This window comes from Rousettus aegyptiacus, unplaced genomic scaffold (genome assembly GCF_014176215.1).
Source record: "Rousettus aegyptiacus isolate mRouAeg1 unplaced genomic scaffold, mRouAeg1.p scaffold_m13_p_8, whole genome shotgun sequence".
In the NCBI taxonomy this organism is placed as follows: domain Eukaryota; kingdom Metazoa; phylum Chordata; class Mammalia; order Chiroptera; family Pteropodidae; genus Rousettus; species Rousettus aegyptiacus.
The window spans coordinates 1,531,388-1,812,074 of record NW_023416311.1 but is presented as its reverse complement, the minus strand read 5'-3'; the positions used below and the strand labels follow the sequence as shown (position 1 = coordinate 1,812,074).

General features: G+C 56.7%; 6 protein-coding genes and 2 long non-coding RNA genes across 14 annotated transcripts; 3 read left to right on the top strand and 5 right to left on the bottom strand.

The window, feature by feature from the left end:
- Positions 1–46,370: 46,370 nt before the first annotated feature.
- Positions 46,371–93,172, bottom strand: OTOA (otoancorin). Its single transcript, XM_036226186.1, has 29 exons — positions 92,856–93,172; positions 92,264–92,357; positions 91,885–91,913; positions 91,763–91,793; positions 91,628–91,655; positions 90,243–90,330; positions 87,717–87,848; positions 85,346–85,581; positions 81,903–82,006; positions 79,600–79,700; positions 77,954–78,093; positions 75,859–75,982; positions 74,169–74,384; positions 72,148–72,312; positions 71,249–71,389; positions 70,201–70,259; positions 69,908–70,025; positions 67,831–67,904; positions 65,182–65,317; positions 64,013–64,203; positions 62,325–62,418; positions 61,741–61,870; positions 59,124–59,311; positions 57,588–57,743; positions 53,677–53,819; positions 53,319–53,455; positions 52,763–52,860; positions 49,432–49,627; positions 46,371–46,968 (listed from the first exon to the last, which is right to left on the bottom strand). Exons 1-29 carry the CDS (start codon positions 92,937–92,939, stop codon positions 46,898–46,900), a joined length of 3,504 nt encoding a protein of 1,167 aa, XP_036082079.1. The 5' UTR covers positions 92,940–93,172; the 3' UTR covers positions 46,371–46,897.
- Positions 93,173–102,280: 9,108 nt separating this feature from the next.
- Positions 102,281–132,890, bottom strand: METTL9 (methyltransferase like 9). 4 transcript variants are annotated; one of them, XM_016155500.2, is made up of 5 exons: positions 132,799–132,890; positions 120,958–121,148; positions 118,027–118,236; positions 116,207–116,391; positions 102,281–102,978 (listed from the first exon to the last, which is right to left on the bottom strand). In XM_016155500.2, the coding sequence occupies exons 1-5, from the start codon at positions 132,841–132,843 to the stop codon at positions 102,776–102,778; spliced, it is 834 nt and encodes a 277-aa protein (XP_016010986.1). In that variant the 5' UTR covers positions 132,844–132,890; the 3' UTR covers positions 102,281–102,775. The 4 variants fall into 4 exon arrangements, with proteins under 4 accessions (XP_016010986.1, XP_016010985.1, XP_016010988.1 ...); XM_016155499.2 differs by having other exon boundaries at positions 102,281–102,981; positions 132,799–132,886; XM_016155502.2 differs by lacking the exon at positions 132,799–132,890 and adding an exon at positions 130,630–130,951.
- Positions 104,738–111,182, top strand: IGSF6 (immunoglobulin superfamily member 6). Its single transcript, XM_036225700.1, has 7 exons — positions 104,738–104,847; positions 106,753–107,112; positions 107,909–108,015; positions 108,538–108,585; positions 108,940–109,020; positions 110,068–110,123; positions 110,154–111,182. Coding segments are annotated over exons 1-7 (696 nt in total). The 5' UTR covers positions 104,738–104,804; the 3' UTR covers positions 110,155–111,182.
- Positions 132,891–133,095: 205 nt separating the features above from the next.
- LOC118606577 lies at positions 133,096–157,483 on the bottom strand. Its single transcript, XR_004952535.1, has 3 exons — positions 157,101–157,483; positions 150,619–150,773; positions 133,096–135,887 (listed from the first exon to the last, which is right to left on the bottom strand). It is a non-coding gene; the product is annotated as an uncharacterized LOC118606577 (long non-coding RNA).
- A 266-nt stretch (positions 157,484–157,749) lies between these two features.
- On the bottom strand, positions 157,750–162,223 carry LOC107516084. Its single transcript, XR_004952420.1, has 4 exons — positions 161,692–162,223; positions 159,409–159,576; positions 158,667–158,841; positions 157,750–157,796 (listed from the first exon to the last, which is right to left on the bottom strand). It is a non-coding gene; the product is annotated as an uncharacterized LOC107516084 (long non-coding RNA).
- Positions 162,224–162,537: 314 nt separating this feature from the next.
- Positions 162,538–182,675, top strand: CDR2 (cerebellar degeneration related protein 2). Its single transcript, XM_016155463.2, is given in 5 exon segments — positions 162,538–162,868; positions 170,319–170,431; positions 180,434–180,582; positions 180,774–180,932; positions 181,787–182,675. Coding segments are annotated over 5 exon segments (1,305 nt in total). The 5' UTR covers positions 162,538–162,792; the 3' UTR covers positions 182,595–182,675.
- A 2,655-nt stretch (positions 182,676–185,330) lies between these two features.
- On the bottom strand, positions 185,331–232,422 carry USP31 (ubiquitin specific peptidase 31). 3 transcript variants are annotated; one of them, XM_016155504.2, is made up of 16 exons: positions 231,642–232,421; positions 216,324–216,467; positions 214,908–214,996; positions 214,730–214,822; positions 214,024–214,159; positions 211,852–211,996; positions 209,714–209,891; positions 207,309–207,420; positions 206,731–206,825; positions 205,444–205,521; positions 204,758–204,887; positions 201,589–201,708; positions 199,586–199,811; positions 195,597–195,755; positions 194,024–194,176; positions 185,331–192,414 (listed from the first exon to the last, which is right to left on the bottom strand). In XM_016155504.2, the coding sequence occupies exons 1-16, from the start codon at positions 232,305–232,307 to the stop codon at positions 190,847–190,849; spliced, it is 4,092 nt and encodes a 1,363-aa protein (XP_016010990.2). In that variant the 5' UTR covers positions 232,308–232,421; the 3' UTR covers positions 185,331–190,846. The 3 variants fall into 3 exon arrangements, with proteins under 3 accessions (XP_016010990.2, XP_036081341.1, XP_036081342.1); XM_036225448.1 differs by lacking the exon at positions 201,589–201,708 and having other exon boundaries at positions 231,642–232,422; XM_036225449.1 differs by lacking the exon at positions 194,024–194,176.
- A 15,842-nt stretch (positions 232,423–248,264) lies between these two features.
- On the top strand, positions 248,265–271,183 carry SCNN1G (sodium channel epithelial 1 subunit gamma). 2 transcript variants are annotated; one of them, XM_036226073.1, is made up of 13 exons: positions 248,265–248,327; positions 251,572–251,916; positions 253,659–253,965; positions 254,944–255,134; positions 255,752–255,855; positions 258,076–258,239; positions 264,833–264,931; positions 266,519–266,636; positions 267,834–267,912; positions 267,988–268,045; positions 268,225–268,283; positions 269,444–269,519; positions 269,766–271,183. In XM_036226073.1, exons 2-13 carry the CDS (start codon positions 251,600–251,602, stop codon positions 270,144–270,146), a joined length of 1,953 nt encoding a protein of 650 aa, XP_036081966.1. In that variant the 5' UTR covers positions 248,265–248,327; positions 251,572–251,599; the 3' UTR covers positions 270,147–271,183. The 2 variants fall into 2 exon arrangements, with proteins under 2 accessions (XP_036081966.1, XP_036081967.1); XM_036226074.1 differs by lacking the exon at positions 248,265–248,327 and adding an exon at positions 250,954–251,322.
- Positions 271,184–280,687: the final 9,504 nt, after the last annotated feature.

Below are 280,687 nucleotides of genomic sequence, written 5' to 3'. Positions count from 1 at the left end.
AGCTCTGGTTTGCGGGCCCCCCACCCCATGCCCAACAGGCACCCTCTGCTTCAGCCCCACCAGAATTTCTGCACCCCCTAACGGCACCCACATACACCTCTGTGCTCTCATCCCGCTCTGCCCCGTGAAAAATTCCCTGCTGTCGATTCGAGGCCATGCATCGTGGTGGGTCCAAGTCCCCGTTCTGGTGCCAGATGGGCCTGGCAGCGGGCAACTGCTCATTGACAAGCCCCACACCCCACACTTGAGACCAGTCAGGTTCTCTTCCACTTGAGAGACATGCCAGGATCTACTGCAGCTCTAGGATCCCCGGAGTTATTCCTGAGACCCACAGTGACAGTGTCACGGCTGTGACAGCACTGAATTCAAGTGTTTCTGCCAGCTGACCTTGGGCGAGGTGCTGACTCATTCTGGGTGTTGGGTTTCTCGTCTCTGAAGTGAGGGTATGAGTTCTGCCTGCTTCACGAGGAGGGCTTGCTTATATACCTAACAAGCACTCTGTACCAGACACAGTTCTAAGTGCTTCATGGATATGACTTCACTTAATACTCAAAACAACACTACAAGGCAGGTACTCTTATTACCTCTGTTTTTCAGATGAGGAAACTGAGGCACAGAGAGGTTAAGTTAGCTGTCCAAGGTTACAAAGCTAGCGTGGGGATGAAACGAAGATTGCATGGGATTATTTAGCACAGGGCCCAGGAGATAATACGTTTCATGAATAGTAGATATTTGTTGTGGACTAATTGTGTCCCGCAAAATTCATACATTGAAGCCTTAACCCCCAATGTCACTGCATTTGGGGACAGGGCCTTAAAAGGGGTAACTAAGGTTAAATGAGGTCATAAGGGTGGGGCCCTAATCCCATATGACTTATGGGTGTTCTTATAAGGACAGAGAGACACCAGAGGTGCACATGCACAGATAAAGCCACGCGTGGACACCGCAAGAACACGGCCACCTGCGAGCCAAGAGGAGAGGGCTCAGAAACCAGCCCTGCTGACACCTTGAGCTTGAACGTGCAGCCTCCAGGACTGGGAGGGGTGACTCTCTGCTGTGTGAGCCCCCCAGTCTTGATGTTCGCTGCAGCAGCCCTAGTAGACCAAGGCACCACTGAAGAAGACCCCTGCTTTCTACACACTCATCTCACGTTAACCCAAGACATAATCTCTTCCAGCGAGTCCCTGTCCCATTCAGGGCAAAGTCAAAACGTCCTTTGCAAGATGCACAGCACCCTCCAAAATACCTCTCCACGTTCATCTTCTTCGTCCCACCCACTCTCACCCTCTGCTGAACCGTAACAAACTGCACGTCCGTAACACGCCAGGCCTCACACACACCGTTCCTGCCTCTCACGTGCCCGTCCCGTTTCCCTAGTGAAATCCCACGCGTCCTGCCCCAGTGCGTCCTCTGAAGCTTCAGTGAGCCCCCCGGGCAGAGTACAGTCTCCGCTTCTCTGCGCCGCCAGCACACCTGGCACCTGACTCTGGTACGTTACGCTGCAATCATTTAGCCTCATGCCTCACTCTCTCTTTAGAATTCTGAGCTCCTCGAGGACAGACTATGTGTCTACTTACTTTTCGAGTGCTGGCACGGAGCCTGGCACAGAATAGATGCTTGACAGGTATTTAATGATGCAGTAAATGAAAAAGCATCTGAATTCAGGTTAGTTTATGCTCCACCCATGAAAAGCTCTGAGGCTGATGTTGATCTATCTCAGATAAAGTCATTTCTGGGAAGGCTCTGAGAAATTCTGCTTTAAGTGGGTACACAGCTCTCCGCAAGAAATTGTACTCAAAATCACTGTCAAGTGTGTCCTTCTCCTGGCTGCCTTGGGGGTACATCGTCACCTAACTCTGGTTCCCACCTGCCAGACTGTCACTGTGGACTAGAGAGCACTAAGAGAGCCTCCAAGGACCCTCGCCTCCAGGCATTCGTGCCCTGTGAGTGTGGGCCGGACTCACTGATTCCCTCCTAACACAGAGAATGGCAGAAGTGATGTGATGTCACGCCTGAGACTACGTTATGAGAAGGCAGAGGCTTCCATCTTGGGCACGACCTCTTGCCTCCGCTTAGGTCGCTTGGCCTGGGGAGAGCCTGGGGCCATGCCATGCTGTATTCTGTGGAAGAGCCCACGTACCAAGGGACTGAGGCATGTCAGCCACCACATAACTGAGTTTGGAAGCAAATTCACACTCCCTCCCAGTCTAGCCTTTGGATGAGACCGAAGCCCCGGTCAACAGCCTCCCGAGGGACCCTGAGCCAGAGGCAACCAACTGAGCTGCACACAGAAGCCCGGCCCACAGATGCCATGAGGTGAATGTTGTGCTGATAAGTTTAGGGATAATTTATTATAAACCCGTAGATAAAATAAGTAATATAGCCACTCAAGGACCTTCCTACAAAACTCCTACCCTCCCACAAACTCCCTGAGGTAAGATCTCTAGGCTCACGGTCTGATAAATCATAAATTTTTATATTTCCATGATTATCTCCAGCATCATCATCATCTCTTACATTTACTGATGTGCTATGTGCTAGGTACTGCACTTAATGGTCGATATACAACAGCTTCCTTAAATCCTTGTGCCAACCTTCTGAGTTGGGCTTACCAGGGCACTTTGGTTGTGAGAAACAAAAACTAACTTTCGGTAAAGAGACACAGGGAAGTTTCAGGAAGGAAATGGAGACCAGACCCTGCAAGGTGGCCTCGAGGTGCCAGGCCTGGGAACTGGCAGGGACCAAGACACCTCCACAGGCCAGGAAAGCAGAAGCACGGCCCAAGAAGGGATAGTCTGGTGTCTGAAAGCATGGACCTTGGAGTTCAGACACCACGAAGAACAATGAAAAGACAAGCCACAGGCTAGAAAATATTTGCCAAACAATATGTGTTGAAGGACTTGTAACCAGAATAACGGACGCTCACTACTCAAGAGTAAGAAGACATACGTACAATCCGACGTTTTTTGGGGGCAAACGATTTGAATAAACACTCCCCCAAAGTAGATATACCAATGAATATCTATAATTAGTGTTTGGAAAAGTGCTCAGCACCATTAGCCATCACAGCAAAGCACACCCACCTAAACCACAGTGAGGTGCGCCCATTAGCACGATTACATAAAAAACACTGACAAATCAAGTGTTCGTGAGGAGACAGTGACTGCGGCCTGCATACTGACGGTGGGAACGTAAAAACGGTACAGCCGCTTCGGGAAGCAATTTGGCACTTTCTTAAAAAATCGGTCATCATGCAACCCAGCAATCCCACTCCTGTGTATCCACTCGAAAGAAATGAAAATGTGTCTACACAAAGACATCCATGCGACTGTTCATAGCAATTCATAACAGCCCCAAACCGAATGGTTCAAATGTCCATCAGCTGGTGAATGGGTAAAATATGGTATTTCCACACCAGCAGTGAAAGGGAACACCGCTCACACGTGCGATGACACATCATGCTAAGTAAAAGAAGCCGGTCGCGTAGACAACATAGTGTATGATTCCAACGACATGAAATTTCTAGAAGAGGCAAACTGTCGAGATGGGGAACACATCGGTGTTTGCTTAGAGCCGGAGGTGGGAGCAGGGATCGACTGTAAACAGGAATGAGGAAACTTTTGGGAGAGGTGGAAGTAGTCTAAAAGCGGATGGAGATAAGTGCGCAATTATAGAAATTTGCTAAAAACTCAGCAAACTATACATTTGAAACGGGTAAGTTTTAATGTATGGGCCTCAATAACGCTTTTAAAAAAATTAATGAGAAACTATGGGGGAAAGAAGGAAGGAAGGAAGGAAGGAAGGAAGGAAGGAAGGAAGGAAGGAAGGAAGGAAGGAAGGAAGGAGGGAGGAAGATAGGGAGGGAGGGAGGGAAGGGAGGGAGGGAGGGAAGGGAAGGGAAGGAAGGGAAGGGAAGGGAAGGAAGGAAGGAAGGAAGGAAGGAAGGAAAGAAGGAAGGAAGGAAAGAAGGAAAGAAAGAAGGAAGGAAGGAAGGAAGGAAGGAAGGAAGGAAGGAAGGAAGGAAGGAAGGAAGGGAAGGGAAGGAGGGAAGGAGGGAGGGAAGGAGAAAAGAAAAGAACAAAGAGAAAAGCAATGCTGTCGGGGGGAAGGGCGCTGGGCTGGGAGGGAAGACAAACGTACGTCACCCCGATTCGCGCGTCAGGAGGGCGAGGAGCACTGGCTTGCTTGCCCGATGACATACAGCTAGTCAGCGGCAGGACCCAGATGCAGACCTCAACATGTGCACCCCAAACCCGTGCTCTTGACCTCCCCACTGAACAAACTTCCTCTGTCACGCAGCCTGTGTCCAGTCAGTGCCCTGGTGTACGGGGCGACTGCGAGGGGCTCTGCTCACACGGCCACGTGACCTGAATGCTCGTCCGAATGACGGGTAAGCAAGAGGCACTCCCAGGCCCAACGTCCCCAGACGGTCCATTTCCGCCGAGGCTGTCACTCTTCCCGCGCGTGCCGGGCTCGGGTTGATTGGTGCTTTTTGTATATTGCTCATCTGGCAGAGAATTACTACTGTGCTCTACAAGTTCCCACAGATGGCTTTATTTTCCATTGCTATTAAATTGGTTTTGAACAAGACATAATTCTTCAAGTGCCTGGTGAGCTCTCTGGGTGTGCTCAGGCAAGATTCCATAAAAATGTAAATAATCGGAGCACTTCTGGGATTATTTATCACAACTGACTTGCGGCTGTAAATTTATGTATTAATTTCAACTATAAGCTTCGGTGGGGGGAAGACGAACGGTTGGAAACAGACTCTGCCACCGACCACCCTCCCATACCCTCGTCCCCACGCCCCGGCCGGCTTCTAGGGAGTACTGCAGGACAGCCCGCAGACGTGCACTGGAGGCACTGGACAGGGTCGTAAGGAAACCAGGTGGCAAGCAGGAAAGGAGGTCCCCCAGCGAGCCATAGGCTTGTCCCCGGCCCCTCTCTCCCTTGCTCTTGGGACTCCAGCCACGCCAGGCTTCCTCCGGTGCCCCTGCCGACGCCGGCGCCGGGACCCTTGCACGTGACCCCTTGGCTTACAGTGCTCTCTCCTTCTCCCGCCTGAGTCACTCTTCCTCGCCCTTCAGCTCTGGCTCAGCATCACTCGCTCAGGAAAGCCTTCCGTGCCCACCAGACCGGGTCCATGCTGGTGGGAGCACGCCCTTGTCCTTACAGTTCTGAACACATCTGCGACTTCTCTTGGCCACAGGCTTCGTTAAACTTCGTGCCTGTCTCCCGTACTCAACAGTGAGCTTCGCGAGGGCTGGGGTTGTGTCTTCGTCACCTCCCAGGGCTTGGCACAACGTCAAAGATGCATGAATGCGTGTGGAATAAACTCACGGGTCCGCCCGCAGCAGGAGAACCTGGAAGGTGTGCCGTTCTCGGCCCGTACACGCACGGACCCCTCTGCCACTGTCTGCACACAGCACAGGTGTGCAGCCCCGGGGTGCTTTCATCCCCTGCCCCAGCACCTCACTTCACACAGTCCTCTGCTCAGGGTCTGTTTGGGGAGCCAACCGAAACAGAGGGCCGTCCTCTGCGACGGACCCCCGCGGGCGGCATCCCACGCCATGCATGCTAGTGCATAGGGGCACGAAAACCAGACAGGATGTGTGCAGGCTCAGACGGGGATGGGTCCTGCCGGTGGCCGTCACTGGCGAGGGACGGGCATGCCTGCGAAGCGGGAGACGACTATCCTCTGCACTTCTGAAGCTCTGCCCACCGGCCCAGGGTACCCCCAGGAAGGCTGTGCCCCTGGCGCCTCACAAAACTGGACAAGGAGTCTGGTGGCAAGGCCACCCTGGGGGGTGAGTCAGGACCATGTCCACCCGCTCCTTCTCCAGGACCCCAGGTGAGGCCGGGCCAGGGCAGGATTGGGGTTACAGGTGGGAAAAGGGGGCCTCTGGCTAGAGGGGCTCAAGGGTGAGGTGCAGGCTGTTACAGTCTGTGCAGTAAAGAAGCCTTCGGCTTGAGGGAACACACAATTAAAGGAGCCTTAATCATGGGGGCCTATTTATCGAGGCATTTGCCATAAAGAAAAACAACGGGGGTGTCATGAGAGGGAAGCCCAGGAGGACCTACGTAGACGGGGTGCATTCGAGTCAAGCCCAGAGATGCAAAAGCAGGCAGCTCCGCCAGGAAGAGCAGTGCAGGCCGCACCCCACCACCCCACCGAAGCCGTCCACACCCACCCACCCCCAGACGGTGGGCCTGTCACTCCCCGTGGCAGGTGTGGTTCCGTGCAGGGTCATGAGGCGGGGGAGGTTATCCCGTAGTGTTCAGCGGGGCCCTCCCCAACCACAAGGGTCCTCGTCAGGGAGAGGCGACAACGGAAGCAGAGGTCAGAGTGACAGGGCCACAAGCGAGGGACACAGACAGCCTCCACGTCCAGGAAAGGCCGAGAGGGTTCTCCACCTTCTAGCCCCATGGGTCCCCTTTTGGACTTATGACCTCTAGAACCGTCAGGTAAGAAACATGTGTTGTTTTATGCCACCGGGTCTGTGGTATTTTGTCACTGCAGCAAGAGGAAATGAACACAAGCGTCGTCACCAGGGGACAACGTGCGCAAACTCCTGAGGCAGGAGGGCTTCCAGGGAATGTGAGATATACGAAGGTGACCAGTGTGGCTGGTCCCTGGCGGGCCGGGCCCCTGACAGGGGAAGAGGTGGGCAAGGCCCAGACCCCACCGGATGCTCTGGAACAGGAGTTTAGATTTTATTCTAAGATCGATGGGAAGCCTTCTGCACTTTTCTAAGATCGCTGTGGCTGCTGCACAGAGACATGGAGGGCAACCCTGTCATCCAGGAGTGAGACGGTGATGGCCCCCAACCGGGCGGTGGGGCTGCAGACAGGACGTTGCTGCAAAATATATTCCAGACGGTGATGTATTGGTTCTGAAGACAATCACATCAAACGCTTTGGATAGCTAATGCCAAAGGCCCTTGGATCAAATAAGAACCAGCTGTGGTGACACTATTTTGTCACTGGCTCCTGACAGTGACAAAATAGTGTCACCACAGAAGTGGGCCCCAGCGCAGGGAGGGACTTGGGGTGCTCTGGGAGGGTGGAGGGGAGAGTAGAAGGAAAGTGCATGCCCCTTCCTAAAGATCCAGTGACAACTGATGAATTGCCTAGTGAGAAAGAAATTCAGACAACGCGCAGAACGAAGGTCTGATCACGCTGTGGACGCCTGAGAAGTCAGATGTTATTTATGGGGACGGTGATGTATCCTCCCAAACAACCATGAGACTTTGTCCCGACCTGTCAGAGTTTCAGGAAAACCTCTAGTTCCACCACCAATTGGAAGTCACGAGAACAGGCGTGGATCCTTTGGGAATTCAGATTTGCTGTGAAGGGTATCCAGAGCCCTGCCGACGACGTTACAGAGTTCCGGAAGATATCAGAGACTCGGACCTACTGACAGATGTGTGCTATGGACATGGCGTTCCAGTTTTATTTTTAAGCCAGGAAGAGGGGTTGTGTCTGTCCTGGGGTGACCTTCCTGACTGTCCCCTGTCCCCCACAAGAAACGACAGTCGTGGCGATGACACACAAAAAAAGCAACGACACTTACACTTCTTGAGCTTACTACGCCCGGCAGCCTTACAGGCCTGTCATTACGCCATGAGGAAACGGAATCTCAAAAATAATCTGAGCACGTGTGACAGGGATGATTGGGAGATGGGGCCTAACCTGGGGGTCTCAAACCCCAGCCTGCTGATGGGAGTGGCAGCCACCACCCCGGCCAGGCACACAGCGGCAGAGAAACACACGCTTGTTATAGCGTTGTTCGTAACAGCCACCAAAAGGCGGGAAACAACTAACGTCCAGGTGTAAAACCGAAAGGTAAATAAGAGACGGCGCGTTCGTGGAGTGAATGCGCTCATCTAACCGCACCCACACGGATAAATCTCAAGAGCAGAACGCTGAGCAAACAAAAGCAAATTTCTGAGAGGTGGGTAAGAGAAAACCGGAGATGGAATTTCAGGGATGAACAGAATAATATGTAGCTAAATATTTAGGAACGCTTACAGAACTCGTGGAGACATCAAACATAGAATAGCAGCACAAATACCAACTTCAGCAGAGTTGTCATCTCTGGTTTCTGCAAGGGCTAGAGTCGGGCAGGAGGGCGGAAGGCAGGGAGGACGAGCCTGGGACCCAGGACGGGCGCGAAAAGGGTGCCTCAGCTGAAATAAGATTTTATTTTATTTCTCTTTTAATAAACTGATCTGAAAAACCAAAGTCTTTGTATTCCTGGGCTGAATCCTACTTGGTCACAGCGAATGCTTCTATTAATGTATTATTGAATCGTTTGCTACTACTTTATTTATAGTTTTTCATCTAGTGTCTTGGTCCCGTTTTGTTTTGCTCTACTATATTCTTCAAGATTGGGTTTCAGGATCGTACCATCCTCGTAAAATGAATTAGAGTTTTGCATGCTTTTCTATGGTCTGGAACCGTTAGTCAAGCATAGAAATAATAGGTTACTGAAAAATTTTGGGGGGGGGCACATTAGAAAAATCTCTTTTCAAGAGGGTATTTTAGAGCTTCCATGTAGTGACAAGGTTAACTTTTTAATTTTTATGTAATGTGTTTCTCTTCAGACATTACTTTTTCATGAGTCATTTTTGTTATTCATATTTCACAAAAGAATCTGCATCTGGGAGACTTTTTTCATTCTTCACTAGTTGTGCCTGGGGACACCCTCCTCTGTCTCATTTTCTGAAAAAGACACGTGCCTTTTAGAGTCCCTCATCATTTATGATTTTATTTTTTTAATGTTTCTCCTCTTCAGTCAATATGCCAGAAGTTTACCTATATTATTGGTTTTCTTCCAAGAGCTTCCTCTGAGGTGTATTTATCATATCTTGATCTTTTCTGTTTTTGAATTCATGGCTTTCTGCTTTGTTCTTGAATAGATTTATTTATCTTTCCTAACTTTCCCTAAAGTTTTTTGCTAATTTTAATCCTTCTTGATTTTAAGGCTGACTTCGTTTTTATTTTCAACAATAAAAAGCAATTGAAGGGCTTTGGCTGTATCTTCTAAATTTTCACACGTGCCTTTCACAGTCTCATTGTTCTCTAAATAGTCTTTGATTGTAATTTTATTTCTCCTTCAATTCAATAATTAAGTAGGCGATTGTTCTTTTTTCCTCGTTTCCATATAGTAATAGCTGTTTGGTATTGATGTGGAAAACACAGACTGTAAGAGCAAGGCCAGTGATGTGGCCAGCGTCCCATCAACATTCGCGAGGTGGATGCACTGACCGACTGCGACACAGAGGGAAGGCCTGGTAATCCCGAATAACACCGACTCCCCAGTTAGGTCTCAAAAGCTGAAACAATAACAACAATGAAACAAAATAGAGACCCTGCAGTTGAAAGGCAGCTGCCCTTCAGCTCGCAGCTTGACTATTCAGCTTGAACGTGCAGAAAACAGCAACCAGCAGCAAGAGCCTTCACGCCGCCAACAAAGCCACTCACCTCGGACCTAACAAACGGCGAAGACCTGCAGCCAGGGTCTGGCCTCCACCTCTCCACATCTACAAGGGAACCCAGCACGAGCAGGCACAGCGCACGGCATGTTTGCTAGAAGGTAAGAGGCACGGCCGCTCTCCGCCTCCAGCATGCTGGTCGCTCAGGTGCAAGGCCCGGCAAGGCCACGGTCGGCAGTGGTGCCGCCCCTCGCAGCAGAGCTGGCAGCACAGACACCACAGCTCTTGCCGACTGTCCGCAACCTAGACACCCGACAAAACGCGCAGTCCCCACTGTGCTTACCCTGAGGTTCAGGATGTCACCCTGTGCCTGTCCATTGTTGTCGTTTGTTTCCGGGACATTGGTACGCTTTGTCCTTTCCTACATATACTTTAGTGAATTTTCCTTGCAAAATGATAGCAATATATGCTCACACGGTCCCTTCCCTCAAAGAAACTGACGGCAGCTATTGGGTATGTATCTTTCCATGTGTTCCCTGGGCTCATGCAAACTCTTACGCCTAAAGTCACATGAGCAGATTTTCTTCTTTTTTTAAAAAAAGAACAGGAGCATGGTATATAAATTAGCTTTTTTTTTTTTTTTTACTTAACAAGACATTATATGTATAGCTCCATATACTGTTTTTTGACAGCTGAATAAAATGCCAGAATATGTAGTCATTTAATTTATTCAATAATTTCCTGTTTTTGGACATGTGGATTGTGTCCAGATTTTTGCAATTATCAGCTACATTGTAATATTTTTATATTAACCTGGTACTTTTTATTTCTGTCTTCCCAAAGTAAAATGGCTGGGTCAAAGAGTATGTATATTTTTTAAATTTAAGTAGCTACTTCCAGATTTTCTTTAAGTGGTTAAAAGCAATTCTCACTCATTCCAGCAAAGTATTAGAATCCTTATTCCCCCCACGTAATCACAAGTCATGGATTATGAATCATTTCAATTTGGGCCAAACTGATAAATTTCTAACATGATCTCACTGTCATTTTTATTTACATTTTCCCTTCCCCCATAAGAATGAGCAGAACTTAATTTGCCTGTTGGCCATTTGCATTTTCTCTTCTGAAAATTGCTTACTCCTAAATTTTGCCTATTTTTTTTTTCAATCTTTTCAATTTGCAGAAATTCTTTGTAGATTAGAAAAATTAACCCTGGAGCCTTCCCCAGTACTTTCCCTGGAACTACTGGAAAAAAGGCCAGTCTTTTTGCTGAGACTGTTGGTGTAAGAGCAATGGATGCCTAGTGGTGCTGATGGTGTCTTTGCTACCACGTGGGAATGCGATGAAAAGAAAATCAATACAAAGAAAATAAGTCAGAGTGGGCAAGAGAGGGAAATAAAGAAATCATCCGCGTACCCGGGTATGGCTACATTTGAAGCTGGAAGGGTTTAGCCACTGAATTTCCCAGTTGAGAGAACTAATAAATGTCCTTTGGGGTTTGTGCCAGGTTTGTCATTTGCAACCAAAACATTTCTGGCTGTCATGAGAGTGCGCACACTGGGACCCCACCCTGATTCTGAAATAAGACCTTACAGTTCAAAAGGACTGGACATTCTAAATTCCGGGTCCAGATTGTATCTGAACTGATCTCATCAGTGTCCCTTGGCACTAAAGGGTTTCTGGCTCAATGGCACATCAAGCCCACGGAAAGAGTTCATGGTGCCTTCCTGCTCCATTGGTCACCGAAAGCATCTGAGCCTCTACAAATCCTGCGGTTTACACGTGCACACTGACTGCACACTCGTGAATGAGACCCAAGCCAGAAAATGCACAGTCACCCACGTTAAACAAATCACAGGTTACTCGCAAGACTTGAGAAAGGAATTCCTGAACCCACGGGTATGTCGGAAGGCCCACACAGGCAGCTCTCCAAACGTGCTTTGAAAACGCGGGGCCTCCCTCCACGACGTTGTTCTCATAGGTTGACTTTTGTACTTTCTTAAATCATACTGAAGATGATGGGATTGCTGGATCATGCTGTAAGGGAAAGGCGGAAGTAACTGGGACTCTGCTTTGTTTATTCTATTCAACAGAGAAGGATCAAAGTGCCTGATTAGGTGGGTGGGCGAGATACTAAAATGCTAAGAATTTACATAAACTTTGAACATACTATCAAAATATCACCAATTGGGGTCACTTAGGCATGATACACAGGTATCCCCAAAATACAACAGTGAGGGCATGCTCTAACTTTTATTAAGTGCTTGCTGTGTGCTGGACAGTGAGTGAAATGCTTTTTGTGAATTATTTCAGCTTCTTCCTCGCACGAGCATCCAGTGAGGTGGGCACCAAAGCTTGAAAGACATCGAAGCTGAGAGAGGTTCTGTTGGGCAGGTCGGGCTCCGTCACACGGAAGCAACAGGAACCTCCCGCTGCTTCCTCTCACGCTGCAGGACCCACGCAGGGCGGCAGGCAGGGCCTGTCTGTTAGGCTGACGGGGCTCTTGTGCCCGCGTTTCCATGGCTGCTGCGGCGGGAGCAGAACACACGGCGGAGGGCACCAGCTCTTAAAGCTTCCGCATGAAGCTGACAGCCATCAGCTCTTGCAGATCAGTGTCAGGCTCTCACCCAACTTCGAGGCGGGGAGCAGGGGCGGGGTGCGATCCTACTTGTGCCCAGGAAGAAGAGAGCCAGAAAGGCTGGAGCTGGCCTGGCCTGGCCTCCCCTAACCCAGCCACAGAGCACAAGCTGGTCTGGCCGGTTCCGGAGAGGGTGATGCGGTAGCTACGGAGCCCCTGTCGCTCTCTGCAGATGTACTAACGCTTTCAAGTGGAAGCTCCCTTTGCCTCAACTGCTCTCAGCATGACTGTGTCTTTACTGATATCGCTGTCCTCATAGCTCATGGTGCTTAGGCAAATTGGCATCCAGCCAGAATTTCAGAAAGCAAAACTTGGGACGTGTTTCCACCAAAAATGCTCGTTCTGCCTGCACATAGGTGTGCCATCTCCATGGAGAGGGCTTCTCTAGAACGCCACCATGGGAGGCAGCCAAGTGATCATCTTCTGGACTGCATGCTCTCTGGAGGGCTCTGGAGCTCAAGCCAAGTATCTACTTCTACCAAGATATGGCCACACACAGGGCCATGTGTCCACACAGTTGCTAAAAATGTCAAAGCAGAAGATGTAAGCTTCTTGAAAGTCCTCCCAGATCCTGCTTTATTCAAAATCCAGGCGACCTCTCCTTCGCCTGACTGTCTAACACCTTCCTAGAGGAATTCTATCTTTTCACTTTATTTTAATGGGATGTTCAGCCTCCTGGGCATAGAACTCTTGAAAGTGCACATCTGGTTCAGAGGGGTTGTGGAGTTCTTTTTCCAAAGAAAGTTTTAGAACCTTCATTTTGTATTCAGGAATAAATGAGAAGTGGTGTTATTTATAATTGGCTCCCTCTAATTCAGACCAAATGTAGATTAATCCTAATGGATAATGCATAAAATTTAATTAAACCTTAATAAAGAACCTGGGGAAGTGTCCTCCGCCGATGATATCAACGGAAGTGATGGATGCTGCATGCTGCAGCCCCCAAGATAAAATACAGTTCGCAGAGTATTTCCAGGGCTTTGTCTGAGCCCAGACGCAGGGCGTTATCTCAAACATGACATTCATGAAAACTGTGGATAAATGTGAGAGGTGGTGATCTCCACACAGCCCACCGACAAGAAGGCTGGGCCACACAATCTCCCAACGACCTCGCCTACCCTCCTTCCGCTCCCCAGGATGTCTCTCAGTTCCCTGACCACAAAGCCACCCTGAGTCACTGCCAGGAGCTGTTGTCGCAGCCCACACATTCCATCAGATAAACCCCCACGGACTGCATATCTAGTGGTAGAAATCCAATTAACAGTGCTACAGACATCGCCCTTCTCATCCGTGTCCCCAGCACACTAATGTTTTTATTCCACGTATTCATGAATATTTTTATGTGTTCAGGAGTAATTGAGAACTGATCTTCCGTGGTAAATCACCCCAGGATCTAGTTACTTAAAACACAAATAGAGAATCCAGGTAGAGGGGAGCCCCAGCCCGCAGGAACGCCTGCCTGAGAGATGGGAGCACTGACGCCCCAGCTGCTAGCAAAATTTATCAAAGGAAGCACACCCAGATGCCCCCAGGAGCCATGAAGGCAACGTGAGTGGGAGGGCGGGCTGGGTCGGTACCACAGCAAACTGGACGGGTCTCCCTGGTCACCAGGGGGCCACCATGTCTCCACTCTGCCCAGAGTTCCCGTTAGGGGATGCGGGTCCATCCTGTGAGATCATTCTATTCTTCACTAGAATTTTTAAGTGTGGACTATAATCTGAAAAACAAAACCAGATTTTTAAGTTGTGTGGCAGTGAATATTTCTAAAGGTTTAAATGTTTTCAGGCCTTGTGAGTCTTTGTTTATAAGTCATCTCTAGGTCTTCAAAGCCATTTCTTCCCTTTGGGTCACCCTTTCCTTTAACAGACATTTGGTGAATTCCCGCTATGTGTCAGGCGCTGGAGCCGGAACCACGAACAAAACAAGGACCCCTGGGCTTGTGAAGCTGGTATCCGAGTGGGGGAGATTGACGATGGGCAATGAACATAATAAATGAGTGAGTATATGGCAGGTCAGGTGTGGTACGTGTTAAGAGAAGACAAGAAAAAGAAGAGGAGCTGTCTGTTGATATTCAGACATGTGGGCAGAGAAGGACTCATGGAGGAGGTGACATCTGAGCAGAGACTTTAAGGAAGGGAGAGGATGAGCCATGGGAATATCTAGGAGAAGAAGCTTCCAGCAGAAGGAGCAGCCAGTGCAGAGAGCTCAGAACAGGAATGTGCCAGGTGTGCTCAAGAAATAGCAGCGCAGCTGGCGTGGCTGGAATTGGAGGAGCGAGGGGAGAGCGGCTGGGACAGGGGCTGATCGCAGAGGCGGAAGATTCAAGGACAATCCCAAGCTTTTTGGCTTGACCAACTAGAAGCACAAGTCTCTATAGGTACACCCCTTCTCCAATCCCGAATTTTCTCAGATAATTTCAAACAGCCAGGATATCCCATTTATCAACTCCTGTCCAACAATGACAAGTAATATCTTTTTATTGAACACTTACTATATGGCCAGGCATTTTCAGTGCATTATTGCATTTTATCCTATACCAGCTCTGTGAGTTAGACGCTGTTATTCAGAGTCATTTTCCCCTCGAGGACACTGAGGTTCAGAAAAGTTAAATAAGTTATCAAGTTCACAATGCTAGTGACAGAGCCAGGATTTAAGCCTACGGTTCCGTGGCTGCAAGGCTTGTGACCATAACCATGGTGACACACCACCTCTCTAAACCTGCAATTCTAAGATGACCCACCACGCATGAGGCACAGGCAGGGCCATTTACATATGAGATTTTACTTAATCTTTACAACAACCTTTAAAAGGAGGCATTTGTGTTCTCAGTTTCAAATGGAAGCTAATTGAAATATCTACCCAAGCCCTACTCCCCTTATTCAGAACTCTTTGTTCTCCAGGAGATGTGACAGGGCAGGGGGCATCGACCCACCTGCCCCAATGTTGGCTTGGGTAGAACAAGAAACTGAGCACATAGCCAGGGGGATAAAGAGGCTTAAGGCACAATTTCTGCATTTGGGGGGTGCGAATGTTCCTGGGAAGACAATTGGTCCCCTATGGCTGGCTGGATGCCATTATGTCTTGGCATGCGCATTCCTTAGGCAGGCGGCCCACCCAGCGTGTGGAGGGCTGACTCCATGCTTCACTCTGTATTAGGCATTGAGGACAGAGAAATGGACAAGAAGAAGCTCCCACAAAATCCAAGGACAATTAAGAATTTTGGAAGCATATACATTTCTGTAAATGATTTGCAAGGCTTATTCAAATGCATCATAATTGCCACTGAGCCGAGTGTCTATTCCCAGTTCTTTTCCTTAAATGTTAAAGACTAAAGACAGCCTTTACCATCTGCTGCAGCTCGAGATCTGCTCCTTCCCGCAGGGTTGCCCGACACGGCGGGCCCCAGCTGGCAGCCCCACCTGAAACACCACCAGGAGCACCTAGAAGCAGTTGGAACCTGCTGGCCTTTCCCCTGCAACATGCAGCTACAGTAGACATGTGGTGTTCGACCCAGGTCTCATCAGGTCTCATCAAGTCTGGGTTCCTGGTTACTTATTCAATAAATGTTTCTGAGCACCTGTCAAGTGCCAGTGTTGTTATAGATGATACCACAATGAACTAGAAAAATGCAGGTTTTTCCCTTATGGAAAAACTATCTAGAAAGGAAGTAACTTTGAATAAGCTCACTAGCTATTGGAAAAGTGGCCTTGGGAACATCCGGTGGGTAGATCTCTCCTCTTCCTTACAGCTGAGAACCAAACGACACAGGCTTCACCATCTGTCTCCTGACATAAGATGCCACAAGACCAGCCTAAGAATTAAGGGCAGGAAACCAATGAGGACCTTTCTAGCACTGGACAGGCTGCGGAGGAAAGGACAGTCAGCCGGGGAAGCATGATAGAAAGAGAAGTACAGGAGAACTGGCTGAAGAATTTGTGATTGTGAACTTAGGAGGTCAAGACCAGAGTGAGCCCTGCAGGAGACAGAACCCGGGAGGCTGAGAAAGCAGCCAGGAGAGAGAATGGGAGGAAGAGCAGCTGCAGGAGAGAAGTCTCCACATAGCTTTCAGCAGCACCAGAGGAAACGTACGCTTAGCATGCTGCTGGTGTGCAAGGATGCAGCTCGGTAGTGCATAAAACACTTCGATAATGGTATTGATTTAGGTCCGCAGCTTCTAATTAGCAGATAAAAGAAAGGGCAAGAACACAAGTGATTCTTTGTGGGCTCCCATAGCATCGGCTTCACAATACGCTCTTTTTTGAGAGGAGAGAAAAGGACTGCCAATGGTACAGAACATACAGGACGATCCTGGTCACACTTTAAAGCCCGAGGGACAGGCCCTAAACGATTAGCAGCAGTCAGCCCTGGGAGACGGGAGTGAAGTGAGATTCCATTTGACTCTATTGTCCTCATTTTTCACAGTGGTTCTATGCTGGGTAGATATGTGCACAGGCGCACAGGTGCAGCTGTGTGGATTGTTAAAATAATGAGGGCTTTCTGTTCGGGCTAGGAAAAGCCATTGCCCAGCGCCCCCTCCCTATGAACTTTCCTCAGCTACCCATGATCCAGCTAACGGAGGGTGAACAAGTACAGCTGGAGCTTCCAGGTCCCCTCTAAGGCCAGCGTCCGCTCTGATTGGTCAATTCACAGGCTGGGTAAATTGCAGATTTTTGAAATATCTGTTGTTTGCAAAAAAAAAAAATTAGGTTCATAGGTTCATTTATTTTGCAAAAGCCTGACGTTGGCTCTCATCAGAGTTACATAACGATGATCCTGCTGGAAGGATTTTAGAACCAGGGTTTGCAGTCTGCATGGTCACTACTCCCATGTTAAGTGACATTTTCGTAAAAGGCTCACTCTTACAGCCTTACCCAAATTCTAAAAATGACTTCTAAATATTTAAAGACAGTGTGCTCCCAAGAACTTGTTCACTCTCATTTGCATTTCACCCAGACATAAGCTACTGAAATGGGTTTCCCAAACAGAATTCTCTGCCTGCCGCCGCATCACACACCCGAGGGTGGTCACTCCATCCCGAAGGCCTGTGTCGGCTCCCGTCTCACCACCCATTTTGTACTTGGCCTCTGTTCCTTAAGATTTCTCCTTATTTTCTGTCACCCCAACTGCTTTGTAAGCACTCCGAGGACATATCACTTGGCATTTTTTTTTGTCCCCTCTCTATCTAGCTTACTGCCTGGTTTGTGGTGACTTTCCAGGATATTTATTGCTATTAGTACTGAAATGCCTCATTCGCAAAGTGACCCTCTGCCCCGGTTACTGCCATAACTCTCTGCAGGGTTAGCGTGGTGGAGGATACAGAGCCTGGTGTCAGAGGCTTCAACGAGACTGCAGTGGAAAATATTTCTCCATCTTACAGGGCAGAAATCATCTGTCTGCCTACCTATCCCAATGGCATCGCTTTTACAGTCCTCACTCATCCTTAGTATCTTTTGCTACTTCGTATCATGACGCAGTAACAAATACCATTCTCTTTTTTCTTAGAATGGTTGTTCAAAAACAAAAATGCTTTACCCGGCCCCCTAGCCCTTATGTTCCACGCCGGACATTAGGAGTCGTTTTCTTATAAGCATCTCTGAGTCAGATCGAAGTGCCTTAATCCAGAAGAAGATCATCAGTGCCCTGCTGACCACCCTGTGAATGGTTAATAGGGAAATCTACATGGGTTTAATGAGCAAACCCCCAAATTCCAGTTATTTAGCTTAAGAAGAGCTTATTTCGCACTCATATCAAAGCAACCATAATCCATACAGTGATTCGGGGCCCCAGGCTCTTTCTATCTTATGGCTTCACATCTCCCAGGGGCTTTGAAAAAAGAAAGAGAGGTGGAAAAGGCTCCCACTTCTTTAAAAAAAAAAATGCTGACCCGGAAGCAACACACATCACTTCTGCTCATGTTCCACTGGTAAGGACTGATTGGGTGACCACGCTTCGATGAAGGGGGGAGCCAAGTCATACTGCCTTAGCTGGGAAGTTGCTGCCCAGTGGACTTCCATGTTCTAGAAAGGAGATCACGAGTTTTTTGGTGGAAAGCTAGCTATCTGCTAAAGCAAACGAGTTTCAAAGGCTTAGAAGACCATCTAAGAGACACTTAAGGAAAACCATGTCCAAATGAAGGCAAAGGAAGCATTTTCAGCATTTTTCTTCCCATATCTCTAACACTCCTGTTACTTGTCACAGAACAGGAGTTTTCACGGTAATGGGGGAAGGTTTTGAATATGCAATGTGACAAGGGCACAACTCATATTAACCTTCAAGTTAGACTGTAGCATTGGCTGGCTGCCTCTGATAAAGCTGATGGGCACCAGGAAGTCAGTAAAACACCTGCGATTCCTTGAGCCAAACTGGTCTCCATTCTCTGAGTTACCACTGCCATCCTGGCATTAGAACCATCCAAACTTCCTGTCCTCCAGGCAAGAATCAAGCCTGTGAGGGAAACCAGAAGTAAACTCAGAGGACACATGTCTCATAAAGTTACTTCTTTGAAAAATATAAGCAACTGCTACTGGTCCATAATGAACATTTTTACTTTTAAAGTAATTTCTTTCATAGGGAAGAAATGTAATTCATTCTTTTCCCCAAAATAATAAAGAAAATTGCTACTGGGAACAGTTTGGCATTTGAAACCTAGTGGGAGATTTTTCCAGCAGATGGTTTAGTGGAAAAAAGCTTTTAAGAATTTCTGATTGCTAGCAAAACATGAGAGAGAGAGAGTGAGAGAGAGAGAGAGAGAGAGAGAGAGAGAGAGAAAGAAAGAGAGAAACATTTCTTATTTCCTTATTCAAGGTCTGATGACTCAAATGATCCATAGGCTGGATCATGGGTTCTAAAATCTGCTGTGCATCAGAATAGCATGAAAAACATGTTCAAAATACCCATGGAGTCAGAATATCTGTGGGTGGTGACCAGACATGTACATTTCTTAAAGCTCCAGAGATGATTCTGTTGAAACCCAGTGGCCCAGTTGTTTTTGTTGTTTGTTGTTTGTTGTTTTTTTAATTCCGATGGCAGTTATGGCACCAGCCAGCATTCTGAGCTTAGCAAATATTCTGCGCTCTTGGCCATTTGGCCACCATTTGCCATGTGCTTAAGCTCACCAGGACCAGGCTTTCCATCAAAGCCCCTCATCCTTCTGCACAAAGCATCTGGATGATGTTTTTAAGAACCCCATGGGCAAAGATGCCACTGCATTTGATGGTTTTACGTGGAAGCAAAGGAGCCAGGGTTCACAGCCAATCCACCCAGCACTACTTGCAGACAATCAGAGCTATGTCACAGATGACGGTTCTGCCTAACACCGCTGGCCACACCCTCTGCGAAGGCAGGGTGGCCTCCTGGGAGGAATACAGGCTTCAGCAGACCAGCCTTAATGCCTAGCACGGCCACCTGCTGGCTGGGAGCCCAGCCCGAGTTCCTCTACCCCAGTGTGTTTATTTGCAAAATGTCAATTGGCAATACTGGCCCCCTAGTGCTGTGAGTTGCAAATGGGGAAAATGTGAGAAAAGCATTTGGAGAAGAACCTGTGATAGGAAGGAACATGATCCATGGTATTTTTCTCATCATGTTTCTTTTAACCCCTTTCCCCCAGGAGAAAAGACAACCAATTATCAAAGGCCAATGAAAGACAGTCACATTTCCCAACACTCCATGAATTGCCTGAAGAAGGGCTCTCCAAGATAGAATTTGGAGACGGGTGTCCCTATTGACCTTTCTGTAAGGTAGCTACCACTGAATAGGCTTCTACCTCTAACCCTAGGTGTCACCCCAACTAGAAAGCATCTCCCAGCACCTGAGGCCACTGGGAGGCAGATGTGGTTTTGCAGCTGTCACTTGGGTTGTGGGCATGATCTTGGTGAGTCCCACACAGTCAAATACTGAATTATATGGGATTCAAATCCATCACATAGACAGTCATAAAACACCAGACTCTAAACATTATTTACTCGGCGTCAAGCAGATGTTTGCTTCTGAAGCTACAATCTCCTCTAATTGACTACGCTGTGCTGCATAGATTCCAATGCAAGTTTATGTTCTATAATGAATGACAAAGGCCTGGAGAAGTCCTCTGTGAATTGGCATTCCCCCCACCCCCAGCATGCAAAGTACGAGAAATTCCATTAGCATACGCGCATAAGCTTGTCTGCATAGTGGGCAGACAAGTGGATAAACACACCCATGGATTCATCGTCCAAATTCAATCTGGTCGGTTCATCTCCTTTCTGAGTGATGACACATTCAGCCAACACTTATTGAGCAGCTATTCTATCAGAGGCACCGTCATGGATGTTAGGAATACAAAGATGGATAAGAACATGGCCTCTGACTTCGAGAAGCCCATGATGAAGGAAGGGAGATAAGAACGGTAAACAAACAAAACAAATGACATGAGAAGAGCAGAAACAGAGATGGGGCAAGCATTCGTGGTGACACAGAGACAGACAGGTACACACTTTGCCTGCGGAGGCGGGGATTGCTCCACAGACTTTCAAGGCAAAACTTAGAGGAAGATTCTAGAGTCAGCTAGACATAGTGTAGAAGGGGAGGTTGCAATAAAGGGGATCGTAAGGACAAGTAACAAAAACATGTCCTGTTCTGGGAGCCATGAGCAGTTTGAACTTGCTGAGCATAAGATGCAAACAAGAGTCTGCCCTGTTTTTGCTCCTTAAACATGCGTCCAGGCGGGCGTGTGGACTGCACAGCCCCTTTGAAGGACAACGTGGCTCTATCTATCTACACATAAAATGTGCAGGTTTTTGTTTGTAGCAGCAAAAGACGGGGTGGAGGGTTGGGGAGGGAGTAACCCTCCATAAGAGACTCATTTACTAAATTTCAGTATATCGATGTAAATACTACACGAACAAAATACTATGCAAAAAAAGGCCTGGGGGTGCGCTCTATGTATTTATATCAGAAGATAACCAGTTATGGGAAGAGCTCCAAAATATTCTGTCAAGGGAAAAAACAAAGTGAGAGAAAGGATGTACATGTGTATATGTTTATGTCATTCTACTATTTGTTTAAGAAAGAAATAGGATACATATGCTTCTTTGCTTTATTTTCATAAAGAAATTCTGAAAGGAGACACAAGAAATGAGATTAGGAAAGAGGTGTGAGGAGACTTTCCAATGCATACCTGGTATACTGTTTTTTTGACTTTTGAATCACAGAGGTACATGCGTGACCTGGTCGACAAGTAGGAATAAATTTTAAAATGCATCTGCCTCATGGCCCAGCATGCCAGTCCTGGTACCACTCACAGAGACTCACTTGCACATGTGCAGAAGGGTTATAGAAGGACATCTGTTGCAGCGTTATTGTGGTAAAAAGAAAAAAAAACAACTGGAAACAACCAAACGTCCATTAGTAAGATCGTGGAATACAGTGCCACAGGTTCCTGCTTTGGAATAGTACGCAGCCATGAAAACAAAGAAGCTGGACTATCTACTAAGCTGGACAAATCTCCAAGGCTTACTGTTGCCTGATTTAAACAATGGTACAGAAAGACATGACATACCGTTACTGTGACACACACACACTCCACATAACACAGCGCTACATAAGCTGAAAGGATGCACACCAAGCTGGCCACAGGGCTCCCCTACACGTGGTCTAGCACTGTGTTTAGCCATACTGCCCTGCCTGCAGCCCAGTTGCTAACGTGTCAGGCTTCTCAGGCCTTCAGTTCTGTGCCACAGCTAAGCAGCCCTTGCCCTGGAGTGCCACGAAGCCAAAGACCAGAAATAAATGAATGAGCTCTGTACCAACAACACTCTTTCAAAAACAGAGCCAGATTGGACCTGTGGGCTATCATTTGCCAATGCTTGGTCTACAGAACCAAGATGGCAGATGTCGGTTGACAACTCTGATGTTTAATTTTTTTTACATGGAGAATGAAAGTATCTCTTACTTGTGTGACTAAAATTAACTTAAAACAAGTGAGTACGTGAGTCTGCTGGGACCCGTAAAAAATGTCATAGACAGGTGGCTTAAACAACAAACACTTATTTTCTCTTGGTTCTGTAAGTCAGAAGTCCAAGATCAAGGTGCCAGGCTTGGTCTCTGGTGAGGCTGCTCCTCCTGGCTTGCAGACAGCCACTCTCCATTTTGCCCTTACATAGCCTTCCCTCTGCACACAGGGATGGAGGGACAGAGCTCACCAGTGTCTCTGCCCCTTCTTAGAAGGATGTTGGTCCTACAGGTAAGGGCTCCACCCTGTTAATTGCCAAACTAAAGGCTCCTCTTCCACCTACAGTCACGTTGGGGGTTAGGGCTTCAATGTATGAATTTTAGGGAGACACAACTCAGCCTGTACCAGTGGGGCAAGACGTGCACCCCATACTAATGACACACCAGGCTCCTCTTCCCAGAATACAAGAGAGATGACGATGGCTCTCGCCACTAGGAGGCCGTGCCAGAGCTCACGTCTGCCTCTCCCAGCACATACTCCTCCCCCTGTGGGGTGCCATGTCCTTCCGGGGTAGGAAGTCTCTACCCCACGCTCACCCCTCTCTCTGAGTTCCTCTTCATCTGTCAGAGGTGCTAGAATGACAATGGGGAGAAAATTTGGGGGCTTAAATCTATAGACCTCTATATCTTTCCATATTTATCTATCTTTATATCTATTTTCCAGTTAGAGAGAGAGATTATAAAGAACTGGCTTATTACGCCAGTAGTCCCCAACCTTTTGGCACCAGGGCCCAGTGCTCCTATGAGAATCTAATGCCTGATGGTCTGAGGTGGAGCTGAGGTGGGGATGCTGGCGTTGGGGAGCGGCTGCAACTACAGATGAAGCGTCGCTCTCTCACTCACCTCCTGCTGCATGGCCCAGTTCCTAACAGGCCACAGACTGGTACTGGCCTGTGGCCCAGGGGTTGGGGACCCCTGGCTTATGCAATCATGAAATTACGGAACCTAAGCATTCCAGACCCAGGAGGCCAACAGTAATGTTCCAGCCTGCCTCTGAGTCCGAATGCAGAAGGCCGATGTCCCAACTCAAAGACAAGCTGAGTAGAGAGAAAGAATTTGTTCTTACTCAGCCTTTTAGTCTATGCAGGCCTTCAACTGGTTGGGCGGGGCCTACCCACACCCTCACCCATACCCACGCCAGGGAGGGCAACATGCTCAGCCTACCTACTCACACGTTCATCTCATCTGGAGACACCCATACAGACACACCCAGAATACTGTTTAGCCGGATATGTGGCCCCTCATGTCCCAGTCAAATTAACACATAAAACAAACCGTCGCAGCAAGTGACTGGAAGAACTCAAATGTCTGCTGGTAGGGGACTGTGAAACAGATTATGGGACAGCCAGACAGCAAAACACTGTGAAACTCTAACGTTAAAAAAAGAAAGAAGAAAATGAAGTTCTCCAAATACTGTTGTGAAAAGATCAAAAGTGAAAAAAAAAAAAAAAAAGCCAAGTGCAGATTATGTGCTTAAGATGGTACATTTGAGGGGGAAATGAGGAGAAATTACCATTTATATTTTCTGGTATATGTATAAATAGAACCTCCAGGAGTCGAAAGCAACCAGCAATGATCTCCCATGAAAACAGGAACTAGGCAGATACATACGAGACAAAGATGAGAGGGAGAACTTTTGCTGACTGTTCGTTTATACTGTCCGGATTTTCACCATGAAAACACAATACTGGTCAAAAAGATTTTAGATAACTTTGAAGGGGAAAACACATGTTTGGCCCCCAGGAAGGGGTAGCTTGGATGTCATCAGTACACAGGCAGCCAGCGGCAAAGTCCTGAAGATGACGCTGTCCAGGCAGGTGCGGAGAAAGAAGGAAATAACACAGAAGACAGACCCTGGAGAGGGGGAGGGGGAGAGGCGGTAGAGGAACAGCCAGAGGGTGGAGACCAGGAGAGGCAGGGGGTCTCAGAGGGCACACTGGTGTCACGCAAGAAGCAAGTGCAGACTTAAGTGTGGGCAGTCATGGTGTTTCTGGGGGGATTTATTTAACCCGATTGTCTGTATTGCTCTTGCATTTTCCGCAGGAACTAGATCTCATAGTTACGCTTCTTCCCCGGAATTCCTCTCCCTCCTGTCAGCGCGACCTGATTTGAGATGCAGATAAACTGCAGCGACGCCAGCATCTCCGCCGACTCCGGTCGTGCCAGCAGCCCGGGACGGGCGTGACGATTGATGGTGCAAGGACCCCTGTGTAACCTCTTCTGTTTGAGTGCTCGATGCGCACGTCCCTCATCGTCCCCGGGACCGAGACTCAGCACGTTAGAACCTCTTCGTTCCTTCCACAGCTCGTGGCTGCGTTGCGTCTCCGGCCTCCTTGAGCACCGTTCGTTATTGAAATGAACACGGACGACCCATTGCACAGGGGACGGGAGCTGGTCGTGCGCCCACCCAGCCACGCTGAGAGCCTGGGTCCCCGCTGAGGTGAACAAGCGTCCCCACCCAGCGACAGGCCCCTCCCCTGTCCCCAGGCTCCGGGGAGCCACGCCCTGCAGCCAAGGGCTTTAGACAGTTAACTCCATGAGGTGCGCGGTCGCCAGGGGCTGTGGGAGGGCAGCTGGGTGTGAAGCGCCAGGCGGGGCAGCCCCAGGGGTCAAGGGCACAGACCCCAGGCCCTGCCCCCACCCCTCCCCCCACCACACCCCCTCCACCCCCACCCCCGCCCCCGCGCGCACGAAGCCGCCCGCTGTGGGCCTGTGTGGTCCGGGGCAGCTTCTTCGGCTCCCTGTGCCTCGGGCGCCGCTGGGTGGGGCGAGCTGTGGTCCCCCGAAAGCCACAGTCGGGTCCCGACCCCCGGGACCTGCGGCCCTCCGTTTGCGGGGTCTCTGCAGATGGAGCTGGGATGGGGCGACGCTGGGTTGGGTGGCCCCCAAGGGCGATGCCGGGTGTCCCGAGGAGGCTTGGGGACACGCAGGCAGACGCACAGGGAGGAGCGCCGTGGGTGGGGCGACGCGGCCACAGTCGTCCCCCGTTATCCGCGGGGGCCCCGCAGCCGCGGAGAGCACCGAGGCCTGCGCACACGGCGTTCAATGACGACCGCGGCGCAGCCGGAGATGAACGCGACAGCCAGCAACGGCACGCCGCGGCCTGTCTCTGCCCCTGTCCCTGTCTCTCTCTCTCTCTCTCTCTCTCTCTCTCACACACACACACACACGACGCCTCACCGCCCGGCACTCACCTCCCTCCTGACGGAACGCGAGGCGCCGCAGGCCCAGAGACGCGGCGTGGGCGTGCGACACCGCTCCCGACGACAGCTCCGCGGCGCCGCGACAGCGACAGCCGGCCCGAGCCCCGAGCCGGCCCCTCGGCGAGGCGCGGGCGGCGCGTCTGCAGCGCGCGGCAGCCTCGAGTCTCCCGCCGCGCGGCCGAGTCAGGTCCCGCGGGGGCGGGGCGGGGCCGGGCGGGTCTCGCGAGACTTCGGCACGCGCGCAGAACAGCGCGCGGTTTCACACCTCTGCAGTGCGCGCTTGCGGAGTTTTACATCTTAGACGTTCGGTCCTGCGTTGATCGCCGGTCATGAAAGTCGCCGAGCGCGGGCAAATGGCGGTGCAAACCAAGGAAAAGGCGGGAATGATGCTCCCCGAGAAGCTCGGAGCGAGCCCGGCCCGCCGAACCCGGGTCTCAGACTTCCGGCCTCCAGGACTGCGGGGGATGCATCCCAAACTACCAAGCCATTTGGTTTGTAGCACCTCGTTAGGCAGCCCAGGTAATGAATACAAAGGGAAGTTCTGAGGACTAATTAATTCTACATGCAGAATGCCTAGGAGAGAGCCTAACAACTAGGGGATCGTAAAGTGTAGCACGGTTGCTATTACTTATTATTATTATTATTATTATTATTATTATTATTACTTGGGGCTTCATCCCATCAGCAGGCAAGCGTCCCTGGTCACCTTGAGTTACAGCTGACCAGTGGACAGATTGGGCACCTTCCACCCTCACAGACACCCGGACCTCCTGATTGCTAAGTAGGGCCCAGTCCACCAGCAGCAGGTAGTGGGAACAGGCTCCCAGCAACTCTGCTTGAATCACCCTGGCAGGGGAATCGTCACAGGTGTTTGCATAGGTTGACGGTTTTCCAAAGTCTGGGCTGGTTCCTGTCAAACCAAATCATCCTGGGGGAGGAACTGGTTCTTTAGGCAAGGGAACCTGGTTTGGGTGGTACTGTGGCGATTCAGCCTGTGGGTCTTGGAGTCACTCTCTCTGGTTCAAATCCCACTCCCTCTGCTAAACACCTCTGTGACCGCCAACAATTCTTTAACCTCTCTGAACCTCAGTTTCCTCATCCGCAAACAGGCAGAGGCTAACAGAGGCGTATGAGGTACAGGGAAGACTCTGGGGAGGGTGGGAAAGGCAGCTTCTTCAGGAAACACACGCACACATGCACACACACTCACACACAAGCCTGGTGGCGCTTCTGAGGTCACTCTAATGTACTGATCTGTATGTACTCTGCCTGTCTCACTCTGTGGGGGGGGGGGGTATGTGTTTCCAGGCTCTGAGCATACAGAGCAGTTGTGAAAAAAGAAAACATTGAACAGCGATCGCTTAAACCGAGGTGTCTCGATTTTCGAGCATTCACGTTTCAGCCTCCAATTTCTAAGACATTCACTCACTCCCTGAACTCTTTTAGTAATAATTTTCTTTAGAGCAGGGGCCAGTAAACAACAGCCTCCAGATGAGTCCGCCCAAAGCCGCGCATGTGCGAACTGTCCACAGCTGCATTCAACCACAGCTGTGGGACCAAGCGGTCACAACAGAGACCATTTGGCCCGCAGAGCTGGACATAATTAATATTTGGAGCTTGACGGAAAGTCCGTTGACCCCTGCTTTCCAACTCACTTTTTAATTTAAACGTGTTTTTAAACAGGAAACTTCACATATCTCTGGTAATTGGAAACGAGCATACTTTGCCGTAGATGAAAGGTAACAATCAAATAAATTAAAATAAGCCACATACCGACTAAAAGTACCTACCCCACCTCAGGAAGCCAGGTCGTAGTGGAGAGAAGCAGAAGCGGGACAAAGCAGAAAATGGTGGGTGGAGGAAATTTCTCTACAGGAACGGATGCAGAGCGAGACGAGGCAAGCGGGGGTTAGTGCTGGGCCTTGAAGGACAGCCATGGGTTCAAGCGGAAGGAGGAAGGCTATGCCAGTAAATGAGTCGAAGAAGAAACATCAGGCAATAGAAGAACCAGGATTTATAAGAGTGGAAATCAGAGGGAACCCTGGCAAAGGGGCCATTGAGAAAGCTAGTGAAGGCTTTCCACACACGAACAAAGTAAATGAAAGCAAAAAAAAAAAAAAAAGACACTGGGAACCACCACTCCTCCCCAAAAGACTTTTTTTTTTTTAGCAACTAAAAGTAAGAAGCATAATTGATAAACCAGAATAGAAAACTACATCTCAGCACATTTAGCAGGAAAACAGCTGATGCTAATGAGAGCAGTAATATTTAAATAGAAACCTGGTTACCTTTGGGAAAGTCATGTGTAACATCAAGGGCGCGCGGATTGATTTAAGGACCAGGGACAGGCATGATTAACCTCCCCGGTGCGTTTTGTTTTGTTTTGGTTGTTTGTTTAATGGTAGCTGGTTGGAGTGCCAAGGCATGCTGGCAACTCAACAGCCCAACCGGTGACAGGGGGTGATCAGAAACAGGTGCAGGAGTTGGGAGCGACAGACCTGCCCGTAGGTGACAGCTCCTTTATGAGCTGGCATCTTTGAAGAAAGCTAGGCCCCTCCTTCCCACAAAGATGCCCAGAAATACATACACCAAAACTTTGGCATTTACTTTTTGTCTATGTTGGAAATGTATTTTCTGCACGTGAAGAGAAGTTAAAAGCGATTTAAGAAAAAAAAAAAGTCTTCGTCTCATTTTTTTAAAATAACTTATTCTAAGATTCAAGGTCTAGTTGAGTGGTAAGAGGAAATAGATCTAAAACTGCACACGAAACAAAAAAATTTCAAATCTCATAATCGCATCTTAATGAGATTGCTATGATTGCTTGCCTGGCATAAAAAGTTGGAATTGTGGAGTGGTCCTTGATTTCAATACCAAATCAATTTCAGCTTTTCATTAAGAATGGCACCAAGGGTCAAAACCCTGAACCCCGAAAATGCATAGGAAAAGAAATACTTATCATCCCTATTATTCGCTTTGCCAACTTAGAGCAGGGTAGTGTCAGTAAATATATATATATATTTACTGACTATATATATATATTCCAAAGTATTTTCTTAATTGAATTCGTGTTGCTTATTTTCTTTTGTCCTTAGGTTAATGAGGCCGGGTGAGGAGGGAAGAATGCGTGAATCACGATTCAATTTGAAGAGTCTAAGCAACCCCTCGAATGAGTTGTGTGTTGTCAGCAGTGCCAGCTGCTCCCTTCCGTGCCCAGATGTTTTTCCCAAAGTGTTCGCTGAAAAAAAAGAAATCAACTTTTCTGCCATTAGTGCTCCCAGAGGGAAACGCTCCTTCCGATGGCACCAGAGTGCCCATAACGGGTGACAAGCAGACCCTTCACGCTGAAAAGTGGGGGCGATTTCATGCCGCCGCAGGCTGAGGGTGTGAGCAACGGCTGCGGTTCTTGCTTTAAAGGACCAGGAAGAAACATTTTTCTCAGAGCCTGCGAGGTTATTTGAAAAGAGGCTGCTCTTTGCTGGAGTCTCTGCTCTGAGTCACAAACCCGGCATGATCACTGCCAGGCGGCAGGTCCCACACAGACACAGGGCAGTGTGGGAGGGGGGCAGTGTGGGAGGTCCCAAGATGCGACAAAGGCCAGTCCAGAAGCTGCCTCTATCCCAAGTCTAAGCAGCTTCTCCCCGTAGGAGGCCACTTGGGGACGCGGAGGTGGAAGGCACCCTTCAGCTGCATTCGTCTTATTGGCCAGGAACTCGCATCCCAAGGACCTCTGTGGCTCTCGTGTCCCATCATGCTCAGGGATAATAGTGAAGTCGAGGGAAACGTAAGTGGCTTTGTGCTGTAATTTCTTGATACGTCCCCAATTAGCTAAGCCTAAGGCTGCCCCACGCATTATGGTGAGGCGTACCTTCTTCGGTTTCTATCGATGAGAAAGGGATCTGGGCATTGACATGTGACAACCACAAACCGGTGAGTCTCAGGAAGTGTTGCGGTTCGTTCAGAACCTCTGCTACGGGGCTGCAGAAACCGATCTATATGCTTCTGTCTTTTTGTTGCACAAACTTTGGGTTAATTTTGGATTTCGAACTGGGCCGAACTGTTGATGTCTGTTTCTGTTTTGTGTTTTCTCCTCTCCAGATTTGTTGTTGCGTTGTTGTTGTTGTTGTTGTTGTTGTTATTATTATTATTATTATTATTATTATTATTGTTTGGCACTGGTTACTAGCTATACTTCAGGGAGGGGGTTCTCTGTATTCTGCTCATATCCAGAAATTTCTTCCTCCAGAGAACCCCGGCTGAGCATTATCCAGATCGCGGACCTCTCCCACGGAAATGGTGGCTTTATCAGGTTTGGGGACCCAATGGGTTAATGTAAGTGAGAACTTTGGTGTCAAAATTGTGCCCATGGCAGATTCCTCATGGCACAGGATACTAGGAACCCATGGTGAAAAGTGCTGAGTGACAACTTAGAGGTTAGGCATCCCCAGACGGAGAGAAGGCTTCACGCCTCGGGCGCTCGATCCACGTGAGCCGAACGAACAGGCCCAGGGTGGGGCGTTGAGAACTGATTTGAGAAAAGGCAGAGAAAAGAAAGGAACAAGTCAAAAATAATTCAGAAATCAGGAGTGAGAAGGTCTCCCTGATGCCTTCATCCCTGCACTTCTCAAACTTTTGTGATTAAGAAAACAATGTGGTTTTGGGGTTTTTTTTGTTGTTTTTGTTTGTTTAAGTTTGAGTAGTGAGACATTCAGGAAAATCTATCAATAAATAGCAAGCCTGTCCTTTTTAAGACAGTGTGTAGAAATAATTCCATAAAGATTAAAATCATGCAGAAACCAAGAAACCAGTTTTTCGATATTGTATTGATCATCCCAGGTGGAACTGTTTGCTATCTTAGAAAAATTGTGGCTGTGAATTGCTTTTGCCTCTCAGTCCGAACCTCTTTTCCTGAAGGATTGTTTCCTGAAGGAAAGACATTCGATCAGAAAATTTTAGCACATCAGAACCTCTCTGAAGATTAAGGAGTCTCTGCGAAGGACTGAATGTCAAAATTGAAAAGTTTTTGCTGTCACACTCAGGGTACAAGTGAAATAGCTCTTCGCATGTCCTGTCTTTCTGTCTGTGGTTCACCTATGTCAACTTTTCTCTCAGAAGCAAAATAAAATTAAAGCCCATGACACCGAGTGTCAGTCACGGAGCGACATGTCCCCGAGTTTGCCTTTGCCAAGTGTTTCTAGAGATGCCTGCCTCATACCAAGTCTCCACTGTACTCCCTTCCTACTCATTTTCACATAATTCAAAAGTCACATTTCAGGTGCCAAGTTTCCACTGGGGTGACCTCATTAGGCCTGGCCACCTCCGTAACCACTTGAGATATCTCTTACTCGAAGGCTCCCCTCTCCAGACTACGTGAGTTGACTTTCTCCCCATCTGGGGTTGCTTGGAACAAAAATAATTACCTCAGCTCCTTGTCACTAAAGCAAGAGGAGACGGCATTAGATTTCTCAGAATAAGATGGCAGGACAGGTTTTCCTCATCAGCTACAGGTAAGACATGTAAGTGGCCGGTCTGCTCTCTGCTGACCTCGCTACATGGGCTTCTCAGGCCTGGCACTCGACCTCCAGAGTGCCACCTAGAGATGGACTCAGAGTTCGTCAATTTCATAACGATAGAACACGGGACCTGGGCTCCCAAGCTAAGCGGCTCCAGGGTCAGGTCCGTGAGGCTCTGCATCTGCCTAAGGAATGTGGCACTTCAAAACGGCGCTAACCCTCTCTACCGCCGGGCGATCTGAGTGCGTGAGCCTCGCCCTGCAGGTCCAGCAAATGGACGGCTATGGGCTGGAGGTCAGGTGTCAGGGAAAGGCGGGGGTGACTGCGACCTTCATGCCCTGGCAGCCTCACGCGCGGCCCTGGGAACGTGAAGAGAGGCAGGAAATCGCACGCAGTGGCTTCGCTCGTCTTCCCTCTCTCCTGATTCTTCTTGGGAACGAAGATCATGTCCCCGCTCAAAGAGCTCATTGATGAAGGTAATGCCTTAAATCCAGTGCTTTCAAACTTGCGTGCCGCCTTCACTGTTCTGGAGCACGCCAATTGTACTTGGCTTAACGCTGTTCTTTAAGTCAGCTCGTTCTTCATTTATTTGTTTTATCTTAAGCGATGACACCTAAGAGCTGATGAGTGTGGTATGTCAGTCCTATATTTCGTTTCATACTACACGTTATATTAAATATAACGCATATTATATACATGTATTAAATACATTTCTTAAAGGTCCAACTTGGCACCATTCAAAATAACCTTATACACTGTATGTAACAGTCGAGATTCAGGCAGGACCACGGAAACCACACGCATTCATTTTATCGGAATTTTTTTTTTTTAACAGTACGGGAGGACTAAACACGCAAAAAGGGGAGCACTCACGTTGGCACAGCAGTGGGGACTGTCTGAAGCACTTGCTGTCCCGCGAGAGCAGGGAGCAGAGCGTGAAGACGTCAGACCCCAGAAGCTTGGCAGAGCGGCGCGGGTGGAGCCGGGGCCCCAGCCTCTGAGCAGAGGCTTGTGCCTGGACGCGCTGGCCTCTCCGAGGGGCCCCTGAGGCTGGTTCTTGGGGGGGGGCAGGGGGATAAACAAGGAACTGGGGCAACTGCTGAGGTGTGGAGCCGCTGCTAGAGCGATGCCAACAGGAAGAGCGAGCGAGTAAGGAGGAAGGTGTCCCTTCTCCTCCCTCCTCCCCTCTGGGCCCCCTGCCCATTAACCCCCCAGCTGGCAAAGGGGCAGGGCAGCGCAGAGGTCCGCAGCCCCGGCGTCCCAGGGCAGCGCCCCGACGGCTTGGCTGACTGACAGATGACAGCTTAACTGCCAGCCACCGCACTTGGCAAAGCACTGCCCTAAGAGATGCTCAGAAGAGAAACGCCAGTCTGGGCAAACATGTTTGCGTGTTGCGAGAGAGGGAAGCTGAAGCAGGCTTTCCAGACCCCCTCAAGGCCCAACAAACAAATTATAATTTACACAAGTCTGGGATTCTTCGCAGCCCAGCTTGCGGTGAGGGTATTAGCTTCGCGACTGCGAACGAGCTGAGCTGTCTGAACACTAACCCCCTCCACAGCACCTCACTGAGAGGCTGGAGGTGCCGAAAACACAAACCATTTTCGATTCTTGTTTCCAGCCAGGGGGGTCCAGCTGGCAGACGGGCACTGTGTCCTCCCCTGCGCAAAGGATCCCACAGACCTGGATCCGAAAGGGCTCGCAACCAGGACGCCAAGGTCACCTCTGGGAGGTTTCTGGCACGGCACACGCAGATCAAGTCACCTGGGCCACACATCCTGTCACCGCTACCTCCTGCTTAAAAGTCCCCCGTGCCTTCCGATCACACACATTCCTTACATGGCTGCAAAAGCGCCCTAAACTGGTCACACGCCCTGTCCCCCACCCTTGACACTGTGAGCTTGCAGCCCCACCCATCGAGAGGTGGAGACCCTCTCCCCACCCCTGGAGAGGGTCGGCGGTGGGATGTGCTCTGGCCAGTAGCACGTGGCAGGAAGAGAAGCCAGAGTGCCAATTCTGAGCGTAAGTCCCAAGAGGCCACAAGAATCAAGGCCGAACCCCAGGGGATGGCAAGGCGATGAGGCAGAAGGAACCCATGGCTGTGGATGAGTTCACAGAACCGAGCTGCCTGCCCCGCCCCGGGCCAGGAAGAGAAAGAAGCTGGACTGTGTTTTATGGCTGCTCGGTTACAGCAGCTCAGCCGTAGGCTCGCCAGCACGCTTCCCCACGCTTCCTGCCCCTGGGGGAGTCGGGAAAGGAAACCGAGTCTCAGAACGTCATCCGAACCGAATGCCTGTGACAGCACCTCCAGCTGCCATGGTCTGCGGCCAGAGCTCAGGGTCCGTCGGAGTTCCTTCTCCACGTCCCCCGCCTTGCTCCTGTCATCAGACAGGACGGGTCCCCGCTGGTCCCTCTCTCTCACCACAGTCACATTAGAAATGGGAGTCTCAGGTCCGCCTAGGACTCCCTCAGGTAAGTAGGACACGGGAGCATAACCCTTCATGCTGAGGCCGACGGGGTCTAACTACTGGCAGAACGAAAGCGTTCTAATCACCAAGTCGTGACAATGCACACAGCAATGATGTCCACTCACTATGCATTTTAAACTAAAACAGCCTACTGTCTTCCCCTGAGCAGACTCCGTTCTCAGGAAACGCCTTACACGGGATACTCGCTCTCCTGAACTCACCCCCAAAGGTGTCTGGAGATTTCGCACGGAGTAGCCGTCCACACACCATGGATTTTGCTCAAGTATTATACTTTATCTTCAAAATTCCAGTGCAAGTTACGGACGTGCTCTGCTTGTTTTAATATGAAATAACGTTTTCTTTTGCATGCCATCATGTTTTAAGCAGTTGGAACCTCACTCATAATAAAAATAAAAGCAAAAAAAAATTTTTTTTTAATTATGAGGCACAAAAGAGAGAGTGTGCCATTCCAGAACTAGGTAGAGACGGCGGCGGCACCACGTGAAGGGACCTCGTGCCACGGAATCGTGCGCTTTGAAACGGTTAATTTGGGTATGTGAATTTCACTATTTTTTTTTTTAAGACAACAGTAGCGCGCTCTCCTTGCGCCGATTTAAAAACAAACAACAAAAAAAGGCGGTACATTCGTGTGCGCGCGGACGCACCTGGGCATGGACCATCTTGGCGGGACCACCAAACCCTGGCTCGGAGACTTGTCGCCCCCGCGCATGCTCCCTGCTGCCTAAACGCCCGCCGCGTGCCTGGAATGACAGCGCCGCGCGCCGGAACGTCGTGGAAGCTCATTGTTCCGGTGAGAGAGTCCGCCGCCTGCCGTTGGGAAGCCCAGCGAAAAATCGCCCGCAGGAGGAGCGCTGGCGAGACGCCCGTCACATCCACCTTTTCGGGCTCTGAAAGTTCAGCCTGTGTCACCGGCGCGTACGGCTGGCTCTGTCGCCACGCTCTGGCGCAGGGCGCTCAGGAACGCAGACACAGGACGCTTCTGGAACCACGTGGCAAAAATAGATACTTGGTAGAAAAAAGAAAAAAACGGCACCGTGCTGCGAAGTCCTGCGCCAGCTGCGCTGCCATCCCGCCCCCGGCAAACGAGCACTCCTCCCCAGGCTCCGTTATTTTGAAGATGCTAAGACCACCGGATTGCGGATGTCCCCCCTCTAATCAAAATGTGGAGGCGCTGGCTGCCCCTGGGTCCCTCCACCAACTGCTCAAGTATGACATCTGACGGTGGCTGCCTCTCTCTTCGGCCCCAAATAATTTCTACCATCTCCACAGCTCCGGGCTCCACCAGGTTTTCCGTTATGATACGTACCTTTCACAGTGATTCTAAACGGACCTCGATTGAAGAGACGAACGCTGCTTTATCCGTTCGTTCGGCTGTCCGTCTCAGCGAACTGCCCCAAGCCAAGGCTGTTCTGAGTCGCAAAGAAACACTAACGCTTGGCCTCCAGCTCACACCGGTGGTTTTCCGTGTCTCCGCCTGTGTTGTGTTTCATGCGATCCGTGTTCAGACTTTTCTCGATGGAGAGACATACGGTTGAGGCCCATTTTAGCAACTCCATAATAAAACCCATTATAAAAATAAGCATCTAAGAATAGCTTGTGCTTTTGAGATTGACACCAGCGCTCGCTACTCAGTCGCTAGCCATGGCTGGCAGCGCACTCAGCATCTTTGTGGTCAGGTTCACTGTGGCAGACGCAGAGGCAATGCCGCATCGCAGCTCAGGGACACTGGGCTGCGGGGACATCCGTTCCACTACGTGTCACATGTCACCAATTCCAAATGTTGGCTTCAGACGCGTATCTTCTAGGTGGAAGTAGAACTTTAAGCTTACTGCTTTTTAAGAAAGCGAGTGAAAAGTGATACCGAAATCCCAAAAGGCAGAATTATCCGCAATCCTGTACATGTTCAGTCATTCATACCTTCAATTCATTCATTCGACAAATATCTACTGAGTGCCTAGTCACGTGCCAGACCCTGAGTAGGGCCCTGGATCTACAATGGTAGGAGCTAAGGACGAGTCCCTGACAACGAGGGGCCTACGATCTGATAGGCAGATATAGATGTTACATAGGTCATTGAACGAACATATTATCACATACTACAACAAGTGTTCAGAAGACAAACGTGCCCCTCTGAGTGAGCGCGGGGGGCCTACTTCAATTCGGAGAGTTAGAGAAGCGATACTTAAGGCGAGTCCTTGTCCTAGTCTGTTCCGGCTGCTCTAAACAGAAGACCAGAGAGCGGGTGGCTTAGAAATGACCCAGATCTACCTCTCACAGTCCCGGAGGCTGGAAGCCCCAGACCAGTGCCCTGGCGTGGCCGCGGTGCAGTGGGGGATGCCTTCCCGGTCACAGACCGCCGGCGTCTCGCGGTGTCCTTGTGTGGCAGAGAGCAGAGAGGAGAAGCAAGCCACCTCGTGACCACTGTCGTCGTGGGGGCTCCACATCATGGCCTCGTCTAATTCCGATGACCCCACACATACACACAGGCCCCGCTCGCCAACCCTACCACCTTGCAGGGTCAGGACTTAACATATGAATTTTGCAGGGACTCAGACATTCAGTCCACAACTGGCCAGGAAGACAAGTAATTTCGCCAGAGCAAAGGAGAAAGGGAAGCGTAAGCAGAGGGAACGGCACATGCGGGGCCACGGGGACGGGACGAGGATGGAGTGACGGAGACGAGGGGCGGGCGGCGTGGCCAGGGTGGCCTGCCGAGGTGAAGAAGACGTGGCCGTGCCGGGAGTTCCTAGGGTCAAGGCCGCGTCAAAAGGGCCTCCGACGGCTGTGGAGGAGGGAAGCACTTCAGCAGACACGCACGTCTCTGAGGCTCCTCCGGCTCCTGCTGAGAAAGCAGATGAGGCAGGAGGCAAAAGAGGGAGTGAGGGGATCGGACATCGCCATGTGCCGCAGCCTGGAGCGGCCGCAGAGGACAAGGACGGGCATGGACGGACGCGAGGCGTGCTCTGCCGGGAGACGGCGATGCGTGGAAATGTGGGGCGCAAGGGAGCGAGGGCCGGGGAGCGTGGAGAACCCCGCAGAGCCGCTCGCACCTCCCCGGCTCCCTGAGCATCTCCCGCTTCGCGTCCGGGCCTCGGCTTCCTCCGCCGTGAAATGAGGATGCTTGCCCCTCCGTCGCAGGCCATCGTGCTGACTGAAGGGGCCGGCGCCCCGAAAGCCACCGCGGTGGCCGTGCTGGAAAACGGCCGTCTTGGGGTCATCCCCAGTGCGCCCCACGTCTCGGCCTCGCCGTCGGGGACGCTGCTGTTCTTCGAGCGGGCCGGCTTTGGTCCCCTCTTTGCCCTCCCGCTCACCACCACTCAGATTTCCTCTCTCCTCCTTCGGTCCCTTCTCGCTCACCCCGGTCGTCAACGTTCACGTCCGAAGCAATCTCTTTCACAAAGCCAAGGAAAGAGCCGGATCCTCTTCCTCTCCCACCAGGTCCTTCAAGGATCGTGGCCCATCTCACAGTCCCTTGTCCCTGGTTCTGTTTTCGTTTGTTTTTGTTCTTGCCAGCAGCGTGGTCAGCCAGACGTGGTTCCTCCTAACCCCCGACACGGTTGTTAGTACATTCGCTCAAACAAATGAAGAATAAAATGCTCCCCGACGAAGTGTTCCAGACGTGCCCACCTTCACTCGCCCGCCTAGTTCTCCAGGAAGAGTCGTCGCGATGAGGAAAGACACGCCGAGCCGCTCGCGACAAGCCTCCGAGGTGTGCGCTCTCGGCGGTCCTCATGGAGACTACCTGCAACTTCGCGGGCCAGGAATTCCGAGGTCCGTGGCAGTCACTTCTGGATTACGCCCCAATTAAACCAATTAAGAAATTAATAAATAAGCAAAGCTTACAATCGACTGGCATGGTATTACACCAACATCCATTTCCTGGTTTTGACACCGGAATAGGGTCATGTAACTGTCATTGGAGGAAACTAGATGACGGGTATGCAGAAAATCTGTAAGTCTTGTGCATCTTGACATGCTTTGGGAATAAGGGATCATAATTTTCAAAATCAAACACAACTTCAGAAATTAATGACGGCAGCCCCGTTAGGGAACGCGTTGAGCTGGTACTTCCTCATGCTTTGAGGGGGAACACATATGTTTCGCAAGTTATCGAAGCTGCAAGGGCAGCAGCAAAGTCATCTGCAAAGCCAGATGGACGCGACCCCACGAAAACACCTCCATGGACAGCGTCGCAAGCCAGTTACCCCAGAGGCCTGAGCGGTAGCCGGTGCCCAACTCCTGTGGCAAGGTTACCACCCACTCTGGGGCTCTCCCAGGGCCCTCCACGCCTCCGTTTGCCCAAATCCTAGGAAGATCCCTGGGCCGAAAGGCTAAGCGCGCATTTATTCTCCCGCAACCCTTGTCGCAGGTGTCCTCCAATACACCTGGCAGATCACAGGCAGAGATGAGCACAGCAAAGGTAACTGACCTCACTTCATTCTCATCGCGGGACCAAGAGTCAGATCAGATAATCCACTGCTGAGCCAGCACCCCAAACCAGCAACTCCCAGAAAACATCTGTCCCTTGTCCTCGGAGGTCGAAGCATTTACGAGTGAGAACGCAGCCATCTTTCCGAGGTGTGAAGGAAGCGGGACCATCACACCTGCCTTCAAGTAGGAGTGTGAAAAATAAACTTGGCCAAGCCCGAGATAAATGTTTACATGCCTCCGAAAAGATTTACAAATCAAATAGCACTCTCTTCAAAATTATCATGCATGCATCTGAAATTTAAACAAAGAAATCAGTTAAACAAACCTAAAATCCTAAGACCCAGATTTAGAGATTTATCCCTTCACTCTAATAAATGTCCAATTCGGAATACCATTTTGTCTCCAAAGAGCCCGAGGTTCTTATCTTTGTTATCTTTTTGTACTGTTGGCAGAAATGTTACAACTTTGAAAAGAAAAACATTATCCCCAGAGCAAAAACAGAGACGGCTTTGAACTATTTAGGGCTAAATTAACTCACAGCTACCAACGAACCAAAGAGAATAAGGGAGACTATTTCAAACCGAGCAGCTCCCTCTTACACATACTCAAGTGTTAATTTCCAAATCGCCCTTAGAATATACACAAATACATTGAAATTCTCCTTAAATGTCACACGAGGCCCCCGTTCAAGAAGTTAAACAATTTAATTCCTTCTCTCAGGAGGAATCAGATTGTCAGATAAGCAAACCTCAAGCAAAGCTTGTCCATCCTGATGCAGGTCGATGTGGCCAGCCCCAGCGATAACCTCTTTCACTAGATGCCATGCCTCATAATCGATACGCAAATTTACCTGGACTTCATCGAAACGTTAAAATGCTTCTCTCAGCTGAGTTGCTGAGTTTCGTAATAGAGAGGAGCAGCGGGCACGTTGGGGGCCTCTGAGCGGGCTGGGCTGCGTGGGCGCCGTGCAGGCACCTGGCCGAGGTGAAGGGCGGGGACAGAGACGCAGCCCTCACGCTGATGGCGAGTCGGGCCATCTGGCCTGGTCCAAAGGGCTTCATCCTGGAGGAGGGGTCTCTAGGCAGAGGAGGCACTTAAAATTCACCCGGCTGAAGTGGCACCCCTCTGTAATTTCCCTAAAGGCACCGTAGGTGCCAGCTGTGGCTCTGGATGTCACCCGGCTGCAGCCTGCCCCCGTAGGTGACCTACATCCCACGCGGAGCAGAACCAGGCTCTTGTCTGCAGCCCCCGCGGGCCCAGCCCTTCCCTGCTACTCGTCTTAAGCTTCGGCTTTTCTAGCCGCACGGATTCCGAGCACGGGACTCATTCTCTCCGATCCTTATTTCACCTGGAAGTCAAAGCCCCCATGTCCCCTGGCATACTCAGCCCTCGACAAATGCAAATCGCTTTGTGGAACATGTAACACCATTTCAGGGATGAGGAAAATGTGGCGTTACAAACACACAACACAACTGCCCGGGGCCCAGGGGAAGAAACAGGGTCAGTCCATCGAAGCCTCCGGCTTACGGTAGCATGTGAAAACGGCCGGAGTCGGAGGGTGTGTTTGTGATGGGCACACAGCCCGTGGGGGACTCACCTTACGGGGCTGCCGGAGAGTCCCAGAGAGAGGGATTGCCGTGGCCTGGAGCTTTATGAGACGCCTCTGTGACCGGCAGACACATGCCATACACAGCAAGACGCCGTCAAGATGCCATCGGCAGAGAAAATCAGCAGATATTTATCAAGCACCTACTAAGTGCCAGTCTAAGGTACTGACCGGGCAGCCTCTTTTTCATTTTTTTTTTCATTTTTTTATAAAAAAATTTTTTTCCCAGCCTTAGTAGGGTATCAATGACACGTTTAAACTGTATGTATTTAAGGTATACGACGTGATGTTTTGACACACATATTCACCGCGACATGGTTACCGGGATCAAGCTAATCAGCCCATACATCCATTCCCTCGTGCGGTGTAAACACTTCAGATCTGCTCTCCTGCCGACCACGGCCGTGTTTCAGATCCCGCGTGAGATGCTAACTCACACGTGTCTCTGCGTCTGGCTCATCTCACTCGGCGTCACGGGCTTCACGTTCACCCACGTGGTTACGAAGGGCGGGACTTCCTTTTTTATTTTTAAATATTGAGTAACGTTCCCTCGCACGTGGGCGCCAGTTTCTTTATCCACTTAGTTGGTGGTGGACCTCTAGGTCATCTCCATGCCTTGGCTATTGTGAACACAGGGGAGCACGGATCTCAGTTTACTGTTTTGCATTTCTTTGGACAAATACCTGGAATTGCTGGGTCACGTAGAGGCTCCATTTTTAAATTTCTCGAGGCCGCTCCGCACTGTTTCCCCTCGTGGCCGCATCAATTTACATCCTCACAGCGATCCACGAGGGGACCCTCCGCTCCACGTCCTCGCCAAGGCTTGTTGTCGCTTGTCTTTTTTGGTAATAGCTGTTCTAGCAGATATTTCATGGTGGTTTTGATGGTTATATTTCCCCGCTGTGGAGCATCTTCCATGTACCTGTCAGTCACTCATATGACATCTTTTGAGAAATGTCTATTCAGGTGCTTGGGACAGCTGCTCTGAACTGCTGACCTGGGATGTAGCTGCTTCTCACGTGGGCACCTCTGTGAGCTACTCCTAGGGGAAGAGCGGCGAGGGTCCGCTTATTAAATGATGTCCGACAGCTATCTAGGCGGCTCTCTGAGAGGTAGAGGGAAAAATGTGCGGGAGACAGTAGAAATAAGGGAAGGCGTGCCCTTATTTACGCAAGTGACCCGAAGGGTCTGGAATTTAAAAAAAAGCACTCTCATATGTTTGGTGGCTGGTATGGCATTCTTCTACACCATCTGTAGAATGCTGGCATGTCCTGACCAGCTACGATGTCCCTGCGTCACACATAGTGACTTCCTGAGCACATGGGAGCTCTTTGTTCACTCGCTGGACAGATATGTATCAAGTACCTACTGTGCCAGACACTGTTCCAGGCACTGAGGCTACAGCGGTAAACGGAGCAGACAGAAACGGCTGCCTGGTGGAGCTCACGGCCTCGGGCGGGGCTGGGGAGACAGATTACAGCCAAAACGTAAGAAAACCGCGTCGCAGGTCAGACGTGCTGCAGAGAAAAAGGAGGCAGGGGAGAGAAACCGAGAGTGTCAAGAACATGCGTTTTCATCCGGCGGGTGGGGGCGGGGGAGCTGCACAAAGCCCCGGGGCAGGAGCAGGTCTGGCTAGGGTAGCAGACGGGGGCGGGGAGAAGCGGAGAAGCTCAGACAGGTGGTGGCGGCGGCGGGGGCAGCGCCGAGCCTCACGGGTGGTTTTCAGAACTTCGGTTTTGACGCCCCCGTGGCAAAACCCCTGGAAGAGTTTGAGCAGAGGAATGCTATTATTACTTTTTTCCCTCATATGTCCCTGAAGCAAGAGACTTCTGTGACCCTGTCACCGTCTCTGTCCTCGGAAAGGCGGTGGTGAGCTCCCGGATGCTGAGAACGTTTGCATCCGGTCCCCAGACCGAACGCATCCTTCCTCAAGCCTGGGCCGGGCCCGGCCGGTCCAAGTTGTCCCCACGCCTTCTCGTCGCGAGGGGCTGTGACAGAGGTATCATCGACCCACCCGCCTGAAGAGGACCAGCCGCTGCTTTCCTCAGTCTCTTCGCCGAGTCGTGCGACCATCTCCACAACGGAGTTTACATGCAACATTGTCGTCGCCCCCAAAAGGAAGCGTGGACGTGTGACCGGTGCCCCCGCCTCGTCCTGCCCTCCCCCGGCCCCGGGCCCCGGGCCATCGTGCATCCACGTTCTGCGTGTGTGCATTCCAGACGTTGCTGATACACGAAGTCGCGCGGCGGACGGCCTCTTGCGACGGGCTTTTCACGGATGTGCCGTCGCACGCGTCTGCGCCTCCCGCCGGCGTGCGCAAAGACCCCCCCCCCAACCCCCACCCCGGTCCCTCCGAATGATGGACGTCTGCGCCGTTGCCACGTGTGGGCGACTGTGCAGGATGCCGCGATTTGTGTTTACGTAAGGGGACACTCCGGTTCTGCGTTGAAGGGGACTCCTGAGACGAGGGGAGGGCTACGAAGTTCCAGGGCTCGGGAGAGAGCTCGCGGTGGCGCTCGCCGCGGTGAAGTCAGAGGTGGCCGCATTCGGTTGCATTTTTAAGATGCCTCGTTCCTGAAGCGTTTCCCTTTTTTCTTTCCCTTTTTTTCAACCATCGCTACAATTACTCCCCTGCTCACTTCTGCCGACTTCTTGGACGGCGCGTGTAAAACCCGGAGGCGAACTCCTCCCTTTACTTTACCTTTCTTGCCGGGGCGGGGGGGGGGGGGGTAGCGTTAGGTATTCAGTGACGTCTCGGCTCCCCCAGTGCTCGCCAGCACAGCCACCCGGGTGGCGATCTGCGCAGTGACGTCTCTCCGGCCTCGCTGCCAAGACTTCACGGTCGCAGCCTCTAGAACCGTTCCATCGACTTCAATAGATAAGTGGCCCTCGATTCATTTCTCCCCATATTCCCCCGACAACGCTGCGAACTGTTTCCACAGCAGCCTTCGTGTCTAAGATACTAATTGACATGTCACAAAGCGCCGGGTTGAAAAAGCTTTTCTTCAGTGCCCCGTCCTTCTCCTTCGCATGTGACGCGGTGGCTTGATTCAAACAACGCCATCGGGGCGCTCTCTTTGTCAGATTAAAATTTTGTTTGCACGCGCTTTTCAAAAGCTGTAAGCCGCCGAATAGCGACTCACGCGAGAAGCCGAGAGCCTTGTGTAACGGATGTTTGATTGATGTGTATAACCCACGCTGATCCCTGAGAAAGGTGGCCGTGGGACAGAGAGGGCTTTGTCCTGCTGGACGCCCGGAAGGGTCTGTCAACGAGTTCAGGAGGAGATGTCGGAAAGAACCAGAAGTCTCTGCGGAATGCACAGGAGAGTCAGGTCCTGGCCGGCGGGAGCGGCGCACTCAGCCAGGGTCGGTTTAATGAGGGGGCTCTCACGGGGTTAGGAGGAAACGAGGCATGTGAAGTGCCTTGGAACTGTCCACAGTCGGGGACCCTTGCCACCGGGTCTTAAAACGGAGGGAGAGGCTTCTGGAACCCAGGAGAGCTGCAAGTGCGAGAAATGGCCACCCGAAAGGAACTGTGGCCTTCGAGGCTGGTGGGCTGGCGGGAAGGGAGCCGGGCCCCTCTGATCTCCTGTGGGGCCCCCTCAGCCAATCCCAGGGGGAAGCCAGAGGTGGAGAGCAAAGGGGAGAAGGGGGGACAGCAGATCTACAGCCACCGTGGGCAGGCGGTCCCCAAAACATACACGAAAAGCCAGGCCACTCGACTTGAGCTTTACAAAAGCACAGAAGTCATTCCAATTTTCCTGGGAATGAGCTGACACCATAGGCTCTTGGAAGCTGGAGAAACCCCAAATAGCTTTTGAAATGGTCTTCTCTGGAAGGGAGAAGGTGTGTGCGCCCGGCAGTCTGCTTCGGAGGGTCACAGTGCCCGCCTTGCAAGCAGGACGACCCAAAATGAGAGGCGGTGCTGGGGAGCACAGCGCCGGGCCCTGGGGAGGAGGTTTTGGGGCCACGAGGATGTGGCAGGGTGGTAGGCCTCGGGTAAACGTCCGTGGTAGCATGTTTACAGGGGTCCACGGCACTGCCTACGGCTCTTTCGTTTCTATGGCCAAGTACTGGACAGGACCCGTGTGGGTGTCTGACCAGGCGGACAGCCATGCACTCCACGCCAACGAGGAGGAAAACGCAGCATCGGTGTGAGGACCAGCGAGGCCCTCACGAGAAGTCACACGACAAGGCGCTGCCAGGTGCCACTTAGAGAATCAGACTTGAGCAAACCCAGGCTACCCAAGAGAACTCAAGGCCCCCTGAACCCCAGAGTCGTGCCCTAGGCGATGCTCCATCAGGAGGAGGAAGAGCAAGAGACAAGGGTCCATGCCCTCGGGGCGCAGGAGGCATCCGGCGGGGGGACAAGCAGGTGCCGTTCAGACTTGGCGGCCGCAGTCGATCGGGTACGACTCAGCCCTGAGGCCAAATGCCCAACGCGGAGGCCCCTGGAGGCGGGGGGAGCAAATCCCTGACAGGGCACGTCCAGACCAACCATGAAGACAGTTTGTAAAAGCAGGTGCGTCTGAGCTGGACACGAGGTGGAGCCTGGGGCTGTCAGGGGATCCGTGGGTCCCAAGTCTGAGCACAGCTCCCCCGGCATTCTGCTCGGGGTCTCCCTAGGCTGAAGTCACGGCGTTAGCTGTTTCCTTGCAGGCGGTCGGCCAGGGACCTCCGAGCGTGCGCCCGAGTCCTCGCTGGCCATGTGGCCCCTGCGTGAGCTCTCTCGCACTCCGAATCTCTCCGACTTCAGGGAGAGCCCTGTTCCTTTCAACAGCACCCCTGATGAGGCCAGGCCCACCCAGGCAGCTCGCTGCTGATTGACTCAGAGTCAGCCGCTTGGTAAGCCAGTCACGGGAGTGACGTTAGTCACCCCACAGGTTCTGCCTGCTCTCGGGGGGACATCACACTGAGTGGGTGCACCAGAGAGTTTGGGGCTGTCTCAGAATTCTGCCTGCCACCGTTTGGTGACTGAACTCGAGTGGAATGGGCCCCTTCCCGCTCAGTCGGTGTGCTCTGGGGCCAGAGTCACACACACACACACACACACACACACAGCCGCAGGAGACACAGACCCGCCCGGCCACAGTGCGGCCTGGCAACCTGGTCATGCCTAACTCGTTATCACACGCATGTCCCACGCGGCATAATACAGATGTTCCTAAAGGCCCTCGGAAGGCGAGGATGGGCAAAGACCTTCAAAGGACAAAGAAAGACCTAATGCTTGATGTTAGGTTGTTTACGGTCTTGCATGACAGTGAGGCCAGGTAAAGGCACGTGCACACGCGTGTGCACTCACACACGCCAAGACGCAGCCGCTGTCCTCGGCAGGACAGCCCACCCAGCAGCTGCGGTGAAGCCCCGGATCCCGGGCCTAGAGAGAATGACGTACTTCTAAGCCCCCCGGAGGGTACAGGGAAGTCACAGGAAGGCGTCCGGTACCCGTCACGCCAGGCTCAGCATCTGGAGTGGGCCCGAAGGTGAGGGTTCTGCAAAAAAATCACCCGTCTGGGGTGACACTCGAAAAAACCGGCCTGGCACAGGCCCCGGCCGATCAGAACCATGGCCAGCGGCCTGGCCCCTGCAGGCACATGGCCACGCTGGCCGCATCCCGCTGGGGAACAGGAGAAGGTGGAGGCTTGGGACCCCGGAGCCAGGGGTGACATTGAAGGGAGGGCAGGAGCAGCTCCTGCCAGGGTGACCCGGCAGAGGACCGCACACTGCAGCCCGACACCCCGGGGGTCCTGCAGGGCATGAGCCGGATTCGTCTTCCCGCCCGAGGCGGTCACCAATTATCCGAGCTGCGAGGCAAGCTGGCCTCCCGCCAGCAGAGGCGGCGAAGGGATTTATAGAATCTCCCTCTGATCTCGGTCATTAGAGAAGTCGGGGAACAGCCATCCTGGAGGCCGCCCCGTGCCAGACAAACCCTGCCCCGTGAGAGGCCGAGGAGAGCGCCTTCACCTCTCGGCCTCCGCCCCTCCTCTCGTAAAAGGGGGACCACAACGGCACCCTCCTGGCTGGCCGGTGACGATGACGGCACGCGCTTATGGCACAGGTGACGCCCTCGGAGCAGCGCCGGGTGCAGAGCCGCCCCCCCACCCCAGACGGGAACCCCGCGTGACGCCCAAGGTGGGAGGGACACCCCAGGAGTTAAGTTAAAAACAGGGGACGGGAAGGAGACCTGGGACGAGACCGCGGGCCGTGGGCAGCGCGGGGCGGGAGGCGCGGGGGGCTCGTTTCCGCGGTCCGCCCCGCCTCCCGCTCCCGACAGCCGGTCCGGGCCAGCCCCACGGGCGGCTGCTGCGGGTTGTGACAAGGCGGACGGCCCCGGCACGAGAGGCGACATGACGCCACGTCCCCGGCGGTGAGAACGACGCTGCGGCCTCGCCGCCCACACGCCGGAGCCCTGATTGCCTGTCGCGCCCCCTGCCGCGTCCGAGCGCGCTCCCGTCTCCACGCCGCCGGCCCACGCAGCTCTCCAAACCCCGCCGGCCTCCTCGGGGCCGCCGGGCGGCTGTGGAGACTCAGCTCCCTCCTCATCTCCAGAGGAAATGTCTTCCGTGGACACGTGACCAGGAAGAGAGCCCAGGACGGGGTGGGGGCAGAGCCAAAGTCCCCAGGACGCCCAACTCGCCCCCTACGGGACGCCACGAGAAGCGACTTCGATGGCCGTCTTGGAGAAGGCAGCGCACACCTGGCAGGTGGCTCCGCACCGCGGCCGGCCGGGCTCTGCCTCCCCGAGCCAAGGACCAAGACTGTCCTTCCAGCTGCAGAAGCAACTCTGTCCCCCGCTCCTGAAGGATGGGGGGTAAGCCGAGTCCGCTCTGCTGTCCTGCGATCACTCGGGGGGGGGGGGGGCTGCTCACGCGATACATTTTCTTTTATTCCATCCCGGCCCCAAAGCCCAGAGCAACTTGAAACGGGGAGAGCCAACACCTTCCGCCAAAAAAAAAAAAAAAGGAATTTTTGAAAAGCTTGACCGCTAACTCCACAGCCACCCATCCGGCTGACACCCAGAGAAATGGAGACATCTGGAAAAAGTATTTAAAAATTGACTTAACGTTGAGCCATGTTAAATGTTTTAATTTCCAAGCAATGAAATGCCCAGCGAAACATCAATTAGTCCCAGCAACCAGGCAGGGATATTGGCCTCGCTGAGGGATCCATTTGTTTCAGCTCTGCTAAACGCGTGAGCAGGAGAAATCCAGTGCGGGCTGAGGGGGAATTAAGGCGGGAAGGAAGGTGCCAGGCCCTGGGATGGTGCCTTTGCCGGCACACACCTCTCTGGAGAAAGGGCAGAAGCTCGCGTGAGGTCCCGGTGCCCTTGACAGACCCTCCTCCCCCTCCCCACTGTGCCCCCCACAGCAGTTTGCATCTTCAAGCTGGAAAACGAGAGAGGCTGGAATGGGACAGGGGACGTCTCCCTGCTGAGGACACCAGCCAGCTTACGAGCGTGTGAGATCGTTTTTAATAATTACTCTTCTTCGAGGTGCCTTTGCAGTGTCAAGGCCCCTGGTCGCGGGCCTTAGGGGGTGGGGGCTCTGGGTCGAGGCCTCCGGCCAGCAGCCTGGGCGCCGGGGGGCGATGCACGCAAGCCCCTCACCGCAGAAGCTGGAGCATGAGAACCGGCAGGGAGCAGCCCAGCCAAAGACCCCCGGACGCGGAGACTCCTGGAAGGGAACACAGGAGAGAGTCCACTGGGGAGACTCCGCAGCCCGCGGGGGCCACACACCCAGCCCTGGGAACCATCCTCCCGCCCCCCCTTCGACCTCAGGGAACCTCGCTGCACTGTGGCTTAACCAGGAACTATGACCCCCAGCAGGCGGTGGGGAGTGGTGAGAATTAAATGAAGCTTTGAACTGGGCAGTAGCAGAGCTGCTCTCACCAAGGAGTCCCCTGGGGAGGGAGCTAAGCCCTGCAGGCTCCAGTTCCACTTCTGGGGGAGGGGGGGGTCCAGTGATGCTTTTAAGCATCACTCCCAGGTGACATGAGTAAGGAAGCAAGTTTAGGAAACCAGAGATTAGGAACCTGACCCGCGGGAAGGGCTCGTCCTCTGTCAGCCCCGCTCAGGCCTGCGGGGTCAACGGAAGGAGAAGGGTGGCTAGGATCGTGCCTGGCTGAGGACACCTTTTTAAAGGGTCCTCGCCACCTTCCATCTGCTGGATGGAGGGAAGTCCGTGCCCATCAAAATGACAGATGCTCACAGCCGCCGGCCTGGCCACCCACTCCAAGCGTGTGTCCTGCAGCAACTTGAACGGGTGCTAAGTATGCAAGGTCATTCACGGCTGTGCTGTTTGTTATGGTAGAAAGAGAGAGACAGAGAGGAAGGAAGGAAAGAAGGAAGGAAGGAAGGAAGGAAGGAAGGAAGGAAGGAAGGAAGGAAGGAAGGAAAGAGAGAGAGAGAGGAAGGAAGGAAGGAAGGAAGGAAGGAAGGAAGGAAGGAAGGAAGAGGAAGGAAGGAAGGAAGGAAAGAAAGAAAGAAAGGAAAGGAAGGAAGGAAAGGAAGGAAGAGAGAGAGAGAGAGAGAGAGAGAGAGAAGAAAGAAAGAAAGAAAGAAAGATAGATAGACAGACAAGTGGACTGTCTGCCTACGAAGACCTAGGGAAACAAAGTTGTGGCGTGGCCAGAAAACCAGCAATGGCACAGCTCCCGACTACAGATATGGAATTGTCCCCAAGGCAGTGAAAAAAGCGAGCCACAGACTGAGCGTATAATGAGCTTTTGTGCAAGCGCAGAGATAATCTCGACAATATGCATAGAATACCTCTGGACCCATAGGCAAGAGGCTGGTGACAATGGCTGCTCCGCGGGAAGGAAACGAGGGGACGGGGGACAAAGGGAAATGTCGCTGCATTCCTTTCCAGACCTCACAGATTTTGAACCCTGTGCATTATCTACTGTACTATGCACAACACACAGAAAACACGATAACATTTAAAAATAATGTCTAAGAGTACACACATACCAGTTCATCAATAAAGAATTTTAAAATGACAATACATCGGACACAGCTCCAGCTGCAAGTGCCACCTCTGGCCACTTGTGGCAGGAACCCCGCCTGCCCCCCGCCCCCCAATCACCAGCCCCAGGAGAAGTCGGAAAGGGACTGGAGGTTTTGGTTCAATGCCAAGTTCTCTCGGGGGGCTCCCTGGGACCTGCTCATGCAGTTCCCCGTCCCTGGGCCACCCCCCACCTCTGAGCCCATCTTCTCCCCAGCCCAGGTGGACCCCTAGACATCACTGTCCTGAGGAGGTCTCCCTGGCCACACAGGCTCCCCACAAGCGGGCTCCCCACAAGCCTAGGTCGGCTCGCTGCCTCTCCTGCGTGTTCCCTCGGTGCCTGGGCCGTCACCGTCACCAGCACCTGCCTGGGCCGTCACCAGCACCTGTCAGCACGTGCCCCGCCCCCCGCGGCCCCCACGCTCAGTGAGGACCCGGGACTTGTTCACAACTGTCCCCCACGTGTTAGTCCAGAGATGGTGCTCACGGATTGCAGGAGTCACGGCGAAGGGGGAGCGTGAGCGGGAAGGAGCGGGGCGAGGGAGGCAAGGCGGGAAAGGCGGGCCAGGCCGCCCGCCCACCCGCCCGCACGGCCTGTCTCTGCTCAGCCCGTGGTCACCGTCACCTCCCTCGCTTCCTTCCTTCCTCCGCTGGCCTTACAGACGTGAAATCATCCTGCTCACTCCCCAGGAGCCGTGAAATTGTCCTGCTCACTCCCCAGGAATCGCAGCCCCTGCGCGGGGCTGGCACGGGGCGGGCGCCCCACACGTGGTGCTGGGACCGGGTAACTAAGACTGCATGGCCGGGCGGGGTCAGGCGAACCGGGGCTGATTCGAGGGGTTCCGGGGGGTCCACCCCACCACCGGCTTTTAAGAGCTCCCCCTCCCCGGGGGGCTTTCAAGTGCAGCCAGAGGTGACAGTCATTTGCATACGTTTGGTAAAGATGTTGGATTTTTCTCTGAAGGTGGGATCTCGCATCAGGGTCAAGAGCCGCCCAGCGGGCGGGACCCAGGGCGGGGCGGGAGGGCCCGGGCAGGGGCGGGGCCTCGCGGGGGGCGGGGCCTAGCTGGGGCGGAGCATCGGGGCGGGGCCTCGCGGGCTGGGGGGCTCGCGGGGCGGGGCCGCCCGGCTCACCTGGCGGAGCCCGCGCCAAGGGCGTCCGCGGGGGTCGCGCGCTCAGCGCTGCGTCCTGCCAGGCGCGGGGCTTGTCGCCATCTAGCGCCCGCTGGAGGCTTTGCAACTGCCACACGCCGAGCTGCCGGCGCTGGGCTGGGGTCACCGCCGCGGCGTTCTCCGGGCCCAGGGCGGCGATCTGCTCCGCCGACAGCTCCTGCAGCGGGGAAAGGGGTCAGCACCCTCAGGGGGGCCGCTCCGCGGGCTCCCCAAACCTCGGCCGGCTGCCCTGGGGCCGCACGACTTTGCCATACTCATGTACCACCTGTCTCCTCTTAAGGGTCTCCCTTAAAATCGCATCACTCCGCTCCCAAAATCAATTTGCTTTTCAAACGGAAATTTCCAAAAATGGAAAACCAGACTCACTTGCCATAACCAATCATTAAATATAAGCCAAAAGAAATAAAAACAGCATTGCAGAATTCTAGATAGATTTGCAAGCCAACAACGTCTGAACCCGAGACCTTAAAAATAGAGGGGACTTAAAAAGTGTTACAGAGGGTGTTAAGGACATCTTAGCTCCCGGCCGAGGCTTCCTCCTTGGAATAATTGGTATCTGAGGAGAGTTGAAAAGGAGGCATAATAGAAAGAAAGAAATTAGGAAGGGAGGAAGGAAGGAAGGAAGGAAGGAAGGAAGGAAGGAAGGAAGGAAGGGAGAGAGGAAGGAAGAGAAAGCAAACTATGACTTGCTCACTGTGACTTAATGTCATTTAAGGCCATGCCAGGTCCCTCCCCAAAGCTCCAGTCCCACCCCCACCCCCACCCCAGGACCACCAATGTGTAGGGGAAAACCTCGAAGGCCGCAGACCCGAATCTGTGTCCCAGCTCTGCCGCCTGCGAGCTGCGTGGCCTTGGGCAGGTAGGTCACAGCCCCTCTGGGCCGGGAGGCTAGTCGTGCACAGCACAGACAACTCTCCTGCGCGGACTCTGACGCCAACACCGCGGGGCCGCGGCCTGTGAGCGGCGGAGGAGGGAGAACGCGGGGTTTATCAAGGGCGTCTGCCGCGGACGCTGGAAGTGGGTGACGCCGCCGTGGGCACTTTGAGGACCCTGGACAAGAGGTTTTCTGAAGTCACTCCAGCTCAGGGGACTTAGCGCCTGGTCCCACTGGGTCTGCAGCGCCAAGGGGCGGCAGGATCTGCATTTGCAGAGGGGGTCTATGGTCATCCTGCTTGCTTGTTTTCTAAGAACCCCAAAGACTCTAAGAAAGGGAGTCATGCTTCCTCATCCTTTCCCTCCTCCCTCACCCTCGTCTTTCTGTCCAGGGAGATGCTTTCGTAGGACCCGTCCTCCCTTGCTCAGAACCCTTCCCTGCCCCCACCTCCAGGATGCAGCTCAGGCTCCTGAATGTGTGTGTGGTGGGGTGCTTCAAGCTCTCGGCCGGGCCCACTTCTCTGGCCATCTCCCCACCCTTCACCTCCACAATGACCACCCGCGACAGCAGCCCCCAGAGGCAGCACCTCTGCCATGCCCCTCCTCCTGCCCGGAACACTGTTCTTCCCTACCTGCCCTGCTACCCTGTGGTGTGAGGTCCACCTCCTTCCCGTCACCATACACACACACACACACACACAGGGAGAGAGAGAGCAAGAGGGCGAGCAAGAGAGAGAGAGAGAGCAAGAGAGAGAAAGAGAGAGAGCGCGCGAGAGAGAGAGCGAGAGAGAGAGCGAGAGAGAGAGCGTAGGTGCTCTCCTGGCTTACAGCTTACATCCACCATTAACAGAGTCTGTATTATAAAAATTATCTATTTTTCCAATGTTGCTGACTCACCACCCACAGGCCAGATTGAATCTCCAGGCCTGCTACACTGTTTTAAAAAACAAATTCGAAGTGGTTGCCAACATTTAATTATCAGGAGATTTCACAGCGAAAATGCAGATGCCTGACTTCTTAAAAGAAAGAAAGGAAAGAAAAAGGGGCAGCGGGGAGAAGACCTACTAACCCTGGGCCCACGTCGTCGCACGGCATTAATATGCCAGAGCAGAGAAGCGGCGCCCCCACCCAGACAGGCTCCCTGATTCCCAGCCCTCTGAGGGCACTGAGCCCCGCCTCCCCCGTTCCTCCGGCCTGCAGCCCACCACAGTGTAGGAGGTCTGCTAGAATTTATGCAATGGATAACTACCTGAGCAAGGAAGCAGCCACCAACTGCACTCCACATAAGACCAGAAGAAAGTGTCCAGCAACAGGCCAGCACCTGGGACCCCCTAGAGGGTCAGCTCACTGGCCCTGACTCTTTATCCGCCCCCCAAACAGCCCCAAACAGCCGTTGCTCCTTCTCCGTGTGGGGAGCTGTCCAGGGTGCTGACGGGGTTCAGGGTTTGCTCCGTGTCTTGATGCTCCATCGTGGGGGTTTGTCTAGCCTCATTTGTGTGTCTTGTCCAGTCGCGGTGGACAAAAACATGTCCCCAACTTACCCAACACACCAGACCACCAGGGTCACTCCCCATCAGAGCAGACTGTCCCCATTAAATGCTCTGCAGAGCTCGCACGCAGATGGGAAGCAAGGACCTCTCCCTGGGTACCCTGCCTCCCCAACTTCAGGTGGTCCAACCCCAACCTCTCAGTTTCTCCCACAGCAGCTCCTCACCTGTCCTAGTGTGGCTTTCTTCATACTTTTCCTTGAGTCAATGCAAATGTTCTTGCCAGAATGTATTTTAGAAGGCAATGTTATCCAGGTCCACAATCCCTCATTGGCAAGTCTGAAGCCCCCCAAAGGTCTAAAGAGCAAAACGCTTTTCTAAAGTTTAAGATAAACGTATTTACCAGCAAAACCTGACCTGAATTGACATGAGGCCATTTACAGTCTCTGATTCAATTAGTATGACTTGTCACCGATTTCTTCACAAGAATATTAATGTCTATGCTTACACCGTGCTTCTCCAGACACCGCTGAAGGTGTTAAGTCACATGCTGTAAATCCACAGTGTGATCTTTCTAAAACCCAGAAAATTCTGAATCCTGAAATACATCTATCCCGAGGGTCTGGGATAAGGGAATATAAACCCGTCGTAACACTATATATAGAAAACCAGTGCCACATGCGATGAAGGGAAGGCAACCATGAATGTTAATACAATTAAATTTTTTAAGGAAAAAAACTTAAAAAAAAACCTAAAATTATCTTGCGACACATCCATCGTTGGCGTACAGCTTGCTTCTGTCCCTGTCAGCCGAAGCCTGGCTCAAGCCTTGAGGATCCGAGGCCTGTTGCCTGCTTCCCCCCCAACTCCCCCAGCCCCCCATGATCTCAAATTGGGTCAAGCTCCCGTTCTGCGAGGAACCGAAAACCTACTTTGAATATCTCGTCCGGAAGGCACCTGATGGCTGATGGCTGGAAATACGGCATCAAATCTTTGTCGAGCATTCGAAGCTCTTCCTTAGTTAATCCGGCTGGGGACCAAAAGGAATTGGGAGGGTTTAGTTCAGGCCAGAGAGGCTCTGCGTGTCGCATTAACGGTGCCGCATGACGCCCAGCCTGGGTGACTCGAGCACGCCTCGTTCCTTAGGAAAAGGCCCAAAAATCACCCTGGGAATCAAGTTCTGTAACTACTCAGGAAAAAAAGAAGAAAAAATGTGGGTCACGGTAGCCCTGATCGGTCTCCAGATGGTGCAGAAACCTGTTTGGGAGCCCAGCCCCCACATTCCAAACCACGTCAGTGTGTACATAAGCACCAGGAGACCGTGTTCTAAAAGCAGATTAGCGGGCCCCGCCGTCTGCAGCTCCACAGCTGAAATCAGGGTTCTGCTGGAGCCCCACAGATGCTTGCCACATGTGGCCAAAGGCTCTTTTATTTATTTTTCTTTTCCCAGGTTTAAGGATGGAAAGGCATGCCCCAGGTGCCTCTTACCTGCGATGGTTCCGAGCTCCTGCAAGACAGAGCTGGACCACTCGGCGGGATTCCCAAACACAGCCTCTGCCTTCTTCTTAAACTCAGCTAAGACGTCGGTGCTACAGACCAGAGTCCCGATTCTGGCCACCACCGCCCTAGGCAAGAAGGAAGGATATTGTGTGATTCTGGAAGACTCACCAGCCAAAAAAGGGGTGTGCAAGGTGGGTACACTCGGCTTCAACGCAAGGCCCAGAGAACCCCACTCTCTTCGTCAGCCCAGAAAGGCAGCCTACCATCCAGAAGAGGAGAGGATCTCGCTGAATGAATGACCCATCGGTCAACCCTTTGTCATTGTGCACGCTAGTGTTTGGGTTACCTGAATTCTGAGACCCTTATAAGTGAGATTTCCGTGGCGTTCATGGCACACAGGGTTGCTCCGAGTCCTACTAAGTGGAAACTCTTCAGATCCTGGATGCGGGAGCCCGAATCCTCCAGGAATCCTCGTAGGATGGACTTCGCCTGTAAGAATGAGGAAGGGTCGGAGGTGAACTCTCCAGGCCAGACCCCGAGGCCTCAGGGGATAATGCGCAGCAGCCTCCTGTCTGACCCTCCACCCCACTTGTCCGGACGCAGCAAACCCTCGCAGCCACTGCATCCCGGCTGGCCTCCCATGGGCGCCTCGCCCGCTGAGTCCGTGCCCTGGCCCGTGGCGGCGTCTTCGGGCAATGACGCTCTCGCAGCCTCACGAGCACTGAAGGAGCTGTGTCTGTGTCTCTTGCTTACTCCCTTCAGCCGCTCATGAACTTCTGACAGGCGGGGCGTCTAAGTTCTTCTGCACCAGGATCCAAATCTTAGGTTTGAGAGGGCCGATGCGGGGAGTCCCTGAAATGCTCATACTGTGGCCACCACTGTCCACGACTCTCCTGGACAGCATTCCGAGTTCCAAGCGGGAGTCTATGGCCCGGTCCTGACCTGTCATCTCATAGCCTGGCTTCAGCGATTGCTCTAGATCGGGCGTGTGATCCAGTCACAACCCATCAGGACTACGGCCGGAACGATTCCTCCGGACTGGACCTGGGAAGGATAAACACCCGCATGTGCCAGAACTCACCACGTGGAAAGAGCCTGTCTCGGAACGAAGCCAATGCAAAGGAAGGCAGGGCCACAAAATGGGGAGACAGATTCCTGACCACAGTGTGGAAGCCCCTGGATCCAGCCATCCCTGAACTCCACATCTGAACTTTTCTATGATTCCTTTTCTTGCTCGGGCCACTTTGACTTGGGTTTTCTGCCACTTGTAACGAAATGAACCCTGATATATTTGGCCTACTTATGTCGGACCTGAGGAGGGATCCAAGTCAATCCCCTGGAGATCAGCTGTATAATGATGTCTGGATCCCCCAGTGCTCACGGGGACAGGTGCAAGAGATTACAAGAGGACAGGCTCTCACGAGGCAAAGACGGGGAGCAGACATCCAGGAATGAACGCCTCCTGAAGGGGCGTGAGGGGGACAGGGACACAGTGAATGTCCCATCCTCCTTTAAAAGCAGTCCATCCCCATCACGCGATAAGGACCATCACGGTGTTTGGCAAAGACCGTGAACTGCTGCAATGGCTTTCCACAGGGCTGTCACCTCCCCATCCCTCGGGTCTGTCAAAAGGCCCCCTCTCCAGACGGGACTGCCCGGGTTCCCCCTTCTCGAGCGGTCTCCCGCCCCATGACTTCCGCCAGCACCTTGTCCATTCTCTGCAAACTTTTTTCACCTCGATCGCTCTTTTTTTTTTTTGTCCGTATCCCCAGGGACACACACCGTGCCCCGTTAGTTCACTATAATGTCCCCAGCACCTGGCATAATGCCTGGCACATGATAGAGAGTCAACAAGTACTTTATGAATGAACGAATGAATGAACGAATGAAGGAATGAATGAATGAACGAATGAACAGCTGAGTGACTGATCTACAGAAGTCGTAGGCGATACACACTCCTTTGACAGGGCATCCGATTGTCACCTTCACATGAGGGGCTGGCTTTGGGGAGTCCTCCCATGTTTCTGCAAACCAGACTGGTCGGTGTCTTGGGAAGTCACCTTCAATGATGACAAGGCTCACGGGTTCTACGGGGCGACGTCGGTAAACCGCACTCAGACTTCGATGTCTCCAACGATGCCGATGGCGAGGAATCAGAACACGCATCCGGAATGACGACAGCTAATAGCACTTGCTGAGTGTTCGCCATGTGCCGGCACCCTGCACGGACCCTCTCGTCGAACCCCTGCAACTACCCCGCAAGTGTTACTACTGTCCCGATGTCGCGGATGCGGAAACCGAGGCACAGAGAGGTTAAGAAACGATGCCGAGGTTAAACAGCTCGCACACATTGGTTCTAGCCTGTACTCTTAGGTGGTGAAGATGCTGGGGTTTGGAGAAAAGATGGAAATTCGAGTCAGCTTTTGAACTTTTTCCATTCAGCCTTCCCAATCAGTTTTAGCTAGTCGACTCCCAGCAGTATGTGCTTCCCAGAGCTCAGGTATGCCCGCCAGAAAACGGAAGCACAGAACTACAATCCAAACAAAGTCACTTTGAAGGCACAGTACGAAATTGCCCTTCCCACTAGAACCCGGAGCACGCGAGCTCAGCCTGCCAGGTAATAAGCCAGACTACACTTACGTGAACGGCTGGCCCGATGTCTCTGTGATGGTTCCAAGACCATTAATCCTAGCACTTTTAGGCAACGTTAACCACTGAAAAATGAATGGCTGTACGATTTCAATCTCTGTTCATCCCGCCAGCCTCAAAAACAGGTTCTTTTTCCTTAGGTTGCTTTTTAAGCTGAACTATCTGTTAACGTGGTCCCACCACCTTGGACTATTAACCTGGAAACGTGTGCCTAAGGGTCTGATGGGTTCCGAACGCTGAATGACAGATGCAAATTTGGATTTTCACACCCTCTCCAAACATACTGGCAAATCCCACTGCCTCCGTGGGCATTAAACCTGGTGAGAAAGGGAGGAGATGCTCTAGCTTCTCATTCGGGTATATTTTTCTGTTTTCTCCTACACTGCGAATACGACAGTTTTCATACTGGAAGTGTCACGTGGCACCCTTCAAACCAATCGCAACCAGCTTGAGAGTCACTACAGAAAGTCAGAGTGGAAGGGACCACAGATGACTGTCCAGCCTTCTCATCCGGCACACGAGGCAGAAATTCAACTACCAGAAAGAGGAGGGGGGAGGAGGGGGGTGACGGAGACCGCAAAAATGACTAATTTGCATTGAATGCTACGTACCAGGCCACGGTGAGTGGTGAGTGTTTTATGTGTCCTAACTCCTCGAGGCCACACAGCCAGGACCTCCAGGGGCACAATTCGCACCGTGATCTATTTGAATGGTGCCACTCGGAGTTACGAGACCCTGTCTAACCTCCCTCTCAGCTGAAACAAATCTTGGGGAGAACTTCTTCTTTGGCCCACGAAGGAGCAGTTGACGCAGGGATCACCCGCCCACCGTAAGCAACGAGAAAGCTTTAATTGGTTCAAATTTTGTGGAATAACTATATTCAGACACTGGACAACAAGGAGCACAGGACTGTAACACTGTTAAAAGGAAAGCTAATCAGTTTCCAGGACGTGAAGCAGGAAAGGGGGCCTGAACGAGCCCAGGGGTCTGGCCGAGTCGAGGACACAGAGATCTGGGTTTAGCGAGGCCAGGGCACCTATGATTTGTGGAAAGTGCCAGAGAGGAAGAAATTGCACAGACAGAGAGCTCTGGGCAAAATCTGCAGAGACATTTTCTCGAGTCCGGCTGAGCACTGACCCACACACACAGGAAGCAAAACTCCACGTAAATACCAGATTGGCAGGTGACATCAGAAGGCTGTAGGTGGGACAATTCCTGGAGCCCATGTGGACCTGGACAGAGGTCCCATTCCCACCAGCCAGACAATAGAGGTCTTGAAACACACAAACCATCATTAGGTCACGTCCTCGGGAGAACCACTTCTCAGTAAGGGCGATGAATTACCCACAGAGTAAAGGTCACTCCAGACTCGCCCTAATCAAGCTCAAAGGAAGCTTGAAGGGGTCAGACTGATTTAAAGATAATTTAAACATATGCCGAAACGAAGGCTTACAACTAGATCGAGCGATCAGACGTGGAAAAGCCACAAGGCCCATCAGCATGTAAGTAAATGCGACCCGTAACTAGGAGAAAAATTAGTCAGTAGGAATAGACTCAGAAATGACAGGGACGATGAGATAGTTAAAAGATCCGGCAGCATTGACCTACCTGGCCCGGGGTCCACTCTGTCTGCTGGCTCAGGGAGGCCACGGTGTCGATGGCGCTGAGCCCCAGCTGCCCCAGCTCGCGCTCATTAAAAGCCAGTGCGATGCGGCCCAGTGAGAGGATGTGGTGTTCTCTCCAGTGAGAAGGCGCGTCCCAAACCTTCAGGTGGGAACAAAAAAAAAAAAAAAAAAAGCTAGATTAGGCCGATCGCTACAAACAGTTATTCAAAACAGACATAGGGCAAATCTCTTTCATATATAAAGTTCTTGCAAGTCAATAAGAAAAAGAGGACCACTTTTTCTTTAAAGAAGAGAGACACAGGACATGAACAGAAAATCCACAAAAGAAGAAATAAACACATGAGGAAAAGCTCTGTCTCAGCCATAGTTAAAGTAATGTGTATTAATGACAATCAAAGAATACCGCGTTGGCTGATGATAGTGATAGGGACCAAAAAGAATGACCGTTTACGGTGTTGGAAAGATACGGGCTAAAGGACCCCCTCATCTGTCAATGACAAGGATATAGATCAGCACAGGCTCTTTAGGGGGGAATCTGGCTACACGTAACAAAAGCTTTTAAATAGTTGTGCTCTTTGACCCCAAAATTCCACCTCTGAGAGTTTTGTCTAATAAGGAGGCAAGTACTCAAAGGAATAAATATGTATATGTACCTCGAGGCATTAAAAAAATACAAACAATCTAAAAGTCTAATTAGCTAAATAAACATTAGCCATAAAATGAAATATTATATAGTTATTTTAAATACAGATACAGATTTATATTTCCGATATGAAAAATATGCATTGTATACTGCTGGGCGTGGGCAGAAGTTATTGAAGAGTAGGTAAGTATGACATTACTTTTTGTTCACATATACATGAGTCTACATGAACTCCATGTACGAAATATATTTTACACGCATATGCAGAAGCCTGAGAAGTTTCGGGCAAACATACCAAAATATTAACAATGATTATCTCTGGGCAAAAGAATATGACCGGTTTTCTCCTTTATTATTTTGTGACGTTTCTATGATAAACTTGGATTACTTCAATATAAACCATAGTGACACACATAATTTTAAGAAATTTAATGCCTCAACCCACCAGGGTAACTGTACACTCCACCACTACCCTCAGAGCTAAAACAAGCCCCTCGAAGTCTCCTTTATAAAGATGGCAAACCGCTTCCATTCCTCTTTTCATTCCTTCAGGCTACGTTTTCGGACAAATCGCAACCGACCCTGGGAAAACCTGCTGCAAGCAGCAGCTGGGGGCCTCGGGGCGGAGAGAGAAAAGGCACAACTCCTAGACGCCGTCCCGCAGGAATTCTCACAGGATTTGATTTGCCCAGCGTCCCTGAGATGCCCAGACACAGGCCGCCCCGATCTCCGCCAGCGCCCTGTGCTGTTGGGGGCGCCTGGAAACGCCAGCACGAAAACGCAGGTGAGGACGCCTCCAGCAGGGGGCGCGCTGTGCGCGCACGCGCCGGGGTTTCCTGCGTTGAGTGAGCGCTTCCTCGCGCAGGTGGGCTTTACCTGCACAGCCTTCTCCTTCAAGGCGGTCAGCTGAGGCGGGCCGAACCCCCTGACGGCCCCCAAAAGCTCCACATTCCTGAGGAAGACGTCCTCCCCCATGCAGAGCAGGGCCTCGGGGGCCCAGCAGGCGTTGGCTTCCGCCAACCTGAAGATGTCATCGGAAGAGGGCGCCCCGACTCCCAGGCAACCTGAAGAACGGGGAGGAGCAGAGGGAGGAAATCTCAGGGGGCTGGGGTCTGTCTTGTCACTGGGATGAGGATTCTCCACCGCGTTTGTCAGCGAGAGTGGGGACCCGGGGCCCAGGTTGAATCCCACTCCGCCAAGTCTGCTGATTATCTGTTAACCAACACGTGGCAAATGCCGGCTCTTCCCACGGCCACGTGCACACAATCACGGCTGGACTGCAAACGCAGCAGGAGCGGGTGGTGAGAATGCTGGCCACTTAGCCCCTCTGCGCCTCGGTCCCCTCGTCCGTAAGAGGAGGACACAATGACCTCGGAGACTTCTCGTGAGGACTGTGTTATCACGTGGAGCGCCCAGAACCGTGCCGGGTCCACAGTAAGCGCTCAGCACCTGTCAGCCTTCTTACCGCGTATGCAACCTGCCGCCGCTGCCCTGTGCATTGGAGGCTGCGACCCAGAGTTAAGGGTTCCAGAATAACGCGGAAGGAGCGCCCCTAAGAGTGGGAAGCGGGGCGGAAGGTGTGCCCCCCATAAAAACCACGGAGGAGGGAGGGGGTGGCTCGGCCTTCGCGCCCCAGGAGAGAGGAAGCGCGCCTGCCCCTTGTTCCCTGGGAAAGGGAGGCAACCCGAGGCTCCCTGTCTTACAAGGGACCCTGGACGCCCCTGGTGCTGACGTGCTCACCAGCGCCACCCCCGCCCGGGGCATGTCCCGAGCCCTGTGGCCACCCGCTTCTCACTCAGTCCCCAGTGCCAATTCACGAGACTCCAAGCAAGAGGTGAAACCGGACCTGGTCGAGGGTGCCATGTGAGGTCCTCAAATGTCGCCATCATAACCCACTCGGAGGGGACGGAAGACCCATCCCCCCGGACGCCTCGCTTCTACACGATCTGACGGCGGAGTCAGAGGACCCGAATGAGGCGGCGGGAACTCCGTCTTGGGGTTCAGCAAATATTTGTTAGAGGAGTCAACCCGTTCTCACGGGTTAGCCACAATGAAACCAAGTAGGAACTCTGCGAATCCGTTCACTACTATGAGCACGACAGTAATTAATGCCCGGAACCAACCAAAGAAGCCTGTGACTACGCACTGCCGCAGAGTGTCCCCGCTGGGGCTGGGAAGGCTTGCAGGCACCCACGGGCACGGAGTCAGAGCATTGCAACATGACAACTCGCGGTGAGGGCAGGGGGAGCTAGCGGCAAACCCCACCGGCAGCGGTGGGGACAAATCCAAGAGCCGTCAGGTACTAATGCTGTGACTTTAGCCAAATCTCTTAATCTCTCTCTAAACCTGTTTCCTTTGTCAAGAAAATAAGACAAACCATCGTGCCCTCCTCACGGGACAGAGGTGAGGACCAGACAACCCATGGAGAGATGATCGCCCACGACAAACGTGAACCAGATCGTGACACTTCTTTGCTCCATGTCCCCCTGACACCCCTGCCCGGGTAAAAGCCGAAGGCCTCAGGGTCCCCTTACAAGGCCCCGCGTGACTGGCCCTGTGACTCGCTCCACTCCAGCCGCCCTGGCCTCTCGCGTAACTTGTCTCCCCCTGTGGCCACACCTGCTTCCATCTGGAAGACGAACCCCCAAATCCACAGGGCCCACTCCCACAATCCCTCGGGTCTTCACCATCGGCTTCAACCAAAACCTTCCTTTGCAAGTCCCGCCCCCTGAGCCCTCCCCTGGCTTTATTTCCTGCTTGGCCCTTATCGGGGAGCAGATGCGTCTTTTCCTGACGTGTGTAACTCATCGTCTGGCTGCATCCCCATTCAAAAGCGCACCCTCTGAGGGTGGGAGTTTCTGTCTGTTTCGTTCACATCGTCCGTGCTTAATAATCATTTGTCGCAGGAAAGCAAGCAAGCACTTAGTCAACTATTACTGTTGCAGTTGTTACTGGGTCTCATTGACTTTGTCCCCTCCTGCCTGGCCCAAGTCTGCGCTAAGCAGGCGCACAATAAAGGTAAGAATACCCAACGCTTAGGGAGCATCCTATGCACCAGGTGCTGTCGCGGTCACGTTTACAGGTTTAAAGCCATTAATCCTCGCGATAACCTAATCGGGGAGGGGCGTTTATCATCCTCGCTCATCAGAGGATGAACCCGGAGGTGCGGAGGGGTGGAAGAGCCGACCGGAAGTCACACCACCAGCACGCGGCCTGCCCAGCACCCGCTTGCCACGCGGAGACACCCGGCCATTCTGGCCCGTTCGGTCAACCGGTTTGCAATGCCCGATGCCCGTGACCCCGGTTCGCTGCGAGCCTTGGCGGCTGCAGGATGTGCTTACGAAGCTGATTCTTCGGCCCGTGGATTCCGGTCGCTCTATTTGCTTTGCTAACATCTCCTCCAGTCCCAGGCACACGGAGGTCTCTGGGCGCCAGGGACTCCATCGAAACGCAGCCACCCCGACCCGGGCTCGGGTATCCCAGAAACACTCACCGGGGCTGGGGTCAGCGCTGGGCCCCCTCTCGCTGCCGTTGCGGACAGATTCAAAGACAGCCCAGAGGAACTCTTGAGGGGGCGAGGTCCCGGCCATCTCGGAAGCTGTTTGCTGAAGGATGTCAGGGAACTGCGTCGCACAGGGAAGAGGAAAGAGGAGCAACGGGTGACAAGTGAGGCCTGAAACGCAGGTCGAAATCGGGGCGGAGCCGGGAGCACCCCGACCGCCGCAGGCTCCGCCCCTGTCACAGCAGCTTCACCAGCGAATCTGGGCCCCAGCCTGGTCTCTCCAAAGAAGCATGTGACACGACGCCCAGCGTCAACGACAGCCCGTGAGTGCGCGTCCCTGACACACGCTGGCCAGGCTGGGCGTCAGGCCTCGAATGGCTCGCATGGGAAAGCGCACAGACAGTAGAGGGCGACCCACAGCTCGCAGGCCGCGCGCCTCTGCAGGAGACGGCCGAGCCCCTCCAGGAAGCGAGGAAGGTTCCAGAGGGACGCACGGGCAGCAGACCCAGTGGAGTATAACCGAAAACACTTCCCCTCCCCTCCAAACTCCTCCTGACGGTGGAACACAAAGGTACCTTTGTGGCAACAGAGCTTAATTCATCTCCCGAGAAAAGTGCCAGAAAGGGTCCCATGTCCTGGATCGTCTCAGCTGTCCAGTTCTGGGGGGGCCTAGGAAGAGATGACGAGCAATGAGTCAAAGCCCCGTGCTGTCGTCCTTGCCCCCCAGCATCCTATTCTCGCGGAAGCAGACCATCCGCACACCTGGAGAGGCTGTCAATCACACAGTCCAGTCCCGCCTTCCCCAACCAAGGTGATGGGCATGTGACACGAGCTGACCAATCAGAGTCGGCCCTCGGAATTTGGATGGAACTACTAGAGGAACAAGCTCTTCTTTCTGGCATCTCTAGCCGGGAAAAAGATACAGCAGGCCATTCCTATCACCAGGGAGAAGGAAGCCACACCCAGGAACATAGAGCTGAAAGATGGCAGGAACGAATTCTTGATGAAGTCCCATGAGCTCCTGGACCCAGCCGTGCCTGAATTCCACCCCCGGAGTCTTCCATCCCATTCGATTGCTGCACTCAATAAACTCCCCTTTCTTTGCTTGAATTGAATTGTTGAATTTCTGTCATTTACTTTACAGCGTTTCCTTCCTCAACAGAACGGTAGCGATATATTTGTTCCTTTAAAGTACCATAACAATCTTCTCTCACAGCGAGATGAAATTTCCTCTTGAACTTGGCAATACTAACAGCACTAACGCAGAACCCACTGTCATCCTTAGAGAGACCACACGTGCCTCACACCATATTTGGTGACATCTGCCCAATTGGCAGGGGATAAGCCTTGTCTTCAGATCGAGGCAAACCAGCCTTGGCCAAAAAGCTCCCCCCACATGCTCATCTCTTTGATTAAAAAATATTATCCCACTGGACTATGAGCTCCGTGAGGACGGGAACCACATCCATCTTTTAACCTCTGCACCTTCGGTCCTGGTAGACCAGTTGTCACATACTCAGCACTATGTGGGGCACAGTCTTAAGACCTTTTGTGCGTTGACTCAGTTAATCATCACCACAGCGCCGTGGGGACTATTACTGTGCCCATTCCTGCAGACGTGAAAATGACGTGCAAAAAAAATTAAGTAGCTTTCCCCGGGTCACACAGACAGTAGATGGCAGAAACAAAATGCCACCCCGAGGCATCTCAGGTCCAATGTCCACGCCCTTAAACGCTACAGGACAGTGCAGTGCCTGAGACACGGGGGAGTCTCCAGAAATGTCTGTTGTCTAACCGCTGACTGACAGCTTCGCCCTGCTCAACTATCGGACCAAACTTTAGAAAATTCTACATGGGGGAACAAGCAAACAAACAAACAAACAAGCAAACAAGCAAACAAGCAACAAGCAGTCCCGTCTTGCCCAGGGAGCTCTCGCTCAGCCAGAGCTGGTGGCGCCCGGATCGTCCGCAACATCGCCATTGTCATTACTGTTACTTCGTAACAGTGACGCCACTACCACCTCCTTGCCCTGGTGAAGGGCCACCTTTCTTGGACCTCGTTCCCTTTCCGCGTGCTCACATGGGCTGGTGACAACCACAGGAGGCTGCATCGCGGTGCTACTGTCCCGAGGCCAACGGAAGGAAGGTCCCATTTCGAGAGTGAACGCAAGCATCTAACCTTGTTCTGAGGGCAGGAGAGCCGGGACTGGGCGCCCCCTCTCCAGCGCGCCCCACCCCCACGCCAAGCCCAGCCCGTCCTCACCCGCTTTGCTCCAGGAGCCTGAGCCTCACCGCGGCCTTCTGCTCGGGGCTGAGGTCTGGGCAGCCCCTGAGGCCGTGCAGGGCGGTGGCCCAGGCCCTTGAGGACACTCCGTGGTGGATGATGGCTGCCGGCAAGCGGCAGAGCAGGTTCCCCACGATGTCCACAGTGTACTCGTCAGCAACGGCATCGTTCTGAAACCGACAAGCAGGGCCGATGAGAAGACCCAGCGGGCCCACTATCGTGACCCCTTAAAAACACTTCCCGACCCCAAACCTCGGCAAAGTACTGGCATCTAAATATCCTGCCCTGCCGTGGACTAGCAGAGATGGCATGGGGTCTGATTTTACCCCACAGAAGCCTGGTCTCGCCTCTAGAGAGCCCCCCGGGAGTGGTGAGGACAGAGACCTGGCACATGGTGAGCACTTGGTAAATGAGGGCTGTCGTCATTGTCATTGTCATTGCTCTGGGGGACCCCGGAGCTCAACAACCATTATAATCATAGTACGCCAATAATAAAAACCGCACCTCAAGCTTGACTGGCCCTTGAATGCCCTCGGAGCTCTTTCTCACAATGACAAGAAGAGCTAAGGCTCACTGGGCGCTCACTATGTGCCCAGCACTGTTCTGAGCATTTACAGGTCTTGATCGTTCATTGTAAAAGTAACTGTAAGAGGTAAGTATTCATAAAAGCCACTTCTTAAAGACAAAGTAACCGCCAGGCAGTAGCAAGGCCAGGATCCACACACCGTCTGCCCTTTGGGCCTCGGCATTAAACAATACATTACCTACTTCACGCCCGCGATAACTCTACGAGGGACTTGCTCTCGCACCTGGGTTACAGATGAGGCACCCGAGGCTCAGGCAGGGGACATGTCTCACCCATAGCTGCATAACCAGGCCTGGCAGAGGCATGTCTAGAACTCAGACTGTGAGCAGTGCGCCTTGCACTCCACAGAGTGGCCACCCCTCCTTCAGGCCCGGAAGGGACAGTCTCCAGACCCAGTGTCCAAGGGTGTCCCACCTAGCGGCTTCAGAGCCAGCCTGAGACCCACAAGTCACACCGCAGGCTTGAGGTCCCAGCTGGATCCCCTGGGAGCTCCGCAGGATGGCCACAGATACACAGAGGGGGAGGGACACCAGTGGAAGTGTCACCCAGGAAGTTTCCTTACCAGGCACTGCTGCACCTTCCTGAGCACCACATTCTTTTTGTGGGAGTCTAACACCAAGGCATCCAAGCGACTCTTCCCCAGGCTGATCAGAAGGGGCACACACTGGGAGGCGGGGACAGAAGCCAGGTAGCGCACCCTAGAGGGCAGGAAGACAGCGGCTGCTCCGTATCGCCCCGAAAGCAGGGTCTGCATCCCCAAGAGCCTCTCACGGGAGTGTTCTTTAAATGTTTTCCCCAGTTACATTGGGGCGCCTCTGGGTAGGCAGCAAACCTCCCACCCACCAAGCTCCTCGCCTAAGGGCAGGAACCAAACCTCCCATCATGCTCCTCTCCTAGAGCAAGAAACACACTTCCCATCATGCTCCTATCCTACAGGTGGGAACCGAACTTCCCATGATGCTCCTCTCCTAAGGGTAGGAAACCAAACCTCCCATCATGCTTCTCTCCTACAGGTAGGAACCAAACTTCCCATCATGCTCCTCTCCTACAAATGGGAAACCAAACCTCCCATCATGCTTCTCTCCTACAGGTGGGAACCAAACTTCCCATCATGCTTTTCTCCTACAAATGGGAAACCAAACCTCCCATCATGCTTCTCTCCTACAGGTGGGAACCAAACTTCCCATCATGCTCCTCTCCTACAGGTGGAAACCAAACCTCCCATCAAGCTCTCCTCATATGCCCCAGCAGCACTGATCACAGAATAGAATTTCCATAAACGTATGCTGACTGATGGACTGGCTGAGAAGAGATGAGGGGGAAAGGAAAGAAAAACTAGAAGAAAGGGACAGAGAGGAAATAGAAAAAAGTAGACAGTGAGAAAGAAAGGCAAGAAGGAGAGCGTGGCGTGTAAGAGAAGTAACTCCCAAGTCCATCGTCTCCAGTCTGGAACCGACCCCTAACTGTGTATTCTCAGCACCCCCAAGGGGGAGAAACCGGTTCAGGGGGAGGGAGGGAGCGAAAAATCTCTCAGTTATGATGATGATGTGTGGCCCACCAAAGCTCGACTCTAACCCAACAAAACCTTATTCCTTATCATTTCTCTCTTCAGGAGAAATTAAGCGTTTCTCCTTAGGAAGGCAATCATGAAACAAAGGTTGAGGAAGGCTGCTTAGGCGCACGTAGCCAAAGCCGAATTCGACACGTCCTTCCTCCACGCCATCTCCGACTCCCCTTTCCCTCCATCTCCACCTGCCGTTGCTACTTCCCGAGCATTGCTCAGATCCATTCGCGCATTCCCTGTACCGCTGTCTCGTTTATTTATTCATCCATTCCTCCATCCATTCTGCAGATATTTACAGAGCACCTGCTGCATTCCAGGCACTGTGCTGGGGACCAGCTACACCCACGAGCAAGACATGAGGGCAGGTCCCTGCTCTCAGGATGCGTCATTCTAACGGCGGGGGGATGAGGGCGAAACACAGAAACCGGTGGGTGAAACTGGTCGTTTCAGCTCCTGATGAATGTACGGAAGAAAGCATGATGGCTCTGCGACAGAGAATGCTGGTGGGGACAGCCAGGGGAGCCCCTTCTAAGGCAGTGCTGTTTGAGCTGAGACATGGACGAGCGGAAGGAGACAGCCACGCCAAGGTCTAGGTTACAGAAACAAGCTTCCGCCGTGGCCCTCCTTCCGGCCGGGATCCCTGCATTCTGTCCTCTCCACGGGCAGAGGTGACAATGTCTCTGAAATGCTAAGCCTGAGGGCTGTGCCCAGAATACAGGTGAGACACCCTAGGGTGCCACACAGGCCCTCCCTGATCTGACCGCCCGTTCTCTCTCCCAACTGCTCTGCAGACGCACACCACGCATCCCCCCGAGTACCTCACTGTCCCTACCCACGGCTGGACCGAACCTCCTTCCTGCCGCTGCCCAACTCTCTGACCCCAACTCAGTCCTCGACCTTCAGTTCGGTCTCCCGTCTCCTCCGAGATATTGCGCCCCCGCGCCCATGACCCCCTCCCACGGTAACGCCCCCTGGCTCTGGATCAAGCTGGGCCTGAACTCCATCCGTGGACCTTCCAGTTACCTGTACCCCAAATTGCCTTCGATCGCCCAAGGCAGTTTGACGTACGATTCTGTCACTTTCGACAAATATCAGCGCGCTATTATAATAGGCCTCGTGTTTGTCTATCCGCCCCTCTGGCCCACCACCGTGAGACTGTAAGCTCTTACAAGGGGGACATTTAGCTATCTCCGAGAACTAGTACTTCGTAAGCACGCGTAAACACTTTTTGAATAAACGAAGCAAGAGAATCACAGCCAGAGACGGGAGAGGGAAATGAAGAGAAAAATGAGAGCAGACCATGATTGGAAAGCCCGAGCGCGCGCACGGACCACGGAAAGTCCCCACGGCGGGCGGCAGCGCGGCCTCCCCGGCGCGTGCGCGCAGCCGCGAGCCCGGCCCGCGTGGGCTTCGCCCCGCTGCCAGTCGCTCGGACTTGCGTTGCTTTGGCTTTGGTTTTTAAACAACAACAACAACAAAAAAAAAAACAAAGGCATCTCAAACTATCTCTATGAGGCTCGGAGTTTACATCCCGGTTCTCGAGCGCCTCGCTGTCGGAGGCGCTCTCCACTCTGCCCCTTGGGCTCCCGACAGCACCCGGGGGGGGGGGGGCAGAATCACCAACCGTCGCCGAGCCCGCTCACTTACGGGAGCGCGGCCAGGAGGAAGGGCGGCACGGAGGACCTGGAAACCTCCCAGTGCTTCCACGCCAAGCAGTTAACCTGAAAGATTAAAGCAGTTGCGGGCGCTGGGCTGGGGAGGGTAACAAAGGGCAAACACGGGCTCTGCTTTGTGGTGCGGGCGCTGGTCCAGGTGCTTTCCATATGGCCAGGTATTTACCAGAACGCCCTGGGGGGGGGGTACGGACAGTACTGCGCCCGGTTGACCATGAGGACACTGAGGCCATGGCCAGGGGAACACAGAAAGTCCCGTCTGAGAGTACCCGCCACAGCTGTGTCTATAACCGTAAGGAAAGGAGATGTAACCCGCCGCCCCTCAGCAGGGGACCGGTTAAGGAGATCACAGTACCTCCATACGACGGGATACCACGCAATTATTTTGTTTCCACTGCGGTAGATTTATGTACATATTAACATGATTAACCTGGAATGACGTTTTAACACGTGTGCTATGGAAAGTTAAACAAAATAGTACGTATAGTATGAGCCGTAATACGTATGTTGTATATATACCAAAGACCTCTCGAAGTCACGAGCGAACTTTTCCCCGGAGTTACCTCTGGAGCAGAGATTCTGACTCGGGGCACTGCTGACATTGGGGCCTGGACAACCCTTTGCTGGGGGGCTCTCTGCACTGTGGGGTGCTCAGCTGCAGCTCTGGCCTCCGCCCACTAGATGCCAGCAGCGTCTCCCCCAGGTGCGGCAGCCCAGTGCCTGCGGATATGCCCAAATGGTCCCCTGTTGAGAGCCACTGCTCTAGGGGGAATTTTACTTTCTTTTTTTTTTTTTTTTTTCCAACATAATAGTTATGTGCTCTCAGCAAAAATATAAACAAAAGGGCAAATTTTCTAACAAATTGGCATTTGACGGTTCTGAGGACTGGGGAGTGTCCAGGTAAGGAGCTCTGTGCTTGAACAGAACACGTGGGTCTTCCCCTGAGCGGATAAGCCGTCCATCCAGCCTCCTCCGTTACTGACTCCCCTCCCTCCCCGGGCAAGGCTTTTCCATAGTCCACTGGTTCTCAGCAGGGATCTGGTTAGAAACGTAAACTATAGGGCATCGCACCGACCTCCTCTAAGGGGCAGTCGCTGAGTAGGGCTCGCGATCTGTGTCCTTCTCACAGTGTTACTGAGGCGTCATGGATATGCGGAGGACTGCGTGCAGTTATGTGTGCACTCTGACGAGTCCAGACGCTTGCAAACGCCCCGATGCCGGCACCTCCCTCACGCATCAGGCTCGCCCCACACCTCCCTCGGTCTCCGGTCTCCGCGCTAAGAGCCTCTGACGTGAGAGCCACCTCTCACATTCTGACGTGCACGAAACCATGGCAACGCCAGGCACTCAGTAAGTATTTCAGCAGAGGTCCGGAACTGGCAAAACTGAAATTGCACAGCCATCGCGTGGCCGACTCTGGCCCTCTAGGGAATGCTGATGCAAGCTCCTGTTCGAAACCAGAGACAACCCGAGGGCAGGACGGGGCTGCGTACAGCTCTGCACGTCCCTCTAAGGGCCCTGAAGGGTCGTGTACGGAGCGATGCTTCCTGGCTGTCCAGGGAGGCTTCATAGGAAGCTTCATTCAGATCTGAGACGCTCAGAGGCCAGAGGTGGGAAGATGCTGTGTGTCCACCTGCTCACCCCAGGGCCCCTGTGCCGCTCAGAGTTATACTCCCAGTCCAAACGCTGTTCTCCGGGCCCGTTTTTTACTTGCTGAGAAACTTTGAGAAATCTGTTCTTGCTTCTCGTCTCCCCCAAAAGGTTAAAGAGCTCCTATAACCATTTGGAAAATGAAGCCTTAAATTAAAAAAAGGCACCAGAGTCGCGTTCCATTCCCAACCGCCCCTGGAAGAGACAGGGGTGTCATGTGAGGAAGTGACTCAGCCGCTGGAGAACCCCGCTATGGACACGGAGAGCCGAGTGCCTCCCAACTGTCATTTAAGATCCACCCACTGCCCCCTCCCTTGCGTGCCCGAAGCATCCAGGCGTGAGTCTCTTTAGCCACCAGCGACCACGCAGGCTGCAGACGCAGGAAAGAGCGCGCACCACACCTGGCCAGGTGAGAGCAGCTCCAGATTGTTCTCGAAAAACTGGAAATGGGCCAGGAAGGAGTCTGCGCTCATGGCATCGATGTGTGCGCAGGTTACGCCTTTGACCAGCTGCCCGGTGCTGGAAAACAAAAACGGGGTGCAGGAGAAGTGGGGTGCGGAGGACAGGAACGGAGGAGCAAGAGAGGGCAGTGCGGGCTGACCCCGGTGCAGAGGGGACCGGGCACCGACTCGCTCTCATCCCGGGACAGAAGGCCCCAGAGGGCTTGACCGCGGGGGGGCAGGGGGTCCCCTACCCCAGGAGCGCCTCGGGCCTCGCGGTGGTCCTGGACAGGAGGTCGTACAGGAACAAGGCCTGCGGAGGGACGAGAACGGCCGCCAGTGTGGACGCGGCGCTCGCCCACCGCCCGAGCACGCGCAGCGCCCGGCAGCGGTGGCCCTGTGGGGAAGGCGCGGCCACCGCCCCGCGTTACCGGGACTGCGGAGGCCCGCGGCTGTGGCACCCGGCCAGGGCCACAGGGTGGCGAAGGGACAGGGCTGGGACGTGCGCGGCTGGCGGAGGAATCGCAGGGTCCGCCTCACACCCCGTCATTCCCTGGGCTCCCACGGACCCAGGCAGAGCCAAGCGCGTGCGGCGAGGCCCGCGGTTTACGTGCTGTGCTTTGAGAGGTCACTGTCCAGCCCCTAGTTCCACGCCCTAGTTCCACGCCCACCTGCTAGTGGGCACAGGCCTCCCGGAAGGGGTCGTGGGAGGAATTGAGGGGTAAATAGACCGCGGCAGCCAGTGGAGACAGTCACGTGGTTAGGGTGTGCCCAGTCCCACCCCTTGACTTCGCCAATGGCCAACGAGTCCATTAATCGTGCCTACGCCATTAAGCCTCCATAGAAACCCAAAAGGACCGGGTTTTGAGCGTTTCCGGTTGGTGACAGTGGGGGTTCGGGCGAGTGGTGCCTGGCGAAGGTGTGGAAGAACCAAGACCCCTCTCCACACCTGCCCTGGGCACCTCCTCCATCTGCCTGTTTCTGAGCTACAGCCTTTTACAATAGACCCGTAATCTGGTGACCAAAATGCTTCTCCAAGTCCTGTGAGCTGGCTGCTCTCGCAAATTAACCAAAGCCCAGGAGGGGCCCAATCTGTAGCCAGTCGGTAAGAAGCATCTGGAGTGAGGACGGCCTTGTAGGACTGAGCCCTCGACCTTTGGGCTCAGATGCCGTGACCGGGTGGGCAGGGTCAGAACTGAGGTGAACTGCAGGGCCCCCAGCAGGTGGCGGAGACTCGCTGGGTGCTGTGAGGAAACCCCACACACACCTCGGAACTGGCGGCAGGACCCTGAGTGGCCACACCTGAGCCCTCCGGAGCTCCTTCCCCCTGAGGACAGTCTCGTCGAATCGGGGTTCCCTCCGCAGATCGAAGAGAGACACCTCCTTAAAGAAAGCCCCTTGGATGTCCACGATGCCCGGGGTGGAATCCCCCGCTTCCATGATCTGCCGGAAGGGAGAAGAAGCATGCTGACGGCCTTGGAGCACGTGCTCTGAGCTTGGCGCAAGGCCCAGACACTCTGTCACGTGCTTCTGGGGCAATCAAAATCCATCGGACCCGTTCGGCAGCCCGGTGAGGGGGGACCATCGCCATCCCCACTGCACGGGTACGAAAACGGAGACTTCACGAGTAGTAACTGGTCGGTAGAGGAGACTGGAGCCCACGCCTGTCTTTTTCCAAACCCAGGCTCTCTATTAACCACATAGGCCGCTGCTGTCCGCGAGGTGCTGGCGTTTGGGGCCAGAGCCCTTGGGTTGGGCTTCTTAACAGATTTTGCACTTGGACAAAGCAGATCGCACAGACTAGGACGCCCCCAGGACCCACTGCCGAGAGAGGGGGAGCCCCGCGTGACTTCAGATGACCGAAGGGGCCTTCACAAGCACTCTGGGAATGTCAGCATTCGTTTTTAGATTCGAAAAACTTTTAAACTATTATTATCCCAAGAAACCTAATTTAGGAAAAGCTGTTCATGTTCGACTGGCCGAGGACAGCACTGGGGTCTGGGAGAAAACACAGCGTGACCCCAGGGGTCTCCTTCCAGAAAGGAGGGAAGGCGGGCATCAGGAGAGGGCGCTGTCCAGCGCCTCCCCGAAGGCCGGACGAACCCCAGCCCTGAGCGCGTGTCCCAAAGCCACAGACCACTCACGAAGCCCGAGGTACACGCCGAGAGCCACGCGGGCGAGCCCCGGGCGTCTGCCCTCACCTTGCTGAGGATTCCTTGCTGCTGGACAGGCGACAGGCCGGACCCGTGCGGGGAAGCGGCACTTCTCAGGACCTGCACGAGGACCCTCTGCTCCATGTCGTGGAAGGCCTGGGCGCCAACCCCGGCCAGCAGTGCGCCCATCTGGCTGATGTTGGAGGACGGCCCCTAGGTGAGGACCGCCACGCCGTGAGGCTCTGCGCTGGCCCCTCCCCTCGTGGGGCGGGGCATCCAGGGGGCCCCACCCACAGTGTGCCAGGGACAGGGGGAGCCAGGGGCACTGCCGCGGGCAACACGCGGGCTGTCCTCCCGGACCGTCCTGCCTTCTAACGGAAAAGAAGGTTAAACATCAAAACACGACACGGGCGCTGACCGCCCTGCTGCCCCGAGCACTTCGCTGAGGCCACAGCGCACATGTCCGAACACAGGGACCCGGCACCACAGCCGACCAGGCGGCGGGCTCTCTCCGCGTCTAACCTGAGCCAGCTGACATCTAAAACTGGAGGAATTCCCAGAAACAGCCAGATTGGAATCTCTGCGTGTGTGGTTTTTCGTTTTTTGTTTTAATCTAAACATCGCGTGATCACGGGCCTGCATTGGCAGCAATGGGCAAGAACCGACCAGCAGCGGCCTCTCGGGCGGGTGGGGGGCCCTCGGCTGCCCCAGCCCCACCCCCTCACAGTGCTTGAGGCAGCCCGTGGGCAGGGGTCTGACGTGGCAAAGCCTCACACCCGTCCATCTCCATGTAGAAATCGTGAGTTAAAATAAGTTTCAGTATGCGAGTCTCATATATTATGACAGATAGGACTACAGCTGGTCACCCCTCCACACACTGGAGTGAAGATGGGGGGGGGGTCCCCGCATATTCAGGAGTGCTCCTTGGCTTTACTAAAAGGTAGCTGGCGGTTTCCTTTGGTTTCCTCTGTAGAGTGGACAGCCTCTCACTGACCCCAAGGAGGGTGACCTCTCAGGTTTGGCTTCATAGTCAAAGCTGCCTCGCCCTTCCATAGGAAAAGCTAGATACCAGGAAAGAGATGAGCCACCAAGGCTGGCAGGGAACAAGTCAGTCTCCCTCAGCTCCCCAAAATCAAATCCATGGAGGAATGCCCAGGGGGACCCATGTGGCCCCCTGTCAAAACAGAGAAGGGCTGCCACAACCTTCAAACTAAAGCCAACACGAGGCCGGAAAGGACAAGCTGATGGGCTGGCCCTGGCCTCGAGCCGCAGAGCGAGAACGGGGTGGGGGGCAGTGGGCCCGGCGCCACGGGGCGGGTGGTGAACATGGGACTAAGCACGCGGTCTCCGAAGCCACACGTCTTGTCTTCTGTCCCACCTGTGCCCCTGCTACGTGGCCTCTGCGGTTCCCTTACATGCGCTGCGCCTCGCTCCCACGACCTGGAAGATGAAGCTTCCAACACCACTGACCTCACGGGGTCGTCGGGAAAACGAAATGACTAACTCGCTTAGGACACAGCCCAGGCACACGGCAAGTGCTTTGTGCATGTTCGTGGCCTTCGTCACACTGGTACCGGTCTCTGCCCAGTCCCCATGAGCCGGTCTGCATTCTAGGAAGTGGCTACGAGTATGATCTAAAAGAGCGAGACCCGCAATGTTCAGGGCTCAGATCTCTGGAGCCCTTTCTCCTGGGACGGAACCCACGCTTTGCTCAGCGACTCAGGGAGACCTCACAGCCACTGAGCTCATGCTCCGGAAAACGGTCCTTCCGCCCTCTTCCTGTGTCTCGACTACATGATCCCTGCAGCAATCCTATGGGCGTCTCTCAAGTCTTACCATGTTACAAACAGGGAAACTGAGGCAAGGAGAAAGTAAACAAATTGTCTGAGGCAGCAAATGTCAGTAAGTGGCAGAGGAAGTATTCGACCCAGCGGCCCTCCACACGGGCATCTGATGTGAAGCCTTCCATATCTTCTTACTGACTGGCTTGCCCTGCCCTGTGCATTGAACTGGCCCTTGGATCTCTGGGGGTTAAAAAAAAAAAAAAAAAGTCCAAAGCTCCAGCTGACCTTCTCATGGGCCAAGTATTTGGCAGACAAGATGACGACCTGGCTCTTGGCCCAGCCCGAGACCTGGCTGAGGGTAGAGATGGCGCCGTGCACAGCCTCGGGGGAGAGAGAGTCCAGCTGGCTGTGGGTCAGGCCGACGATCGCATCTGACAAAGAGCCCAGCGTCTCATTGAGGGTCTGGTTCTCCGTGGCGATGTCCAGGAGGTCTGCTTTGAGCTACGAGGGGAGCGAGATGGAATGAGGGTGGAGAGCGAGCAGGACGGGGTCCCCTCTGGTGACATCCTGGGCTGCCAGGACTCCACATCACCCTCCTCCCTGCAGATCAAAGCGAGAGGGACTCCGGCCCGGGGGAGGGGGCTGCTGCCACGCCCAGACAATGCCACCCCAGAGAACACCACTCCTCTGACCTTGACTTTAATATGCCGCAAATTAGCTGTGCGCTTCATTTAAATATTAATTTGCTATTAAATCAAGCCTAAAGCCTGGCAGAGGAAGTTTGTTCCCTTCACCCACGACTCCAGCACGTTCTGGGAGTACCTGTTTTTTTTTTTTTGACCTTGAACCCTACATCTGCATAGATGGCTGTTTTTCTTTCATGAAATATCCAGGGGGGGTTTTATGATAATATATAATCTATGTAAAATATGTCATCTATGTAATATACATAATCTATGTAAAAGTTCTCGACAGTAACAGAAGAGTAAGTCTCCTGAAAATCTAATAAAAATAACTATGAGTAGTAACTGGCTGTATATGTTTCTAAGATTCCTTATGTCTTTGTAAACATGTACTTTATAAACAAACTACAGTGCATCGCTGTTACATAGTTTCGATATGAGCAGAAGTGCAACTTTCCTTATTTTTCGCTATAAATTAGGTTTTACCTACGTTTTTGCACTTCTGTGAGCACCTTGATTATTGTATCATAATATGCCTGTCTAGTTATAGTCAAGCAGAGAAGGCGATAAACTCAGCTTTTATAATTTGACCTCTGTACAAAAAAAAAAAAAAAAGAGGTTCACGTTTTAACACCTGCATTCTAAGGACACTACTGTGTTTGGGGAAGTTTGCACGCGCGAGTTCGAGGCAATACGGGGATGGCCACTGGGGGGCAGCAGAGCGAAGGGCGAGAAGCCGCGGTCGCAGCGCTGACGGGGTCGCCCAGGTTTTCTTGGATGACGCTCTCTTGTCATCTTTTTTAAATTAAAAAGAGAGAGGGGGACACCAAAAACAGTGAGAGGAGTGGGCAGAACTGAGACTAGGGGCGTTTTTGAAACATACGCACCCCAGGATGAGCCGTTGACACGGGGGCCCCCCTGGGGGCGCCCTGGGGCGGGGAGGGGGGAGGGTGCCGCTGACCGCGGACGGAGCCCAGTTTGAGAACCGCGGCTCTGTCTCCTCGCTGTCCCCAGGTCGCCGCGCGCGCCGCTTCCGCATGGCCCGGGGCTTTGCTAGCAATGCGGTCTCGGGGGGCGGGGGGTGCGGGTCCCCCAGACCTGCCGACTGGGCATCAGCACTCGCGCCCCCCAGCGGCCGCCAGGTGCTCCAGCCCCGCTCCTCCCCGCTTCGTGCCGAGCTGCTCCCCGCCTTTTATGCTAATCCCGGGGCTCCAGACACCGTGGCGCGGCCGGACCGAGGTGTCCCCCCACCTCTCCCGCTGGCGAAGCAGGGGCCGCGCGCCCGCCCCCACCTTCCGGACCGCGGCCTGGAAGCCGCGCAGACGGCGGCACTTGAGGGTCCGGTGCAGGAGGACGCGGGCCGTGGCGGCGTCCAGCAGCTCCAGGTCGTCGTAGAAACACAGCAGCAGCCCCAGCCTGCGCGGGAAGGTAAGGGACCCTGGCGGAGCTGGGGGACACAGCGCCGCCTCCTCGGGCCCGCCGCAGCCGGGGGTCAGAGCAGCCGCAGGGCGCCGGGTGCTGCGCTGAGCCCTTCGCCTGGACTGTCCGTGCGTCACCACCGCCCTGGCGGGCGGGTGACCCGTCAGCCCCGATTCACGGAGGGGCGCAGTGAGATTGGGGCGGGGGGGGGGGGTTCAAGTGACACGCCCAAGATGAGCAGTGGAGCTGGGGCCACGATCCAGAGCCGACCACGTCACCTCGCCTCCAGCAAGGGGCCCGAGGAAAGCGTGGTGCTGAGCGAGCCACGGAAAACCCCCCGTTTGCACGGGACGGATGGGGGCTGTCGCCCCGAGGGGTCCCCAGGGACGGAGACTGAATTCCGGATGCTTTACAGCCTACCTCCCCAGACGGCTGGAGGACTTCGAAAGGAAAAAGTGAAAAAGACAGGGTGTGGGGGCGGAGGTGGGGTTCGAACCCCGGCCTGGCGGGGGGCGCCGCCTGCGCCCGGCGGTGGAGAGCGCAGCTTCCGGCCGCCCGGGGTTCGAGGCCCGGCTCTGCGAGACGTGCGCCCTCAGCGCCACCCTCTCTGCGAGGCCGCTGCACACAGGTGTGCAGGGCACACTCCGGACTACGGGACAGGGTGGCCCGGCCACCCTGCGCCTTCGGCAGCGGGGGGACTTGCTTCGTTCTTCAGGGTACATCGTGATGAGCAGGCGGAGGTGGACTGAGAAAGACGCACGGGAGGCGAGGCACACCCGACTATTAACGCTTCCCGGGGACACGCGCGTGGGTGTCGGGTCTACCCGGCTGGGCTCGGCCGAACCACATCGCCCGCCTGGCCTCGCCTGGCTCCGCCCTCTCAGAAACCCCGCCACGCGCGGGGACCTGTCCTCAGGAGAGGAAGGGTCTGAAGACGCGTGTGACGAGCCGAGAAGGCTCGGGGGAAGTGAGGGCCGAATATTAACGACCACGTCAAGAATAACTCCCACTTCCTGCGAAGCCACCGTGTGGCAGGTGCGCCGCATCCTCACAGGGCACACCTGTGGGAGCGGGGGATTATCGCCCCCCATTCCGCAGATGCGGACTTGGAGGCGCAGAGAGGTGCGGTCCGTGGCCAAGTCGCACGACTTGTGAGTGACCGAGCCAGGATTGTACCTTGGAAGTCCGGCTCCAGGTCCCAGGTCTTAACCGCCAAGCTATTGTTTGTGTAACCGTGGAAATATGGGGCCCGTGCCAATGGGTGACAATTACGAGGGGTGGGGGAAGGTTCTATGTGAGGTAGAAGGTAACAGTTCTAGGTAAAAACCTTCTCTACAAATGACTTTGATAAAAAAAAAAAAAATTAAGAGAATTCGGTGATGTCAGAGGAAGCAGTGATATCGAGGCTTCAGAAGAGGGAGACAAGTGCTCCCCACGCCTCCCCACGCCTCCCCAGGGCACATTCCCTCCCCTGACATTCAGACCCGTCCTGGGGCCACCAACTGCACAGCCACTGGCCCTCACCTGGGGAAATAGATCCCGGAGGGTCATATCACAATCACTAAATTCTAGCCTGATCTCATCCAGGGGATCCAGATAAGCCACCTGAGAATCTAGACAACAAGGGGTCCGCAACTCTGGGGAGCCACGAGCTATTCCAGTACTTGGCCCAACATAATGGGAATTCGTCGCTTCCCCTGGAATGGACGAGTCTGGAGCCCCATCCTCGCGTTCAGAGCTGGAATCCGGGCACACAGGGGACCCCAGGAATGCGTGTGTTCCCTCCCCCCACTTCGGAACCTCTTAAAAGGGGTTCTCTTGGAGAAAACACCTCCTCTCTCAGGCACAGAGGCAGGGGACTGGTCAAAGAGAGGGGCCGGCCACCTCCCTTCCCGCTGCGGGTTGCTCAGAGGAGGCTGTCCTGGGCAGTGTCCTGGGGCGCCGCTGCCGGGGCCGAGCCCCGCTTACCTGTGCATGGTTGAGGTGTTCCTCAGGTCAAAGTCGGAGGCCCCGATTCTCTCCAGAAACACCCGGGCCAGCTCCGGCGTCAGGTCATACACCGTGTCCAGCTGCTTCGTGGCGTTGTCGTAGCTGATGAACAGCCCCATCTGGTGGACACAGACGGGAGTATCAGTGACCGGAGTCCTGGCCCACGCCACCCACCCAGGGTCAGTGCTGAGCCGCAACTCGGACTCTGGGGTACATCAGGATCCTCACGTCAGCGTCATGGGTTCTTAATGGCCTGTCACCATTAATGGCTGCTGTGGGTTCCTCTTTGACCCAACTTATTTAGGAAAGTGTTATTTATTTTAACATCGGAGAAGTTAAACTTTCTTAACAAGCTGATATTGGCACATGTATTTCAAGATTTGTTCTATTGAGGTCAGACAATGTGGTGCACACATTTTCTGTTTCTTTTTTTTTTTTTCTTTAATAGATGGGTGAGTTTAAAAATGGCCCTCGGGTGATAGAAAATGAGTGTGCGGTCCCCTGTAGGATAAAACGTGAGTGGGAATAAGAAGAATCTGAGTAGTCTATTTAATAAGTTTGAATACAGACGCGTGTAGATTCCCATTCTTTCTGTTTTCTTCACTTTGGGCCTGCGTGTCCAAGGCTGTCACGTGGAAGTCCCCCACATTGCCATGCACGGCCATTCCGTGCCCGAGGTCGCCTCTGCCTCACAGATTGCCCTTTGTCCCTTGAAATTCCCTTAGGAAAAGTTGCAAATGGCCTCATCTTAGACATTCTTCCCAATTCCTTACAATTTAGCCTCTATCAGCTTCCTAAACTCAACACCGAGAGCATAAACGCCACTGGAGGTTTAATCCACGGTATAACCGAGAGTTAAAAAATCGAAGACGTCTGAAATGTTCCCAGCCTCCCAAGCAAAAAGAGGAGCATAGTGTTGCCTCTGGCTTCATAATAACCAGACGTCGTTGGATCCGCCGGCCTTTGAACAAGCCAGGCATCTGACGCCCTCTGACCAGGGCACACATGATAAAAACTGGAGGCGAGCCCCGAACGCCCCGTAAACGCCTCCATGTGGGCAGCATTCGTGAGTCGGGATGCCTGAAGGATTTCCATGTCACTAGGTCAACATCGGGGGAAGGAGAGAGGCAGGCTGACCAGCAAGTTAAGTAACCTTAGAACACATACACTGAAGACTCCAGTTAAAATGCAAGCCTCGCTTGAGCCGAAGTAGCTACCAATAGACCCCGCTGCTAATCCATGTTGCTTTCAATTTGGGTTCATACTTCTGAGGACAAAAACCCTAGAGCTATTGTCCTCAGCCTACAGAGAGACACTTAAATGATTTCCGGCCCACAGCCAACATTCTCTTTAAATCTCGTTTGTTCACATCAGAGCTATCTTGTTTGTCCACAGTTTTTTTTTTTTTTTTCCTTAGTTCCTCTAGCCAAGAACACAGTTCAATGACTGGACCGCCCCGGGCCTTAATTCAAGAGTTTTCTTCAGATGCTCAAGATACACCGGGCTAAAGTAGGTGCCCAGTTTTCAGGGCAGCCTGACTGGCTGGCTGGGTGTCGGGGTCTTTGAACACACCTTAGCCCAGATGTACTCGTAATGGGGACATTAAATGGACCCTTCCAACTTACTTCTTTAGGACTAATTTTCATAATTTCTTCAAGCGACAGGTGAACCATATATCTGCCCAAAATCCATAAGTCTTCTGCGCTGACCCAGGAAATAGAGTCATCTGCAAGAAAACAAATAAGTGATAGATAATAAATAAATAAATAAATAAATAAATAAATAAATAAATAAATAAAAGTCTCTGCACTGGAGTGTGATAGTCAAAAGCGTCTCCGAGGCCAGGACCTCCTTTTTGCATTCATTCTGCATTCATTCATTCGATGACTGTTCTCGGACAGCCTCCTACCCGTGAGATGCTGTGCCACATGTAGGGATCACAGATGTCTGCTACCTGGGGCTTTGTCCCTGAAAAGTGTGGTCCCTGGACCAGCAGCACCAGCATCACGTGGGACTTGTTAAAAAAGCAGATTATTTTCTAAGACGTACAACCACAAAATTCAATGTTGCTTTCGGCTGACTTCGTTAATAAATAATCTGGCAACTTGAGATATGCTGGACGCACGGTTATGACCACCAGGTCCAGTCGCCACTGCCCTTACTGACCGGCAGCAGGTGGTGTCCGTGAGCTAGTCCAGACAAGGTGTCCTTCCTCCCTGCGCCCCAGACTTCCCCGAGTCTGCCTATGCTCTGGCCCCTCCCCAAACCCCGCCCCCAAACCCCAGCTCCCCCAGCAGTGACCCCCCTCCCTCCTCCGAACCCCCACACGACCCTCTCCCTGCCTGGCACTCTGCTCAGGCATTCGAGAGTCCCTCAGTGGGACGTCAGTGGGGCGTGAAGAAAAATCGTGTCCAGGATCCGACTTGAAGTTTCACTGAAGAGAGTCAGCTGCCACCGCCCTCGAACCTTCAGCCAGAGACTTTTACCCGCGACGACGTTGTGTTGGTGGCATTTGGGGGAAATGAAGGAAGCGAGAGCATTTACGGGGCGCAGGGATTCGGTCACCAGGAACGGGTGCAGGAAGCCGGGGGCTGGGTCACAAGAGCAACGGGGTGACGCCCCTAACTCAGGTACCAGAGCTTTGGGGTGAGCGCAGACAAATGCCCCATGATCCCCTAGAGGGGTGTCTGACTTGGTGACGAGAAGGGCAGCCCCAGAAGGCTAGAGAGTGGGGGACGGGAAACCACTAAATTCACTGAGAACCACATCGAGTTGCTCATTTTAAATTATTATGCACAAACTCTGCTTCTTCAGAGCCATGATCCCCAGGCTTGGGACAGTTTTAACCGCCAAAGTCCTTCCAGTCACCTCGAGGGACTTCACGAGACATAGTCCGAAGTCCCAGCAGGATTCACTGTGGTTTCATGGTGAAACGTCCCATCCGAAGGTCAGAAGGAGGGTCTGTCTCCCGTTAAGTTCTGACCCTCAGGACGCAGGGGGGCGCGGTAGAGGGCGAGTGTCTTTCTCGGGGCTCCCGCGTGTGAGAGTCTGATTGCACGGGCACGCGCTGGGCACGCGCCGGGCAGGGGGCTCCGCGTGGCCAGTGCACCCGATGGGCCGGGCTCGGGGCCGAGCTCCAGGTAAAGCACCCACCGCCGGGCCCCTCGCCGCAGCCCCGCCGGCTCCCCTCACGTTTCCCCGGCACGTGGAGCCGCGGGCTTTTTAAAATTTATTTTTTAAGCATTTAAGAAGCTTATTCTGTTTACATTACTGGCAGGAAGCAGGCGACGAGTTCAGCCACCTGAGACACTGCCTGCCCGTTAATCTACGCAGCCGCTCCTCCTCCGCGAGCCCCTCATTTCTCCGTCGGGGTGAAACCACGTGACGCGAACTCGCTGTCGCAACCCTCGTAGCGTGGACGGTTGCGCGGTGCACAGCGCATTCGCGTTGCTGCGCAACCATCGCGGGTCCCCCAAACTCTTCCGATCGTGCGAACCGAGCCCGCGCCCCTGTGCAACGCGAACGCGCCGTCCGCGCGCCCTGCTCGGGCCCGGGCACCCTCTGCTCTACCTTCCATGAATCCCGCTCGCTCTGGGACGCCGCGGGCTTTCACAGACACCTGTCGAATGAACGGATCCGGACCTAGTTCTGCTTTCATTGCCAGGAAGCTTAGCACTAAATTTTATTGCCTAGATTTTCTTTAAATACTTTTTTTTTTTATCTTGTCCCACTTTAACACAGATGTCTTAAAACAGATTTTAAAAGCGCACTGAAAAAATGGGCTGTGCGTTTTACCCCATCCCCGACGTCAAACTGTGAAGATCACGAGCGACAAAGAAACGAGGTCCCCCTCTTCAGAGACGAAGCGCCTGGTTCTCGAGGACGGACGCCCCCCACCAAGCGACGCCGCCCCGCAGCCCGGGCTCACCAGTGGCGTCGCGGGGCGTCCGCAAACGCGCGGCCATCCAGGCGTACAGCGCGCCCTGGGCCTGGGCCGAGGTCCGGTCGTAGAGGTCTCTGAACACCGCGGACCTACGGGACACAGACGTGGCTGGCGCTGGACGCGGGTGGAAACCGCGAAGCGGCCCCGGGCCGTGCGGCATCAAACGCTTCCCGCCTCCTCGCCGCAGCTCCCCCTGCCCAGCGGTCAGGCGCCTTCCCAGGGGCGGTGCCCACGGCCTCACCTCTCGGTCACTTTTTTTGGGGGGGAGGGGAGGGGGGAGCAGCTCTACTCAGATGTGACTCACATGCCATCCAACTTGCCCATTTATAGTTACAATTCAATGGTTTTCGGGATAATCACGTAGTTGTACCACCATCGCCGCAGTCAATTTTAGAACATTTCCAGAATCTCGAAAAAGAAACACTGTACCCTTCGGCTATCACCCCTCAACCTCTGGTCACCCCCACGCCTACAAACCCCCGTCCACTCTCTGCCTCCATGCATCTGCCTCTTCTGGACGCTGCAGGCGAATGGAGTCAGTGAGTCCTCCCTGTGTCCGGTACCTTCCACCTGACACGATGTTTCCAAGGTTCATGCGTATTAGAGCATGTGTCAGTCATCCACGCCTCTTCATGGCTGAGTAATATTCCACGGCATGGAGAGACCACATTCGTTGGCCTGTTCGTCCGCTGACGGACACTTGGGCTGCCCCTACCTTTCGGTTCCTGTAAATGAGGCTGTGGGGACACGTCTCTGCTCCTCCTGGGTGCCCGCCCAGGAACGGGGTCGTTGGGTTAAGTTGAGAAAGTGCCCGACTGTCTCCCAAAGCAGCCGCACCATTTACCGTTCTCGCCAACAGCGCGTGGGGGTCCCGAGGTCGCCGCCTCCCTCGCCAAGACTTGTTACCGTCTGACGTTCTGATTATGGGCATCCTGCTGGATGCGAAGTCGTCCGGGTCACTTTTTAAGCCCCTGCGGCCGGGTTTCCGCACCACCAGGCCACCCCGTGTCCCGGGTCACCAACGGCCTCCTTGTTGCCACGGCGACTGGCCCCATTCGGGTCCGAGCTGAGTTGGACTGTCACAGCATGTGGCACTGATCACCCCTCCGGCTCATCCTGCACCACGGCGGACTCCCCCGTCTTGGAAGTCCCCCTCCCCATCCCCACCCCGCCACCGCTGGAAACCGATTCACCGAAGGAGCGATCCCCCAGCTTTTTCTAAGCTGACAGCTTGACCCTGCCACAGCCCCGGGCGCTCCAGAGGTGAAGGGGCGTGCGTCCCCTCACGGGCACCTTGAGACCGTCGGCCTGTATTTCCCGATTCGTCTACGGCTCCTTCCCCGTCTCTGCGCCTGCTCATTGTCGTCGTGTTTTTCATGAGAGCAGATGGAAAGGACGGGAGACGATATCACTCTAGAAAAACATGGCGAACGCCCTTTACGGGGAAGCTGCCCATGTGCAGAAATGACACCCTAGCATTCACTAGTGGTCCGGCCTAGGGCGAGGTGTTTAATCTCTCTGTGCCTCAGTTTCCTCATCTGAAAAATGGGGTTGGGGTTAATGACGTCTTCCTCCCGAGGAGAAGAGGGATGACAAGGTAAAGTAGGGAGATGACCAAACCAGGTTGAGTTCGGACAGGGCGAGCCCCACGGGGTCACCGCTGGGACACCGTCTCCTCCTCGGTCCTCGGTTTCTTCATCCTCGAAAGAAGGGGCTGGATTAGATGATGGCCGTCGGGGTGTCTTCGGCGGAAGTGGGGCACGGTCTGGACTTCCTGCTCGAGACTGAGAATCCGGCGTTGGGAACGTTGCATCTGTATCGTCCTGCTGAATTTCCATCTACGAGGCTCCCGTCCTTTCTCCCAGCTTCCTTCGGGGTCCGCATAAAGTGCTCGTGCTGGCCGTCCGTGGCTCTGACCGCCCAGGATCCGTTCCCTCTGTCCCCAGAGCAGCACCTCAATTCTCCTTGGAGAAACAATTCTCCCATTCTCGGTCCAGGTCGTCTGGGCGGGGTTGTGATGGACGGCTAAGCCGTTAGGTCCGATTAGCCATGCGGCAGGCTCAAGGATGGGGACGTGACCCAGTCTGGGCCAATGAGAATCAGGCCCAGAACTTTGCTTGGACCTGTTGGAAGGACAGACTCTGCCTCTGTGGACTGGGAACCCTGAGGTGGGTGAGGAGCTGCCAGTGGACCCTCCCAGGGCAGAGCCTGCCTGAGTGCCAGGATGGCCAGGGCCCTGCAGAGCTGAGCTCTCGAGAACAAGGTGAGAGGTTCCTGACTGCATAATCTGAACTCCTGGATCCAGCTATGCCTAAAGCCAGCACTACACCTAAAACTATTCAATTACATGATCCCGTGAGCCCCTTTCTGAAATTAGGATTTCAAACAAGTTTGGATGGGTTTTTTAACCCTCATGACCATAAGACCAGTGGCCAATAAACTCCCCCACCCACACGCGGCCTGGGTGAGTAGGTGGAGGAGAGGCTGAGCAGAGAGGGGCTGGGTCATGGCATTCAGAGCAGAGGGGTTTCACGTGATATAGGTCCTGGGCAAAAAAAAAATGGACGCCCTGGAGCCAACAGCCAAAATGGGGTCAGCGTATCGCATTTCCCCAACAACAGTCCCTCGGCTGCAAAACAAACAAACAGACAAAAACAAAAAAAACTTCCAAGTTGCTGTCTCACTGGTCTTTCTCTTCTGAGTCATTTTCAGGTTGAGAAAGGGCCTTTTACGGCCATAAAGTAATATAATTAGTAAAAGCGAGGAGCTGGTCTTTCAAGTCCTGGACACACCCCCTAATTTGGTCCTCCTGCCGTTTAATTCCACAGAGGGCGAGGTGCTGATGCACGGTGACTGGCTCCGCGTCCCCGAAGGGGAGAAGTGCTCCCTTTCTGGGGCTCCGCTGACCCCGCCACCCTTTCCAGGACAAAGTCTCAGTCGGTGCTTAGTGGGTCTTCAATGTTCTGCTCTTCTGTCAGCAGAGAAAACAGACCCCGGGCTCAGAGCCTCGGAGCAGCACGGCTAGCCAGGATTTAGTGACGCCGGCTTTTGTAACTATTGTTTTTATTTCTATGACTACGTAAGACATATGATACTGGTCTCCCATTTCCGGTTAGGATATCAAATTTGCTTTTTTAAAATAAATATTGAGTAAGAAAGAATGAGCGGCTACAAAGAAAAGTAGGGAGTGAGTAAACAGCACAGGTGTTATCTAGACAGGGCAAAACTCGTGAGGATGGAACCAGCGTGAATGAAATCTGGGAGACACTGTTTTAGTCGAACTGTGTCTAAACTGTGCGGACTTGAAGCTCCCGTCCCCGACCTGTCCCCACCAGCCTCCCCGCTGCCACACAGTCCCCCCTTGGACCCTCGCGATAGCCCCCCAGGGATGGCGTGTGGGGTGAAGAGCAATGGGAAGAGTCACCCACAGGTTCTTGAAGGCATCCTCGCCCAGGTCCCCGGGGAGCCTGTCCACGATGTCCGGCTGCAGGAGGCTGGCCGAGGACCCCCTGAGCACCCTGCCCAGGACGTCCACGCACTCCAGGGAGCCGAGCAGCTGGAAGCACCGCTCCAGCGTGACGAGAAGCAGGCTGCGGTTCACGCCCGGGCTCTGCAAGGCGCGTCTGCGGGTCTCCCCCAGGTCGACGGCGGTGCCTTCCAGCTCCTGCAGGGACGAGCGGCCTCTCAGTTTGGAAGCAGCAGTGGGGACATTCCGCAGTGCCGTTTAACACCTTGCGGCTAGGTCACACCCTCTAGAACGTTCCACCGCCCGCTGAACAAAGTCAGGCCTCCACCGGCTTCACGTGCACCAGGCAGCTTCTCGCTCTCCAGGTAGGTACCCCAGGACTGTCGCCCTCGGGAGCTGGCTCTAGCTGGAATTCCCTCCCCCAGACCCCTCCCTTAGCGAGATCCAGCTCATCCTTTAAGGCCAAGCTCAACTGCCACCTGATGGGCGACGTCCTCAGGTGTCTCCCTACTTCGGTTGGATCAACTCTCCCCCATAATGTGCCCCAAAGAACAGCTCGAACCAAACCCTGTAACGCACCGGAGATGCTCACAGGCCCTGGACATCGGCATCACCGGAGAGGCGACCCCAGCACCACCACATAGTCTGATTTAGTTGGTCCCTAACGCACAGCTGGGGTTGAGCCAAGACAGTCCTCGAGGTCTAAGCCACGTGCCTACTGGCTGATGCCTACAAGGCCCTGAGTCTCTTTGCATGCACGCATGTGTGCATGAACCCTTTGACTCACAGAACCCAGTAATGCTCACGGGGTTTAGTCACACTCTGCACAGAATTTAGGACATCTGTGACCACCAAGGGGAAGTTGCACCCTTATTTTCACTGCCATAGAACCAGTGCCTAGTAGTCCCTTCAGGGACGAATGTAGGCAACAAGCCACCCAGGTAGCAGCAGGACCTTTGGCTGCCACCCACGGAACCACAGACGTTCATAGCACCTTATGATCAAGTCTCGAAATCTCATTTACACTCAATACTTCCTCAAAATTACAGAAGCTACAAGACCCACTGCTAAATCTGGTTATCGGATGTGTTAAAGAAACACATAAATTTCTATACTCCAAATTTGCTTTTTTATTTCATAACTTGAAAAATGTCTTTCAATAGAATTGGCTTCTTTCGTAATCCTTTGTATTTTGTTTTACAAATTTTAACACATTATTCTGAGAAGGGGCCCGTGGGTGTCACCGGACGCCAGAGGGCTGGAGTCGGGAGCCCAGGGTCCAACCTCAGATTTGCCACTTTCGAGCCGGGCGATCCCGGTTACCTCTTAATCTCTCCAAGCCCGTTTCCTCATCTGAATATTGAAGTAAGATTCATCTTACCCTTATTTCAGAAGGTCCTGGAGAGGACTCGGTGAGTCTGTGCATGTTACAGCCTTGGCCCAGATCTGGCCTGTGGCTACAATGTTACAAGAGCATCTCCACAGCCAGGGACTTACCTGCCGTCCCTTAACCTGCTCTCCTGCCACAGTGGCCGAGGTGAGTAGCTGTGACAGAGACCACGTGGCCTGCAAAGCCTAAAATACTCACTGTCCAGCCCTTAACGGGAACGGTCAGCCGACCTTCCCTTGGGACCAATACCTGGCGTGTAGTGAACCCTCAATAAACGTCAATCGAAAACGCTCTCACGGACCCCATGCCCGCCTCTGCCTTCCCTGTTGCTTGCTTCCTGTTTTCCTTTAAACTCTTTTTCCGAAACTTAAATTCATTCCAGAAGGGAGCGTTACGTCTCTTCCGAGCTCACAGGTGTGTGGCATCTGCCCTCCTGTGACAACAGACGAAGCGTTTCTAGGACGATTGAAGTGTTTTCAGTGGTTTGACTCCTTTGGGGAAAAACTGCTCCGCACTAACCTGTCGCCGAGAAAAGAAGCCGCCCCACCTCGCCCTGCTGGTGCCCACGGCTCTGCGCGCCCCTGGCCAAGCTCACTTTGTGAACACCACCTGCTCCTGGTTCTTGTCCTCTTCCAGACCGGGAACTCCTTGAAAACGGGGACCGTCTTTCGTCCCCGACCCTGGGTCCCGACATACGTAGCAACTGTTTATGGACGTTAATCAAGCCAAACTATCGGAAGCCCCTCGATCCCCCTTTGAACTTTGGAGAAAGTAAGAAAATCGGGTCCCTAAGCCACTGGGCCGGGAGGGGGTGGGTTGGCTGGGAATAAAGAAAGGTCAGCACCCGACTGAGGCTCAATTCGTGTCAACGCAACGCATACGGCCTGGCCCTGGACACCGCCCCCTCCCCCGCCCCACTCCCCGGGCACCGAGGACGCCTCACCAGGCAGCCCTCCTTGTCTTCCAGGAGGTATTTCATGGCCGCGCGGAACCGCTGGGCCTCCGTCTCCCTCAGGTCCTCCAGCAACTCCTGGGGCTGGTGCAGACGCTGCTGCAGGTGGTTTTCCATGGCGGCCTGGATGTGGGGCATTGGGAGGGGCCGTGAGGACAGGACAGGGCCATGGTCAGCACCACGGCCAGCGGCCCCGCCGGGCCTCCCGCCGGCCTGCAGGGCCCACAGGCCAGCCGCCTGCACGCCGCTGGGTGGGCTGGCTCTGAAGCTTTTCATGACCATTTAAAAGCCAAGGGATCCCTCAAAAAATCCAGATTCTCAGCTTCTCTTGGAAAACACTGAGACATGGCGACCCTGGGTACATGGCGACCAGCAGGCAGAAAGGGGCTGTGGCTAGAGTGGCCACTCTCCCGCTCACGCCCGCCAGCCAGCCCACTCCTCCACGGCTTGCCCTGGCCCCTGGGGTGACCGCAGTCCCAAGTTCAGAGCAGCCCAGAAAGCTCGCAGCCCGGGGGGCCCTGCTCATGTCCCGTCCTGTGTCCCAAGCTCCCGGTGCAGGACAAACATTCAGCAGGAACCAAGTCCCAGTGGCCCCCCTCCAGGGCAAGGAGCAGAGGCCGGCTGCCTCTCCTGATAGACTTCCTCTGCCACCTGAGGAGTCTGTTCCTAAATCTCCCCGAAACGGAGCTGCTCTAGAAGGAAGCCTAGCATGATGTCGTGGCAAAAGGCAGGCTCTGGGACCAGGCAACCCACGTGCAAATGCCCACCACGCCCCCTGCGGGCCGCGTGGCCTTGGGCAAGTCAGCCAACCTGGGTCGCTAGCTGAAAGACAGGGTGCCCAGTTAAAACTGACTTGCAGATCGACGACAAATGACTCTTTAGCATAAGCATCTCCCAACGACTGCGCGGGACATACTTGAAATGGAAAAGAAGTTATTCGTCGTGCAAGTCAAATCTCACTGGGCACCTTGTGCTTTTAACTTGCTAAACGGGCAATACTGCCGCTGGCCTCAGTTTCCCCAGCTGAAAAGTGCGACGATAGTCGGACCTACTATGAGGGCCGTCGTGAGGCTTAAACGAGTGTGTCGTGTTTTCAATGGTCCCTGGCACACAGTACGTGGTCAAGAGCTGAGTAATTCTTGACTCAGCGTCTCTCCCCCTGGAACGACAGGCCCGCCCGAGTGATAACATGGCTGCCTGGTTCTCCTCCGAGTCTGCAGCGTGTAGAACAGCGCCTGGCGGAACGTAGACGTCAGGCAAATAGATGCTGACAGAATATTTATATACAGAAAGACAGGCCGTATACCCGCCAATCCGGTTAAGATAGATAGATACGGCTCACGAGAAGCCAAACTGCTCGCGAGAGAGGGTCCGGCATCGGCTCCCTCAAACCGATGAACGGCAAAGAGAAGGCTGACGACCACGAGCCCCGCAGCCGCCTCCGGTCCCCGGCGAAGAGTTCACCACCCACCGGCTCTTCGAGTCGGTTGACACATGATACAAACTCTGTCTCGCATAGCTCCCACGTGAATGGGGGCTGATATTTTCATTTTCGTTAAAAAGAAAGTAAAAATTGAAACAGCGAAGATGTCAGAGCTTCGTTTATCCACGACGTGGATTCTTTGCTGAATCAGATAATAGTTCTGGAATCCCGGAGGAATGCGTCCTCGATCTTCTGTGCCACTTCTCAGTGTAATGGCAGAGACAGAACGCACCGCACCGGGCTGCTGCTCACGCTGATGACGTGGGTATCGTCCAGTGGGCCACAGTCCCCACTGCGCCCTACTGCTCCCCGAGGCGCGTGTCCATGGCCATCCGTCAACATGCTTCTGCCGGTGCGTTTCTCACAGAGTTAGAAACGAAGAAAAACTGTCTCGGGCCCACGACTGAGAGCGCGATAATTACACCCAAAGATGCTGTGGCTCCTCTTAGCCTCAGAACCCCACACGTCGGAGCTGCGCCCACGGGCCCTCGGAAAGGCCGGCGGTGAGGAGCGACGGGACCGTGAGCCAACGGAAGGGAGCGGAAGGAGGCGTGCGACCCGCAGGTCGCGGCCTTCAAAGAGAGGACGCTCGCCGGGCACTTCCTCTTTCCCACCACCCCTCCCTTCAATCACACGGGCGGCGGCGGCACCCCCCCCCCACCCCGGAGGATGACAAACCAATGAGAGGGAAGGAACCTGGGCCCCGGAGGCCGCCTCTCCCTGCTTCATCTCCCACCGGGCCGTGGACTGTTATCTGAGCTAGAAATGAACTCAGTAGTCTGAGCTGCTGTCCTTTGGGGTCTCTGTTTACAGCAGCTCGGCCTGTACCCCCAAAACCATGTCTCCAGCAAAGGCAGGAACAGGAAAGACAGACAGAGCTTACGTCATGTTTCGAGGACAGAACACGGTTCTCTGGGCGAGTGAAGGCTAGCTCTGTGCCCAGCCCGCCGCTCCGGCTTACCTGGCCCCTGAGTTTGTGACCCCTGAGCCGGTACCGAGAGGGGAACCCGTGTGCGTGGGTCTCGGGGACATACCTGCAGGCTGGGGATGGTGAAGGCCACGTTCCGGGAACTCAGGTAGTCCAGGACTGCGTGGGACAGGTCTGCCGTCCACACATGGGAGCTTCAGTTGAAGACAGAGGGGGGAAGGTCACCAGGACAGTTCCCCTGTGCAAGGAGTTCCCTAGCTAGCCGAGGGACCAGGGGCCCGGAGTTCAGGGCGGTCGGTGGGATTGGGCGGGGTCGGGGTGGGGCCAGAACCTTCGCGTGTGGCTGTGAGTGGCGTGGGGGGTTGTTTCCAATTCTAGGAATCCAACTGGATCCCATTCTCCCAATGACGAGTATCCATGTATCAGCTGTGTGCAATATTCGAATTCCCATAGCAACCTGCTTAAACCAACTACCTGCCGAACAGAGAGACTTGGAAAGACGTCCTTACTAAAGCGAGGCTAAACGGTGATGCTGCGCATGCGCCGTGAGGGGCCGGACCGGCGCGGTGAGGCGCGGGCTCCACGGCTGGATTCGAATCCCCGCTCTGCCACAAAACGGGCGGCCTTAGGCAATCTGCTGACCTGTCCTGTGCCTCGGTTTCCCCTTCTGTGTCATACCGCTAACAACTGTGAGGATTCGACCTGCTCGTACACCTAAAGTGCTCAAAACGGTGCCCAACGCCTGGAAAACGCGTAGTTTTCCTTCAGCACAGGTAAAACGGGAACAACTCAAAACGTCCAGCGACGGGTCAAAGGTTCAACAAGACGGCGGCGTATCCACTCCGTGGGATGTGCCTCGTCAATAAAAAAGGGAAGAGCTGGGCTTTTGCTTGCGCATGCGGTGGGGCGATTGACCCTCGATAAACCCTCCACCGTAAGCAATCAGAAGGCCTTTCCCAACCCCGTCTCTAAGGAGATGAACAAGGGAAGGAATGAATAAATAAGCAAATGCAACTTTTAGCCTGAAAGAATATATCCAAAACCGTCCCCTGGAGTCGTCTCGGGGAGAGGAGTGTTTATGGGGGTCTTTCCCTGTCCCCGCCGATGCCCCTGCGCGGTGCGAGTCCCGTTAGAATCGCCTGCTGATGTGGGTCTCTCTACGACTCTCCAGGCCCCCCCGAAGCCTGGCTGCTGGCTGCACAGCCCAAGTCCACCACTCCCCAGCCCTATGACCTTGACCCAACCGCCCTGGGACTCATTTCATCGTTCTGTCCCAGGGGAGGACAACGGTCCTACCCCGGGGTTGCTCGAGTCTCTTTGCAAAAGCACATAGCGCTCAGTGAACACACGGACCTCCCTAAAAACGCGCCCGTGCCTCGGCCGACATTTTTCATAACAAGCGTGTATTCCTTCTTACAATTAAGAGACGTCCGTGAGCATTTTTATGGAAAATTTATTCCAGCCCATCCCCTCGCCTCTAGAGTAGGTTACCTTTGAAACTGTATGAGATCCAGGAACGCTAAAATGGGAATAAAATGAAGAGACAATTTAAAAAGAAATCACTCCGGAGAAATCACAGGCACATTAAGGTGTGAAATTCGGAGGAGCAGGAAGTGGGGACATTACCGTTCAGGTAGCTTCCGTCTATTATTTCCTCCTGAAAGGCGAAGGGACATTATCAGGTGTGACAGCCCAAAGCGGCCATTCTGGCAGAGGGGGTTTCGATGAAAAGAAAATGAAATACTCACCGCCATTCTTTGCAACAAAGGAGGCAAATCTGTAAGAAAGCCATTGCACGGATAACTAGAAGTGAATTGTGTGACCTTCAAAAATACAAGTGTGGGTTAGCAGAAGAGCCCCTCCCCCCACAAAGTCGGTCGTGACGGAAATTTTTAGTGGGTTTTAATTATACCTGCGCCTGTATGTGCCCAGTGTGAGAAAACCGTGGTTTAAAAACTCTTCTAGAATAATCCCGAAAATCCTACACACAGGTGCTCACGCATGGATTCATGTATACACACACGCATGCACACACACACACCACACACACACACTTTACAGCATCACGTACCCAAATTGATCCATCCCGCTCCATTTCCCTCAGATGCGGGGCACCTCGGGACTTACCCTGCCTGGAATTTGGAACTCTGTGACTTGCCACCCCATGACTCAGCACAAGGACCAGGAACAGAGCGTCTGTCCTAGGTTCCTGAAACATCTCCTGTGGTTAATTCAAGCATAGACGTGATTCAGGTTTGATTTTGTAAATATATTTAAGAACATTTAAAGGAGAAAAGGGAAAGACAGATAGACCCAGAATCCCTGCGGTTTTTGAAACATTATTTTAAAATTCCATCGACTTTGCTCCATCTAAACCCCTATCCTAGTCTAAGACACAATCTTCTCTCTCCTGCTTAAATTCCTACCCTCGGTCAAGCAAAGATGAGTGCTTAAAAGCATGGACTGTCATATCTGGCAAAGGATTTAAATCCAGAATATAAAAAGAACTCTTACGATTCAGTAAGAAGATAAGCCAATGGGGAAAACGAAGAAAAGATAGAAACCTAAAGTTGATTAAGGAAAATACAGATAAGTCCATAAGAGGGTATCGACATCATTAGTTATCGGGAGGGAAATTTAACCCACAGTGAGATGCCACCACATACCCCCTCGAGTGGCTGGAAAGTGAAAAGTCTGACGTGGAGCATCAGACACTCACACTTCGCCGATTCGGTCGCTTTGGACACGGTGGAACCAGCAGACCGGAAGTGGACACGCGGAGCCCGAGATGCCCGTTTGGCATCCCAGCGGGGACTGCGAGCGGGCGGTTTTATCTTTGAGTCTGCGGTTAGCGGAGAGCGATCAGCGTTCGTTTGAGCCCACAACACTGGATGAGATCACCAGGAAGGTAGGCAGCAGGAGAAACGGGGTGAACTCTGAGAATGAGACCCAGGGCATTCTCCCGCCAGACGGGGGGTGAACCAGGAGCAACCAGCGAACTCAGACTGTGGGAAACTCTCCGGAGCAAACAACCTAGTTTCTCCGAGCAGTATATTGCAAAGAGAAAGGAAGGAACTGTGGACTTGCTTATGAATAAAAAAGAAAATCTTAGATATATTAATTGCTTGTAACATGGAGACTTTATTCGGGTCTCAATTCGAGCAAACCATAAAAAGTAAAAATTATGAGACAACTGGGGAAATTTGAGCCCTGACTAGGGATTTGAAGATTTTAAAGAATTATTATTAACATTTTTAAGTATGATAATGAAACTGTGGTTCTATTTTTAACGGGGTCCTTATCGTTTAAAGGAGGGGTATTGGTTTGCGACCTGGCCTCGTAAGCAGAGGGCGAAGGAGAAATAGTCAGGCTGCTCTAGATGGGCAGGTGGCAGTTTTAATAAGCAAGGGAACTTAATCGCGAGGCCTGTCTTAGGCGACCAGAAGACCAGTCCACCTCTGCCGCACATGCAGGAATAGTAAAAGTTTATACAGAGGCCTTTACTGGGGTCAGTCACTATTCAGTCCAGATATCCTCGGCCAGACCCTCCTCTCTCAAGGCTGAATCCTCGAAAGGACTCCCACTGGGGCAACAGTGGGCAGATCTCACATGGTCCCCAAAGATCGGGAAGGGGTGAGGAGCCTCCAATAACCTGAGTCCAGCTCTTGGGTCTACCCATGGTCATGTCTCTCAACGACCTTCTCCCACAAGGGGTCAGTGAACTATAACCTAAGGGCCAAATTCAGTCAGCTGCTTGGCTTTGTGTGGCTCGTGAATGGTTTTTACATTTTTAAATGGTTAAAAAAAATTTAAAAAAATAAAAAACAATACTGCTTGACATGTGACACTTTCATGTATGAAATTTAAATTCTGGCGTCCATAAATAAAGTCGTTCTTGTTATGTGACTAGATTCTTTATCCCTCGAGCGGACTTTCCTGACCCTCTAGGGAAACCGTTATGCTCATTTTACTGCCTAAGGCAAAAACAAACTGAAACTTTTGAAACCTCCAGACCAAAGCCAGGCATTCCAACAGGTTTCGAGCTAATGGATCCCAAAGCACTTTGGAGATGGTTCAACTCTCATAATGCCCTGTGGGGTCTGGGTCCCTGGCTCGGGGACTCCTCTGGCTCTCACACCGCCCTGCCCTTTGGTCGGCTGCCACGGGCCACTGGCCTCCTTCACGAATTCCCGTTGCCCAGACAATGAGGCTTCTTGTGCTAATGGCTACAGTTCCCCACTAACTCCACGGGGAGGTTTACAGTTACCGAAACAGACACCCGCTTTCTGTCTTCGTTCCAACGAAACCCCAGCCCACTGCCGGCCCGGGATTTGGTTTTAATTAAAAGCCCCGTGGGTCACTCTCTTTGAGGAGATTTGGCCAAAAGGACTGAAAGGACTGAGCAGGGCAACGGCGACTGGGGGGCTGGACAGCGTTCTGCATGGGCCCCACCCTTTCCCCAGCGAAAGGCCCCCTCGCTGCAGACCGGCGGAAGTCAGGCAGGCGAGGATTGCCTGGGTAGAATCTAAAATGAAACAGTGACAACAACCACAAACCCGAAATGAACAGGCTTTCCCGAGAAACGATGAGCAGGGAGACCAACCGACCAGGTTTCCTGGGACCGAGGGGTTCGTTTTTAAAACCAGGCAAGTCACAGGTGAACCAGGACGAGCTGACATGAGACTCGCAGAGAGGCTGGGACGTGCCATGCCAGACACTAAGCAACCATTGGAGCTACATGCAGTTTTACTGTCTGCCAAGCAGCTCCAGCCACGGCCCACTGTGGACATACACATACCGTCCTGCAGATACGAACTTGGAGGTCTCCCACCAGAAAACAAAAAAACCACAAAGCCATTTCCATTATTGTTCATGTAAAACAGGCTAATTTGTCAGGCTCGTAGAGTATCGGGCTCACTGCACTGGACTTGGATTTTATTTCAGAGCCTGGAGTTGGACTGGCGGGGCCGACAAGGGGTGACGCGCTCCAGAGAAAGGGCCGTTTGCAGGGTGTGGGCCTGAGCGCCGGCCCCGGCCCTGTCCCCAGTGGTGAGACTGCCATCCCTTCCTCTCTTTTAGCTCAGGAGAGCACACCGGAAGTCTGAGAGTCGGTGAGGAAAGCAGGAGAGAAAGGAAGAGACGGTCTCACCGAGCATCTCGGGGGTGCTGGCGGGATCCCAGGTGCTCTTCCCATTCCCTGAGAGTTTACTTAGTCTCTCGGGGCAGCTCGGTGGGTGCGCAGGGGTCACAGAGCAAGGGGGTCCCAAGGCAGGGCTGCTTGCCTCCCTAGCAATCATATCCCCAGGACCGCTCACCAAGCGGGAACTGGCAGGTGCCCCTGCAGGCCGGCGGTCACTTCATCCGTGCAGAATCTTCGAGGCCAACGTTACCATTATTGCCATTTCACAGATGAGGACACAGGCTCTTAGAGGCCAAGTGACTTGCCCAAGGTCATGCAGCAGGGCCAGGTCCCCAACCCAGAGCCACGTGATTGCAAGCGCGGACCGGCTTGGCTTGGCTCCCAAGCTCCCCTACTCAGCAGCGCTGAAGGTAAAACTCGAGGTGGCGGCAGCCACCCGAGGGACGGGAGCCCCGGCTCTGCCGTGGGCCGCCCCTTCCCAGCTGCGTGTCGTTGGGTGAATGAATGCACGGGCGCCCACGAAGGCGACCAGCGGCGACGAAGGCAGCTTTGCTGCCGATACCGTTGTGACGAAGCTGTCGTCCCTGCTGCCCTTGTTACCAGTACTGTCCCTGTCCCTGAGTGGGCTCAGGCTTCTTTCCTGCAAGTCCCATCACACACACCCCACGGACGCCCCGGCCCGGGACTCCTGAAAGGCGCTGTCGCCGCCCTCGGCCCACTCTCCTTTCTCCCTGTCCCCCCCCGCCCTTCCCTGGGGAGTCCCCCGCGGGGCCCCCGCGGCGAGCCCCCAGCCAGGTCCCCTGAGCCTGGCGCCGCGGGGTCCTCCTCCCCGCCGGTCGCGTGCGCCTCACCTGAGGGGCGGCTCCGCTGCTGGGACTCCCGCAGGCTGGACCGCACGCGGCGCGCGGAGGGGACGGGGGCGGGGCAATGGCTCGGGGGGCGGGGCGAGTGCTCGGGGCGGAGCGCACTGGGGACGGGGCGGGGACGAGGGCTCAGGGGCGGGGCGCGGAGGGAAAGGGGCGGGGAGAGTGCTCGGGGGCGGGGCGCGGAGGGAAAAGGGGCGGGGCGCCGCTCGGGGCGGAGCTCACTGGGGAAGGGGCGGGGACGAGGACTTAGGGGCGGGGCGCGGAGGAGAAAGGGGCGGGGCGAGTGCTCGGGGGCGGGGCGGGGCGGCACGCTGGAGACGGGGCGGGGACGAGGGCTCGGGGGCGGGGCGTGGAGGGGAAAGGGGCGGGGCGAGTGCTCGGGGCGGGACGCACTGGGGACGGGCGGGACGCGACGGCGACAGGGCGGACACGAGAGCTCGGGGCGGGGTGGGGCCGCGAACGCACCCGGGGCGCGCCCCCCCGCCCCGCAGGGCTCGCGCGCGCCGACCTTCGCGTCCTCTTTGCCGCGGGGCGGGCGGAAACCGAGGCCCCGAGCTCCCTCTGCTGGCGGGACGCCGACCGTGACGCGCCGCGCTCGCCGTCACCCCCGGCCACGGCCACTGCAGCATAAGGGGTTTTACTTGGATCCGAATTCCAACCCTTGAAAGTTCATAAAACAACTGGAACAGCGTGGTCGCTGGACGTTTAATGCTTAGGTTTCTTAGGCGTGGCAGTTGTAATGTGGCTGTCTTTGAAGAGTCATCTTGTCGAGACACATGTTTACAAACCTGGAATGTGACGTCTGGGGATCACTTGGAGGTGTTGGGGACCAAGGACTGGCAGGACTGTGGGCGAAACACGATTGCCGAAGCCTGCGAGGAGGGGGCCTTACGGCTTTTCTTTCTTTTTTATGTGCTTGGAATTTTTCATAATAAAAAGATTTTTTAAAAGTAATAACTATGAATATATTTGGGCCCCTTGATCAGTAAATACGACCAAATTTATCTAAAAGGAAAAAAAAAACCATTCAGAAGTAAAAACAGTTTGTGCACCCAAATGTCTACTCCAGCAGCACTATATATATAAATGAAAATAAAGTGAGCCATGGTGGTGGAAAGGAACCACTTAAGTGTCCCCCGTAAAGAAATGGTCGCAGTCACTAACACACCACGTCTGTGTTCCACGGCTATTAAAGGGGACATGAAGACCACGCCCCGGTGCCACAAGGAAGTGATTTTACACCCAAAAAGCCCAATATTAATACATGTGGATGCGCTTTTATTACAACTGAAAGAAAATACATCTTTCCTCATGAAAATTAGTGTGAACTCTAGAGGTTTCCTCGTAATCCTTCACATTTAATCAAGCATCTCAATAACTGACAAATTTTAAGTAACGGCTGAAATAAATGCTTAATGCTGACATTATCTCGTCAGGGGCAAAATTAGTCACTCTCTTCAGAGATGTCCAGCTGGACCATTCCGTTGCTCATTTGGTGCTTACCTGACACTTACATTCTTACTTATCTAACATCCATGTTATGTATATTATTTGCATCCTCAAAGACGCCCTTTTACCCCCAGGCTCTCGGTTTAATCCTTTCAACAAGAAGCTTACTCTCAAGCTCTAAATGATGGGAAATGTCTTCCATCTTTTGCCAGTTTTCGATTTAGAAAATAAGTGCCTAGTTTCACGGGATGGATCTTAGAAGGATAAACGTTTCTTTTCGTTTAAAACTTTTTTAATGTTAAAAGTTTACAAATGCGTGTGCGTGGGTACACGCACGTGTGGGAGAAAGAGAGGAAGGGCATATATCAAAATGTGGTGCCATCAGGGTTATGGGACAGGTAAAGTTTATCTGTATTATCTTTTCACCTGTATTTTCTACGTTTTCTGCAACAAACGTCTTACTTACTTATAATGCAAAACCCAGTCGGGCTTTATGATCACACATGGCCACTTTATAAATAATAAGTAATAAAAATAATAAGTAATTAAAAATAAGTAATAAAGTAAAACGCAGGAAAAACCCATTTCATTCTGCTGGGCCTAAAGGACTTCTGTGTATTCTCACCCACCTCGACTCCCCCATTTGGGAAGTGCTGAGGGATCAAAGGCATTTAAAACCCATATTCCGTGCCGACTGCTGGACAGGATATAAGAAAACAGCATTTGGGTGTTCAGTTTTTAACTATTCTCCAGAACTTTTAAGAAGTGCAGGTGTATTAGACATTCTGATTCTACATGGTCGTTTATTTAGGGGAAAATCTTTACTCTTTATTTTACATGTATCGAAAGTAATTTTTGTATTGAAAGTAAAACTGAAAATTATTTTCAAATGGCCCCGTGACGAAAATATAGTATTTAATCCATGTGAACACAGCATGTCGGCTCTAAAACCCGGAGGGAAATCTTAGGTTCTAGTTATGTAATGATATTCTCCTAATTCGCCACACGTATAAAATTTCATAGCTAAAAAGAAGCACTTCGGGATCAGAGAACACTGACTCCAATTCAGTGATATCAAGCTAGTTAGCAAGCTAAATTATTGGTAAATTAAACCCAGTGCCATATGAGTTGTACTATAAAAATAAATTGTTAGGGAAACGCAAATCAAAACCGCAATGAGATACCACCTCACGCCGGTTAGGACGGCCACTGTCAGGAAAAGCAGAGAATGACAGAGGCTGGTGAGCGCATGGAGAAACTGGACCCCCCGTGCCTGGCTGGTGGGACCATAAAACGGGCAGCGCCGTGAACACCGGCCCGGCGGGCCCTCGGAAGATGAAACGCGGAACTGCCATTCGAGCCAGCAGCTCCGCTTCTGGGGACGGGGCCGAAAGAAGTGACTCGGACAGACGTGTGCGCACCGTGCTCACAGCGGCATTACTCACAAAAACGAAAAGGTGGGAACAGCCCAAACGCCCGTCGACTGAGGACGGCAAAACAAAACGCGGCCTCTACAGACGACGGAATCTCATTCAGCCTTCGGAAGGAAATTCTGAGGCATACGAGAGCGTGGAGGACCCCGGGGGACAGCTGGCTCGGTGAAGTGGGCCAGTCACTAAGGACAAATACTGCGATTCTGCCTGTGTGAGGTGCTTAGCCAAACGGAAGGGCAACGGAAGGGCGGCCGCCCGGGGCGAGGGGAAGAAGGGACCGGCAGCTGGTGTTTAATGCGGACGGCTTGTTTTGCAAGACGAAGCGAGTTCTGACGACGGCCAGTGGTGACGGCTGCCCAACGTGGATGCACCACGGCCACGGAACGTGCGCCGAGAAGTGGCTGCGGCGGTGATTTTGTTACGTGCGTTTTGCTACAATAAACAGCAGAAGATAAAGGAATATGGTTCTGTCGGGGAACACTCATCATTGTTAAAGTAATGATAAGGGATAATCAGAATGGATATCTCAATGATAACCAGAACTGCCTCCCAGAACAGAAAGAGTTCATGAATGGAAGAACAGGCCAGCAATCCGTAGCGCGCCTGATTACAAGGCGCCAGAGCTCCCTTCTTAGTGTTGACAGACACGCCATGTCCACGTAGGATGTTCACGTGAGGGAAACCGGGTCCAGGGGACACAAGAACTGTCTGTACTACCTCTGCAAGATTTCTCTAACTCTAACGTTACGACAAAAATAAGTTCATCTTTAAATGAGGTCTTAAAAGCAAGCCACAGCTAGAACAAGCAGACGAAAAAAAGGGAGAAGGAATTGCTACATCGCAGACAAAGACAACAGGAACATACTAGAAAAACTGACAAAGCAAGCGGCGAAACGGGAATGCCTACACGGATGGCTGGAGATGCGAAATTTTTACTCTTATTGCACTGTTCAGCGTGGCCTCGCTATTGGCTCATCATCCACTAATTGCAAAAAAAAAAAAAAAGGCAGGCTGTTGGATTTAATATCGCAATGTTATTTCCTTAATGATTCTGGGTGCATTTTTTCCACTTAGATCGCAAACGTTTCTTCTCGTGGATACGGTATGAGCTTCCTCCTGCCAATTCATGAGGCTTCATCTCTGATGAGTTGGTTTTCGGTTGGCGAGGATCCTGCTTCAGGTCAGTAGCGAGCCCGGCTTTGAGCTCAGTGGCCTCCTGGGCAGTATGACCCAGACCAGGCAGGACTCAGTGCCCTCCCCCCCGCCCGCCCCGTCTTCTCGCGGTAACGTGGGTGCCCTGGATTTAAGTTTACTTGGGGGCACGTCGGCTCCTGCACAAACGCCGCCGGTCACCTTAGCCACCGGAAGCCCGGGTTCCGTGTGCTGCAGTCGTTAAGAGAAAAAAGGTCACAAAACACTTCAGTAACCAAGTGGTGGGAAGCGATTGGCGAAAACGTCTTGCTTTGCTGCGAGTCGACTTAATTAAATCCTACACTCAGAACGAAGTGAAAACGGCTTTCCTCGGAAAGATGGCTTGAAACGACTCAGTTGCATTCCCCAGGCCGGCTTTTCTGTTACTACGTAAAAACCAGAACATGTGACTTATAGGAGGGTAGAACACACAGTCGCTTGTAAGTACTCTGCAGGAGGGAGGAGCGACTCGGGGGGTCGTCCATCCGGTCCGGGGGCCGAGCCCCAAGGGCCTCACGGCGGCAGGTGCCGGGGCTGGGACTCACGGGCGCACCTGGTCTTTCTTTCTCTGCAGCCCGAGGTCCAATGGTTGGCTCGCTTTCAACACGAATAGTTCCCCTTAATTTCTTGAGCACGACCTTAACTTGATATGAAGCACTCATACAAGGAATGCTGCAGAGGAGAAGGCAGCTTTGTGGTACTCTGGGCGGGGGAAAAACATGTCACGTAGGAGGAGGAAAAAGCCATTGGCACTCGGTGAGCAACACCGCCACCTAGTGGACTGGGGACGCACCACCAAGACTTCCAAGACCAGGCGAGAGCTGTGAGCTGATGATCTTGCTGGTTTAACTTTTCACCATAAAATGTCACTTTTGAGACATTGGTCTTCAGAGAACCTCAGCTTTGGGGAAGTATTTGTATCTTTGAAATGCATAAATGTGCTTTCTCTGCTTTTTTGGGTAAAGAATGAGTCTTGGTTTGGGGAGGTTGTTTGGATTTTAATAGACCATCGATTCTCAATTTCAGAGTTATGAATCTTGGGGCGACCCGTCTCCCTGAGCGTCCGTCACTCTCGCACCGTGTCTGACAGTCTAAACAGCAACCCCTGCTCACGCCGGACGGTTTACAAAGAAGCAAAACTCGACTGCACAAGAATTACATCGAGGTCACGCATTTCCTCCTGCGCTTACCATCTAGGGTGCCAAGTACTCGTGCTCCCCTTCCTTGAACTCCTGGAAAAAAGCATCAGAACGCGCCAGTAACAGTTTTTGCACAAACCTCTGCACACCCCGATCCTTACGCCTGCACACTAGCAGTGGAAGATTCTGGCGTGAGGGTACAGGCACGCCATCCTTAGCAATTCTCCGCAAGCCTGGAATTCTTCTTCCTACCTGGGTGTCGCAGGTGTGTTGACGTGACTTCTGTGAGCATATAAAAGACTGTAGAGAAACACCTGGCTGAAAAGATAAACTCATCCATGTCGCTAACATGTTGTTACTGACCGCAATCTCAAATCGCTGCTGGGATTTCAGATTCTGGGTTAAGCGCCCTGCTCCTTGGAGGACCACAGCGGTTATGGACCTTGCTGATGGTCACGGGTCTCGCCGCGAGATGCCTCGTGTGTGGTTGGAGGCACTCACGGATGCTAGAACACACGAGCTGACCCGGTCCTCATCAGACTAGGATCTTGGCAAATAATGAACTTGGCTACGGATTTCAGGGAGAACCACGTTCCGAGAAAGAGGTGTACACGTGTAGGGCGAGACGGGGAATTAAAACACTGTGCAGTCGCATTTTTTTTTTTTCGGTATTCACAACCGAAGGTTGCAATCCTGAGAACCTGACTGTCCAGGTAAGCGACATTCCGTGCGGAGGATGTGTGCGACCGAGCCGTTCCCCAGAGCAGGCTGCGCTGGGTGGCGGGGTGCTCACCACGACCCCAGGACCAGGCCTCGCGGAGCCCGTGGCCTTCGCCGCACCTGGCGCTGCTCCCCGGGCGTCCGGAGGCCGAAGCAACGAGGGACGCTAGGGGGGGCCTCAGAGTAACTCAGACGCGATGCCAAGGTCATCTCCAAAAAAGTTTATTAGCATGATTAAAAACATTTTCTTGAATAATGACAGAAAGAATTTCTAAACGTGAAAGGGTATGAGTGGCTATGCCTTACAACCAATGTCTGCAACTGAATGACGGATACTTCACTGCCGGTCTCTGTTTTACTAAAAACGATCCCTGTTTATGGGCTCCGTGTGAAGTCGTGACTATTGCTTTGACCGGGAGCGAGTCCCCACTGCAATTAAGTATAAAAATATCTTCCGTGATTGGAGCGAGACCTGCATTACTGAGTAAGAGTTGATAAAAATCCTCAAAGAGCTGGGTTTTGTTTTTTAAAAACATTCCTTTTACACACTACAAAGCAATCATTAGTATTTTGGCTTTTTAACTCCCTACGTGGCGTCCGGAGCGGCAGTCCCCAGAGGCCCGCGCGTCGCGTGCGGGAGAACGCGGACCCTCTTGGGGGGCGCGCGCAGGCGGCTGTGAGGGCTCGGCCGGCGGCCCGGCTCACACCGGTTTGAGGACGAAGACGGCGTCGTCCAGGACGTAGTAGTCGTTGTACATGTCCCCTTCGCACAGGTACGGCAGTCTGGTGAAAGCTTCAATGACGAAACCCGCTTTTCTGAAAACTTCGGGCAGACTGTTCACTTGTTCTTCCCAATTCTGCCCCTTGATTTCCAGAATTTCCGATGGCTTCTCCCACTTGCCACCTACTAAAACAAATGAAAAGATTAAGTTAAATTCTTGAACGAACGAGTTCTTGACAGAGGGAAGGGGAGGGACGACGTGCCCCGAGCCGCGGGCTTCGGGGACTCGTTGCTAGGGACCCGGGGGCAGGTGGACGGAGGTGAGGGGCCGCCTGGGAAGGGTGAGAGCAGGTGCCCAGGCCTACGAGGCAGTGAGGCCAGAGCAGAAAGGTGACCCCAAGCCCACGGCGTCGTCTTTTCCGACAGGTTCGGATACCGTCTTCCCTCGGGCCGACAAGGTGTAATGGTTCTTGGGTTTGGGAAACTGCTCGCTAAATACTGGGACACGGAGTAGGGTTGTGGCACGTGACCTTTGAAACAGGGTTTTGGAGAAATGCAGGAAGTTACCACCTATGCGACGCATTAACTAGAGAGGTTTATTAGGTTGACAATGAACTGGATTAATGAATGAGAACAGATGATCGGTGTGTCTTTCAAGGGACGTTGACTGACTCCCTAACTTTTCAGAACAAGTTCGTAAAAGTTAGCTTCGGGACCAGAGGCGGAACCCTAAATGGAAGCGTCAAGCCAGCATTTCCTGGGCCTGCGACCATCGGAGGCCAGAGGGGAGGCTTCACGTTCACACGCACGCACAGAGACGTGAGCACACCGAGACAGGGCGCATGCAGACCCGGGGTGCACGTAAACTTAGATGCGACGGTCGGCGCCGTGCTGAAGTGCTACCAGATTCGGACTGGGGGGACTTTTCTGCAAAGGAGAAAACATAACTGACCGGTGCCGAGTACAGACAGGCAGGACAAAGACAGAGGCTCCGTGCTTTTCGGGGCCCAGCACCTGAACCCCCTCCTGGAGCCGGAGCCCTGGTGGCGGGCACAGCCCGGGGACAGCCTTCCAGCTCCGGCTGCAGCTAAGGCACCTGCATGCCACCTGCACTCGGACCCGCCTGCTCGAGACCCGGGGTGAAGAGCTAGCGGCCCGGAGGGGTGGGGCCTGGGGGTGCCCTCCCCGGGGCAGGAGCTGCACCACGGAGTGGGGAGGCCTGTGCAGAGGTGCCCGGTGCTTGGTGGGGGCAGTGTGCACCTCGGCTCAGTCCGACGGTGTGATTTGGGGCATCTTGCTTGGCTGTAGCCCCAGACACGGTTCTCCAGTGCCCCCGCGACTCCGTGAGCCAGCCCCCCATCCTCTCAGAAGACGCCCTGTTGCTTACGTCAGCCGGGGGAGTGCCTGCTGCTTGTAAGGGAGCCTCTGAGAGTGGGCGCGCACCAGCCGTGCGGGCTGGGACGGCAGGTCCCGCGCAGCGTCTCCCGGCACTTGGAGAGGGGGTCACGCAGAACTGGGCACAGCCGGCTAATGGCGCGCGGCCTGCTTCGTCCCTGTGCCAGACCCAGGTCCCGCTCGCTCCTTTCTCGCCCCCCCGTGAGGGCAGTGGCTGGCCTGGCACCAGGCACACGGGAGGGCCCGGGGCCGCGAGGGGGGCTCCGGCAAAACGCGGCTGGCCCCTGAACAGCACTCCTGCCTGCGCTACGTGAAAGCCAAACCCCGCCCGGGCCCGCTAACGCTGCGAGGGTTTGTGAAATCCAGGTAATATCAATTACCATACGGACGGACGTTTGGAGATGTGCTCTGGGCTGAAAATCTCAACTTGAAATGATGCAAATGGGTTACAAACAACGTTTACGCAATTTCAAAAAGTTCCCGATTATGGTTCCTTAATAAGAGTTCCTCTCTTCAGTTCTTCCGTTCTAAAAAGAGAGAGAAAAAAAGCCAGGCCCCCCCCACACACACACACTCGAGCACGCTCGGACAGGGAGGCCGTGGACGCGGGCGGGATGGCTCTCGGGCTGCACGTCGGTCTGATTCTGTTCTTCGTCGGTAAGGTTCTTTTGTTTCTCCTCCGTTTTATTTAAATTGTTGTTATTATTATTATTGTTGTTATTATTTTTGTCTTCTGCATTTATATTTTAAATCCCTACAGATCACTTTTTAATGTGTAACATTATGGAAGCTGTGTAAGGTGCTGAGTTTCCTTTTCCCCCAGAGAAACGGGTAACGAAAGGCTGAGAACATTTCGTGTTGGCGCTGAAATGCCCCTCGCTGCTACGCGGCGTTGGGGTGGGGGCCGAGCGCCCCACCGGGGTTGAAAACACCCTTCAAAGCCCCTGTGCCGGCGCCGGCGACTCAGTCTCCTGCAGACAAACGCGACGCCTGCTGAATATTTTCAAAGAACAATGTTTCTGGAAAGCTGCACTTCGTAAATTAAAAAGCGCTTATCAAAAAGAAAAAAAAAAAAACACAAAACACGCTGGCATGGCTCCCTTCCCCAAAGAATATACTTATTTTTAAATTGTGCAGACATCAGTTTTCACCCACGAAAGAGAAATCGTTTCCTACATCCTAGTTCTAACAAACCTCATGATCTCAAATCTGCCCACAAAGTTTGGGTCACAGGGCAGGGAACGGGGCAAAAGCTCTTACAATGAAATCTTTCTCATCTGTAGAAAAGTAAGTCAACGTGTTAACAGTGATTTCTTTGGGGCAAAAGGACTCTGGGTGATTTCTTGCTTCGACTTTCATAATACTCTTATTTTTTCTAATGAGTATGTATTACTCTTACAAACTTTTAACTAGTTATTTCATAAAGAAGGCTCCTGACTTTGGAAAGCTCTGTCCAGAGGAGCGTGCAGACAGGTAGTCTGGACTCTCCCCCCCGCCCAGGTGACAGGACGTGGAGGCGCAGGTGGGGGACGGGAGCGGAGGGGACGGGGCTGGAGCCGGCGGGGCAGGGGCGTCCCCGCCCGGCTCCTGCCTGGGAAGTGGCCCATGAGAGGCTTTCGTGAAGTGTCAAAAATTCGCTTTCCATTTATTTTCCAATTCTTTTTTTTTTTTTTTAAGCAGTAAAGTGATCCTTTTTTATGCCTTCCATCAATGAGATAAACTTTCGATCTTTCGGAGGGTACTGTGTTTAAAAAACACCAAACCCTACAGAGCATGAGAGTTCTTAAAAGAAAGATTTCTCAGGAGCAGTTGTGGTGTGGCATGTTCTCCAGACTTCCCTTTTCGCTGAGCTGTGGCTTAACTGGCCCAGGGGAGAAACAGACGCTTCCTCCCAAGTCCAAACTCACAGGAAGCGGCCGCGGCAGGCGGCTCCCCCCGGACCAGCCGGGCGGAAGTGGGGAGCAGGTGGGGGCTCCGGCCTCCAAGGACGGCTTAAAGGTCAGCCGCCCTTTTAGGAACCGCATCGGCCAAAGGGCAAACAGACACACAGACCACGGGGCTGGGGATCCCCACGCGAGTCTGTGTCCTTTGTCACAAAGTTGTTCATTGAAGAAGATAAAAGCCACGGGCGCCCCAGCGCGGTGACCAAGGGCCAGGGAGAAACGGCATGGGCCGGGCCGGGCCGGGCCAGCTCGCTGGGCCTCTGCTCGGCAATGGAGGCCGGGCTCTGCGCCCCCGGGGTGCACCCCAGGTGCGCTTTCATGGGACGACCGCCAAGGGCCAGGAACCCCCAGCAACCCTGAGCCCGAGGGGCGGCCAGGTGTGGATGCGGAAATGGCTGGAAGCTTCCGGTCGGCCTGCCAGGCGGGCTCGGGACCCCGACCTCTGGGTCTGGCGCTGCGGCCACGAGGCTGTCCCCGTAACAGCGGGTCACGTGCGCCAGCACGGGGTTAGGAGTGCGGAGCACTGGGGTCGTGCTCTGGGGGGGCCCGGCCGGCGGCGCGGGGGGCAGGGGCGGGGGGCGGGGAGCCGGCCCCCACGCGCCTCTCCCTCCCCCCACAGGTGCGGCGGGCGGCTGCACGGTGTCCGTGTCGCAGCCGCCCGTGCTGGAGGTGGACGGCGCGCAGGGGGCCGCGACCGTGCCCTGCTCCTTCTCCACCGCCGGGTGCCCCCCCAAGCCGCCCACCAGCCTGTGGTTCCGCCTGGGCGCCCGGCGGCTGGAGAGCCTCTGCTCGGACGGGTGCCAGAGCGAGGCCGACAAGTTCACGGTGCGCATGGACCTGGCACGCGGCCAGGTCTCCCTCACGGTGCACGGGGTGACAGCCAACGACAGTGCCCTCTACATCTGCGGGGTAGCCGTGACCAGTTCGACTGCGTGGCAGGCCAAGCGGGCCGGAGAAGGGACGGCGCTGGTGGTGAGAGGTCCGTGGGCCCCGGCGTCCCCGCTCCGGCACCCTGACCGCGGCGCGCACAGGGGCAGAGAACGCTGCCCGCTCGCTGCCCCAGCCCCTCCCGGCCTCCTCGGCCAGGGCCGCGCCCGGGCGTCACGGGAGCAGGGCCCGCCGCGCACCCCACCGCCCCCGTCCACCACGGCGCTCTCCGGAACGAGCCCGGTACCACACCGTCCAGAACCAAGCGCTGGAGGGGCACCGGGGCCAATAAATTGGTCCCAGAAAAAACCCGCATTATGGAAAATAAACACAAATTTAGGGAGAAGCTATGGGGGGGGGTCCTCAACGCCACCACTGTGTGGACACGACAGAGAGGAATCTGGCTTCTTGAGATTTGTGAAAACTCAAGACGATGTCCTCATTCAAGGGAGGACAGGACAGTGAACCTAGCTCAGTCCTATAAATTGAGGAATTTCAGAAAAAAGCGTCGCGTGGTTCTGGGGTCAGGAGAGCGGGCAGTAAGGCCTTGGCCTCTTCGTCTCCTACCTTAAAGTAACGCCTCATATACAAAGTGATCCTCAGCATCGTGACAAGTAACTGAAGTTTTTTCCAATTAATTGTTAAAGCAAGCGGCATTTCCAGTGCGACGCGTCTGAAGCCCTGACGAGTGGCTTCAGTGACGTGTGCATGTGGGTGTGCTCCGGCCAGGAGCAGGGCGGCAGGGCGGGGCCCCTCCTCGCCCCGACGCCTGGCTCGGCCACGCCGTGCAGGTGTGCGCGGCGGCGGTGAGCGTGACCCTGGCGTTTCTGTGTCTGGCACTCATGCAGGGACGCAGGTCCTCAGCACGGAAGTGCGGTGGCTCCTGATAGCCCTCACGTCGCTGCTCGCCATCTACCTCGTCGGGGTGCTGGTGGTCTTCTCGGTCCTCTCTGCGGTAAGGGGGCCTCTCCTGCAGGGCACGTCCCCATGGGCTCGCGCATCGGCAGAAGGCAGTGACCTTGCGGCATGTCCCTGTGCATGGCAAGGGACGTGAGCAGTGGACGGAGGGCACCGTCCACACCAACATCACCAGTCAGAGGACAGTTTACGAGGTTTTCTCTCTAAAACCCATGAGCTGGGGATAAGGGCCCCTCTTTATAACCATCTTAATAAGCTACCTTCCCGCTGCACGTGAGCACCATTATCTACGAAGGGTTTAAGAATGAGCAGAAAGGGGTTGTTAGCAAAGAGATTAGAAACTGCCCTAAATGTCTACAATTTTTGTGCTATAAGAGGGGGTCTGGTCTGTCTGTGTTTATATTGGGATTCCTTAATTTAAATCCAGTAATCAACAGCAGTTTTGTTGCTATTTTGTTACTTTTATAGAAGCATCTCAGAAGTGACATGAAAATTGAAAACTATTAACTTACTATATATCACTTAAATGTTAACTTGACTTTCCTTTTTGTCTTGACAGTCAAAATCTAACCTTCTAAAAAACAAAGAAACAGAAGACCCACGAAAGGTACAGACCAATGCTTATAAAACATCTTTTACACTGTAGCTAGTTATAACTGTTTCGAATCCAAAACATTTAAGAAACACAGAGAGCATCGTGTAACTTTGAACCACAGCTACTGTTCCTTATTGCTGAGAAACTCGACAGTCTCAAGTGGTAAACTGCAATTTAAACCTCATAGTTCTCGGCCATCAATCCCGCAGTTAGCGGGTGGGGTGCCGGTGCCGGGCGGTGGGGGGGGGGGGCGGTCGCTTCCGGGGCTGGCGGCGGTAAGGAAGCAAAGGCTCCAGTGACGGGCAGCGAGCGATCGTCACTCCTCATCCTGAGACGGGCCCTTTTTGCTCTCACTCGTACGCACAGAAGATGAGCGCTCGGCGCATATTCCAGGAAATTGCTCAGGAACTGTACAGCAAGAGGCACGCGGGGACAAGCCCACGACAGGTAAGTGTTAAAACAGCAGAAAGAGTTCACGCAGGCGCGAGGCACGTCTGACTAAAAACCGAAGCTGCCGACCAGCCGTCAGCAATCACGGCCTCCTTGGGGCAGCCTGGAGGAGGCCTCGCGCGTAGCGCACCCCGACACGGAACCTGTGTGACAAGCACGTGACGGGGGACGGCTGGCGCGCGCTGCAGGGCCCGGGCTGGTGGCGCGGAGACGCGGGCCCCTGCGGAGGCCCTCCGGGCGCGGGCGGCGCCTTCTGGGTGGACGAGGGCGCCCTTGGGATGAGACGCTGCTGCGCCCAGCACCCCGCGCGTGGTAGCGGGCGCTCAGGAGACGCCGCAAACACCTGCGGAGCAGATCACGCAGCGAGCATGGCCTGGGGCTGACAAGGCAGCAAGAAACGCACAGGAGAGAAGCGGCCGGGAGGGGCGGGGGCCCAGCTGCGAGGCGGCCGCGGGGTCGGCGGGCCGCGGGGTCGGCAGGGTCGGCGGGCGGCTCTGCTGTGCCGGGCGCAGAGACGCGGCCGCGAGCCGGCGGAGCAGACATTCGGTTTCCGTGACACGCGTGGCCAGGCCGCTCAGATCTGAATAAAACGTGTACGAAACACGAAACTTACGGGCTGCTAAGGTATTTTCCTCTTAAACGGCAGCTGAGAGGCAAATGCAACAAGCTTCTGCTGAGGAGTGTTTTTTCAGAGCCAGCTTTTAAAAGGGATTTTCCCCCAGGAGAGGGCACCCCCTACGCAGTCACCCCCCTTCGAAGGGCAGGCAGACGTGCGCACAGAGCCGCTCCGAATGGCGACAGACGCCCCCGGCCTCTTCCAAGCGCGAGGCGGGTTTTCGGTGCGGGGCAAAGGGCCGTGGCCCGAGGCCGGGCCGCGAGGAAGCACCGTGCCATGCTCCGAGGACCTGACTCCCCGCCCCCACGCCCCGCTCCAGGCACGGGAAGCCTCACCGACCTTTCAGGCCTGGGGCGGGGCTCGGGCCCCCGGGTGCGGCGGCACCGCCGGCCCCACCACCCCAGACGTGGCTGTTGTTCCCCTTGCAGGAGAAGGACGACAGGCGTGAGAACAGAAGCGCGCGTTGCGTCTACGAGAGGCCGTAGGGCCGCGGCCGCCTTCCGCCTTCCGCCGCGGGCCCGGTCGCGTGCACGCACACACGGCCGTCGGCTCCGACGACACAGTCGCAGGCGGACGGGGACGTGCGGCCGGCGGTTTCCGGAACACCGGAGCCCGACGACACGCCCCGGAAACCGCTCTCCTGCTTTGCTACGGGACTCCTAAGCCGCTGCCGCGTCCCCGGCCTTCGTGTTTGGAGCGCGCCCCGTGTTTGCTGCGTTCGACGTGCGGGCTGTGTGGTGGCTGTCGCCGTGGGCGTGAGGTCTCACCGCGCGCCTCAGTGTCGGGCTGTGGATGTGACGGGCTGTGCGGCCAAGCTGGGAGGGAAGGAGGGAGGGAGGGAAGCACCCGAAGCTGAGCTGGATAAAGGCGTTTTGCAAAGCACCTTGGGGCAGACACGACGCGCTCTGGCATCACCAGGGCCAGCGGCGGAATGCGCATTTTGTGCCAGGGCGAGCGAAGTGACTCACATCCTGCTACCAACGAAGGGCAGCATCAGGCGAGAGCAGACTCAGGATGCAGGAGCCAAGACGGGGAATCCCATGCGGAGGCCGAACAGAGAAAATGCCGGAACGAACGAGCTGCAGCTGCGCTAGGGCTCAGGGTCGCCCAGAGCCCAGGGTGGGGGCTGACCCTGGACTGGGCCGGCCAGGGGAGCGCGGGCCGGGGGCTCAGCGCAGCCAGCCGGGGGGGCCGCTTCGCTGTCCCGGTCCATGGGAAACGCCTGCCTGTGTGCCCGTCATTAAACGTGGATCACGCCTGTTACTTTTATTTCTCTAAAGTGTTTCTTGTAAAACGAAGTATATTTTTAGCTTTAAAACCCAGACAGGGTTTTTAAATATTTTAAGATCCCTCTGAAAGCGTTCTGTACTGACGGCTTAAATCCTTGATCTCCAAGGAGCACGGAAGAGCACCTTATTTGTGTGTGTGTGTGTGTGTGTGTGTGTGAGTGTGCACGCACACGCAGTGTACTGTGTGTGGGGGTGCAGTGTATGTGTGTGCATTCATGTTGGTATATGTGCATATACGTGTGTATCTTAGATAATGAAACAGAAATTAAACAATTTAAAAATAAACAGTAAAATACAGTTGACCTTGAAAGGCATGCGGGGTCGGGGTGCCAACTCCTGTTCCCCGTGCAGTCAGAAATCCCCGCATAACCTATGACCCCCTGGAACAGAACCACCAGGAGCCCACGGTGACCGAAGCCCTGCTGATCAGATCACAGAAGCAGCCGAGGGCACGTATCGTAGGTTCCGCACGTTATATACTGGATTCTCACAAACACACTAAAGAAACTGTTATTAAGAAAACCGTGAAGATGGGAAAATACACTTAATGGCGTTTACGGGAACGATCTACGTCTAACGGGACCCACGCGGCTCAAACGGTGCTGTGCGAGGGCCCGCAGGGATCAGAGATGCCGGCGTCCTCCCCTGACTTCCCCAGACTGCCTCGCGCTCTCCCTGGGACACACAGCCCGCTCTGAGACCGCCGGGTGGACGGACGAATGGGCGAGAGGGGCCCCGCGCGGACCCCGCCCCGGCGCCGGGTGCTGGGTCAGGCCACTCCCTTCCGCTCCTGGGAGTCGGCACATCGCTTCCAGGGCCGAAAATGCACTGTTCTTCGTGTAACTAACTGGCGGCTAAAATCCCTCAGATAAACTAGTGTTCCGTGGGTTATACGCCCTCCCCGCTGCCGGCCACGGCTGTGCTTCAAAGACTGACTTTTACACTGAAATTTGGAACATGTTTCCCCAAAGAAAGCGGCGCCAGCCCCCGGGTCCCACGGGAAGTGCCCCCTGTGCGGGAGCCACTCGTCCGGGCGCCCGGCCGCCCCGTCTGCGCAGCGCAGGGCCCCAGTCGCCAGGCCCCGGCCCCAGACGCCAGGCCCGGTCGCAAAGCACGCGGCCCGCCCAGCCCCGCCCCGCCCGCTCTCTCGGGCTTCTGCACGCGCTGTGCGTCCCCTCTGGGCGGCAGACACGCCACTCGAGCGGCGCCTGCTGCGTGGCCCCGTCCGGTCTGCCCCAGTGGAGGCCGGGCTGAGCCCGCGGGGCTGAGCCACGTCCCCAGCAGCCTGTCCGCGTCCGCCTCCTCTGTTCTGCCCACGACCCGCCCTCTGCGCTTCCGCTGGCGGGCGCGGCCGGGCGCGTGGCCGGCTCCCACACACCTCGAGAGGAGCGCGGCTGGACAGCGCCCCCGCGGAAACACGTCACGGCGCCTTCCGCGCACCACCTGGGACGCGAACACGCCCCCTCCGGAGACTGCTGACTCTAACGGCATTCGTCTTCCCGCTGTCTGGGCACCCAGAACCTTCACCGAGAAGGATCCGGCGCTGGCTGTGTGTTCGGCTTTGAGTTTCCCGTGACGATGAGAACTGGAGGGGGGACGGCGTGGCTGCAGTGGGTACGTGCCGACCCTCTGGACAAGACGCCGCGCAGGGTGCTCGGCGCAGGCCAGTGCTTTCCCCCGGCCGGCAGGGCCTGGGAGACTCGGAAGCCGCGGCTGACGGGCACGGAGCCGAGTCTGCGCAGCCGAGTCACGCAAAACGATGCGGACGCGGACCCTGCGCCCAAGTTCTGATGCAGAACGCAGACGTCGAATTATTGTCATTACTGCCAAGAGCTTCACCGGCAGATGACGGACAGTGACAAATATCCCAAACTGAAGCGTGAACGACGATCGGCAGAGCCGCAGATTGAACCAGCAGGAGAGGACGATGGACAGACCCGCCGCGCGTCCAGCCCGGCGCTGAGGCGGGTGAGTCGGCCTCACCACGGACGTCCAGGTGAGCATCGGCCCCGTCTTCACAGATGCGACGCTGGGCTTCACGAGGGGCCTGGCAGCGAGGGGGGCTCCACGGCTCGCAGGCCAGCCCTCAGAGCCCGACCTCCTCCCACGAGACGCCCCCCAGTGCCGCTCGTTCCCGGGCAGATGGGCGCTGTGAGGCCGCGACGTCTCCCCGAGCAGAATGGACGAGAGACACCTGCCGACAGCCGCCTCTCGGGCGGCACGGGGCCCGGCTGCTGTCACAGAGCACCCTGCTAAACCGTCAGAGACCGCACTGTTTAAACAAGGGGTCCCAACCCCTGGGCCGTGCGCCAGCACCAGCACCAGTCCCATGGCCTGCTGGGAACCGGGCCGCACAGGAGGTGAGCAGCGAGCGAGCGAATCTCCACCCGTGTCTGCAGCCGCCCCCCAGCCCCAGCGTCACGGCCTCAGCCCCGCCTCAGACCAGCGGGCACTAGATTCTCGCAGGAGCCCCAGACCCCGGAGACAGAAAGGCTGGGGACCGCTGATATAAACTCTTCCAGAGCATTAAAAAAGAGTTCCAAATTATTTTTTTACAAAGCCAGCAGAGCACTGATACCGAAACACGACACAGATAACATCCTCCGAATAAATAAAAGATCGGCTACAGACCAGCCACCGCTCGTCGATAATATCAATGCTGACATTTTCATTCGGAATTTTTATAACTACAACCTAGCAGTGTGCAGCAAGGCCGTCCTGCCTACGCCCAGAACCGCAAGGGTGGCTACGTAGGAGAAAAGTATTGCTAACTTAATAAGTCAAAGGAAAGAGAAAAACAGGACGACCACCTCCACAGATGTTGAAAATACTGGTGAACGATTCAGCAGATTCCTGTTGTTTTTTTTTTTTAAGTTCTTAACAAAACAGGAGCAAAAAAGCATACAGTCTACAACCACAATCTGAACCTGAAAGGAATTCACATTTAAAGCAGAAATGTTTTCATGAAAGCCAAAAACAAGATAAAAATGGCCACCATTTTTTATTAACGCTTTCTGGAATTAACTATCGATTCACTTGGACCAAAAAAAAAAAAAAAGTCTAAAACTGAAAAGGAAGTAGCAAAACCATCTGCAGATGCTGTAACTGTGTATCGAGAAAAGGCAGGAGAATCCATGGGAAAACTATTCGAAAATGGTAATTCAACAGGGTAAAAGATTACAAAACTGACAGACACAAACACGTCAAACGCCGGGGGATGTGCACAGTCTTCATCCTGCCACACCACGGAAGAGCGGCCCACGACCCCACGGACGAGCCTGGAGCGCGCTGGGCCAGCTGAGCGAGCCGGCCACGGACACGCGCTGTCACCTCCCAGGGCGCGGGGACGAGTCTGCTCGCACGGCCGGGCAGAACGGCGGCAGGTGGCCGGGTGTCGGGCGGGCGCGCCAGGCTCCCGGTGACCCAACCCCGGCTCGCGGCTTTGCGTTCGTAGGGCAGATCTGCCAGGGGCTCTCATCACTCACTAAGCGGCAGCAGTGTAAGGTGACGAGGCGCACTAAGCTGACAGCGGCAGCCGCTGAGCACACAGCAAGTCGCCACGCGGCACACCCGAAACACACGCGGTTTTTATGGGCAGTTAAACCTCAATAGAGCTGGGGGAAATATCTAAAAACCCTAAAAATGACAGAAGAAAAATTTCTGCTTACCCTCTCTCTCTCTCTCTCACTCACACACACACACACGCGCACACACACACACACACACACACACACCCCGTTAGAATAAACCTCACGGACGCTGTCCGTTGTGAAGGAAACGCTATGCTGCTAAAGCATAACTGACTAAGCTGGAACTCGCGTCTTCTTAACCAGGACGGCCCGGCGCTCCCTAACTTGGTCTGTAGGTTCAACGCAGGGGAACGGGACAAGCTAGTTCTGAAGCGGATCTGCTAAACAAGCCAGCCAAGGGAGTGCGGAGAGCCCCGGACTGGGGGCGGCCGAGCGCTGTGACATCAAGGTGCACGCCGAGCCGCGGCGATCGAGCCGTCTGCTTCTGCGAACACGTTCGGCTCGGACGGTCAAGGTGGCGTTTCAAACACCGAGGAAAAGGTGACGTTCCGGTAACGGCCAGCACAGGAGAGGCTGGCGGCCGACCCCGAGAAGCGTGCCACACAGACCGCCGTCGGCCTCACGTCCTTCGCGCCTGCTCCGTCACCCTCTCGGGAGCCCCATCCCTGAGCACCCTCTGAAATGATAGCACCCAAACCCAGCCCCCTTTCCAGAACCTCCTTCTAAGCACTGCAGGACACCTGTCGCCAGCGACCCGCCCCAGCACGCAGGCGCCAGCAAGTCCTTTTCACTCAGGGGAGGCGGCTCCATGGCCAGGGACTCAGCAGCCACCCCACCCCCACCCCTGCAAGCTCGGCTCCCAGGGACACCCGCTCAGGGCCGGAGGCACACTCGGCAGCGGGGGCGTACAATGGAGACGGGGACATGTGGGTGTCTAGTCTCTTTCCCACCTTCCTCTGTCCAAAGAACTCCCCGTTTTGTCTGCCGTCCGCACGACTCTAAACCGCTGGGTAAACGTCACGACAAACATGGGGTCTGAGCAGACCAAGACCCGGGGGACGAGGGCCATGAGAAGAGACGGAGGTGCGTCTGGCAACGCGAACCCTCGGCCCGACGTGACCACGATGCTTACAAAATATTAACGAGGTCCTTAAAAGTGTCTGGAAGCTCTTAGGGTTTCTGAACCCCAGACAGCTAGGCAGTGAATAAAAAACTAAGGCTTTTTAAATATTAACATGTCTTACTTATACCGTAAATAATTTTTATGCAAAGGATGGCCTTAAAGTCATAAGTTTCAGCATGACCTGAAATGCAACCCGCGTAAGCTACAACCACGAACTGATGTGCCTAGAGCCAGGAGACAGAGCAGGTACGAAGCAAGAGGAAGTCGAAATGCGTCTTGTAATACAGCCTTCACTCGATACTGCTGAAGAGCGAGGTCACGCAGCCAAAAAATCAAAGCCAAAAATGATCGTTACACAAAAAATGCTACCTGCTGGAACCGACGGTCTTCACAAGGGAAAAGCAGATGACGGCGTTTACCACCGTTAGCATCTGGACACACAGCGGCCAGGCCACGACGCTCCTCCAGCCCGGCCCACGCCCCCCGGCCCACGCCCCAGGCCCGCGCCCCCCGGCCCACACCCCCTGGCCCACACCCCCTGGCCCGCGCCCCCCCGGCCCGCGCCCCCGGCCAACGCCCCCCGGCCCGCGCCCCCGCAGGTCAGAGGCGGCCTGAGCACGCTCACCGTTTTCCACGTAGGGGTGAAAGGGTAAGACCAGGGCGAGGATGACGCGGCCTCGCGTTGGCTCCAAGACGCTTCTGATGTCCTGCAGCAACGTCAGGGGCTGGTCGCAGCGGTCCAGCAAGTTCAGACAGCTGATGACGTCGTACTGGAAGCCTGTGTTCTGCCACTCGTTTATTCCGAGCACTCTGGAAAAGTCAGGGAGAACTGGGTGGATACCCACGCCCTTCGAGACAGCTTGAAAAGTAACCGAGAAGCCAGCGGAGGCTCTAACCTCACCTTCTAAATCAGAGCAGACGCAACGTCTTCATTTACACACGCCGAGAGAAAGGGGCCACGCAAGACAAAATCGCAACCGGATTTCTTTTCATTTTGCATTTCATCTATTTTTCCAAGTCTCAAAACGTGTAAAATTTTCTGTACGGGAACTAATTCTATGTTTAACGAGCATGACAGTGCGGTGATAAAAATGATTATGAACCTGGCGCACCAAATTCTCCAACGTCAGTTAATGAACAAAGGGCCCCCTTCCTACGCTCACTGGCATTCAACCATCAAACACATCATGTGTTCATGTTTCCTATTCCTACGGTGCCTCCGATTTTTAAGAACGGCTGGGGGTGGTTTGAGATCGTTTCCATGTGCGACCCGCCCTTTAAACACATCTGCTTCACACTCCGGAACCTTCCTGTCTGAACACTTTATAGAAGATAAAGCGCAGGACATCCTCGTAACTGTGTAAGTTTGTGAAAAGCGCACTTGACAAACGACACTCGGCCTTTAATGTCACTCTCCCTCATACCCACACACGTGCGCACGCACACACACGCATGCACACGCATGCACGCACATGTGCACACACACAACATCACGCACTGGGGAAGACGCGGAGAGAACGGAAACCCTGTGCCTGGCTGAGGGGCCGTGAGACGGTGCAGCAGCCACGGGAAGCCGTCTGGCGAGTCCCCAGAACCAAACGCAGTCACCGCACGGCGCGGCCACCCCACGTCTGGATGTGTGCCCAGGAGAAGCGCCAGCAGGGGCTCGGACAGGTCTCTGTACGGCATGTTCGCAGCGGTGTCACGCGCAACGGCTAAAGGGCAGAAGCCGCCCAGCGCCCGCTGACAGGTGACGGATGAACAGGCGTGGCCTACGCGGGCGACGGCCGTTATTCAGCCTTGAAAAGGGAGGAGACCGGCACACGCTACAGGGTGGACGAGCTCTGAAGACCCTACGCTAAGTGAGGCACACGAGCCACAGCAGAGCGAGGGCCGCGCGATCCTCCTCTTCGACGTCCTGAGCAGCCAGAGTCCCTGGGACACAAAGCTGAGGGGCGGGTGCCCGGGCTGGGCTCCGGAGGGACGGGGACGGGGAGCTAGTGTCCAGTGGTGCCGAGTGTCAGGGGGGACGAGGAAAAGGTCTAGAGACGGACGGTGATGGTCATACGACCTGTGAATATGCTTTGCGACGCTGAACTGGACACTTAAAAATGGTTAAAGTGGTAAATTCTATGTCGTATATTTTTACGATCAAACACGTTAATTAAACACGCTTTGAGAACGCCAGCTCCACGAGGGAACACGTCCCTGCCGCGGGCTTCTCCTTCCCACGCCACACCTCACCCGCTCTTTCCACCCCGACGGCCCCACTTCCTTTAGTCCAGAAAAATGCTGCCAAGGAAAGACGGTTTCTCCCTCAGTTTCCATTTAATTATCACGTGAAAAGGTTTGAAACCGCCTATGATTCACGCCCTTTAAATACCATGCTCTCGAGAAGAAACGCCCTAATGCCAGCAAACGCACCTGGCCCTCGACAAAGTGTACCTGTACTTCTTCTTCTGAAGCTGCCATATCATGGTCTCAGACAGCTCCGTGGCATAAATTTCTTCAAAATGAGGACTCATGATTTTTGTGACTTCTCCATCTCCGGCACCTAAATCAAGAAGTCTATGGGTTTTCCAGTCCGGATTAATTCTAAGCAGTCTCTGAAACTGGTCTGGCGAGAACACAAACATTGAGCCTCTTCCTAGCAACCTGGAAAAAAGAGGACACGAATGGAAGCCCGTGCAAGGCAGGCAGCGCCCCGCGCAGGGCGACCGCGGTGGCTCGGCCCCGCGGCCTTCCGACGTACGTTTGTTTTACAAGATTCTGTGATTAAAATACTTATTATCTTTTACGTGAGCAAGAGACGTGGCCACCCAGGGGTGGGAGGACGTCACATGTCCCTCGTGAAGTGGACGCGGCCAGCACGGCGGGGAAGCGGGGTGGCCCGGCCGCGGCTCGGCAGACAGAAGCCGCTCTGCCCGGACCCCGGAGGCCGAGTGGAAGCCGCTCGGTGCTGCACGCGGCCTCCTGGTTGCGCAGGGCCGGAGGGATGCGCGCCCTGGCGCTCCTGGTAAGGCCAGCTTCAGGGGGACATCCAGATTCTGGAGTGCGCATGAGCAGGCCCCCTGCCCCTGCCCGCTAGGGCCACAGGGGCGTTTGACCGCAGTCACCGTGGCTCTTCTGCCCCACGAAACGCCAAACGCCGCGGCAGGGTGGACCCCAGAGACCGGCCAGGCCCTGCGCACGACCCTGCTCCCCGCAGAGGCCGCAGCTCGAGCGGACAGCGGTCTCCCCCCCCGCCCCCCGCCGCAGCGGCACCCGGTCCAGCGGAGCGACCGGCGGCCCGAGCAGACCCGAGGGAGGGGCTGAACCTGCTGGACAGCACCTGGGACTTCCTGGGGGGCCAGTCGCGCCACATGGCGGGGCCGGAGGTCACGGGCAGCCCGGCTCGGGGACGTGCGGGCACTGCCGGTGCGGGCTCGCCACGGGACCCAGGTCAGCTGTGACGGGGGCTCTGGTTTCCGTGTTCCCGGCTACATGTTAACAGGCCTCCCAGCCAGCTCTGCGATGTACGAACCGCTGCCCGAGACCGGAGTGCAGGGGCCCCTGGCGGGCCAGCGTCGAAAGGCCCCGGGGGAGCAGCGCAGGCCCCACAAAGTGATCGAACTGCCCAAAATGAGCCAAAGTCCCGAGCACAGTGTTTGTCCTCTAGGGGTCACTGGGAGAAGGGTGGGGAATTTGGGGTGGTCACAGTGACTTAGTGGACAAGACCAGAAGAGTCAGACTTCCCGCGGTGTGGGTGGTGGTCCCCACAAGGCAGGACGAATCCCAATGGACACGCCCAGACACTGCCTGGCTCAGCGCGGGGGGTACAGCCGGGCGCCCCACACAGGCGGGTGGCCCCCTCCCTGGCCTCGACTCCCCACCGTGAGTGACGGCCACGGGATTTTCTTTTTTAAGAGTCGCTTAACCATCCTAGGTTCTCTGACCACTGCCTAAAGTCTCTCTGCATTTAGAGTCCAGAGAGCAGGTGTGGCCCCCATAAGTATCCTCCTTATAAAATACACTCCGAGCCGGCTCGCAGCCCCGCCCGCGTGGCCTGCCCCTTTCCAGCACAGAGGGCGTCCGATAAGCATCTTACCGGCTTAATGCAAGAAGGCGCCATGGTGGCTGCTTCTGTGGGAAACGCCACCCGTGAGAACCCACCACTGCCCCAAGTGGGCAGTGCCACTGGGCCCAGCTGACTCTAAGGGCACGGGCGAGAGATGCCTCCGTGTTTGTTTTGGGGGAGGGAGAGGATGAGGGGTAAGAAAGGAAGAGGGAAGTGCTGAGGATAAGGGAGGCCGTGTTAACCGTGCTTCCTCTCCGGTCACACTGGAATCCACGCAGGGGCTCCCAGGGCCCAGTGCGGGGCCGGCAGGGGACGGGTCAGGGCGTGACACCGCCCACGTCATACGCACAACGCTAAATGTAAGCACAACGAGGGGACCCCCTCTTGCGTCCCTTCCAAAAGGTTAAACGTCACAGCTGCAGTGACTTGTCTGCTTTCCAATAGGAAAATAAATGCAATAGAACAGAAGTTCAATGCAGCCAGTTTCAGGAACAAAATGTCAGGCCGAGCAGGATAGACTCAGCTACCGACAGAAAAATACCTGCTAAAGCCAACCGGAGGCAGGTGCGCAGAGACGGTGAAGGAAATCAAGTAAGAAACCTTGAGGAACGGCTCGCAGCGCCTGAAAACATCTCGAAGGCCCAGACGATACGCTGGGATGCGGACACTCAGCACTGGCCAGCCCCGAGCCCCGGGGGAGAAACACGGCCCGACCCGCGGTCACCGGGTCCCACGGGCGTCCCACACGAGCCCGGCTGCTGTTCTCCGGTGCTTGGGACTCTCGGGGTGTTGGAAAGCATGGCCAAGGAATGATGAGACAAGCCCCAGAGCTTTTCCCATGGGCGTGAAGGAGAAAGCCCCGCCCAGGACAGAGGCGGCCACGGCAAGGTCACCAGTTCTGATGACAGACACGGGCCCTCCACCTGCAACGAGCCGCCACCCACTGCCGGGCGACTCCGCAGCACGTGCCCTGGGGCGCGGGCTCAGGTGCAGAGCTCGCTGGCCGCGCCAGGCCGGGCCGACGGGGCCTGCTGTCCACGCGCCTCCCCCCCTGAGCGGCGTCCCCGGGAGCCGCTGGGACCGCAGACCCAGGCCCCGCACGCCAGCCAGACCCCCGGGATCCCGTGCACATCAAAGCCAGGGAGCGCTGCCCTCACTGGCCCCACCACGGAAACGCGGGCGGCGAGGCGGCTCATCACGGCGCGGCGGAGGCGGGGGCCAGCAGAGGGCTGCGGGGTGGTCGCCCCTGGAACGGGACCCCCCCCCCACGTGCTCTTCGCACACCTCGGGGTGAGGAAGCGCGCCCGCGACGCACTCACCCGTTGATGGACGTCCTGGACATGAACAGGCTGAAGACGGAGGACACGAAGGAGTGGTACAGCTGGATGAAGAGCCAGCCCGACTTCTCGATGCTGTTGTCCAGGAAGGTCTGCGTGCCCTGGTCCAGGTGGCTCTGCACGAACACGGCCTGCAGCGCCTCGCTCAGCTTCTCCCTGTTGCACACGTACCACTGCGGGGGGACGAGACAGAAGCGCACGGCCGGCCCGCTGCCCGAGAAGCCCGGACACCCGGACGCCCCGGCTGCGCCTGGGGCTCCAGCACGCCGCTCTCCGGGCGCGTTCGCGGACGGCCTCGCCCCTGACTCCTGTGACCAAAGCACCAAACACCTCCTCGCGGGTAAGTTCTCCTCCACACGGCACACCACTCAGGGCAGGGACGGAGCGCGGGGCAGGGGGAGGCCGCGGGGGGCACTAGGCAGCAAGGCCAGGCCGCAGTGCAGGTCCCCCGGGCCCGAGACGCGAGACCCGAGACCCGAGACCTTTCCTTCCTGCGCTGAGACGCGACGTAAGACGGTCATGACCGCACCGTCAACCTTGTTTTTCGGGTAAGAAAACAGCCACACGATGCAATGACTTCACCCAACACCGCCGAACAATCGACGCCGAGCAAACAGCGAGTTTCAGCCCCCAGCGACCGATCCTGCCTTTCTTCCCGCGGGCTCCGCACAGGCCACTGCAACGCGGGGGGACGCCTGGCCAGGTCACACGCCGTCCGCACAGACAGGGCGAAGCGTGCCCGAGAGTGAGAAGTTACCTAAGGTCACAGCAGCCTGAGAACCAGACTTCCGGGACGAGGCTCTAAGTAGAAGACACTTAATAGAAGAAGACGTAAACCTCTGCTATGCGTGAAGCTCAGTCTGCCGTTTGCGCTTGGAGCTGGTGTCCCAGAGAAGGAAGTCACTGCGGGGCACCAGCTGGGGGGGGGCCCTCATCCGAGCCCCGCTCTGCGCCCCGTGTGGGCTCGGGCCAGGCACGTGGCCTGCGCCCCCCTCGCCCACCTGTGGACTGAGGCGCCAGTGCGGATGCTGGGTGTGGGCCAGACGCCGGGGGCCGGCAGACGGCAGTGAGGCGGCTCCGTGAACCCGGCCTGATCAGTGACAGTGAGCCCGAAGGGCCCGCGAGGACAGCCCCGAGCCGGCTGGCCGCTGGCGATCCACGGTCTAAGTGAGACGCCATCCCCGTCCCCCGGGGAGGTGCCCCAGGGAGCTTGTGTCCCCCGACAAATGAGACCGTTCGTCAGCAGCAGGGTCCTTGGCTGCCTGCACAACTGAGGACCGATGTCACAGTCGCGCTAAGCTCTAAATGTCGACACCGGCAGGGAAAGGAGCCAGTTACAGGCCGGAACCAACGAGCAGACAGGCCCGTTGAAATGCCAAAGGCTGACTAATCTTTTCACAAGCCCCGGCCCCAAACTGGATAAATCAAATATTTCCAACTGTTAGCTGATTTGAGTCAATTTACCATTTAAACACTGTCACCAGAACCGCCTGGGCCTGAAGAGTCTGTTTATTTCCCCCTCTAACAAGCTACGAAGCTGCTCACATGCGCTCTCGCTTAATCATTAACGATTTTAAAGGCGCCGCCTCGGGCGCCCAGTGCAGGCCGAGACCGCGGGTGTGGCGCCCGTGACCCCTGAACTCTGCGGTGACGCCGCACTCGGGCTCGCTTTTCATTCTCTGAAGTGAGGATGCGAGGTGCAGGCCAGCCCCCCGGCGACAGGCAGTCGGGTGCACCCTGGTCACGTGCACGAGAAGCCGGTCGGGGGCCCCGGGGCCGAGCCCTGGCCCGCAGTGAGGGACAGCGCTGGAGCCTGACCGCCGGGCCTGAGCGAGGGTCGGCGCCACCGGCCGCCACGCTGCTCTCCAAAGCCGAAAGGAAAACGCCTTTCGGACGGCGTTCCTCTCGATTCGCCCGGCCACACGCGTGGTTGCCCTTTGCGGGAACACGGCACTTTCGGAGAAGGAACCGCGTGCTGAGCGCGGCAGAAGTCAAAGCGGCAAGGCCCCCCTCCACGAAGACGAAGGCCGAGGCCACGTGTCTCCCGACCGTCTGCGGGCGAGGCGCGTCTGCTCCGTGACAGCGTGCTGCAGACTCGCCAGACAGCGGCCCGAGAGGCCGCCCGCAGATGGACGGGCACGCGCCACGGGCGCGCCCACACGACACGGTGCCGCCCGGCCCTGACCAGGGCCACGGCGCAGAGCCGCCCTGACCGCGCTGTGCCCCGTGCCATGACCCAGGCGCAGACGCCACGATCACACGATTTCATCCAATGAAGGACCCAGCGCCGAGGGCTGCCGAGGATTGGGGAGCTCTGCTCATGGATATGGGGTGTCCTTCTGGAGTGATGGAATGTCCTGAATTTAGAGAGAGGACGGTGGTGCGTATACTCATACTCTGTGAGTACAAGGACCTTAAGGGATGGATTTTACGGCCTGTGAATTACACCTCAACGAAGCTGGTATTATTTTTAAAATACATGCACACACATCTAGGCCTTTTGATCTTCCGGAAATTTAAAGTAGTTTGAAAATTTAAGTGGCCAAGCAAACCTCTTTAAAAATGCAACTTTTTAAAGCAAATCTGATCATGTTGCTTCCCTGCCAAAGGGTCTCCAAGGCCTGGCTCGAACCCGGTTCTGCGCAGCGGCTAAATCTATCATCCACCACGGACCACACCGCCACCGCGAGCCGCGAAGGACGCCGCCAGCTGAGCGGCTGCCGGCCACCCGCAGCCGGCCCGGGCTCCACTGTGAGACGCCACCCCAACTTCTGCGGGATGGAGGCCCCGGGCCTGAGCACGTGTCTTCCAGAGAAGCTTCCCTTCAGCTCTTCACTTGCGGAAAAGCCAACAGGGCTCTTGTGCCAGGTTAAACGGGACCAGATGTATTTAGACGAAAGAAAACCTGACCTCGACAGCCACTAAATTATCACAGGCCAAGGCCCCCGCCCGGGCACTGCCGCCCTGGGGCGGGGTGGCCCTCGCTCCGAGCCATCCTGCAGCTGTAGGAGGTTCGGCCCGCAGCCCTGGCCTCCGCCCACCCACCGCCAGCAGCCCTGCCCCGGCTGTGACGACGCAAAATGCCCCAGGCACTGCCACATGTCCGCTGGGAGGCAAAACCACCACTGCCTAGAACCCCCACGTGGCTCACCCGGAAAATGCCACAGCTCTGACCCTCCAGAGGTCTCACTGCCCCGGCTCGGCAGTGGCCCAGGGGAGTGACAAGGTGGGCTCGCTGGCCTCCAGGGACCTCCGCGCCAGGGCGGGGTGGCGGGGGGAAGGGGGCCCAAGACAAACAAGTAAGGGGAGTGTGATCTTGGCCAGGACCTCCGCGCTTTAAACGACTGGCCACCTTGCCCTGGAGGGGAGAGGCTGACTAGAGGGAGAAACGTGGGGGCCTGCGACCCTCTCGCGGTTCCCCGGAGTTCCCTCCAAGACAGCCCGGCTCTAAGGAAAAGCTGTGATGAGCCAGCTGCGTGGGCGGCCCATGTGCAGGTGAGTTCCCCGCGGGCAGCCTGTGTGCAGGTGAGTTCCCCGCGCCCCGCAAAGCCCACTGGACTGGGGTGCAGCAGGCACAGGGCGCCACGCCTGCCCGACCTCCGGGGGGAGGGTCGCCTCGGCTCTCCTGGAGCTGGGCGTGCAGCGTCGGGAAAAGCCTCGTCCTCACATCTTCCTCTAAAGCTCGCTCAGACCGTGTTCGAGCTGAGAAAGGAAATCTCTCACACAAGAAGCTATCGGCCCGGCACTGTGCCCCGCAGTCATCTGCTGATGCCCCGTGTAAAACGCAGTGTGACGACTTAACACGACGTCCCCTAAAAGCGACAGCCGAAGAAGCAATGTCGCCTCCACAAGCGAGAAGACGGCGATGCTCCTAGCAGTGAGCCAAACAGCACCGGCCAGGCCGGGTCGGCGACAGCAGTCCTGAGTGTGTGCTGGACGCGCCTAGCTAACCCAAGTGGCTCCAGGTCATCAAAGACCCCACCACGCCACGAGCATCTCCTGGTCTTTATATAACCTTGGCTGACGAATCGCTCTTTCAAAGTAGAAACGTAATTTTCCTCTAAAATTACATCTGCGTATCAGACTGAAGGATAGAGTTAAGTTTCCCCAAAATTATTTTTTGGAGTGCCTTGACTCGTCAAACATGAACTGTTTGCTATTTAGTCCAGAATATAAGGGATTTGAACACATTAGTAGTAGAAAGTTATTTTAAATATCAACTTCCTGATTTGGGGTAACAGGATATAATACAAAATATATTTGGTTTTTATCCTGGGTTCCAGGCACAGAGCCCCTAAAACCTCTTGAGTGGTAAGAGTAATTTTTGTAATTAACGAGATGGGGTGGAACTTCCAGACCACCTTCCACCTTTGGGGTGGGGCGGGGCAGGGACTGGAGACTGAGTTTAGTCCCCGAAGGCCAAGGAAGTAATCTCAGCTAATCTAAAGCTTCCACGCACCTCCCCACGGCAGGCTCTGGTGCCCCCACCTGCTGCACTCACTGACGTGGGGGGGGGGCGTGGGGGTGTGCCCGGCGAGGGCACAGGCGTGCCATGCCACCCGCGCCCTCCGCGCCCCCGCCCACCTGGCTGTTCCTGCAATAAACCACTAAACTCAGGTCACGTGTCTCCCTAAACTCTACGCGAGTCGTTCTAGCAAATGACCTAACCTGGTGCAGGGATGGGGACCCCAGAATTCGTAGCCACGTCGGACAGAAGCCGGGGTGGGCCGTGACTCTGACTGGGGGCCAGCCGCCGGAGTGAGCGCAGTCCTGTGGGACCGAGCCTTGTACCTGGGAACCGACACTGGACAGAGCTCAACTGTAGGCCGCCCAGGTGGTGTCAGAGACCCGGAGAAGCAGCTGGAGTCAGGGAAAAAAGGCGCCTCAGGTACGAAGGTTTTTGCCACCCTGAGACTTGACGCAGAGCACAAGCAGGGGGGAGCCCGCGCCCGGAGCCGCTGTCCCACCGTCGGACTTGAACCGCGCTGCTGCCCCTCGCCACCAGCTTCCCCGTCCAGACGAGGGCCATGAGAGGGGACAGCTCCCTGCGGAGGCGGCACGTCTCCAGGGGGGCGTCAGGAAGCAACGGGAGGCCTGGGCCTTGAAACCTGGCAGACCGGGGCTCAAAACCCAGCTCTGTCGTTTGCAGACTACACCCCTGAGCAAGTTCCACCTTTCTTGGCCTCCACCTTCTGTCTGTAAGATTCAGGGTACTGCCTACCCCCGCCCCCCCGAGTTGTCATGAGGATCAGAGGGGGTGATCCTGAAAGTGCCTGGCCCACGAGAGAACCCCAATCACCTGTAGATGTCCCTCCCCTTCCGGTCCAAGGTCCACAGAGGCTGGTCAGAGGAAACCTGAAGTTCAAGGGGATCCCTAGGCCACACTGGCGGTTTGGGCACTCAGCCATTCTCAAAAGCGATGAGTCACCAGACCCAAGGCACTCGGTGCCACCAAAAACCACCAGAAAGGCTCCACGGCCAGCGTCCCTGAACACAGAGCCCTTCCTACGACGGGGTGGTCAGGTCTGGCCGATGTCATCGACCTTGACAGCTAAGGATTCAAAAGTCACAAGTTAATCGCTTCTCGGCCTTTTGGCTAAGAGCGAGGGGCACGAACGCCGCACTTCGCTTCTGCGGCGAAGCACATGGGTGCACACGCCTCCCACCGACGCCGCGTCTGGGCCCGCCGCGGCCTTCCCGCTAACGCTGCAAAGCCGCCGACCACCTCTTCACGCGCGCTCAGTGTGCAGTGGGTGACAGGGCCCCCGCACGTCCACCCAGGGGACCAGTCTCTACAGGTGAGGCTGCGTTGCTTCAGCTTCGATGTCATAAATGAACTCCCGGCAGCCTCCGCCGCAACCCTCACTCACCGCCAGTGTTTCGTAATCCCGGCACGGGAACAGAGCTGCAGAGGAAGTTGCCATCGTCCTTGCTTAACTCACAAACCGCGCACTTCAGCCCGCGCTTTTGGGTCCGTGTGTACAGAGTGGGGTCCTGAAGGTCTCCCGGCCACCTTCAAAGGGGCACCCTGTCAAAGGCCCCCGGGACGCCCCGCACTAGAGATGACAGTGCTCTGGGAAACTGAAGCCCTCGCCTGTCCGGGGTTCAGCACGGGCTGTGAGGAAGGCGGGAAGCTCTTTCCCAAATCTCTCTGGTATTTGGCTGCGAGGCCTCCAGGCCCTCGAAGGCAGCTCTGAGGACACGAGCCCATGGGTGTCCTCTGGCAAGCTGGCTGACGGCACCCAGCTCTGCTAACCCAGGCCTCACTCTGGTGTACCCCGTGGGGAACCAGGGAGTTAGGGGGCAGAGACTGACTCTGTCCTTTAGCGCCACCTTTGACCTCTGGTTGTGATATCCAAGTATTTTTTCATTTGGAAAAAAAACCCAAACCATTTCAATTCTATCTTAAATCTATCAACACAGTTCTGAACTTATGTAAGAAGATGAAAAACTAAAGTCAGTCAGACACATGCGTACTTAACAATTCTGGATTTTGAATGCTATTTGTGCTTGTAAAAAAAAAAAGCCTTGCAGAATGTCATCTGGAGGAGGTGTCCTCGCTTGGTTCTAGAAAGTTCCATAACAACTCTCTCTTCATTCCATCAGTTGAGAAGCTGTTGGAACCTAGTGAGTGGGGCCTTGCCCGGGTCCTTTCAAGTTTCAGTAGCTCTGAAACAGCCGAATTAACTTTAAGTGCTGGGTCCAATGCATCAAAAAGATCCAAAGACCTTTCTTGTCCTTACTTCCTTCTTAAGTTCCGAGTCGGCCAATACTGAAAAGTGACATAACTAGTTTCTCCCCAATGAGTCAAGCTACCCACCTTGCAACCTGTGATTAAGAACGTGCTGATTAAGGAAGCTGAAACCTTCTCTGGGGAAAACTTTCTTCCGCAAAAGGGTCAGGCAGTGGATGTTTCTGGCTTGCAGGTCACTGGCTGCCTGGCAGCTCTCTCGGACACCCGGTAAACGAAGGCGACAGCCCTGTTCCCACAGAACTTTATTTATGGACACTGAAATTTGGATTCCATACAAGACATGTTCACATGCTACAAAATAGTGCATATTTTTGCAACCATTTAAAAACGTAACCTGCTTCACAAGCTGTAAAGAAAGGTCACTGGGCCGGAGCGGAGCAGGCCCGCAGGCCACGTCGCTGCTCCGAGGGAACCTCCCCTGCCCTGCGTCTGGCTCGCGCCGCGCAGTCACCTGCCGCGAAGCTGGCACACTGCACCGAGTTGTTACAATGGCGCTGTGACCGTAGCTTCCCAGCCACGTTCGTTCAAAAGCCTCCCTCCCTGGGCCTGGGTCGCTACACGGCAACGCTGATGCACAAACAGGCCCCGAGGGGTGCCGAACCCCACGTCACGTCTGGTAATAACACCACCACAAGGAAAACCCGTGCACAGCATGGCTCACTCGAATCCATAACCCTCCTTTGATGCAACTCCGAAAAAACCAGATGTGGCTGGAGATGGCACCCACACCCCCGAATGAACACCGGGAGACCCTGAATAGAAGTAGCAATTTGAAGGGGGAAAGAAACATCAGAGTTAAATTACTTCACAAGCAACAAAGTGTGTGAGGCGAGTCCCGGCTCCTGGGATTCAAAGCAGAGGGGAGCCCCCCATTTCACTCGACCTCGCCGTGGTTTCCATACATATGACTCTTCTGCTCACTTTGATCTTTATTCGTGGACATTTCCATAACGTGAATGTATCACCCGAAATAACATCTGGACTGATTATTCTAAGGAAAACAGCGAATCTCCCAAGTATTCAGGAAACATCAAGTTAGTTGTCACCTTGGAGAAAGTAGTTGTCAAACTATTAGTGCAACTGGTTTAAATTAAACACACTCACTCGCACACACACACACTTTCCAAAGCATAACGAAGTAAACGAGGCACCTGGAGCCAGTATTAGTCTTCCCTGGAACACGACAGATTCAGCTTTACGAGGTTTGACATTAGAAAGCCGCCTCTGTTAACAGGGAACATTCTGAGACTATGGCTACAACTATGCTCTACCGAGGGTCCATAAAAATCAAAGAAAGTACTTAAACAGGTTTTCAATTTTTAAAATACGTCCGATTCTATGAGCACTGAAAATATATCAAGTGCATCGTGGCGGAGGCACCCACGACACTTGTGGGAATGACACCTACAGTTCAGAGACTCGGCCGGAACCCACGTCAGTGTGAACCGGCTTCTGTTCCTCCTACCAACTACTGAAAACCACATTTCTAATTTACCATTTTACACCACTCCTCGTGTTTCAGATGTGACAGTCTGGTCACCGAACACCCTCGTCACAGTACTTTAGAGTTGTCTATCTAAGAATGACTAGTGTTAGTAATCCACAGCAAAGAATGTGGTTTTACAACCCAAACTTGCCTACCGCCTTTACGTACACGCCTAATGTCATAGGAATTATCATCTAACAAACTGTAATAGCTGGGGGATTACAAAAAGAAAATTATGGAAATAATTTCCCTCAAAAATAGAGAAAGGGCCACTATAAATATTTGCTAAATAAAAACTAAATGCGACTTTTCTGAATGAAGTGCTTTCATGCTCCTACGTAATAATTTACTTTGGCCAGCTCTCCTAAGCCCACACTCCGGCAGAGTTCAGGAGCCTCTTTTCAATGAATGCAACGTCAGCTGCATGTGGGATACGGGATTTCTCCCTCTTAATTCTGCCGCTGACCCGTGCATGCTCCTTTTCGCGGCACAGAACCCAGAACCCAGCTCGGGAAAAGCCTACCCCGCCGGTCCCACCGCGTCAACCACAGCTCTGAAAACGCTTCGGGGCCGCCCGGGTCTGGTCTGAACGCCCTGCCGGGAACGGCCCGCCTCAGCCCAGTCCTGACCCCGGCTCGCGAGTCAGACACCGACGTCGGAGTGTGCGGCAGGTCTCGCAGGCTGGGTGGGACGCGGGCGAGGACCTGTCAAACGCCTTTTCTCGACGCTCGGGGGACATGTCACCGGGAGAAGCCGGGGAGCCGGGCGGCTGGCGCGGCACGGCCGCGTTTCTTTACGACCCTTTGTATGATCGCGGATCGACCAGAACAAAAAGAGCGGCCGGCGGGTCGGGGGCAGGGAGGGCGTCCGGGGCGGCGGGCCGGCCGCGGCCGCCGCGGGGGAGGCCCGGGGCGCGGGGACGAGGCGGGCGCGCGGCGGGGACACGCGAGGCCGCGGCCGCCGCGCGGGGAACAAAAGGCGCCGCGGGGCCCGGGCGAGCGCCGCGCGGGGAGACGGCGGCGGCCGAGGCCGCGCCGCCGCACAATGGCCGGGGCAGCGCGGGGGGCCGCGGGTGGGGGTCTGGGGGGCCGGGCCGCCACGCCCCCGGCCCCGCGCCTGACGCCGGCCCCGGCCCCGACCCCGACCCCGGCCGTGTCCCCGGCCCCGTCCCCCGGCCCCGACCCCGTCCCCGGCCCCGGCCCCGGCCCCGGCCCCGGCCCCGTCCCCGGCCCCGGCCCCGGCCGTGTCCCCGTCCCCGGCCCCGTCCCCGGCCCCGTCCGTGTCCCCGGCCCCGGCCCCGGCCCCGGCCGTGTCCCCGTCCCCGGCCCCGTCCCCGGCCCCGACCCCGTCCGTGTCCCCGACCCCAGCCCCGGCCCCGTCCCCGGCCCCGGCCCCGGCCCGGCGCGGCGCGTACCTGGTGGTTCTCCTTCCCGCCCGCGGCCGCCGCCGGCCCGCCCGGGCCGCTCGTCATGTTCACGTACAGCGAGCGCGAGAGCGGGCTCCGCAGCGTCCACATCCTCCGCGCCAGCCACACGGACGCCAGGCTCAGGCTCAGGCTCAGCCAGCCCGCCAGCCGTCTCATCGGGGACCGCGCCGCCGCCCCGATCACCGCCGGCGCCGGGGCGAGGAGCAGGAGGCGCCGTCGCCTGCGGCCGCCGCCGCCCGGGCCCGAGCCATCGCGCCCGACTCGCCCATCCAGCCCCTGCAGGGCCGAGGCGGGGGTGGGAAGGGGCGGGCGGCGCGGCCTCCCCGCCTCCCCCTTCCTCTCCGCCCGCGGAACGCCGCCGCCCGCGGCGCGGGTTTCCACCCGGAGCACGTACGGGCGCGGGGCGCGTGCTCGCCGCGCCGCGCTCCCCCCGCCCAATGAGCAGCGCGGGCCGGCGGGGGGCGGGCCCGGGGGCGGGGCCAGGCCCGGGGGCGGGGCCGGGGAGCGCGCGGCCGCGGCCGCGGAGCGTAACCCGGGGCTCCCCGGCCCTCCGCGTGGCGGCCGCGGGGCCGCTCATCCCGCCCCCGGCCGGACTTCCACCCGGGCTTCCCGGTCGCGCAGACTGGCCTGGGGCACCGGAGGGGCAGGTCATCCCTGCCGTGCGTCCGGGCACTCAGACCAAGTCCCTGCCGGAGACCGACGCGGCCAGTTCGCTGTTACTGGCTCAGCTGCGCGGCTCCCTATTTACGTTCAGAGCCCAGGAGCCAGACCCCACCCCAAGGGCCTCCACCCTGCTTTGCAGGGGCCTCGAAGCCGCCAGGCATCTGGGGGGGACACCACCCCGGCCCGTTCCCCACGCCAGGCCAGTTGCAGGCTGCTGGTTTCTAACAGCCATCAGTGAAAAGTCTGCCTTTGTTGGAAGCTACTGCAGCTGGGGCCTCTGTAAGTTATGGTATATTGACGACCCTGTCCCAAGAATGAAGACCCCCAAATGGGAGTCCCTGGCTTCTGGTTTCCTGGAACTGGCAGGCGGAAGTTGGGCACAGCACTCAAAGCGAAATAAGCTCTGGGAGCAGTATTTATCCGGATGTTTCTTTGATCATTTATAGCTCGGGGAGACCTAGCAATGTTTCAAAACTGAAGTGTTACACTGTGTTCCTGTGTCTGAGGCTCTTCCTGCCGCTACCCAAACTGCAACTAAGGAGTAACATATTTCATGGTTCTCTAACTTTAACACCTAACTAGGTTTGTTTAGAAACCCCTCTTAATTGAACTGCACTGGAAATAATGTGATATATTTTATCTTAGTACAAGAGAAATCAACCTTTCTGCTCAATGCCAGCGTTTCACTTCAGAGACTCTGGAACAGCAAGCCACTGATGTGGAACATGTTTATTAGATTCTAAGATTCTCAGCTTGGCACCTTTCCCTAAGATGGACATCTTGTTGCCTAATTTGGCAGAGGCTATAACAACAACAACAACAACAACAACAAAAGGGTGAGATGGGAAAGGGGCAGGAGGGTACTTGGCGTTTTCTCTTTCCAGTACATTCCCTGACAGCTTCTTGCCAAGAAACCAAAGAGCTGACTAAATCTAGTTCCAACCTCTACTTAGCCCAAATCATCAAAAAGGAACTATGGCAAGTCCAAATAACTCAGTCTACCATGTCACCGCTCCCTCCTGTCTCTTGGGATCACTGTCAGAGATAAAGCAGCTGTGTACCAAAAGAAACCTGGATATTTTTAGAGGGGCTGAATTGGGGAGAGAGGTGAAAGCAGCAAGATCATGTAAAATGACAGATTTCGTTTCTGAAAACAAAGGAGACAAAAAAGGATGCTCCCCAACTATAAGCCTGAAGAGCTGTAGCCCAGAGACTGCAAAATGTGTCACAGAACAAGCAGCAATTGGATGGTTGCTGTAGTCTGAAGGATTGGGGGCCAGCTGACTGCCAAAGAGCCTAGCATCTCAAAAGATTTTCCCTTTATACCTGAGCAGCGGGCCTGGAAGAATAAGTCACTCATACTTCATAATACTGTACAATCATCACAAAATACTCAGACACATGTTATTTACATTCAGCAAGCACAGGAAGAACCAAAGCACAGCGTGATCAAATGATTTGCCTAAAAGCAGCAGAGCAGATTCAATAGCAGACCTTTTCATAGAGCCCAGCATCCCAGCTCCGGGTCCTCCTCTCCATCTGAGGAGCCTCGCGGTCTCCCTCTCCTCGGAGAGCTTCCTGAATTACAAATGAGGAGGAAGGAAAAACAGCAAGCGTAAATACACTAAGCAGAAGTTCAGATTGCCCTCCGGGACTGCCCCTTCCTTCATCTGCTAGAATGTCACTATTGTACATTGAAACCTCAATTATCCATCACAGAGAGGGGAAGAGGCTCAGATCTCTCCCTCTCCCTCCCCCCTCCCTCCCCCCCCACACACAAATATGAGCCAATATCCTTTCTCGTGTGGCTTTGAAATGCAGCTAGTGATATTCAGAAGATATATAAATGACACCTCTGCCCTGAGCTCTGTTCACTGCGCTGTGCACAAGCCTGAAATCTTGACGGGATCACACCTTCCTATCTAGAATTCTAGGCAAAGGCACTTTTTGTGTAATTGTTCTTATCAACTACCAATGACAGCATTTCTGTGTTTTCTTTTTAATTACAAAGTATGGTGTAGAGAGAACCCATCAGGCAAGATACTTGGATCCGTAGAGGGCGAAAAAAATGTGCCAGGCACCGTTGCTCACTGTTACCTCCCTGAAGAGATGACGGTCTAAAAAGAACTCACATAATCACATTTTCACGTACTTATTTTATGCTTCTTAACGTGTTGTACAGAGTGTGAGAGAAAGGTACAAGTTTTCCTCAATATAGTCAATAAATGTGCCCTATGGTCCGTCAGCGACGGCCACCACTATAAAATTATAAATGCGTTCAACAGTTTGTTTACATTAGTAAGTGCAGAAGATTTTATCTGGACTTACTTGACGTAACTTCAGTGGCATGCGATGACATCACTACGGTCCCTGACTGTTACGTCCTAAGCTAAGGTGAACCTGCGAACGGGTTTTAAAATTTGGGAAAATGAAGTAGCCATACCAGTCGAGGAGCTGAGGGCGGGCAGTAGCGACAGCGTACTGGACAGGAGACGGGGCAGTGGCACCCACGAGCGCAGTGGGTCCTGCGTCCTCTGCCTGGCTCTGCGCTTCCTGCTCATGCGACTCGTGGCAAACTCGACCTCCAGGGCTCAGTCTCCTCATTGGTAAACCGGGAATGATGCTAATGTTCACCTATCTCGTGGGATGCGGTGAGGATTAAATTACATGTTCTAAACAGAGAGGGCTCGGTGCAGCGTCTCCACACAGCAGGCTCTCCTCGAGGCGCCGATCTGCTCATTTCCACGGCAGCTCGGGTAAAGCACCATCTTCTGAGCCTCCCTTTCCTTGGCCACGACGCCGAGCTGCCTGCTGCACACCGTGGGCCTCAGGTGATCCGGAAGCTTCGCCGAGTGTACAAACACCAGCCAAGTTATCGCGATGGGGAAGCTCGGGCGATGTGACCGTGCTGTCTGCAAAGCTGCTCTTCCACGGGACGTTCCCTTACGGCCCGAGGATGTCACCTCCTCCGACGTCTGCTCCCAGACCCCCTCCCGACAGCTCCCGCGGAGGGAGAGAGAGTGGGCGTCGGGGCAAGGAACCAGCGCACAACACTAGGAAACGTTCGAACTTAAAATCGCAAGGCCGGGCAGCAGGCCCCAGCCGCCTGCCTGTCAGGCCCGCCCGGCTTCCGGGTAGGAGAGCCGCGCCCTGACCCCAATGGACACATGCGCCTGTGCCGGCCACGGATTTCACCTGCGTGGAAGCTTCTGAGCCCCGCGGTCTCCCTCCCAGGGATGCCAGTCTCATACTTGTCGCAGTTCGTGTCAGGAATAGCGTCAGAAGGACAAAGGAACACCACTTTCTCACATACATGCAAAACGCCAGCCGCTGGACTAAGCGGGATGGGACGCGCAACAAACAGAAGGTGTCCCCTCAGGCCGCCGTCCAGTCGGGAGGCAGACCCGGCCGAGCCGTCACGAAACGAATGTGCAGTTCCCAAGTGCTGAATGCTAGAAGGAATTGTGTGTAGTTGGGAGAACTTAGAGCAGAGAAGCCCGACTTAACTGGGGGGCGGGAGGTGGGGAGCTGCCCCGAGGAAGTGTGGCTTTGCGGCCCTCATGTTGACACCTCCTTGCTGAGCTGGTTCCGGGTTGCCCAAGCTCCAGCTTTCAAACAGCTGCCGTGGCTGTCACTGCGGGACACGAGGGTCCAGGACGCGTGTTCCCTGTGGGCAGGCCGCGTAAGTCGCCCCCGAGCTGAGTGGCCATCACGCTAAAGTCCCTCTCGCATGGGACAACTGTCACCCAGGAAGGCCCTGCAGCCTCACCGGCAACTATCTCCCCGGCCCCAGCAAACAAATCGGTTTCTTCGCGGTATTAAGACGGAACCCGATGGCTCGTAAATACTGCTGGCGGCAGATGAGCATCCTGCGCAGTGTCTCGGGGGGATTCGTGACTTTGGTTAACCCCCCGTGTGTGCCTCCGTCTCTTCCCTCTACAACCAGCCGCCTGAGTGCTTAGGATCTAGGACCCTTCAAGGACGTTTGCACACACTACAGTGTAGCCACTTAAAGGGACACGTGGGGTTTTAACATCTTTCTCAGCTTAGCAAGGTCCTTCTGGTAGCCGGTCCGAGTCAGGGCTTTAGTGAGGAAAGAGGCGGTTGTTTTCGTTAGCTTTCCGGGGCCATTTCCAAAGGTTCAAAGATTGTCTTTCATCTTAAATATATTTTCCAAACATCCCAAAATATCCTTGGCCCCTTACTTGCTGTCTGCCGCGTGGACGTGGGTTTGTTTGCGTGGATGGGTGGCTGCTCCGTCCCCACCCAACTATAATCACGAAAATCATGCCACCGCATTTTCGTATACTTGTCCTGGAACTATAAAGCTTGCTTCTTTCGTGACTTATAAAACAGTCAAAGTTGTGGTTTCGATGAAATACCCCCCCCCCCCAAAAAAAAATTGCACGGTGCAATGAGTGAAGTTTTAAAACTTAAAAATATACATACGTTATAGTAGACGAGAGATGTACGTCAGTGCATAAACGCGAGTGAGCCTGAAGGGTCTATGCGGCAGGCCACGGAAGCACGCCCCTGCTGGCACGGGAAACCACTGTTTCATTTTTGCACAACCACGAACTGGTCTGAGAATGAGGAAGGACACGCTTAAGAAAGCGGACATTTGAGCAACTGACCAACCTGAAAATCAGGCAGCACGATCGCCCCGCCCAGGTGAAAACTGTGATTGATTTTTGAACAGCCGGCTGCGACTCACGAGAGTGTGTCGTGCAGCGGAGCGCGGGGTCCTCCCTGGACTTGCTGTGCGCACAAACCGCTCGATCCGGAGGAAAGGCCTGTGGCTGCGACCCGCGACCTCAGCACCGGGAGACCCCCGCCGTCGCTGGCCCCCGGTCATAGCTTCCCCGTACCAAGCATCCTTTGTCCCAAAGGGACGAGGCCCGTACTGAGCACAGCCATGAAGTTCTCCCACAGTAGAGACGTCGCTTTGAAGCACGTTAGCTCCCCGTGCTCACGTCTTTGGAAGGAAAGTTAGAGATGCGGCGGGCGGGCACTGTGTTGGCCAGCAGGTAGGGGTGGGGCGTGGTTCTGCTCATGAACGTCATGCTAGTGTGATTTGGTTCTTGTGAACATACAACAGGCCATTCTCCCTCCAAGACAAGTCCACTCATAACCCCAACTATAGATGACACCGGAGCCAAATTTGCTGCTTTTCAAACAGACATCGTACAGTTTTAAACAAATCGCCTTCGGTTTTCACTCTCGTAAGGAGACACGTTTCCTGATCACTGTAATCACATCTACAATCATCATGATTATTCGACAGGTTCAGTCCTCAGGAAAAAACAGCCCTGAGTTGCCCCGTAGGGCTTCGCAGCACAGGGGGTTTGTTGTCAGACCCTCCAACCCCCTGACTGATTTACAGACTAGAATTTCTGCGTTATTGTATCAAAAACAGCAGTACACACATTAGAGGACAGCTGATACTCGTTAGCTCTTTCGTCCTATTTAGAACATAATCCATTTGGACACGAGTATCATATCTGTTTAAGGATGTTTCAAAAAAAAATTTTAAGTCAGGTCTTTTTGACGTGGTAGGTGGTACATGGCGTCGATTACAAGATTGCCATAAAAAAAAAAAAAGTCTGAACATAGGGAAATAAAACCACTGTCTGAGAATCACACGTTTTAAAAGCACACACATAATGGGTTAGGGAAAGGAGATGCGTAGTCACCTTTAGCAAAGGCAAGTCCCCAAGCCTAGAGACTTGACCGCACATGGACGGAGGATGGCAACAGTGTTGACAGGGGTAACAGCTCACTGGGGGGAGGCGGGCGGGCGGGGTCAGCCCCGAACTCAGGGGCTGGAAGGCAGGCTGAGCTGAGCTGGTCCAGCGCCAGCCCAGAGGCCGCGCCCCAGCCCGGTTCGCTCCGTGCGGCAGGAGTCTCTCTGTGGACGAGGATGGGGGCTCCGTGACACCATCCGTGGGCGTCACCCAAAGCTGCCATGCCCCTCGTGCCGTGCTCACCACGTCCCTTCCACAGCGTGGGACTGTGCCGATGGGGGAACACGAGTGTCTCCCCGACAGGTCGGGTCCTCACGTAAAGACTAGCAGGTGGGTTTGGGGATATTTTTTGCACTGCAATGCGACTATGCCTGGGAGAGTGAATTCCATTCCTGATGCAGCGAAACCTCAAAACCCAAACTCTAGTTGTATCCCTGATAGTTCCCACGTCGCCTCGGAAAATCACAGAACCTCAGCTATATTTTGCTTGTAAAGATGGCAATGGACCTGGGTCAGAAACCCGCACAGCCCCTTCCAGCTGCAGCAGCTGCTCCTCCGCCTGCCTACTTCCTCGAATTGTGAATTCTGTGGGTTTCCCCCCAAATATGAATAAAAACATACCTGCACCTACATGGCTCACAGGAGAAGTGGTCTCATTTTTCTGCGTTGTCCTGCTCTTTAAAAACAAATCTCACAGGTGCAGCGTTCCGTAGCATGCCATAAAACAGGAAATAATTCACGACAAATGAAATGGCACGCACCTGTGACAGAAGTGTGTGTGTGGGGACATCTTTTGTTGTGAGGGTCGGGTGCCTGACAAATTGTCACCAAATTCCCGCGTTGCTTGCTCCCCCTTATTCGTCGTCCTCCCCGTTACCTGCTGTTTCGGGGTGAGGCTGGGAGGAAAAGGGCTCAGAAATGAAAACAGACATTTCTGCCCCATGAAATCCTAGACCTGGGCCGGCCACGCCTCCCTCTTCATGAAAAGGCGCCCCCTCCAACAGCACCGCAAGGGGACCGCACATGCGCCCCCCACAGTGGCAGCGCCTTAGGGGTTCCAGACAGCCTGCTAATGTCTCCTGTGGGTCGCCTTCTCAAATCAAACCTCACGAGGGCGATGCCATTATTATCGCTTTTTTTCTTTTTTCTTTTTTCTCTTTTCTTTTCTTTTCTTTTCTTTTCTTTTCTTTTCTTTTCTTTTCTTTTCTTTTCTTTTCTTTCTTTTCTTTTCTTCAGCAGAATCCAAGGCACAGAAAGCACCCATCTCACAGCAAATGAGCTGGGGCCGATGTCACGGGCCGCGAAGCTCTGCCGCCACCTAGTGCTCGTTAGCTGTCCTCGGGTCATGGCCTCAGAGTCCCCGGTGCTGCTGGTCCGAGCGGCCTCCTGACCCAGCCCAGGTGTGCTGACGCAGAATCTTTGTGTAAACGCGGAGTTTTCGACACGGCCGCAAGAAGTTTAGCTAACCTACATCATCTCGTATAGATACTAAAAACTCGTTTAATGTTTTTTTTCTTGTGATGAGAACTCGTAAGAAGTACTTGCCTAAGAACCTTCAAATATGCCACACAGCGGCGTTTACATGTCGTACATGATGCCCCATAGCTACTTAGCACGGGAGTCCGCACCTTCTCACCACCTGGATCCCGCGACACCCCCCCCCCACGCCACACCCCGTGCCTCTGGTAACCACACCCTGATCTCCTTTTCTGTGAGTTTGGTTTTTGTTTTGTTTTGTTAGATCCATGTATAAGTGAAATTATATATTTTTCTTTTTCTGTCTGGCTTCTCACTTAGCATAATGCCCTCAAGTTCCATCCACATTGTTGCAAATGACAGGACTTGCTTTTTAACGACTGAGTAATACTCCATTGTGCGTATGATGCATCTTTGTCTCCGTTCATCCCTCTGCGGACACCCAGGCTGTTTCCGTGTCTTGGATGTTGTGAAAAGTGCCGCAGTGAACGTGGCAGTGCAGACGGCTCTTCAAGACGGTGCTTTCGTTTCCTTCAGGTAGATTCCCAGAAGGAAAATTCCGGAGTCATATAATAATTAAGGTTTTTTTGAAGCATCTCCACACCTTTTCCGATAGTGGCTGTACCAGTTTACAATGAGTTATTGGAAAGTGTGTTTTTAGCCTTGAGATATTGGGGGACTCCCCAGGTATGTTTGCTGTCGGTTTCTCAGTTCACACCACTGTGGACAGAAGACACGCTTTACGTGATTTCTAGACTGTCACCTGCGCTGCCTGTTTTATAGCCCAGAAGGTGGTCATCTTGGTCAATGTCCCGATGCACGTCTGAAAAGAACGCATATTCTGCTGCTGTTGAGACGATGGTCCACGGGTGTCGGCCAATCGAGTCTCCTGATCGTGGCGTTCGCTTCTCCATCCTCGCTGGCTTCTGACGACCTGTCCTGGCGCCGCTGAGAGGTGCAGTCTCCGCCCGGGAGGCTGGCTTCTGCCTCGTGCCCCGTCCTCACGGGGTGCACGCACATCTGGGGCTGTGATACCTTGCTGGTAAACTGATGCACCTGGCATTATGCGGTCTCCCTCTTATGCATCTTTGCCTTCCGGTTCACTGACCCTCTGCACATTCGTGTTTGCACAAGTCCAGACGTCTTCACGGGCTCCGCTCCCCTCCCCGGGTCAAGCGCGGGTCCGTGGCTGGCGGACTCCCCGGAAAGCCGAAGCAGTCACTGGCCCGCCCCAGCTCCCCTGTCTCCAGGGCCCAAGAGAAGAAAGCCGCTGATTCCAGGAAGAGCAAAAGGAAGACAGGTGCGGGAGGCACACCCGTCTGCGCCCGGCGCGCAGCACCCTGGTGGCTCAGGGCGCCCGGAGCAGAACCCGGCCTCCGCTGGCCATCGCCCTTGCTCTTGGTACCAAGCCTGGCGGCCCCGTGAGCGCTTCGCGACGGCCACCTGCGGTGTGCTGGTGTGGGGAGGGCACACAAACTTCTCAAGAATTTCTCATGCTGGCTTTTAAACAGAACCATTATTCAAATTTAATACCAGTTTACAGTTTGATAAATTATATAAAAACAAAAGTGAAACAAAAGTGGTGATGTGAAACGTCACCTCCCGAGTGCTCCGTCTTGCCGTGACCCACGCCCGCCTTCCGTCCGCGCTGTCTGCTGCACCTCACGGTGCCGCAGGCGACGCGCGTCCACATCGGGGTCGCAGAGCGCAGTTCCGCCTCCGGGCGTAACGTGAACGCCACGGGGGCGCACAGCTGGAGTTCTGCGTGACCCCCATGACGGGCTGGCCCGGGCCTCAAGGGCCCCCCGTGTGGTCTGTCTTGCTCCTGATGGAGAACGGGCTCCAAGCCAGAATCTGAATGACCGCGACCCCCAGCGGGACCAGGCAAATCGCGCTGAACATGGCATCGCGGGGGGCGACGGCCGCCCCGGCGGGGAAAAGGGTTACGACGTGGTTAGTTTCTGCAGTGGCTCCTTTTCGTGTTAACTCGACTCCATACAGCAAAAGGTTTCAGAAAGGGCTTGCTGTCTGTGGGACCCGTTCAAAAGGTGGCAGAAATTTTATCAAGTAATTTTGATTCTTTCAAGTAATCCCTACCTTCCCGCTGCTCAGACCAGAGTAACCTCACGGTCACAGTGCCTGGTGACAGCAGCTACGGCCACGGTGAGGGAGCCTGCGGGGGACAAAGGACGGGCACGGGGTGCAGGCTCGTCCACCCACGTTCTCACGGACTTTGAAACGGGCTCCAAACAAACCGGGGGGAGCCAGAGCTGCTAATGACATTCGCAAGCAGCGCGTCCTGCTTTTCTGCCCAGGACTTCCGGGCAGCCCAGAGTCCTGGGTTGTCGGTTATACTCCAGGTGGATCTTTTTATTATTATTTGAATCATAAACAGTAAAAGGGGGCTCCCGGTCATCTAGGGGCCGACCGTCCGGCCTGTGGCTCCTTCTGGGTTACCCGGGCCCTCTGAAGTAACGCCTCATTCGTCCGGCCGAGCGAGGAGATGAGTGCACAGCTCGAACTCCAGGCTGCGAGGAGGGGACAGAGTGTGTCACATTCTCGCGCTAAAACCAGCTGCCGCGACCTGAACCCGCGCATCACGCATCCACCTGCCAAAGACGGCCCTGTGTGCCGGCCAGTGTGCCGGGCACCGGGCGAGGTCCCGGGGCCTCCGGCGTGGGCAGACCTGCCGGGGTCCCCTCTCACGGAGCTCGCCTCCTACTGCGGGAGCCAGACCTCCACCGAGGGTCAGAAACGAGACCGATTTACTCCGGGTGCCGTAGGGTGGCCGTGACAGCGGGGATGGCGGAGGGGGAGACCCGGGGGGCCTGCCCCAGGGCTGATGTGTGAGCTGAGTTCTGAAGGGCGAGCGGGTGTCCACCACGAGCCTGCGCTCGAGTCTCTGCGAACCTGCGGCCACCCCTGCTCCCCCGAAAGCGAGCGCTTGTGCGGGTCAGGCCGGGGCAGCACCCCCAGGAGCTGCCCCGCATGGGCCCCCTTCGCATTGGGTCTTCTGGTCTCAAGTGACTGGCCGTGACCTCTTTTCCTGCCACTATATTCTGGGCTCCGAGACAACCCCAGGGTCTTGGGTCGTCACGGGCTGGACCAGCCAACGTGCACTGACTGCAGCCTCTCGAAGTGGCAGAGGCCCCCACGTGCTGTCGGGGTACCGGGGTACGGTTACAGTGCTACTCCGCCCGAGCCACCCGCAGAAAACCTCTTTTCAGGGGCTCCTCCTGGCGTCTCGTCTTCCCAGCCGGCCTTCCTCTGAGAAAGTCCTCTCCCCTCTTCCACGGCGAGCCTGGCGACTCACGGGGTCGGGTGCACCCGCAGACCTGGTCAGGGTGCTCCGGCCTCGGGCCGCGGGCAGGGCCTCGGGGCTGGGCCCAGGGCTCGCAGTGACTTTGGGGGCCGCCTGGGGACTTCTGCGTGCCTCTCGGACAAACGCACGTTTCCTCTGAGACCTGGGACGACCTGGAGTTCTGTCGCTGCCATGGGGCGAAAGCTTGCGCCCAGTGCAGGACAGTCAGAGACCGAGGCGGCGGTTCCTGACGTCATCCGGGCCTGGCCTCCCCTGTCCTGAGCGCGAATGTCCCTTTCGGCTGCGCTCGCAGGCACTGGCTTCCTGCCCCTTGCAGCCAACGTGGTCTGAATGACACGCCCTTCCCAGGGGTGCTTATGCCCAATAACCACAAACGGGCTGCCTCCGACCACTGCGGGGGAAGGAGTCGGCGATGTCTGATCGCCCTGCGACCAACGAGGACGCGGAGCTTCCGAACAGCTGAGCACAGACTTCGAGACTGAGAAGACAAGGCCACGCCTGCACGTGAACACGATGCTGCGGGGGGGGGGCACCCCAGCTCGACGCCACCCTCGTCCTCTGACGGGGACCACGAGACAGGCCAGGTGGGAGAACGGGACTGGCCGTGGGCGCAGGGAGCCACGGCAGCAACGGAAACCCGAGTCCCGCTCCGCGGCAGCCTGGATCACACGCTTCGCAAACACCGAGGAGAAAGCGAGGTGTCTCGTGAAGACCTTTGACGCGGGCCACAGCCAGGAGCCAAGCCGTGAGCGGACAGTCACGGGCTTGCTGCAACGTGTGCTCAGAAGCCCGGCGCTTGTGGCAAGACAGGTTCCTGCCTGGCCGAGGCACCTCTGTGCTTCCGATCCGAGCGTCCGATGAGCAGCAGAAGCCCACATCCTGTGGCATCCTTCGGTTATACCAAGAAACGGGGTTCCGGCTGCCGGCGGCTCTCTCTGGCACAGAACGGCCTTTCTCCCTTTACCCCGTGGAGAGAGGGGGCCTGGGGCACAGCTGTGACACCTGCAGTGGCCGAGCTTCGTGTGAGCACACCCACAGCACCACGGAGAACGCCTCAGGTGGCCCGAAGGTCAAGGGAAGGCCGGGGACGGGGGGCTGAATGATAAGGCAACCTGAGGACTGCCAACGTGAGGTCCGGACCCGCCACGTCAGGCTTATGCTGTCGTCACCGAAAGTGCAACATTTCAATGGCTTTATACTCCCCAAAGCAAAGGTCGCCTTCCTTCTTGAATCACTCAGTGCTTTTCAAAAATGTTCCCGGTCTTTCCGCTCCTTTCTCAAGGTTTCCTCTATCTCCCAAGATGTTGCTCTAATCTGGGGAGGAGCCCTGGACTCCCGGACTTTCTTCACCTGACTCACACCACAGTCGCCCTGCTGGGATGGGGGTGACTCTGTCGGCAGCTGGGCGGGTCGATCCAGCCCTAACAGCAGTTTCTGAATGAATCTCTCGTAGAAACATAACTCCTAAGCCCTGCTCATAATTTGTTCACTCAATAAAGATTTACTGTTTTAGATGCTCGCAATATAGACTAATTAAATCAACAATATCCTTATGGTCTAGCGGAGGCAGACAAACATGTTTAATTTTATCTTATAGTAATTGCACCTCCACTTATGGAAAAAATTTGCACCCCATTTTCTCACAACGCTCTACTTTCAAAAAGAAAAGACATCTGCGCGCAGGCCAGCACAGTCCGGCGCCCTTCCCTCGCCGTCTGGCCCCCGCTCATACCCGCTGAACCGCTTGCGGGCGCGGCGATAAGCCGCCCTCCTCCTACCGCGCGCCCTGTCGCACTCAGGCTCGGCCACGTCCGACTCCAGCTGAGTCTGGCTCCCTCCTGCTCTCTAGAACGCAGAGGAGAGTCTGAGAGAACGAACCCGCCCCTACCCAGTCGAATGCCTCAGCCTACCTCATTTCTAGCCTCGGTAACGGAGTCTGGAGAACACTCCATAAAACCACGGATTTTGTCCCGACGTGAGACAGAGGTCACTGAACAAGCAGGACCGAGGCCCACTCGAGACGTTCCGGGCTGCCGAGAGAGTAAATCTCTATGGAAAGCATGTTTTCCAAACAGTTTTAAAACTGACTTCAACGACCGACTACATATAACTAAACACCAAGAGTATTTTTATTACTTAAAAGACAAAGTCACTTTGATCTGCTTCTTTGCTGGACCACGTCATTAAGAGAAAAGTGACTTCCTAAACTTCAGTTGCAAATACAATTTAGAAGCATGGAACGTGAGGCTTTTGGACAAAGGACCGAGGGCAAAGCGCCGACATACATTCGAAAAACACACTTGTCTATGCGGCACGTAGCACATCGATCGTAGAAGACTGTTTTTCAGCCGTGGATTTCATTTAGGTTTCCTGTGGAGTGTCCACAGATGACGCTGCGATTCAATAAATAAACTGAGCGCCGGGGAAGGTGCCCTTTACTCCAGAACCTCCTGTCGGGGGGGCAGGGGCTCGGCCAGGGCTGTGAGGCGGGGCCACGGGGCAGAGTCGGAGCAGCGCCCCGCATCCCCGACAGGCAGCCAGCAGCCGCGGGACGAGCCACGGTCCTCCTGCTCAGCACGCACCTCCCCTGGGGCTCGGCCCGTGGCACGGGGGGCCTTCCGCCCACCTCGGCCACCGCCATGCGCCCCCAAGGCCAGGAGAGCATCCCGGCCCATCTCAGGGCTGTGGGTCCCGCACCGCGCACGCCGCAGAGCGCTCACGCCCCGTCACTCTCCCCAAATGCGAGCTCACAGAGGAGCGCACGCTCAGGGTCCAGACAGGGTGGGTGGCCCCTCCTCCGGCACACTGGGGTTCCGACGTCACTGTCCTGTGTGTGGAGAGCGCGGGCTTCGCTGTGAGCTTCGTAAGCAGGCGCTCCCATTACCAAACAGTCACGATCGCGGGTTTCCAGCAAGGCCGCGCGAGGAACCTCATCGCCCGAATCAGCAGCGATCACACATTGGTCTTCTCGGCCGAGCGCCCCAGGGGTGAACATCCGTTAGCAACAAACGCAAACCCTACACTCGCGGGGCGAAAGGAACGGAGCCTCGTAAATCGCGCCCCCCTTTCTCCACCCGCACCGAGGAACCCAGCGCAGCTTCCCGGAGGGGCGGGGGGAGCGACACCCCTGACCCGCGCAGGCTCGCGCGGGAATCGGCTACGAAAACTCGGAAACTCGCTTGCAAGTGCGAAATCTGTTTCAAAGACACACGGGTGCTGAAGTTGTCACAGCGGCGACCTCCGAGGCAGCCTGGCCGCCCAGCCACACCCAGGTGCATGTCTGGGGCCTTCGGACCTCGGTTGGACACTCAGGATTCGTGTTGGCCCCGCGGGGCCGCCAGACGCCCAACAGGAAGTTGTCAACGAGAAGCGGCACCCGAGCGCCCCATTAGGTCCATACCTGCAAAAACGCCTCCGGCATCATGCGGCTGGCGACTTGCCAGGCGTCTGGCTGTGGACGCACCTGCCCGCGTCAGCGAGGATCCGCGCTAGGGCCTCGGCCTCCAAGGACGCAGACCCCTGGGTGCCCACGCGGGCTGCTCCGACGTGCGGGCGCCGCGGGGTGCCCAGGCATCAGGACTTGTTCTAGCAAGGGGCACGGTGAGACCGCTCCTTCCCGGGCACGCGTGGGGCGCACCCCTGCCCTGGCACCTCGGGGAGCGGAGAGTACCGTCCCCCACATCCCCCCCAACCCCAGGCTGCTCCTCCTCCCCGGCCACGGCCCCCGCACTTTGCTTCCACCACTGGGCTGGGGGCGTTTCACGCGGCCTGGAGCCCGAGCGTCGGCCGGTGTGGGGTGCGGTGGGTCGTGCGTGTAACTGATGGTGGGGAGCCCCCACCACCCCGCGGAGGGGCCCGTGTGGGGCAGGCTGCGCCCACCGCCCTCGCGCGCCCAGCTCTGCGCCCAGCACACGCGCGGTGACCCGAGGCCGGCCGCTGCCGCCACCCCCGCCGCCCGCGTCGCCAAGTCCTGCCGGCTCCCGCTCCTTAACCTCCGTGGCGTCTACTTCGTGGCAAGGCCTCCGCCATCACTACTTTAAAACACACTTCCAGGAAAACAAAAGAAACAAAAAATCCGCGCTTCCCCAATCCTTCCTATTCTCTCGTCTTTCCGCCCGAGAACTCATCCCCATCTAACGCACTCTGTGCCTTACGCATTTGCTGTCTTGTCTACCTCCCACAGGAACACGAGCCCTGTGGGCGCAGGGGTTTCTGTTGCTGGCTGTCCTGTCACGGAGCCTGGGATGTGGCAAGCCATCGTAACAGCTGTCCAGTGAGTAAACGAACAGCTCACAGGGTTCTCTCGTGCTTCCAGACACCGGCCGTGATGTCTTCTCTGCCTGGAACGACATTCCTCTGTGTTCGGTGTGGGACCCAACTCAGCTTCCAAAATTCAGCTCAAAAACCCACGTGACATGCTCCGTGGCCCTGCACAGACCGAGGTCGGACCTCGCGCCTGACCCCCACAGTGCCCCGTCCTGCTTCTGGGGGCCCTGACCACAGGGTTTGGGGCTCCTTCTTCACCTTGTACCCCCGGCACCCTCAGAAACAGTTGTGAAATAAGATAAGTGAACAAACGACTTAGATAAAGCAATCGCCACGTATCTGAGTGTAGTTATACAGACACCTAAATGCGGCGTATGCGATTTCGAGAACACCCTTAACGGTACTCTTACTAAAGTCCTCTGGACGTGAGCACTTTTGATTATAGCTCACGCAAGCTCTGAGTTATTGACTGATAATATCCAAAGTCTACGACAATTGCCTAGTAGTCGTTGAAAAGGGCTGAGTTTGCGTTCCTCTTTCTTTCACGTTATTTCGAAGGCTCGTTTCGCTTCATACTCTACGTTTTGTTCGGGTCTCCATATCCACACTGCTTTAGCCCGAAGAGCATCACTATGGGAGCTAAAGACTGCGCAGGTTTGGTAAACAAAGCATTGGTGCCGAAGACCCCCGAGGAAAGGGGTGAGCTGGAACAGAAAAGCCAGCATGGGCCTACACCACACAGAAATGACAGGCACGTGGACGCGTGTGTGTACGTGTATCAAGGACTTTCTTATCTATTAAACCCTCTCTGAGCCTAATAGGATGATAACGGAAACAGTAGGGTAAAGAGCCAAGAACTTAACCCATTAGTTACAGATTACGAACCCCCAGCCATAAGGGGTTATAGGGCCGGAGGGGCCTAACTCTTCAGATGAGGAAACTGAGAGTCGAGCACGAGACACAGCCAGTCTCGCGACGGTCACTGAATTAGGCCTGCGCTCAGCGTGCTGTGTGGACGGTTTCGTATTCAAGCCCCACATAAGCCACGAGGAAGATGTCACGCCTTTTAAAGACGAGGAAACAGACGACGTTGTCCCCCGTCATGTAGCTAGTCAGGAGTGCAGCCGGGACCCATGCCGGCGTCTTTCTGCCCAATTTCATGAAGCACCTCGTTACTGTGCTCCTGGTAAGAACTCTGCCATGTCGGGGTGTTTCTTTATTCAGTTTTTTTGATTATGATGATGAAGTTATATCATATAAAATAAATCAAGACCATTGACTGAGTAACCTAGAATCTTCTTATATTTCAACCAATGATGGAAACCTTGTGACTAAGGGGGAGAAAGAGAAGAAACGGGAGGAGAAAGGAGAAGAAACAGGAGGAAGGAAAGATGAGATCCGCGATGGGGCGGAGGCTGGGACGGGGTAAGAGCGTGAGTTCCAGGCCCAGCCCCGCCACCTCGAGCACGTCAGCCCCTCGGCACGGCGACAGCTGTGACTGTGATGACCCGGCCCTGTTGCTGCTTCCCATCCCCCACCGGACTGCGGGGCCGCACGGCGAGGCCCACGCCGGCCCCTCCTCACTGCACTCGGTTCTAGCCCGACGGGACCGGACGGCAGCCGGCCAAAGCAGAGCCGCCGTCTTCGGAGGAAGAGACGCGACCCTCGCCGTCTCGGCGCACGGCACGCACTCGCCAGGCTCGCCTTTGGGTTTTCCTTGGCGTGTGCCGCCTTCTCGCGCGTACGGTGTTCGTGTGACATGATCTGCGAATGCCACTATCAGTCGCAGAGAGAAAACCTGACGTTGCTGGCAAGGCAGACTGAGCACAGAAAACCTTCAGATTTTTGTGACTTTCCCCCAAAACATTGACAGTTCTCATCACATCAGATTTGACAGTAATTCTTGTTATAATTATTCTTTCTAAAGCAGTCAGCTTAGTTTTCGTATATAACTTCCTTTTCACACTGGTATCTCCTAAGTTTATAAAATATACGTGCAAGTAAATGTCGAAATTATAATAAGAAGTGCACCTGACAGGAGCAGATTTGAAACAAAAAGTGCTGACTTGTGAGAATACAAGTCACGGGAGCAGAAAAACACAAGTGTCCTCAGGAGAAGCATACGGCACATCGGGTGCATAAGACGATGTTTTAGGGCAGCGGTCCCCAACCTCTGTGGCACCAGGGCCCGGGGCTCCTATGAGAATCTGACGCCTGAGGATCTGAGGCGGAGCTGAGGCGGCGATGCTGGCCCCGGGTCGTGGCTGCAGATGCAGATGGAGCTTCGCTCGCTGGCCCGCCGCTCACCTGCTGTGCTACCTGGTGTCTAACTGGCCTGTGTTCCCAGGCTGTTTTAGAGGGAGCATCAGGTGACCCGAAGAATCTGTGCCAAGACCTGCTGCACTATATCCCCAGCACTAACCACAGTGCTTGACACTCAGGATGCAATCAGTGGACAGCTGCTGAGTCGATGCCATCTACCACGCAAGGCCGGCGTGCGGCCCGGACGGGCAAAGGCCGCACAGGGCTGGCGCACGTTGCCTTTGGTAAACGGTGCCCCTCCCTTCCCAGCTATTTGAGGCCTTTTATTTATTTCTGTCCGGACACACTCATAAATCATTTGAGAGTTACAGTGTGCTTCCTGGAGTTACTGCTTGCTAATCCATTCATGTTTCAAAAGTGGTCGGAGCCGGTCACTTTCCGAGGCACCAGGGACACAGAAGCGAAGGCCTGGCCCTCCCCCGGAAGGAGCTGACTATCCCGTCACTGCAAAAGTGACTTGGCCACAAAGCCCTGGAGCAGGAAAGGAGTTTTATAAAGAGGAGACTGAGCAGCTGGATTGGCAGAGCTTTCCTCCATTTTAGTTGCCTTAAAAAAAAAAAAAGAGAGAGAGAGAGGCCACGAAGTCTAAATGTTTCTACAAAGCTAATAACGAACATCTCAACGCATTCCTTTCTCATCTGTCCAGAAAGGTACGTGTCAGAACACGTCGGCCAGTCAAGGGAACTTTCCAGCTGATCAAAAACACATACAACCCTGCCCAAGGGCGAAACCTCCCCTCAGCGGCTTTCACTTTTTCAAGCAAAAAACGGGAGAAGGTGGGCTTTGGTTTTTCATTTTAACCCTCGCGCGGTCGCACTTTGCCTTGCCGTCCCGTGTGACAACGCGGCGCGGAGCTGTCGCCGTGGTTTCCGCGTCGGACCCCGTCGCAGCACTGGCCGTGTGACCCAGGGGGAGGAAATGCCACGCTGCCCTCTCGGCAGCAGGGACACGGTCACGGGTGTCCTGCTACGCGCCGGCTCCGAGGCCTCCGTGACGGCCTCTCAGATGTGCGGCTTGAGGCTGCAGTAACCGCGATCTGGGGACACGTAGGTCCTGCCTCCGTGTGACAGTTCTGCAGCTGGGGCTTGAATAAATGCACGACTTACCGAAGACGGAACTTCCGTAAATCCGCATCGTCAATGTCAGCTAGTGGCAGGCCAAACAAGCAAAAAGAAGCTTGTACGATCACCCCGGAAACAATTTTAAAATACACGTGTGAACATTTTACAACCAGGAGGTCCATAGTTTGTTAAAAATCAAACATTGAACGAAAGTTAACATTTGTTTTGTAAAAAGGAAAAATGAAATAATAAAGTAAAAAAGTAAAGATAAATAGGCACACACTTCTATCCACCCAAAATATTACATACCTATGAATGAATAATTCCTTTTTAAAATGAAATAACTACTTTTGCTTGGGATTTTAAAAAATGGTTTTTATGCTTTGTCTTCAGTCCCAAATGACTACTTACTCATTTAATCTGCTTCAATAATTAACATATTCTCAAGAATAAAACATGCCAGGGAAACGCATTAGATATTTTTCTCGATATGAAGAATAAGTTAAGAACTATAAGAGGGCATATAGTTTAATTACAATAGAATGATGAAAATGGGAGGACAGTTTAAGTTAAAAAGAGCAAAAATTTTTCATTCGAAAAAATTACTACACAAATGTCATTTTAAATTTGGTATAGCCGGGACCACCTCTATAGAATATAGTTATCTATGCGGGTTCCGATGAAGCTCCACAGAGAGTCAATCCTTTGGATTACTTACTCTCCACTACTAATTTGTTCTAAGTGCAGATAAGTCTCCATGAAAATCTCCTCAAACTGTTCCAGTAGGGACCTGGAGTAGGACTCATTAAGTCACTCACCCAAAGCACATCTTCTAAGGACCACCTGTCGCAGACGACGGGACCCCAGGGGTAAGGAGCCAGACCCTACTCATAACAAGTTCAGTTCAGTGTGGGCCGCGGACAGCCCCGGGCAGGGCCTAAATGCCTATGAGACCGGAGCAGGTCAGACAGGAGCTCGACTCTACCTCCAGGTCCAGTGTGTCACACCTCCTCAGCGCTGGCAACGTTCAGACAATCAACTCTGCCTAGAAGCTCATCCCGAACACAGAGGCTTCGGTGCTGGGCGGGGCACGTGGCAGGGCCTGGCGACCGCGTTTACTTACATGACTGCGGTGAGGTAAAGAGCCAAGAAGTAATGGCGTCGCTGTCCAAAAAGCAGCATGACGATGGAGGCCGTTCCTTCCAGGTAGAAAGAAATTAAGATGATTTTATAGTAGCCACACTTCTTCAGCCAGGCTTGGCTCGAGGGGACAAGGCACTGCAAGGAAAACAGGGCGCCGGCGCGTCAAGATGGGACCCCACGGGCTGTGCTCACTCCCGCCGACGGCCCGGTCACCGTCCTCACAAAACATAACGCTGCCTCTGAATTATAACATCGGCTGGAACACACGACGAATACTTTCCGTCGTGGTTAGACACGCTATTATCCACGTATGTCTATAAACATTGACTAAGGACAGTAATCGCCTATAAATAACAAAGAAACAGCTAGTATTTCCTAAAAATAAACCAGGAAATGGTTTCCTTCATCTTTATTTTCACACTGACGTGAATAGATTTTACTAAAACCAACCATGTGAAAGAATCTATCACTTATAAACAATCAGCAGTGCTTTATGGTGATGTGAAAGGTCCAACTCAAATCTAAAATAAATCCAGGTTTCAAAATTTGGGATGAAAGCCCAGAATTCACCTAGCACACGGGCGGGAAAACAAACATTTATTGAACAAACGAATAAATATTTCACTATTCTTCCTACTGTAATATCTGAAATGTATTTTTTATCCTAAAATCGAGCACCAGAGATAAACAATAGTTTAGGATTATATGTACATTTCTTCTGCTTTTGTCGCCTGCTAATCTTACATATTTTCATAATTATAGCAGACTCGTGTTGAAAGCTCAGACTTACATTTTTCCTTCATTTCTTGCTACTAATGAAAAAGTTCATTGTTCTAGACTGAAAAGCCTATGCTAAATATACTTAAGTACATTAACAGAGATCAAAAGACACTTTGTTTTCAATTAAAAAGAAATTGTTTAGCCCTGAAAAGTTTTCCCTAACCAAATGTACATACATCACAATTAAAAGAGAATTTTGGGACGTGATTCCACAGTGTACAGTTAGCACGTCTGCTTTACATGCAGAAGGTCCTGGGTTCACACCCCAGTGGAGCCATAGTCCATGGTCCATGGCCATGCCACCCTGAACAAGCCTGATGTCTGATCTTGGAAGCTAAGCAGCATCAGGCCTGGTTAGTACTTGGATGGGAGACCACCTAGGAAGACCAGATGCTGTAGCTGTAAATAATAATAAAGTAATTTTAAAAAGAGAATTTTGAATGATTTAAATAGAACACAAACGTTTTCTAGAAACACACAGGGTTGTTTTCCCCTGAGTTTTTGGCTTATATCACTACTTTCAAGGAATAAGAAAGCGCTCACGTTCTGGATACTAAAAACAAGGACTCCGTGACTGCTGTGATCGGAGCCGTTTCTTAGCACAAACAGCTGGCAAGCCCCAACGACCCTCGACACTGTGCAACGACACACTTCACACACTGAAATGAAGCTTCTTGCGCCCACTCTCGCATATGTAAATAAACAAAACACAGGAAAATGATCGCACGAGACGCGAGGCCGCCGAGCAGAAAGTGCGAGATGCCGAGGGCAGGCGTGCATGGGTCTGGGTGCCGGCCTCGTCCCGGGGCCAGCTGTGTGTTCAGACGGGCCACTTCCCCGAAGAGTGGCCTCCTCCAGCTAACGCGCCCCAGCTCTGCCTCTGTCTGCCACCTGCTCCGGACAAGGTGCTCAAGAACCGCTAGTCATCCTCACGTCCAAAACATAAAAAGTTAATCTAACAAAAGCCGTGAGAGGCCGCTTTTGCTTTCACTACCACAAAGCCCGCTCCTGGCCGAGGGTTCGGGTCTCCACTCACGTCCCCTGCGTAGGCGCGCGTGGGGCGCCCACGGCGCGGCTGGCCCGCGCCTGCTGCACGGAGCCTTGACAACGAGAGCCGACGCTTCCAGAGCGTTGACTTTGTGCCAGGGACTGCTTAAGCACCTCGTATGTTCTAATTCGTGTAATCCTCATAATAATTCCGCTAGTCGGGCACTATTTTTATTCTCGTTCTGCAGATGAGGAAACTGAGGCACGGAGAGGCTGAATAGCTCCCCCGGGATCACACAGCTAGAGGGGAGCAGACTCCTGACCGTTTCCGTTCTGCCCCTCTGAGACCCATCGGAGCAGATATTAGAGAAAATAGACCCGGTCGCTCCTTCCTCCCGTCACGTGCTCGTCTCTTCGGGGAGAAGCCCCCCCGAAGGCGGCCTGAGAGAATGGACGCGTGGGCCTCGCCCGCCATGACCGTCCCAGCGAGGCAAGTGTTACAGCGACTTAGCCGAATACATCACAATAACAACAGGTTCCAGCGAGCTGTTGTTTTTTTTACCCCACTCATTTATCCAAGTGTCCCTTCTCTAGAAATTCAAAATAAATTTAGAGTAACTCTGGATTTTCACTTTATAATTTTTTTTAAAACTGTCAGTGTGGGAGCTTCAGAGAAAAGGTTGCCTCTTAAATTTATTAGTGCAGACAGCCTGGGAGGAAGTATTTGCTGAACGTGCATCTGACAAAGGACTCGTATCTAAAATATATTAAAAACTCGTCCAATTCCATAATGCGAAGACAAACAACTCAATTTAAAAACAGCCAAAAGATCTGAACAAATAATTTTCCAAAAAATATATGGATGGCAAGTCGGCAGATGAAAAGGTGCTGAACATCATCAGCAATCATCAAGGAAGTGCAAATCGAAACCACAATAAGACGCTGCGACACACCTCCCAGCAAGGCTGGGACCAAGAAGCCTGCTTAGGGGCACCGGTGAGAACGCGGAGCGACCGGGACACTCGGCGCCACTGGCGGGGACGCGAGCCGCGCCACCTGGGGAAACCGTTCGGCGATGTCTTTAAAGGTGAACATGCACCTGCCGTGCTATCCAGCCATTCCGCTGCTGGGTGTTCGCCTAAAAGCAAGCATATCGTCCACACCAAGACACGAATGTTCATGCGGCTTTCTCTGCAATGGCTACGCGCTGGAAATCACACAAACGCCCGTCGAAAAGCGAATAGATGAGCAAATCGTGGTACATCCCTATAATAGAGCACTATTCAGCAGTAAAAAGGAACAAAATAGTGATACCCACATAACATGACTGAAGAATCCAGGCCAAAAAGGAGTACGTCCGGCATGATTCCATGTCTATAAAAATCCAGAAAATACGGACTGATCTACAGCGACGGAAAGCAGGTAGGTGGTTACCTGGGGACGAGGGAGGGCGGGGAAGGGCTGGAGGAGGGGTTACCGAGGGGCACAAAGCAGCTCTGCAGAGGGCCCGGAACGCCGGCCACCTCGACTGCAGCGACGGCTGCGTGGTGCGTGCGTAGGCCGCAACGCGCCAAGCCGCACGGCTTCAACACGCGCAGTTCACTGAGGGCTGACGGCGCCTCGTTAAAGCTGCAACCCCGAACCGCCTTCCTTTCGACTCGTGTTTTCCTCAGGCACTTAACGACGCGTGAAAAACCAGAACGGGAGGCTCATCAAAAACCTGTTAAGCTGAGAATGTTATAGAAGACCGGAAACAGCGTCGGACCCATCGGTAAAGTTCAGTTACGCCACGCTGATATCATTTACCCCCAACACAACTAGTTCCTAAAAAGTAGATTTACATGCAACGTGGGAATTTCCATAACCTGCTAAGTTTAAAAAGCAGGAGACAGAAAAATCCACGAGTGATCTCATTTTATTTTAAAAATTACATGTATAGTTTTCTTTTAAAAACTCCAGTACATAAACTATGGGGAGAATAAATAGGGAGGAGTCATTTTTATTTAAGCGATTTGGTAGTGTATGAAATGTTACAGCAAACGTACTACTTTTATAATTAAAAAGTTACGATTTGTTCAGAAGCACAGCGCTCCATCAGGATGCAAACATCTGGGTAGGTCCGCCTAGCGCATGGCTACCGACTAGGAGGAAGCGAAAAGCATCGACCTCCATGATCAGATCACCACGTCCATGCACTTGGCAAAGCTCATTTACTTTACTCAAATTAGCCCTTCAGGTCTTCCCTAAAATTAGAAAAAGGAAGTCTATATCTATCTACGTCAGGATAAATTTAACAAAAGAAGAGCAAAAACATGTCCTCTGAAAATTACAGAACATCGTTGAAATGTACAAAACGTCATTCAACAAACATTGTTGAAAGAAACTTTGAAAGATCTAAATAGATGGACAACACTCCATGTGCACGGACTGGAAGATTTAAAAACTGGGCAAATGAGCTGAAGAGACATTTTTCTGAATAGACGGAACATGCTGATGGCCAATAGCACATGGCAAGATGCTCAACATCCTTAGCCATCAGGGAAATGCAAATCCAAACCACAATGAGACAGGGTTTTCAGACACACGTGGATGGCTATAATCAAAAAGACAGATAATAGCAAATGTCGGTAAAGATTTGGAGAACTGGAACCTTTGTCCCTCCTGGCGGGAATGTACGACGGTGCTGCCGCCATGGAAAGAAAACAGTCTGTCGGTGTCTCAAAACGTGAACTATCGAGTCACCACATGACACGGCTATTTCGTTCCTAGGCGAAATACACCCAAAAGAAATAAAAGTGTATGTCCATGCACAAACCTAGATGTCAATGTTCGCAGCAGCATTCCTCACCGACAGCCAAAAGGGACACATCTCAGATTTCATCAGCCCATGAACGGATAAGCAAAGCGAGGTAGACCCACAACGTGGAGTATTACTTGGCCGTGAAAAGGAACAAAGTACCGATCCATGCTACCACGTGGGCGGACAGTAAACACATGCTACGAGAAAGAAGCCAGTCACAAAAGGCCACATAATACGTGACTCCACTGATAGGAAAGTCCAGAATAGGGGATTCTGTAGAGAGGGGAGGTGGGGGGCTGGTGGAGGGGAGAGAGGGAAACAGCAGGGCAGCAGCTGATGGGTGTGGGACACTTTTTTTTTTTCCGAGACGATCAAAATGTTCTAAAATCGACTGTGGTGGTGGTCGCACGTGCCGGTAAAGATACCAAAAACCACTGAATTGTTCACTTTCAGTGGGTGAATTGTGTGACATGTGAATTACATCTCAACGAAGCTTGTCACAACAAATCTACCCATCCTTTATAAAATAATTGATTTCACGTGTGAGTTTAACAAACTTTTTGCCTGGAGACAAGACGATACCACAGGCAAGTTTGTGATCAAAAGTGGAAAGATACACACAGCCGAGAAGCCAACAGCACCTGGCGGAGTGGGGAGTCGGCAGCTTCCGTTTGGGTCAGTGAACGTGAGTGCAAACAGCTGGGCGCCCCACCTCGCGGTGCCCCAAGGTGAGGGCGGGGCGTCGTCTCACTGTGCACACCCCACACCTGCGGCCGCGCTGCTAAGCCGAGAACGACATCCTCCCTGGCATGCTCTGCTAAATCGACCAGGTGAGCGCGGCCCGTGTTAGAGACAATGCCAGCATGCTCGGCTCCGGGGACGCATGCCCCTGAGCCTCCCTTTCCCACCTGTAAGGATAAAAGCCTTTCCCCGAGGGTGGTCTGAGGACCTCAAGACGCGACATGTGCGACGCACTTGGCATGGTCCGCGGCGCACGGTGAACACCCAATACGTGTGAGGTACCGTTACGACGGCAGGTCCGGAAGCCGAACTGTGACACGGGGCTTGGGCTGATGGCAGAAGGGCAAGTTCTGTCGTGCAGACTTTGCCTAAGAAAGGGTGGCAACACTTAAAATACTTTGGAACCATTTCCATCTCACATGGTTTAAATATTTTCGAAAGTTAGTAAACAGTAAAAACTCGTCTAGCTAGAATGACTTCTTATCTGATGAGTATACATAATGAATTTTAGGATTTAATTATGAAAATAAGAAAGACCCATATCTCTGGCAGGTTGTCGTATTTTCGGAAGCTACATTTAGGTTAAGGGGAGCAATTCGACTCATCTACTCTTCAAACAGAGCAGGAAGCAGCAGGCCGTGGTCATTTTTGGAGGCGGGCACGCCCTCTACGATAATGGTCACGACCGTGGAATTTTAACAACACTCTGGAACGGCAGGACCCGGCCTGTGAGCCACGTGTTTTGAAACCCAGCTTCAAAGATCCTCGAGTCACTCCTCTCCCTGTAGCGGTCACTGGCATCTCAGACGCCAGGGTAAGGCAACACGACACACTCACGGAAAGCCACCGATTATCATCATAGCTCTGCTGAGGCTTAAATGACAAAGCTCAGGGGAACAAAATTCAAAAGCTCGAGTGTGTAAAATGCCGCGTTGCTCGGCCCTCTCTGGCTTCGCTTCCCTTTCTTCCCTTCATTTTTTATTCCCACTATGTTTCTGCCGAATCTTGTGCGTCGGGGGCTCTGAATCTTTGGGTCTCTTAATAAATGTGTCATTTTTTTTACTACCGATAGGGTCAGGTTTTTCATTTCCTTGGCCAGGTGAGAGTTACGTCCTCGATCCCTCCAGGAGGATACAGGAAGAATCACCACGTACCTGCAGGCAGATAAAGCCGGCCCCGTACACGACACTCCTTATGGAAGAGGGGAGAACCTCTCTGGGAATGAGGCCCTCTGAGGAGATGAGCATGAAGTTCCGGAGGAAGGTTAAGTGGAAGACGTGGAAGAAATTCATCATCAGAAGGAGGCGAAAGTTCTTCTGGGTCAGGATTTGTCTCATCTGAGAGACGACGGAGGTCCCAGTTCACTTTCTGAGAAGGCATTTGCCTCGGGGCTTCGTTTGGGCTCGAAGCGCCGCAGGTGGTCCATGCCGGTGTTGAGGCTGGCAGCAGCGAGCACGGCGACGCCCACGCCGTGGCCTGGAAACGGAGCAGGATTTCCAAGCTGTCAGACAGGAGGCCACGGAAGAGGATGCTGGTGGAGGCCACGAGTGCGGCTGCTTGGTTCGTTTTCGTAAGCGGAAGCCGACTTTCGTGTCGAGTGAAAATCCCCGCAAACAGGGCGCACTGGGCTTGCCGGATGAAGGCGAGCGTGTGTCAAAGGCACATAAGGACGCCATCAGCTGAAGGCCGCTGAGCCAGGCCCCTTCGCTGTAGTGTTTCCAAGGGAACTGAGGGAGCAGGAAGGCCAGCGCCCAGAACGGGGCCCCATACGAAACACAGCTGTTGGCCTTCGAGTTGCTGTGAAAATACCCATTCGGGTCATTAAGGACATTCCAGGTCATTAAAATTATCTAGGAGAAAAAACACACACACACACACACACAAGATGATTGCAGTGCAGTTTACGCGGACGAAAATGACCCCTGCATGTTCACTTGCTGTGCAGGCACCAGGCAGATCTGTGAGGGAAAGCCCACTGCCCTGCGGACCAGCAGGGGGCGCGCCTGCGGACACGTTAGTAACAGCGGCTCCGGCTGCCCAGGAAGCCCGGGTGGCCTCACTCTGTCCTGCGCATCGCTGCACCGGTGCGTGCACAAATCCTTCCGTTAAATCCTTAAAACGACCCTAAGCAGCAGGTATTGTTATCATCCCTGCTCTGCAGAGGAGGACACCAAGGGCCAGAGATGTGCTTCTTTAACGGATGACAGCGGGGGTCTGGGTCAAGCCGCTGGGAAGCGCAGTGCCCAGAGTCCGTCCCTCCGGGGGTTACGCCACGCGGCCTGCCCGCAAAGCACACGGGGCCACGCCTCAGCCCAGAGTGGCGGCCCGCGCATGTACCGTGGCACAGTTTTACGTAATTTCATTAGGAAAGGTTAAAATATCAGCGTTTGCCATCCACGCCCATGAACTGAGTCACGATTTGTGTACACCGTGTGACCTTCCAAGACACAGAATATCTTAATGATGATTCTCACTGCTCCATAAAAGGGAATTTTCCAGATGACCAAAGCTTATCCTTTGAACTCTGAAGCCTTCATGTTTTAAGTGACAGTCACTCCCAAACTCTCTTTGCCCTCGCGCAGAGGGTCTTGGGCGTGGATGCCCTTAACACATCTCTGAGCCGGGTGAAGAATCAGCTCTTTGGAAAATCACAATAATGCACAACTATGAGGAAGAGAAACGTTGTCCCCGGGGAAAGGACACAAAGGGTGACAGCTCACCTGGGCTTGGACAAAGGCCACTTCCGAAGTCCTGTACACCTGTAAGAACAGCTTCACGTAGTAGAAGCTAAAGACAGAACTTAGCATTTCGGTCCCAAATGTTGTCACAGAATAAGACCAAGAAACAGGCTTTGAGCTTAAAAGTGTCATTTTCCACACAGAGGGAGTCTTCTTCCTTTGTTAAAAAAAAAAAAAAGGAAAATGATTAAAATCCACCGTTTGCATGCAATAGCTGATGGGTGGCAAAATTCCACTGGACACTAGATAATATTAGTTAAATAAAAGTCCCAAACCCCAGCTATGAAGAAATAACCACATTTAACACTTTACTTTCCTGTCCATTCACTCAGCATTTTTCGAGATGCTGCCAGGGACCTTAATTTGCATAGAGTCTGATGCTACTTAAATATATTTTTGATATTTCCTTTAACTTGTAAAAATGAGATTTATCCAAGAGTTTGGATGTGCTTAACTCGTGTTTATGGCATTATTATCCTCCCTACCTGGGAAGATGCATTAGAACAAGAACAAAGAAGGAGTTGAAGTGAGCCCTTCACTTTACTACACAGTTCCCCATTCAGCGTATGGACTTGCATGGGAAGATTTAGTATTCGTTTCTCCCGACAGACTGTAACTTTGGCCCAAAGGACATACTGAAGATGGACGTAGGAAAAAAAAAAACACACATTCTTGTCCTTGCTCTGACGAAAATGTCCCTTGTAAATCTGACCTATCTTCTTACCCTTTCAGGGACTCGATTGACTCAACTGGAGAGCAAGAGAAGGTTAACCAAGCCAGAAGTAGGCATAGCTTCGTCTTCCTTTTAATCTTGACCAAGTTTTCAGGAAGTGCCCTTACTTTCCTGTGTTGTCGCCATCTGGCCGGGGTATTGGGCCAGGTCTCCACACTCCTACTGAATCAGAAAACAGACAGATATTCTGATAACTTGAGAGCGATGATTGCTTGAATAATGCTTGGGAATTAAGCAGACATTGCAATCTGTGTCGCCCAATTTCTTAGGGAAGGAAGGGCGAATCAGAGGGCATCTGGTTCAAAAGATCGAATTACCTAAGTCCATGAGCTTCACTTGAACAGGGAAGATCCAAGAAGATTCTAATTCTATGGCATGTAGGGCCTTAGAATTATCGAAAGGGATTATTAAACTCATGTGCAGACCAAGCATTGTCTATAGACGGAATAAAGAATATTTTGCTCATACGTGTACTGGTATTCTCACAATGTTTATAGATTCTGCTGTAACGAGAAAGTATAAATTTGATTTTTTTCTGTCATGATGCTCAAACACTTGAAAAACACAAGTCCTATTATGTGGAACTCAGCCAACATTTTTGGTTTTTAAGATAAATTCTCAAACTTGAAAGAGCTGGGAACTGCAGGCAAAGACCTCACTGTAGGGAGTCGCTTTTGGCCTAAGTGAGAATAAGGATTGAGGACAGAGGTCACTGGGTTACCAAGAGGGTTCACATCAAGGGAGTCAGTCTACAGCCACGCCACCCTGAACAAGCCGGATCCTGTCTGATCTCAAAAGCTAAGCAGGGTCAGGCCTGGTTAGTACTTGGATGGGGAGACCACCTAGGAAGACCAGGTGCTATAGGAGCGAAAAATAAAAAAATAAGGGATTGTAAATTGACAAACTGACAAGGTCCTTGTAATCAATCTGTGAGGTCAACCAAGAGTTGCCTCGCCAAAAAAAAAAAAAAAAAATCATGGGAGTCAGAAAAACCAAAAGCTAAGATACAAATTTAGTCCACCAAAATCTAGACTCTCCTTTTCCTTAGTTTTATTTCGGGCATGTTAAAACAAGAAGCATGCCACATCTCCTCAACTGATTTATCATTAAGTCAGAAGACGGGTATTTATAAACTGAGAATTTTGCAAAGGGTCATAAGCTTACTGAGCTGAGATTAAATTTTTTAAAGAGCATTTGAGTTAAGCATCCACCCTGTCTGAAATGTGAAAATAGGTTTTAAGAATGTTTATGAAAAACTCTACAGCTTGAATTTCTCTTTGTTTATATACAGAGGAGGTAAAATCTTATTTCCATCTGCAAAAGAACTATCAATATTTTGCTTTATCGTCATCGTAGTAAATACTTATTTAAGTATCAAGCCGAAAATCACCACTTAAATTTCTTTTTGAAAAGCTGCCACTATCTAATGACTCTCCTTACCTGATTTTACTATAGCAACCAAACCTGAGTATTATATCTTTACGATCGGGGACAAAGGACTTCTGGTTCCCCTTTATCACAAAATGTTTTATACCAAAGAGTTTAAATGCAGAAAAATGGTATCACGATTAGGCTGGACAGGTGAATTATTAAACAAACACGTCACACCCTCCTTTTAGAGTCGACTTGGGTTATTATTCACTAACCTACCACTAAACCAAGTATTATTTATTATTAATGCTGCTGAAGAGGCTGCTTATGATACTTCCAAGCTGTGACAAAGTAGACTCTAAAAGGATCCTGGCGACTCCTCCCAGGAAGGGCTTTTAGCACTGAAAACTAACTTCTCTTTTTCAGTGCAGTTTTGTTCAAGCTTTTCCAGGAAAACAAAAAACAAAAAACAAAACAAAAAAAACAACACAAGTTTCCCCAGATAGTATCCTAAAAAGAAGCCAGATACCAAAAAGCATAAAGCCTGGCTCTTTTTTGTCCTTTGCCATTGGAAACTGTCAACAACTTTAATTCCTCAGTCCCCTCCCTGCCCTCCCCTTCTCCCAAGGAGAATGTTAAGAATGGTTCAAAACATTTCCCGTTTAGAGTTCAAAGGAGTTGTCTGCCTAGAAAAAAAAAAAAAAGCCAGCACTTGCCATCTTGCAGATCAGTGACTATGGCATAGGAGTGTCGTGAAGGTCAGAGGCCTGACTGTAGCCCTTGGGCTCCCGCGAATCACCAGCAGCAAATCCTAAATCCAATCATCTCCCTGCCTGTAGGGACTGACTGAGCCGAGGACGAGGACGGGTTGAAGGTATCTCCTTTCGGTGCTGGGCTACAAACCTCCATCAGAATAGTGACAGCGCAGGCTTCACAGGGGACCTAGCTGTCTTCTTGTTAAACCCAGCATTAGCAAGTGGATCGGTGACATTTCGCCTTTCGGTATACCAGGATTCGGGGAGACGGGGGCGCAAAGAGGGGTGCATGTGTGCGTTTACCGTCCCCCCGTTACCATGACGACTTCCTAACCCCGTTACTCCTTCACGTCTACCGGCTGGCATTGTCTCCCCGGGCGCAAGGTCGCGACCCCCGAGGAGCTTCGGCGGCGCCCCTCGCGCCGTTTCAGGGGGGCGCGAGCACGCTCCCCGCGGGCGGGAGGTGCGGGCTCAGAGGTCAGGGAACCTACGGCGGGCGGCCCCGAGCTCCCGACCGACCCTTAACGTCCGCGCACCCGGAAGGGCTGACCTCCGGCTGGGGGGGACCAGAGAGGGCGGCGGGGCCGCGCGCCCCCGCCTGCGCGACGGACGCGCCACGGCGGCGGCCCGGGCTCGGAGGCCGGGCTCTGCCCTCGCGCCCTCGCGCCCACGCCTCCGGACCCCCGGCTGGCGGCCCGGCCCGCCAGACACGCCTCACAGGGGCCGCCGCCTCCTCCCGCCGGCACCCAGCGCACCCCCAGGGGCGACCCGGCGCCGAGAGAGGGCGGGGCCCCGGCCGCACCCCTCCGCCTTTTCCCCGCCTTCTTTGTTTCCCCCGGCATCCTCATTGGCCGCCCGCCCTTGAGTCCCGGCCAACCGCGGGCCTGCGGTGACACGCGATTGGACGGCGTCGCTGCCGCTCTCCCGGCGGCCCGCCGCGATTGGCCGAGGCGCCGCCCGGCTTTGAATGCAGCCCCCGCCCGCGAGGGCGCTGCCAAAGTGCCACGTTGGGCCGCGCTGCGGCGTGAGGAGCCGGCTGCGGGCGCCGGCCGGGGCTCCCGCTCGCGCCGGGGCGCCGGCCTCTGGGGCGGTTGGGCGGCGCGAGGCGAGTCGGGGAGCGGGGCCGCGGCGCGGCGGCGCGTCCCGCCCGCGGGCGGCTCTGGCTGAGGGCGGCGGGGCCGGCGGAGAGCCCGGGGCAGCGGCTGCGGCGGGACGGCGGGGGCCGCTGCCCCCGGGGGAGCCGGCCGCGATGCTGGCGGGAAGCCTGGTGGAGGAGTTCGAGCTGGAGGACGAGCCGTGGTACGACCCGCGGGACCTCCAGCAAGGTGAGGGCGCGGTCGGCGGGGGCTCCCGGCGGCGACGCTGTGAAAAAGTTGCTTCGGTCCGCGGCCCACGGGCGCCGCGTGGGGGCTGCACCTGCCCCTCCGGCCGCGCGGCAGGCTCTGCGCCCCGCCGCGTCTGCGGCGCTGTCCCCCCCCCCCCCCAGGGGACTTCCCAGTCGTCCCCGCAGCCCTCGGAGGCAGCGCGGGCGCCCCCCGGCCGGTGTCCCGCTGCCCGTCGGCCTCGGGGGCCATCGCCGCAGGCGGCGGGACCTGTGCCAAGTCACCTGTGCTCCCCGCAGCAACCGCAAGAGTAACTTGTCAGCCCCATTTCCCAGGTGAGAAAAGCGGGGGCCGAAGCGGCCAGGTAACCTCCCTCGACTTGAGTGGGAGCAAGTGTGTTTGAACCCGCGCACGGAGATCGGGGAGTCACGGGCGCTCCCCAAACCCTGTCTCGTCGTTACCAGCCGCTTTACAGCCTCTTCCGTTGGCCGTTAGACCTTTGGAGAAATAAATTGCTTATGCGTGGCTTGCCAGGTGCCCAGGTGCCCTGCTGGCATTGCCCCGCCAGGGCTTCCTCCACTAGGCGCTCCCGCTGAGTCGTTAAGAACAGGCCATCGGCTCTGGGCCCGCCTGCGATTTCTTGCAGATGGCGTGCGTCTTCGTTTTCTTTCCGTTAGCGTCTTAGTGCTTCAGGTTGTCTCATCTGAAAATCCCTAGACAGCCCTCAATTTGGAGCCAGCCCTCTCACCCCCCATTCTGCCTGTTAATAGGAGGAACTTGCAATTGGGGGCGCTTTTTGTGTGCCGGGCAGGGCAGGCCCCGGCACAGGTGCTCAGTTAGTCCTGTGGGCGACAGTGGAGGCAGAAGTGGGTGCTCGGACCCCACTCCAAACTCCAGAACAAACTTTCTTAACTGCCATACTGAGCACTGAATAATCCTTAGGGATTTTTTTTTTTTCAGGCATCTTCCATTTCTGAAATTCTTGTAAATCAATATTTTTGGCTCTCAGCTTGCACTGAAAATTAACAATTTAGTTAGTTGAATATTAAATGACCGACCATGTTTTTCATGCTAACTATGGACCTTGGGACCGGGGCGGGGGGGATGTAGGCTTGAATGACTCACACTCAGAAAAGGAAAATAAAACAAGCCCATGTTTTGCGGGAAGATGATTTCTTAACATGACCTGGACAGTCGCTTAAACCACAGTGGCTCACCCTTCGGCTGGCTTAGGCGGCACTTCGCTGCGCAGGCGGTTTCTGCCGTGACGTTCTCCGTGTCCACAAGACGGATCTGTCTTACATTTTAACAAACCTGTTTCCAGAATTCCCCAGAAGGCTTGATGGCCCAGTTTGATATTTTCTGCAGGATTAGTGTGACAACCACTGTACAATTGCAGCATTTCCTCATAATCAAGCAATTTGTATAATCATAGCTAAATATTTTTCTTTCCTGCATTATGAAGCATAGATCTGTACAGGACTTTTTTTTTTTTTTTGAATCTGGTGTAATACCTAGCCATAATAGAAGCTCGGTTTTCATATTTGTTGGACTGAACAGAGGTACGTACACAGCATTGCTGTCTCCGACCACGTCCCCCGCGGGAGGTTGTTAGGGACACCCATTCCTAGCATTTCAATCTACTGAGAAGCTACTGCAGTGTGTTGGAGCTAAGTGTGGATCTGTTTAACCTCTGATCAAAAAGAAGTCACCAGGTGTTCAACTTAAACCTAAAGAGCACGGGTCCAGACTTCCTGCATGCCAGCTTGCACTTGGAGTTTGGCCTGTGCTTCTCAAGGGACTTTCACGTATGTCATAAACATATGTGTCGGGTAGGAATGGATGTGATAATTCAACAGTCCTAACTTGTGAATATGGCCTGTAAGAGCACGAGAGCTGCAGTGTGAAGAGAAGAATATCTTTGTCCCAATTTTGCTACACGTGAATCCTAAACTTCTAATGGATTTGAACATTCGTTAGTTTCTCAAATATTTACCTTGTCTGTGCCAGGTATTTGTCTAGGCCCTGGGGCCACCGGTGCCTAGCCACCAGAGAGGACAGGCAGGATCCAGAAACATACGAAGTTGAGGGTCCAGGACTCTGTTGACTAGAAAAGCCTAGAGATGCCGCCCCACGGGCCTGGCACAGGGTTGGCCCGTAGTCGATATTTGCTGCTGAATAAAGATCAGGAGCAGCACATCTGCTCTGTTCCATAGATGGATGAGCAAATGCAGGGGGATTTTGTCAAGTGCTGACGTCTGTTCGCTTCTAGCATCCTCCCTACGAGCGCATGCCTCGCTTTATCACGTTGCTGCTCTGCTGCGCGTCGCGGTTGTGTTGTTTACACGTGGAAGGCAGGTCCTCCCTCCAGCAAAAAGATCGCAACTCGCTTCATTGCGACATTCGCTTTATGGTGGGCCTCTGGAGCCAGACCCCCACGTCTCCGAGGTCCGCCTGTATTAACTGGACTAAATCAGTCTTGTTTGCGGAGAGCTACTGAAACAACTTTTTAAAACCCTGTTCCAAAAGTCATCGAACTACAGTTTTTTTTTCTTTCGCAGTAGCAGCATTATTTATGTAGATTGAATCTTTGTATCCGAGTTCGCTGGACATTCTTTTTTAAATTAAAATTGCTGAAAAATTTCAACGTCAGAAGGCTCTGGTCTACCATTCATACCTTGTTAGAAACACGTAGCTGTGTGCAGCCAGGCGAAAACCCTTTGCTTTTACAGGACGCTTTGACGGAGGCCGGCTTTGGTCAGAGGGCTGACAGCGGTGTCTGCGGCCGCGGCCTCCGTGCAGGCGCCGGTGCCGGCTTTGAAATGGGAGCAAGGTGCGCAGGCTTCGGCGGCCGGCTCTCCTCCCAGCCTGGTGCCGCTCTCATTGTGGTCGGGCGAGCTGTGCGCGCTCAGAGTAAGGAGTCAGGTTTCTGCTGCGTGGATCAGGAAGTGAGATCTCAGTTTAAAGGAATCCGAAGATTCCTCCTTTTCAAGATGAGCACATTTTCCTGGTGTGGAACTTATCTGCTGACTCACTACTTGGAGGGTCATTAAAACCGACATCATTTTTCTTGATGTTTATATTCAGGTTTTGTGCTTTCCCAATTATAGTAACGTTGGCAACGAGTTACCCAGAAGCAGCACCCCATGACGCATTTGACTTCGTAAGAGGAAGAACTTTAGGCCTTAATATTATTAAACGCCTGCCGCAGGCTGCAGCTAACACGGGAATATGATGTCCCTGTTTTGGAAAAAAACAGGAAGCTAGGAAAACATCATAGCAGTGGGATTTAAAGCTTGCAGAATCTGGAGGAAAGATCCTTTTAAAAAAATCACTGGCTGCTAGAGCTAATTTTTTGCCTAAGGCCCGGGGCTGAGTGAAGCCTGTTTCACTAACACTGTACGGTGTTAACATGGATTATTGTCGCCTGCAGAGCCCGATTAGTGGAAGGATGTTACGCATGGGAGCACGGCCGGGCGGTGGTTCTCGGGCCGTCGGGAGGTCTGTGGTGTTTTTAGTGCTGCCCAGGCCAGTTCAGCAGGATTTAGGCAACACAGCCTCTTAGCGAAATCCTCATTGGAACATAGGTGACCAGACGCAGAAGGCTTCAGAACTGTATTGTTGCCTTTTCATTTGTTTCCTAATTTAAAACACTATAGTAAAGTACATTGAATACCCTCCCGTTGCCCCCACTAATGACTTAGAAAACCTCTCGGGCCGACTGCCAGCTTTTGGCTCCTTTTGGTTATGGAAGCCAGATGCTACACGACAGGAAAGAAACTTTTTTTAAAGACCAAGAAAAGACGCTTGTCCTTCAACTAACAGATGAGGCGACATCCTCTCATGCGGTGTGACTTCGTAGCCGCTTTCCCGTCGCTGATACGCGTCTTGCCAGAATTCTACCCTAAACAGCCTGTGAAATATTTACACGGCTGAGGCTTCGGGTGGCCGGGCCAGGTGGGGCGCAGGACTGAGATAAGGACAAGGTCGAGGTGTCTCCTGGCCGCCGTCTGGCGCACACGGCTGCGCCCGGCACCTCTGCACCTGCAGCCACCCCGGCTGGGTGTCGAGTGAGCGAGCGAGTGGCAGAGGCCGGTTCACGGGGAGGCGCGCGCTCCGCGGTGGGGGCCGCTGGCCCTCGCAGGCCGGGGCGCTCGGACGCCCCGTCTTCAGCTCCGCGGGGCGCTGTGTCCGCACGTCTCAGCGCCAGGAGGACAGCGCGTCCTTCCTGGAGCGCGTCGAGCCGTGCGAGGTCGCGTCTTCACTCAGACGGGGGCCGCCTTGCCGAGGGTGCGCGCGCTCCCCCGGGGAGGGCAGGCGGCCGGTGGCCCCGCGCCGTCGAGGGAGCAGACGAGAGGCCGCGTGGCTCCTGGGCCGGAAGGCCGTGCCCCCACCGGAAGCAGGAGCCGCCCGCGTCCCTGTGCCGGCGGGCACGGCGGGGCGGAGAGTGGGGCGGGGCGCAGACCCTCTGACAGCGGTCTCCGTCGTGCCTGTGACTCGCGTGTGGCTCTGTCAGGGCGGCCGGCGCCTTGGTGCTTCAGTTGTCTCATCTGAAAAGCTGGGCTGACGACCCTGGGAGGATGAATATTAATGTCCCTTAAATGACCAGAGCTGTTCGGAACGGCTCCGTGTCTTATGACTGGGAGGTGTTATTTCACAGACTTGTCCTCTGAAGTCTTCAGTACATTAATAGGCATTGCTAATCTTTAAATCACGAGAGATTGCATTTTAACGCCTATCAACAGGATATTGCTTTATTTTAAATGGGTGTAAAATGTTCTCAAGTGAGCGGGAGTGGCGTGTGGTAGGTTTTGCTTTTTTCCCCTAATTTTCTCACTAATTATGGCCTGGAATGAACAACAGGCAGCTTTTCTGTTACTGCTTCTTCTAGGTTAAGTTTTAATATCAGGAGTAACAGATGTTAAACCTTATTCATCCGTCTCTGAAAATTAAGTTTCAAGATCACACGTAGTGAGATTCCCTGTTTTTATAAGAAACGGCTTTTCAGAGTAAATATTTTGATGACAGTAAGCGACTTCCCAGCCGCCTCCCCCTTGTACTTAGAACAAACACGGGGCCTGCACCTGCCGCGGGCCCTGCGTGCGCCGGCCCCGCCGCCGCCGCCATGCTCCTGGCTCGGGCCGTGGTTGCGGTGCCTCTGCGTGGCTTTTCCGTGGCGAGATCCTTATCCTTCAGGCGTAAGCGAACCCGTCCCCTCAGAGATTTATTTCCTGGTACCCTCCTTTCTAAAGGAGGTCCTCTGTGATCACCAGATCTTTCTTCTCTCACACCCCACCCCAGGGTGTTTTAGCTCCGCTGTCGAAACGTGTCCAGAAGCCTAGCCCTTCTCCCCATCTCCCCTGCCCGAGTCCACGTCACTGTCTGTCACCCCGATGACTGCGGGGTCCCCTTGTCACCCTCTTTCACCTTCGTCCCTTCCGTTTACACAGCGATCCTGTCACTGGGTGACATTTCACTCAGCAAAAGCCGAAATCGTGACCCAGTCCGGCCCCACGCGAGCTGGCCAGCCCGGAGCCCCTCTGACTTGTCCCCTCCCCGATCCGGCCTCGCCGGCCTCTCCGTAGCTCCCGCGATGCTTCCTTCCAGGGTCTTCATGCCGGCTCGCCTCTGCCCAGAGCATCGCTCGCCTCGCTGGGTCCGCGCGGGCCCTTCACTCCGTCCTTCACAGCACGGTTCTCCCGTCCCCCGATCACGTGCCGAACGCCGCCTCGCACGTCCTCACTCTTCCTGTCCCCGTCCTTGCTCCACTCTTTCACGCCGTGCTTTTATTTTTTTTTAGCACTTCCTGTCATCGTTTATTTTATCCTGCCATTTCTCCCAACAGAATATAAGCCCCATGAGGGCACGGAATTTTTTAGTGAAGTTCCTTCTTATAGCCCCAATGCCCAGAATGGTATCTGGTGTCAAACTCAAAAAGAGTCTAAGGGCTTTGCTAGAAATAAATGATTAAGATTTACTCAACTGTCTTAAGGTCTGCAAACCAGAAACAGGACCAGGCAGTCCCGGCTGTGTTCCAAGTAGGAAGAGCTGAGTTTTTTGGGTAAACAGTACGTTCTTGAGACGAATCAGCCCTGCGTTCTTCCCCCCTGGATAGGTCCGAGGTGGCCACTCCCTAGATCAGGTGTTCAGGGACATTCCTTCGTCAGTCCTTCGAGGGTGACTGGAGGGTGGACACCTGGAGGTGGACACCTGGGGGCTGAGGCGGGGCTGGGCGGCGCCACAGCTCAGCCCCAGGCAGGGAGGCCCGGGTGCCCGCGTGCTGTGCTGGGCCTCGGCGGCCTTGCCTGCAGCGTCGGACGCCGTTCCCTTTCCTCGCCCTGTTCCCCTCTCCTGTTATGGCACGCACACGCACACACGTGTTTGTCACAGTGCGCCGCCGGTCTGCTCATCTGCAGGGCCTTCGTCCGTCCCGGCGTTCCGCGCGGGGCCCCCAGGAAACCGGCCGGCCGCGCGGCGCGCTGCGCGATCTCACTGCTTTCCGTCTTGTGCTGATGGCAGAGGCGTCTCTCCAGATGAAAGTGCTAAGCGTGAGGACCTTGACGTCCCCGCCTCTGAAGCGGTGACCTGGTGGTCGGCCGTCAGGCAGTTGGCGGGCCGGGCCGGCCTGCGCCGCGTTTCCCACAGTTCTCGGGGCGTCTCCGTGGGGCTCACTGCGCAGGTGCTTGGGTCAGCTGCCTGCGCTAGAACTAGCGTCCTTTGGTATCATTGAATTTGCATTTCTAGGGGTGTGTGTATTACAAACAAAGCCTGTTTCGTGCACTTACATGCCTAAGAAAAATGGGGTTTAAAATAGAAATATGGTCGTGCTGAGGGGAAGGGCCGTGTGAAGCGCCGACCTGTCATTGCCCTAAAAGCCATCGCCGCGCTGCTTGTCCGGTTCGCTCGTCCTGGCGGACCTGAGGAGAGGTAGAAGCAATGAGAGGCCTGGGCGGTGTTCTTGTGCCTGAGGTGGTTTCCTTCTTTCCCCACTTAATTGTCGTCCCCCGAGGAGGCCGGGACCCGTCACGGCGCACTCCGACAGCTGCAGCCATGCGCCACGGCAGCCGGGGCTCGCCGCAGCTTCAGAGACTGTTTTACAAACCTGCCTGCGCTCTGACCCGAGGGGCTGTCCAGAAAAGTAGACAGCCAGGATTTGAATGAGTCCAGTTCCTTAGCAAGTCAGCGTGACCTCGGTCACAGTGCCGGACGGTCCTAAACGGAGCGCATGCCCGTGAAGTCGGTGGGCCCTCGCCGTGCCGCACAGCTGCGGAGTGTCGGGGGCACGTTGCCGGCGGGGCCCCGGGGACCTGGCTCCGGCGGAGCTCCGTTCCGTCCCGTGCCTCCTGCCTTCCACGGGGATCCGGCTGGGTGGGGGCCCGTCCGCCCTGGCGGAAGGGCCGGGCTCTGTGAAATGGTGACGTGGGGTCTTCCGCGTTGTTCGTTTCCCCGCTAGATCTGCAGCTCGCCGCCGAGCTCGGGAAGACACTGCTGGATCGGAACACGGAGCTGGAGGAGTCTCTTCAGCAGATGTGCACGACCAACCAGGAGCAGATGCAGGAAATCGAGGTGACTGGTCCGCAGGGGCGCCACACTGGGCGGGGCGGCGGGGCGTGGCCGTTGCCCCTGATCCTTCCCCCCTGACCTAGCACTTGGGATTAAAGGCGACGCCTAGTTTCCAGCACGACATCTTTGAGGAGGAGGAAGCTCGGGGGGCCGAGGGCCCGGTGCGTGCGTTCCCAGCGCGCCAGGCCGGGCGGTGGAGGGTCCTCGCTCCACCTCTGGTGAAGAGCATCGGAGTAGATGACGCAGGACTTGCCAGTACGGGAACCAAAACGAAGCTGTGAATGTTATATGTAGTTTTTTACTTGTTTCTTTTAAAAATGAATTATGCAATATTTAAGATACACAAAGAGGTATAGGATAATAAATAATACAGCGAACACCTAGCTTAAGAAAACTACCCACACAGTTGAGGCTCCCTGGTTGAAGCTGTCTCCCTGCCCCCCGATACAGTAGAACCAGGACCCGCGTCTACATGCAGAAAGATGTAAAAGACCTTAGAACTGTGGCAAGACCTTACCGACCTCTGATTAGGTACTGAACCAGGCGCCGGAAGTTCAGAGAAGTAGAATTGCATAGTTCTTGACGTCAATAAAAATTAGACAGGATTCAGTTTTTTAATACAAATAAACCTATCATCGAAAGTAAGGCAAAATAATCTCAGTATCTTTAATTTTACATTGTAGCCCTAATTCAAGTACGTACAATAATCTTTTCCTTCCCTAGGATTTCGATTTAAGAATGTAGCAGTGATGTTACCGAAATATAGTTTTATAATTCCAGGAAGGTGTGTCCTGTAATGATATTGAAGTCACCGGCTAGCATTTTTAGCGCATTCAACATCAAAAAAGCATAGAACGTGCCATACCTGAAACAGAATTTACTTGTCGAGTTTGCCAGAAACCTAAAAATACAGGAAAAAGCAGGCATTTTTAAAGTATTAAGCTAGCCAGATGTCACACGCGGTTAAGGAACTCATTCCTGCTTTGGTTCCTGGACTTTCTTTTTCCACCCCTCGGGAGGTTTCACGCGTGGCCTTAGCGCACATACATGAAGACTGTCCTGCAGTGTAGAGTGTGTTCGTTTGTATTTGGGTGGAAACAGCCTTACTACGTCGTTGGTGTTTTCTGTGGTCACTGACATTCTAGCAGACCTCCCAAGTATAAGGGGAAAAAGTGCAGGCCTTCGCAGGACTAAGAACGTCGCTTATCTGTTACTGTCGGAGATCACAAACACAACTGCTGTGTGGCCCAAGTTCGTTGTCTTTCTGCCTTTGTTTTCTGTGGTATTAAGGATGACTAAACAGTTAAGACAGATTATTGACTTCTGAAACACTTCAGAGCTTTTTAAGATTCTCCAAATCTACAAGTAACATTCCATCATCTAACGTTTTCCATGAGATGTTGCAAAGCGTAATGAGTATGAAGTATCTAGTTCAGAGTGTGAGGACTAAGTAAATATGAAGTTAAGAGCGTGTGTAGCTGGTCAGGCAAGCTCAGCCCCATCCTCCCTGGCGCGCCTCCCCGCGCCTCTCCTCTCGGCCCGCGGTGCCCTGGTTCGTGGGCCCAGGCAGTGCGGCGCGCAGCATTTACTCTCTAGCCGAAGCTGTGTTTTGGCTAAGAACAGCACTGCCTTGGGTTTCTCCTCCGCTGCTCCTGTGGCCTTTCTTCAAGTCCGTGGGGGTGGGATGGCACGCGGAGCTCGAGTGGCAGCGCTGGCCAAGCCGGCCCCCGGCCCGAGGCCCCCCGGCCCGAGGCCCCCACAGACCCCCAGCCGTGCCACCTGCTCGGCTCGCACCGGCGCCCGGGCGGACCCACAGGTCCCCGCAGTGACCAGGCCGACGCAAGCCCGTCCCCTGCCGAAGGATGCCTGTGTGTGTCGCACCTCTCACCTGGAACCTACAGGAGCCCCCTAAACGAATGAGGGCTCGTAATTCAAGCCATATGTCTTTTTTCTAAGTAAACTTTTTGTTAAATGTGTGTGCTGAAAAAAAAGCACAAATCTTTAGTATATAGTTCGATGAATTTTCAGAGTAAACATGCCCATGCCACCAGGAACCAGATAAGAAATGGGGACATCATCAGCTCTTCCAGTCGCCACCCCTGCTGGCCAGCATCCTGATACCCTGTGTTAGTTTAGCCTGTTTTAAACCTTGCATGAATAGAATCACTTATACAAGTTTTAAACTAACTTTTCGGAATGTTTACTGGGAGTTTTCCTGTTTAGGAAAGTAATACATGGTTATTTTTTTTTAATTTAGAAAAATATATTGTTGAAAACTAAAACGTCAGCTCTTATCCCACTAACCCAGAGAAATTTTGAGTACAGAAAAACAGTCCTAGAACACATCACTCGTGGCGGATGAGGAGCAGTGTAGAACCGGTGAAAACGCAGGATAAAACCCCCACACTGACTCGTCGTGGGGACAGACGACTAGGAAACCGGCAAAGGGAATTTGTAAGCAGAACTACAAGTATGCTTTCAAAGCCAGTCAGCGGGTTTCGGACAGTCCTCATACAAATCAGTCTGTATTTTGTTAGTCATTATTTGTAATGTAAAAAATTAAACGATTAGAAGGAATAACGGGCTTCAGAGACGCCTGCAACCTGTGCGACTTTTATTGTGTTAATCTGCGCAGCTCATTCTCCAAGAACCCAGAGCGGAGCCAGGTTTTCTCCTGGATGAGGGGAGGAGAGAGACTTTGGGGAGTCGTGAGATCTGACGCCCTCAGACACAATCCGATCCCGTTGACGTCCCTTCCTTCCTGCAGTCTGGAAGCAGCGTGCTGCTCCGCTTGGCACCTCCCGTCCCCAAAGGTCGTCTGGCCTTTCAAGGCGTCCTTTCTTGCAAGAGCTCACGTCTTCTTTGGAAATTATAAGGCATTTCGTGCTCTCTCTACTACACTTATCAACAGTCTGCTTTGTGTTACACTTTTTCTGATTTGTTTTATTCCCCGCCCCCCTTATTTTCCATTGCAACATCGAAGACTGTTTCTGCGTTTATGGTCTTCAGCACAGAGTAGGTAACTGATACCTACTCATTGAAATCAGCATCTTAAGAGAGGACAGATACATAGTTTACAAAGCACTTCAGATAATTCCTAAACTGTTTGTTTCCATTCCTGAAGATGTATTTTGGACAATATACATTGTTGCATAGTTTATCCATGTTTTAAGAATTTTAGTAGTAAAAGAATCTTAATTCTGAAAAAATCCTTTTTCAATTACTGGAAAACATCTTAAAAACAATCCAAGCTTTTAATAGCGAGATTAGAGGTGATTTTCATTTCCATATTCATGCCCCCCCCCAAATTTCCCGTGGAGAAATAGAACATTTTAATCAGGGTAAAGAGGTTTTTCAGAAGTAACAGGAAATATTTCTTCAGTATTGTGGCAGGTCATTTTGGTACTGAATTCAAAGGATTTGGGCTAAATCCTTAGTAGAAGGATAATCCCAACCCTGCATGCGAGCCAGATTTCCATCCCGCTGCCCGGGCATTCTTAGTTCGGGTTGTCTGTGCCCCCCTGCATTCGAGGTCAGGGTTCTACGGTTGCAAAGGGGTGTTAATACAATCCTGCTGGCCTTTTTCAAACGTTTGTCTCAGGTGTGAGGTGGCCTATTTATAGCTTTCGTGCTTGATCTGAACCTTGTGCTGATAGTCGAGGTGGCCTTCTGTTCAAATTCCAAGACGCGTCTGAGCTGGCCACGCACCTAAGCTTTGATGCTGTTTCCTGCAGGTGACGTGGCTGCCGCCCCGTGTCCTCCCCTGCCCACTGTTTGGCTAACGTGTCTCCCTCTCTGCTGTTGAACACGGCAAATGCTCTCGTACGTGGACTCTTTTTGGCACTTGAATTTTAGGGTCTCGGCAGTCCCGTCAGAGTCGTTTGAGACTATGTGTCAAAGATTTTGCACAGAGAAAACTAGAACATTAGAAGCGTATTTCTGCCTTTAAATCAAGGGCAGAAAATAAGCTAATGCATTTCCTTCTAGACCCAGGAAACAGATTGATAAACAGTAATGCGCAGTTTTAGGGAGCGAGCTTTAGAGCGCTGTCTGACCATTTAGAGCTCTGGGTCTCTGGCCTTGAGTCAGTACTTGCTGCGAGACCTAATGATTTCTCTTTTAAGTTGCTTTTTTTGTTAGGAAACCTATCACAGGTTTTGGAGAAGGGAAGCATTTTTCAGATTGTAATTTAAAAATAAGATTAAACTCCTACCACGTGCAAACAAGCTCCCTGCCATTCTTCAGATTGTCATCCAAGCCAGGCCCTCTGAGACCAAACTCGCAACGCCTTCCTGAGCGGTGGCGTCCGGTTTTCACGCAGGTTTCTGTGTAATCGTGGCGGGGCTTACTGCTGTTTTCCAGAGAGCCCTTTGTGTGTGTGTGCATTCCGACCCGTTTCCTTTCTGTCGGCCACAGCTCTGCCCCGAGCATCGTGTCTTTAAAAGGAGCAGTAACTTGGGACCCACATACTAGCTGGTAGGGATTCGTAAATGCCCCTCAGGTGCCCGGGGAGCAGCGTGGCATGGGCATACGTACAGGGAAATGATCCCTAAACGGGGCAGGAGGGGAGAGAGTCGGTAGCCAGGAGGGCCTTCTCTCAGGAGGGCTACGGCCAGAGCCACCTCCACACCTTGCATCCTGACCCGGCAGCAGGCCGTGTCGCGCGGAGCACAGGGAGCCATCGTGACTGTCGGTCTAGAGATAAAGTGCCGTTTTTGAGCCAGTATTTTAAAGTCCCTACTGTGCGTCAGAGACTGTGCCGAAGGGACTGGGTATGAATACAGGTCCCTTGTTCAGTGCCGGACCATGACGTCAGGTGAGCGGTCCAGTCGTTCATTATCACGCTAAGCGTTTTGAGGTCCGTGGGTGGGATCGAGGGGGTCTGTGAGTTCGGATGCGGGGAAAGTCCCGTCCTCATCTTAGGGTGCCTTGGGGGAGGGGCTGCTTCAGATGGTGTGGTGAGAAGGGCTTTGGAGCAGGTGATGTTCGGATGGAGGCCTAGCAGGTAATGGGGCACTTGACCTTTCCTGTCCCTCTGGCTGTCTAGGGTGTTCCCCTTAAAATGCACACGACTACACAGGAGCGTTACTGAGTGCCTGTCGAAACGTTGAAAAATACATGTGTGATGAGTAAGTGCAGGTGTTTCTTTACAAATACGGTAAATGCCAAGAGCTAATGACGATCCAGAAAGTACTGTGATTTCAAATAGTGATGAGTGTAGTTAATAAGATTTTCGCAGCCATTATAGTACGATATGAAAATACCTGATTTCTGTCGTTGATGAAATCCCGTACCCCATCTACCTCCGGAGGTGTGTCGCCTCCGTTCATGATCGCGGGCAGTGCTGACTCTCAGGCAGGTGGGACCGGGCCCGCGTCCGCATCCGCAGGCCCTCCCCATACGACCCAGCAATCCCACTCTGGGTATTTATCCAAAGAAATCTACAACACTAATTTGAAGAGACATATGCACTGCTGTGTTCACTGCAGAATTAGTTACAATAACCAGGATACAGAAGCGACTCTCCCAGGAATGAATCCACTTGATCAGAGCGTGTGATCTTTTTAACGTGTTGCTGTAACCGGGTTGCAAGTGTTTTATTGAGAATTTTTGCATCTGTGTTCATAGAGTTGTTGGCCTGTGATATTCTTTTTTCGTAACGTGTCCAGTTCTGGAATCAGTGTAACGCTGGCCTTGTAAAATCAGCTCAGGAGCCTCCCTCCTCGTCAGTTCTCGGAATATTGACAAGGAGATGTTAATTCTGCAGATGTTGGGTAATACTCACCTGTGAGGCCATCCAGTCCAGGACTTTTGTTTGTTGGGAGTGTTTTGATTACTGATTTGATTTCAGTAGTAGTTGTTGGTCTGTGCAGATTTTCTGTTCTCGATTCAGTCTTCAAAGATTGTGTGTTTCTAGGAATGTATCCATTCTTCCCAGATTGTCCGATTTGTTGCCATGTAATTCGTACTGTCTTTCTTATTTATATTTTCGTGGTGTCAGTTGCCCTTTCATTTCTGATTTTATTTGGGTCTTCTCTCTTTTTCTTGAAGAGTCTCGTTAAAGTTTTATTAATTCCGTTGATTTTTTCCAAAGAACCAGCTCTTGGTTTCATTTATCTTTTGTGTCATTCTTTTGAGACGCTATTTCATGTATTTCTTCCTTGATCTTAACCATTTCATTGTTTGGTAAGATGTTATTTAGTCTCCATGTGTTTGTGTGATTTTCATTTTTAGTCTTGTAATTGATTTCTAGTTTTATACCATTGTGATAGGAAAAGATGCTTGATAGGGTTTCAGACTTCTTAAACTGACTGAGACTTGTTTTGTGGCCTAACACTGGTCTATGCTGGAAAATGTTTCAAGTGCGGCTGAAAAGAATGGAAATTCTGCAGCACACTGGGTGAAACACTAAAATATCCATTAAATCCATCCGGTGTGGTGTGTCATTTAAGGTCACCGTTTCCTTGTGACCTTCCGTCTGGACGGTCTGCCCCGATGGCAAGGGGGCGTTAAAGCCCCGTTGGGGCCGTGTCGCTGTCGACCCCGCCCTGCGTCCGGCAGTATTTGATGTGTGTTCAGGCGCGTCCTGCGTTGGATGTGAGTTTATGAGGGTTCCAGTCTCTTGCTGCAGTGATCCCTTTACCATTGTGAAACGCCCTTTTCCCCCCTCTTGTTTATAGCTTTCGTTTCAAAGTCTATTTTGTCTGATGTAAGTATTGCTACCCCAAGTTTTTTTGGTTTCCATTTACCCGAAATACCTTTTCCATCTCTCGGTCTGTGCCTTTGGAGCTGACGTGGACCTCCGTAGGCAGAATGTACGTGGGTCTTGTTTTCTTATCCATTCAGCCATCCTGTTTTTTTTTTCGATCAATGCATTTAGTCCATTTCTATTTAGAGTAATTCTCGATAGGCATGTAGTTATTGCCATTTGCATGGCTTTTTTACTCTTTTTTTTCTTCTTGAAGGAGTTCTTTAACATTTCTCATAATATTGGTTTGGTGGTGATGGACTCTTCTGCCTTTTCCTGTGAGCAGCTCTTCCCTGTCCTTTGATCCTAGGTGACAGCCTGGCTGGGCCGAGTAACCTTGGTTGCAGGTTCTTGCTTTTCATCACTGGGCACATTTCGTGCCAGTCCCGTCTGGCCTGCAGTTTCTGTTGAGACTGACGGCGCTCCTCGCGTGTTACTAGCTGCTCGCTGCTGCTGAGAGTCTCTCTCTGTCTTGAGCTTTCGGCGTTTTGATTACGACGTGTCTGGGCATGGCCCTCCCGGCTTCGCCTAGTCTGGGACTCTCTGCCCTCCCGGCGTGAGCGTCTGTTTCGTTCACCGTGTCAGTGTTCAGTCTTCGAATGGGTTTTAAATCCCTTGCTCCCCCTCTCTCCTCCTGGGGGGCCCCTCTGATGTGAATGTTGTCCCAAAGGTTCCTTAAACACCCTCATTTTTCACATTAGTTTTTCGTTCTGCTCTGCAGATCGGGTGTTTGCTGCCGCCGTGTCTTCCAAATCCCTGATTGAGCCCTTTGCTTCATTTCCTTCGCGCTCGATTCCCTCTAACGTAGCCTTCCTTTCATTTACTGTCTTCTTCATTTTTTACTGCTTTTTCGTGTCTTCCGTCTCTGTTAAAGTTCTCACGGAGTTTCTCTGCTCTTCTCCTAGGTTCATTGACCATCCTTATTGCCAGTGTTTGGAACTCTGCGCCTGGCAGAGTGGTTGCCTCCATTCCGTTTAGTTCTTTTTCCGGAGCTTTGTTCCGTTCTGCCATCTGGGACCTGTTTCTTTGTCTCTCTGTCGTGGCTGCTTCGCTGTCTCTGGTTCTGTATACCAGGCGGGGCTGCGGTGTTTCCCAGTCTCGCAGCAGGTGCCCCCCGTCACCTGAGCCGGGGGCTCCAGAGGTGACCCTTGTGTGGGTTGCGTGTGCCCTCCTGTTGGAGCTGGGCCTCGACTGCTGTTGGCACGTCAGTGGGTGAGACCGACCCTCAGGCCAGCTGGCCGTGAGGCCTGGCTGTGACCTCTCAGAGCAGGAGTCGCTCTCGCGGGCGCTGGTGGCCGCAGAGTCCACCCTTTGGGTGTGTCATTTGTGGTGCTAATTGGATGGTGCTCTGGTGGGGTCTGAAGCTGGCCACCGAGAACGTCGTTTCCGGGGTCCTCGGTAGGGGCCCCGATGCAGGCCAAGGTCAGTCGCTGCCTGTGCCTGGCCCGGGGCCACCTCACAGGAGCCGCACAGTGGTCTGCTGCTGGTAGCCACCTGTGCCGGGCATGCAGGCACCTGGGAGAGGCCGCGAGGCCAGCTGCTGCATGCCTGGGGTTTGTGGACTGTCGAGAGGTGTTACGACATTCCACACCCGGAAGGCTCTACAGACGCGATCGTTTTCCTAAGTTGGCAGGTTTTTTGGCAGCTGACCCTGACCTGAACTGATGTGGGGCCGTTAACAACCTTTACTCTCACTTCTGATGCGGAAACGTTTCAGGGCGCTGCCCAGACTTACTGGGGGTGTTGCACGCGTACCGTGTGGTCTTTCTAAAATGGGAAGAATTTTCCAAAAACACTTTTGGCCCCGAGAGTGTCAGATGAGAACGCTGAAGTTATGAGAGCCGTTGGCTGACGCGTCGCCCCTGAGGGGGGCCACGGGGGGTTTCAGCTCTGCCACTTAAGGAGCCGATCCGTCGAGGATCGTTATCCCACTGTTCGAGGAGTCGGCTCCTCCGGCACTTCTCAGTCGCGTAAGCAGCCCCGAGAACGGTGTTGCCAGGGTCCTGTCTTTGGGCTCGTACGTTCGAGCCTTGGCAGTGCTTCGGAGCTCCCTTTCCTCTTCTGTCTGGTTGCGCCCAGGGGACCAGTGTGACTTCCCTGTGGAGCAGACGCTGTCTCGAGTCCTCGGCGGAGTCGAGCAGGGAGCCCGGCGCCTGAACGCTGGCCTTCGGGCTGAGGTTATTGCCCTTCACACGTGGACGCTTGGAAAGCAGTCAGCACCACAATGAATCATCTGGCCGAGTTTTCACTAATGAGGATCGTGGTGACAAATAACCCTCTCACCAAACTGAAGATACCAAGAATCTTAGAATCGAGCTAAAATACCTCTTTCTGGTTACATTTTCTTTTTCTTTCTTTCTTTATTTTGGTCCAGAACGGCTTACTCAGAGGAAAAAATAATTTTTTCAAGTGAAAAATCATCTACGATTTTCCGCTATGGGCTTCCTTATTTCTGTAGAACAGGATATTTTTGCTTGAACGTTGATCATGTGTTCTATGCTTCTTCTCGTGTGGGATTATTACTGCTCACTTTAGATTTTCCTGTCAAATGTGAATTTTATTTATGCATCTTACATGCTTCGTAAGATTCAACCAACCTCAATGAGACACAGGATGTTGGTAAACCTGAGGGAAACGAAGCATATAAATCATGGGCTGTCCTCATTTCCTGTTAAGGCAAGAAGTTTAATTGGGATTTAAAGTTGTTCTTTTCATAAAATAAATGTGTGGTCTTGTGGCATAATAAAAATTATATATTTGCTCTTTGTCCCTGGTTCCGGGCACAGAGCTCCTTAGACCCTTGGAACTTCCTGAGTGACAGGATGGGGACTGGTTGCCGGAAGGAACCGGCCATGTGATGAGAGGTTTAGAAAGATCGGCCCAGCCCCCAGCCTCCGGGGAGGGGGCAGGGACTGGCCAGCGAGTCAGAACTCCAGTGCAGCCGGGAGGAGGTGTGTCCGGCGGGGGCACCCGCCCACCCACAGTCTGCGGCTCCTCCCCTCGCTGGCTGCACCCGACTTGAGCCTTTGTAAATAAACGAGCAAACTGCACACGAAGTCTTTCCCTCGCTCCCTGGGCGTCCCAGTGCATCGCCGAACCCGAGGGGAGGTCCCGGGACCCCCGGGTGGCCCCGGGACTCGGACCTAGCCTCCGAAGTGGCAGCGGCTCTGTGGGCCTGAGCCAGCGGGGCGGGGGGCGGGGCGGGGGGCAGCGCGGGCGTCGCAGGCGGCCCCGCGTGACCGCTGTCTCTCTTCCAGTACCTGAGCAAGCAGGTGGAGCTGCTGCGGCAGATGAACGAGCAGCACGCGAAGGTGTACGAGCAGCTGGACGCCACGGCCCGCGACCTGGAGGACACCAACCAGCGGCTCGTGGCCGACAGCAGGGCCTCGCAGCAGCGGGTGCTCAGGTGCCTTCTCTGGGCCGCATGGGGCGAAGTTCGGGTCCCCGGGGCGGCGGGTGAGGGCGGATTCCTCGTGGAGAACAGGGGGGCCGTGTAGCTGCCCTTGCCAGTGCAGAAAGCCCGGTGCGAGGGGCCGGCAGCTCATCTGCCCTCGGTTTCGTACCGAGCAGTGACCGGCCTCCGCCCGCCCCTCACAGTCTGACCGAAACCATCGAGTGCCTCCAGGCCAACATTGACCAGCTGCAGAGCCAGGTGGAGGAGCTGAAGGCGTCCGGCCGACGGCAGAGGGACCAGAGCGCGTGTGACCGGAAGTCGCCACCCAGCTTGTGCCTGAAAGAGCTGTACGACCTGCGCCAGTAAGAGCTGCCGCCGCTCGGGTCCCTCTGCGAGGGCGCGGCCCTCAGGCCCGCGGGCGCTTCTCTCCACGCCTTCGCGGTGTTACATCTTAGTTTAGATAAGATGCGGAGTACCGACAGACCACAGATTTGGGGTTATTTTCATGTCAGAGTGAAGGAAAAAATTGAAATTTCAGTAAAACGAAAATGGAGGCAAACAAGTTTCTTTGCCTACAGAAATGCCTGTACGAGGTAGAGTTAGGAGGCAGAGTCAGGAGGACCGTTTGCTGGGCGCCTGTCGTGCAGACACAGCCCCTGCCCTGGGGGGGGGGGGTGGGCAGATCCACGTGCACACACACCCCGCCCCATCCCACCCCACCCAGTCACGGGGACCCTGAGCAGAGATGAGCCCTGCGTTTGGTGGCCGTTGCCCCTGGGGGTGCCCCCACGGGCTTCCCCCAGATGCGGTGCCAGCAACTCCCCGAGGCCAGGCAGACTCTGGCGGGGCGATCCCGGCGGCCTCCCCGGCTGGGTCGCTGTGCGACATCGGGAGTCACAGGGAGAGCTCGGAAGGCGCCCAGGGGCCCCCGCTGACCAGCCGGGCGGGAGTGTGGGGCGGAGCCCCCTGGGCGCCCCAAGTCCCCCGAGAGAGCCAGGGCGTCGTGGGCGTTCCGCGTGACAGCGTGGCTCCTTGCACGGGGTGCGCGCCGGCCTCCCACGCTAGCCGAACCGGGCCCCGGGCCGTCGCTCTGGGGAGCCGTGGGCGGGGAGCCTCCGTCACGGGCCCTGGAAGATGTTCATTCAGCTGGGGAGCCATCGCCGCGCCACCTCCCGCCCCCAGGGGCCGCGCGTGACATGTCGTCTTGTCCCCCCAGGCACTTCGTGTACGACCACGTGTTCGCCGAGCGGATCGCCGCCCTGCCCGGCGAGCGGAGCCCGGGCGCGGAGGAGCGCGAGCAGCTGCGGGCCGCGGCGGCGGCGCTGCAGGCGCAGCTGGGCGCGGAGCGGCAGCGGCGCGCGGCCGCGGAGGAGGAGGCGGCGCTCGTGCAGGCGGAGAACGGCGAGCTGGAGCGGCGGCTGCGCGCGGCGGCGGCCTGCGCGGCGCGCGCGCGCGAGCTGGAGGCCGAGGTGGCCGAGCTGCGGCGCGCGCTGCGGGCGGCGCCCCCACGCGCGCCCCGTCGCTGAGTCCTCCGCCGGCGCTTTCTGCGCCCTTCCGGCGCGCGGCCGCAGCCTTCCTGCCTGGTGCTGCTGCTGCGCCCCGACGCGCCGCGCCGGCCGCTCAAGCGCAGCAGCAGCGAGTCGGCGCTCGGCGGCGCGGCGGGCGGCGGCGCGGCGGGCCACGCGGAGAGCTGCCTGCGCCGGGCCAAGGCCGGGCGGCCGCGCGGCGCGTCGCTGCTGCAGGAGGTGGACACGCAGTACAGCGCGCTCCAGGCCAAGTACGAGGCGCTGCTGCGCCGCTGCCAGCGCGAGCCCGACGCGCTGGCCCACAAGGCGGTGCAGACGGCCCGGCCGCCCGCCGCGCCCGAGCCCGCGGGCCCGCCGCCCGGCACGCCGCCGCCCGAGTACAAGGCGCTGTTCCGCGAGCTCTTCAGCTGCCTCGAGAAGACCAAGCAGGAGATCGATGCGCAGCGCGCCCGCGCCCGCCCCGCGCCGGCCGCGCCCGGCCTGCAGCCGCCCGCCTAGGGCCCGCGGCCCGCCACGGTCGCCTCGTGTCTGCTCACTGCGCTCAGCCCCTCAGCAGGCCCGGGGACCCCGGCCTCTGGCCGGCACACCGACGAGCCCGCGAGGCCGTGAGGAGCCCCAGCAGCTGGACGCCGTGTGTGGGGGGGGGTGGGGGGTGGCCAGCGGGGACCCCAGGTGGCACCGTGCCCACTGGCGCCTGGCCTCACGTCTGAATTCCTTGAGGGGAAAGCAGGGTTCCAGTCCATGCGAGGTGGCGGTAACTGAAGCCTTAGGGTCCTTCCCTCTGCCACCACCTGAACTGTGACTGACAGGTAATCCGAACAGGTGTAAACCCACTGAGCACCCCGCTGAGAGGGGACTTCGCTTTAACCAAAGGTAGCTGGCCAGCGTCGCCCCCGAGGCCTCCGCCCCACCCCGCGACGACGTCCACGCTCAGCCTGGTGGCCGGGGTGGGCAGACAGGTATGTCCCGCCTCCCCTTCTTAAATCCAGAGGAAGGGGACAGACCGGCCCCCTCACCCCTGGGCTGGCAGAGCTGGCCGACCCGCAGTCCCTGTCGCCTCCGCCAGCGCTGTGACTCGCTGCGGAAACGCCTCCCTGCCGCCTTTCACACGAACAGCATCGACGTTCTGGCCGGAAACACGCTCGTCCTCTCACCTACGTACTTCTAATTTAAAACTATTTAAGAAAAGTTCCAATAACTGTATATATTTTTCTAAAAACCAAATAAAACTACCCGTGAAAGCGAACAAATGGATCTGTTGCTGCTCATTTCGAGCGTGAGCTAGTTCTCTCTGCAAACCGCGGTCCACTCTCTCCGCAGTGTCTGGCAGGGGCAACGGTGACTTTTCCCCATTTCTTTTAAGCTGGTCCTTGGGATTGGGTAGTATCGCCAGTTCAGCTCACATCAAAAGTGTTCGTTAAAATTATGACGGAAAAACATTTTCAAATTTATATACGGTATAATTTTCACTATTTTAGAAGCGTCAGACTTGGTTCTGGGTTAATAACATCTGATTAGTTGATTCTCAAAAATTTGCTCACTCAGTGACAGGAAAGAAACTTCATAACATTCAAACACTAAACGAGCATTGACTCTAAATTAGTTTTGCTTTTGGATCAAGTTAAAATGGGCGAGACGTTATAGTTCAAGCAGCACGAGGTGTAAGATCGGCTGTCTGTCTCCCCCGACCCCCCACGTCCTCCCCGGAACCAACGCCAGCATCTGTCCTGCCAGAACGTCCCGCTCCAAGCACACGCGCGTCTGCATCCCCCGCGCGACCCCCGCAAGCACTCACGCGCACCGCGCCTCCCGTCTGCGCCGAACGCGTGCCTTTGAAGCACGCCTCCCTCCGCCGGCCGGGCTCCGTGTGGAGGCAGAGCCCACGCCGGTCCATGTCAGTCCTCCCTACCGAAAAAACACGCACCGAACCCCCACACGGACCTCTGCACGTTTACGCGTCCAGGAGATAAACCAGCAGCGGTGAAGTCGAGGCGTGTGCGCACTGCCGTTTTCTGTCTCGCCGACCTCTGCTCTGAGCTTCGTGATTTCCCTTCTCCTCTAGTGTGGGTTTAGATGATTCTTTCTCTAGTTCTCTAAGTTGTAAAATTAGGTTGTAGATGTGCTGTTACAGCCTGTACGGCATGTACTGTGCTAACAGACTACAGGCAGTTACATTGGTATCTGGTATCTAAACACTGAAAAAGTACAGTATAAATATAAGATAGTGTGTGTGTGCGCACACGCACGTGTGCCTTGCTGGGAGGTGCTGTTGGGGGAAGAGCAGATATCAGGAGAAAAAAGAGAAGGGGAGAAGGGGAGAGCAGAGGTTGAGCCCTAGAGAGAGAAAGCTCGAGCCGAGAAATGATAAAAGGGTGAGAGGGAGGAGGAGGAGAGAAAGAAATGGCGGGAGAGGAAGGGTTTGTGCTCGTGTGGGCGGTGGGCGGGCCCCGGGCTCCCCTCCTCCCAGCCCTCTGCCCTTGACCCCCAGCAGCTCTGGGGCCCCAGCCACGGGCAGTGGGCAGCATGCTGGGGCTCCTCATCTAGTGAGAGCGCCCGGAGGTAGCAGCAAGTTCAGTGTCTTAGCTGGGTCCAGGCTTTTCGACACTGCAAGGCGACTTCTGCCGGCAGCCCGGCGTAATCCCACGGGATGGCCGTGGCGTTCGTGGCCCGACGTGGTCGTTAGGCGGGGCGTGGCTGTCGGCTCTCGCTGGTTCGTTGTGCTCAGCCCTCTGCTGCCTGAGTTTTCTCCTCTTCGGTGGTTCTGTTTGAGAGTGGATGTGGAGTGGGCCGTCACTGCAGACCCACCCATCCCATGTCAGCCTTCGCTCCCTGCATTTTGGTGGCCTCACTGGGCGCATCAGTGTTTATAACCGTTTATCTTCTTGCTGTTTAATTAACGTGTCCTGTGTCTCTTAACCGCTTTTGACTTGAAGTCTGTTTGGTCTGATGTTGGTGAACCACCTGCCTCCTCTCGGTCACTAGTCCCACGGGACCTCACTCCATCCAGTCACCTGCAAACTGCTAGCGTCTTTGGGTTCTGAGCCTCTCGCACACAGTGTCCAGTTGGATCACGTGGTTTTAGCCATCCCGCCAATCTGTCTCTCGACTGGAGCGTTTAATCCATTTACGTTTAAAGTAATTACTGCCGAGGGGGGACTTCTGTCTTGGTGCTATTTGTTCCCTGCCTTTTAGCTTTGCGTCCTCTATTTCTTGCTTTATTGTCTATTGTGTTGATTTTTTTTTTTTTTTGTGGCAATATTTAGGACATTCGGTTTAAATTCCTTTATCATTTCCTTGTGTGTATTTTCTATAGCTGTTTTCTTTGTGGTTACCATGGGGATTACAGTTAACATCCTGCAGTTACAGCACTGATCTGATTTATACCAGCTTAACTTCATTAACAAACTCAGATCCTTTACGGCTCCTTCCCCATCCTCTCCATTGTCAGGAAGTCACCTCTTACGTATCGTGTACCCGAAAAACGTAAACCGGATTTTAAAAAATCTTTTAAATGATGCCGAAGATGCAGAGCTACACATCAAAGCTGCAGCAATGCTGCATTTTACACTAGTTGTTTTCTTAATACACGTCTCCTGCGTCACGTAGAGGACAGAAAGCACAGTTGCACACAGTGTCATGCCGCCAGCCCTTGCCCGTGCGCTTGCTGTTATTGAAACCCTGGTTTACACACCTCCGCTCACCTGTCTGGTCTCACCTGAGCATCTCCTGCAGGGCATCCCTGGTGTCACAAACCCCCTCAGCTTTTCTTGTCTGGGAACGTCTTAATTTCTCCCCCTTTTCGAAGGACAGTTTTGCTGGACGTAAGATTCTTGTTTAACAGTTTTTTGTGTGTTTGTTTTCCTTTTAGCACTTTGAATGTATCAGACCGCTGTCTTCTGGCCTCCGGTTTCTGGCGAGAAGTCTGGTATTACTGGCATCTCTTGTATGTGATGATTCGCCTCTGCTGCTTTCAGGATTTTATCTTTGGCTTTTGAAAGTTCGATTACAATGTGTCTCAGTGGGTCTGAGTTTATTTGGAGTTTATTGAGCTTCCTGGATGTTTATATTTCATGTTTTCATCACATTCGAGTAGTTTTCGGCCATTATTCCTCCAGATAATCTCCTTCTTCTGTCCTCTGGGCACGTCTGTGTTCATTTGATGATGTCCAACGGGGCAGGGCCTTAGGCTCTGTTCACATTTCTTCAGGCATCTTTCTGTTCCTCACACTCGACTTCCACTGTCCTATCTTCTACCTGTTCAGACTCGCCTTTGAAGCCTGCTAGTGAACTTTTTATTTTCTTTAGTCCCTATTATATCTTTATTAATTTATCTGTTTTGTTCACACCGTTTTCTTGACTTCTCTACATCTTCCTTTATTTCTTTAAACATCTTTAAAAACTGCCATCTTAAAAAGTCTTTGTCCAGTGTATTTGCTCTTGTCTTTCAGGGACATTTTCCATTGATATTTTTTCTCTTTGAAATGTTCCTGTTTTTGTATGCCTCGTGATGTTTTTGTTGAACACTGGACATTTGAATCTGATAACGCAGTAACTGGAAATCGGACTGTCTCCGTCCCCGGGGTTTGCTGGGCTTTTCCTTTCGCATCGTTTCCAGGGTTTGATGGGCGCAGGCAACGCGAGGTCTCCCCGGGTCTTTGCCGAGCCTCTCCCTGGCCTGCGCGGACACGTCCTCGCTCCCCCCGGATGTGCCGTTGTCTTCGAATGCCTTTGTCTTCACCGTCTCGCTCCCCCAAGGGGACAAAGTGAAAAATGAAGGGGGCTGGGGGAGAGGGTACCAGACAGATGCTTCGCCCCCTGGCTGTCACCTTCGGCTTCGGGGGGCAGGCTCGCAGCGGGGCGGGGCGGGGCAGACAGCCTGCTGTTTGGTCTACACCTGTCAGCAGTCAGAGCGCACTGTACTCGGGGCATAGAGTCCTTCTTGCCCACCCACCCTGATCCCTGCAGGCTGGCGTGAGCTGTCCCGGGAATGTGGGCCGGGCTGGGCCTTCATAATCTGAGTTGCCTTTTTTTCTTTTTTTGAAAAAAAAAACAAAAACAAAAAAACCCTTACGTTTAGTGTAGTCGGTATTTTTTATTTGGTGCTTGCACAGCGAGAGCATGCTTTCTGGGTGAGCTGGAGGCCATGCAGAATTGTTTTCATTAGCTGGGGGTTGGGGGGAATGACTGGTCACGCTCAACAAGCCGCTGTAAACACTTTGGGAGTGGACCAAAGGGCAGGGCAAGACGCTCGCCTGTTTGTTTAAATAAAAGCAGAGGACGCCCCCTGAAATGCGCGCCCGGGCTCAGCGACGCCGTGCCCGGGGTGAGGAAGGCTGGCCTGCACGGTGCCAGCGACCCCGCATCGTGGCTGGGACTCGGGTGCCGGCGCGTCGGCGGGTTCTGCTCAGCTGCAAATGCGAAGCTCGACCCACCTCGCAGAATGTTCCACTGAGACTCTGCTGTGACTTGCATACTACCTCCAAATTCCAACCCAGAAACTGACTTTCGCACCCAATAATTACAGTAACCGCCACAGGAACACGGTAACTTCAGCTGGCCGGTCTGTCAGAATGAAATGTGACGGCAAATGTCCATCTACTTTCAAAAATGTGTTTATTTGAAATAAATGAGCTTTGTTCACAGCTCTGCTCCATTTCCCTCAAGCGCAGCCACCCTGCCTGTCACACGCGGTTCCTGTTTTGTTCACAGTCGTCATTTTAGAGGGATGACGGTTTTTCTTCCCAACCCCCCCCCCCAACACCCACACCCATCACGCCGACGCGGATGGCCATGTTCTAACACAAAGCGGCTGCCGTGGGCTTTCCGCCCCTAGGTAGCAGGGCTTGGCCGGAGGACGCGGACGTGAGTGCACACTGTCTCCAGGGACAAAGAAGGGCACTTTTGGTTTCCTGAACAGGGCAGGCACGCTCCAGACGACCAGAAGCCGTTGCCGACCAGAAGCCATTGCCGAGTGGCCAGAATCCACTTGACGCTTCTGTTCGGGGGGCTGTCGCTCTCCTGGGGCACGGCCCGCACCCCGGCTCGCCGGCCGTGCCCCCAGGCTCCCGGGGCCTTCGGCGCACGTTTGCAGGATGGACGGGGAGGGGTGCTGACGGAGGGGTCCAGGGCAGCCTCCCAGGCAGGTGTGGCACGTCACCGTCCCCAAAACGCCACTGCCCACAGCCCCGTCCTGGGGCTCTGTCAGGCTTTTGGGGTGTGGAGCTAGAGAAGGGGGGTGGTGTCTTTGTGCTTCCACGATCCCCGAGGGATTACAAAGGCAAGGTACGGGGCGTGCAGCGGGGCAGATGTCAAGGCCGAGACACTCCGCGAAGCGGACACGTTCCTGACGCGACACCGCGGCCGGTGGCCGTCTGTGCCCGCCTGGGGACGATGGCTCGGACCAAGCCCACCCGGTCGCCCGCCAGGCCCCACGCCAAGGAATGCTTTCTCGAGAACCTCCAAATTTGGGGGCAAAATATACTTTTCTGTGGCTGAAAGGCTGTGCCTAGTGGTTACGGACAAGAATTTTCATCGTCTACCACGCACGGACGTAGCAGCTGACGGACCAGGCGCCCGATTCCCCTTCCGTCTGAGAAAGGGCCGAGCCCCGCACACGCGCAGCTCGTGGGCAGGCGTTTTATTTCTAGCCTATGGAAAATTAAAGGAGTTTGTAGTTTTTTTCCAGATACTAAACATGTAAAACCCATCCCGGGGGCACACAAGCGTAAAACGCTTCCCACTGCAAAAACGAACCCGGTTCCCGCTGACGCGTCCCTGGTCACGGCCGCCTGCACAGCCCGACCAGCTCGGAGCGGCAGAGGTTTCAGGTGGGACCCGCCGCCCAAAGAAAGACCCCCGGGGGCTTCACGCCGGACTCTGACGCTGCTGCCGCACGGCGGGCGCATCTCCTCCAGGAAATGGAAGGGACAGACACACCGGCAGCTGCCACACACCCGTCGGGCTGTCGGGGTGCCGTCGGGGACCACGGACGCAGGGCTGCGGGCTCACAGCCGGCGGACCTCACACGGCGCTGCGTGACCCGCATGGGCCGCGGACGTGAGTCTCACGCATCACAGCCCTCAACACGACTGGACTCACATTCTCCTGCGAATGCGCCAATTAGCAGCAAAATAAACTTAAGGAACCTGCCGGAAACACCTCCCTGGAGGTACTCACGGAAAAAGAGAAGAGGCAGAGCAGAGGTCTCGCCGCGCACACAGAGACGGCCGCCTCCCGCGCAGCAGTGCCGAGCAGGGCCGGAGGCGGGGCCGCGCACCGCGGGCTCAGGGACCCGCGGAGTCAGTGTTCTTAGGAAAAGATAACGTTTAAAAGCACGTCAACCTCATGTGCTACGTTTCCTGGCAAAGTGACACACACTCTTCAAAGGGAATCGGAACCACGACTCTGGACATTTGAAAAAAGTAGAAAAAGGGGGGGGGGCTAAAAATTGCCAGAATCCCTCCAAAAAGCCTGAAAAACTATGCATCTTGCTCATCTACGAGATTGTCGTGAGGTTCCCTTTCTCTAAGATACGCGGCCTGCACGGACGGCACCGGGCGGGGCCGCTCCCACCCTGCGGGGCAGGGGCTGGGTCCGAGCTCAAACCCCAAACACAGAGAAGGCGTAAGTGAGCTACTGAACAGCTGTCCTAATGAGCTGCACGGGCAGGGTCAGGAGCGTGTGGCTTTGTCACACGCCGCTTCGACTGTCACTGACTTTGGCATCACACAACCTCCTTCCCCCCGAGGTGCAGGACGGGACACCGCGGGACACAGAGGGGGGGCCGGGGCCCGGAGCGCTGACCGCCCGGCACCGGAGGGCAACGGCGTGGATGCATGCGTCCGCCTGGGAGCCTTTTTTTCCAGGAATCTTTCACAGGTGTTAACTCCTCTCCTACGTTTCGAAATCGCAACGGGCTTGGCTAGCAAATTTAGAAGGAAAACGATTTTTTAGTGGTGACTGGCTTTCCAGCTGTCCGACCTACCACCTCTGGGGGACATAGCCAAGAGCTGAGACAGTTTGTGGTACACACACCTGTGCAGATCTAAGGGTAGTGAAAGACTTCATTCCTACTTCTAGAAATGTCTGTCTGGCAGTGGGAGAAATGACAGTCTATGGCAGGTCACCCTCCTCCGTAAGCCTCTGACACACGTCCATCCTCGACTAGCTGAGTAGATACCTGAGAAACTTTAGTGTGAAAATATTGCCCTTTACAGAGACTGGGAGATGGGCCAAAGTGCAGAAAGCAACAGTTTTCTCTCGGTTTGTTTCATCGTCAGTGTCACGGTTTTTAGAACTCCTGGTTGCCACTTGGCAATCGCAGTGAAGACGAATCCTGCTCAGATGAAACCCAAGTCCAATAATTCATCCTTCCGCAGAGCACACCATGACAGCTTAACTGGGTCACGGGTTCCGAAACCCCAGTGTCCAAAGTCGTTAAGAAGTCTCTAGAAAGAAATATGTACACTCGCTAAGGGAGCTGTCCAGGGTGCCGGCGAGAACCTTTCCAGTTAGCTCGGGATCGACGCTTTGCCTATGGCTGTTATTTGGTTCAAGGGCAGAATAAGGCGACGCTTTTAACAACTTGCAATTCAATTCTGCGCACACGCAACACACACACACACGCACGCACGCGCGCACACACACAGGCACGTGACCTGAAAAATACAAAACAAGCGTAGAGGGCTTTGGTGGGGGGGTTCTGAATAAATAAACGTCTTCGCGGGCACGGCACTGGGGACGCGGGGGCCTCACTGTGGCTTCGGAGGCGGCCGTGCAGAGGCTGGCATGCTCGCAGGTAGCTTTTTGGAGGGTTTCTCAGCAGACTGCCGGCCACCAGGAGACGGGGGCGCTCCAGCGTCGAGCTGGGGCGCCCGGGACTTGCGGCTGGACAGCAGGGAGTGCCTAGCAGAAGCGGGGTCCCGGGGGGCGAGCTGTTCTTTGCCGGGGGCGCCTGCATTCGGTTGCGGGCGACCCGGAGGCTGGGGGCCTTTCTCCGCCTTGCCATCCCCCACGTCCCGGCCGGCCGACCTGACGGAGCTCCCGCCGGCCTTCTTGGAGAGCAAGGTCGTCTTGCCCAGATCGGTGGACCGCCGCGCCTCCTTCTGCCGCAAGGCCGACCTGAAGAAGGACAGCCCCTTCTCGTCCGACTTGCTGTCCCTCTTCAGAGCGGCCTTCGCGCTCGGGCCCGGGGAGCGCAGGCTGGCCATGGACGAGCTCCGGACGTGCCTGCCGTCGCCGCGGCCCTCCCCCGCCCGGGCCGGGCCCGCGCGCGGGGAGCCGGGTTTGGAGCCGGAGACGGCACTGGCCCTGTCGGAGAGCAGGCTGTGCCTGGAGCCCTCCCTGCTCAGCGCCCGGTCGGCGGTCCGGCCCTTCCCGGCCGGGAAGGCGGCCCTCGGGGCCGGGCCCGGGCCTCTCCGGGCAGCCGCGGACGAAGCGGCATGAGTGAGCGCGGGACCTGGCTTCGGCTTCTGGGGCGAAGGGCAGGGGGCAGGGCCCTGGGCTTTGGGGGAGGACTCCTTCCTGGGGCGGCCGGGGGCCGGGGAGGAGTGCCGCCTGCTGGCCCTGGAAGAGTCGGCTCTGGTTCGGGAGCGGGAGGGCTTTCCAGAACCTTCTGCAGGAACAGGAGAGGAAGGGGACGTACTGGAGAGAGAGGACTCCTGGCTCGCCAAGACGGACCTGCCCTTCCGCGAGCTTCCGCCCGACTCGGCTGCGCCCCTGGAGCTGGGGGGCTTCTGGGGGGTGCTGTCTGGTCCCCTTGAGAGCGAGCCCGGGTGGCCAGGGGCCCTCGCCTCCCTGACCGGAGAGCTGTCCACGGAGTCGCTCTGGTCCACGTAGGCGATCTGGTTATTGTTGTCGAACGGGTCCGCGTCGGGGGGCGCGCGGTCCCCCTGGGCTGCGCTTCTGCTCTGCGCATCTCTGCGCCCAGCGTCCAAGCTGCGGGCGTCCGGCTCGTCTCTGAACACGCTCTCCATGACGGCTAGCGGGGCCCGGCCCGGAGCCTTGTGTTCCCGCCGGCTGCGCCCAGCACCTGCGTCCTGGTAGCTGCCCGAGAGGTTCCTCAAGCTCCCGAAGCAAGAGACAGAGACCTTGTCGTCCGCCGCCTCCCCGATCTTCTCCAGGGCGGAGGCGGAGCTGTGGATGGGCGAGTCCCCCGAGAAGCGGGACGGGGAGCTGGAGCGCATCTGCAGCTTCGCGGACAGCGGCCAGGACGGCCTGACGCAGTTCTCGCCGACGGCCAGCGGGCTGCTGACGGACGACCGGGACGACAGGCTCTGCCGCTGCACGCTCCTCACGAACGGCCGCGTGGAGAAACCCCCTGGAAGCGGCAGAGAGAAAGTCGTTACGCCACAGGAGGCGTCCCAGGGACGTCCCCGGGCGGAAGCAGCATGGCCTTCAGAGCCAGCGTGTCGGGGGTCGAGGCGCAGCCGTGTGGCATCAAGTCTTCTGAGCCCAGTTCCCTTACCCGGAACGCAGGGGCACCCTAATGAGGACCGGCCCCTCCTCGTTCCACGCCAGGGGTCAGCGGACGTGCCACACCGGCCCGGGTGATAAACGTTTAGGCTTTGCGGGCAACGCAGTAATGCACGGCGGGCGCGTTGGGACAAAGCCCCACCGAAGGCGGAGGCAGGGGCCGTGCGCCCTGTGGGCTGCAGCGTGCTGACCCAGCGCTCGCGCGGTCACTGAGAAGTAAACGTTTATGAGCCCCGCGCCCAGCACGGCACCTGGCGCCCGCGGATGCTCAGCCGCGAGCTACTGACCCGGCCTCTCCACCTGAGGACACCTGGGGGTTGCGGGAGTGACGTCCGCGCCCAAGACAACACAGGTGACGAGGGGCGGAGCCAAGGTCGCAGCCCGTCGGTGCCCGGGGCAGCTGGCCCGTCACCGCTGGCGGTGGGGTCCGCGGAAGGAGCCAGAGACGGCACAGCCCGGTCCGGAGGGACGCGGAGAGAACAGCCACGGCCGGCACGACGCGACTCCCGTCGGTGACGGCACTGCCAGGGGAAGCACTCCGCGCTGGGGAGGCCGTCGCGCTGCCCGGCTGGGACCCGAGCCAGGCTCCGCCCCGCGGGCGCAGGCGGAGGTGGCGGGAGGACGAGGCTGAGGGCGGCGCCGGCCCTCGGACAGCGCGGTCTGACAGCTGACCGGCCGACCCACGCCGGGGATCGGCGCTGCGACGGCCATGAGCCCTCAGCTCGAAGGCCGCAGTGGACATGGCCCCGCCCACGCGGCGAGGGCCCGCGGCTCTCCACCCGTGTCGGGAGTGGGAAGGCGGCGGGGCACGCACAGCCGGTCCCCGGTTACACACACCGAGAAGGAACGAGACGGAGCCGCGGGGCGGTGGTGCCGCTGGGGGAGGGGCCGCCCCATCTCACAGCCGAGCTGGCTCTCGCCTCCCAGGCTCCGAGCACGGGCCACCTGACCCCTCCTGCACCGCCTGGGGTACCTGTGAGAACCAGGGGCACGCTGCCACCCCTCAAGCGGTAAGTGACAGCAAAACAAAGCAGAGTTCAGTTTTTATCAGATTTTTCGTTTTTACACTGTGACTATCTTCAGAATTCCCCGGAACTACCCTACGAAGAGGCAACGGTTTTTGTCCTCGAAGCTTCTGTGCTTAAAAGAACGACCCACCAATCCCGCTGAGGAACAGCGAGCACGGCGGGAAGGCGGGAGGCTGAGCGAGGCCCAACGCTGCGTCCCCTTGTGGCCACTCCGAAGCTTCTAAAACCCCTCAGAAAAACACGCATCGCCACGCGGGGTTCGAGCCGCAGCCTCCACAGGAGACCTGGGGAGCGGACAGTTGGGACGGGGAAGAGCAAAGTCCCAGGCCGCAGGAACGCCGAAGCCCCCGGTGTCAGCACCGACGCCCGCGGCCCCCCGCCCCCGCCGTCTTCACCTCGGAACCTGTCGCCAGGGGCCACACTCACCGTCGTCTTCGCTCCTGTCCCCGGCCATCTCCACGGACTCGGACAGCGAGGCCAGGGACGTGCGTCGGGAGGACGCGGCCGAGGTGGCGCTGGCCGCCTTGCTCCCCGGGAGCCGGCTCACCCAGTGTTCGCACAGGGAGGAGCTCGTGGAGCCTGCGGAGAAGGGGGCGGGCACGCGCTGAGGCCCAGCGAGGGCTCCTGCCCCACGACGCGCACCGGACGGGCCGCCGCACGCGCCGGGGCGGGCGCTCGGTGAGGAAGTCCGAGGCTCGCGGAGCAGAACGCAGTCGCTCACGTTTGTGCGCCCCACACACGTGTGCCCAGCTCTCGGGCCCGGCACGGGTCTGGTGCTCGAGCGACAGACACTCCTGACGCAGGGGGCGTGCGGGACAGCAGCCCGCGTCCCGGGCCCCGACGCCGCTCTCACGGCGCTCACGCACGCACGCACGCACACCGACACAAGCACACACACCCGCGTGCACACGTGTACGTGTACACACACGGCACACGTACGCGCACACGCACATGCACACACACATACACATGCACACATGGCACATGCGCACACATGCATACACCCGCGCGCACACACGCTCACAGGACTCCGCGTCCAGGGGACGCCCCTGAGCACGTGCTGTGGCCAGAGGCCGCTCCCGAAAGGGAGCGTGGGAAGCAGCGTTGTGGCAGGCAGACCTCGGGGGGCACGACTTCTCAGCAGCCAGGCTCAGAGCGCCAGGGCGGGCTGGGGCTCCCCCTTCTGTTGCGGAAGTGAGCGGCCCCGGGCAGACAGCAGCTGGGGTCTGACTCCCGCAGGGGCCGCTCACGTGAGCAAAGCTTCCTCGCAGCGGCTGCAAGCCTGCCGCTCACGAGCCTCAAGGGAGCGGGGCCCGCACCCCCGAGGGTGGGCACTCCCACACCCCGGCCTGCCACCTGCTCTCAGACGCAACTCTGCACCAGGAAGCATGCGCCCCGTCGGCCGCAGCCCGGGGGTGACCAGGAGCCCCGGGTTACTAAAGAGCAGACGAGGCCACGAGCTGGCCCGAGCCACCTGCAGCCTCCGAGCCGCCCTCTCAGAGCAGGGCACTGTCCTGGGCAGAGAATCCACTTGTGACAGTGCCTCGCCCTTTACGAAAGGCCTTCACACGCATGTGCGCGACCCGGCACACACGCCCCCACGAGGCACGTCACTGCTCCGTATCGCGGGTGACGGACGCACGGCTTGGAGGGCCGAGCCCCAAGGTCAGGCGACGCGCGGCTCCGTGCCCACGTCTGCGCGCCCTCTGCTGCGGGAGCGGCCCGCCACACCGCTGCTCAGCTAGCCGGCCACCCGCGGGCGACGGCACACCGCGAGCCAGGCTGGGCTCTGCCCGCCCCTCCGCGGACTCTGCTGGCTCTCAGCTGCTGGAACATTCCACCTCCACTGCCTTGCCTGCAAGGATTTCGGTTTTCAGATTAAACGCGAATGCGGGAATTAATCTGATTGAACCTCTGAGTCAGAGACCTTCTGGAAATCGCCTCTGTACGTCAACTGCCACCGCCTGCTCCGGAAGCGCCGCCCCGCAGCCGGCCTCACCTGCCACGGAGCTGTTGGCCGACCACGCCGGGATGGCCGTCCGCCTCTGGTAGAAGAGGATGTAGGCCGCCTGCGTGCACACCTCCTCCTCCGGCAGCTGCTGCACGTCGCTGTCGTCGAAGCAGTACCAGAGGCCGTCCACGGAGTTCTTACAGTAGGCTGCCAGAGAGAGGGGCCGTCAGCCGGGCCGCCCCCGGCCACCCCGCCCACAGACCTGGTCCTCGGGCAGCAGTTCGAGCCCTTCCTAGGGCCGTGCACAGTGCCACAGAACCAGGGAAAGGCCACGCTCCAGAGCGCGCCCAGGCGAGACGCTCAGAGATCTCCAAACTATTCCAAACGGGTGACATTCGTTTCACTCTTAGAAACACGACACACTTATTTATTTAAACCAGTGGGTCTCGGGGGGCCTTTTTGGTTGTCACGACTGGGGGAGGAGCACCACTGGCACCTAGCGGGCAGAGGCCAGGGACGCCGCGGACTCCCCTACAGCCAAGAACGATCCGGCACACGGCCGACTGGCCCTGGTTCAGGCGCGTCGCGAGCTGCTCCTCGTGCAGCACCCGCTGTGCCCAGCAGCTCGCTCATCCCTGACGCCCGGCATGTGACTGTCCCCGGCTCGAGGAGACTGATCAGCTCGCCCGGGTCACGCTCGCAGTGACCTCCTCGGGGCGGCACGGACGATGCCCGCGGCAGTCCCCGGGAAACGGAGGACACCGGAGCTCGGGAAAGCGCGCGGCCTTCTCGCCAGGGCAAGTCTGAGCCCGGGAGCAGACGAAGAGCCGAGGAGCCAGCGAGAACGGCGACAGCGTCGGGAAGCCGCGTCGCCGCGGGAGGACGAGCCCGACCCAGGGGCAGGCGGCCCCGTGGCGCGGCCTAAAAACGCCCGTCTTCTGGGGAGAGAACGAGGCGTGCGAGGTTGCGCCGCTGAACCCTGGAAGAGGCTCCGCGTGGCCCCGGGGCACGGGGTGACCCCCGCGACAGGCCAGCCGCTTTTGCAAGCACGGACCCTAGGAGAGGAAGGGGACCCAGGACAGGAAGGGCCACACCGGGCAGTCCCCGCTGGGAAGAGCAGAGCGAGAGTCTGTGGGCGCGGCCCCTTGCCGCTGGGACTCGCCGGGACACGAGGCGTGACAGTGGGCACGGGCGGGCGGGCGGCCGGGCCTGGCAGAGGGCGGCGCTGAGGCGGCTGCTGCTCCGGAGTGGGGGTCGGAGCGGGGGGGCAGGGGACGAGCCCGACGGGCGGGGCCAGCAGCCCTGCGGCCGCTTCCCTGTCCTCAGACGCGCGGACAAAGTGCTTCCACCGCCTACTTCCGAAGGCTTCGCGAGACCCGGCTGCTCAAACCGCGGTCGCAGACGGGGCGGCCCACGGCACAGACCGCACTGACGGAAGCACCTAGAAACCTCACAGCGATCCGAATTCCACCGTATTCTCACAGAAGCGCTGGTTCATGAAGGACTGGAAATTTTAAAAAAGGGACAGGTCCTTGATCCCGGTTTGTGAAGCCAGTTCCAGAACCCCGTGCCGGTGGCCACACGCGGACCGTGTGACCGCAGCCTGAGCCAGTGCGACACAGGCACGGCGCGGTGAACGCTCCCATGAGCCCCGGGCCCCTCGCGGGACGGCGAGCGGGGAACCGGGGTGCGGGACACGCCCGGGCTCCTCGAGGTAACCGGGCGCGGCGCACGCACAGCCACCCCGGCTCCCTGCTGCGCTCGCGGGCGACTTGAGGGCACGGTGACTTGTCTCAGGTCCCGAGCTGAGATGTGCCCGGCCCCGCCCAGGCTCCCTGAGCTAGCTCGAGCCGCCCGAGGCCGCTGCGGCTCCCGGCACCCCCCCCCCCCGAGTCCTCCCCGAGTCCGGCCTGCACGGAGAGCCGCACGGCCTGGGGCACGGTCCACGCCCCTCCACACGGTCTTGGCAGAAACCACAGGACCCGAGAAGCTGCGGAACCACACGGAAGACGCGTCCTCTGCCCAGGCTGAAGCCGGTGGGCGCCAGGCGGGACGCTGGCCAGGGCGCTGACCGGGGGAACCGCACGGCCTCGCGGTCCCTTTCGGCTCCCAGGGTCCGTAAGGAAACAGTTCCATGAGTCACTACCAAGAACACAGCTATGACTAGTAACAACGCCCCAAAAGCAGAAGTCTGACTAGCCGCGCAACATTTATAATACGAGTGGGCCCCATAAAACAGAAACATAAAAGGTGCAAGACACAAAATATGGGAATTTCGTTAAAACCAAAATCCTCGGCAAGATCTAAACGTTTAACTAACGTCCAAGTCTGTCCGTGGTGGACTCGGACGACCTCCTGGACGTCTGTCTCCTGTCTCCCCGCAAGTACTTCCCCGGACAAGGACAGGCCGTCCGACCGCGGCACGTCGAGACTCACTCCGGGACTCCGAGCGGGCCGCGCCATGGGCAGCTGGCTGTTGCCTACGGCATCTCGGTGCCGAAAGAACTTGAATCAAAAGGGTTTCGAGGGCAAACGACTTGTGCATCCAGCACCTTCCCGACCCCACCTCCTGGAGCAGAGAGCAGGCAGAGGAAGTGAGCCGGGCCGAGGAGGGGGCCGGGGGCCTGCACGCGCGCTCTGGTGTTAAAAGGGGGCTCAGGGCTAACTGCGAGGGGAGTGTCAGCCAACGGCCCACCCTCCTGACCTCTCCTGCCCTTACGAGTCGCCAGCGCCCTGGGGTCTTACCGCAGAAGCCACTGAATCAACGAAGAAAGAGAGGCCCTGAGCAGTACACGGGCCGAGTCCGGTGAGTGTGGAGGAGGCAGACAGCCCGCTCCGGCCACCCGCATGGACGACTTAAAGGTGGTGCTGTCACATCGAGCCCTGCACACGCAGGTGTGCGAGCCGGAAGCCCCCGAGTGCACCCGCTTCCCAGGGTGCATGCGCCCCTGGGCCCGGCCCTCCCCCTTCTGACACCCCATCTCCAGGGAAAACAGAACCAGAACACAGAAAACGTGACCACACCCGACGACGGTCAACGCACGGTGCTCACCACCGGGCAGGGCTGCGAGGCGGCCGTCGGGGCGCTCCGCCAGCGCATCCCCGCAAGCCGGCAGGTCCGGAAGCGGAGGGCTTGCCCCGCCCCCCGGGCGAGCGCGTCCACAGCAAGCACAGCCCACCGCCCAGCTGCCCCCACACGCTCGGCTGCGCTCCACGCAGACGCCGAGACCTGTCCCCTGCCCAGCGCCAGCTCCCTCGCAAGGCCTCGTGGGCGTCGGCCTGCACGGAACACACGCAAAGCCACGGCCTACACTTACGGAGGAGCCCTGGACAGAAACGCCACATGCCCAGACGCCGCCTTAGAAACAGGACATGCCCCGAGTGACCCCTGCGGACATCACCCTGGGGGAGACAGGCCAGGCAGCAGGGCAAGCACCCTACGAGCCCACGGACGGGACACGCCTCGGGGAGTCAAATTCAGAGAGGGAAGGATGGCGGGAGCGGGGCTGGAGCAGGGTGGGAGCTGGCGCCTGATGGGCCGGAGGTTGAGTGCGGGAAGACGGAGGTGGCGGGGCTGGCCGTCACGCAAAGACGGGGACGCACTCGCCGCCGCCGCCCCGCACGCTCAGGGACGGCCCGAGCGGCAGGGGCTGCTTTGCGCTTTGCCACGGTCCTGTGAGGCCGAGCCCGCTGTGCTGGCGGCGAACCTGCCACCTCTCACGTCTCCAAATATCATGTGATGGACGCGGTGGCTTTAAAACTGAAAGAGCAAACTTAACCTTCACACAGGAACGAAAAGCCCTCCCGAGGCACTGTGAGGACCCCGCAAAGTGTTCCACTGTCACCCCGAACATGGGAGAAGCCAGGGCCTCGCGGGAGCCGAGCGAGCCGGGGGCCGAGCGGGCCGGGCTGCTGTCTGCATGCCGCGCCCCGGGTCGGCCCGCGGCCACGGCGGCTCCGGCGAAGGAGGGAGCACCCCGCTCCTCCGCCCGGGGCAGGCGCGGGGCGACATGTGCGCGGCCCCCCGCGCTGCGGACCTGTGTAGTGCCCCCCGTGCATGGTGCCGCGGTGGTTGCACACAGCATACAGGTCATAGACGCAGTCCTCGGGGTCACGCCCCAGCCCGTAGGGCCGTCGCCACGGGGACCAGTGGGACGGCAGGCTCCAGCTGCTCTGGCTCCTCTTGACCACGTGCGGCGTCATGTCCAGGCCAGTCAAGGGGAACGTGACCATGTTCTGGAGTTTCACACGCCGGTCCCCCTCCTGTCGCGAGAAGGAAGACGCGTCTGAGGGCGTTTGCGTGAAGGGGACCGCGAGCCGGGCCGGCGGCGGGCCGGGCGCAGGGCGGTGACCCCTCGGAGAAGGGCCGTGTCGGCCTCGGCCGAACAGGATGACGACTTCGCGAGGCTCGCGCTGCTGTCCCGTCACAGCGGCGCGGGCAGTACTGGGCTGGCAGCGCGAGGCCCCCCTCCCCCGCCCCCCGGCACCCCCTCCGGCCCCCTGCGCTGAGGGCTGACGCTGCCAGCCCGACACAGCCGCGGGCGGCGGGGGGCGCCCCCTGCTGGGGAGTCCCTCTGTCTGTGCAGCTTTAGAACAGTGACAAGGTGACGCACGGGGACAGGGATACATCGCCCCCCCCCCGAAGGGGCCACAGGTCTTTAAGGGAAGATTTTCACCACAGAAAGGCAGAAGGGTCCCGGGTGGCCGGGAAGGTGGGTACGGAACGGGCACCTCGCTCCCCGCCAGGGGCAAGGCCCGGGGCAGGCGGTGCCACCGGCGGGGGTGACGAGCGGGCACGTGGACGCAGGGGGAGAGCCGCGTGGGCTAGGGGAGCGGCTGGGAGACCCCGCACTTGCGACCGGCTGGACGGTCTCGGGGGTCTGAAGTGGCGGGGGGGCAGCGGACGGGAAGGGGGCAGCGGGGGGCGGCCGCGCCGGAGAGGGCGCCGCCCAGGCCCGGCCGGCGGGAGGCGGCGAGGACGGCGCTGCGGCCCCGAGTCCAGGGCGGCGCCGCGCCTTCCGCGGGACGGAGAGCAAAGGAGGTCGGTCTGTGTGTGGAAGGGGCGGGGGCAGGGGGCCCAGCCCCTCGCCGGCCGGCCACCTGCGGGTCCCAGAGGGAGCACACGGGCGGGACACCTGGCGACTCCAGGAGCTGCACCCCAAACCTGTGTGTGGGGGCCCGGCCCGAGGGCCACGCGCTGTCACCCGACAGCTCCACCCTGCCGGCCAGCCCTCTTGCCTCCTGTCCACTCCCAGCCGCCCTGAGCCCCCGCCCTGGAGGGCCGCAGTGGCCCCATGGACCCCGTCTCATGCCCACGGCCTCTCATTCTCACGCAGCCGACAGGCTCTTCACAACAGACTTCGTGATGTCCCTTCTCCGCTTAAAACAGCCATCAGACTCCACCCTGCCTGCCAGGGTCTGCGGGGGCGCCCAGCCCCTGCCCACCTGCCCACCTGTGACCCGCCTTTGTCCCCGCCCTCGGGAGCCCCAGCCACACCGGCTGCTGCCGGCCTCCTGCACATGCTGCTCCCCTGGGACGCCCCCCCCCCACCCAGCCCCCACCGAATGCCCACCCTGCCGCACATGCAAACCCCGCCAGGACGGAGGCTCCTCTACCGGGACCTCCACTTACCTGTTACGGGGCTGCCCAGGACAAGCCCAGCCTCGGGCGCAGGCAGCCGCCCTGGGGAAACCGCCGCGCAGAGGAAGCTAACGCAGGGCGGGTTTTCTGTGTGTGTTCCTGACTCGCCCCCCACGGTCCCCCTCGGGGCAGGACGGAATGGCGTGACCTCGGGTGGAGACGTAATCCCACCTGCCCCCGGAAAGCAGCTCTGCCTTTGCGGAGCCCCAAACACGTTCACCACCATTCAAGCGCAACGTTCGCAAGCCGGAAGCGAGCCTCGCGAAGGGGGGAGCGCGGCCCTGCGAACTGGGGTGGCCAGGACTCCGGGGGCCACGGGGCGCGCGCCCTGCTCGGGAAAGGGCGAGGCGGCGCCCCCCACACAGGGGCTGGCGCCCGTGACGCGCGCGGGGCCCTCACCTGCCGGAAGCGCTTGAGGTGGACGATGAGCACGTCGGGCAGCGTCCACAGGCTCAGCGTGATGCTCCCCTGCTGCAGCTGCTTGCAGTGCGGGCAGCGCCAGGCGTCGTCCGGGGCCAGCTGGAAGCAAGGGGCCGTGTCAGCGCCACGCGGGGCGCCCGGAGCCTCCCCGGGCGCGACGCGGCCCCCGGCCAGGGCTGGCGCCCAGGTGTCTGCTGCACGGAGCCCCCCGACAAGGAGCGGCGGGGCAGCGAGCACTGCAGGGGACGCTGATCACGCACGAGCGCCCCGAACTCGGCACACCCCCCGCCCCGACACCCGCCCGTCCTCAGCGAACACCGCCGTCACCCGCCAGGGGCTGGCCGCGGGGCTGCCCCAAACCCCCCGGCCGTGCCTCTGCCTCCGGCCCCGCGCCCGTCCAAACACCCTCTGTCTGCCAGCTGCCCGGCTCCTCCTCTCTGTCCCCACGGGCCCCGCCTGACGTCGGCGCCCACCCCGCGCCCCCCCCCCATCACCCGCACGTCGTCAGCCTCCCCGAGCTCCAACAGGACCGTCCTACATGTCGACCTGGGACCGCGCACCCACGGACGCCAGCTCTGCGGGTGAGGGTGAGGGGCGCCAGCCGGTGTGGCCGGGGAGAAAGTCTAAACCCACTCGGGAGGTCGGAGCTGCGTCAGGTCTGGGACCTTCCACACGACGAGGCCACGGGGCCCAGGGCTCGGAGCGCGGTGCCCACTGAGACAGAGCAGAGAGAAGCCAAGGACGGAACCGCGGGGAGGGCCTGTTTCCACGGCAAACACGCCTGAGGACGCGGAGCCGGGCGAACAGGCGAATCCCACGCGTTCCGTCTGCGCCCACCAAGAAGAGTGGTGAGGACCGAGGGTGACCAGTCCCAGCCCTGCGGGGTCAATGCAGGCCGAGCAGGCTGGGGCCCGCTGAGAACCACGGGGGACAGCTCAGGTCTGGGAGGGCGCAGGGGGAGGAGCGGGAAGGCGGGGAGGAGCAGAGCGCGGCTGGGAGGTGACTCGGACAGACTGGTCAGTCCGCCTGGCCGGGCCACACTGTGCAGCGAGGGCACTGCGTCCCTGGCCCTCCGGCCGGCCCAGAGACCTGTCTCGTTGTACATCGCCACACAGCGCTCCTGGCCTGCGGGCCACGCCGAGCACTGCTGGCCCAGCCGCCTCCGCCGAGCGGACAAAGGGGACTCTCCCAGCAGGCAGCTGTTCTGTCCCCAGCTGATCCTGACGAAGTCCTTCCTCACTGCAAGACAAAGTCGCCTCCCTGCGACTTCCAATCCTCACATTCTGCTTTTTAGACAACACTGAGTCCGCGCCCTCATCCGAGGGGGTCCCTGAAGCACCTGAGCCCTCAGGCCACCCCTGCCTACCTCATCGGACACTCTGCTTCTGACCACTCCCTCCAGCCACGCCCGGGTCTGCCGGGCTCCAGACGTGGATGTTCAAGGTCATGAAAAGGGCAGCGCTGGCGCCATCCACGTTCTAGAAGTTTCCGACGCACCCCGAAGGCGCCGCAGTGGCTGGCGCCCGCCTGACACCGCTGGCTGACACACCGCGCCTGCAGACGACCACGCCCCTCACGGGCGCAAGGCCCACTGCTGAGCCTCACCTTCTCCTCTACTTTTGTCCTGTGATTTCTGGGCCCCGTGACCGAACTTCCCAGGGAGCGCTCGCTCACTCATTTGCTGCGGCACGTGCCTGCCGGGCGCTGTGTGCCACGCGGAGCCCAGGACGACCCTGTGACCAGGACAGGCCCCTAACTGCCCCTTTGCCCCCGTGTTCCAGCCACATGAGCCTCGTTTGCTTCCTAGCCATGCCTGTTTCTTCCCCGCAGGGTCTGCGTTCGCACAGCTGACTGGTTTACCTGTCTACCGCATTAGGCAGAAACAGCGGTCTGGCTACCGGCCACACCCTGGCGCCTGGCACAGGGCCCAGCGCACACTACGCACATTTCCTGAACGAGATGCATTTCCCTGTCAACACGCACCCTGCTGGCTGAGCCACCCTCCTGGGCCCGGACATGCTCCGCAGTCGCCACTGCTGCCACCTGGGTCTGCTCGCCCTCGAGCCGAGCGCCCTGCGCGAACATCGCCCTAGTCGGTTTAGAAAGAAGCTAAACAGGATGAGCTGCTACACGGAGCCGCAACCAACCAGTTCCAAAGCCAACTACGTCACATAAGCCCCAGACTGAAAAAGCACGTCTTAGGAAAACTATTAAAGGAACTGGTTATGAAGAGCTTGGGGGGTGGGATTTAGTGAGATGAAAAACACTTCAAATATCTGAAGGACAAATATTTGTCTCAACTGTTCGCAACAAACTCGCGAAAGGGGACACCTGTCGGCTGCAGTAATCTGGGGACACACTTCAGATGGACTTCGGTCTCCATCAGAGGAGAATCTCTTGAGTGGGCAAAGGCCTCACCAAGGTATGCAAACCCTACCTGAAAAAGGTAGAAGCCAGCCCCTGAGAGGAGGGTCATGGCCCCTCGGACCTGGACTCACATGGTTCCGTGTGCCCCCGTGAGCTCTCGCTATCACAATTACAACCCCGGACGTGGAGGCACGGAGCCCCCCACGCACACTGGCCTAGGCTTCTCAAGGTGCACAGACCCAGAGAGGCCTAAAAGCCACACGGGCCCGAGCCCCATCCACAGAGGCCTGTCCACCGCCGAGCCGAGCGGTGAGGCACGCTGCTGGTGGCCTGTCGCCAATGGGGGGAGGGAGGTGCCCCTCCGCAGAGCGCCCCAAGGGTGGCCGACGCCGCTAGAAACCTGAGTTTTTAACTTTATTTAATTATAATTCAGTATAAACAGGTCCTGGAGCCTATGTTCGCAGTGGCGAAAGGTCAAGAATCAGTTTTCTAGTTACCAAGGACGATAATTTAAAATTTCTAAATTAAACCCAAAAAATCAAATTGATCATTAACCATTAAAAAGGGGAAAAAATTAACTACAGAGGTTCGTTCCTAGAGCATTTCAATCCATCATCGACTTTTTCTAGACACTTAAACACCCTTGCTGACAAAGTCCTGGGCGAAGGGGCACTGCCCGCCATGCCCGCAGAACCCGCGTCGGCGCCAAGCCCGGGGGCTCCCGGGACACGCTGTCTCTCCGCCGCGCCGCCCCCCCCCCGGCCCCCGCCGCGCCCCTCACCCGCTCCTCTTTGGTGTAGAGCTGGAAGCACTGCGACAGGGTGCAGGTCTGGGGCTGGTGGTGGCGCTCGCGCTGCAGACGGACGCTCTCCGCATCCGGGATGTACTCGTCTTCGGTGTTTGCGAACAAGCTGTGGGGGGGGGGGGAGCATCTATTGGAGAATATCTTGCAAAACTGGCGCCAAATGCAAACCCAGCTTTCTGGCGCGGCTGGAGTGTCAACCAGAACGATGCGTGTGTAGGAAAGTGAACGTGGTAACTCCATCTCCCAAATCCAAACGTTCGTGGGGAGTTCTCCACCTAGAAAGTTGTCTTCAGAAGGAATAACTTGGAGTTGGTTTTTCTGGGGCTGGCCATGAGCTGTGCTAATTCATACAGCCTTGCCCTCTGTACCTCAGGGCATGCTTCGGGTACAACTTACCAGCGGTAACGAACCTGGAACACTAGTCAAAGTGATTAGACCCGTAACAAACACACAGGCACACGACACATCGCTTCTGTGTCATTAGCTGCAGACGACGGAATGCGCAGGAGAGAAACGATACACGGCTTGGATGAGGCACCAGCAACGCGGCTGGGCACTCAGCGAAAGACGAGAGAGGCCCGGGTTCGGCTAACGTAGAGGATCGAAGGCATCTTTAAGATAATGACAACGACGGCTACGAAAGCTTAGTGAACAGTACTCACAAATCTTTAGTCTCCTTGTCCCACTCCACCACCAACTTCACGTGGGCAGTGCCGCCTGGTCCACAGGATTTTAACGCCCTGTGGGAAACAGAACCGGGAGGGGAGGGGAGGGGGTTACACGTCATTTTCTCAATAAGTGGTTTCACTTAAATATGGCCGTCCTATCTGAAATCTGAAATCATGTGATTACAGAAAAAGTTTCTAGTGAGACCACTGTGATAACCCCGTATCTGATAACTACGCTACAGCTGGACAGTCCGATACAGGAATAGAGACTGGAAGAAATTCAGAACCGCGTGGTCATGGGGCTGTCCACACCCGCGCCTGGATGTTCCTCATGAGCTTTCCGACTTCTTATCCAACTTCTCACCAACCCAAAGAGAGACCAACAGCCTCCCCTCTGGGGACAAAGCCGCCGCCGCGGCTCTCCCCTCCCCCGCGAGCCACGCCTGGCCCTGGACTAGGCCCACACCGGCCCGCGCGGCGCCCTCCCCCACCCCCCTGGAGCCCCGCCGAGTCCCTGGCTCAGAGCGTCTCCCGAGAAACTCAGCGTGAACAGTCGATATCACTCATCTGCTGTTTCTCCTGCTTTGCGACGCTCTGGATCGTTATCTATTAACTCCCATCTCTGAAACCAGTGACCTGCTTTCAAACAGAACCATGCTGCAGACTTTCTTGAATCCTGAAATGCAGGCACTACGACATTTGTTGGAAAAAACCACTATGACGAACAGGGAGTTTCCGCATTCATGTCACGTATGTAGAACGCACAGGCGTGTGTGTCTGTTATTGCCTGACACGGCAGAGCGTGGCAACGTAACGATTCTGTGCGGTGCACAGGGCGGCACAGTGCGGTGGCCGGCTCGGGGTCGGGGGACGGGGCGGGGAGGGCGGTGAGAGAGGCCGAGAGGGAGGCGCGCACGCGGGGGCGCACACGCAGCCGCCCCGCACGCCCGGGCCCCCCTCGGTGCTCAGGGCAGGACCCGGCTGTCGCGAGGCAGCGGGCTGCGGGGCAGGGACATCGAAGACGTGAGCGGGCTGAGGGGCGCCCCCCACGGACGACGATCAGCGGTCACGGGCGCGCTGTCTCTGCAGCCCGGGGGACAGCCGCGCGCTCCCCCGGGAGCACCAGGCTCTTCCGATTTTGGAAAAGATCCTGAGACACAGCACACCCGCCCGGGGATCGACCGTCGACTCAGTGATTCCTGAGCGGCAGCGGCGGCCGCCCCGTGAGCCGGCGCAGGCGGAGGCACCCGCGGTCGCACGCCGCGTCTCGTGTGCTCTCACCTTTCCACCGTCGGGTGGCACAGCGGCTGCTCCTCCTGGGGCAGCAGGTACGTGATCCCCACCACGCTGACCACACGCAGGCTGAAGGGGCACACCTGCATCAGGTGGGAGAGGGCACTCAGGGCCTCGGCGTCGCCGCGGCGTTCCCGGACGCGGGAGAGGCAGCGCGAGCCACGCCGCCCGGCACCTTCGCACACCACCCGCCCCCACGCGCCAGGCACGTCGTGCGAGACGGGCCGTGCGGCTTCGGCTGCGCGCGAACGCAAGCCTCCCGCGGGTGCCTGACCACCGCGGCCCCGGCCGTGAAAACGCAGACAGCTGTTCCACGGCCCCTCCGAGCAGAGGACGCGCTAAACGTCATTAGACGAACAGGAGAAAGGGGTCCCTGCAGAGCCAGCTCCCGCCACGAAATGAGGGCCAACCCCCGGTCCTGACCGTCGGAGCCCCGCCGGCCCCACGGGGCACCCACCCCCGGCCCCACCTGACGCAGAGCCCTGAGCTCCGGATCCCCGCGGTGGCGGTGCCCTGGCCGGCACGCGCGTGCACGGGGGGCGGGGAGGACGGACGAGCGCACACACCTGAATGCAGACCGTGGGCCTCAGGAAGCACTGCATCTTCTCCAAGATCACCTTCTGCAGGAGGTCCCAGGCCACCGTCCTCTCCAGGTGCAGCACGAAGGGCGGCCCGAACCTGCACACACAGACCTGTCAGCGCCGGAAACGGTGGCAGTGCCGCCGACGCTGGGATCCCTACCCGTGACCTTCTTAGATGGAATCGCTACATTATTGGTTTTAGGGCAGTTCTCAAAATAACGCAAGCAGGAAATTTAATAATCGCTCTCCTACGTGGGTGTAAGAATCAGGAGAGAAGCTGAGATTCCCAAGTGGGATTAACGGCTCGTCCCCGCTGGCCTCCAGGGAGCGCGATGCGGGGCCAGCGGGGACGGGGGTGTGAGTCTGGCAACGGGCAGGGGCTGAGGTGCCAGAGGCCGGAAGGCCAGCGACAGGCGGCCACGCCCTGACAGCCTGGCGACACTGGGGTCAGCCCCGGCCGAGGGGTGAGGGCGGGGCGCCCCACTGCTGCTGGGGACTCGAGGCAGGGCCGGGGTTCCCCGCCCGGGCTGCACGCTGACATCGCCGCGCAGCTTTCAACAAGGACGCGCAGGGCCGCCCCGCGATGCGGTGGCTGTCACCCCGGCGGGCAGCTGGCATGGAGACGTCTCGGGGCAAGGCGGGTGGTTCCGGAATGCGGCAGAGCCGGAGGCCGCTGGCCCGGCCTCACTCGCCCGAGCCCCAGACACTCGGACCTGCTCGCCATGCCCCGACCGTGCCCTGCTCACACGCCGGGTCTTCCTTCAGCCCGCAGTGCCCTCCTACTGCCCCCGGGCTGCGTGCCCGCACCCGGGAAGCCCCTACCGACCCGCCCCCCCACGGCCGTGGCACTAGGCGCCTGCGCGGGCAGCACGGCCTAACCGCTGTGCCGCCGCCACGGGCCGGGAGCTCTGGGCAGGAGCTGCGCGTCGCCGACTTCCAGCCCACACGGCCAACGCCCGGGGAACAGCAGGTGCTCAGCGAGCCAGCGAGGGAGCAGGGGGCAGACAAGCCCTGACTCGGGCGGAAGCGGAGGCATCCCTGGGAAACCCACCCCCCACCGAGGTCACACGGTTCGCGCCCAGCGGCACTCAGCAGCGAACCCATCGGGCTAGAGACGGCTGCGGTGTGACACGAGTCACAACACGATGTGCAAACCAGCCGGCCACGTCCCATGTGACAGTGTCCTCGGTTTCAAAGGACTAGCATCCTAAAGGGGTTCCGCAGGTCCTTCGTTTTACATCAGAACGACACGGCTCCCCCTGTCCCCTAAACGTGCCGAGCTCCCCCGAGGCTCTGCGTCCGTACTCGACGTCGCCTCTTCCCGGGACCCTGCTCCTCAGAGAGTCACACAGCTCACGCCTCCTTTTCAACTCGAGCTCAGCCAGCTGACGCCTCCTCCAGGAGGCCCTCTCTGACCTCGCTCCCTAACGCAGTTTGCCAGCACGCCCGGCCCCCAGCCCCGGCCCCAAGCACACGCCATCGCCCCGACCTGCTCTAACATCTCCAAAGCGGCCGTGCCCGTCTGCAGTCGAACGCGTGCCCTTGCTTAGTCACGCTGCCCTCCCCCGTGAGGCCGGAAGCGCCACGAGAACAGACCCCGTCTGCCTGTTTGCTGGTGCGTCCCCAGCGTCTAGACAGAGCCCGACACACTGAAGGACCTGCTAATGAATCACAAACGCACACACCATGCTTTTGTCGTTTACCGTCCTTAACCAAGGAGCTTATTTCAAAGCAACGTTTTAAAGGCTCCTGTAAATGCTGCCCTGACAAATACTAAAAACCACGTCCTTCCCCCTGAAACACATCCCCGCCTTGTGGCTGCTCAGGCTGCATGACTACCGGGATAAGGCCACTTTAAAAGACACTCTAAAACTCCCGCAAGCCTTCCAGAGGGAGGCAGACCAGGGACTGTCCCCTCCCGGTCCCTGGCTGCCGCGGCCCAGCCCGGGGCGCTGCCCTCCGCCGAGGCGGGACTGCTGGGGGCTTGGAGTCACGGGGGAGGGGAGCGAGCTCGGTCCGCACGAGAAGACGGAGCGGCACGGACCATCCGAGGAGAGCCACGAAGAACCGACAGCGACGTGGCCGCCATCCGCAGGGGTCCAGCAAAGAGCGGGATCCGCGCGCCACGCCCCCGCCGGCCTCCAGGTCTGGGGGTCTGCAGCCCCGGAGCGGCGTGAGCTGGAAACGCGCCCGTGAGCCGAGCCCTGACGACCACCGGGGCCCGAAAAGCCCTTCTGTGTCCGCCCCTGCCAACCCTCAGGGCAGGCCCGCTTACCGCTCACACACCTTTCTAAGGGCCGGGACGGAACACTAACCGTGACGGGCAAGGACTCTACACTGTTGACAGCATCTGAAAACACGGGACTCAGTGGCAAGCGGCGGGTGTTCACCTTTTCCCCTGCTGCCCGGAGCAGGCTCGGTTACACACTAACAGGACGATCCTGTCGCCCCCCGCCCTGGGTGGGGGCGAGTCCGTGCTCCCCGGCTTGGCTGCGGCTTGTGCCAAAGAGAGTGCGGGGTGATCCAAGCCAAACTTTAAGTGGTTCAGGTTGTTGTTGAAGTGGATTCCTGAAATAAAATAAGAAACAAGTTACCTTATCTCTTCGAAACTCTTGTCATTCACTACAAAGACGTTTACCTGGCAGAGAAGTTAAGAAGTTGCCGCTGTGGAATTTAAATTGCAACCAAAAAGTAAAGGAGCGGATGGCCTACCTGGAGACGCCTGGTCTGGCCAGTACGCTAACTTCCTCAGCGTCCATTACGTAAACCACCAGCCTTACCTATCTTGAACACTGGAAATCAAGACCCTTCGCTTCGGTGACTGTTAGATACAGGGTTAGACGGGCCAGTCTGCAGAGATGACCCAGCACGACAAAGCTAAAGGGCACCATACGACCGACGCGCCGTCTCCCTAAAAAACAAACACCAGTGCGTGCGGGTGGCGGCCGACGCTCCGACGCGGCTGCTTCTCCCTGATTTCAGAGCCGGATTTACAGGAAACTACACTCAACTAGACTCACGGCCGTCCCAGAACTCGACAGTCAGTGAGACTACACCGACCTACATTAGAGTCACAAATACGTTTGGCAGCCACGGGACCGGCATCCAGAAATGCCCCGAAGCAGCGCCATCTGTCAGCCGCGGCCCTCGGCAGTCGACGGCCGGCCCCGGACCCTGCACCTAGCAGGAACTCAGGAGATGCTTGACGAAGTAACCGCTTTAACCCTTTGGAAGTCCAGCCTAAGCACGTAGCACTCCCACTGGGGAGCAGGAGAGAGACGCCTTCCACCACACGCGCGCGCCGCACACACACACTAACAACGCCGCGGCCGCCGGCAGGAGAATAAAATACAAAACGGTTTACTCAAAGAAAGGTGTTCATAGCAGGATTCTGGCCGTCACCTAGACAGCCATCAGCATAGGACTTGCTAAAGCTATCACGGTACGGCGGCGTTACAGCAGTTCAAAGTAACAAATACACAGTCAACGCCAAAACAAACACCAAAGGAATGAGCTCTAAAAAAAAGACGTGAGGAAAAACTGGATTCTTAGATACGACGCCAAGAGCATAAGCGGCAACAATGAGATAAATCAGACTTCATCAAAATCGATACTTTCAATACCTCTGTGTCTCAAAAGACACTGTCAAGAAAGCGAAAAGATGACGCACAGAAAGGAAGACAACGTTCGCAAGTCACACAGCTGGCAAGTGTCTCGTACCCAGCACACGTAAGGAACTCTCACGACTCAACAAAAAGACAAACAACCCGCTTTAAAAAGAGGAAAAGGCCTCGGCTAGACATTTCTCTAAAGAGGATGTACAAATGGCCAACCACACAAAAAGATATCGTTAGGAAAAGGCACATCGAAACCACGATGGCACCACCTCGCACCCACGAGGACGGCCACGATCCAAAGCGGGAACATGAACGCCGGCAAGAACGAGAAACGGCCGCCCGGTACGTCGCCGGAGGGGTGAAGGACGGCGTGGCCAGGCGGGAGCTGGGGACTCGGGTCTCAGCAGAGCCAACTGGAGGGACAGTTTAGAGCAGGCGGCGCGTTGGTGGCAGATTTCTTAGAAGTGTCAAGAAAACGTTCTATGGCAGATTTTAGAATTTAGAAATTAAACATCAAAGCTGGTACCAAAACACCGAAATACACGTATATGTTTTGAATGAATGAATGAATGAATGAATGAATGAATCGGCTGTGGCACTGAATACCTTCCCGAGGGCTGTGGAAAGCTGCCCAGGAGGCCACTTCGGGGAGGTCCCAGTCAGCCCCGAGCCAGAAAGGGGCTGCCCCAAACAGTGACAGGAAGTGTCAGGAATCAAGGAAATATCTTTGCCTAAAACAGGAAGAACTGCCTTCTTCCGGGGAAATATGTCACCATGAAATTTAGGCCGCCATAAACACCGTGTGTGCCGTGCACTCTGTCACCCCTCGAAAGCCACGGCGTCGCAGAGCGGATGATGGGAGGGCAGCGGCCCGCCACGCCCAGGCGCTCGCGGACGCAGGCGCCACTCACCTCTCTGGCTGAGGATCCCTTCCGGCCGGAACTTCTCCGGAGTCTCGAAGGCAAAAATGCAGTCGCTCTCGTGGACTGTTTCCAGGTCGTCTGTGTCACAAAAGGAACGGTGGAATCCGTCATAGTACATTTCTGTTAACACGATCTACAAAGGGGAAGAACGAGACAGCTGGATAAGCAGGAGGTCAGCACGAATCGCCCCCCGACCCCGGCACGGGCCTCCCCGGGCGCCGGGGCCTGTGAGGGCCCTGGCACACGTCACGGGCCCACGCCGTCTGCCTTTACTGAGAGGCCTGGCAGCAGAACAGACTGTGACTGCTGTCGTCGGAACGCCATGGCGCTGAACCCCGGGTTCCCCTGAGTCCCGCTGCAGCAGACACTGGGAGGCCCCGCAGCCTCCCCCTCTCCCCGGGGGGGAGGAGTGGCTGCCTGTGCTCACAACCCGGGAGGACACGTCTGGCCCGGACACGCTCCGGCATCGTTAAATGTTCTTTGCAGGTTAAAAAATGTCAAATAACCAGGAGTATCTGCATTAGGGAAAGGCTGAAATCAACTCAAACGTCCAGCAATAGAAAGTAGTTAACCATCTTACACTCCACGACGTCACAAAGCTACTGCAGAGGACGAGCTACCCACGCGTGCGCCTGCGCGGAAAGCGCTCCTCGGTCAGAGCAAGGTAAAGCCCACCGTGTGCAAACGGGCCCGTTTCCGTAAAACGGTAAATGTCGTGCGTGCGCAGGAAAAACAGGGACGAGCACACAGAGAGGAGTAAGGCTAGCCCCCCCCCCCGTCCTCAGACACCTAACGGCAGACACCTGCGGCTCCTCAGCTTTGTTTCCGAGACGGCCGGGTACTGCACCAACAAAAACCACACAGGGTGGGGGAACAAGGGAGACGCTGAGGGACCGCGCTGCGCGCGCGGCAGTACCGCCTGGCGAAGGGGCTCGGGCGTGAGGCGGCTCCAGTCCCCGCCCGCCCCCAAGCAGCGACGACCCCGAACGGGTCACACGGCTCCTCTGGGCCCCCGAGCCCCCTTCACACGAATCTACGAGGGGGAGGGCTGCGGGCACAGTCCGCGAACAGCTCAAGAGACGTATTCCTGGCACACCTGTGTGACGGCTGATGGCCGTGCTGTCTTCCTGCGGGTGAACGTGCAGCTGCCGTTCACTTTCTCCAGCGAGCTGAGGCCTGAACAGACGTGTAACTACGTGGCTCACGTAAACCACAGGCAGGAGGGCCAGACAGCACCGAAAACCCTTGAGAGACAACCGGGCTTTGCCTCGGACGCACGCCGAGGCCACCTGCCTCCGCCCCTCTCTAGCCTCTCGCCCTGAAGGGGAAAAAAGGAACCGACGAGCCCTGCTGAGCGAGGAGGAACACGGACACCGAGCGTGCAGCGCCTGGCCGTGGACACGTGCGGTGCCTGCCTCTCGGCCGGCGCCGCCGCGCGCGACCCCGCGCCACGGTGGCGACGTCCCCAGGGAGGCGCCCGCGCGGCTCAAGCGATGACATACACGGCCGCTTCCAGCAGCGACCCAGGGAGACGCTGTTCCGCCCTGAATTGTCCTTCCTTAGTACATCCTACGTAGGGAACGTTTTCCCAAATAAAATCATCATAGTGAATGAGTAAAAAAATGCATGCTAAACTATGTTGTCACAAACAGCCAGAAGCATTTTGAGTCAATTTAAATATAACTACGTATAAAAAATTTGCCCCCCAAAAAGGGGGGGGATACGACTTTCCGTTCTCTTTTGTAAACAAGGGCCGACCCAGCTTCGCACACAAAACAAACGGACCTGAGCCTCTCGCGGAGTGTGAGCGAGACGGTCGTCCTCACGACCGTGAGGGGAAGGGGGCCGGTCCTCTAAGCCTCTCTGACCCGTGATTGCCACGAGGATCCTCTTCCCGTATGAGCACCATAGGAATGATTTCAGGGGAGTTACGTGTTCACACTTTACAAAAAAGCTGAAAGAAGGGCCTGGTGTAAAGTCACGGCTTTTCCTTTTAAGGATGTGCACGCAATTCAATGAGGCATGTGAAGGTTTTTTGGCATTTTTTTCCCTCTGGGTCTTGATTTTCTTTTTCCTCGGCGGAGAAGCAGTTGGTTCTGTGTGTCCACCTGACCGCGTCTGGCAGAGAGCTGTCAGCAGCGGCGCTGGCAGGTGCGGTACCTGATCAGTGGGGATCTTCGTTTCCACGGACACCGCCTCCCGAAGTCTGGCGACGGTCCCGGACAGAGGCACAGCCACGCCAATCCGCATGCAGTGAGAGCACTTCCCTCGGTACACTACGGTGACATAGAGGGGCCTGTGTGGACCGAAGCCAGAGCGGCTCATTAGTTGTTTTTCAGACCACAGCGCAGAAGCAAAACAAACCCGACTGGGGAGCGACGCAGCAGAGTAGAAGCCGCCCACGCCCTGATGCGCACGCCGAGCACCAAGGCCTCGCGTGCACCTCGGCAGGACTGCGTGGCCCTGCCCGACGGTAATGGAGGCGGCCCCAGAAAAGGTCGTTCGTCCTCGTCAAGCAAAGACGTAACACATCGATACTCGTTCTGTGCTTTGTATTTTCTTAAAACTAGCATAACTCCTGGAAATTCTGAGCAATGGTTCAAAAAGGCAATCGACTCAATATACAATGAAAGTCTCTGAAGAATCTAGAAGGCACTCAACGGCCTTCCCCCCCCCCCACAGTCGGTGGAGGACCGTGGGCAGCCACCTCCGCCCGCGCACCTGCCCGCCCTGCAGCTCCTCAGCTGGGTACGGAGTGGACAGCGCCGGCGCCCGTCACCGGCCCCGCGGCCCGTCCGGGCAGGGAGCGACGGGCGCCAGGGAGCCCGCAGGGGACAAGGCGCACACGGCACCCAGCGGCGCTCACCTGGTGTGGGGCAGAGGAATCGGCAGAGAGATGCAGAGGAAGGGGTCGAAGGTGTCGCTCTGCTTCTGGCAGCGAGGGCACGTCAGGGAGGACCTTCGAGGACAGAGACGTAGGACCCCCGTCAAGACCCCTGCAGCCACGTGGCAGGCCGCACGCGGTGGGGCTGGCGGCCTCGTACCTGTACTGGGCCTGGAACAGCTCTTGAACGAAAGTGCTGCAGACAGGAAAGGACGGTCCCTCGGGCATCAGGTCGGTCTCCGACGGGGGCTTAACAAAAGAAGACACGATTTCACAGACTGCAGGTGCCCATCACCGACCGGAGAAGCCCCGCAAAGTCGCACGTGCCCCGGACTTCCTACCCAAGCTGCGCGTCAGGTCCAGATGTTTCAGTGAAAGGTGCCTGCTGATGCGACCGGGTCACGGGACCACCGGCCGCAGGCCCGCCCACACCGTGGCCCCTCCCCACCCCGCCAAGGCCGTTCTTCCCCAGGCACTAAGGCCCCCGTCCACTGTGACCCCCTCCCACGCCTTCCGGGAACCAACCCCGACTGCCAGCTCCTCCCGGGCCTGAATTCCCTGGCGCCCATCACCCCCCGGCTACGCTCCTGCTCCCGGTCCTGCCCTTACGGAGCCGCGACCCCACGTGCGGAGAGCACTGTGGGGCCTCGGGGCACAGGTCGGTCAAGCCTGCCCCGGAGGTCCCCTCCATCTGCCGGGAGGGAGTTAGCTGCAGGCACAGTCATACGACAGAAGAGAGTGTTCAAGCACAAAAGGGCCTCGAATCAGGACATTTAACAGCTTACCGAAACCAGAAATTTAGAATTTGAGGTACAGAGCAGAATTATCAAAAACTTTAGAGCTGTGCGAGGAACGCCAGCCTTTCGTTGGAATTACTGCCATTGTGCCAATTACTGTGCCCGTGACATTCAGGCCCGGTGCACGAAAACGAGAATGGACCAGCGGGCCTCGGGAGAACATTCCAGGGGCTGAGTTCCTACACTCAGGCCCAGTCGTGCGGACAGAGGCCCCACGCGCAGGCTACGGGTCTCATCGGAACTGAAGCAAGTTTCTGCTTAAACAGTGGTAAGATGGGACCCTGAACGCGGGTCTACAGCTTGGCACATGTGCATGCGGCACCTCACACTGGGTGCAACAGGGCCCCTGGAGCCGGCACCCTGTGTCTCCCGGCAGGAAACACGGCGGGACCCCGGCACCTGTGAACTCTGCACGCGCCCGGAGCCGAGCCAGCATCACCGTATTAGCTAGGTGCAAAGTACGTGCACGGCTCCTCGGACGAGTGGCGGGGCCCCGGGCATCCCCGTCCCCCGGGCATCCCCGTCCCCGGGGCGAGTGGCGGAGCCCCCGGGCGTCTCCATCCCCCGGGCGTCCCTGTCCCCCGGCCGAGTGGCGGGGCCCCGGGCGTCCCTGTCCCCCAGGCGAGTGGCGGGGCCCCGGGCGTCCCTGTCCCCCAGGCGAGTGGCGGGGCCCCGGGCGTCCTTGTTCCCCAGGCGTCCCCGTCCCCCGGGCGTCCCCCTCCCCCGGGCGTCCCCCTCCCCCGGGCGTCCCCGTCCCCCGGGTGTCCCCGCGCCCTCACCTTGGCGGGCGGCGGGCCGCCCTGCCCCTGCGCCGTGGCCTGGTGGAGGTCCTCGTGCACGCGGTCCAGGAGCCACAGCAAGAACTCCTGGGCGTCGTGCTGCGCGCTCCCGCGGTACTGCAGCGCGTTCTTCGACACGATGCTCTGCGCGGGGACACAGATCACGGCGGCCCGTGAGGCCTGGCTCAGAAGACAAGCCGCTCCCAGTCCCCGAGGGCGGGGAGGCCTCGAGGGCGCCCAGGCAGGGCTCACTGCACCCCGCCCCAAGGGCACGCCCGGCCCGCACCCCTGCCCGGACGAGTCCCCTAAAGGAGACCACCAAACCCACCAGGACGCCTCGGAAGACGGTCACTCACCAGGCTTTTTACTAGCAAAAGCCTGGTGAAAAATGAGAACTGTTACGAATGTCACATCATTACTTTGTGCACCTGAAGTGAGTATACTCCTGACACTAATACCCCAATAAAGAGAAAAGTGGGCGTGGTTCCACAGCGCAGCAGTGAGCATGTCTGCTGTACACGCAGAAGGCCCTGGGGTCGCACCCCAGTGCGGCCACGGCCCATGGTCTATGGCCATACGTGCCCGATCCCGTCTGATCGCGGAAGCCAAGCAGGGTTGGGCATGATTGGTACTCGGATGGGAGACCACCTAGGAAGACCAGGTGCTGCAGGAGTAAATAATAATAAATAATGAAAAATTTAAAAAACACAGAAAAGAAAAAAATGAGTGTCGGGTAAGGAAGTGAATGGGAGGCGACTCGGCTGCAGGACAGGAAGACGGCCAGCGACGGCCAGGCAGCCGCGTCGCACGCAGAAGCAGGAACGGTGCTCGGGCCGCCTGGACGGGGACGCAGAGAGCAAGCGCCCCGCGTGCGGAGGGAAGAAGCTGCCGGGAAGGAGACACGTGAACAAAGACGATCCTCGGGAAGGGGCGAGGAGGGAGCGAGGGCAGAGGCCTGGGAGCCGCCTCTGGGGGACAGAGGTGGTGAGGGTGGCCCCGGCTGCAGGGAGCTTGCAGACGGGCGGCAGGGCCCCGGTTCCGTGCCTCGTGGAGGAAGTCTCGGGGGCATGGCGAGGGCGGGGACAGCTCACTGCAGGCGGCACACACACTACCAGAGCGCAGCGGGCTTCACTCACTCCCAGTGCGGGAGTCGGGGCGCGTTCTCGGCACACGCACCCCAAGAAACGAATCAGCCCAGATCAAATACTTCATCATGTGTCGAAGCGAATCTTTCACGGCCAGTGGCCATGAAACGCCGGGGCGGAGACAGCACCAGGGGGGCCTCGCCCCGGACCGGCGCTTCCTGTGACCATCGCTGCAAGCCCTCGGGCAGGGGTCCGCTACCGCAGCCTGCCCAGCGCCACGCTGGAGCTGCACGACGGGGTTTGTGCTGGGCGCGACTAAACAGGCCACAGACACTTCCAGAACCCTCTGTAACTGGGGCGGAAGCTGCGCTGGGTGAGCCTCACCCCAAAGCACGCATCGCAATGAGGGAGCGTTCACAGGAGAGGTCACTGACGGATGCCTCCCAATGGAGACATCCCCCCGCTGCAGGTGTGCGGGGACAAGCCAAACCACAGCAAGACCTACTAAGGGCCTCAGGACGTGCTGCAGGCCGGAAGGCAGTGGAGTCAGGAGGCCACAGGGAAAAGCGCGTCATTTCTGGTTCAGAGCTCCGTGGCCGTTAGGGACCCAAGGGCCTAACACGGGTGGGGGGGTGTGTGGCACAGGTGTCCAAGGGCTCGAGAGCCAAACTCAGGAGCTGATCGGACATGGCCGGCGAGGGCCCTCCGCCTGCCGGAATCCAAGCCTCGGCCCGGAAAGCGGGGAGAGATGGGTGCCGCATTCAGGAAACCGTAACTAAGGGCGGAGTGTGGGCGGGAGCGCCAGGCCCGGGCGCAGGGAAGACGGGCACAACGGGTCGGACCGCGCGGCATGGGCCGGCCCGGCTGGCGAGCAGCGGGCGCGCGCGGACTTCCCGGCAGAGCGCGACGCTGCACGGGCCGCAAGCGGCGGCGAGGGACGGCTGGCCTCCACGTCTGCCGCGAGCCGCCCCGGGGAACGCGAGACGGGGCGCCTGCGCCCCCATCCTCCTTCCGTCACCTCTGACTCGGTATTTCTGAGTCTCTGCCAGCTTTTCTGCAAAATGGTGATCATATTTTTCTTAGAAGATTGCTGGGGGGCTTCGATGAGCTCACGGAAGCATTTTATAAACATAAAACTACACGGCGGCTGTTATGAAAGTTTCGAAAGTCAAGAGGAAGGAATTACCCTTCGGTGCTGTATAATCCTGGAAAACACCAGAGAGAGAGAGAGAGAGAGAGAGAGAAAAAAAAAGATCTGAAGTTCCAGCTCCCGGCCCTCGGCCACACGTGAGGATCATCCGGGGAATTTTTAAAAAAATAAAACCCGTGTCCTGGCAGCAGAGCCCGGATGCCACCAGTGGGATGAGCCCGCCGTGGGACCGGGTCGGCCCGGCCTTTTTTCGAGTGTGATTTTTTTTTTTTTAACAATTCTGTTGCTAACGAGAAGCCAAGACGGAGAAAGAACGTGGCCACAGGGAAAAGCTCCGAAGGCTTACTCCCCGAAGCGCCGAGACTCCCGGGGGCTCCAGGAACTCTCTGAGGAGCGTGCCCACCACTAGACAGCCGTCGGGAACATCGGTTATTTCCCCGGGACCTGGCGAATGCAGCGCCCGACACAGAGAGTGACGGTAACAGCGCCCGCGACGACCCGAACACCTGGAGTGCGTCGAGCATCGTGCTGTCTGTGGGCGTCGTCTCCTATGAAATCGGTCCCTAGAGAGCTCCCTATGTGTCATCGTTATTCACAGAGGGAAAAACTCGGGCTCAGAAGCGAAGGAACGTGCCCCAAGCCACCATGTTCTTCGCCCGCCGTACTGCCACAGCCCGAGGACCCTCTTGCCCACAGTCCTTCACCGGTAAGCGATGCTCTTCCCTCTCCATTCTGAGCGGCACCTCGATGCGGAGTAAAACGTGGAGGCCCAGCACAGCTGCAGCGCGCCTGAGGCTTCCGGGAGTCTATCTGCTCTTAAATAAATCCGTGTTCGTTTTGCTGTAAACTGCAGCTTTTTCCTATGGCCCAGAAGCAAAAAGGCAGTTTATCCAGGTGAGTTGTTACCTGCGGAGTACGGAGGGGTTCGGAGGACGTCAGGGGAGCGAGCCGCAGCCCGTGAAGGGCACTGCCCTGCCCGGGTGTCCTGGGACGTGACAGAGCAAACGGCACACAAGGACGCGGCCTGGAGGCCATCTGTCTCCCATCGGCGACGTCAAGGGGAGCGTTCACCTCCTGGTTCTCGAGCAGCCCCCCTCTCCCCAGCACAGTCTGAGCGGCCAGGCCCAGCCGCTCCAAGTTTAAAGCCAGCTCGGGCCGCCACGATGGGTCTATGCAGCCCATCGAAGAACTCAAGTAACCTAAAAGTGTCTTCTTTGGGGCTCCTTATCATTTTCCAAAGCAATCTAAGATTCTTCCCAACACAGTAAAAGAAAGCTTTTTAAAAGGGTTGTTTTTTTTTTGTTTTTTTTTTTTTAAGGAAGGAGGAGATTTTGGCTAACAATCAGTACAATCAAAAAAAGCAGACGCCCAGCCCTAATGTGACTAAAAGGCTGTCATATATTAAGTGTAATACTCTTCAACAGTTAAAAGTCAAAACAGAAAAACGAGGAAAGCCACCTAAATGGCTAAGAAATTATCATACATTCCCACCATGGAAGGTCACGAATGTTTGTTTTAGAAAACATGGAGAACAGAACACATAACACGAGCAGAGAGTAGGTACGAAACTACCTGTGAACGTGACTTCGAACCTTTCAAACGGGCGGTCTGTCTTTCTTCTTCACGTGTTTCTGTACTTTCCACACTGCCTGCAACGACGGCTGGGAGGCAGGGAGGCCCTCGGGCAGGGGGGCCAGACCTCAGCCCGGCGGGCGGGGCGGCGCCCAGGGAGGGAGGCTGCCCAGCGCATGGGGTGGGGGGGCTCCGCTGTTCCCAGCCGGACAGGCGTGGGGAGCCCTGGAACCACGGCGTTCTGCCTCCCTGGGCCCTAAATAAACCTGAAGCCCAAGTCGAGCTGACCTTATCGCTGGAGTAAAAATGTGACGGCAGCTGGCATCACAGAAGACGGAGGGGCAGAGGGAGCCACCAGGAGAGGGTACGCCTGCGCACGCTCCTAGCACGCTCCCAGCACTCCTGCACACGCCTGCACACACTCCGCACACTCCTGCACACTCCGCACACTCCTGCACACTCCGCACACTCCTGCACACTCCACACACTCCTGCACACTCCTACGCACGCTCCTAGCACACTCCTATGCACACTCCTACGCACACTCGCCAGGACCTGCCAGGAGGCGGGTGAAAGCTTGGCCCGGGGGCGGAGGGAAGGCACACCGAGCGGGAGGCCCGCGCGCAGGCGGGCGCCCCACAGGGCCAACCAACGTCCGGGTCACGGGGCGCCTCCTCGGGTGGAGGCGCGGTGACCTGCGCGTCCTCGGAGGGGGACCGGGTGGGGGGGACACGACGTGCTATCACTTGAGGGCGGTCCGTCGGCCTGTACGCGGACGAGGTGGCGTTCACCGTGCGTGTGCCACGCCGCGCTCACAAGCGCTCTCAGAGCTGGCTGACTTCACGAAGGAGAAACGCTCCAGCTCGCTACCTCAGCCGGCCTCTCGGCCCTGACTCTCGGGCCGTTCGTTCAGTCTTATTCAGGGCCGATTCCACGTACGTGGTTACTTAACCAGAAGCAGATTAGAAACTGCAAAATGCAGGAAGGAGGGAGCAAGAGGCTCCCGGGGGGGAGCGAAGCCGGGGAGAGCGGGGGGGGGGGGGGGACTAAGGACGGGCCACGAAGGGAGGCGGCAGGCGCGAGCGGGGCCCTCACGAAAGGCAGAGACGAGGATTCGACAGCACGGCGACCCCGGGCCGGCCATCGAGTCCCGCGAGGCCCGCCAGCCCCCGCGACACCCCCACACGGCGTCGAAGAGCGGCTCGGAGCCACGCAGAACGAGGGAAGCGCGTCTGCGGACGCGAGCGTGTGAAACGCGCCAGCAAGCCGCCCACCCCCCAAAAGTGAGAACATTAAAGTCTTGATGTTCAAAACAATGCACTCCCCCAAAAGGCCAGACGAATGGGTTATCGTTGTTACTTAAAAGACCACACGATGACGACGACGGCACCACGGCACAGGACACGGCACGCTGAGAAGGCCCCATGAGTCACCCAGCACTATGACACTGCAGATTTAGACACTGGCCACCCATCGAAAAGTCTGCGGGGCGCAGGCCAAAGCCGAGGGCTCGCCCGCCCCCGAGGGAGCTGCAGACGGTGGAGCTGCGAGGCCGCACAGAGAGCATTCGGAGGCGCGGCGCGCGTCTCTTCCGCGGGATCCCCCGGCCTCCCTCCCGGGGTCCCCCCCTTCCCTGCGTCCCCCACTTGCTCCTGTAGACCGGGGGGTGGGCCGGTGGGGGCCTGGCTCGTTGGGTTTCCTGCTGAGACGTTCCCATCACTCAAGCGTGAAGGGACCAAAGGTTCTGAAAGACCACGATCTGCGGGTCCGATGTCACGTGGCCACGGAAAGGGGAAAAGGAAACTGAGCGTGGCGGCCGGCCAAGACCCCCGCCGCAGCAGGGCCCCGACGAAACTCGCAGGGCTGGCGGGTGCTGTGCCGCGACGGGGCAGACGCGGAGGCATGGAAAACGTTACGGCCGACGAGGCTGAGCGGAAACCCTGGAATCCGAACAGGACCCGTCGACGTGAACTCACGACGTGCTGTGTCTCAGGAGGAAGCAGCGCATCCCCAGCTCTGTCCGCGGAGACGGCGTGGACACCACACGCACCCCTGTGCCTCAGGGTGCGGCCTCTCCGCACCCTCTGCCACCGAGGGGGACCGGGGCTCCTTAAAGAAATGACGGACCCTGGATCTGGGGCAGGGGGCACCTGAGACGAGCCTGGAATGTCCCGGCGCCCTCGCGTCCTGGGCTGACGTCACGGACTACGAGGGTGTCACACAGGCTTGAAAGTGAACTTGTCCCACTGGCCAAAACTGGGATGATTTGAGCTTCAATAAGGTTAATAATAACTTTAATTGACTAAAAAACATACATGAAGGAGTGCTGAATGACAACATCACCGATTTTGACCTTTTGTGAACTAGGAATAATCATGATCGCTAACGTTACAGGAGACGCAGCCAGACCTTACGGCTTCCTGAGGTTGGTTTGCAACATTCCCGGCGAGCTGGTTTTACCGACGAAAGAAGGGGGTTAAAAAAATCCTCAACTCTGATGTTTAACCCTCATTAAACGTCCAGGTCAAACCACCAGATTGCAGGAAACTCGGGGACAGAGGAGCAGCGTCTGAAAGCACACGCAGCCGCCAGGCAAAGCCGGACTGTGGGACGCGCCACGGCAGGCGCCCTGCGAGGCGTGGCCGAGACAGGCACCCATCCACGGCCTGCCTGTCACCGTCCATGGCGAGATGAGCGCAGAACTGAGAGCAAGCGTTCGGCAGCATCCAGACCAAGCGGACAGTGATCTTACACCTACTGAGTCTACCGGGTTTTTAATGGGGCTGGTTTTATGTGTGCGTTTTCATTTCATTTTTCTGGAAAAGCTGAAATGCCAAGCTAAGAAGTTCACACCACGTTTGTGTGTAAAGTGCAGGCAATTTCGGAGGAGAGGAACAGTGTCAGGCAGGTGAACTTTAAGGGCTGGCCAGGCCACGGTGAACCCGGTCGACCGCGGCGTGGGGCACGTGGGCCCACGGTGTGGGCACCCCGGTCGCCCCTTACCAGTCGTGGCCGCCCGCGGGCTTCCACGCCAAACCCCGCTCCTCCGTCCTCACGCTCTGCTCAGAAAAGCGTGCAGGCTGCAGTTCCGGCCCTGCCACTCGCCAGCACCGCATCTTGTCGCCCGGGTCAGCGTGGCCCAGCGACGCCTCCTCTGCGGCGCTGAGAGAACGAAACGTGCGCCCACGGGTGACGCCCTCTGCGGGCGGCCCGTCCACGCACGCCGACGGCGTTGCACGACTGCGACCGTGGTTACTCTCCCGTCCCGCCTGAGGAAGGACGGCTCCGCCCTGCCTACGGCTCCGGTGGCCAGGAGTGCACCCCACAGGGTCCCTGAGCTGGCGCCGAGCTCGCGTGGCTCCTAGCAGCAGAAGCGACGAGGGCCTGTCCCGACCTGTCCCCTGAAACCTTCTGCAGCGCGGACCGCGTGTCTGCAGACACTGTTTGCCGCCGCCCGAGCCCCGCAGCTGGGAGGAAGCAGCAACAGATGTCTGGTGACCGGCCGGCTCCTCTCGGAACTGCCAGTCCAGGGCCCAGAACAATGGCTTCCAAACAGAGCGGTCACGGCCAGGTGACAGCACCCCGACGCGCCCCGCTGCGCACGTTGTTTGTCACTCACAAAGGGCCATTTGAGGAACAGCCCGCGAGCGACTGATCGGCGGAGCAAACAAGACCATTTCTGAAGACAGAGGCCGCAGGGGCCGGCGCTGCCCTCGCGGTGCCCCGAAGCTTCGCTTCCGCCCCCCCCCCGCCCCCCGCACACAAACGGCCTCTGTGGGGCCGTGAGGCCATTGTTCCCCAGTCCGGACTACAGGGGCCAGCTGCGGGCGCCGCACAAACAGCGAACACTGCCCCATTTAGCGGCCCTCATTGCGACGGGTGCAGAGCTGGGGACGCGCAAAACCCATAGAACCACCCGCCAGGAACAAAACCCGGTGGCAGCCGAACCAAACGCTTTCAGCCGCGCATGGAAGGCGCGGGACGCCTGGCCGGGCCGCACGGCGGCGACCGCGTCTCTGCACCATGAGAGGCCCTCTGCGTGCGGGCCAGGTCGGCTCCGCCCTACGCGTCACCAGGAGCGGCAGCTCACTCTGCACGGGGCTGCTGCGTGGCAGCCGCTCCGCGAACAGGGCCCCAGCGCCCACCCGGGGCTCCGGTCTCACCCGCAAGGAGCCGTCGGAGCCCCACTCACCCGCCGCCCCCAGGACGCCTCCCGTCCCTGCTCCTGCTCCTGCTCCTGCTCCCAGTCGGGAGAGGCCCCGCCCCACAACACCCCGTCGAGACCTCGGCCACTTTCAGCTCCTTCGGGCCCAGCCACCGCGAGGCGCCCCTTGGCACACACCGGGACGGCCACTCTCACAGCGCGGGCGGGGACGTGGCGGACCCGCAGCCCTCACGCTCTGCTGGTGGGGGGCGCACGGTGCGGCCACTGTGCACGCCGGCCGGGCACACCTACCATGTGACCCAAGAACTGCGAGGGAGACGCGGTGGATGCCACACACCTGCGCCCCCCGCACCCTTAGCCACAGCGGCCACGGAGCAGAAACGGCCCGCCAGCCCTTCTGGACCCGGGTCAGGGCCCCGGCCCGGCCGCGCCTGGGCCCGGCTCGCCCCAGCACCCTCCTGTCGCCCCTCTGGGCCCCCGAGTTCCCTTAGGGCGTGAACCATCTCCCTCACCGGCACACCCCCAGCGCTGTGCAACGCAAGCCCAGCACAGGAGTCAGCGAAAGCGCTCGCTCGATCTGTGCGCGCAGTAACTCCACACCACGGCTACAGAACGCCGGCCTGAGTCTGACTCTTCACGGGCACCAGCGGCCCTCTCTGCCACCCTACGCTGTACCCGGGCCAAGCGCGGTGCTCCCAGCACGAGATGCAGCAGGTGTCACGGCTGCCTCCTGGGCTCCCGCCCACTCGCAGACCGCCCCTCCTCAGGGCCTCCCCTCTTCCAGCCCCCTACTCCAGTTTCCCCCAAGGGCCTGCCCTTGGCCTTCTGACCCTTACACGGTCAATGCTCCTGGCTTCAGCTGTCACCCGAATGCAGCTGGGTCCAGTGCACACAGCTCATCCTGCATCGCGCCCTATTCCCACGGTCCCTAAGACCCCCGTGGCCGTCCAGGGCCCCAGCCCCACGTGCGCAAGTTGACCACGTGCCCTCCTCTGCCCACGTGCCCCCGGCCCACTCCCCCGCCGGCTGCTCCCCTTCTAGCGGATGCGCCCCGTCCCCGCCATCACGGCCCTGAACCCCGGCCTCCCCTGCTGCTCCTGCTCCTGGACTCTCCTTCAGAACGTCTCGGGCCCGCGCCCCCTCCCGCCTCGCCTCGCACCTGGACTGCCCTCCCCCTGCGTCCACTTCCTCCTCCGCTGGTTCCTTTCTGCTCTCCATCAGACCCATTTTTCCAAAACGTCTTTTTCGTACAGTGTCTGCGCAGCTCTCGAGCCTCGACTGAATCGCCACTGACTGCGGCCTCGAGGCGCGACGGCTGTGGCAGGCTTTCGAGGCCACTCACAGCTTGCCTCTCACGTCCCCAGCCGCTGACATTTACCTCTCTCCAAACCAGAGGTTCCCGAGCAGGGCAGTTCTGCTCCCCAGGCACACGTGGCCATGTCTGGAGACACCTGGGGTCGTCATGAGAGGGGTCGGGGGAGGGGAATACTACCAGCGTCTAGTGGGGAGACGACGGGAACACCGCTAAACACCCCACAATGCCAGGACAGCCCCTTGCGACACAGAACTATCCAGCCGACGATGCCGGACGTGTCGACAGGGCTGGGGCTGGGGCGACGGCCCCGGATCGGGCCCCGGGCTCCCGTGACCACGTGCCATCGCTATGCCACCCGGACGACCTCTCCCTTCTCCTTCACCACCCGAGCCGTGTTCATCGTCCAATGCCGCGCTGAGCCATGGCCCATGGCTTGCAACACCACCTGCAGGCTGACGACTCCCAGATCTTCATCTCCACCAGTCTCATGCTTCTGAACCCCAGACTCCACTACAGCTGCCTACTATACACACCTGAAGATGCTCTCCTGACACCCTAAAACCGCTGCTCCACAGGTAAGCCCCCGTCACCCCTCGGGTGCTCCAGGCCGACACCTGGCACTGGCTCCGGACGCTCCCTGCTGCCTCAGTGCCTCCCCTTCGGCGCCACCCCCGCGGGACTCACTCCATTCGCCGTCCTGCGGGGCTGCCCAGACACATCCCGGGCTGGTCCACCTGTCCGTCTCCATCCATCGCAGGAGCCTCCGACCCGGGCCCCCTGCTTCCGCTCGGCGCTCTCTCTGATGGCTCCGCGCTTCCACGAGGTCGTGCCGCACTCTGCCTGAGACCTGCAGCCGCCACCCCTCCGCTCGTAGCGTGAAACCCAAGCCCCTCGCCCCATGCGGCCCGGCCTCTGCCCAGCTGCCCGGCCCTCCCAGCCTCGTCCGTCCTCCTCTCCTTGCTCTCTAAGCTGCCGGCTCTCCCGCGGGCCGGGAGAGGGGTGGGGGGAGGCAAGGTACTGCACGGATCGTATAACCTTACGCAGAAAGCGAGCCCGCCCATGTGACGGCGGCACACGCCTGGGTGGCCGGAAGGGGCTGCTTCAGGGAAGACTCCGGGCGCCCGCGTCTGAGGGGCGACGGCGCGTGGAAAGCCAGCTGACCTTATTTTACTACAGTTCGGCACCACGACCTCAGAGGGGCGCACGCGACACGTCCCACACGCCCTCCCTGCCCGCTCACGTGTGAGGCTGAGACCTGCCGCCTCTGCGAGTGCACAGACCAGGCGACCACAGGCGCGGGATGCGGCGTGAGCTTCAGCAGCGCAGGTGACGAGGGGCGGGACCCGGGGCCTGTCCTGCTCCCCCGCCTCCGGCCAGCAGGCGAACCTCGGTTCCCGCGCCCAAGTCCCCGCGTCGAAGCGCGACGATCCTATCGCCACCGTCCTCCTTCAGGGGCCTGGAGCTTGGCCAGGACGAAAGTGACAGCGCTCGACAGACGGGGCGCTGACCAGGGAGACGTGCCTTCTGTTCTGTACTGTCACGAACCTGAACGTGGCCCACACGACTTCATTTTCTTCTACTTTTCAAATGCATTCAAGGGACACCGTGGACTGGGAAGACCCCTTGGGAACCGCTGAGACAGGCCAACGTACCAGGCGGCGCCGTGCGAACCAGGACGCCTTCCGCCACGGGCCTCGGGCGAGCCCGCGAACAGGCAGGCGTGAGCCCAGCTGCGGGCCGCCCGCCGCCACCGGTGTGTGCGCACTTCCTGCCTCCGTACCCCGCGGAGTCTCCCGGGGAACCACCGCCCGGAGCCAAAGTTCAAGGGAACACGCGGGAGAGACGATCCCGTCCACCAGCTACTCTTCGTTTCGCGGCCAGTTTGGGAGGGGCCCCCAGTCCTATCGGGAGGTCACGCCGTCCCAGCTGCTCTTTGGGAGCCCGGTTTGGAAACTGTTGCTATAAAGCTTATCTTCGTTACTCGACAGATGACCCGCCGTTTTTCTCTCCCTGCAAAAGAGCGCTGAGTCCCAGAAGCCCTAGAGCGTCTTTAAGGACCCGGAACACCCACGCTGGCCTCCCAGCAAAGTTGTGACAACTGAAGTACATCTCCAGACATCACCAGATGTCCCCAGGAGTGAGGGGGTGGGAGCAGGCGACGATATCTGCACAGACCCAGAACAGGGCCGAGGGGGCGTGAGAGAGGCCTCCTCCAGCGCACCCACGTGGGCCCAGCCACCCTGCCCCCACGGCCACCTCGCTCACCCAAACCAAACGCCCGTTCCTAAGGCCAGCTCCCAAAGCTCCGCTCAACGGGGCTGGGAAGCAAGGAGGGAAAACTTGCAGAGCAAGTCATCAGTAACTTCAGGGAGTTCAAGGCCAATCAAAGCACATTCAAATACACACTGGGTGCTTTTCAAGACCTCAAGACCAACGATCTCAAGATGGCCACTCGGTTCTAGCTCTTCTGCCAACTCTAGTCAACCAGCCATGGCCCTGGAGCCCCGAACTGAGCAGGGAGGCTGACTGTGAGCTCGAGGGACGGCCGCCTCCAGACCTGCCTCCTCATCGGCCGCCGACAGGCTGCAGGGCGTGGCGACGGCTCCTCGCATCCACCTGCCTGGTGTCCAACTTCCTCTATGCTCAAATTCATACCCGCCCAATTCGGCTGTAATAAAATATTCTGGAAAAAAAAAAGTGCGATCTTCCACAGTGCCACCGGGCTTGACGGCCTGGGGGGAAAGCAACCCGACCCTATCCCTCTCCTGCTTCAGAGCTGCAGAGGACAAAGTCCCACGCAGCTCTGCCGACAAAGGCCTTCGCCACCCGTTTACCACACACGTCCGCCAGACCTCCTGCACCCCCAATGCTCCCCCAGGTGCAGCCGCAAACTGGTAGGACATGCACCATCTCAGGCCCCGCCCAGCTCTACCAGACCCGGATCTGCTTCGTGACAAGAAGCCGGGTGAGCGACGTGCTCGTGAAGGTGTGGGAATGTCCTGGGGAACTGAGCAGGTCCCACTGGGCTCTGTTCTTCCCAGACAGGCGGTGTCTTCCCCGAGTGAGGGCGCTGGCACGCGGCAGCCGAGGCGCCCTGGTGGGCCGCCCAGAGGCAAGCCCCCCGCCGCCCCATGCTGGTCTCCTCCACGAGGGCGGGAAAACCCAGATGTCCACCTTCCAGCCTCGCCGGCAGCCAGGGCGCGACTGACACGGGCTCTCTGCAGAAGCCTGCTGGGGCTTCCGGAAGATTCTGTTTCCCTAAGGGCTTCCTGCCTCGACTGAGTGGAATGCCAGGAGGTGACGATCATTAAGGGCAAAAGCCAAGGACAGCTCAGGGCAGCAGAGTGGAAACCGAGCCACAGCCCCACCTCGGAACCACCTGTGCGCAGGCCGCTGCGTGAGCTACGCGGTGACGCCAATGCCGCGCCCCCCCCCCCGTCAGCAGGGCTGCCCCCCCAAGTGCCACCACACCCCTAGCTGGCTGAGTGAACCCTCGGTGAACGGAGGTGAGGGTTCAGGGGGTCACGCTGGTTAAAAACAAGAACCGGCTCACCCCTGCCAAAGCACGCCCTCCCAGCTCCGCTCACGGCTTCTCACGGGGAAAAGGGCAAATGCCACCTCTTAAAAAGCAATAGAAAAGTTCACATGCCAAAATGCTATAAAATAGCTTTCACATTTGGAAGAGAGTAGAGAATGAATCTTAAACCCTGGGCTCTGACCTTGAAAAGTTTGTAATGGCTGTGGCAACGATAAGCAAGAGCAGGAATGCCCAGCCTGCGGTGGCCGGCTGACTGTCCCCTACCCCTGCCCCCCGGAGGCCTCTGGCCCAGACCTCAATGTCCTCCAGCCCCTACCCCAGTCAAGTACTTCTAGTCAGCTCTCCGAGACCAAACAGCAACCATCTTCTCACTTTTTTCAGAAAAACAAGGCAGCGCAGCACAGATAAACATAACTAAGTACAGGGCACTGAAAGCGTAGGGGAGCCCGGGGCCCTCCACCCGGGGCCTCCACCTCCGCCGGGGCCCTCCGCCGAGGTGCTCCGCCCGGGGCCTCCGCCTCCACCAGGGGCCCTCCACCGGGGCCCTCCGCCTGGGCCCCCCTCCCAGAGTCCTCCACGGGGGCCCTCCGCAGGGGTCCTCCGCCCGGGGCCCTCCACCGGGGCCCTCCACCCGGGGTCCTCCACCTGGGCCCTCCACCTGGGCCCTCCACCGGGGCCCTCCGCCCGGGGCCCTCCGCCTGGGCCCTCCACCTGGGCCCTCCACCGGGGCCCTCCGCCCAGGGCCCTCTGCCCGGGGCCCTCCACCCGGACCCTCCGCCCGGGGCCCTCCACCTAGGCCCTCCACGTGGGTCCTCCGCCCGGGGTCCTCCACCTGGGCCCTCCACCGGGGTCCTCCGCCCGGGGCCCTCCACCTCCACCGGGAGGCCCTCCGCCCGGGCCCTCCACCTGGGCCCTCCGCCCACGACTCCGCCACCACTGCACATCTTCGCCCGATCACATACTTTTAAACATATTTGTGAAACTTCGCAGCACCGATGGAAAGCCAGTACCACTTGCCATAAATAGAAGACAAATGTAAAAACAAACCCAATGAAAACGCGACCTTATTAAATTCTAGCTGCTGCTGCCTACAGCCTCCAAACTCCAAGCCTGTTCTCTGCTGCGGAAAGAAAGAAAAGGTGGCAGAGTGGGCAGGAGGTGTCGGCCAGGCCACCGCCAAGCTGAGGCTTTCTCCTCAGCACCATCGGGACGGAAAAATGAAAAAGGAGCTGACTTTCTCACTGTGTGATTTCATCCTATTTAATTCTATTCATATCCATCCCACCTAAAAGGGACCCTCACGGAATCTGAGCATCTTCACCTTTCACTGAGAATAACAGCCCAGTTCCTCGGTGCCGCCTAAATGGTCTACACCTCCTGACCTCGGCCCTCAGCGCTCACGACAGCGACCCAAGGGCCACACCTAGCCCACTCACTGTCTTTGCATTGCCCGTGGGCTAAGAGTGGTTTGTAGAAGTATCTGTAATCACTCTGACGACAGGGAACACTGATTATGATTCCGACTGAGCTACTTTATCCCCTCCCAAAAGACTCCCATTCTTCTCATCAGACCTGTATTGCAAGATATTGTATTCAATTATTACTACAGTTTTACTTTACCCAATAAGAAATTTGTGGAACTTGTTTTCTCTTGTTATATCGAGTACCTACATAATAGCCTTGATTTTGCACCTGGAGCAGCAAAGCCTAAAATACTGCAGGGCCCCTTACAGAGTCTGGCCATCCCAGGGGTTTACATTGAAACATGGTGCAAGGTGGGATTCTCACACCTGGAGAGTGTTTCCCCCCACCTCCTTGGGCCGGCTCCCTGGTTCCCCAAGTCTCAGTTCCAGTGTCACCTCCTCCAAGAGGCCACCCTCACGGCCCCCTCCCCACCTGAAGGAGTTTACCAGCACATCAGAGCCACGGCCAGGTTTTACTTCCTTGAAATCACTGACATTACCTGTTAACTTATGAAATCCGTTAATAACAATACTCAGAGCAGCCAGGGCGAGGGGTACTGAAGCCTTTGGCGCTGGGCTGGACCCTCTCCCAGAGCCCATCTCCAAATCCAAAAGGATCCGAAATGCGTTCAACCTAACATCAACTCACGACCACTTATGAGGTGGACACCAGGAGAGAAAGCTGCCACTGGGCGGTCACAGCACCGGGGAGTGGCAGAACCGGGATCCGAACCTAGGCTCAGTGGGACAGTCCCCGACTAAGAACGCGGGTGCCACGGAGGCGACGGTCCTGATCACCGCCGTGTCCCATCACGGCGCCTGGCACGTGGGAAAGTCTTCGTGAACACACGATGAATGGGCGAGTGAATCAATCGATCAATGAATCGATCTCCCCTCGCGATGGGTGCCGGCGCCCCGGCCCGGGGCCCGCCCACACCTCTTTGATGACCGGCGCGGAGTGGGGGAGGGCGCCGGCGGACTCGGGGTGCGGGCGCCCCGCGGGGAGGGGGTGCGCCGCGCGCGGGCCCACCTTGAAGTCGCGGCTGTGCTGCGGGGTGTACTCCAGCGTCCAGAGCGCGCGCACCAGGTGCGCCAGCTGCTCGGTGACCTCGCCGGCGCCGCGGCCGGCGCGCGGCTCGGGCTCGGGGTCGCGGTCGGGGCCGGGGTCGCGGTCGGGGTCCGGCCGGCCGGCGCGGTACTGGCCCAGCGCCAGGTACTCGGCGAAGAGCTCGGTGTTGCTGAGGCACTGCAGCGTGGCGTTCATGAAGCACGTGTTGCCGTGGTTCCGGAGCCCCGCCACCCCGGGCACCGGCTCGGCGGCGCAGGCGGGCGGCGCGGGCGGCGCGGGCGCGGGCGCGGGCGCGGCGGGCGGCGGGCAGGGCGGCGGCGCGGGCGCGGCGGGCGGCCCGGGCGGGAAGCAGCCGCGGAGGCCGCCGCGGTCCGGCCCGGCGCCCTCGGAGCTGAGGTGCGAGAGCGTGGACAGCGTCTTGAGGACGCGGCTCATGAAGCTGCCCACGGAGCGCGCCGACGACGGCGACGAGGGCGCGGCCGGCCCGGACGCCGCGGGGCCCCCCGCGCTGCCGCCGCCGCCGCCGCCCGCGCGGCCGCTCCGGAACAGCCGCTTGCTGAAGGAGCGCTTCTCCTTCCCGCCAGCCGCGGCCGGCGGCCCGGGCCCGGGCGCCGTTACCTTGGACATGGCGGCGGCCGCCCACGCTCATCCCCGCGCCCGCCCGCCGGGCCCGCGGCCCCGCCACGGCCGCCGCCGCATCGCTCCGGGCCGGGGGCTCGACGCCCCGCACACCTCACACAGCCGCCGAGCGAGCCAGCCAGCGAGCCGCGGCCGGCGGGGCGGGCGGGCGCGCGCGCGGTCCGCCCAGCTGGGCCGCTCACGTGACCCGCCCCCGGCCCCGCCCGCCCGGCGCTGAAGCCGCCGCGGCCGCCATGTTGACTGTGGGCACGGGGCAGCCTCCCAGACACCGCGACGCGGCCTCGCGCTCTGGGCGCGGCCCTGAGGCGTGAAGCCCGCCAGGGGCCATGTCTAGTGCGGGCGCGGTCCCCGCGCGGAGGGCAGCGCCGGGCTCGCGCCGCGGGGCGTACCCCCGGGCTGGGTCCCCGTCTGCGCCGGTCTGACGGCGGAGGCCTGGGAACGGGCGGAAATCAGGGTGCCGCCCCCGATCTGACCCTGGAAGAGGCGCTGGGCGTGGCGCCGACCTGCCCCGGGCGAGCCGGCTTCGCCCTGCTCCCTAGGGACCCGCGTGCCCACCCGAAAGCCATCGCGGAGTCCGGCGCGTCGCGGGCGGCACAGTGGGTCGCGGCGAAACGGTGTCATCGGAATGATCTTCCTTTTCAGCGCAGCCTCTAAAATCCCGGTGAGGTCAGCCATCGTTCATTCATTCAACAAATAGTTTCCCGCTGCGTGCCAGGCGCTGTGCGGGGCGCCAGGAATGCGACAGCGCGTGAGGCCAGCAGGGTTTCTGCCTGCCCTCCTGCGCTTGCACTCCGCGGGGATGCCGCTAACAGCCGCCGTGTCGCAAGCGTCGTGCTAAGCGTGCAGTATCTCCGTTAATCTCCCATCCAGGGAGATTCTCCCATTGGTGCGACTCGAACCCAAGTTTGTTTCAAAGACCCAACGAAAAGTCACAGACCCACAAATACCCCAGGCATCGAGATAGGTGTCTTATCAGTAAGTGAGGCACCCTGGTGTTTCAATCACATTAATCTCTTAATACTTCAAGTGACTTGGCTCTCAGTGTTGGGGAGACTATAAAGAATGGTGGGGACTCGGGGGCCTGCAAGTCTGCGCGTCCTTCTGACCCAGGCGGCTGCCACTCAGCTCCAGCCAATTGTTCCCATGTGCAAATGGGGGCTCAGAACAAATGATTTTTTCAGAGAAGGTGAAAATCTTACTTTTAAATGTTCCTTTATTTAAAAAATAAAAATAAAAAGTAGTACAGAAAAAAAAAAACTACGTCTACGGGCTGCCTTCAGCCTAAAACCCACGCTTTGTGGTGTCCACGTGGTAGATTCTCCACTCCGCTCACCCTGAGCCTGAGTCCTGGTTACTGCAGAAGGGAGAAATCAGGGAACGGAGAGCCACACCCCTTTTGAAAACATAAATCCCACCTGGCACCACGTTTCAAAGTAAAAGGCTTTTGCTTCTGGGCTCCCACCCAACTGTAAGCAGGACCATTATGGTGACCCCCCCAGAGTGCCCTGCACTAGCTCCAGATAACCTCCATTCCCACCTCAGAGTCAGAACATACACCTGGAAGAGAGCACCCTGCTCGTTCACACTAACGTGTGAATGCATGGCCCACGACCGTTGCAGACATGTTGGAGCGTTCTTCAAATATGAAATCATGGGGGAAGAAGAGACCTAAAAAGGAATAGCTTCTGTTGGAATTTCAAGCAGTTCGACAATATTTTATCACACTCTCTGGCCATTTGGTTTTGTTTATTTGCTTGCTTGCTTGCTTGTTTTTAGGAGTCGGGAAGGGTCTTGGGGGCTGTCTGTGGTCTCCCTGGATGTCAAGCCCACTTGGAGGTTAGCCCTCGAGGTGAGCTTCCCTGCGCTGCTGCTACTTTTTTTTTTTTTTTTTAAGCACTGTTCCATTGTAGACTCAGGTGTTCACAGTACCCATCACGCGTGATCAAAATCTGTCAGCTCTTAAGGCAGAGATAGGTCTGTTTGGCTGACCATGGATGCCCAGTACCACGGTTCCGATGAGCGCTGGTTGAATGAATAAACTGCTTTAGAAGGAACCCGAGCATAGTAAAAGTTTTTCCTTCCCGGTGTCTTATGCCGGGAGCCCAGCCCCAATTTCGGCCACAGCTATAAACCCTGCAAGCCATTGCATTACCTCTTTGCTTTTTGCCTGAGAATTCTCCCCAAGGCCAGAGAACTCTCTAGAGGGGCAACCCTCAACCAGTGGGAGATCCCGGCTGGTGCATGAACGCCCCAGCCACCCCCACATCCTTCGATGGACAGCTCTGAGGTGCACCCAACAGGCTTCTTCAGAGACTCCCAGCTGATTTGAGCCCCAGTTGCTTTTCTAGATTTTTCTACTTCCCTGTGCCACTCCTACTTCTGGGATCACCTCTCAAAGACTCTACCTGCACCCAGGGCTTTGTCTCAGGCTCTGATCTAAGGAGAATTAGGGCTGGGGACTCAAACGCCAGACAGATCTGGAATTGGTCAATGTCGGGTTTTCCCCCAGCCCCTGTGAGCTACGCCCGGTGTCCTCCACCCAGCTTCGCCCACGTGACAGTCCTGTTGGCTGCTCTTCAGAACCTCCTTCCTTTACTGCCATACCCGCCTGGCAGACAGTAGGTGCTAACAAATGTTCTCTTTTAAGTTTATTAAACTGGAGTCAAAGACCAGTGGACGTTTACCGCCCTGCTTCTCATCTTTCTGTGGGACCCATGGCCTGACTGTGACCCCACTGCCCGGGCCCTTCTCTCCAGCCCATGCTCGAGACCCCACTGCTGTCAAGAAGTTGCAGCCGAGCCCATCTTCACCGACTGAGTCCCTTGATTTACGACGACCAGACGGGGCCGACCAGGGCTCACCGCGTTGCCAGTCCCGTGGCCCAGCACTGCCTGGTGGCCTCGCCCACCTTTTCCCACCAACGTGCAGCCAGAACCCGAAACGTAATCAGTCCAGTAACTCAGCAGCACTCTGCGGGGTGGGTCCCGCCCTCGCTGAAGTGCGGCGGAATAGGGTTCTCTCTGACCTTTCTCACGGAGGGGTGACGGTCCCCACTCACAAACCAGCGTTACAGAATGTCTTGTTCTCTCCTCCACGCCCCCAGGCAACTTAGACAGGAGAGGCCTCGCTCGGGCTGCTTCCTCTGTCCCCGACACCTTTCCTCGAGCCTCTTCACTGGCCGGTCCCTTACCTTAACGAACGGCGGCAGCAAGAACCCAGCCGGCTGGCTGCTGCAGTGGCTGCTGTCTGCCTCCCCGGGTTCCCGCCCAAGCCTGTTTCTCCGGCTCTTCGTTCTGTAAGCTAACCCGTCAGGCGTCCTAGAAATTCCTCTGTTGCCGAAGCTCATCAATGTTCTTTTCTGTTGTCTGCAATCAAGAAAATGACTAGTAATGCCTTTTTATTAGCAATTTGTATTTTTTTTTTTTTTTACTGCCGTGATTTACCTGCACACACCATTTGCCCGTTTTTCTTCTGGCATTTTCCTTTTGTCAATGTTGGCTAAGAAAAGCTCCTTGTACATAAAGTATATTATTCCTTGGTCTCTACCATTCCATTTGGTTATTTACTTTTTTACCATAGTTAGAGTGTTTTCATATCAAATAGAGAATTTAAATTATTTTATGTAGTCTGATCGGTTTTTTTATAAAGATTTCCTTCCTTCCTTCCTTCTTTCCTTCCTTCCTTCCTTTCTTCCTTTCTTTCTTTCTTTCTTTCTTTCTTTCTTTCTTTCTCTCTTCCTTTTTCTCTTTCTTTCTTTCTTCCTTATATTTAATATTGGCTCCATCTGGAACTTATTTTTGCATAAGAAATGAAGTTAGGTTCTTGCCTTTTCCTCAGCCTAAATGGCTAGCCGGTTGTCTAAGCACCTTTATTAAAAAAATAATAACAATCTAACCTTGTCCCACTGCTTTATGATGCCACTTTTTATCGCATGCCGAATCCCACATACATTCAGGGTTTTTAAAAATTCTCTTCCATCTCATTGGCGTGCCTCTATCATCCCCGGTAATACAGGTTTAGAAACGTGTTGAAACGTTCGGTCTTTGAGTCTCTATTTGGTTATTCTCTCAGAAGAATTTAATCCTTAGGGGGCATTAACTTATTTAGGTTAATTTAAGGGAAGTTGTCACCTTCATAATATTTATCTTATCTGAAAATAAAGTATGTCTTTTTAAAATCATACGAGAGTTTTTCACGTCCCCCGGAGTACTACAGCATCTTTCCACTGGGCCATATAATATTAATGAATCGATTCCTATTTGTTGCTATTGCAAATAGGATATTTTTATGCCATTATATTATCTGTTGTTTGTCTCAAGGACAAAATTATTTTGTGACCAGCCACCTGATGTGCCTTAGTTCTTTCTCATCATTTCAGTTGATTCTCTTGGTTTTTGTTTTGTTTTGTTTTGTTTTGTTTCAGGAATTCATATCAATGCATGAGGCAGTAACCTGGCCTCTTTATAATATTTAAGCCTCATCTTTCTTTCCCTCTTGTCTAATTGCTCTTCCAGAATTCTATTAAGTAATAGCAGTGAGTGTGGGGAAGCCCGCCTCCTTGCCGGTGTTCACGGCAGTGTGTCCAAGCCTTTGCCATTAGGCAGGACGCTCGCTTTGGGTTTGAGATATATATTATTTATCGCGTTAGAGTGGCATCCATTTATTCCTACTTCAGAAAGGGTTATTATCAGAAATGGATCTTGAGTTTTATCGAATGCCTTCTGGGCATCAACAGAGATGAGCGTTTGCTTTTTTCCCACCCCGCCTTTGACCTGTACACCCATCATCGGTTCTTCCTAGCGAAAAAACAGGAACCGACCTGCTTTTAGCTAACTTACACAGAAAGCGAGCTTGCTGGAGGGATGGATATTGAACAGCTCACAGGACTGTCAGAAAAGCTTCAGAATCAGACTTGGAAAACCAGAGAAGACAGCGCACACGCTTTCTCTGCCGAGCCCGGCCCTGACCGCAAAATAAGGTGGCCGTGTTTTAACCCATTCGGTTGCGGACGTGATTGGGTGCTCACGGTTGGATAACCAAACAAGTATCTAGACAGAGCTTAGCTACGTTTTTTTGTTCTCCTCTATTCATTTTCACATTTGCCCCCAACTTACAGCAACGCCGAGACTCTGCCTGCTGCCATTTGACAGAGTTTCCTTTTGAAATACACGTCGTGCCCCTTCCACACGGGCTCTGTGACTCGCCGCCAGAGAACGAAGGGTGCAAAGGGACAAACAGTAGCTGCAGTTGAGAGACCGGACAGACACCACTGTCACCAAGTGGTCACAGTTGACATCAGTCAGGGATAAGTCACGTCGGTATCAAGTAACCAACCCCTCGCGTTAGTCAGGGTTCTTGGAGGAGACAGAGGGGTGTGTGTGTGTGTGTGTGTGTGTGTGTGTGGAGAGAGAGAGACAGAGAGATTGAGATTTATCATAAAGAATTGTCTCATGATGATTTGGAAGCCGACGAGGCCCAAGGTCTGCAGCTGGCAAACTGGAGCCCCGGGAGGATGGATTCCGGAGCAGTACAAAGGCCAGCACGCTGCAGACCCAGGAGGAGCTGATTCTTCCATTCACCTCGAAAGGCAGGAAAAAAAAAAAAAAAAACTGGAGGCCCAGCTCAAGCAGTCAGGCAGGGCGCATTTCCTCCTGCTCATGGGAGCGTCGGCCTTTCTGTTCTACTCAAGCCTTCGACGGATTGGACGAGGCCCACCCAAGTCGGAGAGGGCGTTGTGCTTTACTCGGTCTACTGAGCTAAACGTTCATCTCGTCCAAGAACACCCAGAGTTCTGTGCGACCAAATATCTGAGCACCCCGTGATGAGGAGGGCACTTGGCCTCCATGGCATTCCTCGCCAAACCCATCACCCCAGTCTAATTATGAAGAGAAGCATCATGTGATCCCAAACGCAGGGACATTCTACAACATGACTGGCCAGTATCCTTCAAAACCGCCACGGTCAGGGAAATCAAGGGAAATCTGAGAAACTGTCACAGACCAAAGGAGACTAAGAAGACAAGTCCCAAGACAAGGGAGGTCAGAAAGGGAGGGGACAGTCGCCAAGCGGCTGTGTACGTCAGGATTCCGTCAGGAAAACAGAGGCCGCTCCGTGTTTCCCGCGGGAAGCGTTCTAAACGGGGCTTCTCCTCCACTGGAAGGCCGGGGAAGGAGGGACAGGCAAGCCGCTGTCACCAGCCTCAGCCTGCAGCGCCAAGGCCAGTGGGTCTTAGGAGCCACCCAGGGACAGGGCCAGGGGTAGGTGGGGCTAGTGAGGCGGTTGCCATGGACACGAGTTTTAAGAGGGCACCCAAACACACACAGATTAGTCGGGGGTCTCCGGAGAAACAGAACCCACTGGAGATGGGTGTGTCTATTACATGGAGGTTTATTATACGAAATAGCTCACGTGGTTATGGGGGCCGAGAAGTGCCAACATCTGCTGTCTGCAAGCTGGAGACCCAGGGAAGCTGGGGCATGAGCCCCAGTTCGAGTCTGAGGCCCAAGAACCAGGGACACCCGTGTCTGAGGGCAGGGGAGGATGGACGCCTCAGCTCAAGCACAAAAATATTAATTTTGGCTTTCCTCGGCCTTCTCGCTCTGTTCAAGCCCTCGGCAGACTTGAGGGGCTTGCCACGTGGGGAAGGGGACCTGCCTTCTTGGTCTACAAAGTCAAGTGCGTGTCTCTTCCAGAAACACCCTTGGACACACCCAAGAATACCTTTTTGCCAGCTCTCTGGGTGTCCCTTAGCCCAGCCAAGTTGATGCATAAAATTAACTGTCGCAATTGGCTTATTAAAATAAAGAATATTTCGATGCAATATTTTTATTAAAAAGAAATAAATTCAAGGCCAAAAAAAAAAAAATTCGTGATGAACACGATGTCCAAATGGTCAATGAAACCAGAGTCCGACCCAGACTTGCACTCGCTGCTCCAGAGGTGGGAGGACCATGGCCTTCCTGGTGCCTGTGGCACCAACGGGACCCATTTGTCACAGGCGGGAAGCTCAGGACAACTCTGGAACTGCCATCGCTCACAGTGGCTGCCGGAGAAAGCAACCCGTCCTTCCTGTTCCAAGTCCTCCGTGAGAACCTCTCATTAGGACACTCGAAGCGAGACGTTTCTGGAAGCGTCACGCTGGGCTTCTTCCCTGGGAGGCAGAGGAGACCGAGGAGGAGGGGGCTGGTGCCGTCAGGCGAGCAGCAGGCGAGCCAGCAGAGGTGTCAAAAAACCTCCGAAAGCCGGGAACCAGGACGGAGAAGCACGCCCATCGGGCACTCACAGGGAGGAAGGAAAGGACAGGCGAGCCGAGCTGCATGTAGAGCCCCCGAAAGCTCAGCGTTGCGGGCTGAATTGTGTCCCCAGATTCATACGTTGAAACCCTAACCCTGCCACCTCGGCACGTGACCGCATCGGGGAGCAGGGTCTCTAAAGAGGCAATCATGGTAAAATGAGGTTCTTAGCGCGGGCCCTAATCCAGGCAGCCTGACGCCTTCCTGAGAAGAGGAGAACAGGACGCAGAACACGCGGGGGGGTGGGGGGGGCGGGGTGCTCAGCAAGAAGGCGGCCGTCTGCAAGCCACAGAGAGAGGCCTCAGGAGAACCCGGCCCTGCCGACGCCTGGATCTCAGACGTCCGGCCTGCGGGACCCTGAGGAAGTGACTTTCTGCTGTTTCGGTCCCCTTGTCTGTTGTAGCTTGTTACGACAGCCCTAACGGATAATATCGTCAAGAATTAGAGGCATCGGATGCGGCGGGCACAGGGCTTCAAACAGGGAGTCTACATTCAGTAGCTCCCTTACCACACACCCAAGAACACCTCCAGGCCCCTCGCGCAGCAGGAAGGATACTCAGCAAGGACGTTAAACTAGAGAAGCTCTAAATGCAGAGGAGCGAGGCCCAGTGTAAGGCGAGAAAGAGGAACTTCTGAAAACTCGGGGGCCCCCTGCGGACCGAGGCACCATCCCTCGCCCGGCCCGCTCGGCCATTTGGTCCCATGCAGCAGGAAACTGGCCTTCTCTCCTAGGGAGAGAGACAGGGCTCAGATGAAAGTCTGTGCACAGCGACGTTTGGGGGGTCTGACGCAAATGGCGGGATTGTTTTCCCGAACATCTTACATCGAAGGCCTCGGAGTTAAAAAGCCACGCCTCACATCCTCACAGCTTTTTAATACCTCAGTGGTGAAGTCAGTCTGGGATTCCGGGATCATGGGACCTTTGAGGAAAGTCCACAGTTTCGAAAGACAGGAAAATTAGAAAAAAAAAAAATAGGAAAGAAACTGGGAGGAAATTGAAACAAAGTAGAGAGCTGGAGAAAACTATTATAAATTATACACTCGACGTACTCAAAGAGATAAGAGATCAGAGAAGATACTGCACCTATAAAATAATAACATGGATTTTTAAAAATAAAATAAGGATATAAACATTTTTGGAAATCGAAGTTTCAATAGGAGAAACCGTAAATTGAACAAAAGAGTCGAAAGATGAAGTTTTGGAAATCTAGAAAGTAGAAATACAGAGAAAATGGGTGGGAAAGAGGAAAGATCACAAAATTAGAGAATTCATTCATCGAAGTTTGATAATCAGCTGGCGGGACTTCTGAAAAGAAAGCAGTGATTTCTACACAGAATGAAAAATGTCTAAGGCCGGAGAACGTAAACACCTGGATTAAAAGTGCCGTGTATTTGAAAAAGACTCCCACTCAGACACGCAACTGGGACAATTTATGATGCCAAGAACGTGTTTCTAATTTTTGCTTACTCGCATTATATTTTAATGAACATTTACTGGCTGAATCGGATAAGAGGAAAAAATCTATAGTCCCAGAGGTATAGTAAATACTCTGCAGCCATTAAAAAGAATAAGCTGCCTCTTGATGAATTTAGATTAAGGATAAAATACCTCTTTCCATCTTAATGGAAAGAGGACAGTAATTTGTAATTGAGTGAAAAAAGAAGATTGCAGAAAAAATAAAAGCCCACTTAGGTAATGTGGTTTTTTTATAGTTATATAACAATTTTTAAGTCTGAAGGAATACTCAAAATTGTTAGCAATGAGGTAGGATTTTGTGTTGGAGGTCAGAGGTTATCACACAAGGCTTTCATTTTCCCTGTCTTAACATTTTTACAGTGATTAATGTTGTCAAAGGAAAATTCAGTACTTTTTTTTTTAAAAAAAAAAAAAAAAGGTCATCGAAAACGTTAGTAGCTATCGAAATGACAAGCTCCCTCTTGATCATCTAAATTAATCATTTGTGAAGAGAGCCTCGAAAACATCGCAGACGTAAGCTATTGATCAAACCATAAAGCAACAGATCATCGACTTCATCGGTAATGAATGAAAAAAAAAACCGCCTGGAAATCAACGCACACATTATCTCAATGGACACATCCTGCTAACTATTGACTCCTTGTTTTCTAAACATTTTATTATGAAAATTTTCAAACATAGAGAAAAGCTGAAAGATCAGTATATTAGACACCCATCTCCCCCCCGCCCCCCCCAACTTGCCCCCAACACAAAGTGGCCAAATTCCCACCTTCATCAAGCTTAAAATTCAGTGCATGTTAGCTTACGTTTTCTCCCCTTCGGAATCTGAAACTTCCGGCCTCTATTCCCACTGAGCGTCCCCTCCCCCGGTAGGGTGTCCCCAAGTCCAGCTGGCTGCAGCTAGTGAGCCCCGTGACACTTCCCCACCTTGGTCACTCACCGCGTTCTGACGACCAGGACCACGTAGCCCGTGGAGCATCGTTCGTGGGGCCCGGTGAAAATGAGAATGCGGAGCCCCCTCTTCAAAACCTACTCAGGATCTCAAGACAGGGAAGCAGCGCGTGAGACCGAGCCCGAGACCCCGCTAAGCGTGGGGCCTCGGGACACCACGCAAGCCACACACCCGCGGAGCTGGCCCTGTGCACGTCATTTACACGCAGGTATCCCAGCGCACCCGGGATACGAGACTTGGGATACGGCTGTGCTTTTGCCGGCTCACTCGGCCCTCCAGCCCGCCGGCGGTGTGAGCGCCATGGCACCGGCCAAGTCCTCTCTCCCTGGGCGGAGGCTTCTAGAGCCGGGGGAGCCCATCGCAGCCCGAACTAGGCAGGACTGGTCCCGGTATTTGACTCGCTCGTTTGGTCACAACATAGGTATCGATCGCGGGGCTGGGGCAGGGGACGAAACAGGCAAAAACGCTTTCGCTTTCGAGAGGCTCGCGTTGCAACAAGGGAACAAAAGGCAACATCCAAGAACGGACACAGTGTGTCGGAGGGACACTGGCGCCAAGAAAAACAGAGCGGGGAAGGCAGACAGAAAATTTCCGTGGGGGCGAAATTGTAAGTAGAGCGGCCCCGAAAGGCTGTGCCGTGACTTCCAGGGCAGGTAGACGTGTTAGGTAAGCGTCACTCACACCTGAGCTATGGTGCCCTTGGCCGTGAGTTCGATGTTAACGAATCGATACTATATAACAAAGGAGGGGTCTTTAAACAGAAACATGACTTTGTAAAGTTACGTGTTGATGGGAAGATGAATGTGTTGTAGCCAGAGGCTCCTGGGAAGCTGACTCTATGTTCCACCTCAGAGCAGCAGTTTGGCGTTTGCTAACTCAGGGTTTCTGGCGACTTTCTAGAACGCGACTGCCGCCAGCATGGACATCAAGGATCGGCTGCTCATCGCTGCTTCTGAAGGCAAACTGACTGCGACAGCTCCCGTCTGTGCCAACAGAACTCCCTGGCTGGGAGAGGTCACTTTGGCTGCTTCTCCCTTCTCAACTGTATCCATCTCAAAGCTGCAAGTGGCGTTTCGGGGCAGAGAAGTCCCATGTAGAGGCCTTCTGCATGAAGGGAAGAACCCACGACGGCCTCTGTGGCCGCTGTCCACGGTGCTGACCGCCCAAACCCAGCTTTCTGCGTGAGACGCGGCATCAGAAAAATGGTCACGGAAGTCTCGTAAGCGAATCTAAGCATCCTGTCCGCTGTTCCCCAGTGACCGAGGACAGGAGAGCTTTTGAAAAGACTGGGCTAATGTGCAGGCATGAAGAGACAACGCTGGTCTCACCCCCGTGGGGCAAGACAGCGTCCACGAGAAATAAAGGACATCATTCTAAAGCCGCGGGAATCCTGGGAAGAGCCCGCGCTGGGCCGATCCCGAGCTACTGGGCCTGGAGCCCTGAACCCTGTCACCAAGCCTCCTAGCCACGGCCTCCTCCGACTCTCCAGAAGATTCGAGACCTCTTGCTCTTTCTCACAACTGGCTTCCTCGGCCCCTGCATCACATTAATAAAAGAATGTTCCTTACCCTAGGAAAATGATGCTGCTTTTTGATCAGAGGCCCTTCGAAAGAAAGAATCGTCCCAGAAAGTGGATATAAATGTGCGTTTCTCCGATATAACAGCAATCGATGCTGCGGCCCCCAGCTGAGACTAGCCACGGAAGTAGGATCCAGGTCGTTGGGAACCAGGGTCTGATTAATGTATGAGCCACTGCCATTCACGAGCCCAGCGAGCCACAGACGGGTGACTTCCCAGAATCCTACAGTCCTCTTACACCGTGTAAACGGGATCCTGGAAAATCGAGCCAACGTCAAGATTCACAACAGCTTGCAGGTCCTGGAGGTAATGTGGTGAACCCTGGACCTTACTGAGATAGATAAAGAGGTCCGGGATTAAGGTCAGACCATTTTCCTGTCAGGGTTCAAACTCTCCTTTTCCCTTTTAGGGGTGTGGGGTGCTCTCTGGTGTCACCTGGCATGGGAAAAAGGTTCCCCAGAAAATGTGTAGACTCTCTATCTGGGACTGGGTACAGAACAAGCTCACTTTAGGAACAGACGGCGGCATCGCCCCGTCTGAGTGGGGACACAGGACTTCTAACCTCTCTGTATTAGTCGGGACTCTTTGGGTTTCTGGGGAGAGAAACTGAATTTGACATGTCTTAAACACTACAGTAAATTTTTTGGCTCACATGACTAAAATAAAAACCCAGGAGGGAGAGGCTTTGGGTAGCGCCGGGTCCAAAGACATGCATCTTGCCCTCAGGGCTGGACTGCTCTCTCTCCCTCAGCCCCATTTCACTCCGCGGTTGGCTTCACACCCCAGCTCCAGGTGACCCTCCCCACCCCGCCCCACTCTGACACACACACACACACACACACACACACACACACACGGCTCTCAGATAAAACACAGAGCTTTCTGCCAGCGGCCCAAACAGGAAGAGACGTTCTCCTTTGCAAACTCCCGAGCGGCGTCCTGGGTGGGCATGTCTCACTGGGGTGACGCGGGGCCAGCGCCCCACAAAACCTGAGAGATAAGGTAAGCTGGTTGGCGAGACCTCGCGCCGGAGGTGGGGTCAGCCCCTCTCAGTGTGGGGGCCGAGGAAGGGGGATGGAGGTCTCACCGAAGGAGAGTCACAGATGCCTCCAGGATAAGAAGGAGTGGATGCCGGTCGGGAAGAAGGAGAAAACTTGGGGCCGCTTCACCCTTGCTCCTGGCAAAGCAAATCTATACAACCCGTGCATTTAGGGGACACCGTAAGTCTCGCCTGATGCCGCCTTTTCCTAACTGGCCTGGAAGTGACACGTAGCTGTCGGTCACTTCCCTTTCAGGTTCCTTGCTCGGCCATGGCCGCGTTCTCCCACAGCTGCCCGTTCGCCCACAGCCGCGGACCTCGACGGCCACGTCTGTTCCCCGCGTCCCTGCCCTCACGCCTGGCCCGAAGAAGCTAGCTCACTGGCGGGCCGGCCGCCAATCCGCTTTTCCTTAGGGATCCACCCAGACTGGGAGGGAGGTTGGGAACGCAAGGACGTCCCCGTTCTCCCGAAGCCCGATCCGTGTTTCTCCCGATTCTGCGGGAGACTGTCATCCGTGCGCATCTGACAGCTTCTCGGCTTTGCTCACACTAACGCGGGTCTGTTTCTGTTACTCGAAACCACACGGCTTTACCAAGACTAATTCCCGTCCCAGGATCTCTGAGCTCTTCTGTCCGGGGGCTTCCCGCTGGGGCTGTCACCAGTCCCGATCGTGCCGACGTGCTGGGGTCTTTCGGGGCTTCCGTTTGCGTGAAGTTGTATCCGTCATTAATTTCTGCAGCGATGCCGCATGTCTGGTGCCCCTGGGGGTCCCCTGGGAGGCTGGCTAAGCAATTCTGTCTGTCTTCCCTGAGCTTGATGCATGGAAGAAACCCACCGGAGGGGTCACAGGGGTAGGAAGGGTTGGAAAGATGGGATGCCTTGTGATTCTAAACAGGGTGGACCTGAAGGAGGATCGAGGACGACCCGCGTGACTATCTGAGTGTGTGTGTGTGTGTGTGTGTGTGTGTGAGTGGTTCAGGGAGAGCAGACGCCCGTCACGAGCCCTGAGGTAGGCACGTGCCAGTCACATTCAAGTGACAATATGGGGGCCGATGAGAAAGAAGCAGAATGGGTCAGACTAAGAGTGGCAGGAGGGTACGGGGGGAGGGTGGCAGTGAGGCCGGGTCACGGAGGGCCTTGTCGGTGGCCCTGAGGGCTCCGGCTTTTACTATGCATGAACTGAGAAGTCATCGAGCAGGTTTGAAGAGAGGAGTGACATGCTCCGGCTTTCACTAAAGGGAACGCTTTGGCTTGTGTGTTGCCAACGGGCTGTACAGGGCAGACTCGGCGAGACTCGGTGAGACTCGTCAGGAAGGGGCTTACAGCAGTGGCCCAGGGGACAGACAGATGGAGATGGCCGTGGTGACCCCAGGGCTGGTGAGAGGTAGGCTGTAGAGAAGGTGGGATGCAGGTCTCGCCAAAGGACATTCCTGTTACAAACGTGGGCACGGAAGCTTCCAGAGGGAAAGTAAGCTCCTCGGGGCTGACGGTGACCGAGAGGCTCAGGGACGCCGCCATGGCACCCAGCACTGTTCTTGAGCAGAGGCATAGTGGAGAAACGGAAGCCAGGACCGAGTTCACAGCAGGAGCCGGACGTGACAGAGGATGTGCCCGGTGAGCCGTTTACATGCAGCCTGATGCTTAAGAACCAGGAAAACCAGTCTACGGCGACATAAATCCAGATGTGGCCACGCGTGTGAGAATTGAGTTGACGGGGGCCGGGAGGACTTTCCAGGGGCAGTGCTCTACATGTTGATTAGGGCGATGGCTGCATGAGCATATGCATTTACCAAAACTTGTCGAATTGTACCCATAAGATCTGTGCATTTTACTGTCTTTAAATTTTAACTTGAGCTTTAAGAGGAAATCAATTCACCCTAAATTTAAGAGGAAATCAATTCACCCTAAATTCACCCTAAATTTCATTAGTGGCATAGATCTGAAGCCACATCTTTTCCAGACCTCAACGAGCTCGCCATCTTTTAATAACATTCTTATTTTTATGGCACAGGTGATTTTATATATATATATATATATACACACACACACACACACACACACACGCACACGCACACATTTTATATATATAATGTGTATATCTCCATTATTTAAAAAACTAAAAACATGCAGACAAGTAAAAATCACTTGTAAACCTACCCCGAGAAATAACTTTTTTTAAAAAACATTTTGATACATATGCTATTATTTTGCATATTGTTTTTGTAGCCTATTTAACTGTTCATTTTATTGTGCTGATCGAACCGGGTAAGAACACTGACAGGGGAAAAAAAATCTAACTAGTAGGAATTTATCCCCAGGAAATAATCAGAGATGTGTATGAAGATATTATACGGAGAATGATTTATATTGGGCAAAATTGGAGGCAACCTTAAAATATATCAACAGATTGATTAAATAAATTAAGTGAGTGAAATGCTTAGATAAATATTGACAGAAAAATGTATATATATATGTATATCATGAAATGAAAAAGAATATTACAATGAGAATATAACTGTGCAGTGTATTATCATTAAAACTTTTAAACTTAAAGAACTATGTATATTTCATAATCCCATTACCTGTATAAATGTATATGAAATAATAACCAAACTATTAACCAGGCTCATTTAGTGGGGGTTGCGGATTTTGAAAAGAGTTGCATTCTTTTTATCATTCAATTTTTTACAACGCGCACGCATTCTTAGAATAAACGGTTGTATTGTTGGAAAAAACGGTGGAAATTTTTAAAGAGGCTTTTCTTTCACTCGCCCTCCCCAAATGAGGAACCAGTTTCCACAAACCTGGGCCAGTGGCCCTGTTATTTAAAGGGAGGCGCGTGGAGCAGCGGCAGCCGCTTCTCGGGGAGGCGAGCCCCACGGATTCCGGAGCCGCGCGCGCGCTGGCTCGGGACGCGCGTTCGCCCGGGCCCGCAGGTGGCGGCACGCACCGCGAGGTCTGAGAAGCGCCCGCTCCCCGCGCCCGCTTCTCCGCTGCTCAGAGGCGCCCTGCCCGAGGTCTGGCTCCAGTGCCTCCCGGCTGCGACCTTCTAAGCTCCTGTCCTGTAGGCATCTGCCGGGTCCCTATGAAAAGGTGGCTGACCAGACCTGAGGGGGAGCGGCCGGGCTGACCGGCCCCTGCTGCCCGCAGCCGGACGCAGGTGGCCCCGATGCGGCCTTGTGCTGCGGGGCAGGAGCGAGCGCGGGGCAGGACGCTGCTCGGGGGTCCTCCCGGTGCTAAGGGGCGGCTGGGCGCCCACCTGGACTGGGCGCCCACCTGGACTGGGCGCCCACCTGGACTGGAGCGGCGCGCGCTCGGCCGTGACGCGGCGGCAGGGGGCGCTGCCAGGAGCCCGAGGACCAAGCCGCGCAGACCCGGCGGGCATGCGGGGCGCGGGGCGGCCTCCGGGGGGCGGCAGGCGCCGCGTGGTGCCTCCCGAAGGCGCGCGCGGGACGCGCGGGGACGCAGAGCTGCGGCGGGGCGGCAGGCGGCGCTGCGGAGCCGCGGCCGCCGGGGAACGCACCTGGGCAGGTGGGGGCGGGTCCGGGGGCCGGCCCGGGGCGGGGCCCCGCGAGCCTCACAAGAGCTGGTGGCCGCGGCCGCCGCGGGATGCTCGCGCTGTGCTGGGAGCAGGACGGAGCGAGCCCCGAGCCCTTCGGAACCGAGTGAGGTGAGCCCAGCCGGGTCGGGTCGCGCCAGCTCGGGGGGTTCAGGCGTCTGGGGGGCCGCGGGGGGCCGTGGCTCGCCGGACGCCGTCCGCGGGATGGGGTCCGTGCCGGCATCAGCCCCGGCTGCCTCCGGGCGGCCGGGATGTTGGGGCCCCGCGCAGGCCAGTGGGGTCTAGCTCCCCGGCACCTGCCCGTGCCGTGGCCGGGGACACAGAGCTGAGCGAGGGCGGCTTCCGAGCTGCTCAGAATGGGGTCCGGGGCCGGCGCCGCGCCTGCCTCGCCGCCCGGCACCTGCGCGGCCCCTCCGCAGCGCCGGCGACACGCGTGCGCTTGCCCGCGAGCGCGCCTGCTGCCTCTGGGGTGTTTTCTCTCGCGTGGCTGTAGTTGCAGAGAGAAGCAAGCACTCGCAGAGGGCTGGTTGGACACCCTCCAGCGGTCTCAGCACGGGCTGTCCTTGGGCCCAGGACAACGCCCCGGCGCTCCTTGCGCGGCGCACAGGAGCTGCGGAGTCGCCCTGGGGAGCCGGGGGGCCCCCCGATGCCCGGGCCCCCTCACTGGTATGGCGGACAGGCGAGGGCAGGAGCGCGCGGGAAGGCGGCAGTAAGAGCTGCGGTCATGAGCCAGGACCCTGGAATTTGAGAAGAACCCTTCACACCTGTGTGAAGTTACCTAACCTCGGCTTCCTCTGTGAACTGAGCGCGGTCCTCATACCTTACACACTTAAAGTGCGGACCCAAGATGGTAGTGTGTACAGAGAGCTGAGCGAGATGCCTGGGGGAAGGGTAAGCATCAGCAGAGGGTAGCTGCTGTTATCGCTATTATTACTATAATTATTATTATTAATGATTATTACTATTATTAGAGGAGCCTCATAGCTAGTAGTTCAAGGCATGGACACCCAGGCTCCCATTCCAGTGCAGTCACTTTCTAAGGTGACCTTGGGCAAGCTACTTAGCCTGCTGCTGTCTGTTTCATTCGTGCAGTGGGGAGAATCATGGTACCTACCTGGGAAGATCGCTGTGGGCATTAAATGTGGTAATCCCCGTACCGCACCCGGTAACGTGGGCCCGCTACTAATTCTCTCGCGGAGGCATCCTGTTTGATCAAACGGCTACGGGCCTCGCTTTGCTTTGAAGTTGAAATATTCTTTGCGCAAACCTTCGCCTGTCCTGTGATGAGCCAGGCGGGGTTTCCTCTTTCCCCTGCGGCTTTGCTGACATTGGCGGCCGATCCGGTGGGGTCAAGGTCAGTCCTGGGGGAGGGGCTCGTGGGACAGAGCTGGGCGAGGGTGAGGACCCTAGGCGTTGTCTTCAGCGAGAAGCAGCAAGGTTGGAGACGGGAGCTTCCAGAATCCCAGAGGGGGAAACCTTTAATGTGGCAGGAAATCGAATCTGCACCCAGGTTTTAACACAAACACACTCTTACTACAACTTTTCCCTTTTGGATTGCAGTGAGACAGGGGGTGGGGATGGGCACTATTGTAAATGACAAAACGAATTCCATTCCTCTCGCCAGGAGGCAAACAGAATGATTTTGGGGGGGGGTCAGAGGTGGCTCCTTCCTCCCTGCAGGATCATTTACATCTGCAGGGGGGGGGTGCGGAGCGGGGTGCCTGTCTCTGGACAGCTGACAGCTGACTCGTTTGTATTATAAACCTGAAACCCACGGGCATCATAAGTTTGAGAACCTCCCAGCTTTGCCCGAGCTCCCAATTCTGGACCACGTCGTCGCATGGGTTTAGGGGAATTAAAAATAGCTCCCCAAGTCTAGAATCCTGCCTGAAGACCCTGATGGGCCACGCGAAGGTCCTCATCCCAGACACAGGCCCTCGGGGAGTGGGCGGGGGGGTGGGTCAGGGAAGTGTGGGACCACTGAGCATCTCCTACTCCAAATTAGAGTACATCCTTGTTTGCCTCTGTCACCCATGGTAGGCACGGGGGACAGAGTTTCCTCGCCCCCCCCCGCCGCTGGTGGTCACTCTGTTGGAAAGTGGTCACGTCACCTAACCGTCCCTTCTCTTTCCCCTTGCCTTTCGTCCAGGAGCTGCTGATTCACTGCCTGGGGAGGGACGGCACCCAGCCCAATGCCGGCCCCCTGCAGGCACGTGCCGTGGAGGGGTGGGGTGCAGGGGGCCCACCCAGCCCTCCGCTCAAGGCCTTCCACCTCCGCATCCTCATTTTCCTCTGTAATGTGGAAACAATAACAGTACGCCGGCCTCGTGGGCTGTGGGAACATGAAATGGAATATGACAACGATGTGTATTTATATTTATATATATATATAGAGAGAGAGAGAGAGAGAGACTGTGTATATTTATGAGCCTCGTGAGACTCATATATTCTAATCATGAGAGGATCCTAGATATATATATGTATATGATACGAATTCGTCTCTAACAAGTGGCGTTTCACATCGTGACCCTTCTGTCACCGAGAGGCATGGGGTACTCCGACGAAGGTGGTGGCGCCCTGCCCACCACTCTCCCCCAAAAAAGCCGCTGTTAAGTCAATGTGCGTTCTGTCTTAGAATCGAGGGGACGCGGCGCGGCCGCTCGCAACTGTTTGGTGGCCGATAGTGGTAATTGACAGTTCTATGTTGGGGGCCCTAGAAATGCCAAGGGCTTGACTGGAAAGGGAGGAAAGGAAAAAGAGAAACGAAACAGAAACTTTCCCCTTCAGTAAAACCGCAGAAGGGCGAACATGATCCCAGGGGGGCTGTTGGGAAACTCTCTTGGCAGAGAAATAGATCTGTCAGAACGGCGGGGTGCTCGCTCTGTGCCAGCCCCCGAGCCGGGCAGCAGGGGGCAGGACGAGATAGGAATGCCACCCTGCAGGAGGGCCGGCTAATGGAGGTGACAAGGCCACACGGCACGGGAGGCAGCGCGCGCTCCAATCGCCGCGAAGTGTCGGAGGTGCACGGCCTGACCCCGGCTTGCTCGGTGCGCCCCTGCCTCGGGCGCCGGGTGCAGGTTTTCCAAACCCGTCCAGTGATTCACAGGTTAAACCTCGCTCAGCCCCAACACGCCCGGCCTGGGGGCTGCGGAGGGAGGAGGGGGAGGAGGAGGAGGAGGCAGCTCTTTGGCAGCTGTGGTGGCCAAAAAAAAACAAATGCCCCGGGGAAGGGGCCAAGGCCTCGGAACGCAGACCGGCCGGCCCACAGAGGCAGGAAGGAAGGCGGCCTCGGAGGGCACGTGGACGGCAGGGCTGGGCGAGCTCCCCTGCCTTTCCTCTCTGCCCCTGCAGCCCGCCCGCCCGCCCGAGCACGGTCCTCGCCATGGCTCCCGGAGAGAAGATCAAAGCCAAGATCAAGAAGAACCTGCCGGTGACGGGGCCGCAGGCGCCCACGGTCAGGGAGCTGATGCGCTGGTACTGCCTCAACACCAACACGCACGGCTGCCGCCGCATCGTGGTGTCGCGGGGCCGGCTGCGCCGCCTGCTCTGGATCCTCTTCACGCTGACCGCCGTGGCGCTCATCTTCTGGCAGTGCGCCCTGCTCGTGCTCAGCTTCTACACCGTCTCCGTGTCCATCAAGGTCCACTTCCAGAAGCTGGACTTCCCCGCCGTCACCATCTGCAACATCAACCCTTACAAGTAAGAGGCGGGGCGCCGCCCGCTCCAGACGCCAGAGCCCCCCGTCCCCCCTCCCGACGTGTGAGCGCGGGGCCCACGCGGGCGGGTCGGCCTCTCGCCGGCGCTGCGGCGGTCAGTCCCGCGGTCTCAGCCCTTCCGAGGAGGGGCTGGCTCAGGGGAGGCAGGCGGGGGAGGCTGCGAGGGCGCCTTTCACTTGGAGGCTGACCCGGGGTGAGCTCTCACCCCCACCCCCCGTGACACACGCGCACACACGTGCGCGCGCACGCACGCGCTCAGCCCAGCTCAGCCACTTCCCCTGATCGCCCCGAGCTCTCCCCAGGTGCGAGCTCGAGGCTGAGTCACTAGCGAGTGACACCCAGGAGACTTCCGGAGGCATCTCGGCGGCCCCACATTCTCGCCGGTGTGAGCCCGGCCCACTAACTGAGACCCCTGGACGCTGGGCGGACTCAGTCCTTGCGACGGCTCTGTCGTCTGCCCCAGGACCTGCTCTAAGTGGGTCATCGGCGGCCTTCTCAGGAATATGGAAAGCCGGGCCGAGAGGCAGATCAGAATCTGGCGGACCTCGTCAGGGCGGGCGTGGGGCTGGGCAGAGGGCAGTGCGGGAGGCGGGACCGTCAACGGGAACCAGCTGGGCCGGTGTCGTCCGCGCGTGGGCGGCACGGCTCGGAACCAAAGCCAGGTCTGCCTCCTCCGCCCCAAGGTCTCCTCTCGTCGTCTTTGTGGCCACCCCCGGCCTCCTTCCTCCTTCTCTCCCTCCCGCCCTTTCCTCCCGTCCATGACTCGTGCCATCGTCATCCACAGATTGTTGCACGCTGCGCTACCTTCTGGGGCACAGAGCCGGGCACCCCAAACGCAGCCTTGGCCCACTCGGAACTGAGGGGGTGCTGGGAGAGCGGAATGCTAGCGGAGAGAACGCGCCCTGATGAAATTAATCGCGGCGACCATTAAGTAGCTAGAGAGACGCGCTGGCTCTTCCTAGTCACCCCACGTCACAGACGGGGAAGCCGAGGCACAGAAAGGCTAAAGGACTTGTCCGGAATGATGAAATGACCCATCCGGAGCCAGGACGGGGCCCTGGAGCCCTGGCAGCCGGCGACTGGGGTGCACGTGCTCGGTCACCAAATGCGTCGCTTACACACAGAGCTGGGAGGAGAGAGGAGGGAGGGCTACGGGGGAGGCCAGGACCACCGGGTGCGGACAAAATCGGAAGGCGGAGTCGCGATGCTCCGAGCAGTCGATTGAGATTGACTGACGACCACCGTATCATTCTTCTGTGGCCTCGGGGTTGTCATGGTGACGGGGGCGCCTCTTCCATCCCGGCACTGATTGGAGGAGAATCGGGGGGCAGGACGGACGTGCTGGGTGGCGATGGGGCCTGCCCCCTGGGTGGATGCCCAGTTAGCAGTTATTTACCTGTCCTCGCTGTGGCTGGTTCGCGGGAGGCACCTACAGTCGCCACTCCAGAAATGCTGGTTAGGGCAAACTCGTCAACACGCCCCGAGAGCAAGCAGACCGTGGTGGCGGAGGCGAAGCCACAGGAGTCACACGGGGGTCACGCGGGAGCCGTCCCCATTTGCTCGAGCTAGCGGCCACTTGGGTTAGGGCGATTCGAACAAGATCGAGTCTCCTCGGCCAAGGGGACGGGCCCGGCGGGCACTGGCCGACACGGGGGTGGACGGCAGCATGCCAGCTCCGTGCCGGAGGGCCCCGTGCTCCCTGACCCCTCCTCCCCCTCGCGACAGGTACAGCGCCGTGAGGCCTCTGCTGGCCGACCTGGAGCAGGAGACCTGGCAGACCTTGAAGACCCTGTATGGCGTCTCAGAGATTGGGTCCAGGACACGCCGCGAGGCCGAGCCCCCGAGCTCGGCGTGGGAGGACGCCCAGCCCCAATTCCTCAAGCTGATCCCGCTGCTGGTCTTCCGCGAGGGGGAGACCGGCAAGGCCACGGACTTCCGCACGGGGCGCAAGCGCAAGGTCAGCGGGACCATCATCCACAAGGCGGCGGCTGACATGGTGCAGGAGTCGAAGGAGGTGGTGGGCTTCCAGCTGGTAAGCGCGTGCGCCCGCGGTCTGGGGGCGCGGGGTGAGCTGGACAGCGTGGGTCCCGGCGGGTTTCTCCCTGGCCGTGAGCCCCACGGCCCCGCTCAGGGCGAACCGGCTGCCAGCAACTGCAACGGAGAGCAAATCCCTTAGAAGGGGGCCAGCGACTCAGGGAGGCCTCTCGGGGGACAGAAACGAGGGAAGGTTCTAGAATCCTGGCCGTGAGGAGTGATGGGACGTCACTTCAGACGCTGCTGCTGGATTAAACGAGCTTCGACTATTTTGTCTTTTCATGCACCCGCCCACAAAGGTGGCTTCATGTCCCATCTTGGGACGGTCTGACTGGGCTGCCCGCCGGCCCGTGGAGGGTGGGCACCTTGCCAGACAGTCTCAGCAGCCTGTGTGCACAGGGGGGAAGGGAAACTTCACCAAAGGCGAATCGGGGTACACACACCAGAAGCAAGAAAATGAACGGCCTACATCAGAAACGCCCAGGGTTCCCTGAATTTCTCACCCTCACCCAGGCTGCGGCCTGGCTCCTCATCTCTGCTCCTCGGTCCCATCTGAGGGGCTCGGAAGAAGCAGCCATTCACCCCCAAATGAGTTCCATTTCCTTCCCGGGCAAACTCAACGTGGCGTTGGGGAGGACGGTATTCTCGTCAACATTCTGTGGGCGAAACGATGGCTAGGAAGTGCCTCGCCCAAGATCCCCCAGGAAAGCGGCGTGGAGTCTGGGCGAGAATCCAGAGTGTAGGGCCGCAGGCCGGCAGGGCGCAGTGAGGGGTGGAGCCGGACTCGGCAGCGACCATCGGCCCGAGCCCGGAGGCCCGGGGAACCCCAGGCCCCTGAGAAGCCCCTCCTTGCCCAGGGATGCCTCCCGGGCCCCCGAGGACCTGGCCTGAGGCCTCCGCCCCTCGTCGGCACAGCCCTGCCGAAGGCCGGCGGCGGGGCGGGCAGCTTCAGCCCAGCGTCTCTTCCTCCTCGCAGTGTTCGAACGACACGTCCAAGTGTGCCGTCTACACCTTCAGCTCCGGCGTCAACGCCATCCAGGAGTGGTACAAGCTGCACTACATGAACATCATGGCCCAGGTGCCCCTGGAGAAGAAGATCAACATGAGCTACTCGGCCAAGGAGCTGCTGGTGACCTGCTTCTTCGATGGGGTGTCCTGCGACGCCAGGTCAGGACAGGCAGGAAGGGCGCTCCTTCAGCTCCGAGGACCGCGGCTCTGGGCACCTGGCCCCTCGCTGCGCCCGGAGCTCAGGGGTCTCGGGAGGGGAGGGCGCCCTCCTCGCCGACCCTGACCTTCCGAGAACGGCCGACTCGGGAGCTGGGCTCTAGGGTGGGCAAGCGAGGTGGGGACGGCAGGGGGTCAAAGCGTCCTTACCCTCGTCAATCGCCCGTCAAAGCAGGGTGGCCGACGGTGACGTAGGACCTGGGTGATGTGCATGGCAGTGTGTGGGGTGGGGACTGCAGTGTGCTCCCCACTCTGGGACGGTGGCCTGGGGTCTGGGGGTTGGAACGGGGAAATGCCAAGCGTTGGCCGAGAGCTTCAAGGGTAGGGGACTTTGGGGCACACGGTGGCATAAGAAATGCCAAATCAGGGTGCGGCCAAGGCCTGACGTTTAGCTGCACGTGGACCGGGTCGGGGTGGGGGTGGGGGGCTGCAGATGGCTTAGTGGGGGAGGGGCAGGGGAGCGGGTCAGGGGCATCATCCCGGGGCGGAGGGCGGAGGGCGGAGGGCGGGCCTGCGCAGGCGCAGAGCCTCCTGACCCCACGCGCTGCTCCCCCCTGTAGGAACTTCACGCTTTTCCACCACCCGATGTATGGGAACTGCTACACGTTCAACAGCAAGGAGAACGAGGTCGTCCTCAGCACGTCCATGGGAGGCAGCGAGTACGGTGAGCGAGCCGGCACCCCGGAACGCGCCAGCCCGCCGGCAGCACGGGGTCTCCCCGCCGCGCTGGCCGGAGCCCGGGCGCCGCGCACCCCGCCGCGGGGCTCCCATCCACGCCCCCCTTCCTTCTGACGTCCCTCTTCATCTCTGCGACGGCACCAGGGCCTCCGCTCGTGTCCTGGGGGACCCAGAGCGACCCAGCCGGGCGGCTGGCCCCCGGGCGCACCCAAACCCAGACGCTGCCCGCACGCTGCCCGCAAGCGCGCCTCGGCGCCTGTGACAGGCCCCGGAGCCCAAAGCCGGCCCTGCCACGCCCCGTGCGGGCGGGTCCCAGTCCCTGCGCCCCCGCCTGTCAGTGGGGACAGCGGCAGGAGCCCTGACCTCAGGCGGCTGAGACTGAAAACGCGCAGAGCCCCCGGAGTGAGACCGGACACACACCGGGGTGGCCTGCTAGGGCGGCCTGACACAGTGTCACAGACGGGGACTCGGATGAGAGACACCCGTTTTCTCCCAGCCGGGGAGGCTGGAAGTCCCTGAGGAAGGTGCTGGCGAGTCGGGTTTCCGCCAGGCCTCTTCCCAGCGTGGCACGCACGACCCGTGGCCCCTCCCCTGGGGCTCGCAGGGAGGGGGAGCCGGCCCTGGCGTCCCTGCCTCTTCTTGTAGGGACCCCAGTCCTGTGGGATTGGGGCTCCCTTCTTATGGCCTCATTTAACCTTAGTTAGCCCCCTAACGGCCTCATCTCAGATACAGTCAGGTTGGCGGTTAGGGCGTCAGTGTCTGAGTTTGGGGAGAGGGGCTGGGATTCAGTCCTTGGCACACATGGAGCTCGTGGTAAATGCCAGCGATGGTCGTCATGGCCACTGCCATTACCAGCATGGCTGCCGTCCCCACTGCCGCCTCCAGCAGTGTGGTCACTACCGCCAGGCCTGTGGGGGACACAGGAACTCAACAGCCCAGCCTGGCTCGCCCACAAAAGGCCTTCTGGAAAGGCCATCAGCAAAGTGGACGTGGTCGGTGTACAGACACAGGAAAGGGGAGGTTCGTCACGGCGGAAAGCCCGCCTGGACTGCTGGCCTTTGTCACCATGCTGTCTGGGTCCTGACCCCGCCTACAGGAAACCGCGACACAGGGCGCGCGCTTCGCGGGAGGAATAGGTCTGGGGACCAGTTAGCGGTCAGGGACTGGTTAGTGATCTGGGGACTGGTTAGAGGGACTGGTTAGCAGTCTGGGGACTGGTTAGTGGTCAGGGACTAGTTAGCGGTCAGGGACTAGTTAGTGATCTGGGGACTGGTTAGCAGTCAAGGACCAGTTAGCAGTCAGAGACTGGTTAGTGATATGGGGACTGGTTAGTGGTCTGGGGACTGGTTAGTGGTTAGGGACTGGTTAGCAGTCTGGGGACTGGTTAGTGGTCAGGGACTAGTTAGTGATATGGGGACCGGTTAGCGGTCAGGGACTGGTTAGTGGTCTGGGACCGGTTAGGGGTCAGGGACTGGTTAGTGTTCTGGGGACTGGTTAGTGGTCAGGAACTGGGTAGCAGTCAGAGACCGGGTTAGCGGTCTGGGGATGGGTTAGCGGTCAGGGACTAGTTAGTGATCTGGGGACTGGTTAGCAGTCAGGGACTGGTTAGCAGTCAGGGACTGGTTAGTGATCTGGGGACAGGTTAGAGGTCAGGGACCGGTTAGCGGTCAGAGACTGGTTAGCAGGCGTTCCTGGTCCTGGCTCTGCTCCCTGTGGGCTGTGTGGCGTCGAGCACACGTCTGATTTCTGATTTCGGAAGGTCCCTCTGGCTGCTGGGTGCAGAAGAGACCCGGGGACAGGGCGGGAGCGGGGAGGGACGTGGCCAGTGTGGGACTCGCCGTGGGGGCGTCCCCCCCACTCCAGGCTCTCCCCCAGGGCTCGGGCGGCCACCACGCTGCTCGCTCTGCCCCTTCGGGTACTCGGCAGACGCCACATCTCGGGCAGGGCGGCGCTGCCCTTATGCTGGGCCGGACGGTGGTGGTGACACTGCTTTCGAGCCCCGGTTTTGTGCTAAGCCCTGGGGACACGGCCATGAGCCAGTCAGGCACCACCGCGTCCTCTCCCTTGTGGACCTCCCTGTCCACCTCTCACTTGTCGGAAATGCCTGGGTCTTGGTGTCCAGGCTTCTGACGCCGCAGGCGGAGTGGGCGTCCCCGGGGGTCGCTGTCCTAGCCTCTGACCGCGGCGGGCTGCCCTCTCTGCCCAGGCCTGCAGGTCATCCTGTACATCAACGAAGAGGAGTACAACCCCTTCCTGGTGTCCTCCTCCGGGGCCAAGGTGATCGTCCACCGGCAGGACGAGTACCCCTTCATCGAGGATGTGGGCACGGAGATCGAGACGGCGATGGCCACCTCCATAGGGATGCACCTGGTAAGAGCGCGTTCTGGCTTCCGTGGACGCAGAGAGGGGCACGGGCTCTGTGCGGGGGCGGCCAAGGAGGTGCCGCTTAGCGGAAGGAGCGTCGTTTTCTCCCGCGGTCGCCCCGCGGGCCACGGCCGCGGCCACCCTGAAGGCGTCTGGGTGTCCCCGTGTGGGCGGACAAAGACAGGGAGGAATGGAAGGAGCCTTCCTTGCGCCAAAGACAGACATCAGCACCTGTGGAGCTTCCTGGCGTCAGGCCCGCCCTCCACATTGGTCGGGAATGTAAACAGAGTAGCTTAACGCCTTTCTTCTGGGCCACCTGGAGGCTTCGGAGGCAAGGAAGCCACTGTGTAAAGGCCACTGGAAGGTCGCCGGGCTGCTGAGGGTCTGTGTAGCCCACCCCACTTCCGTCCGTCTCCCTCGTCTCTGACCTCACTGGGTGCCGAGAACACTCACTTGTCAACAGAAGCACCTCTGGGCTGCAGACTCCAGTCCCCGAGTCAGCCATGCCCACGGGGGGGGGGGGGGGGGGTGTCAACGCATGAAGCGCGCTTCTTGTTCGCAGGCCTGGGGTCTTTTATGTCTCTGTCTCTCTCTCTCTCACACACACACGTGACCCTCAAAATCTATTTAAAGAGTCTATAGCAAAGTAGAACCCCCAGTCGGGAGCAAGGAACACCCTCTGCGGACGAAGCTCCGCTCCGCCCCGGACCTCCGGCCCCCTCCTTGCTCTCGCCCTGCGCCCGGCGTTGCTTCTGGGCTCGCAGGGGGTGTCGTCGCGCGTCGCCCTCCCTCCCCGAGCGCGACGTTGCTCCGCCCCCCGCGCGTGCGGAACCGACGTTGCTCCGCCCCCCGCGCGTGCGGAACCCGGGCGCCTTGTCACTCACTTCGCACCGCCCACCGCGCGGGCGGGGCGGGCGGGGGACGCAGGTGCGTCGCGCGGGCGGACGGGGGCGTTGCAGGCTCGGCGACGAGCGGCGGCGGGTGGCTTCCTGGAAGTTTGCCGCACAGCGCGTGTCCGCGACGCGCCCCGTGACCTCAGCGGCACGGTGTCAGGGTAGCCGTCTCCCCCAGACTCTCGCCCACGTGGCTACGGGCCGACTTGTCGCCTTCGCTGCTTTGCCAAGGAGAAACAGGGCGTCTATTATGATATCGACGGCGCTTGGTGGCATTTTTTTGCTGTCTGTGGGGGCGGGGGCGGGGGAGGGAATATTCCGGATGGCCCGTCTGTTCACGCCTTTGTTGATACCCAACCGCGACGGCCCACGTTGACCGTGGTGGCTTTCGCGCCTCACACGCCCATCCGCCGGGGCGATGCTTTGCACACCTGGTTGACCTCCCGGGTCAGAGGCTCAGAGAGAGGAACCGGGGATCGGTGTTTGCACCAAAGTCCAGTGGCGAGGTCCAGAGGCGGCCGGACTCGGCCTGGAAAAGCTGAGTGGTCAGGCGTGAGAGGAGAAGCAACGTGTGTCTCCCGAGGCAAAAGCAAAACGAGGATGACGCCCAAAGGTCAGCGCAGCCGAGCGCAGTGGCCGCGCGCTGGGGCAGGGGCAGCGAGGCGGGCGGGGGCGGGGGGCTTCCAGGAGGGCTTTGCCGAGGAGGTGCTGTTGGGATCGAGGCAGCAGAGGTGATGAACAGGAACGGTGATGTTCCGGAGGCAATGTGTGGCTTCGGTGCCTCGCGGTGTCCCGTGGAAGGGCAGCATGGGCAAGAGCAGCTGCCCGGGTGCCGTTCTGGGGACACGGGTGCTCAGGGAGGCATATCGCTTGGGGGGGTGGGGCGTTTGTTCTAACATGAGGAGCGGCATCTACTAACTGGGCCGTGTGAATGCCGATCCCCCGAGAGCCCCGTCCGCAGCCCGAGGAAGGACCTGGAGTTTGCGATCCATCCTTATCTTGCTCCTTCGCCTCTTCTTCCTCTCCGCCCCTCCCGGGGTCTGCAGGCTGGGAGGGGCGTTTCCGGAGCTTGGAAAAGTCCAAGAACCAAGGCATTTTGCCCTCTGGTCCTCTGCCGAGAAGCGCCCACCACACAGTTAAGCGAATGTTCCCTTTACCGATGGTAGGGAAACAAAGACGTAGGTGGGTTTTCTGCCACACCTGAGTTGAGGTGTATGCAATCGAAGCGGCAGATCAGGGTCAGCCAGCTACAGTTTTGATTTATGACCATTTAGAACCACAAAAAATCAGGATTACTGAGAGGTCAGCAGGGAGTCACTAAGAACACATCCAAACAAGCTAGACTTCCTTTCTCGTTTATGTTTTACTTATTTATTTGTCGGATATGGGCGTGTTAAGCTGGGAGGCTCGGTAGTTGGTCAGGCAGTTGGTTGATAGAATTTCCTTCATGTACTGAGGGACTTTGTGTCCAAAGCATGGGATATTCAGAGACGAATACAACAGGACACCTACCCGCAAAGGTCTTACCTTTAAGAAGAGACAGTAGCACATCTTTGCAATGTGGTTCCCAGCTCCATGGGAAGAGAAATCTCTATCTCGTTCCCAGGCTCGGTTCTTAGAACACAGATCCCCGGTACATATTGTGGAATGGGTGGGTGGATGGGTGGGTGGATGGATGATGGGCGGATGGAAGGAAGCCCAGGCAGAAGCTGTGGGTGAAGGCTTTCTAGTTGATGGATTCTTGTGGGACAAGCATCAGGCAGATACTGTCAGGAAAGCAAAGTCCAGACAAAGGGCGTAGCAGTTACAAAGTGGTCACAGCGAGGATCGTAAGCCGTGCCGTGAAACGTTTTGGAAAACTGCTTTGGCTGCGGCGTGATCTAGATACCGGAGGTAACACCTTTACAGTAATTCTGGGGAGAAATGGCGTACACCTCAGCTGAGGGGAGGAGCAGCAGTGGACGGATTTGAGAGAGATTCCAGCATGGAAGCTCCTGGGCTCGACCACCCAGGCCAGCAAGGACCGGCCAGGCGACGCGAGGTCCGTGCTCAGGCGCTGGCGCGGGCAGTCAGGTGGCTGGCTGGCGTGGCCTCGGGGAACACCAGAGGGGGAGGCGCTTTCGGGGGAGAAGATGACCGCTTACCTTCGGGACATACCCACGTCATCGCGTCTTTGGGCAGTCAGGTGAAAAAGTCCAGTAAGCAGACGCTACGTGCGGGAACTCAGGGGGAAGGCGGCAGCGGGCCGGGGGAGGTCGGTAACGTGATATGACCCTAGACTTAGGAACAGAGGCCGTCACCCGGGGCCCGAGACGGAACGCCGTTGTCCGAGGGCCGAGCAGAAGGAAAACGGAGAAACAGAGGCCGATAAATCGAGGCAGGGAATTTCCGGGACTTTGGGAGCGGAACAGCCAAGTGCAGCGGGGAGGGCGAGGGTGATAAGGGTCAAGGGTGTTCTCCGGGTTTGGCAGCCGTGAGGTCATCTGTGACCTTCGTCAGGCGAGTTTTCGGTGGAATGAGTGAAACAGAAACCAAGCTCGATGGGCCCGGTCCCGATGGGAGACGGGGGGGCCGGGGAGGGCGGACGCCTCCCCCGGGGGCCGTGGGCCGGGGACTTCATGGTCTTGGCCAACCCTAGCGTCTGTTTTAATCTTTAAGCACACACACTCTTCTTTTCACAAGTGTGTGTGCAGTAGGGATTAAGCGCCCGGACTCCGGAGCCAGGCAGCTGGGGTTCGAGCCCCACCTTTGCCCTCCGGCTATGTGATCTCTGTGTCTCCATGACCTGGCCTGGAGAATGGGGTTCGAAAATGGCAACGTCGCCTCGGGGGCTGGGGAGACTTCAGCGAGCCGATTCGGGTGAAGCCCGTAGAACAGCACTTTGCACGGAGCAAATGCTCCCAAAACACTGGCCATCGATGTACTTTTTTTTTTTTTTTTTTAGAAGAAGGGGAGGGAGAAATGAGCTCAAAGCAAAGAGAGGGCCGAGGGGAGGCCCCTCTTGTCCTTTGCGACTGCTTCCTCCGCTGCGAGCGAGGCGTCGGCCTCTCCCGTAAATAGAAAGCGCACAGATTCTCTGCAGCGCGTGTTAAGACTCGTTCCTGGTTAGAGCTTTGCTTTTCGTTTGTTTGTTTGTTTGTTTGTTATGTTGCTTTCTGCACACAGGAACATCAGGTGTTGACATAGCCCGAATCCTCTTCTCCTTTAGTCACTGTGTGTGCCGAGGATGTTCCCTCCTTGAGACCCGACCCTGAGCGGAGGTCCCTTCCGGTTAGTGGCTTCGCTTCATTCCCACCTGCTAGAACTTTTTTTTTTCTTTCTGCGGGATGTGAAGTGGCGATAGAATTTCCTTCCTCTAAATTGTTAACAAACTGTGCTCACTTCGCAGACCGAGTAATTCTTTCTTCTCTCCGTTGATCGGAGGTGCAAACATCATTGTATACAAATCACTTATATAATATGTTACGATATAGAATCAGAACAAAAGGAGGGTTAAGGCGCCCGTAACGCCGCCTGGGGCACCCTGCTGCCGCCTGGGCTGTCCCCTGGCACGGTTCACACCTGCACACACGTGTGCAGCTGTCCTCCTCCCCTGGGCTCTCGGAAGGAAGCAGACAGGACCCTCTGTCACAGAGGTGGGTCCTGTTCCCCCCCCACACACACACACGTGCCCACATGCACCTACCCGCACCTACGCGGGCCCGTGCACACGTACACACACGCGCGCGTAAATTACACACACCCTGCACACGCATATACCCAGTCTCATTTCTGTATCCCTCCCGAATTGTCTTTTCACCCCGTACAGATCGGTGGCTCTGGGAAGCTGACAGTGGGGTTTGGGGGGCAGGGAGCAGGTCGCAGAGAGGGAGGGACGGCAAGAGCCTCTGTCCAGGTTTGCCCAGCTGAGGCTTTGGGAAGCTAAAGACCTCTGTCCCACTCGAAAAGGGCCGTTCGCCGCATCTGCCCTCTGCCCCGCCCCCAGTCGCCGCGGGACGCTGCCTCAGATCGATAAGCATCGGCACAGAGAAAAGGGCAATCGAGCACTCAGAAAGCGTAAAATCCAAAGATGGTATCTCACAGTCGTTTCCTGGAGGTGGCCCACGGGCCGGCTCTCCAGGACCAGGAGCGCCAGGCCCCTCTGCCGGCTGCACACGGCTCGCCTGGGTGGGCGGACCCCATTGTCGCCACCGGGCCAAGGTCGGCGCTCGTCCCCCACCCCTAGGCCCGCAGGGCTCAGAGCTGTCCCTGCAGGCACTCTGACAGGACAGCCAGCTGAGGTGGCTGCAGAGGACCTGGGGGCTCCAGGGAACACCCGCCCAGGGAGCCTGCTGCGTGGAGCAGCTCAGGGGGCGGCGCAGAGTCGAAGCGCCCCCCAGGGAAGCCGCGCTTGGCATCTGTGTGCCCCCTGTCCAGCCCAGCCCGGCCGTGCGCGGCAGGCTCTGACTGTTTGCTATGCAGCTGTTAGTGGAATGAAGCAAGTCTGTTTGCTCCATGCTGGCCCGAGAAAGTTGCCCGGGCTTTGTTGTTGCTGAGAGGGTAGATTGCGGGGCACGGGGTGTGTGTGAGTGTGGCCCCCCGCCTTCCCACCTGGGATCGGGGACTGGTCGGCTGCACTGGGTCCCCTGGAGAAGAGAGGATGCCAGCGGCCACGCCCCCCTCCCTTTGCTTCGGCCGTAGAGATGCCTTACAGGGGACAGAGTCGGAGGCCCTCGAGGTCCTTGCCGTGAACTGGGGGAGACTGCCGGGCTGGCAGGTGGCTCACAGTGCAAACAGCCGGAGAGTCTTGCCTCCGGCTTCTTGATCCCTTTCTCCCCGCCCGGCTCGCTCTCTGTCCGGCCACTATCCGAAGACAAAAATAATTCTCTTCTCTTCCGCCAACCTGCCGCCCACCTTCCCCTCATCTCAGGAAACAGCGAAACTGCGTGTGCTCATACACGCACACACACACCTAGAACCTAGCTATAAGTTGGTCGTGCTTTATATCCGATCGGTCCCCCAGGAGGGCACTACCTGTTTTTTTCCGTAGCCGGCTTGTCCGGATTGTTTATTTGCAGTGACAAACGCTAAACTAAGCCACAATAAAATATGCATAATTCAGTGAGGGTTGGGAGCCGAGCGACCTCCCGTGATCAGAATGTCCTTCTGCTCCGTGGGGCGCCCCCGCCTCTCTCTCCAGAAGTCTGTTTTTCCAAGTGAATGTCTGGGACCAGAAGACGACAGGGTAGGGGGTGGGCCCTGCCTCGGGGCATCACCCCGGGCGGCTCGCGGCCGCCACTCGCCCTTGCCGTCCCTCCCGGTGGCCCTCCGGCCCGGCCCGCTCGGTCTTGTCACCCCACGTTGAGCCAACGCGGCCCCCTCTCTCGAAGACATCCCCGTCCAGTCGCTCCGTTGGGACCACCCCCTCCTCCCACCCTCTACCCAGTTTCGTGGATTATTTATTCGCTCGCTTTTTGAGCATTTGTCCACCTGCGAGGGCACCGGCTCCCGAGAGCGGGGGTCCTCTCTGCCCGGATCGTGGCTGATTCCGCAGCGCCCGGAACAGCACCAGGCACCTCGGAGGTGCTCAGGGAACAGCTCCGTGGGTGACTACGTGCCTTTTCGGCTCGCGGGGGCTGCTAGCGAGGCCCCCCCCGCCCCAGGCCCCGCGGCCCCCGGCCTGGGTCTGGGGCAGGCAGGGCCCAACGCGAGATGCTGTGCTTCCAGACGGAGTCCTTCAAACTGAGCCAGCCCTACAGCCAGTGCACAGAGGACGGGAGTGACGTTCCTGTCCAGAACATCTACGACACCGTGTACTCCCTCCAGGTACGGGCGGGCGGGGACGGCCAGGCCTGGGCTGCGGCCTGGACCCAGGGGGCAAGGCCACACGCAGGCCGGGGTGTGTCTGGGGCCAGGTGCGTCTGGGCGAGGATTCTTGGGGTTCGTCCAGACATCTCAGTGACAGATGGTGCCGGCTGGTTCCAGTCCCCTTCAGCCTGACTGTAACCAGAGCCTAACTGATTCTTGGAGGTCAGCGTGGAGGACAGCGTGTGGCCAAGACAGGCCTGCTTCCTCCATGTGTCCTGGCGGGGGCGGGGCGGGGAGATGCCGTCCGGGACAGAGGGGTCATCTGCTTGGCCTTGGGGCCCACCGCGCCCCTCCCCCGCTGACGGCCCTGGGCAAGTTGTGTCACCCTCGGGGATCGGAGGGGATCAGGGGCTGCTCACCCCCCTGGAGTGGGGTGCGCACCAGGCTGCACACCCAGTTTTCCTGGCCTGGATGACGTTTAAAAGTCAGGTGATGTCACAAGAAAACCCAAATTCCCAGCTTGTCCTGAAAAACGAGACGGGGCCTGCGCTCCTGCAGGACGAGCCGTGGGTGGGCTTGTCGCACTAGGAGAGCCGCGTGTGCACGGTTCCCCGCGATCCCCACCGGCCCCTGGGGGACGACCGGCGTCTCTGGCCCCCGTCCCCGTCGGAGTCTTCAAGCCCCGAGCGTGATCATGTTACAAGCCCTGTCTCGGCTTCTGCGAGCCTGCAGCTCGCCGGCTGCTGGGGTAACCCAGAGAGCCGGCAAAACTCGCCCCAGAACAACAACAGGGCCAGGCGCCCCTCTGCACCACACCCTCTCGCTCAGCCGTCCCGGCCTGTGTGGCACCAGGGCCCGGGGCTCCTGTGAGAGTCTAACGCCTGACGGGCTGAGGCGGTGACGCTGGCCCCGGGGCTGCGGACGGAGCTTCGCTCACGAGCCCTCCGCTCACCTCCTGCTGTGAGGCCCGGTTCCCGACAGGCCACGGACCGGTCCAGGGGCCTGAGGACCCCTGCTCTGGTTTACGTCAGAGCTGAGCTGAGCGGCGACCGAGACGCTGAGTGAGGCGAGACCGTCGGTCAGGGGACGTCTGCTCGTAGCATATAGAAACACAGTCAAACTGACCTCGAGGCCAAAACAAACAGAAAACAGGCCAGCTCGGCGGAGAGACGCTGCTGGGCGAGACTCGGCGAGAGGGGCCGCCTGTTCGTACAGACACGTCGCCTGTCGCAACCCGTTTCGCGCTCACAGCCACCTCGGGAAGGAGGGGCGGTTATCCTTATTTCAGGGGCCAAGGGACCAGCGCGTCAGCGAGGTTACGGCCACGCAGCTGGGGTCGCGCCTGAGGGGGCCAGCCTTCAGGGCCCCTGTCGTCGGCCTCTCTGCCTTCAGCCTCGTGGGTGTGGGGGTGGCCTGTGACCCCAGGAATCCCGCACGGGGGGCTTGCAGCTGGGAGCCGGACCGGCCGTGACCTGCGGGGCACGTCCGCGTGGCGCCCCCCACCCCCAGGCTGTGGGGGGCCGGCTCGGAGCGTGAGGGGCGTGCGGGAAGGAGCTGTCCGGCCTCCGGCGAGGAGCTGAAAGGAGTCGCTGGCCTCTCTTCCAGATCTGCCTCCACTCCTGCTTCCAGAACAAGATGGTGGAAAACTGTGGGTGCGCACAGTACAGCCAGCCCCTCCCTCCGGGAGCCAGCTACTGCAACTACCAGCAGCACCCCAACTGGAGTGAGTGCGCCCACCCGGCCCGGGGCGCCCCGAGAGCCGGCTCGGCCCGGCCCCGGCCGGCCCCTCTGGCTTCCAGCCCGGGGAGCTGTTCGCGGTGGGCAGGACGGTTGCTCCCTCACCCAGCTCGGCCTGGACCACGCCCTCCGAGGACGGCCACGTGCCACGGCCCGGCCCGTGCCAAGAGCTCCGTCCGCTCTGGGAGGCAGGGGCCTTGCGAGCGCCCTCCACAGAACAGGTCGCCAAGGCCCAGAACGGTTTAGGGACGTGCCCAGGTCTCACGGCCAGGGAGCAGCGGACCTGGGCCCAGAGCGAGGGCCGCAGCCCCGCCCCCCACCCTGGTCCCCACAGCACCCCGGCCCCACGTCACAGCGCAGCGTGTTTCCAAAGAAGTTGTGTGTGCGCACGCATGTGTGTGCATGTGTGCGTATGTGTGTGTGCAAGTGTGTATATGTGCGGGTGTGTGTGCAAGTGTGTACGTGTGTGTGCATGCGTGCATATTTGTGTATGTGTGCATGTATGCATGTGAGTGTGTGCACATGCATATGTCCATGCCTGTGTGTGCACGTGTGCATGTGCGCGACGTGCATGTGTCCATACATGTGCGCACGTGCATGCTTGTGTGTACTGTGTGCATGTGTGTACGCTGTGCACGTGTGTGCGCATTCATGTGTCTGCGTGTGTGCACGTGCGTGCGTGCATGCGTGTGTCCATGTGTGCGTGCATGCCTGTGTGTACTGTGTGTGTGTGCACACTGTGCACATATGTATGCATGTGTATGTGTGTGCGCCTTCGTGTGTGCGTGTGTGCGCGTGCGTGTATGCATGTGAGTGTGCGCACATGCATGTGTGTGCATGTGTGTGCACGTGCATGCATGTGTGTGTCCACGTGTGCGTGCATGCCTGTGTGTACTATGTGCATGTGTGCACGCTGTGCACATATGTATGTGTGTGCGCCTTCGTGTGTGCACGTGTGTGTATGCACGTGCGCGCCCATGTGTGTGTACATGAGTCCGTCGTGTGTGCGTGGAGAGACATCATGAGGAGGCGTCGTCAGGCAGAGGCCACGGCGCCCCCGCAGCCCCCCACAGCCCCCCGCAGCCCCCCGGCCTGGCCCGGCCTCACGCCTCCCCGCCCCCCCCCCCGCCCCGCCCCCCGGAGCCCCCCGGCCCAGCCTCACGCCCCCCCCCCCGCCCCGCAGTGTACTGCTACTACGAGCTGCACCAGGCCTTCGTCCAGGAGCGCCTGGGCTGCCAGGCGGTGTGCCGGGAAGCCTGCAGGTGAGCGCACCTGGGCGGGAATGAGCGGGCCGGGCCGGGCCGGGCAGCCGCGCTCACCCCGTGCCCCTCTCTTAGCTTCAAGGAGTGGACCCTGACCACCAGCCTGGCGCAGTGGCCGTCCGTGGTTTCCGAGGTGAGTTCATCTGCCTCCCTCCCCCCTCGAACTCCCCGGCCTGGAGCCCCACGTGCTGGCTGTGTCCTCTGGCCTCGGGGTGGGGGCGGCGGGGCTACCCGGGGGAGGCCCGGGTTGGGGGCAGGGGCCGAGCACCGCCAGCCGACGGGCACCCGAGGCCACTCTCGTCTCCACCCCAGAAATGGCTGCTGCGTGTTCTCACTTGGGACCAAGGCCAGCAAATAAAGCAGCTCAACAAGTAAGTCGCCCTCCGCCCCCCACCGGCCCCGGCCCGGCCGCGGCTCCTCACACGCGTCCTCGTCCCCAGGGCCCCGCCGCCTCGTTCCCTCATCCCCGGCTCCACAAACGTCTCCGGGGCTGGGGTCGCGAGCCAGGCCCCGCGCTGGGCCCGGGGCTCGCGAACGCTCCGACCCCAACGCACAGCACGGGATCGTTCTTCCCACTGTGGCCCCCGGAGTACGTGACGGAAACATATAAGTGTCAGGACACAGAGCTTCCTGTGACCGGCCAGTTTCCACACGGTACCCGTGGTGGACCCAGGTCGCCGCTGACGCCCGGCCCACGCAGACGTGGCCCCTGCCCCACGAGACGCTCGTGGTCCAGACCTGGACCAAGCAGCTGCACACTCTGAAACCGGTGTTGCAAACCAGTGACCCCCGAGGCTCAACCCAGCGCCCCAAGAAGTAGCCCATTATTTCCGGCTTTTCCGGAAAGGTCAAAAGTGCCGGCCACGGTGAACCTCCACTTTTGCACAGTACCAAAGAGCTCAGTCATGGCAGCTCAGGGCGGCAGCTAAGAGCATGGCCTGCAAAGCCGGGTGCCCCAGGCCTCAGGCCCGCCTCCGCCGGGGTGGGCCCATGGCCTCCGCCAGGGCGTGTCTCAGCTCCCACGTCTGTAAAACGGGGGCGATTCAGACGCTCCGCCTCGTAGGGTTGTGCGACTCGCACGGGCTGACTCGCCTAAGGAGCTTGGCAGCGGGACGTGCCCGGTAAGTGTTAGCTGCTGTTCTAGTGGCCGTTACTGTTGCCTCGCGCCCCGCCCGGCACACACACTTTCGTTCCCGCCTTTTTCCTCGTGTGCGTGGAGGTCGCAATCAGATCATCACAATCGTCGAGGTTTTGGGAAGCACAGGGGCTGTGGGAGGGTAGCTGGGCGGCCCGGCCCGGTCCGGACGTGGGGTAGTGGTTCTGAGTGCACGGCTGGCCTGAGCCACCAGGCCCATGCTGGCTCTGTGCTCTGGGCATGGAAGGTGCCGGTCGGGCCAGGTTCTGAGACCCCGTGGAGCGCAGGGCCTGGGCCGTGCTGGGCGGCCCGGAGGCAGCCATGCTGAGGGCTGGTCACCTGGTGGAGTACCACAGCTCCCGACTCACCTTGGCCTGACTGATGGCCTTTCCGCAGGACGGACCTGGCCAAGCTGTTGATATTCTACAAAGACCTGAACCAGAGGTCCATCATGGAGAGCCCTGCCAACAGCGTGAGTAGCTTCCTCCCAGGGCCCGTCCTGGGTCTGGAAGGTCTGGCCTTGGGGAGCAGAGTCGGATCCTGGTGGGGGGCCTCACCAGGCCAGCCAGGCCTCGGACCAGAGCGGGCAGAGTAAGGGGACAGGAAGCCTGCCCGCTTCCTCCTCTGACCCTGTTTGGGGCCAGGACTAGCCGGTGGCTCCCGGGAGGTGGGGTCCCCGCGTGAGGCCCCTGACGGCGCGGCCCGGCCTCTCCTGCAGGTGGAGGTGCTGCTGTCCAACTTCGGCGGCCAGCTGGGCCTGTGGTTGAGCTGCTCCGTGGTGTGCGTCATCGAGATCTTCGAGGTCTTCTTCATCGACTCCCTCTCCATCGTTGCCCGCCGCCAGTGGCAGAGAGCCAAGAAGTGGTGGGCGCAGAGGCAGGCGCCCCCCTGCCCCGAGGTGCCCGCCGGCCCCCGGGGCCGGGACAACCCGGCGCTGGACTTGGACGACGACCCGCCCACCTTCACCTCCGCTCTGCGCTTGCCCCAAGCCCTAGAGGCTCAGGTGCCGGGCACGCCGCCCCCCAGATACAACACCCTGCGCTTGGAGAGGGCCTTCTCCACCCAGCTCGCAGACACCCAGGTGCCCGCTGAGCCCTGAGGCCGGCTGGGACGGAGGAATGTAACCGGGACCGCCAGCCACGGTCTGAGAACTTGGACCACGTCTCCTGTACGTGCGGGGGACCTGGACAAAAAGTCTGCTTTGAACAACAACAAGACGGGGCCTGGGCAAGTCCAGGGGACCTGCTGGACCCTGCCCGGCAGCTGTCACAGCTGTCCGGGACGAGGCAGGTCCTGCAGCCCAGCCTTCTGCGCACCTGCTGTGGAGATGGGCGGGGCCGAGGCAGAGCCGCCGGCCCGGGCCAGGGCCGCACGCGGAGCCCACCAGGGCACCCGCTGGATCTTGAGAGAGTCTCCAAAGCCTCCAGCCAGGCTGGGGCCCAGGACGTGACCTCAGACACCGAGGCAGGGTGACATCGAGGCAGGAGCTGGCTCCAGCTGAGGGGCCGGAGCGGCTGGTGAAGGAGCTGTTCTTCTCACTGACATCGGCCCCGGGTCCTTGGCGTGCGCGAGGGGAAGGGCGCAGTGGGGGAGGCCCTCGCTCTGGGGCCGGGGCCAGGGCCATGTCTGGGCAGCTAAGCCAGTGCCTTGGGCCCCTTTCCCAAGCAGAGAGGAGCCAGTTAAAGGGCACTGCTGGACGCTCCTGTTCAGTGGTGGCCCAGGCGTAAAGGGGCCACCCCCTGACGCCGCTCTCAGCCGAGACAGAATCCCCCACTCACGCCTGCGCCTCTCCAACGAGCCAACGTGGCAGGCAACAGCCCACTCCCCCACACGCGCAGCCCCAGCACCCCGCAGATCGAGCACCGGGCAGACGTCCACGTCAGCGCCGGGCCGGGTGCCGGGTGCTGGGTGCCGAGTGCTGGGTGCTAAGCGCCCACAGAGACTGGTGTTGCGGACTGCGAACAGGGACCCACGGGCCAAATCCCATTTCTGCCCAGGAACTCGATATGGTGTGCTTCCCCTCCGCCACTTTTTACTGGTTAAAAATATTAGCAAAAGAAGAAGATTCTGTGACTCATGAGAATTCTGGGAGGTTCAGATCCCAGCGTCCACGAATAAAGTCTCGTGTGAACCCAGCCACGGCCCCTTCGTATGTGTCTGTCCTTGGCACCATTTACACTACAGAGCAGAGTCCAGAGTCGCTGAAACACAGACCCTTACGGCTTGCCAAACAAACAAACAAACAAACGATCCGCCAGCCCCTGGACCGGCACACGGAATGCGTGTGGGGGCCGTTTCCTGGCCGAGGCCCGGGGAGGTGGAGGCGCTGGCCCAAGGCGGGCGGCAAGGCCGAGCGGGCGACTCCAGGCAGGCCGGCTTATCGCTCCATCACCCCGCGTCCAATCAGCGTCGGTGACTGTGAAGGGCGAGGCGCCCGCCGGGCAGGTGGGAGGAGGGGTGAGCCGGACAGCCTGACGGATGGACAGCCGGCCAGGGCCAGAGGGAAGCCCTCCATCCCCCACAAGGCTGCTGCGGGCAGAGGCCAGCGTGCTGGCGGAGGGGCAGGGCCTGTGTGGCTCTGCGGGGACCCAGGCCCCAGGCCCGTGGCTGCGGCGGCCCCTCTGTCCACGGGGCCTGGCGGGGCGGGGATGCGCCAGCAGGAAGGGCTGCTCCGTGACCCCGCGCTGCCTGGCGCTCCAGCGAGCATCAGGTTACCGAGAGCCCAGCCCGGGTCCTGCCCACACCTGGCTGGGGTGGCCGCAGCCAGCGCCAACAGGGAACTTGGAGTGAGTGCTGCCCGAGCAGCGGGGGAGCGACCTCCACCCCCGCCGCCCGGGGCCCGGGGCGGGGAGGGGCGGGGGGTCCGTGGACTCGTGTGCTGTCTCAGGCAGGGATGCGTCTGCTGCCCACGGCCGCCCCCCCGGTGCCCGGCACAGTGCGCGCCCCCTGGCTCGCCGTCGGCTTCCTGCCCGGCCCCCGGCCTCGGGGCTCGAGCACCTGCCGCCGTGTGCTGCTCCCCGCCCCGCCCCCTGCCTTCGCGTGCCCCCCCGAAGCTGGAGCTCCCTCCGCGACAGAATTGTCTCCCCCAATGTGACGTTTCCTCCGTTCGTCTGTCTCGCATCGAATGGCGGGCTCGCTGAGGGCAGGGACTGCGCGTGACGCCCCTGGCCACGGACGACCGGGACCGAGCACAGCGACGGCCCGTGGGACGAGGTTGGCGGTCACCACCGCGGTGGCGGCTCACGCTGGCTGGGCACGTGCCGTCTGCCGGGGGGTCCGCTGAGCACGCCACGCAGGCTGCGGCGGAGTCGTCGGGGGACAGTCTTCTCCGCCCCAGGAAGTCCCTCCTGTCCTCTCCGGCGTCAGGCCCAGCCTGCTCAGCCCAGGGCCCCTCTGGCGCCAGGACGGAGGCGAGGGCACCAAGAGCCCCTTCACGCCCGCGCCCCCTGGGATGAGCGGCCACCACGGCCAGGGGTCACCGACCTGCGGGACAGCGACCCCATCTGCAGGCCGCGGTGTGTTTTATCTGGACGCATCCCTGTCCTCGTCTGAGCCCCTGTCCCCGCTGCCCCTCTGAGCCCCCTCCTGGGCCCCGCAGCCCCGTCCTTGCTGTCCCAAAGCCCAGAGGACACGGCCCTGGGGACAGAGACACCTCTGGCCCGACACGCTCCTGTGAGCCTGCTCCCCCTCGGGAGGAATCAGATAAAGACGCCGACCTCTCTGGGCTGGGAACTCAGGAGGGAGGTGGGGGCCGGACGGGGCCGCGTGGGAGTCGTCAAGGCTTTGGGTGAGGGCGTCATGGAGGACGGGCAGGCCCCAGAGGTGGGGAGAGGGCGCCTGGACCCTGGGCAGAAGGCGGAGCAGCACCCGCTGCTCCCCGCGGCTCTCCCCGTCCCCAGCTCTGCTCCCGCCGCCCCCCACCCCGCGACCACAGAGGGAGTCTGCACGGGGCGAGCCAGACCACAGATTTCCCCCCACTTGCACGCCCCATCACCCCAGCTACGCGTCTCTGGTCCCAGGTGCACCTTACAGCCGTGACTTCAGGCGGCACATCGAGGTCACCGCCGCGTCTCCTCCCCAGGCACCTCCAGGACCAGACCCGACACGGTCACCACAAAGGCCCCCGCGGCCCGGCCCCGGCCCAGCCGACTGCAGCGTCCAGCGCCGCTGACTGACAGAGGGAGAAGGCCGGTCCGCTCTCCACGTGCAAGGGCCGGAGTCCCGGCCTGGCCGGCGCTCGGGTCCCTGGCCCTCGCCGCCTCGCGCCGAGCTCTCTCCTGACGGGAGAGACGCCCCGGAGTCCAGCTCAGCCCGTCACTGTGCCGGGGCCACCTTCGCTCAGGTGGCGGGCGCGGGCGCATGGAGCTCGGGCTGCCGCCAGCCCCCTCACCGAGTGGGGCGCAAACACGGCCGTCTGCTCCCCGTCTGCACACGTGTGTCTGCACGCCTCTCCGAAGCGTAATTGTTTTTGCACGATATCAAAAAACCTCAGAGAGGAAGGAAAGTGATGAGTGGCGGGGGACAGGGTCCTACGCGCGGCCTGCGGCTCCGGGAAACGCCCCCCAGAGGCAGCTTCTCTCCGGGTCCCCCCTCCCAGGGGCCCACGAGACACCCCCCGCCACCGGTTCCCTGGGAAGGCCCCCGGCCGGGCCCAGCTCTGGCCACCACAGTCCGCAGGTGCGTGGCCAGCTGAGGGGCTGCCCCAGCCCCTGCCCTCGCAGGCCCGGCCCGGGGGAGCGGGGGCGCTCCCCAGACGCGCCCTGCACTGAGGCTGCAGACTGCAGGCCGCTGGTCACGCCCAGCTGGGTGCGGGAGGTGGAAGAGACCCTGGCGGCCTCAGCCCCGCCCCAGGGGCCCCGCTGGGGGGCTGCTGGCTCCCCCGCGGCCTGCAGGTGTCCGGCCGAGTGTCGGGTGACAGCATTGTCTGCCCAGCAGCTGCCCCGACCAGGAGGCCGACAGCTGCCTTCACTCCTTCTTAATACCATTATTGGAAATACACACTCGTGTTTACACAAAAGTCACACACACCACGTGCGGGGGCCTCTCGACGAGAGCCGAAACCTGCGGCCACCCTCCAGCACCCCCGGAGAAGGCTGCTCTCTCACGGCCACCCCAAACCCTGGACTTGTCCGAGGGGCCGGCACAGGACAGACGTGGGCCTTTTCCCCAGCCGGTCACTGCAGCCGAGGGCGGGGACGCTGCTCCCCGGGGCCCGCGTCGCGGGCTTCTGTCTGCGCTGGCGGGGGGTGGGGGGGCCGAGCTCCCCTACAAAAACCTCGCTGACCCGGAGCCTTCCCCTGCCGCCGCCCCGTGTCGGGAAAGCACCGGGGAGCTGATGACGAGCAGCCGCGACCCCGTGACAGGGACCCTGCGGCCGATCTCCTCATACACGGGCGTCTTCCGCGGAGCCCGGAGGGCACCCCGGCCCGCCCCCTGCCGTCCACCACCACGGCTCGGGACCGGTTCACGGCCAGGGCCCGGCGCTTCCTGGCTGCGGGGCTAGGGGGAAATCACTTAACCGGTCTGTGCCTCAGTTTCCTCGTCTGTAAGGGGGACTAATAACAGTTGCTACTGCTTACGGTTGGTTTCGAGGCTAGAACGAGATGAGGCAGGTGCCACGTGCTTGGCCGAGGGCCTGGCTCACGAAACGTCCTCGGTGGTTTCCACGGTTTTTGCTGTCTTCCGTGGCCAGACCCGATGAGCCGGGCCGCCCGCGGGGAGCTGGACAGGCTGAGGTTGGGCGGGTACCGCCAGCTGAAACTCTGCTGCCCTTGAGGCAAAATCCGACACACAAAAACTGAGGGCCACAAGGACGTGTCCTCTGGAACTTACTGACATTAAAAACAAAACAAAACTAAACAAAAACCCCAAACCCTGCCGTGTCTTCCATTTTAAAGAGAACGGCTTGGGCTTTGCGGCTCCCGACGGCCTCAGGGGATCCGCCCTGTGCCGTAGCCGTCCCGGCTTAGGGCTGGCGCCGGAGGAGTTGCCGTCCTGGGCCAGCGGGAGCCCCCATTGGAATCGGCTCTGGACAGTGGGCCGACAAGGGCCAGCCCGCGTGTACTTGACAGACAGTTCGCGGAACCCGGCGGGCTTTCGGAAGACCTCGGGAGCCACATCACGTCCTCGTCACCTCTGGGAGGTCACCAGCTGGTTCTCCAGACGGAACACCGCGTTTGGGTTCCTGAGCCGATGCTCAGGATCCCGGAATAATGATCGAGGCCCTCGCAGGTGGTGGAGGCAGCTCACGAAATGGGGGGCGGGGGGCCCCTCGCATGCCGGTGCTTACCCTCCCTGTCCTCCAAAGCTCCTGGCGCCTCACACGCCACCCCGCTCGTCCTTGCCCGCCTCACCTGCCATCATCCGGGGACCCATCCACACCCCACGGAGGCTTCAGCCCCCGCTGCAGGCACCCCGGCTCACTCGGGCTTCGCCAAAGCAGGGAGAGGAGGGTGTCACTCAAAAGCCCGTCCGGATGCACGTGGCCTTCAGTGTGGGTGGACCCCGGTGTGAGTCAGTCACTGGGGCTCCTCGCCCCACATTTCCCTCATCTCCTTGCCTTTATGCTTAGACAGCGGGGAGGGGGCGCGGCTCTGACACCAGCCCCCAGCGCCCCAAAGAAAATGAGCTCCTTCCTCCCCCGTTTTCACAGACCCCACTTCCCAGGGGGCTCTGGCGGGTCCTGCCCGGGTGGCGTGCCCAGTGCTGAACCGAGCGCTGTCTGCTCGCCTCAGTCCACCCCAGCCCGGCGCCGTCCTCAGCCACCAGGTTCGATGACGGCCCACGTGCTGCCCTCGGCTCCTGCTGCTGTCCTGGCCGAGGACCCTCGCGTCTGGGATCCCTGTCGACTCTGCCCCTGGCCTCCCCCGCCTGTCCCCGCCACACTGTCGCTCAGAAAGTGATGTTTTTACGCCGCTTTTCAAATAGCCTTCTGCTTTTGAAATCATCTGGGGTTCTCAGGCAAGTCGCAGAACCAGCGTTCCCAGAGACTCCGGAAGCCGGTCGCGAGGCTCGCACCTCGCAGAGCCCGTAGCGGGCGGCCGACAATGCAGACCTCGACCCTCTCACGCACGTCCCAAACGCAAGGGTCTTTTTCGTCCTGCAAGGTCTGGCTTCATCGATCATTCTTCTAGAACGTGAGAAGGTACAAATACAAAAAGAGGGACAAATCGCGGTGACCAAGTACAGCAAACATTTTGCCGTTTCTCCTGCAAAGCTTTACCCGTATTTTTCTTCACAAAAATATTTTTCACAAAAGTTATGCTCACTCGGCCCTCGGTCTACGTTTCCCGCTAAATACGATATTGTTAATGACCTCCACTTTTCAGTAATTATCACTCCAGATCCTGATTTTTATTTTATTAAAATACTCAGTTTAACTTTTCGACAGGTCGCAGATTCACGGGGTTCGAATTTCAAAAGGTAGAAAAGGATATTTAGCCTCAATCGACCATCTCCCTTGTCCACTCACCCAAATCACTATGTAGATCAAAAGAAAAAAAAAAATACCGTTAAAGGTGGAAAAGCAAATTCCGGGGGCAGGGGGGATACACCGAATTCTCCCCAGTCAGACCCCGAGTCTCCACGGGGTCACGAGGTAAGCGACACTCTGATTTAACAACCCTATGTCCCCGCCTTTGCCCGGCTGTCCACTCATTTCCTTAGAATGAATTCCTAGCAGCGCGTCCAGGTAGGAGTTGATACGCCGTGTGTGTGTGTGGGGGGGAGGGCACGGGGGTGGGGGCCTGGGGCGTCTTTTGATTCCAAACCGCTTTGCACGTAGAGCACACACCACCGCCCTGCGCCCAGGCCCGCCAGGCCGTCCGACCGCACTTGGCCGACGAGCCAGGAGGAAGGCGGCATTACAATGACCTGCATTTCTTTTGTAACTGGCTCCTGGAGCAGTTGGGTCATGGGTCTTTGGTATCCATGTGCAGATGAGCTTCTCGGAAGACGGCCTGAGACCACCGCCTCCGCGTCCTCCCTCCGCATCGACGGCCCAGCTTCCCACGAGCCGAGATCCAGCCGCATCCCGGCCCCGCGGAGGCCGACTCCGCCGCGCGAGCACCCGACCACACAGGCTCCGCCCGCCCTGTCCTGTTCAATGTCCCCTCGTCACGTGACCATCACCCCGGCCAGAACCTGGAAATCTCCATCACTCCGAACGCGCCCGCCGACCCTCCCCGCCTCCGGTCCCTGGCAACCGCTGGTCTGGTTTTGCCTTTCGCGGATCTTACGCGAGCGGAACCACAGGGCGCCTGGGGCGTTGCTTCTGGATTCTCTCGCTGCACATACCGCGGGGGCCGTCGCGAGTGTCTGTGGTCCGTTCCTTTTCGGTCCACCGTGTGGCCGCACCGCCATCCCCAGGGCGGCAGATGGGGGTCCCAGCCTGTCTGGGGTGATTTTGGATGCAGCCGTTAGGAACGCGCGAGAACTTGTCTTTCTGCCAACGCAAGGCTTCCCTTCCTCTCGGGTCGACTCCTGGGAGCAGAGTCACCGAGCCCAGCGCGTGCGACCTGACCACGTCCCCGACGCAGTGCTCGACTTTTCCGCTCTGGACAACCCGGTAAAAAAATAAACTCCAGCATCTTCACTGTCTGACTGTGCGCGTCTTCGCTGTCTGACTGTGTGCATCTTCACTACGCGTGGAGCGTCTCACGTTTTCGTGTCTTTCAAATTCCGTCGCAGACGTACGGAGTCCCGGTTATAGAATAAAAGAAGAAAATTACAGGGCTGTCGTAGGCAGCATGGGGACCGCAGAGAGCCGAGAGCGTGGGCATAACCTTGAACGGTGGCAGGCGGTCCCTGGACGTGGCCTGGCCATCACGTCATAATGCACGAAAACGTCGGATCCCTGTGCTATATGCCTGACATGAACCTGACAGTGCATGTTGGACCGTAATTCAATTTAACAAATGAAAATAAATTCGAGTCACAGTTCCAGCGAATCACGATGCTCCGGAGGTGGCCGGCGGCTGCCCAGCCCGGCCTGGTCCTGCCCTGAAATCTGACCGCCTTCCCGCCCTCCGCAGCCCTTCCCCGAACAGCACGGCTCCACGGTGCTCCCCGTGGTCCTCTGCGCATCCCGCTGTCGCTCCTGGGCTCTCTCGCTCCAGCCCACGGCGCCCACCGCCCCCTCCTCACGCCCGACTCTAAGCGGTGGGATCCCCAGCCCCGCACGTCCAGTGCCTTCTACGCGCTTCTCCCAGACACCTCGGAAGACCCCGCGTTCCACGCTGGCCTGGGTCCCTTCCTCCCCCCAAACCTGTTCATCTGCCCCAAATGTCAGCTGGTGGCACCTCCAGCCACCCAGTCGGTCAGGCAAAAACCACCTGGAGGTCATTCTGCCCAGTCGCCGGCCCTTCGATGTCGGGCAGCCCTGAAGAGAGAGTCGCCCAGGGCCTTGGACGGGGGCCAGATCCCAGACAGCGCCGAGGCCGGCGTCCGCGGCTCCTTCCGACCTCCTCCAGCCTGTGCGTATCTGGTTCCACCACGGCTCTTCCTTCCGGCTTTTTCTGTGAGGCTCAGCTAGCTCCTTTTATCTCAGGATGGTGAGGTTATCAGCCTTTGGGATTTCCTACCATCTCCCGGGGATAATGGCCAGCCGCCCGCGGGGCCTGTCTCCAGGTACAGCCGCCAGACGCCTGTGGAGGGCGGCCGGCCTTTCCCTTCCGATGGGCTCACACCCCGCCCCCACCTCCCACCCCCGGACCTCTGAGAGACAGATGAGGATAAACCTCCAAACTGGGCCTAAAGCTCTGCCCTTCTCGTCCCCAGCAAATAGCAAAAGCGACCCTGAAGGATCAGCATCGCTCTTGTCGATTCAGCTCACACCGTCCTCCAGGCGCGAGGCCGACGCGCTCCGCGCACGACCTCGTTCGGGCCTCGCGAAGTCCCACGGCACGAGTCCCGCGGGCCCCTCCCTTATCTGAGGTTTCGCGTTCCATGCCGTCGGTCACCCACGGTCCACCGCGGCCCAAAAATATGAAAAGGGAAATTCCAGAAAGTAAACAACTCGTAAGCTTGGGAAGCTAGACAGCCTTCCGAGTAGCGTGATGAGATCTCTCTTCGCCCCACTCCGCGCTGCCTGGGACATGAATTACCCCTTTGTCCAGCGTATTTACTGTGTACACTCCCTGCCCGTAGGGCACTTAGCCTCCTCACTTACCAGACCAGTTAGAGAGAGAGAGAGAGAGAGGCCGCAGTGACGTAACCTTTGTTACGGTGTATTGTTACAATTGTTCCATTTCACTGTTAATTGTTAATCTCTTACTGCGCCTAATTGATCGATTAAAATGTATCACAGGAACGTGTGTGGAGGAAGAAGACACATTGGCTCTAGGATTTCATGCTCCCCGTGGATTCGGGCGTCCGTCCACTGGGGGTCTCGGAATGGGGTCTCCCCGCGGATACGTGGGGATGGCCATGCAGGTCTTATCCCCATTTTACAGAAGAGCAAACTGGGGCTCTGAGGAATCGATCGCCGAGCCCGCAGGCTGAAGCACTGTGCTCCGGCACGGTGGCTCGACGCAGACTCCTGGCCACGGAGACAGCCAGGGGCACACTGGACGGCCTCGCACAGCATCAGGGGACCCGCCCGCGCTCGGCAGAGCCAACTCCTGACGGCCACTGGCAGGAAGGCCCCGCCGCAGGCCACCGCGGGACGCTGGCCCAGGCCAGAGAGCTGGGCTGCCCCTGCCCTGCGACTTGCCTCGTTCCCTGGAGCGCGGTGAAGTCACATCCACTGTGTTCCAACATTCTTTTCTCATCTCTGGCCACCATCTCGGGCCTGGTTCCTTGAAGCTGGTCATTAATTTTTTTTTTCAGTGAACATTTAGTAAATCATCTGTGACAGGCCCTGGGCAGGGAATGGAAACCATGCCTAGCTCTGTGCCTCATCTATGGACTCGGTTCTCCGTGAATATTTCTTGAGCGAATGAACAGGCGTGTTTCCGTGGACTGCAGAGGAAGACGGATAAGCGAACAGAGTCGGTCCCAGCAGCGAGTCCTCTGACAGGCAGAATACGAGACTTTCTAAGAGCACAGGGCGTGTGCTCAGGGAGAATTCCTGGAATGCTTCCTGGAAGAAGTGGGGTTTACGGGGAGGCCTGAGGCATGGCTTGGTCAGCCAAGTGAAGGAGCATGAGGCAGAGGGAGAATGAGGTTCATCGCAAAAGGAAAAGGCTCACCCCGTGCATGGAAAAGCGAGAAGGGCCCCTCAGGGCAGGCCAGACGCACCGCAGAGTCTCCGCGGGAGACGCAGAGCCGGACCCAGACGGCGGGTCAGCATCGCCCGGCCAGAGCCATTCCAGGCTCACGGGGGAAGCCCGTTCAGAGGGGAGACGGAAGGGGACTGTAAGAGTCCCCTGGTCCCTGCCAGCCCCCAGGACCCCATCCGGGCGCGGTCTGTGGGGCTGAGGAGGGAACAGAACTCGATTCTGCTCGAGGGCCCACTGGTCTCTCCCCAGCCCAAGAGTCCTGTTGGATTAAGCGGCTTGCCCCCACCCCCCAGGCACGGCCCCCAGGAAGGCCAGCTGGGCTTGTTAAAGCAGAGGCCATCGTGCCAGCCACACCTGGCTGCTGCCACACACCTGGAGATAAAAGCGGCCCTTGGCACCAGGCGCCATCCCCCGGGCATCC

What these genes read in the sequence shown, in the direction of transcription:
- OTOA (XM_036226186.1), bottom strand. Translation starts at nt 92,939, where the DNA reads ATGCCAAACGGGCATCTCGGGCTCCGCGTGTCCACTTCCGGTCTGCTG. An exon ending in TCACCATCCCCAGCCTGCAG is followed by an intron (nt 87,849 to 90,242) that starts GTATGTCCCCGA and finishes CCCCACATCCAG; the next exon opens with GCCGCCATGGAAAACCACCT. An exon ending in AGCAAGGAATCCTCAGCAAG is followed by an intron (nt 71,390 to 72,147) that starts GTGAGGGCAGAC and finishes CCCTTCCGGCAG; the next exon opens with ATCATGGAAGCGGGGGATTC.
- IGSF6 (XM_036225700.1), top strand. Translation starts at nt 104,805, where the DNA reads ATGGCTCTCGGGCTGCACGTCGGTCTGATTCTGTTCTTCGTCG. An exon ending in TCTGATTCTGTTCTTCGTCG is followed by an intron (nt 104,848 to 106,752) that starts GTAAGGTTCTTT and finishes CTCCCCCCACAG; the next exon opens with GTGCGGCGGGCGGCTGCACG. An exon ending in AAACAGAAGACCCACGAAAG is followed by an intron (nt 108,586 to 108,939) that starts GTACAGACCAAT and finishes TCGTACGCACAG; the next exon opens with AAGATGAGCGCTCGGCGCAT.
- METTL9 (XM_016155501.2), bottom strand. Translation starts at nt 130,797, where the DNA reads ATGAGACGGCTGGCGGGCTGGCTGAGCCTGAGCCTGAGCCTGGCGTCC. An exon ending in GCGGGAAGGAGAACCACCAG is followed by an intron (nt 121,149 to 130,629) that starts GTACGCGCCGCG and finishes GTCCCCCCGCAG; the next exon opens with TGGTACGTGTGCAACAGGGA. An exon ending in CTTCAGAAGAAGAAGTACAG is followed by an intron (nt 116,392 to 118,026) that starts GTACACTTTGTC and finishes TGACTTTTCCAG; the next exon opens with AGTGCTCGGAATAAACGAGT.
- USP31 (XM_016155504.2), bottom strand. Translation starts at nt 232,307, where the DNA reads ATGTCCAAGGTAACGGCGCCCGGGCCCGGGCCGCCGGCCGCGGCTGGC. An exon ending in AGCACAGCCGCGACTTCAAG is followed by an intron (nt 216,468 to 231,641) that starts GTGGGCCCGCGC and finishes GTCCCCGCGCAG; the next exon opens with AGCATCGTGTCGAAGAACGC. An exon ending in GACAAGGAGACTAAAGATTT is followed by an intron (nt 204,888 to 205,443) that starts GTGAGTACTGTT and finishes CCCCCCCCACAG; the next exon opens with CTTGTTCGCAAACACCGAAG.
- SCNN1G (XM_036226073.1), top strand. Translation starts at nt 251,600, where the DNA reads ATGGCTCCCGGAGAGAAGATCAAAGCCAAGATCAAGAAGAACCTGCCG. An exon ending in AGGTGGTGGGCTTCCAGCTG is followed by an intron (nt 253,966 to 254,943) that starts GTAAGCGCGTGC and finishes TCCTCCTCGCAG; the next exon opens with TGTTCGAACGACACGTCCAA. An exon ending in CCAGCAGCACCCCAACTGGA is followed by an intron (nt 266,637 to 267,833) that starts GTGAGTGCGCCC and finishes CCCGCCCCGCAG; the next exon opens with TGTACTGCTACTACGAGCTG.